This window comes from Pelobates fuscus, chromosome 6, assembly GCF_036172605.1.
Source record: "Pelobates fuscus isolate aPelFus1 chromosome 6, aPelFus1.pri, whole genome shotgun sequence".
In the NCBI taxonomy this organism is placed as follows: Eukaryota; Metazoa; Chordata; class Amphibia; order Anura; family Pelobatidae; genus Pelobates; species Pelobates fuscus.
In genome coordinates this window covers 275803397-276091754 of record NC_086322.1, presented here as the reverse complement: position 1 = coordinate 276091754, position 288358 = coordinate 275803397, and the positions used below count along the sequence as shown (strand labels likewise).

The following is a 288358-nucleotide window of genomic DNA, read 5'->3' as shown; positions in this document are numbered from 1 at the left end:
CAGAAAGTTGCCGAGCGTAACTATGACATTGGTAATAGAGAACTGTTAGCCATCATACTAGTGCTTAAGGAATGGCAACATCTTTTGGAGGGTTCCAAGGATCCCATTCTGATTATTACTGATCACAAGAACCTGGTATATATTGGGGATGCCAAACGACTGTCTTCTAGACAAGCTAGATGGTCATTATTTATGACTTGCTTAACTTTATTATTACCTATAGACCCGGTTCTAAGAACGTTAAAGCTGACGCCTTGTCTAGGCCATTTGATGTAGAATTAGATCTAGAACAAGAGACATCCCCTATTATTTCTCCTGAGTGTATTATTGCATCCACTGTCCTTTCTTTATCGTCCCCTTTGCTCCATGCTATCATGGCTGAGGGTATCTAGATAGGGGGTAACCCTTAGTATAAATCAGAAAAAAAAAACATTTATTGATAAACCTTAAGATACATAAAGAAAATATATTTTAAAAAAATGAAATAAACACTTCACAGCTATAACCCTGAGGAGAGTAATGAAGCTCAGCTGACCTGTGGAATAGGGGTAAGTGAATGCCTCAAGCTGAGAAGCTTAAATAATAGAGACTGTCTATAATGAATAATCCAATATGAGATGTAAGTCAGGTATGGCCCTATTAGGTTTTCAATAGGCTTATATTAGAAAATTGTAGTTTATGCTAGCTTTAGTGTACCTATAATCTTAATTTTATTAATGACAGGAGGCGAGTATTTGCTTAAGTCTCTCTTTACTAGAACTCCACAGCAGCACAGAAAAAACAACCAATCAGAAAAAAAAGTTAGATACTATAAAACTCCCCTCCCCATACATCATTTCCTCTTTCAAGCTGCGACAAAACATAACAAAGGGCAGAAAAATAATGGGGAAGAAACGAAGTAATAGATACAATGAATACAACAATGTCCACCATCCGAGAAGAACTGCCAAACCAGATAGCGTTGATGGACTGTAAACTGAAACAAGAGAAAAAAACAGAATCGAACAGGTTGGTTAGCCAATGAAATGTACTCTGAACAAACATGTAGGTACCCAACATAGCAACCAAAAATACCCTAATATGTAGATATCCCAACCCTACTTATGAAAAAAAAAATAGATATAAGAACAAGTGGCAGGTAGCAGAGACAACAAGCAGAGTTGCATACGTACCTGATGAACCCAGCCTATTGAAATTAAACACGGGAGGGATAAGAATGGGTGGGAAACACTCGCCTCCTGTCATTAATAAAATTAAGATTATAGGTACACTAAAGCTAGCATAATCTACAATTTTATAACATGACAGGAGGCTTCGTATTTGCTGTTTTAACACTCAGCCAACAAATCCAACGCTGTTTGTTTCGCTGGTACCTATTCCGGGAGATAACTAGAGTAATCCCCAATGTACCTTCCAACTGTGACAACTGTGAAATTTTTTTGTCGGTGTAAAAATACCAAAGGTCATCCGTGGATTTAAGGTCGCGAGAAAATCTGCCACCATGTCTTGACCTTTGATGTGGAAGATGGCTTCCTCAATCGTGCCAGAATCACCAGGTGATGTGGCCTTGTAATGCGTCTGAGTCTACCACCAATTTCGTAACCGAACCGAATAGGGTTTTATCGTTCCCTCACGACCTACCTGGTGAGTGGACTCGTTTTAGAATGAGTCTATTAAGAAGACAAGAGTGTTTCCAGTACTCCAAATGGACTGCGTAACCCGCAACTGTGGCAGAACAAGGTATTTCCAAGGGCCGTCCAATCACTGAGCTAGTGTAGCAAAAAGGCGATCGACTACTCTAAAGACTGTGAATCCTGGATATACCAATAAGAGGGAAACAAAACTAGAGGTTGAGATTTCCATCCAAATATTTCCTCATCGAGGAGTAATAAGTGATCCGGATCCAAGGGTAATAGGGCCCTGCATAGATGAAGAAGAGTCCTCACGTGCTGTATTCGCGTGGTGGACCGTGAAGCTTCGAAAGCGGTTCGAAGTCTAGGCAGGCTGGCGAAAAAAACGAGTCGGCCTTGGAGAGCGGGTCTGGAGCAGGATATCCGTCCGTGAGACTGGTGACTGATTAGGGAGAGAGTGAATAATCCGATTAATCGTCTGTACGATCCTGTTCCATGCTCGACCTGTCAAAATTTGTGGAGGAACTCATGGTCTGCACGTCAATTCAAGATAGGGTGTAATATAGTGAGGCCTTTAGGTCCCTGTATCCCTGACTGTCCGGGCACGTATCTCCAAGAGTAGGCCCTAGGCCAAGGGACCCAGGAATGTGAATTCGAGAACCGAAGTCAAGGTATCCCTATAGAGGAATACCTCCCTTCCTAGCCTGGAGTCCTGCAAACTCATAGCATTCTCTAATTCGCCGGTAAGACGTAAAGTTCCTTCCCTGATGACAGGTTACTCCAGAGAACAGACCTAGCGCAAAAAACAAGGGCCCAGCTTTAACCGTCTGAAGCCGGTTAACCATGTGAACCATGTGCATGCGAACCATGTGCATGGTGTACCCGCAGATTGGGTTGTGGGCCTTCCCCAGTCTTGTTACCCATGTAAGGCCGTGCACGTTGTTCTATGAAGGCCTCAGCATCTCATGTCTCTTGATCTGGGAAAGACCGTCTGAGTAGCTTGTTCGCAATGGTCTGTATAACCTAAGCAGAGTGCGATTGCTTGTTTGATATAGAGCAGATTATGCCAAAACCTGTCTCTTATAATAAATGAGGTTCCTCCGTTAGTCGTACAAACTCCAAAGGTACATCCAATAGGAATTGTATAGGGTCACCACCAAAGTGGGCCAATCCTGGGAGCTGTACCCAAGATAGTAATTTCAAACAGCGCCAACATTGCCCTATAAGGCCTATGGGAAACCTGTAAATAAGGTGGGAGATCTCCCCCAGTAATACCTTAGTGAGTCTCTCCTGTGCGGGCTACAGCGGTACGGATCCAGTAGATCCATTATAGGGGATGAAATAGAGGAATCCCGTGTATATCCTGTACGATCAGGTAGCCCTCTATAACAAAACCAGTAGTACGGTCGTTAGATCTAATGGAGGGGTTCTCTCCCCTTACTCAGTCATTATGAAGCATTGTCTCCCATGCATACCGGTCTCCCATGCATGCAAGAGTTGAAGCATCAGAGGTAAACATGGTATGTGGTACGTACCTCCATATTAACTTGAATGTAGGAGGGCTGCCCCTCTAAGAAGTCATCGGTGTCCTGTACTGGCATAAGCCTCTGTGATGAACAAGGGGGAGGCACAGTAGTGCGTTGAGTGTATGAGAGAGAGCCGCACTCTCTAATAATGTAATCGTACTCCGTGTCATCAACAGGCTGATAGCATGAGCGGGCCGTACCCCTTAATAACAAAGTAGCGTCTACATCCGCGTCCGGCTCCTTCTATGAGAGTGGGCCGCACTCAGAACATATCCTATGTATCCCTATCAGCATCGAACTGAGGTTGAGAGAGGGTCGCGCCCTCTAATAACGAATCAATGACCGGTTCAGTATACGAGAGGGGTCCGCTCTCTACTCATGTAAATAATATCAGTCTCGGGCCGAGGTGATGGAGGGCCGCACCCTCTTACAATCCAAACTAGAGTCCATATCAGGCTCAGGCTGACTGAATGCGGGGTTCACCCCTTAATAATATCAGCGTAAGACTGAGGTCGTGAGGGAGTTCCCTCCCTAACCACGAGATCTCTCTGAACCACTCACCTGAGTGGAGGATTCAAACTGGGAATAAACCAGATGGTAGATGGAGATTAATCAACCACGGGCCATGCCCATCTTTTAATAACAGAAAAGGCGGTAGAGAAAGGAAACTCTGGGAAAACTGATGGAGTCTACCAACGGACAGTCCGTATCCCGCGCGCGTGCGCGAAATCCGGGATGACAGTTGGCAGCTTGAGGAAAGCTGGAGATGTTCTCTGCTATCCATGAGAGCCCGGGAAGTCGGAAGAGGTCAAGTCAGGCCTCTCGACGTCCCTGGCGGAAGGAACGGAAGATATAAGAGAAAGAAAAGCGACAGAACTAAAATAAAGTTCAGATAGAGTAAAAATAGAGTGAAAATACGTACCACTGAGGGATGGAAATATAATGGACAGGAAAGGTAAAATATAGGGAAAAACATGTAGAAATCCTGTCTTCTCAACTGGGTGTCTGAGCACTGGGCACTGTATGTGTTTCCTCGCGAAACTCACCCAGGAGATACGCCTCTGTCAGGCAGGTGACACCGTGGCTGTCTGCTCCGGGCGTTTCGCAGGGTCTAGCCCTTGAGACACACAGTTCAGGGCCTTCACCCTTCCCATAAAACTAGGTGTACGTGTCTGGTCTCTCTCTGGCGAGTCAGAGTCTGACTCTACCTGGGCGCGGAGTCCTATATATGAGGCACCAGTGGGAGGTTCATGACAGTGGTCTTTCAACAGAGGCGGTCACGGCCGCATCAATCATGTCTGTAGGCTTCTCTGGGACGGTATGGCAGCAGTGCTGACTTGGACACACACCTACCTTAGATTCTGTAGTGTGTATGGGATACTCCCAGTAGTATACCCCAGGCCTGTGGCCAAAGGGGCTTGGGCACGGACAAGCGCCAGCCTTTTAAATGGGCCAATCAAATGGGCACAGACAGAGCAGGCCAATCAAATGGGCACAGACAGAGCAGGCCAAAATGGGCGTTGTAGATGGCAGCAGCAACAGACCCCTGTGTGTGAGAATAGAGTCCCCAGACTTCTTCATAGATCCTTAGTGGGTAGCGCTCATTATATATGCCCAGCAGGCACAAAGGTTGTCTACCCCAGTGTAGTACAGTTACATAGTATAAGTAGAAACTCTCCTATAGGGAGAGTGTCAGGGTAGCCTCTGGAAGGAAGCTGATGTTATTGAGCAGACCCCTGCACTTAGAGGCAGTATGAAAATAAGCCAAACAGGATTCCCTAAGGTGAGGCAAACTGACTCCTAATAGGAAGGGGTAACGTCTAACTGTATCTGGGTCTAACCCTTTCAGTGTAGATCCCCAGGGGGCAAAAATCAGCGCCATCCGACCTCCTCAGGTGGGGAGGGACCGTGAGCAAGCGCGCCCTCCACCCGGTCGGACGCATGTGGTCGGCTGCGGCGCAGCGGCCGCGTGTGAATCGGGATCCGGCCTCGGGGTACTCGCGGCTGACCGCGAGTACCCCAGAGACCGGGAAAGATCCGCCGGAGCTCAGGGGATCAGAGGAGGCAGCTCCAGCATGTTGCCTCCTGAAACCCCCGAGTTTAGGGTAGCAAAGCCCGAAAACCCGAAAAAGAGAGGAGGCGGCTAAAGGTAATGACAGGGCTTAGAAAAGGTTTTGTATGCAAGAAAAGCAATCGATAGAGTATTAAAGAAACAATACACATTACTAGAAGTTACACATAAAAATAAACACAACCATAAACATAGAAATATTGCCAGAACACAGGAGTGAGTGGAAACGTGCATCAATAGCAAAGCTGTAAAGCACTAGAAATCTCTGGAAATCATGATACAGCAATACAATATAGCCCCACACTAGGTATTTAGGAAAAGTACTCACAGGTAAAACTTAAATATAGAGGTAGTCAGAGGGAAAATCCCAAGGAAAAGGCATAAAGTGTATCAGCAAGAAAAAGTAAATTCTCAAACAAATCAATATAAATACTGTAAATAATCAAATAAATCCCAAAGCCACCAACTAGAAGCAGGAGGCAGTGGTACTCTGACCTGTACTGATGCGGATGTATCTTAAGGTTTATCAATAAATGTGTTTTTAATTCTTTAGCAACTCTGAGGTATCTAATAATGTGCACCTTGGACTTTTTGCCTTAGGACCACTTCTTTTTTCATTGGCATTTACTGTCCTGACAGTAAAAGTTGTGCCGAGCAACATTACCATCCTGAAAGGAAAAGTTGTGCTGAGCAACAATCATGCACATGGAAACCTGGTAGTTACTTTTGGAGTCAAAGGCCGGTTACAGCCAATCAGGTCCACAGGAAGGGTATTTAGGCCCAGTTCTCCTCTAGCTCAGTGCCCTGTCGTGGTTTCATGCCTATGGTTATCCGAGAGTGTGTTACCTGATCTTGATTTTATGGTATTTGACTTTGGCTTTGTTTTGACTTCCTTGATATCTGGTATCCTTGACTTCTGGCTTTCCCTCATCTTTGTGTCTGATTCTGTGTCCCTGACCTTGGCAAGTATTTTGACTATTCTTGGAGACATTAAGTCCGGCCATTCTGAGCAGGGCTGCCAACAGAAATTTTGGGGCCCCTGACAAAGCACAAAGTCTGGCCCCCCCCCCGCCCGCTCCCTCCCGGGCCCGCCCACGCCCTACCTAGTCCGCTGACAATGATGCAGGACTGAATGTGGTGTGTATAGTGGAAGTGAATTAGAATGTGTGTAATGGATGTAGTGTTTGTGTGTATTATATACTGTTTGTGTAGTGAATGCAGAGTGTTTGTTTGTGTAGCGGATGCAGTGTGTATAGTGAACGCAGAGTGTGTTTGAGTAGTGGATGTAGTGTGTGTACAGTGATGTAGTGTGTGTTTGTGTAGTGGATGTAGTGTTTGTATGTACTAGATGAAATGTGTTTAGTGGATGCAGTGTCTGTAGTGGATGTAGTGTGTGTATTATACGCAGTGTCTGTGTATAGTGAATGCAGAGTGTTTCAATTTGTGGTGGATGTAGTGTGTGTACTGTGAATACAGGGTGTTTGTGTAGTGGATGCTGTGTGTACAGTTAATGCAGAGTGTGTGTCAGTATAGTGAACCCAGAGTGTGTACATAGTGTAATGAATGCAGAGTGTGTGTTAGTGTGTAGTGAATGCAGAGTGTTTCAGTGTAATGAATGTAGTGTGTGTGTTAGTGCAGTGAATGTAGAGTGTGTGTAAATGTGTAGTGAATGCAGAGTGTGTGTTAATGTGTAGTGAATGCAGAGTGTGTTTGAGTAGTGGATGTAGTGTTTGTATGTACTAGATGAAATGTGTTTAGCGGATGCAGTGTCTGTAGCGGATGTAGTGTGTGTATTAGACGCAGTGTCTGTGTATAGTGAATGCAGAGTGTTTCAATTTGTGGTGGATGTAGTGTCTGTACTGTGAATACAGGATGTTTGTGTAGTGGATGATGTGTGTACAGTTAATGCAGAGTGTATGTTAGTGTAGTGAATGCAGAGTGTGTGTGTCAGTATAGTGAATCCAGAGTGTGTGCATAGTTTAGTGAATGCAGAGTGTGTGTTAGTGTGTAATAAATGCAGAGTGTGTGTTAGGGTGTAGTGAATGCAGAGTGTGTCAGTGTAATGAATGTAGTGTGTGTGTACATTTGTAGTGAATGCAGAGTGTGTGTTAATGTGTAGTGAATGCAGTGTGTGTTAATGTGTAGTGAATGCAGATAGTGTGTTAGTGTGTAGCGGATGCAGAGTGTGTGTTAGTGTAGTGAATGCAGAGTGTGTTAATGTGTAGCGAATGTAGTGTGTGTGTACATTTGTAGTGAATGCAGAGTGTGTGTTAATGTGTAGTGAATGCAGTGTGTGTTAATGTGTAGTGAATGCAGAGAGTGTGTTAGTGTATAGTGGATGCAGTGAGTGTGTTAGTGTGTAGTGTATGCAGAGTGCATGTTGTATTAGTGAATGCAGTGTGTGTATTGTATTAGTGTATTCGTATACACTAATGTCATTATAGCGTGTGCAGTGTGTGTGTTAGTGTATGCAGTGTGTGTTGTGTTGGTGTATGCAGAGTGTGCTGTGTTAGTATATGGAGAGTGTGTGTTGTGTTAGTATATGGAGCGTGTGTGTTGTGTTAGTGTATGCAGTGTGTGTTGTGTTAGTGTATGCAGTGTGTGTTGTGTCAGTGTATGCAGTGTGTTGTGTTAGTGTATGCAGTGTGTGTTGTGTCAGTGTATGCAGAGTGTGTGTTGTGTTAGTGTATGCAGTGTGTGTTGTGTTCATGTATGCAGTGTGTGTGTGTGTGTGTGTTGTGTTAGTGTATGCAGTGTGTGTGTGTTGTGTTAGTGTATGCAGTGTGTGTTGTGTCAGTGTATGCAGAGTGTGTGTTGTGTTAGTGTATGCAGTGCGTGTTGTGTTCGTGTATGCAGTGTGTGTGTTGTGTCAGTGTATGCAGTGTGTTGTGTCAGTGTATGCAGAGTGTGTGTTGTGTTCATGTATGCAGTGTGTGTGTGTTGTGTTAGTGTATGCAGTGTGTGTGTGTTGTGTTAGTGTATGCAGTGTGTGTTGTGTCAGTGTATGCAGAGTGTGTGTTGTGTTAGTGTATGCAGTGCGTGTTGTGTTCGTGTATGCAGTGTGTGTGTTGTGTCAGTGTATGCAGTGTGTTGTGTCAGTGTATGCAGAGTGTGTGTTGTGTTAGTGTATGCAGTGTGTGTTGTGTTCATGTATGCAGTGTGTGTGTGTGTTGTGTTAGTGTATGCAGTGTGTGTGGGTTGTGTTAGTGTATGCAGTGTGTGTTGTGTCAGTGTATGCAGTGTGTGTTGTGTCAGTGTATGCAGAGTGTGTGTTTTGTTAGTGTATGCAGTGTGTTTTGTGTTAGTGTATGCAGTGTGTGTTGTGTCAGTGTATGCAGAGTGTGTGTTATGTTAGTGTATGCAGTGTGTGTTGTGTTAGTGTATGCAGTGTGTGTTGTGTCAGTGTATGAAGTGTGTGTTGTGTTAGTGTATGAAGTGTGTGTTGTGTTAGTGTATGCAGTGTGTGTTGTGTTAGTGTATGCATTGTGAGTTGTGTCAGTGTATGCAGAGTGTGTGTTGTGTTAGTGTATGCAGTGTGTCTTGTGTCAGTGTATGCAGAGTGTGTGTTGTGTTAGTGTATGCAGGGTGTGTTATGTCAGTGTATGCAGAGTGTGTGTTAGTGTATGTAGTGTGTGTTGTGTCAGTGTATGCAGTGTGTATTGTGTCAGTGTATGCAGTGTGTGTGTTGTGTCAGTGTATGTAGTGTGTGTGTTGTGTCAGTGTATGCAGTGTGTGTTGTTAGTTATGCAGTGTGTGTTGTGTCAGTGTATGTAGTGCGTGTGTTGTGTCAGTGTATGTAGTGTGTGTGTTGTGTCAGTGTATGTAGTGTGTGTGTTGTGTCAGTGTATGTAGTGTTGATGTAGAATTATTAAAAACCTGTATTAAACCTGTGTTGAATTTTTGCACTAACTCCATTTTAACTACATTACATGACAGAATTTCCTAACAGCATTTAGTATAATGAATAGAGACTGTATTTTCTAGAAGGACATGACTAACACCGGAATTATCAAGTTCCTCTAATATGAAACAAAGTATACTAAAAGCTAGGCCATGAGAAACAGCCTGTATGAAATGTTCTTTCATAAAAAAGACCCTGAACCTGACCATGAGTCTGACATCACTAACTGCCCATAATGACGCCCAAGCCCCCCTTCCCACCGAGTAAGCCTCGTGCTGGGTAAGATGGCGCTTGAGCCATCCGTCCACACCTAAGTCCAGAATAACGCCACCTCCCGGTGGGAGGACACCTAGCTAACCACTTAGTGTTGGAGCCAATTAATAATATTGATGGGTGGACATTGACATAACCACTTAACACTTAATCCAATTAACGATGTTTATTTGTTATTATCTGATATTCAATGATGATGTAATATTGCCTTTAAAAGGGTCTGCGAACCCGTTTTTTAACCAGATGCCATTAAATTTCCTCAAAGTTATTTTAACCTGAACTCCGTGTGTCAGTCTGAAGTTACTTCTGCGTATACGCAATTTAATCATCTCAGATTTGGACAGGAACAGATCGACATTTAAACATATTTGTTTATTCCTAAATTTATCTACATCAATTTGGCGCCCAACGTGGGGCACCGGGCTATGGCCTCTGGCCGGTAAGCCGTCCTAAGGAAGACGCTGTTGGACGGAGGAATCCGGGGGGGAAGGAAAGGAGATTGATCACCTCTGAATACACGGTAGAGACTACTGCAGAGCCTAGCCGGTATGTTCCAGCCCCTTTGATTGACCCGTCCAAGTGTCTGTGACTGCTACCGGGAGGACATCAAAGACAGGTAATATCTTGCCCGGTGTCTCGTTGTTACCCACCTGTTTACCTGCATTTAGTCTATCTGTTGCCTGAGTGTGTTGGTATTGGCTTGTTTTTAGCTTAAGTACCCGGGTAGAGTGTTTGTCTGTTTGCCCCTTTTGGGATAAAGGGGGGTGGACCTGTGGGTGTTTGCCTGGGGGTCCTCTGTTGCCTGTTTGCCCCTTTTGGGATAAAGGGGGGTGGACCTGTGGGTGTTTGCCTGGGGGTCCTCTGTTGCCTGTTTACTCCTTTTAGGAGCCACGTGGCTGTGGCTGTAGGGAAAAGGGGGGGTGGACCTGTGGAAGTTTTCCTGGGGGTCTTCTTTGCCTGTTTACCTCTTTTAGGTGCTGGGTAGCTGCAGCAGTAAGGAAAAAGAGGAGGGGGGAATCTGTGGAGGGGTGTAGATTCCATGCTTCCTGGGGATTCCCCATGGTGTCACTTTGATAGCCTAGCTAGCCTCATTGTGCACATAGCTCTGCTTGCAGAGAGGTGGTACCCTCCAGCTTCGAGCGCTGAGGCTGGTGGCATTCCAATTTTATTTGTGGTGCGTGGATTCGGGCAGGCATTGCTGTCTCCATCACCACGGGGTAGTGGGACTTACGGGTGGGTCCGTAGGGGCGCTACGAGGGTGAGGATAGTGGTGGTCACGAGTATCGGACCGCTGTAACAAGGGAGGCATACAGATCTCGGGCCGCTGTTAGCTGTTTTCTGTGGCCGCTGGTAGTGAGACTTGAGGAAGTCATTCTCCGAGCGGGGACACTACGAGGTTGAGGGAGGTGGCTTTGGCCACATGAGTAAAGGAAAGGGATTACTGTTGATTTTATTTAAACTGTGATGCATGCACTGTATTTCAATTGAATTGTTGTTTTAATTGGGAGTCATTCAAACTCCTGTGTCTATCTCTACTTTCACTTTACTTTTACTTTTACTCTACTTCCTGTGTTATTTACACTTTCCACTCCTATTTCTCTTGAAAGAGAAGTGATTGGTCACACACTTCTAACCTCGCTCCAATCCGTGGCTACCTTGGGTAGGCGGAATTAGTGACTAGTCTACGTTTTGGGAAGACGCACTTGGGGGGACCCACCCTTCCGAGTGGCAGTCGAGCATTGTAGACGTTCTGTTTCATCTTCCTTCCCCTATATCTGGGACGCCTCTTATAGGGGGGTATGGGACAGGGATTGGGAAAGCCCGGTAAGGGCTGGCTAGCATGTGATCTAGTTGAAGATAGAGAGGGTGAAGAGATGGTTAAGGGAGTTGAAAAGATTGCTAAAGTGTGTAAAATTGCTGTGCCTTCATGTGGTAGATTGCAGCCAGAAAGCTGGCGTAGATTACTGACAGAGAAGAAAGGCAAGCTTACAGATAATGATTTATTACGTACTGCTGAAGCATGGTACAGAGTAGCAAAGGCTATTCAGCAGGAAGGTTGGGTTGAGGAAGAAATAGATCACAAAGGTGTATGTATATCATAATAATTATGTTGCTGGGGCATTCCCTCAGCCAGCGCCCCAAAATGGCGCCCAGGGGATGTCCATCCCCAAGGTTCAGTCAGCAATAAGTGACAGCCAGCTGACCATGTTCCCCACTCCCAATCCTCCCATCACCCATCCCGTCATTTCCCCTGTTTGTCCGGTCCTGAATTCTGATGGATCTTTATTTTCCCCCACATCATCCGTAACATTCCCATCATTCTCATCCATCCCTGCACTACCTTCTCTGTCTAATCCAAACATTTCCTCCGCCATTCCTTCCCTACGCTCTCTCTCCGTCAATAATCCTACCCTCCCACTTTCATCTACCCAGTTCTCTAACCCCTCCTCACCCGCTACTGTCAATCCCACTACACCCACTCCGGCTCCTCCTACTACACCCGCCTCTGCTAATCTCTCTCCACTCTCTCTCCTTCCCACTCCTCCCACCGCCCAGGTTCCCACCCCTTCAGTTTCATATCCGTACCCCGGATGTCCCACCTCCTTCCCTAATCCCTGCCCAACTAACCCACCTTCCCCAGGTTCCGCCCAAACCCCTACCCAGTTGTCTTGGCCCTACCCCTTCCCTTACCCCTTGGCCCTGCCCTATCCAAACCAAGCCTACTTCCTTTCCCAAGCCACTCCCCAGACCCCGGTCACGCCCAATCCGGCACAGTCTGCCCCGGATGTGTCCACATCCAACATGGCCGCCACTACCTCCCTTAACCCTAACGCAGCTTCCTTTCACGCCTCCAATATGGCGGCCCCCAGTAATCCAGCACCCCTAATGCCGGTACTTCCCGGTGACTACGCATCCCAAACACATAATCCACTGGCCTCCACGGCATCCAGGATTCCCGCATTTCCCCCGGTTCTGACACCTCAAGTGGTCCCACCCGCCAGAGGGGTCCGGGTCACATACGAAGATGAGTATGAAGAGGCCAGTTCTCATGGTTACAGGGGTCACCGGATGCCACAGGGCCTCCGCCTCGCTGTTCCCTCGATGATCCTTTCGGACATACGGGCCGAGGGGATCAGGCCCCTCCTAAATATGTTTCGTTTAATCCTACTCAGGCCAGCTCTCTGATGAAATCACTCCCTGACCCAGAAAAGCAACCTATGTCTTTTTACCGAGGGATAGTTCAGATTCAAAAGACTTATTCCGCTGCATGGCGTGATTTACTGAGCATTTGTGCTATCAAAGCCGGAGATGCATACTGGCCCAGCATTGCCCGCCACCTCAGTACAGATTTGCTTACAAGTGACATTGATTACCCCTCCGGAGTAGCATTCTGCAACCAGCTAAAGGAATGGGCTAAGGACAAACTTGCAGATCAGGCTGCTGGCCTTACTGATATTGTACAAGACAAAGGAGAATCAGTGGAAAGGTTTCATGCAAGACTGTTTCAACTGTTTACAGATTTGGGATTTGATCTCACAGACAAGATCCATTCTCAAATGCTGTCTGGTGCATTTGTCCAAGGTGTTAAAGACTCCATATGCAAGGGAATCATTGCTGCACGCCCTGAATATAAGGTAGTCCCACTGGATACCTTACTCTTAGTTGCTAGGGGTCTGGAATCTGCCCAGACTCCTAGAAGGCCCAATTCAGCTCATCTCATGGTGTCCCGCACCGGACCTGTCCCTAAAGGCACCAAACCCGAGGATGGATATTGCTTCAATTGCAAAGCTAAAGGACATTTCAAAAATGATTGCCCTGAACCCAAGAAGATGTCCAAGCCTGCCCCTGGCCCCAAGGCCACAAAAACAGTTCCAATAGTTGAGGAACCTGATGAATAGGAAATTGGCAAGCCTGTGTCATTAACCCCTGTCATGGCAGTGTCTTCAGGGGATAAGGGGGGGGCACTTGCCACTGTGACTCTACCAATTGAAGGACAACCTACTACATTTCTTGTTGACACAGGTGCAGCCCGAAGTGTTCTACGAGAACAAGACCTGCCAGACCCATCATTTCTGTCAAATATTGATGTCTCTTGTGTAGGAGTGGATGGCCAACCAAGACACAATCCCTTAACAACTCCATTACGAGTTGGCAACTACCCTAGCTTGCTTGCTCGTTTTGTGGTATCCTCCACATGCCCAATTAACCTGTTAGGCGCTGATGTCCTCTCACGCCTGCAGGCATCTATCATCTTCACTCCAGATGGACAAGTAGGTCACCTCAAAGTTCCACCTGTGGTGGTAAAGCTCATTCCAGGAGCAAAGTTACCAAGAAAACCACAATACCCTTTGAAACCAGCTCAAGCTGCAGCTATCTCAAGTCAAATCAAAGCACTCTTGGAGAAGGGTGTTCTCGTGAAATGTGAATCAAAATGCAACACCCCATTATTTCCTGTGAAGAAGAAAACTCCAAAAGGTGAACCAGAGAAGTACAGAATGGTTCAGGATCTCCGTGCAGTGAATGAAGCAACAGTCCTGGACACCCCTATTGTGCCAAACCCACACACTCTGCTCTCTGGGGTCCCACCCTCTGCAAAATACTTCACAGTTGAGGGGGGCGGAGCCAACAGCCGAGCTGAGTGGTCGCATGGCAGACGAGCTCCGGGCCAAAAATCCTGTAATAAGCCTGAAGCCTGCCAAGACCCATAGCAAGTGGCCCCAAAAGCTAGTGCACTGACCCTGGCGACGGGGGGACCACAAACACAGCAAAACGCCAGCAAGGTCTAAGCCTGTACTGACCGCCACGACCTGGGGATAGATCTGAGGCCTGCACGAGGCCTATCTGAACGACAGGGGGGAGACGGCCGCTCCCTCTGCCGATCGCAGCACCAAGGACCGGAGGTCTCCCCAGTACACTCTACCCCCCCCCCCCCCGTGCCGGTGAGGGATATCCCGGCATAGAGTGTGACACAGGAGGGAAGCCCCAACAGAGGCCTACCTGCCGCGAAAAACGAGGACGACCCAACATGGCGGATGAAGCATGGGACCCTGCACCTCTGCCCCCTCTGGCGGAGCGGCTAGACCGCCTGTTCGACGCCTTCTGGGCCAGGCTAACCGTGCTTGATACCCCCAGCACTCACGGGTCAGCCGACAAAGCTACTCCAAACCGGGGCTGCCCAAATGACCGAAGACGGCAACAGAAGCGACCCTTACGGGCCTCCGGAGCGGAGGGGCGGCGGATAAAACGCAAGCAGCGGGTGAAACGGATGACCGCATGCAACCCCTCAGCCCAACACACTACTCCTCCCAGGCCCCTGCACGGGCACCCTCCTCCATACTCTGCCCCACAACGAGCACAGTCGAGACCACATCTGCCCACAAGGAACCAGGGGACAAGCTTGAAACCCACGAGGCTGACGCCTGTGCCCATATGCCGGACCAGGGGCCCGACGCACCAATTTACACCTCGGCAGGGCACCCAGCGGAATCACCTCCCGAGCAAAATGCCCATGTCTCACAGCCTCACATCTCTGCAGTCATCCTGCCTCATCAGTGCCGGATGGAATCGCTGGGATATGGAGGCTCAACTGGCTGTGCCGCGGCGAATCCTGAAGTCGGGAGTGGGTTGAATGCATATCAGAGACTGCCCGAGGTTACCCCGCAACCACATGCTGACACTTGAACTTTATTTTATGTTATATGCCTTCTGTTTTAAGTTTCTAACATCACACGGTCCACACTCCAACGCTGTCTGATACTCCACTCTTGTCTTACCCACACACCTCACACATCAGACACACTCTATTAGTCTCTCACTCACTCACTCTACTCTAACCCACTGTTACTGCACGCTGTAAGTTTGCATGCCCAATATCTCTAACAAACCACTTTTAAGCAACTACCTGAAGGTTCCTGCTGCCCCTCTGGGACCAGTCACTTGTTAATAGGCGACATACATGGCCTTGCTGCCTTTCACGGCCCTGGACACACTCCCTATCCTATAGGCCTGATTTAAAAGCCTGACTTACAAGCCTGACTTACAAGCCTGACTTACAAGCCTGATTTAAAAGCCTGATTTAAAAGCCTGTTTTTCTAAGCCTGATTTCTAAGCCTGATTTATAAGCCTGTTTTACTAAGCCTGATTTATAAGCCTGTTTTTCTAAGCCTGATTTATATGCCTGTCTTCTAAGCCTGTTTTATACGCCTGTTTTTCATGCATATTTTATAACAAAAAAAAGTGCATTGTCCATTGACCCCCTACTGTAACTAATGTCTTGAAACCTGCATATGGAATGCCGTTGGGGTACCATATGTATGCCTGTGACTAATATACGCACTACAAAAATAAAGAATTAAAAAAAAAAAAAATACTTCACAGTTATTGATCTGGCCAATGCCTTCTTCAGTGTACCCCTGGATCCAATCTGCCAATACCTGTTCGCTTTCACACATGAAATGCAACAGTATACATGGACTGTCATGCCCCAAGGGGCACAAAACTCTCCAAGTCAATTTGCAAAGGCCATGAGCTCTATCCGTGATCCATGGCAAGCAGACCATCCAAAAGTTGTCCTGCTCCAGTATGTGGATGATTTGCTGCTCTGTGGAGATGACATACCTACAACTGAAGAATGTTCAATTAGTCTCCTTTGCTATTTAGCAGAACAAGGATGCAAAGCTTCACTTCTCAAGCTGCAATTCTGTCAACCTGCTGTAATCTTCCTTGGACATTGTCTATCTCAAGGTACCAGACATCTCACTCGTGACCGAGTTAGAGCAGTACTGGATATTCCACCTCCAAGGACTTCAAAATCTCTACATGCCTTCTTAGGCCTCATTTCCTACTGCCGAGCATGGATCCCAGAAGCCTCTCTGCTCATGCAACCACTTAGCTGATCAAGCTGCTAAGCAAGCAGCAAGAAATTTGCAGGAAGTGGATGAAGAAGTGTCCGGACACGAATAAATTCCAATTTTCACCTTGCAGACTCTTCCTACTGACTTAAGAATCCTACGGGAACAGCAAGCAACAACTGCCCCCGAAGAAATACAGAAATGGAAGAAGAAAGGAGCAGTCCTGAAGGATGGTGTATACTACAACAACCTTAGATTCTGTCTTCCTAAGAATTTATATCCAGCAGTTGTCCAATGGGCACATGGACCTGCACATCTGTCAAAAGACTTAATGACTGCCCTCATACAGAAGTATTATGAAGCACCTGGAATCACAACATTGATCAACAACTTCTGTAGGGCCTGTGTCATTTGCGTAAAATGCAACCCAGGAAAGCCAACCAAAGTGCCCTTGAAACACCTGGCTAAGCCTACGTACCCATTCCAGAGAATTCAGATTGACCACATACAAATGCCCAAGAGTGGGCCTCATGAGTATGCACTAGTAATAGTGGACATGTTCTCAGGCTGGCCAGAAGCCTATCCAGTAACCAATATTACTGCCAAAACAACAGCAAGACGTCTACTCACAGATATTGTATGTAGATTTGGAATACCAGAAGTTATTGAAAGTGACCAGGGCCCAGCCTTTACAGCAACAGTGACTAAAGAAATTTGGAATGCTCTGGGAGTGACTCTAGCTTTTCACACCCCTTACCACCCACAAAGTAGTGGCAAAGTGGAACGCATGAATGGCACCCTAAAAGCCAGAATGTTAAAAATGTCACAAGAAACAAAGATGCCCTGGCCAGAAAGCCTGTCAATAGCTTTATTCAGCACACACCTAGAGGGAAGCACTCACTATCCCCATATGAGATTCTATTTGGGACTGCACCCAGACTAGGTTGTTATTACCCGCAACAGTTGCAGCTTCAAACTGATGTTTTAGTAGACTATGTAACTGAACTTGCAAGTGCCTTGAACAAAATACATGCCCAAGTTTTCTCTTCAATTCCAGATCCTGAATCTGATACGGGTACCCACAACCTGCTTCCCGGAGATTGGGTTCTGGTCAAGAAATTTGTGCGGAAACACACCCTGGAACCAAGATTTGACAGACCATTCCAAGTTCTCTTGATTACTTCAACCTCCGTCAAGTTGGCTGGCAGGCCACATTGGATCCACGCTTCCCATTGCAAGAAGACTCCTGCCCCAGAGGAAGCAGATACCGCACAACCATGTACCTCTGGTACATCATCTCCTTAATTAGCCTAATTAAGGCCCAACAAGTAGCCATCACCAAAGATGCCAGTGGGTATACCTTCTGGTACAATTCTTCATGTACCCGTGTGGCTACATACACTTTTGATTACTGTGACATTGTAGATTGCCCATTCCCTACGTCACAAATTCAAAATATCTATAGAGATATCCCTCATGTAAAGGACCCCTATGTTTGTGTAGTTGACAAACAATGGGGGCACAACTGTAACCATTGGGGGGCGGCGGGATGGAATGCCGGGCCTGCCTGGGGTTACAAACCAAAAAGTGCCTTATCTAAAGTAGATGATCATGGTAGATCCCTTCTCCAAAGAATGACTCTGAGGAAGCCTGGAGGAGGTATACCTATGAAATTAATCCTAAATATTGAGCATCCCAGTCCAACAGATGCAGACCAGTATGTAATGGGAATGTATTGGAAGAAAGGTTCCTATAACAAGCTAGGGCACTTCTACCTAAAAGATATGTGCCACTCTCCAGAGTGGCAAGGGGCCACCCATATGGTCTCAAATCCATTAAAACCACACATCCAGTCCTTTAAAGACATGATGGCCATTGCTAACCCCACCTTTGAAGATACCATGGCCGCTGAAACAGGTTTTAATGATGTTAATTTATGGTTAGAATGGATGAAATATAATGCCAACAAACATAACAGAACCGCATGCTATGTGTGTGGTGGTGTCCGGCCTCACCTCGGCACCGTACCTTTAACCTTGCCAGTAGATATAGAAGAATGTGTTTTGAGTCTTTTTGCCTACCACTACAATTTCAATAGGTCCCTCTGCAAAGCATGGACAGTGGAATATCCTCTCTTAGCCAAGGATGTCAAACCCCCAGACGGTGTTACAGTTTATAAAGGTAATTACACCTGTTATGCTAATTATGATGGAATTGGTAAATTCTTGGGTAACTTCTCTAAAGGGTATTGTGCCACCTACAGAACTGTTCCTATGTACCTGTTACAATTCCATACTAGGTCATTGGGGGATATTTACTGGTTGTGTGGGGATTTACAGATAAGATCCAGGATGGACAAGGAATGGTGGGGGGAGTGTACTCTGGCTAAAGCCATCATGCCTATACATATTATCTCTGACACACACCCTGACACACATGAGTCCAAACACACACCAACCAAGGTTAAGCGTGAAGCCCCAGTAAAAGGCAGTTTTGACCCTCACATTTACATTGATGCCATTGGGGTGCCTAGGGGGGTGCCCAATGAATTTAAAGCAAGAGATGAAGTTGCTGCAGGATTTGAATCACTTTTTACCATAGTTACTGCAAACAAGAATTTAAATTGGATAAATTACATTTATTACAACCAACAACGCTTTGTTAACTACACCAGGGATGCCCTCCAGGGTTTAGCCGAACAGCTGCAGGCTACATCCCAAATGTCCATCCAGAATAGAATGGCCTTAGACATGATTCTAGCTGAAAAAGGGGGTGTATGTAAAATTTTGCCTGACACCATGACATGTTGTACTTACATTGCAGAAAACACAGGCCCTAATGGTAAAGTCACCTTGGCCATAGAAAAATTAAATGAGCTCTCTGAAGAGTTAAAAAGGAATTCTGGGATAAAAGATCCCTGGGAAAGATGGTTTGGTTGGATGACAGGATGGAAAAAGCTTTAATGCATATTGGTATGGCAATACTAATTTCTCTTTTTATCTTTGATCTTCTCGTTTGTTGTGTCCTCCCTTGTCTGAGAAAATTCCTACTGAAGACTGTAGACCAAGCGGCACCCACTTTTGCACATCTAACAGTTGATGACTAAGATTTCCAAGATCTCAACTCACCCTGTATACCGCTGCAAACTATCCCCTATACTGATAAAGTGCAAGAGTTCTAGGTAGGGAACAGCTTAGGGACAGCTTCCGTCTGTATGGGTTAGTCTACCGTGTGGAGAAGTGGTGGGCAAGCCACCGTGGGATACCCATGGGAGTGAAGCGTTCGAGAGCCGTACTGACGGATGAGTTGCAGCCTACTAGGGTCAGATTAAGGGACAGAATTGCACTTTGCAATAACACCTAGCTAGCGGCCACGGGGTTTCTGTGCCTTTGGGCTAACACGTCTTCTGGTATTAACAAAATAAAGTTTATCTTTTTTAGAATCTAACATTTCATAGGGGGGACTGATGTAGAATTATTAAAAACCTGTATTAAACCTGTGTTGAATTTTTGCACTAACTCCATTTTAACTACATTACATGACAGAATTTCCTAACAGCATTTAGTATAATGAATAGAGACTGTATTTTCTAGAAGGACATGACTAACACCGGAATTATCAAGTTCCTCTAATATGAAACAAAGTATACTAAAAGCTAGGCCATGAGAAACAGCCTGTATGAAATGTTCTTTCATAAAAAAGACCCTGAACCTTACCATGAGTCTGACATCACTAACTGCCCATAATGACGCCCAAGCCCCCCTTCCCACCGAGTAAGCCTCGTGCTGGGTAAGATGGCGCTTGAGCCATCCGTCCACACCTAAGTCCAGAATAACGCCACCTCCCGGTGGGAGGACACCTAGCTAACCACTTAGTGTTGGAGCCAATTAATAATATTGATGGGTGGACATTGACATAACCACTTAACACTTAATCCAATTAACGATGTTTATTTGTTATTATCTGATATTCAATGATGATGTAATATTGCCTTTAAAAGGGTCTGCGAACCCGTTTTTTAACCAGATGCCATTAAATTTCCTCGAAGTTATTTTAACCTGAACTCCGTGTGTCAGTCTGAAGTTACTTCTGCGTATACGCAATTTAATCATCTCAGATTTGGACAGGAACAGATAGACATTTAAACATATTTGTTTATTCCTAAATTAATCTACATCAATTTGTGTGTTGTGTCAGTGTATGCAGTGTTGTTAGTGTATGCAGTGTGTGTTGTGTCAGTGTATGTAGTGTGTGTGTGTTGTGTCAGTGTATGCAGTGTGTGTTGTTAGTGTATGCAGTGTGTGTTGTGTCAGTGTATGTAGTGTGTGTGTTGTGTCAGTGTATGTAGTGTGTGTTTTATCAGTGTATGTAGTGTGTGTGTTGTGTCAGTGTATGCAGTGTGTGTTGTGTCAGTGTATGTAGTGTGTGTTGTGTCAGTGTATGTAGTGTGTGTGTTGTGTCAGTGTATGCAGTGTGTTGTGTCAGTGTATGCAGTGTGTGTTGTGTCAGTGTATGTAGTGTGTGTGTTGTGTCAGTGTATGTAGTGTGTGTGTTGTGTCAGTGTATGCAGTGTGTTGTTAGTGTATGCAGTGTCTGTTGTGTCAGTGTATGTAGTGTGTGTGTTGTTAGTGTATGCAGTGTGTGTTGTTAGTGTATGCAGTGTGTGTTGTGTCAGTGTATGTAGTATGTGTGTTGTGTCAGTGTATGTAGTGTGTGTGTTGTGTCAGTGTATGTAGTGTGTGTGTGTGTAAATGTGCAATCTGGGGGGAAGGGGTAGTGCGAGGGGGAGGGGGATGAAGGGGCATTTTCACATAAAAAATGTGTGTGTTGTGTTAGTGTATGCAGAGTGTGTTGTGTCAGTGTATGTAGTGTGTGTGTTTTTAGTGTATGCAGTGTGTGTTGTTAGTGTATGCAGTGTGTGTTGTGTCAGTGTATGTAGTGTGTGTGTTGTGTCAGTGTATGTAGTGTGTGTGTTGTGTCAGTGTATGTAGTGTGTGTGTGTGTGTAAATGTGCAATCTGGGGGGAAGGGGGAGTGCGAGGGGGAGGGGGATGAAGGGGCATTTTCACATAAAAAAATGTGTGTGTTGTGTTAGTGTATGCAGAGTGTGTTGTGTCAGTGTATGCAGTGTGTGTTGTGTTAGTGTATGCAGTGTGTGTTATGTCAATGTATGCAGAGTGTGTGTTAGTGTATGTAGTGTCTGTTGCGTCAGTGTATGCAGTGTGTATTGTGTCAGTGTATGCAGTGTGTGTGTTGTGTCAGTGTATGTAGTGTGTGTTGTGTCAGTGTATGCAGTGTGTGTGTTGTGTCAGTGTATGCAGTGTGTGTTGTTAGTGTATGCAGTGTGTGTTGTGTCAGTGTATGTAGTGCGTGTGTTGTGTCAGTGTATGTAATGTGTGTGTTGTGTCAGTGTATGTAGTGTGTGTGTTGTGCCAGTGTATGTAGTGTGTGTGTTGTGTCAGTGTATGCAGTGTGTGTTGTTAGTGTATGCAGTGTGTGTTGTGTCAGTGTATGTAGTGTGTGTGTTGTGTCTGTGTATGTAGTGTGTGTGTTGTGTCAGTGTATGTAGTGTGTGTGTTGTGTCAGTGTATGTAGTGTGTGTGTGTGTGTAAACGTGCAATCTGGGGGGAAGGGGGAGTGCGAGGGGGAGGGGGAGGAAGGGGCATTTTCACATAAAAAATGTGTGTGTTGTGTTAGTGTATGCAGAGTGTGTTGTGTCAGTGTATGCAGTGTGTGTTGTGTTAGTGTATGCAGTGTGTGTTATGTCAGTGTATGCAGAGTGTGTGTTAGTGTATGTAGTGTGTGTTGTGTCAGTGTATGCAGTGTGTATTGTGTCAGTGTATGCAGTGTGTGTGTTGTGTCAGTGTATGTAGTGTGTGTGTTGTGTCAGTGTATGCAGTGTGTGTGTTGTTAGTGTATGCAGTCTGTGTTGTTAGTGTATGCAGTGTGTGTTGTTAGTGTATGTAGTGCGTGTGTTGTGTCAGTGTATGTAGTGTGTGTGTTGTGTCAGTGTATGTAGTGTGTGTGTTGTGTCAGTGTATGTAGTGTGTGTGTTGTGTCAGTGTATGCAGTGTGTGTTGTGTCAGTGTATGTAGTGTGTGTGTTGTGTCAGTGTATGTAGTGTGTGTGTTGTGTCGGTGTATGCAGTGTGTGTTGTGTCAGTGTATGCAGTGTGTGTTGTGTCAGTGTATGTAGTGTGTGTGTTGTGTCAGTGTATGTAGTGTGTGTGTTGTGTCAGTGTATGTAGTGTGTGTGTTGTGTCAGTGTATGCAGTGTGTGTTGTTAGTGTATGCAGTGTGTGTTGTGTCAGTGTATATAGTGTGTGTGTTGTGTCAGTGTATGCAGTGTGTGTTGTTAGTGTATGCAGTGTGTGTTGTGTCAGTGTATGTAGTGTGTGTGTTGTGTCAGTGTATGTAGTGTGTGTGTTGTGTCAGTGTATGTAGTGTGTGTGTGTAAATGTTCGCTATCTATGTGTGCAGAGAGGGAAAGTGGGGCCCAGGACTGCCAGAGCAGTCCGGGCCCCCCAGGGCCGCCGGGCCCGTGACAACTGTCATGGTTGTCACCCCCTGATGGCGGCCCAGATTCTGAGGTCCGGTTATACGTTATCTTTAGTCCTAGGTGTGACACAGTACTGCGTGCTGGATCAACTTGTAATTCTGACAGATTGAGCAGAGAATACTGTTCACTCACTGTCAGCTCTCTTCGTAAGTGACATATGGCTCATAAGTATACTGACCATTACATAAAGGTAAACTCTTTATGATGCGCTCAGAAAGATATAATAACAAGGCAAAGTAGGGAGTACTTTTTCTTATGTAAATTCCTTAATATGGCAATTCTTAACAAAAGGAAGAGCTAAAAAACATCAAGTTGCTACACTTCCAACAGTCGTTGCTAGCGGCAGCTGTGGGAATAATACATTGTGTCACTAATTGTGAGACAATATGTATGGCATTTTTTACAGACTCACATTGACATTGTACATGAGTGCATTGTACACTCATACAAGTGCAAGAGTACAGCAGTGACATTGGTTCCTGGCAGATGAAACACCAGGTGCTGGAGATGGAGATATGTGCAGGGGATAACATCTGGTAAGTACAACCTGCCTCTGTTCCATCCCCAGGCTACCACCCCAAAGGGCAATTTCACAATCGGGGACTTTTGCAGAATATGCAAAGACTCCATAAGGTAACAGAGTCGCTTTAAATGAACACAAAGAAGAAATAATAGTAAATATTAGACATCTTCCATCATTACTATTGCTTTATGTATATGTTTTCCATTTACATAATATAACAGTAGAACTTTGTTATCTGAAGATCGTTACCTCTTGCAGTGTTACTTATCCGTAGAGGGTGCCTTCTTGGAGGATTTTGCTAAAAGAAAGGAAAAGCACAGAGTAAGAAGGAATCTTATATATTGGCTTAAATTGGTAGCAAACCACGTTTTCATTGAAAGGCCCTACTGGCAAGCAGAGTAGGATTGACCAAAAAGTGACCATAGGCAACCGCCTAGTGCTCAGGGTTAAGACATGGACCTTGGAACCATGAATTTGCTTGGCTCCATTAACCATAACTATGTAAAATATGAAGGGTGGGCCCAAACAGATAACCTGCCTATCTCCCAGTGGGATATTAATCCTTCTCTGTTGGCAAGTAACCTGTTGTTTTATATTCCTTAAAATAAAAAAACTCTCTATGTCTAAATAATATCCATTCATAGAAACGTATAGATTAGGAAGACATGTTTCTTCCTGCCTGAGATAATCATGTGACCAAACCTTAATATTATATTAAAGTTACGCTAACCCCCAGAGCATACAATAATTGCGTAGAGAGAGTAGTGTGCACTCACTGTCAGCTCTCTTCTTATGTGACATATGAGGAATAAGTATATTGACCATTTCTTTAAAGATAAAATCTTTATGAAAGGCTAATAAAGATACAGTTGTTATCAAAATTATTCAACCCCCTTAGAATGACTGTAAAGTCTGTAAATTTTGACAATAAACCTGATTTTCAAAGTTGCATTTTTAGTTGAATTTGGGAAAACCACTTGAAGCATTCATTGTGTTGAGCTATTTTAGTTGCTTTTGTTTGATTTGTTTATTGCTAAGAGAATCTGTTTGACAATAAACCTGATTTATAATGGGGGTTGAATGATTTTGATTGCAACTGTATAATAACAAGACAAAGTAGGGAATTAGCGGGAATTTTTTTGCATTGTGTATTTATGTTTATGTTTTAACTGAAGAGGTCCCTGAAGAAGTTCTATTAGATAGAACGAAACGCGTTGGACCAGTGCCTTTTTAATAAATAAATATACTTTTATTTTTATATGCTGATTCCTGCTCTATTCTGGTCTCCGGGTTCCTGAGTTCTGTGGATCCACACTCTACCCCCCTAATGGATTAGGTTGTGGCACCCTGAAAGCGCGTTGATAGTCTCCACTCTGTGAGTGCTTCTGATAGCGTGTCTGTATGTATGCATATTATGGTTTTTCACTATGAGCTGTTAATTTTTTTTATAGGTTTATAGGTTTATTTCTTGTATACATTTGTTCTACCAGGCATCTATGTGGAAAGGTTGCCAAGGGAAGCTGTCAGAAATGTAAGTTTGTCTTTTTATTTTTTATTGTAAACACATACCTTTTGTATTTTGTGTTTTTGGTACTATATAAGACAAAGTAGGGACTACTTTGGCTTATATAAACTGCTCAATTTGGAAATTCTTGACAAAAGGAAGCGCTAATGACATTGAGTTTCTTGATTTCCAACAGTCATTGCTAGTGACAGCTGTGGGTATAATACATTGTCTCTCTCATTGTGTTCCTTTAAAAGAACTTTGCAAGTAAGAGCAAATATAAAGTTAATATTGATTTTAGATTAACTGGTGGATAATTACTTAAACCAGAATAGCCAAGTTGTGGTTACATCTGACCTGGATATGTTATTTCTACACCAGTTATAGTTGTCAAACATTTGCAATTCAGGTTTCAAGACACTATAATTCATGGTTTAGTTTCACTTTATAGAGAATATTTCTGTTGTTATCTATGCATTCTGCTGTCCAACCTCTCGGAAAAACCATATCCACCAGACATTTATATTCTACCATTTTGTACCATTTTGTACAATATCCATAAATTATAATAAAACGTTATATAATAATATCTAGACCACAGTATGGCCGTGAATTTAAAATCACCTTGCCTGGTTAAAGTACCTTGCCTGGATAAATGCTGTGGTATTATAATTATTAGCCCTACTGAGGAGGAAGTAAAAAAATTATCTCCTTACCTTTTGTTTTGCGGGAAATAAGCCACACTAATAATGTAATCAGGCCTCCGATTATAATGACACAGAAGGCTACGAAAAGTAGGTAACCTATCAATACTATAAAGAACAGTACATTAAAACATCAGGATCTCTTTTTGTGTGCATTTCTCAGACAACATTCAGTAAATGCAATAAAGAAGCCACAGGCACTAAGCACTGTGGCATATATGTATGGTGGCAATGAAGGAGTTAATCTGTTTTGTCTGGGATTTGAATGTGAGGAAGTTTTACATCTTGTGGTAGTTGGTCAGTTAGACAGGTATCTGGGCGGAATTGATGACAGCTGTTTCTGGGGGCTGGAGCTGGCCTGGGATTGGTTGAAGGCGGCAAGCAGTAAAAGAGCGGGAAACTGGAACAGTATAAAAAGAAGCAGCACAAGTTTAATCCTGTCAGAGTGGACGGACCCTGCCCTCACTCCCTTTAATTGTATTTAATTGTATTGTTGTGGTGTTATGAAGCATTGGGGCAAAAGTCATCCTCAGGGTCAAGTTCTGAAGAAGGATATGGTGATAAATGGTTTTAAATAAAAGGCGGTCCGGTTAGTTAGGACTGACTGGCAATATGATGGTTAATAAAGTTAAAAGATTTGGAAGGTTAAGGGGGTCGGGCCGGACCGCAATGCTGACCAGTCGCATGCAGGAGAGGCTCTGGAGGAATCTGGCCTCTTAAGCTACAATTTGCTGAGTTTGCACTCAAAATGAGCCCAAGAGATATCCCCATGGCTGGGGAGTAAGTAGCAGATCCCGATATCAGGAGTTTTTGACCGACTGAGGGAAGCACAAAGCTTCGGGGCTGAGGCCACCCTGCCTCTCTTCCCGGCTGCCACACGCCAGCTAACTTGCTGGTCCTATTTCCCTATCTCTTTGGACCGGGTAGGATATCCCGGTCCCCACTGGGAAGAGCTTGAGATGTGGGGACTAGGTGGCACTGAACACCTAAGACCTACCTGTCAAGATGGCAGCACCGCCAGGCTCTTCACCAACTGCCCATGCTGTAAGGAGTCTCTGGGAGGAGAAGCCACACCACCCACCTAAACTGAAGACCACACAGCAAGTCCAGTGATGAGTACACTGTTACTCCCGACGGAGAGAGATCTGAACTGCGAGAGTCACTGGATGCTCAATCTGCAACAAACAACCCCTGGAGGGGAGCTATGAATCCATGCCGCAACGCGGATCTACCCGAAGAAATACCCGAACAGCTTATAAGCTGGCCAAGCACTGAAGTCGAGCATAGAAAGAGAAGCTCTACTGCCACCCAGATGAGTGCCTGTGACACCTGAAAGAGCCTGTGGATCTCCAATTTTCAGCATAATTCTGACCGGCTGTATTACCTTTTAACTGACTAAAAGTTTTCAGTGACCCCATCATGGCACTCTATGTAACCACAGAGACACTAACAGCCCATCACAGCAAGGGAACTACCAGAGACAGTAGCTTTCAGCTTAATACTTGCTGCCAACGATCCAATCCACCTTGATATACACTGAAGCCATCTTGTTTAACCTAACCATTTCTCCCACTTGGTCTCTCGCAGATTTATGTAGTAGTACAGTGGCCTGCTCAGTCCCAGTGGTCTTTATTTCCTTTTTTTCCGCCTAGCATGTTAACCAACATTTATTTCTTAGACAGCTCCAACTGTGTTTTGCCTGTCTTAACTGTTTACCTCTGCTCCACGTTTAATCTAGTGATGCATAAGAATATATTCAGGAGCGTATGAATAGTTTAAGAATACTGCTTAACGTTAGCTTGTTTAAAATATAAAAATTGTGCATGTATACTCGATTACCCCAATTGTCATACATGATGATATCTCTGTGGATTGCTGTGTGGGCAACTCAGGATTGGTTGTATTGTTCATATGGACAGCAAAAATACAAAATTTAAAAAAAAAGTTTTGAAAGGTTAGTTATTAAAGCTTATGTTATATGGTTATATTTATGAAATTATGGTTGTAAGCCCCTTGAGCTTTAAATAAACAGACTGGACAAGCCCTTTGAGCAGTAATAAAAGTAATAAAATGTTATTTGTGGTTATTGTGTGGTCTCATTTTATTTGTACAAATATTGCCTACCATACATATTACCCAACTGTGACTTATTCTAGAAGACAAATACCATTTTATTCTTTCTTTGAGTTTACACAGAAGAAAATTGATTCTGAATTTCAATAATAATATTATACACTGGATATATAAATATATCAAGTTCAATTGGTCTCACCTTCACTCGACATCTCCAGGTCACTTTCATTCTCCACTTTGAACACATCCTTAAAAGAAACTATTGAAGATGCATGCTTCACGTTGCATTCGATGAGCGGCTTATCTTGGACCTCAGTTGACGAGATAATCACAGAGCTGTCTAAATTATATGTCCCGTCTGCATTGCTCTCAAATGTTTCTATTTCTGGTTTCAGATGTTCTCCATTCCTGAGCCAGGTCAACTCAGTGAAATTTGGATAAAACCCTGTGGCTAAACAGTGAAGCCGGTTGTTTTCATTCCACTTTTTCGTTATTTTGACTGAAGGTGAAGCTGTGATAAATAAAGTCAATGATATTATATAAAATATTAATAAATAGGCCTTCACCAAGAAATTACTACTCTGTTCTATGAGGGTCACTCATAGTACCATATCATATGGGTAATCTAGCCAATCATTATCTCCTCTGTGCTATACTATAAACTCATATAAGCTGTTTCTGACGTATCATTGGACTCTGAGTCGCTAAAGTGTATATTGACCCTTGGGATGGAAACAAAGCTGAACAGGACAAGGAGTGTGGGGCAGTGAAAGTTAAGTGCATGCTAGTGCATGGCTGACAGTTAGGGGGAGCTAGGTTTAGGATATATAAGGGAGTGTCTCACAGTTCTTACTTCAGCCATTTTACTTACGTAATCTACTCAGCAACAGCTCTGGGCTTTGCAGGAGTATGAAGACAAATACAAAAAATAGATAACCGCGCCTTAGAACACAGTAATGTCCAAAAAAGAAGTCAAATATAAATCAAATGTACGTACTTTTGTTAAAAGTCTATGAAGTCTTTGGCTGTTATACAGTGCATGGTATCTCAAAGAAAAAGGAAAAAGAGAGAATAATAGTATAGTGAGTCTTTAACACAGTGAAGTAGAGTGCTATAGCAAAAACTCACTCACTATTTATAGAGCTACAAAGAGCTCTGCTATGTAGGGCGTAGACCAGGGCTGTGTAGGGCGTAGCCCTGGCGTAGACGGTACAATCCCCGTCACTGGATATTTTTTTCGCTACAGTGGTGGTAGACTTTATCTGCGTTGAATATGTGAAGGGCAAAATTGGAATATCCAGTAGTGCAATATGTATATCAAAGTGGCAGTGCACATACGAAAGGGTAGGTATCTTACTCACATGAACTAGAGGATAGAGCTGCTCTAGTATACAGTAGGCACGACCCCAGCTGGCCCCTACTTTGAACCTACACTGCCAGCTACCCCTGAACCGACGATGAACTAGACAAATGCTCCCATACCCTTGCACAGACCTAGACGGAGATACATAACAAACTGCACCCCCTACATGGGAGTTATCGCTGACACCCTGCAAAGGGGGACAAAGGATATTTCTTCCCCCACACACTGTCGGACCGCTACTAGAGAGGCACCCTGTGACATCCCCCACGACTGATTTAAATGGTTATTGTCATAGTCACCGAGCCCAGCAAGTAACATCTGAATATTCATACGGTGGCGGAGTACTTGTTGGTTACTCTCTGTTGTTATCTCACTCTACACCCGTTAACGGGATCACACCGTGTTGGTGATATCTGCCGGACGCAACCACTAACCCCAATTACCAATTACACTCGTGTGAATAACCTCTTCCTACGGGGAGTTGGCGGTTGGACTCTGTAGGACTCGTTCTGGCGGGTTTGACTGCCGACTGCTACCGTGGTCTCCCTACTAGGTGGGAACTTAGTCACCTCTCTTGAGACGTGTACTCTACACTTCCTCTCATACACTAAACCCTAGTTTCCCCTCCCCCCTTTTTTTTTTCTCCTTCTCTCTCCTTTTTCTCTTCCTCTCTTTCCCGGTTAAACCTGCTTCCTTCCCTGCCCTTCCCTCCCCCTCCTAACCCTATCTGCCAGGGGAATCCGCTCTAAACTGGAGGTGCCGCTGGGCGGCGGGGTGATTCCTACAGTGGTTTTCACTTTTGGTTGAGGGGTGGTTGGGACCTCCCTAGTGGGGGGCCCTCACCTGCCTACCGCAGACCACTACAGAGCAGGTAGTAACAACGTTGACGGTTGCTGCGAGCCGCCACCTGGTTTCACACATGGCTTATGTACCAGACCCGTACCGTGTCCTGACTCTGAACTGCCGAGGCTGAAATATCCCAGAGCGCAGGACACAAGTCTTGCGAAACCTGCACATACGCAGCATCTCCATGGCCGTGGCGGATAGAATATCGGACCAGAATGGCAGGTACCTCTTCCTGAAATGGGATATCCAGGATCGAAGATACACATTCGCAACGATTTACGTATCTAACAACAACCAATCCCAATACGAACGCAAGACCCTCTTTAAACTCTCATTATTCCCGGAAGGGACACTGATCTTGGGTGGAGACCTTAATGTGCCCCTACATCCACTTATGGACTCGTCCACGGGTCACAGCAGAATCGCACAAGGTGCTCTTCGAAGCATACAGAAATCCCTCAGGAATCTCAGATTGGTAGACTGCTAGAGGGCTATACACCCTGGAATATACTCACTACTCTGTGTTCCACAAGCGTTACTCTAGAATCGACTATATATTTCTACAACAAGAACAGCTGGCATCAGTCCAAAAAGCAGCGATAGGAGCTGCTCATTGGTCAGACCACAGCCCAGTAACCCTGAGGTTGGACTCCCCGAGCACGCGCCCAGCCTACCGGGTGTGGCGCCTCCAGGACTCCCTACTGCTGGACCCAACAGTGAGTGAACAGGTATCTGAAGAACTCACTTTCTACTTTGAGCTGAACACACCAGGCAAAATTACAGAGACCACGATCTGGGAAGTGCACAAAAGCGTTATCAGGGGTACACTGATGCGCTTAGCCTCCAAAAAAAAGTGGGAACAGTGAACTCCTAGAGGCCCGGAGGCAACTACATACACACATGACCAACCATTACTACCGCTCTCTACAACGCCTGAAGGCCTTCTTTTATCAACATGCCAATAAGGGAGGGAAGTTGTTAGCCAGGATGCTCAAGAGCCCCCAGGGACTAGCCCAGGCCCATAGGCTGCGGGCCGCTCATGGCACGGTTACACAATTCCCAAACATTGCCTCCGAATTTTGACCCAACTACTCCTCCTTATATAATATCCCACAACTGACACGCTCGGACGAGGTAGCTGATGGAGGTGATAAGATACGGAGGTACATTGAAACTTACATGGCTACGAGATTGCGATGAGAGGAAACGGAAGCTTTGGATGTACCGATCATGGATGCAGAAGTGGCAGGAGCGATCAAGGCAGCTAAAACAGGATGCGCACCAGGCCCAGATGGTTTCACCCTGAATTATTAAAAAAAGATTTGGCATATCTTGCTCCCAAAAATTACCCAAGCTTTCAACGCTCTCATAACGAATGCCTAATTTCACCAAGATTCACTTGCAGCCACCATCACTGTCCTCCCAAAACCGGGAAAAGATCCGACCTTTGTGGCAGTTATAAGCCGATCTCCTTACTCAATGTGGACGTGAAGCTGCTCAACAAGATACTATCCAATAGAGTTGGAAGGCTGCTGCCGAGGCTCGTCCACCCGGATCAAACGGGATTCATCTTCGAGCCCTATCCATCCAACACCTGGCGAAATGATCAGATGACCGTCTCCTTCTGTTGTCAACTGTTGTCAACTGAGAAAGCATTTGACCGGGTGGACTGGTCTTTCCTCATGGCTACGCTCCGGGAATTGGGCCTCAGTGGGAATATGCTCAAAAGGATTGGAGCGCTCTATAGCTGCCCCAGCGCCAAAGTGAGAGTGAACTGATTTATTCATGATTTGGAATAGTACTAGGCAGGGGTGCCGACTCTCACCTATGCTATTTGCGCTTAGCCTTGAGTCATTCCTGGAAGCGGTAGGTAAGATGGGATCCTGGACTTCTCCTGGAAGGCTACTACACACAAAGTAGCGGCATATGCAGGTGACCTCTTGTTTTTTATAAAAAACCCTGAGACTACCTTGCCTCGACTGGTGGAAATGTTCGGATCATACGGGGAGATCTCGGGATTTAAATTAAACATGTCCAAATGTGAAGTGCTCAACATCAGATACCGACACACTGACACACCCATTCCCATTCAGATGGTGTACGTCCCATATGCAATATCTGGGAACATATCTGGAAAAAATATCTGGAAGAACTTTCTACCTCTCCTACAAAGAATACAACACGGCCTGAAGAAGTGGTCTTACCCCCATATATCATGGTTAGGTAGGATTGCAATACTCAAGATAAACGTACTACCTCGGATCCTCTATCTTTACCAAACGATCCCTCTAGCCCTACCAACAGCATTCTTTGCATCTCTCTGCTCCACTATGTTACGATTTGTGTGGAACGGGGGACAGGCGAGACTCCGCCATGAACTCCTGTGCCTGCCACAAGCGTGGGAAGGATTGGCACTCCTGGACCTACGCAAGTATCATCATGCAACAGTCCTGCAGCGAATCTTGGAGTTGCATACCCACCCAGCACGTAAACAGTGGGTTGAAGTTGATAAAGGTCACCTACACCCGTCCCTTCTTACAGCGGTGTGGAACTCAAAGAGACCTGCACAGGTGGTCCTCAAACCCTCCTCCATGGTGGCACAGACACTGAAAACATGGGACAGCATCAGGAGAGCCCCACACCTATCCCCGTTACCAAGCCCGATGATCCAGATACAACATAATCCCCAGATAGGGGGTGGACTGCCTCCAACATCATTTGATCTCCTTGGTGGGGGTGACTCCCTTCCCATTCATAAGATATTGAACAATACAGGCATGCTACTACTGCTGGAGCTGACGGAAGGCAACCAGTCGTCTAGCTTGCAAACATTCCGCTACACACAAATTAAATACTTATACCAGACTCTCACACACAGGGATGCTTTACATCGTGACTTGACGTGGTTCAAGGAAATCTGTGACAACCAGCCTGGACAAGTCGGTGTCTCTTATATATCAGCACCTACTAGAGGGACATCTGAAGAACAAAGACACTTTCTGACGTCACTGGGAACGCATACTGGATAAATCGTTTACTGCGGCTCAATGGGAGAAGATCCTAATTCTCCACCACAAATGCTCATCGAGTTCCAAATACCAGGAAACCAACTACAAGCTCCTGGCATTCTGGTACAGAACGCCGGACAGCTTGCACAGAATCTTCCTGGCTGTGCCTAATGTATAATGGAGATGCGGAGAGGGACAGGGGATGATGCTGCACATGTGGTGGGACAGCTATTGCATTACACCGTTCTGGGAAGAAGTAAAACGACGGACGGAAGAGATCCTGGGGACGGAAGGATGCTTCGATATGTAGAAAGCTCTCCTACATTCCACACCAACCACCATTGAGGCTTACATGAAATCTCTCCTTCGACACTTGATGAATGCTGCCAAGGCCCTGATCCCATATATTGGAAGCAAGACACGACCCCGACGATGGGGCAATGGATGGAAAGGGTGGATGAGATATACAGGGCAGAGTCGACGCAGGCCTTGCTGCTGGGTACAGAGGAGAAACATGTGTTGAGGTGGCGGCCTGGGCTAACATAAGTGGCAGAGCAGGGGTGGGGCCACGCCCATGGAGGGGGCCACGTGCCCCTACTTTTAGGTCATCGCCCCACCCAACGCGCACCGGAACCATGGCCACCACTGAACCAAGGTTAAAGAAATTACGCACTATAGGCAGCTTTTGCTATAGCACTCTACTTCACTGTGTTAAAGACATACTGCACTATTATTGTCCCTCTTTTTCCTTTTTCTTTGAGATACCATGCACTGTATAACAGCCAAAGACTTCATAGACTTTTAACAAAAGTATGTACATTTAATTTATATTTGGCTTCACTTTTGGACATTACTGTTTTCTAAGGTGCAGTTATCTATTTTTTGTATTTGTCTTCTGTCTCTATTTCTACAAGGTTTTGGGGAATCCTTGTAAGATTTACTGCTGCCTTAAAGTATATAGTGAGCACCTATTTTTGTGTTTTTCTTTGCTGGAGTATATAGAACACGGCCTCATAGGCATAGAAAGCATGCTTGCCGATAGGGCTGATGTACTGCACGATGGTGGCAGGAACCTACAGGTACAGATGGTGCACCTGCAGGCTTTCACTGCGGTGACACTACCCTAACAGGGCCACAGCATCCCGTGGTGCCTCCCTTCTCGCGGGCTGCTAGCAGGACTAATGCAGCCTGCTCTTCATCCCCCACAATCTGGCGCTCCAGTCACTCGGCACCTCGCTGGAGCTGTAATCGGTGGTAAGTTACCCACAGGCCTCTGGCACAAGGGCTTCCAGCATGCCTCATTGCATGGGGGTTGGAAACTGCTGTGCGCTTATGGAATAGCCATCTTATCTTGGGAGAGTTGCTCTGGCAGTTCCCCTTCCTCCCCTGTAGTCTCCACTGGGCCCTTACACCCTGTGAGTGGGCCACAAAGAGCTGTGGGGGTTGGGGAGGGTTCCTCTCATCAATGCCCCTACCTTCCAGGATCCTTTCATTGCAGATAGCCAGCCCAGCTGCTGCAATCTCTCCTGTGTTCCTGGACTTGTTCAGTTATCCTGACTCTTGCCGGACATTTTGGTAATTCACTAGACAGGGAATGGCCTGGGTAATATTCCTGTCTGGGGACTGGCCAACAGTATTAGGCAGGACATAGCTCGCCTAGTACTTTTTTCTCCGATGGTTGTCTGGACTTAGGTGGTTCCCAAAAATTATTGGAGGTGTGCTCATAGCCAAAGGGATATAGAACGTTGCACACAGAGCTAAAAGAGCCGGCTAGTGGTAGGCACTAAGGGGGCAATGAGCCCGGAGGTGTGGCTAAGGTATGGACAGGCCCACTGAGCTAAAAGAGCCGGCTAGTGGTCAGCACTAAGGGGGCAATAAGCCCAAGGTGTGGCTAAGGATTGGTAAGAGGATGAGGAGGGTTAGCAACCGGGGAATTGTTAAGTTATTAAGTTATGGATTGTTAGTTATTGGCAAGGACAAGTTACGTACTGTTATTTATATTTTGTTCAGTTACAAGTTAAATTATTGGTGAATAGTTAATAAATGCTGCAGCCTATTTTCACAATATATATGTCTTGTGTAAGTTATTGGGAAGGGTTTTGGGTTAGGGGTTATTTTGGTACATGATCCCCACTACCTTCACACAAGGTTTAAACTAAGCCTTCTATAATTATTACTGATATACTGATCAGACTGTCTGCGTTTTAATATGTTCAACCTGATCACTATGCCTTCTTTATTCAACCAAGCATTGATGTAACTGTTCTTACCTTCAACATGCAAATCAATCTTCTTTTCATATCTGTCGGGGCTGTGAATCACAGTACACGTGTAGGTCCCTTCATCAGGAATGTTCACATTGGGTAAATACAGAGACGCGTCTCCATCCTTGATCACCTGCAAGTCAATCGTCGCTCTTGAGTTGGATATTACTTTGCTGTCCTCATATTCAAGGATTTCTTTGTCCCCAAGTTTCCAGTATATAGCGACTAAACTGGGGTTTACAGAGCCGTCATGGAACTTGCAGGGAAGGTGAACCAAACTTCCTTTACTCATTGTTTGAGAGTGTCTGTAAGCCACCACTTTTCGCGCAGAATCTGTGAAGACAAGATAAAGACACATCAAATGACTGCCATCTACCTACTATATGTGATGCTATACCTCTATGCATTTTATAGAAGTCACTCTACCAGGGTTTAAAAAAAACAAGTTTAGGGGATAATTATACAAGAAATAAATATGCTGCTCACAGTGGATTGTTTTACCTTCTGCTACATTGGGAAACTTTCAACACCCAGGACTGCCATTGAGGATACAGCCAGTGTACTATTAAAGGTCCGGGCTGTGAACTGGGGCACAATTAGAGATATGAATACCTTCTCTATCCGGTCCACATGAGGGAAACAAAACTGAAACAAATACTGGACTGGACTGACAGTCAGTCCCCTCTCCATCCCAGCACTCATAAAAGAGAAGCCTCAAGGGAATGTGTGTGTCTATCCCTGTGTGCATGTGTTTATATATTTGTAGTACTGTGTGTGTACAGTGTGTGCATGCTGTAGGTTGTGGCAGAGTCTGTGTGTTTCTGGCCATGTGTATTCTTGTATTTCTAAGAGGTTTTGCCTTGACATGTCAGGCAATCTTACACTTAAATGTCCATTGGAGGGGTACTAAAAGACCTCCAGTTATTTAAATGTGCATAGGAATTTGGGATAGTGCACAAGAAACCATTTTCTTTGGTTTATATCAGTATGTGTGTCTTAGCGTGTATGTCTGTTTGGGAGCAGGTTTATGGGTGCATCTAGAAATATGTGTCGGGCTAGTGGTTGTAAGTAGGTCTTTAAGGGGCCCAATACATATGATGGCAGCCCTGTCAATACCCCCTACAAGATCTTGAATAGACAAATTAAATAGCTGGGCGTCGAAAAACAATGTTGTTTTGTCCCGAGAAAATAGCTGGGCGTCGAATCTAGTCGTGTATCGCAGATTCATAGATGACATTTTCTTCATATGGCAGGGAGATGAAGACTCTTTAAAATATTTTCTGCAACATTTAAATGTTAATGAAGAAGGAATTAACTTAACAAGTGAGTATAGCCAAAGTAATACACATTTTCTAGACCTCGAGATTTTTGTGGATCAAGGGAACATCAAGACAAAGACCTTTTTCAAAAAAGTTGATATAAATGGATATATAGAGACAACAAGCTGCCACTATAGCCCGTGGCTACAAAATATACCGGAAGGACAAAAAACCCGCTTATATAGGAATTGTAGCAATTTATCAACTTTTGAGGAACAAGCATCTTTTTGTAAAACAAGATTAAAAGAAAAAAAGTATGATGTTAACAATACAGATAGATGTATAAGAGATATAAAGAAAGTAGAAAGGGAATCCTTCCTTAAGAAATCATCTAAACAAAAGAATGATGAAATGAGTGATTCTAATGTTCCACTAATTTTAGATTATAATGAGAATTTTAAACAAATAAGACAGATTATTAATAAATATTGGTTTGTTTTAAAAAGTGACCCCCTTTTAAAAAACATAATAGGAGAAAAAACACGAATGATCTACAGAGGAGCAAAAAATTGAAAACAGCATTTAACTACAAGCTGTATTAGAGAAAATTAAAATAAGGACCATTTCGGTTTAGAAAATGGTTTTATCCCTGTAAATTATGTCCAGCCTGTAAAGGGACATCTTTTAAAAAACAAAAAACTACAGAGTTTACTTCTTTTTCTACAAATAAAACCTTTAAAATTAAACAAGTACTTACTTGCCATACAAATACTGTTATATACCTCCTCTGGTGCCCATGTGGGCTGCAATATATACGGATGACAACGAGACCCTTTAAAAAGAGGATAGCAGAACACATGGGCAATATCCAGAGGAGGTATATGAAACACAGTGTTTCGGCACATTTTACAAAAAAACACAATAGTAACCATTCTCTTTTATCGTATATGGTTGTGTATAATAGACAAAAACATTGGAGAGGAGAGGACAATTTTAAGCAATTGGCAAAGGTAGAAAGTGAGTGGATTTTTAATGTAGATACCCTATCCCCAAAGGGTTTAAATTTAAATTTAGATTTTGAGTTTTCCCATTATTTATAACATTTTTAATATTTTTTACATATAGATTTTTTATACATATTTTTATTATATATATATATATATATATTAGGATAATTTGATTGTCTTATTCAAATTATGGAGAAATTATAGTTCAGAAATATAGTTTTTAATATCCTACATATACATATCATTTTCCAATTGTTAATTGTCCTCAAAAGATATATGGAGGTGTACCACTTTATAAGAAGTATTTTTGTATTTCTGTATTTTTAGTTTATAAAATGTTTTAATACATATATCCTCTCCCTTTTCTCTATTAGTAGAGCGTATTTATAAAATGTTTATAAAATGTTTTAATACATATATCCTCTCCCTTTTCTCTATTAGTAGAGTGTATGTATGAGTTTGATATTTTTTCGCTAAACGAGTGGGGAGGGCTGGGGAGGGAGGGAGGGAGAGGACCCGGCGGATCTCTATATTGCAGCTCAGCCGGGTTCCTCTCGCGAGATCCGGCGCGTTGCCATGGCAACGACTGGATCTCGCGAGAGTGAACTCTAGCCTCGCAGGCTAGAGTTCACTCACCCACTGGACCGCCAGGGAAGATACCCAGGCTACAGGTAAGAAAGAAGGGGGGACATAATGCTACATTTTATTTTACCCCCCCAACACTCAATCCCCCCTTCTAACATTCACACACAGCACAATCACACACAGCACTATCACTCCCATCACACACAGCACTCTCACTCCCATCACTATCAATCCCATCACACACAGCATTCTCAAACCCATCACAGCACTTTCACACAAAGCACTCTCACACACATCACACTCAGCACTCACACACATCATCCACAGCACTATTACACTCAGCACTCTCACACACATCACCCTCAGCACTCACACACATCATCCACAGCACTATCACACTCAGCACTCTCACACACATCACCCTCAGCACTCACACACATCATCCACAGCACTATCACACTCAGCACTCTCACCAGTGGCGTACACATGACCCATGGGGCCCCGGTGCGAAAATTGATCCGTGGGCCCCCCCCCCTCGCGCTTACTCTGCGCGGGCCGGGGCAGCAACACATGGCGGCGGGCACCTGGTCGCAGGGGTTGCGACCGCGGTATGTACGCCACTGCATGCAGATGCACACACACTTAAAGGACCACTACAGACACCCAGATCACATCAGCTCAATGAAGTGGTCTGGGTGTCAGGTCCCTCTAGTTTTAACCCTGCAGCGGAAAGCATAGCAGTTTCAGAGAAACTGTTATGTTTCACTGAGGGTTAATCCAGCCTCTAGTGGCTGTCTCACTGACAGCCGCTAGAGGCGCTTCCGCCATTTTAAGACACTGAACGTCCATAGGAAAGCATTGAGTAATGCTTTCCTATGGGCGGTTTGAATGCGTGCGCGGCTCTTGCCGTGCATGCGCATTCGGAGCTGAGAGGCGGAGGGATCCCCAGCGCCATGGGAGTCCGGCGCTGGAGAAAGGTAAGTGCTGAAGACACACACACACTCTCACGAACAAATGCATACACACTAGCTAACAGACACACACATTTACTGACAAAGACACACTCAGCGGCAGACATACATACACACTCACTTACAAAACATACACTCTCACTGACAAACACACACTCACTAACAGACATCAAACAGACTCACTAACACACACACACACAAACACACTCAGTAACAGACACACACAGTAACACACTCACTGACACTCACTAGCACACACTCTAACACAAACACTCACACTAACACACACACACACACTAACGCTCACACACACTAACACACACACACTCACTCACACACACACTCACTCACACACACACACACACACACACACTAACACTCACTCACACACACACACACACACACTAACACACACTAACACTCACACACACTTACACTTACACATGTTTTTTTTTTTTATTTAATCCCCCCAGCCTCCTTACCTTTTGGAGTGCTGAGGGGATTCCCTGGGGTCCAGTGGTGCTGCTGGGCTCCTGGGGGGGCCGGTCACCCGGCGGGCTGGCTGGTCCTGCGGGCGCGAGAGGGAGCACTCTCCCCTGAGTGCTTCCTCTTCAGCTCCCTCGCGCGCCGCGTACTGATACCGGCGCCGGAAGATGACGTCATCTTCCGGCTCCGGTATCAGTGCGGTGCGCGAGGGAGCTGAAGAGGAAGCACTCAGAGGAGAGTGCTCCCCCGCGCACCATCCGGCCGCCGGTGTAAGCAGGGCCAGCCTCGGGGGGCCCGGAGGTGGCCGGCTCCTGGGCCCCCCAGGAGAAGAGGCTGGCCCAGAGCGTACATACCGGGTCGCAGGGGCGGCCGGGCCCCCTGGTGGGCCGGGCCCGGTCGCAGCCGCGACCCCTGCGACCCTGGTATGTACGCCACTGACTCTCACACACATCACCCTCAGCACTCACACACATCATCCACAGCACTATCACACTCAGGACTCACACACATCACACTCAGCACTATCACAAAACACATCATACACAGCACCCTCACACACATCTTACACAGCATCCATCATACACACATACTGCACCCCTCACATACACACAGAACCTCCCCAACACACTGCCCCACACACATACACAATACTTCCAAACATATATATATATATATATATATATACACACACACACACACTACATTCCTGACATACACACTCTGGATCCCCTATACACACACTAGATTCCTTGTAAGCAAACACATACTACACCCCTAAACACACACTCTCTACAAACACTACATCACATATACACACACACACACACTATAGCCTGTATGCACACACTTGCTACATCCCCTATACACACATTCTCTACAGCCCCTAGCCACATATGCATTACATTACACCACAAACACAACACGACTAAAACCGACCTTATTACACAATACCACACCACAATCAGCTCACTCTATACACACACACACACACACAATCCCACAAGCAGGCTCCAAACACAGCACAATACTCTTTCCTGGCATTTTTGTCTCCTGGTATCCATTTATAGAGACACCAGAGACAAGTTGCAAGGAAACACAGTGCAAGCTGTTATTAAATTTGCTTGCACTGTGCAGAAAAAATACAGGGCTTTTTTCTCATGCTAGAGCTCTTTAGCAGAGCTCTGCGCATGGTCTTCCCTGGCCTGCACTTTGAGAAGGGGGCGTGTTTGTCGTTAGTGATGACAAAACACACCCTCTCTGCCCCGCCCCTTCTTAGTGGGCCGCTGTGATAAAAAAATGCCCGGGCCGAATTTTTATCCCAGTCCGGCCCTGTGTGGTAACCTGTATTAAACAGTTTAGAAGAATATGCGTTTGTAAAACTCGGTTATATTGTATTTATATCAATTATTGTGTCCCAGGTTTTTCCCTGGCTAGTATAAACACTATACTTTCTAGTTCACATTTATTTCAGTGTTGGGGAATCACTGGTTGTATACTAGTTTGGACCCATCACTATTCTTGAAGCGACTTACACACTGATTTGCTTTGTCTTTAAATTAAAGAGAAGCCCATGCAGAATACAACATTGTTTTAGGCCCTGGGGAGACAAGGGCACATGTATGAGTGTGGGGATGGATGCGTTTGATTGGTTGTGTATGAATGTGTGGATGGGATTATGTGGTGTGTGAGTTTGGTGGGGGTGGTCTCAGGGCCACTTGGGATTCGGGCCAACAAACAGCTTCCTGTCCACCTGCTCCTGTTCGTCCTGGGCCTGTAGGTTAATCTGCTTGAGGGATGGATGTCTAGGCTATTCTGGCATCTCTCAGAGCTGCTGCTGCACTGGGTGGTGTCCGGGAACTCCGCTGCCGGCGTGGTTCCCCCCGCAGCCATGCTCCTTCAGGGTCCTCCCCTACGGCCCCTGCCTCTAGCACTAGCACCAGCCGGCGTTCCCACCCGCTGCTTAGACTGTCCCCAGATGCTAGTTGAGGGGTATGAGCCTAAGGCATCGCCAGTCCCGCGTGGCTGGGGCTCCAGACACACGGCCTGCCACTGCCACACAGGATGCGCGACCTACTAATGCCGCACGGGACTCACGGCCTACTAATGCCGCGTGGTACTCGCGATCTACGACCCCTGCTTCTGCCTCACGGCCCGCCTCAGCCTCTAGCGTGGGAACGCGGGCCGGTGGTGGAGGGAGGCGGGCAGCACCTTCCAGGCAGCATGTGGCCGCCCAGCGACCCTCCAGATCCCCCCGCGGTAGGTGGGACGGCAGGTATGTGACCAGGGCCACGCGGGGTACCACAGGACCGCCGTTGGGGGCTCTGGCGACGGCCTTGTGCAGGTCGGGAGCCTCCTCTGCCAGTGATGAAGGCTCCCGTGGGTCTCTTTCCCCTGTCCCCCCTTCTGTCTCTTCCCCCCCCCTCCGTTTCCTGGATTTTCCCTGGAGTCCTCTCTTGTTTCTTCCAGGGAGCCCCTCTTGCCTCTGGGAGGGCCCCCTGGTTTCCCTTCTTCCTCTTCTGGTCCCTCTGCCCCCCCCCCCCTTCTTGGGTCCTCCTTTCTTCCTCCTTCCTTTTCTCTTCCTGTTCTACTCCCTGCTTCTTCTGGGTCCCCTGTTCTCTCTGGGTCCCCTCTCCCCCCTGCTGGCCACTTATCATTGCTGCCTCCTGTTGTGGATTGTGGGCTCACCTCCTCTCCGTTGCTCTACTCACAGGACCTGGCTGCTGTTACTGGAACTGCCCAGCAGGTGGCGCCTGGAACACCTTTAAGGAAAACTGTGGACACTGGAATTTGTGGCAATCTGCCTTTACCTTCTGTGCTTACTGTGCTGCAGTCGGAGCGCCAGGTATCAATGGGTAAGTACAATGTTCCTTCTTCTTTTAGTCAGTTGGGTCCCGCGTTGGCGGGTTCCTCTCAGGTTTTCAGGGTTTTTTAGATCAGTGGGAACAGGGTGTGACAGTTAGCAGGGAATCCTCTATGGATAGTATGCCCAGCAACCCCGCAATGCGCAGTCCTCGGGCCCCCTGGGTCTATGTCAGTAGTTGGCAGTGGTCCATTGCCTTCAGTGACCTTTGGTCCCCCTTTGCCTGCGGTGTCCTGCGCAATAGCTAGTGTGGGTGAAGCTTCCCAGGAAGCGGGCATTTTGGACATGGCTCGGAGCGCTGCTTACATGTGCTGGTCTGGCCCGCTGGGCTTGCACTTGAAGCAAGAAATTAGGGAGAGGATTTGGAAAGGGGATTTTGTATATTTTCCCTCCTTCGAGTGGAGGAAGCTCCTCCCTTGGTTGAGAAAGACGATAAGGAATCTGAGAAAGACAAGGAGAAATACCTCTATCAGAAGATTCCCAAGACATTTGGGAATTGGATACCGGCGTTCTCTATACTGGCTAGTGTCATTGAGGAGAAGGCTCCCCAAAAATGCTCAGCGCTGTTCTGCTATCAGGACACTATCTGGAATGCGTGTCTTACCTATGAGGGGCTGGGTTAGTGGGGATACAACGAAAACTTTTGTCAGTGGCTGGCAGTGTAACCCTCTTTGTCCTGGGACCAGATGGAAATAGGCCTCTGGTTCTCAATTATGACTCGCCCGGCGCCTCAACAAGGCGCTTTTTCGTCCTTTCTTGGGGTAGAAAGAAAGAAAAGAGCGAAAGTGTCATAATAATGGAAAACAAATTAAAAAATATATAGTAAACGAGAGAGAGTGTAAATGAGAGGGATAGAGAAGTAAAAAGAAAAACAAATTAAAAGAGGATAAAGGGGAACAGAGACAGTAAATACCCCAGTCCCCATCCTCCTTTTTTAAAGGATACATTAATATTATGGTTACTTACATATCTGTGCCTTAAGCAGAATAATTATTAGACAAAACTGTAAAGCATTCATGGTCAGCATAGAAACACACACCATCTCAAAATGCTTTCCAGAAGGGATGTGTTACAGATGCAGCAATGTGCCTCAGTGTTTTGTGTTCAGACTATGATGTCACTGTGATGTCACAAGTCACAGTCAGGGCTTCAGCTTACATTTCAGTTTTGTTACAAAAGGTAACCCCTTGATGATACAAAGAGGTGTATTTTTTTTTAGATTTTGTGCAATATTGGCTGATTTATAATGTGCAATGTGTTTATTTGTTTTCATTATTTGTACCAGTATTTTATAGAATGTTTTTAATGAAATCTACGTCTCCCTTTGTTACCTTAACACATTAGACAATATGAATAAAAACTAAAAGTCTTATTAATTAGTCATTAGTATTCTAGGAGATAACGATACTTAGTAGGCCTCCCAAGTGTCAACTCACAGCACTGGTGAACTCAGTCTTTAAAGGGACACTATAGTCACCCGAACAACTACAGCTTAATGTAGTTGTTCAGGTGAGATCTATAGCTCCCTGCAGGCAATCTAATGTAAACACTGTATTTTCAGAGAAAATACAGTGTTTACATTGATTGATAGGAATACCTCCAGTGGCCTTCACTCAGACGGTCACCAGAGGGACTTCCTATCATGCATGGCCCTAAAAAGGCCATGTACACGTCAGACGTATAAAAATACGTCTGAAGTGTGCAGGAGAGAGAAGGCACTGTGTACGCGCCTTCTCTCTCCTGCCTGTCAGCAGAGGAGAGGGGGCGGGCAAAGACCGTGAGCTGAGCTGTCAGTCAGCACAGCTTGCGGCCCCGCGCATGCGCGGTAGTGCGCTCAGGACTTAATAGGGCGGCATGTGCGGCAAAGCCGTGCATGCGCACAAGGGAGCAATGACGCTTCCAAATGGAAGCGTCTGATTGCTCCCTGCTCGCGCCCACCTATTTCGTCATTTTGACGAAATAGGGGGCGCGGCTTCACGAGGCTCCCGGCGCTGGAACCAGGTGAGTAAAACGGGTTGGCTGGATAGTCTCTTTAATGGATGGAGGAGCCCAGAAAGGCGGGCGAAACGCGTCACGCAGACATCATCGGATAGGCGGACCCGGAAGTCATCACGTGAGAGGGACATTTGATACCCAGTAGTGATCGTGACTGTGGAGTTTTAACCTGTTGTACACATGCTTTTATGTGGGGAGCTTTATCAGCTGGACCCACCACTTATTCAAATCAGTTTGGCCATAGAGACAACTGCTAACAGCTTCCATCTATCTTTTGTGGGATTTCCCCTCTCCTGTGGAGCCTTGCAAACCCAGGGGGTATAGGGCTCTGGTCCATGTGAGTTCTTTCCCCCCACCCCTCCATATATATTATGTATTGTACAATCTGCACTATATTTCTCTTTGCTTAATTACAGATTTACCATCTCCAGTACTAGCGCTCTTTTTTGGTAATATTGTAGCCCCATGTAGCCAAAGCGCAGCTAGGTGGAAAAAGGCCTTGACAGGGGTTAGGAGGCGGGCATAGGAGGAAGTAAGGAAGGGATGGAGTTATGGGTAAGTGGGCTTGGCTATTTAAATAGGCAGTCATTTTAGATCTTTCACTTTTAATTACTACCTTGCTGAGTTTGTGTGCACTCCTGTGTCCACAGATTTGGTTTGGTGGGCCTTTGTTTTTTCTCTCCTCTGCAGGGTCGATGGATGACATGGAGAAGCTGTTGGAGGGGATCCGGTCGGCGGCTCGAGGACGTGGCGTGGACTGGTTGCGGGCCCAACTTGGACCGGCCCTGGCGGGAGCAGCGGATCCTGATGGCGGCGGAGGTCGTCCTGTGCGGGCCCGGAGGCCACCGCGGAGGCTGAGCCCGGACGCGGGGTCCGGTGAAGACGGAGCCGGGAGCCGCGGGGCGGCGGGAGCAGGCCGCGACGGACCTGGTAGCCGCATGGTCGAGGCCCCGCCTCCCGGCACGCTACCGGGACCTAGGAGGAGCACTTGCAGGCGGGCGGCGGCCCGGGAGGTGCACGGCGCAGCTCCCAGTTCGGGGAGGGCTGCGCCTGGAGCGGGGGACGACATCGGGCGGCCCCCTGGAACGAGAGATGGCGCGGGGTTGCGGCCGGGAGGGCGCCCCCTCCACCCAGGACGGGGAATAGCGGGAATAGCGGGGCGCAGTTCAGGCAGCGTTTGGCGGCTAATCCAGGTATGAGATGGGATCAAATGGACCTGCCTCTCTGGATGAAGCTAATGATGGCGCAGAAGGCGCAGCCCTTTCAGTCCACGGCCGGCGCAAAGGGGCAGTCCGCCTCGTCGGCCGCCTTGCAAAAGGGCTTCTGCTGGGGATCCACCTGTCGCTTTAAGCCTGAGTGTTCGGGCTGCGGAGGCGCCCATGGGCTCAACCGGTGCTTCAAAAAAGGGAAGTCCGGGCATGCCGGAGTCCCTACTGCGGCTGGGGGGAGGGGGAGTTTTGCTTGACCCGGGGTTTAACCCCGGTGAGGCTAGACGCGATGGAGCCATGGCTAAGCCGCTACGGTAATAGGGCGGATGCCGCGGCACTCCGGGCAGGGTTTGGGTAGGGGTTCTTTATCCCTTTCCGGAACCGGGGGGGGGACAGGGGTTCTGCGCAACCTAAAATCGGTGGCTGAATTCCCGGGTGTAGTACATGAAAAACTGGGCAAGGTCAAACTGGGGAGAATGGCGGGACCATTCCCGACTCCTCCGCTGGAGGGGCTGAGGGTTTCCCCACTCGGGGTGGTCCCCAAGAAGGAACAGGGGAAGTTCCGGCTTATTCACCACCTCTCCTACCCAAAAGGGGAGTCGGTGAATGATGATATTGACAGGGACTTGTGCTCGGTCTCCTACGCATCATTCGACAGGGCGGTCGAGCTGGTCAGGAGGGCTGGGCATGGGGCACTGATGGCTAAGGTGGATATTGAAGCGGCGTTTAGGCTGCTTCCGGTCCACCCAGCATGTCATCACCTGCTGGGGTGTTTCTTCGACGGGGAGTACTTCGTGGATCTGTGCCTCCCAATGGGTTGTTCTATCTCCTGCTCCTATTTTGAGAAATTTAGTACGTTTCTTGAATGGGTGGTTAGGGTCGAGGCGGGGAGTGGAGCAGTGGTGCACTATCTGGACGATTTTCTCTGTGTGGGGCCGGCGGACTCCCCCGCCTGCCTTCACTTACTGAGAACGATCGAGTGGGTGGCTGGCATTTCGGGGTCCCGCTAGCGGCGGACAAGACAGAGGGGCCGGCTACGTGCCTTAGTTTTCTGGGGCTGGAGATAGACGCGGTACAAGGGGAGTGTCGGCTGCCATTGGATAAGCTACAAAGGCTAAAAGGGGAGGTGACAGCGGTGGCACAGGCCCGCAAGGTTACACTGCGGCCGCTGCAGTCGTTGATTGGGATGCTGAATTTTGCGTGCAGGGTGATCCCAATGGGCAGGGTTTTCAGCCATAGTTTATCGGCTGCGACGGCGGGGGTGCGCTCCCCGTGTCACTTCATTCGGGTGTCGTCGGCCATGAGGGCCGACTTGGCCGTATGGGAAGCTTTTCTGCGGGAGTTCAATGGAACGGTGATTTTTAGGCAGGAGGACGTGTCGGCTGCGGAACTGGAGCTGTTCACCGACGCGTCTGGTAGCATAGGCTTCGGGGCCTACTTTGGGGGAAGTTGGTGTGCGGAGCGCTGGCCGAGGGAGAGGTGAACGAGCCCCCTCATGCGTAACTTGGCTTTCTTGGAGCTGTTCCCGCTGGTCGTGGCGTTGGCCCTGTGGGGGGATCGGCTGCTGGACCGGAAGGTGGTCTTCTTCACGGACAACATGGCCGTGGTGCACGCGGTAAATAATCTATCGGCGGCGTCGAAACCCGTGGTCAGGTTGCTGCGGCGTTTCGTTTTATTATGCATGTCGTTAAATGTCGTTTTTCGCGCACGCCATGTGCCTGGGGTCATGAATGATGTGGCTGACGCTCTGTCTCGTTTTCAGTGGTCCCGATTCCGGACGGTGGCACCGGAAGCGCAGGAGGCATGCCCGGACGAGATTTGGTGGCTCGGTGCGACCTGCTTGGACTTGTGAAGGCTTCGCTGGCGCCGGCCACATGGGCCGCATACAGTAAGGTCTGGGAATCTTGGGAAAGGTCATGGCATGGGTTGGACCGCACGCCAGCGGGGGAATCGCTCACGGATGCGTTTCTCTGGTACACCTGTCAATTTCTGGCAAAGGGGGCGTCCCCGGCGGTGGTTGACAGGTCCATGGCGGCGATGGCTTTCTGGTTTAAGCTACAGGGGAAAGAGGATCTTACTAAGGCCTTTGTCATCAGGCAGCCTCTGAAGGGGTACCGGCGGGGCCGCAGGCGGCCTGACACTCGGCGCCCCGTATCGGTGCGAGTGTTGGGGACCTGGTCGGACTGTGCCTAATATTTGTTTCGACGGGTTCGAAGCATCGTTGTTCCAGGCGGCGTTTCTGTTGGCCTTTTTTGGAGCTTTTCGGGTAGGGGAGTTGGTGAGTGCCACGAGGGCTGTGGCCGGGGGGGTTCAGGTGTCGGGGGTCCGAGTGCTAGAAGGGAAGGTGGTTGTACACCTGGCGAAATCCAAGACGGACGCGATGGGCAGGGGCCAGACGTGACGCTGCGGGCCCTGCCGGGCTCCGCTCTGTGCCCGGTGGCTGCGGTGGCGGGGTACATGGCATGAAGGCCGGGGGTTGGGGGTTCGCTGCTGGTGCACACGGACGGGTCTTCCCTCTCCCGGTTCCAATTCACCAAGGTTTTTCGGTTAGGCCTGGGGAAGCTGGGATTGAGGGCGGATAAGTTTGGCACACACTCTTTTCGCATTGGGGCGGCCACGGAGGCGGCACGGCTGGGTCTGGGGGATGGCATAGTGAAGCAGATTGGGAGATGGGAGTCGGTACGGTTCTGTTCGTATGTGCGCTTGGGTTTATTGGACTAGTACAGTGGGGGGCCTGCGAGGGCCTCGGGGTGGGTTGGATACGATTGGGGATGTTACGATCTGTTTTCTTCTCTCCCCCCAGGCCGTGTCACATGGATCGTGGGCCATTCATTTGTCTTCTGGGCCAGAAGGAGGGCTGCAGCTCGAGCTCAGGGCCACCAGCTGGGCTTTCATAGGGACTAGTTGGCAGTGCAATGGTTTGGGTACAGGGGTTTTTGTTGGGGGGAGGTCTGCGGGATGGTGTTCCGGTTGGTGGCAGGCGGGCGAAGGCCGGACCTGCTGGTACTCCATGCGGGGGGCAACGACTTAGGCCTCACGCCGCAGCGCCGGCTGGTGAAGTGGATGAAGCAGGATCTTAACAGTTTAAGGGACCTGCTTCCTGGGGTGATGTTGGTCTGGTCGGAAATTGTCCCGAGGAGGCGTTGGCGGCTCGCTAGGGACCCGGAGGCTATTGACAGGTGTAGGAAGAAAGTGAATAGCTTGATGGCAAGCTTCGTGCAGAAGCTAGGGGGTGTGGTGGTACGGCACAGCGAGTTGGAAGGTGGGTTGCCGGGGTACTACCGCTCGGATGGAGTCCATCTCTCGGAAGTTGGTTGGGATCTGTTGACCCTGGGCTGGCAGGATGGCTTAACCAAGGCACTTTTTCTTCGGGGTGGCGGAGATCTGACAGCTTAAGGAGTCAAGGTCTGAGCTTGTGGAGGGGTAGGGAGCTGAAGTAGAAGAAATAGGCTCCCTAGGATGAACGTCATGGAGACGTAAAACTGTGGTCATTGGTGGTTGGTAGGTTCCGAGTCCTGTCGGTGGCTCAGAATCCGGGTATACCCCTGCCATGGTTAATTTATGTTTGGCACTTTAAGTTGGTATGTTGGAATATGTTGGCATGTAGAGCAAAAAAACAAGTTGCAAGAGAGTGCTGAGGACGGACAGCAGCTCAATTAGCCTGCCCTTCGGTGGATCCCCGCTCAGTTCTCAAGCTGGTTTTAGCTCATCTTGTGCCATTACAAAGAAAACCAGACCATGCATCTTAGACTGATTCCACCCAAAAGGGCAGAACAGATCCAAAATACAGGCTGGCTCTCTCTGCACGAGAGACACAGCAACCCCAGACGATCGTTTCAGCCTTGTTAGGCATCATCAGTGAGGCATAGCTGATATCTCTCTAGGCACCGTGAGCAAGGGGTCCACGTCTGGATTACCCTTTAAGCTTAAGGAGAGCAAAAAAACTAGTTGCAAGAGAGTGCTGAGGACGGACAGCAGCTCAATTAGCCTGCCCTTCGGTGGATCCCCGCTCAGTTCTCAAGCTGGTTTTAGCTCATCTTGTGCCATTACAAAGAAAACCAGACCATGCATCTTAGACTGATTCCACCCAAAAGGGCAGAACAGATCCAAAATACAGGCCGGCTCTCTCTGCACGAGAGACACAGCAACCCCAGACGATCGTTTCAGCCTTGTTAGGCATCATCAGTGAGGCATAGCTGATATTTCTCTAGGCACCGTGAGCAAGGGGTCCACGTCTGGATTACCCTTTAAGCTTAAGGAGAGCAAAAAAACAAGTTGCAAGAGAGTGCTGAGGACGGACAGCAGCTCAATTAGCCTGCCCTTCGGTGGATCCCTGCTCAGTTCTCAAGCTGGTTTTAGCTCATCTTGTGCCATTACAAAGAAAACCAGACCATGCATCTTAGACTGATTCCACCCAAAAGGGCAGAACAGATCCAAAATACAGGCTGGCTCTCTCTGCACGAGAGACACAGCAACCCCAGACGATCGTTTCAGCCTTGTTAGGCATCATCAGTGAGGCATAGCTGATATCTCTCTAGGCACCGTGAGCAAGGGGTCCACGTCTGGATTACCCTTTAAGCTTAAGGAGAGCAAAAAAACAAGTTGCAAGAGAGTGCTGAGGACGGACAGCAGCTCAATTAGCCTGCCCTTCGGTGGATCCCCGCTCAGTTCTCAAGCTGGTTTTAGCTCATCTTGTGCCATTACAAAGAAAACCAGACCATGCATCTTAGACTGATTCCACCCAAAAGGGCAGAACAGATCCAAAATACAGGCCGTCTCTCTCTGCACGAGAGACACAGCAACCCCAGACGATCGTTTCAGCCTTGTTAGGCATCATCAGTGAGGCATAGCTGATATCTCTCTAGGCACCGTGAGCAAGGGGTCCACGTCTGGATTACCCTTTAAGCTTAAGGAGAGCAAAAAAACAAGTTGCAAGAGAGTGCTGAGGACGGACAGCAGCTCAATTAGCCTGCCCTTCGGTGGATCCCCGCTCAGTTCTCAGGCATGTATGTTATATATATATATATATGTGTTATTTATATGGGGGTCATTGCCTTTTATATCAACAGAAGGATTCGGATGCGAGGGCGGAGTATGGGGGCAATGACCCATGTTTATTGTTAAATTAATATTGTTATGGTTATTAATATGGAAATTAATAAATTGTTATTATTCTGGATTGTTTTAAATAAAGCTGTGGACAATTTTTCCCATCTACCAGAGTGTCAGTGAGTTATTGGGTTAGGTATGTGGAAGGGTTGTCCTGGAGTCCGACTGCCCATATGGCGACTATACACCGGTCATGTAGCCCCATGTAGCCAAAGCGCAGCTAGGCGGAAAAAGGCCTTGACAGGGGTTAGGAGGCGGGCATAGGAGGAAGTAAGGAAGGGATGGAGTTATGGGTAAGTGGGCTTGGCTATTTAAATAGGCAGCCATTTTAGATCTTTCACTTTTAATTACTACCTTGCTGAGTTTGTCCCACCCACCCTCCCTGTATTTTGTTTCTAGTGGGGGGTTAGCCCGTTTTTTCACAGCGGCGGGATAGGGAGCTGAAGGAAAAGAAATAAGCTCCCTAGGATGAACGTCATGGAGACGTAAAACTGTGGTCATTGGTGGTTGGTAGGTTCCGAGTCCTGTCGGTGGCTCAGAATCTGGTGGGGCAGGGGTATCCGGGTATACCCCTGCCATGGTTAATTTATGTTTGGCACTTTAAGTTGGTATGTTGGAATATGTTGGCATGTATGTTATATATATATATATATATATATATATATATATATATGTGTGTTATTTATATGGGGGTCATTGCCTTTTATATCAACAGAAGGATTCGGATGCGAGGGCGGAGTATGGGGGGCAATGACCCATGTTTATTGTTAAATTAATATTGTTATGGTTATTAATATGGAAATTAATAAATTGTTATTATTCTGGATTGTTTTAAATAAAGCTGTGGACATTTTTTCCCATCTACCAGAGTGTCAGTGAGTTATTGGGTTAGGTATGTGGGAGGGTTGTCCTGGAGTCCGACTGCCCATATGGCGACTATACACCGGTCATGTTTATTTCTGTGTACACTGTGGTATATCACTGGGGCACAGTGCAGCTGTACTGAGTAATTACATATTTTCTTAGCGCTTACTCATTATTGAATTATTCAGTCTTTAATGGGTACGGCCAGTGTGAGTGCATGGAAAACTGACTAGCCACTCTCAGCATAAATTTGAGGCTTAAATCAAATGCACTTGAGTTGTCTTTCTGCTCAGAATATGCCTGGAGTGTCACTTTAAATATGTGTAATGAGTACTAAAATGTGAATTTTAATTGCTGATTTAAAAAAACAAAACTAAAGCAAATAAATATATACAAAAAATAGGGGATAATCTGCTAAATCAATGATAAGAAAAGAACATAGCGTATAACTGTGTATATGAATAAACCACGAGTGTAAAATTCACAAATGGCCACTCACACTTTCACTGAAGTTAGAAAGCCTTTAGCATAAATTCCTTTTTCAGCATCAATTCTTCCATCTATATTCAATGCCTCATGAATTGGCTGAGATGTATGTGCTCAGGAAAAAAATGCAATAAGGTTGTAGTGCACATTCAAAAGTATAATAAAAATAAATGTAATAACTTACATCAAAGTATAAAATAATGGGTGTAGTCTCTCTGTCACCATCAGGGGTCCTACGTGTTTCGTCCGTATATAGGACTTCCTCAGGGACTTCAGTGACAAGCAATGACAGGATACAAGTGAACAAATCAAATCAAATTGTTCACTTGTATCCTGTCATTGCTTGTCACTGAAATCCCTGAGGAAGTCCTATATACGGACGAAACGCGTAGGACCCCTGGTGGTGACAGAGAGACTACACCCATTGTTTTATACTTTGATGTAAGTTATTAAATTTATTTTTATTATACTTCTGAATGTGCACTACAACTTTATTGCATCTTTTCTCCTGTAGCCCATGGATCAGCGCAGCTAAGAGGAATAGGCCTTGACAGAGCCAGGAGGTAGGCATCCACAGGAAGTTAGTGACAGCTAGCATGCTGGGTAGGGCGGAGCCATAAGGGGAGTATTTACACCAGCCATGATATGAAGTGGCCATTTTAACTGAACCTAAGCTTACCTGGCAGTTGTGAAAGCTGCCTGCCCTGGAGGGAGAAGGCAGCAGCATGGAGGCAGCATAGAAGAACAGAGCAGTATTGAAGCAGGAGGCAGCATGGAGGTACAGGAGAGGCTGGAGTGAGCTGCTGCTGCATTCTCACTCCCATCAGCCTCAGACAGAACTCCAAGCAAGCCACCATCCTGGACACAAAGGTTGTGGCAGAAATCGTGGCTGGTGGCTGCAGGAGCAGCTGGGGGGCCCTGAGCACGTCTGCTCCTCCCCTCCCCCACGCGGCGTCGGAACAGAGGCCGGCAAGGAGAGCGAGGCCGTCCCAGCTGCAGCCCGGGAGTGACATCGGCAGTTCGGCGGCGCAAGAGCCTGTCAGGAGGTGGCAAGGGGACAGCTGAAAACGAGGTTGGAAAGCAGGCGGCAGTTGGAGGGCGGCCAGCGCCATCTGTTCGACGCGGCGCCGGTCAGGAAGGGTTGCAGGTCATGATGAGGCCGCACAGGAAGAGCACCCCCTGCCATAAGGCGGGGGGGCGGGAAATCACGAATGACAGCGAAATCCAGCATGACATGATGGCCGCCGGGCAGGGAGAGCAGCAAGAGGCGTCCTGGTGAGTCTGCCCCTGGTGGCATACCTGAGGGACGGGGGGAATGATGCAAGGGGCCAGCAGTGTAAAAGCGGTCCCCCCCCCCAATGGGCAGGCGGGGAGGAGGGGTCCAGGTCGGCGGGACACAGACGGAGGCAGCCCTGGATGGGGCCAGGGTCAGGTCAGAGGTGAAGGAAGGGGATAGTGAAAGCAGCAGGCGGAGTCTTCACAGGCGCAGCAGAGCAGCTATGGAGGGGAAGGCTGGCAACCAGGATTAATTAAAGGGGGCACAAGTGGATGAGGCGGCCGTGGAGAGGCCAGGTACTGCAAGCAGAGGGCAGAAGAGAGGACAAGGACGGTTGGAAATGGACGTAAGGGACAGAGGCAAGCGGGAGCCCCCTGGGGGGCGTTCTCAGGAGCAGGAACACAGGAGGAGCGTCAGCAGGTGTGAGTACGGGAGGGAGCAGCGCAGGGACAATGACAGGCACAGCAGCAGCAGGAGGTCGGATGTGGGATGGAGGAGCAGGTGAGGAGCCCGTCAAGAAGTCAGTGTGGTAGGAGGAGATCCAGTTCCTGGGAGAGGAGGAGGTGTCAGTGCAGCGCTTCATCTTCATCTGGCAGGATTTCACTAGGGCAGAGGCATGACGCCTGCGGCCAGGAAGGTCAGGCAGCAAGAAGGAGCAGAGATTGGGACGACAGAATGGAGCGCAGGGAGGAAGGGCTGGGAAGGCTATATCAGAACAGACTACCCAGGTTATCTTCTCCCAGCAGGTCGAGGAGTGTTACTCCTACGGGCTTGAGGTTGGACCAGCGCGGACAGGAGTTGGCATCCACCGGATACTCCAGAGCCTGGCAAAGGGGACAGAAGGACAGCGCAGACGGGGGTTCGGGCGGTGAGTCAATAAACTCACCACACTTTTTAAATTGCAAAAATCGGGGGGCGTGGCCGGCAGCCAGCGGGAATGGACGCATAGTGCTGTGCTCCTACCCGATCGGCGATAAGCGCCGAAATACAGCGACTTAAACTGCAGACATCCAGCAGTAAATTACTCTTGCCGACCCCTGATCAGCTACCCTCACAAATGGCAGCAAAACATAAGGCAAAAATAGATAAAGCGGCGTTCTTTGCCCAGAAGGCGCCCAGACAAAAAAAGCCGCCGGAGAAAGAACAAGATGGCGCCGACGACGACGGAGCGGATGCTCACATGTCGGACACAGACAACGAGGTGCAGTTAGGGAACGAGGGTCCTATAACAGAGACAAGAATGAAGTCCCTGCTGGACACCCTGAATAACTCCCTTATGCATCAATTTAAGGAGGTAATTGCTAATATAGCAAAGATGTGTCGGACCTGGGGGACCGTACCTCCTACATTGAAAATAAGATGGCAGAACATGCAGAAGCCCATAACAATATGGCGGACGCCATGCAGGAGCTGGAACAGAAAATCAAAGCCCAGGAAGACAAACTCACAGACCTGGAAGATCGTTCCAGGAGGAACAATGTCAGAATTAGGGGCATCCCGGAGGAGGTGGACGGCAAACAACTGCTTCAATACACCATTTCCTTTTTCGCCAAACTTATACCTGAGGTAGTTCCAGACCAGATTATTATACACCGCATTCACAGGGTCGGACGACCGAAACATATACCGCTATCATCACCAAGGGATGTTCTCATGCGGATCCATTATTTCCATGTAAAAGACCTAATTATGAGAGCGAGTCGCAAACAACGCCCGATGGAGGAATACAAAGCCTTACAGATATACGCAGACCTGTCATCAGCTACACTCCAACAACGTCGGAACCTAGCAAGCATCACGGCTGCTCTGCGTGTGCAAAATGTGCCTTACCGCTGGGGATATCCCACAAAGATTCAAGTGATGAAAAATGGGACTATCCATGCAATCAGAACTGTGGAGGAAGGTCAACAAAAGCTGAAGGACTGGAACATACCTATACAGAATGTAAAGCGCCCATCTGAGTCGGGCACAGGGAAGCTAAACCCAGAATGGCAGAAAACACCATGACCCAGAAGGGACTGTGCGCCTATTACTCCGGATGGAGGTGGTGAACTTCTACGGGTAACGTACGAATAATACACAAATGGATCAGTTCAGGTCCACTGGACAACAAAAACGGGCTAACAGGAGCCAAAACTATAAAAGAAAAATAATTTAAAAAAATAAAATAAAATAATAAAAAAAAAAAAAAAATTCCATTATAAAAAAAGAAAAATAAAAAGAGGGAGGTCTATCTATAGAGCTGAGTAGTTTAGCTCGAGCAAAGGGAAACCACAGAGTAATGTATGTATTATATTATATATAAAAAAAAAACCCATATGTTAACAAGAGACGTCAATATATACAATGTGGGGAATGTATACCATACAGGTTAGGGGGGAGCAAATTAAGGAGTAAACTAAGGAGAGCACTCAGATTGCAGTTCAGAGGGAATCCGTTGCCAAGGGGATGCCGTTCTCAATGGCAGCGGATATTTTCACCACGTCCACACGTGGTTGTCAAGGCCCAAAAAGAGGCAACCACAGACCCCAAGGGGTCAGTTCTTGGGCCAGTATGTTCATATTTAATGTTATTGTTACAATGCAAGTTATGTGTTCTATGGTATGTCTTTTTACCCTATCCCTTCCCACCTTCCCACACCTTCCAAGGGGGACACCGACGCTCAGACGACTTAAGATAATCAAGATGCCCAAAGAAAACTCTGAGTACAAATTATGAAACTAGTCACATACAACGTTAAGGGGTTGAATACCCAACACAAACGTAACCTTATGGGTAAAGACCTATCCAATTGGAAATGTGATATAGTGTGCCTTCAGGAAACACATTTTAATAAACAGCCAACCAAGCCCCTATACTCCCAGTCATATAGCAGACAATACCACTCCATTGCAGGCACAAAAGCCAGAGGGGTATCTATCCTGGTACATGATAACGTAGCATTCACCCTCCTGCGTAAAGTCTCGGACTCCAAAGGGAGATACCTGATTATGGTTTGCATAGTGAACGAAGTGACCTACACACTAACTAATGCATATTTTCCCAACTCCAACCAGGCCCAGTTCTTAGAGACGTTATGCAACAAGTTAGATAAAGTAAAACAAGGTACCCTAGTGTTATGTGGAGATTTTAATTTCATAGCGGAACCATCCTTGGACTCATCGGCCAGATTTACCAGCCAAAGATTGCGCACACTGCAAGGTTCTTGCAAGGCACTTAGATCCCGATTACAATTCCACAACCTGTTAGATGTGTGGCGCACCACACATGATCACGAGAGGGACTATACATTCCATTCAGCGGTTCACAATTCATATACGAGACTAGACCGATACTACACACTCCCAACTGATCTGACGCAAATAGAGAAATGTGTGATAGGGCAGATCACTTGGTCTGACCATGCGCCTGTATTTTTGCACTTGAGAGACACACACACACTCAAAGGGAAAGGGTTCTGGAGGCTCAACGAATCTTTACTACACGACGTAGACTTTATCAAAAAAGTTAGAGCGGAACTGACAGACTATTTCACTAGGAACAACACTGAGGGGATGTCCCTAGACACCTTGTGGCTGGCCCACAAGGCGGTAGTTAGGGGACTTTTCATACAGAGGGCGAGCTACCTAAAACGTCAGAGGGAACAACAAATGACCGACAGACTCCACAAATTGGAACTTTTGACAAAACAAAACAAACTCAACTCATCCACAGAGCTGGCCACACAAATCAAGACACTCAAATCCCAAATAGATGAAGCTAACTTACTTAAAACCAATTACCAACTGCAGAAACTACAGGCTAAGTTCTACCATCAAGGTAATAAAGCAGGCAAGGTATTGGCCAATCTCCTTAAACATAACAAGCGAAACAACGCGTAACATCCATACGTATTAATAACTCTAAGACGGTGCATAAACCCCAAGACATAAGGGAAGCATTTGCAGCGTTCTATAAAACTTTATATAACATAGAAACGGACCACCCTAACTCCATACCATCGGGGGAACAAATCAAAACCTTTCTAGACAAGATAACCTTACCCAGACTAAACGCCACCCAAACTGAATCCCTAACCGCACCTATCGAGGCTAGTGAAATACTGAAGATCATAGGGGGACTGCCACCCCATAAAGCTCCAGGACCAGATGGTCTGACAGGAAAGTACTATCGGGTATTTGGCGACATTCTGGAGCCATATATGAAGTCGTTGTTTAACGCCACCACCCATGATAGAGGACTGCCGCCTGACATGCTTTTAGCTAATATTATCACGCTCCCTAAACCAGGAAAGCAACCCACAGAATGCAAAAATTTTAGACCCATATCGCTGCTAAATGTGGACGCGAAAATATACGCTAAAATTCTGGCGGTAAGACTTTCTGCGATCCTACCCACTATAGTACAGGGAGACCAAGTGGGGTTTGTAGCGGGGCGACAGGGGGCAGATAACACCCGCAGAGTGGTGGACCTGCTGGGACACATGACAAGGGCCGGGGCTGAGGGCCTCCTGCTTTCACTGGATGCTGAAAAAGCATTTGACCGGCTAGGCTGGGGGTTCTTGGCCGCGGCCCTGGATAAATTCGGGATTCCACGCAAGTTTGTTTCCCAGATTATGGCCCTATATAACGGACCGACAGCGGTGGTGTCCACGGGAGGGTACACATCCTCAAGGTTTAAGCTAACCAATGGCACGCGACAGGGCTGCCCCCTGTCTCCGAGTCTATACATTTTGGCACTCGAACCCCTGGCAGAATTTATCCGATCAACACCGAGCATACACGGTATTAAGGCAGGAGGCAGGGAACATAAACTTAGCCTATTTGCGGACGACGTCCTCATTACTCTATCACAGCCGCTGACGTCGGTACCGGAGGTTCACAAAATACTGATGGAATATGGGGCGGTGTCCTATTACAAGCTTAACGAATCTAAATCCCAGGCTATGGGGATTAATCTTGCAGAGACAACATCCCAATATCTAAAATCAAGGTTTAAATTTGAATGGTCAGACACACATGTTCAGTTCTTGGGCCTATGGCTCTCCCGTAATCCCAACAATCTCATGGAAGACAACTATGGTAGGATATGGAGGATAATCGCACACACCATGAGAGATTGGAGAGACAAATACCTATCGTGGGTGGGGCTTTTAAGATGATGCTATTGCCTAAGATACAATATCCTTCTTCAAAAAGGCATAACAGGACTTAACAAAATTTATTTGGGCAGGGAAAAGACCTAGAGTAGCCAGGAAACATCTGCATAGAAGCTACTCTGAGGGAGGCATAGGAGTCCCAGATCTCCTTCTATACCACAAGGCGGCAGTGTTGGCACCACTGACACAAGTGATGGGGGACACAATGAGACCACAATGGGTTGAAATAGAAGAGGTACCCCTGCAAACTAAATTAGCCACATTATGTTGGGCGCCAAAAGAACGCAGACCCAAAGCACCGGAAGTGCTGCCGATTACGCAGTATATGCTGCAAACATGGGACAAACACAAGCACCACCTAATTAGGACACATATAATTTCCAAGGCCACACCAATATCGGACCTGCCATACTGGATCCCGCACTTTAATGCAGCTGCATGGAAAAGGGCGGGAATCCATCACATCCACTGCTTTTACGATAGGGACAAAAAGATACCCTTCTCACAATTAGCGAATAATTATAACATCCCCCAATCCATGTTTTACTCATATCTCCAAGTTACACATTTTTTAGACTCCCAAAAGGAACAATCATTACAGACAGATCAGGAAGGTAACACCATCACTAGATTTGAAAAATTATGTATAGGAATTGCCCCACAGAGAGGACAATTATCAGTGTGCTACCAAGCAATCAACACCCATAAACCCTTTGCACAATGCAGATACGCAGAGGAATGGGCAAAGGACTGTGGGGGGACCATTTCCAAAACACAATGGGACATATGCCTACGGGCACTACAAGGAATCACTCACTGTGCAGCGCATATAGAACTGCACAGGAAAATCTTATTAAGATGGTATATGGTACCAGCTAGACTAGCGCGAGTATACCCAGATAGCTCTCCTCGGTGTTGGAGGTGTGGCATACAAAAGGGCACAATGATCCATGTCTGGTGGTCATGCACGGCCCTCCTTCCAATGTGGACAAAGGTTCATGACATAGTGAGAAATATTTCAAAAATAGAAGTACCAAAAAATCCTCTGCACTTCTTACTACTGGGTTTACCAACAAATATACCATGGGAAAACAAGGTGGTAATAACCCACGTTCTAATCGCTACCCTATACCTTATTGCGAGACACTGGAAACAGGATAAACCCCCGACAATTAAAGGGATCATGGATACAGTAGAAACAAACAAAAAACATGAAATAGCATATGCAGAATCGGTAGGGAAAAGACAGAAAATGGTATTGGCCTGGGCCGGGTGGGACCAATTTAAGGCTGGATATAAGGGATAACAGAAAACACAACCCGAAGGGGTGGGAGTCATGGAGCGTAAGAGATGAGTAGGAGATTACGCAGGAAAGCCTCCACAGTCATAAAAATTACTTGGAGCATGAGAACCGCATGTAAAATTACGAGGAAAGCAGGAAGGTAACCCTTCCATCCCCCCCCCCCCACTCAACCCCTTCTCGAGGAGGGGATTATTTAGTTCTACCCCACGTTTTGGGGATTAGTGTTTAAACCTAGGGGAGGGGAAAGAAGGAGAGGAACACAGAAACAACGTAGGGATTAAATCAGTGCGGGTAAAGGTGCCTGTATACACTTGATGTTGAAAGGGTATATGTAAATGTATATTTATGTAAAAGCGGTGTATATATCTAGATATCTGTGTCAAACCTACATAATGCTTGTCAACTACATAAACTGAGACCAAGTGTTCAAGGTCTAATGTGTACCCGTTCCCTTTTTCTTCTTCTGTACCCTCCACAATCAACATGTGACATTCAAAAATAAAAATTGTCAAATTTTAAATAAATTGCAAAAATCATTTTAGAGTCATGATCAAGGAATAAGGGGCCGTCCCCGCGGTGCGGAAGGGTGGGGTCACCAGAGGGTGGTCGGGAGGCAGAAGTTAGGGCGGTGGTGACGGCGTGACGGGAAGGGAAGGGGAATACGGTGTACCGGTACCGGGGACATCCGATGGGGTAGGAGAACAGTTAGATGTGTGGCAATATTCCAGGCGCGGCGCAACGAAATGGGCATGTGTCCTTCGCGGGGACATTGGGGGGGAAGTATCACAAGATGCTGAAGACTTTGGTAATTGGCTTAGGGCTTTTGTATTCTAGTAGGCGTAATCGGGGTAAGGTGCCCGGTTCCTAATGATGGTTCCTAATGATGGTGCAAGAAATGCGCTCTTTCCGGGGGGCTGCCGGCGCACCCCCAGGAGGTGTGGTGCTGGCCGGACGGAAGAAAGGTCAATGCAACTGGGGACCGTCGGGTAGGCTTGGATACGGCTGTTCCGGAGGCGGTGGGAGTCACGGTGTCAACTGACACGTCAAGAAAGGAAAACCTAAGGCAGGAGGGGTACTCGCCGGGGCTTTTGCGGCTCGGAGCGGCACCGGTTACGACCAGTGCGTTGCTGCCGTGGCTAAGGCAGTAAGCCTCCCATGAAGGCGCTAGTTTTATGTCTGGGATTGTTGGGGGGGGGGTTTCGCTATTCCATTCAAAGTCGAGTGGTCACGCGAGGAAGCCCAAGTGGGGGGATGGCTGGTCCGTTACATCCCTGCCATTAGTGGATCTGTGGGTGTCTCCGTGGGGGGTGGTCCCCTAGAAAGGGGCAGGCAAATTCTGTCTGATACAAAACTTATTGCACCCGAAAGGGGCATCGGTAAATGAGGACATCGACGCGGACCTGTTCTGTATCTTTGGCATCATTCGGCCTTGCCGTCGAGTTGGTTCGGGGGAGCGGGATGCGTTCGATTATTGACGACCCTTCCATCTTTTGGGTTGCATGTTTGCAGGTGCCTATTGGTAACCTCTGCTTGCCAAGGGGCAGTTTCATTTCATGTTCCTACTTCGGGAAGTTGGTTCCGTCTGGGAGTGGGTGGTGAAAGAGGAATCAGGAAGGGGTTCCTTAGTACATTATCTGTAAGATAGCTTGCTGTGTGGGCTCGGCTGGGCCGGGCCATTGTGGACATACCTTATGGTCGCGGGAATCCTATCGCACGTCTTAGCTTGGGCTGGAAATTGATTCGGTGGTAGGAGAGTGTCAATTGCCTGGGGGTCAGTTGACTGCACTTCGGGAGTTCAGGGTGAAGGTCGCAGGTCCAAGAAGGTCACGCTGAGAAATCGCAGTTGTTCATAAGGCAGTTTCAAGTTCGCATGTCAGGTTAGTTATTATTATTATTATTATTATTATTGCCATTTATATAGCGCCAACAGATTCCGTAGCGCTTAGTTGCGTAGTTGCGAGGAATGGGTCTGTAGCCGTTTCATGGCAAAGGCTACTTGTGGAGCCATTGCGGGTGGTATCAAGTTGTTCACGGATGCCTCTGGGAACATAGATTCCGGGCCATACCTGGAAGGCAGGTGGTGCGCGGAGCGGTGGCGGGAGGCATGAACGGTAAGTCCTCTTATTCGAAGTTGTCATCTTTTGAGTTATTTCCATTGGGAGTGGCCGTGGCTCTAAAAGGTGAAGGATTAAGGGACGAAAAGTCATAATTCACGGACAATACGGCGGGGTTCATGCGGTTTACCATCCAGCCGGGTCCTCGGTTCAGGAGGTACGCCGATGGCGGCGATTCGTATCACTGTGCAGGTCGTTTAATATCGGGTGCAGGCACGCCACGTGCCTGGTTGGCGGAAGGTAGGGGCTGGTTACTTGGCTCGCACACAAGGGGACAAGCTGCGAATGGGGGCCCCAGGGGGCACGGGAGGAGGGACAGGCCGGTCTGGAGGAAATGTGGCAGGTCGAGACGCCATGCTTGGAGGATCGATACGGAATCCTATGGGGACTGCCTATGTGAAGGTTTGGGATATGTGGGACGAGGCGGTTGGTTTCACTGGGGGGTCCCAGTCAAAGGAGGGGCGAAGGGATACCTTGCTGTGGTTCCTAAGCCGCTTGTTCTTTCAGCGTTAGCTCCATCGGCAATGGACAGGAGCATGGCGGCATTGGCGTTAGGGTTCAAACTGACCGATTGGGAGGAAGTGACGGAATGTTGTCACGTCCGTCAGGCATCGCGGATCTTACGGAGAGGTGTGAAATATGTCGGTGCCGTGTGGCTGATTTCCTTGGGTAACGCAACGCCTGGTGGTGTGTTACTCTACTTTTGCGGTGAGTTTGTTTGCGGTGGCCTCCTCGGGGGCTTGGGGCAATTCGGATTGGAGAGCTGGTGAGTGCCTTTCAGGCGGGTGTTGGGGGGTTCTACACTCGGTTGTCGAACCTCAGTCAGTTAAGGTAACGATTCGGTAGTGTTGTACAAGAACGGATGTGTCTGGTAAAGGAGGTTTGGTAAAGCTATATTCCTTGCCGGGGTCAGGGGTATGCCCGGCGTCAAGCGCATCATGCCACTTGGAGCTTAGCCTGGACATCCCGGGTGGCTTACTGGTAAAAGGGGATGGATCGGCGCTGTAACGATTCAATTCCCGCAGGGGTTTGTTTGGAGGGGTTTGACAATGTTGGGTTTGGATCCCGGGCACTTTGGGGCCCATTCTTCCCTGATAATGGCGGCGACAGAGGCGTCCCGTCTGGTTTTAAGTGAGGACCTGGGGAAACGTTTAGGCAGGTGGGAGTCAGTATGGTTTAAGTCCTGTTTACGGACGGTCTATTTGGTTTAATGGCTATGGACGTATGGGTTTGTGTTTGGGGCTATGCCTTGTCGCTAATTACTTTAGTTTCAGGTTTGGTGACATGGTTGGTGGGCCACTCTTACATCTAAAGGGCGCAGAAGGGAGCCGCGGTTCGGGTCAAGCGCAACTGGGCTTTCCTTTGGAATTGGTGGAGCTGGAGTGGTTTTTGTTTTCGGGGGTTTTGGTGGCAAGACATTAGTGGAGAAAATTTTCCAGAAGGTAACAAGGGGTACTGTCCAGGACATTCTGGTAATCCGCAAGGGCAGGAAGGATATCGGCATGGTCCCGGAAAAGGAATTGATCAGGTGGAGGCAGAGGGAGGTGGACCGGCTATGGGAGCTGGCCACAGGTGAGGTGGTGGTGCGGTCCGAAATGGTTCCTCGGTTACATTGGAGACATACTAGGTACCCCGCCGCGGTGGCTCGGTGTCCAGGACGAATTAATAAAAAACTGATGGCGGTATTTATCAGTTGTGGGGGTGGTGTAACAGTTAGACACAACGAACTGGGAGGCAAGCTCCCTGGGTACACCAGGGGGGATGGGGTACGTTTTCGGATGTAAGGTTTGATCTTTTTAAATTGGGCCTTCAGGAAGGCATTCAACAGGCCTTATTCCGGTGTGGTGGGGGTCGCTCAGGAGCTTTAGGTGTCAAGTCCTGAGCTGTGGCGGGGAATGACCTGGTTAAATCGGAGGGTAGATGGAGGAGAAAGTGGGCATTAATAATTTAATAAAGCTGTGGACTAATTATTTCCAACAGTATAACCTGTGTCCGTTTTTTAATAGGGGTTTGGGTAAGGTTAGTGCATATGCCGACAAATCCGACTGTGCGTCTGTCATGAACACATACATCTCAGCCAATTCATGAGGCATTGAATATAGATGGAAGAATTGATTCTGAAAAGGCATTCATGCTGAAAAATGAATTTATGGTAAAGGCTTTCTAACTTCAGTGAAAGTGTGAGTGGCCATTTGTGAATTTTACACTCGTGGTTTATTCATATACACAGTTATACGCTATGTTCTTTTCTTATCATTGATTTAGCAGATTATCCCTTATTTTTTTGTATATATTTCATTGAAGACAAGAGGAAGTCTTCAGGGAAGCTCTACCCCGTTCAGGAAGGTTCTTTTCTGCTTACATTTTATTGAGCACTTATTCACTGTGGTTTGTGTACACATAAATTGTCTTTTTGCACTAAAGCACATAAATGCCTGGCACAATATGTACACAGAATACTCTCTTAGTGAGCGCTTCCTGTCAGGCTGTGATCCGCTCGGCCATGCTACACACAGCGGCAGGAGTCACCAGGCGATTGCGGGCCCTGTGCCAGTGCGGCTCTGCACCGGCTGTGAAGTTATGGTGGCTCACGGTCACAGGGGTCGCAGCTCTGGCCGGGTTCCCTGGAGTGACGGGCCTAGTTGCAGCTGCGACCGTGGTAGTTGCACCACTGCTTCAAATCCTAGATACTTAACTGGACCTGAGGTGGGCCTGTCACAGTAAGCAAAAGAACAATATCATCCTGGTACTCAAGGTTAAATATTAAGCAGATTTATTGGAGAAACACAGCAACATTTTGACCTCAACTGAACGTATCAAGTTTTTGCTTTTTCTATCCACAATTAGAACAAAGCACTAATAGAAATGCTGAATCTGATCTTCAAGGAATTATCCTATATCCTCTGTCCTCCATATAGGTAAAGTATATTTATTAATATTCAGTGGTTCAAATTAATTTGGTTCAAACTTTATTCTGTAAAGGAAAAAAAGATAAACATATTAAGGTTTGATGACACATGTATATGACATTACAGTGGTAATATGAATATAAATGACAAATTACCACTAAAGAAATCAGCGATCACTCCTGATCCTGATTCATTGCCGGAAGAGGTGGTTTTGTCAGAGTCTATACAGATGTTTAAATTGCAATTGGATAAATACTTGCAAAAACATAACATACAGGGATACGATTTCTAATTAGTGGGGTAATAGCAAGGAGAAATCTGACTGCTATTTTGAGGTCAGGAAGGAATTTTTTCCTAGTTTGTTGCAAAATTGGAAGCGCTTCAGACTGGGGTTTTTGCCTTCTTTTGGATCAACAGCAAAAGCATATGTGAGGAAGGCTGAGCTTGATGGACGCAAGTCTCTTTTCAGCTATGTAACTATGTAACTATGTAACTATGTAACTATGGTATGTGTATAATATTTTGGCCACCAGCTGCCGCCAGGCTCAATGTTCCTCATACTACAGCGCAGAAAGGAAAGAAGTGGCGAGGGAGTAGGGGTGAGGGGTGCGGTAATGGGCTCTGGATGCCCAACTTCAGGTTCAAATATTGCAAAATAGTTTACCTTCTAAAAGAAGGATTTCACTTCGATGTCCCTGCCCCATAACAAGTCTATTGAGCATAAGATGGTATGAAGGTGAGAATGTGCCTTTTTTATATTTCCCAATTACGTGATTTAAATGTCTTGCTCCTAGTTATATTTCAGAGTATAAAAATAGCTACTACTCGCGTACACTGAAATAATCCATACAGCTTATTGTAAAACGTTCTCATCTACCCATAAAACATTGGAAACGCTGAATTTGAATTTTTATCCTCAACATACAGTATATTTATTCAAATTATTATTATTGTTACTAATATTTATAAAGCACTAACAAAAAATATTTGCTTGCTAAATTAATCATGTAAAAAAAAAAAAAAAAAAAAAAAAGTTCTTCAAAACCCAAGGAGGTACCGTTGACAATAATGAATGTTGGATGAATTATAATGACATAAAAAGGAACCTCACCTGGCTATGATATAGAGGCAGAACTGTTCTGAATGGGTCATCTGCACCTTTGGTGTCAAAGTATTCATAGTAAGAACCTAGATAAGGGAATAAAATGAGATCAGAGTTTTTATGGATAGATAAAACAATGTGTGCACTATTTGATGGAATTATATCTGCTCTTTTAAATTTATCTAACAATGCAGCATTTCTGATCAACACTCGAATGATTATTGGTCCTATAATAAAGCCAAGAAACCCTCCTCTTGGTTCAGAAGTAGACCATGCTAGTCATATATTTCAGAAATATTTTATACAACTGTTAAACCAGTATTACAGCACTACATTTAAAGTTATTACAGGCCTACCAACTGTCCCAATGTCAGAAGGATAATTTCTATTTTAGAGTCCAGTCCTAACTTTGTGGAGACAGTCCTGCACTTTTTGGAGACAGTTCCTTGATGTACCCAAAAGTGGTGACCCACTGTTGGTACATCAAGGAACTGTCTCCAAAAAGTGCAGTGTGGGCGCATTAGATGCATGGTCAGCCTTTAGTGGTCTGTGACACAATTCACAATACCGCCCTGCCCATCATTTTTTATTTGTTTTCGCATTAACAAAAAGGATCTACATTAATATGCAGTCCAAAATACAAGTCATTTCTGATCTTGGTACAAATTACTGTTTTACTAGAATATAATGTAATGCAAATTACCTCGTTCACGTCTGACTACCCTTTCTGCTGGATAATCCAGAGTTTCGTGCTCCACTGTCAAAATGAATGTCTTGTAAAGAGGTTTAAAGGGGTTGCGGAAGTTCTTGTCTTCACATTTGCTGATTACCCGGAAGCTGCCATTGCTGTTGCTGGAAAATTCATTAATAATATCTTTGTCTGTGTAATCCACGATGTTCCTGCCTTTCATCCATCTCCATGTGATGTTTATGGGTTCTGGGTAATAGCCATCAATTGATGCTCTCAAATATAATTTTGAATTGGCGACTTCATAAGACAAAACAATTGCTGGAATTCCTGAAAATACAAAACAGGTCAGTTTACAAATTGATCTCCTTGAATAATACCATATCAGCATTGTATATAATGAAACACCATTATTACCAATTTATTGGCCTATTAATATGAGTGTGTGCTCCTCCCTCCACAAATAACAACAACAAAAAAACAACAATAAAAAACAATTGAGTCTTTAGGCAAGTATTGATGTACTCCTTGCCCACTATGAGCTGTTGTGGTGGGAATCTGAGTAATGGACTTCTGAAAGTCTTTAGAGGAGGAGAAGATTTGTATATACTGGAATCGTAAACATGGCACTTGTCCACCCTGATTCTTTGAACTATTGCTATATGTATATATTTGCCAAGTATAACTTTCCTATGTGAAGCTCGTTACTTGTTCCAGACGCTTCACTACATTCTTCTGAAAAAAAAAGGAAAAACACAGAGTAAGCAAGAATCTTAATTATTGTATTAAATAGGTATCAAACCAAGTTGTCATTAATAAAGGCCCTATTGGCAATTAGAGCAGGATTAACCATAAGGTGTCCGCCTATGGCGTAGGGTTTAGACAGTGGCCCTAGAACCATATATTTGCTTGGCTCCATTAACCATAACTACCGGTATGTGAAAAATAGAGTGCAGGCCCCAATTTGGAAACCTGCCTAGTGCCCAGTGGGATCTAAACCCTTCTCTATTGACAAGCAACCTGTTGTTTTACATTCCTTAACAAAAAAAAAAAACTATCCATGTCTTAGTAATGTACTTTCACAGAAACTTATGGATAAGGAAGAAATTCTATTTCCTGCCTTAGACTACACTAAGCATGTGGCCAAGTATTAAAATATAATTAAAGGGTTACGCTAAATCCCACAGCTTAGAATAATTGGAAAGTTGATGGTGCAGAGAGCAATGTACACTCACTATCAGCTCTCTTTTTATGTGACATGTAGGGAGAGTGAGATTGATTGACTGATTAAGGCTCTTCATTCCTTTCTTTGTCATATTGGGTCTCATTGCAAGTCACCTATTGTTATTGTGGGGTCCTGTGAACACCAATATAACCAATAGAATCAGTATATTGACCATTTAATAAAGATACAATCTTTATGAAATGCTCATAAAGATATAACAAGACAGAGTAGGAGTCCTTTTTCTTATGTAAAATCTTCAAGTTGACCATTCTTGACAAAAGGCAAAACTACTGCCATCCAGTTTCTTCACTTCCAACAGTCATTGCTAGTGACAGCTGTGGGAATAATACATTGTCTCTCTCATTGTTACACAATATCTCCAGCGCTTTTTATGGTCTTGCAAGATTTTTCATTGACATTGTAAATGTGCTTGGCTCCATTAACCATATATGTATGCCTTTTACAGAATATAACAGTAGCATTGTGCTATCTGAAGCTCGTTACCTCTTGCAGACGCGTCATTACATGTTGACTCGTCCATGGAGGGTACAGGTTCTGGGGTTTCTACTAAAAAAGGAAAAACACAGAGTAAGCACTAATCTTAATTATTGGATTGACAGCAACCCCAACTTTGACTGAAAAGGCCCAACTGTTAATTAGAGCAGTATTAACCATAAGGTGACCATAGGCAACCGCCTAGGACCTAGGGGTTAGACATGGGCCCTGGAACCATGAATTTACTTGGCTCCATTAACCATCCCTATGTGATAAAGGAAGAGTGGGCCCCGAACTGATAACCTGCCTAGGGCTTAGTGAGATCTTAATTCTTCTCTGTTGGCAAGCAATGTGATGTTTTACACTCGTTAAAGCAAAATAAAATATCCATATCTAAATAAAGTACATTCACAGAAACTTATGGGTGTCATAGAAAGATCCACACATTATGTCCTGGCAGAATTCAAATTGTATCAAGCGCTTAGAGAAGCAATAAGACACACGACACGTGATAGTTGTGAATCCAGAAGAATTGCTTCTGCCATTTCTTGGGAGAGCTTTACTCTTATTTGCTTTAAATTAACACAAAGAAGAAATAATATGAGATATTAGACATCTTTCATCAATACTATTGCTAAATGTGTATGTTTGTCTTTTATACAATATAACAGCAGAACTTTGCTATCTGAAACTCGTTACCTCTCTCAGACTCGTTACTCTCTGTTGACTCATCCACGGAAAGAACATTTTCAGGGATTTCTACTAAAAAAGGAAAAGTACAGAATAAGCAAGAATCTTAAATATTGGATTAAATTGGCAGCAAACCACATTTTAATTGAAAAGGCCATACTGGCAATTAGAGCATGATTAACTATAATCTGACCATAGGCAACCATCTAGGGTCCAGGGGTTAGACATGGGCCCCAGAACCATGAATTTACTTGGCTCCATTAACCATCTCTATGTGATAAAGGAAGGGTGGGCCCCAAATCTTTATCCTTTTCTGTTGTCAAGCAACCTGTTTTAAATTAGTTAAAGCAAAAAAACTATACAGGTCTAAATAAAGAACATTCCGCCCTCCTGGTCCCGTTACCCCCCCCACCCCCCTGTGGGCCGGGGGGGTCAACCCGGCCCCCACCAGGTGGGCTACCGCTTCTGCATCTCACCTGGGTGTCCAGAAGCCGTGGGAGAAAGGCTACCATGCGGCCTCATCAAAATGACCGCCAACCACACTGCAACTTTGCTGAATCGGTAATCCCTATGAGACACACACAATCTGAAATGTAATCACAGGAGGTTCTTAAGGGCTCTTGAGCCCCCACAAATCGACACTGGCACATGCATGCTGACAGGCAAAAACCACCACAGCCAGCACTTCTTCCACGTACTCAAGTCAAAGCGGCAATACCCGAAGCGCACCCCGAGCCACATCTGACCGAGCAAGCCCCAACCACGATCAGAGCTGGAAGAAGAAACGGAAAGCAATCACAACCACTGACCGCACGGTGCTACAGCCCTCGACTGCACACCAAGGCTTACAAGGCACGGCACTCAAACATGCCCATCAACTGGGAAGCTATGGCGGGACTATAGGATCTCGTAGGGTAATCTCCAAGAACTCTCCCCACACCTAGGCATGGACTATGGCCACGCTTTGCGTTCAGATGGAGCTGGTGGTGACCCCAGCCGTTCAAGATATGAAGCATAATGTACAGTATGCGTTGACTAACATACACAACCTCTGCATATAACCTTGTATATAGTTATTTTTTACTTAAGTTTAATGCGGACTGAGGGAGATAGCGGAATGTGTGATGCTCTGCCTGGTGGCACCCTGCTTTAATGCTAAGCTGGAAACCGAAATAGAACTGCATACTCTTTAGTTTGCACTGTGTAATCTATCATAAAATTAACTAATGTCTTACGAATCAACCTTAAGCTACTGTTACTAATCAACAAATAATTCACAATGGCAGACGTAGTTACCCAGCTTGTATTTTGCTTGTATTATTAACCAAAAAAAAATTGTGCGTTTTCTCTGATGCTGTTCAGCAGTTAGTGAATAAGTGCTTGTAAACATTGTTTTTGAATGCTGTTGTGGCATTACTGCTATACGAATGTTAAACCATGCACAGCAAAAATAAAGAATAAAAAAAAAAAAAAATAAATAAATAAATAAAGAACATTCACAAAAACTTCTGGGTAAGGAAGACATTCTGTTTCCTGTCTGAGACTACGTTAAGCATGTGGCCAAACCTTAATAAATTATTAAAGAATTAAGCTAAACTCCACAGCTTAGAATAATTGCAAAGTTGATGGTGCAGAGAGTACTGTTCACTCACTGTCAGCTCTCTTCTTATGTGACATATGGAGAATAAGTATATTGACCATTTCATAAAGAGAAAATATTTATAAAATGCTCATTAAGGTATAATAACAAGTAGGGACTACTTTTTCTTGTATAAACATCTCAATTTTGCAATTCTTGACAAAAGGAAGAGCTAGTGACATTAAATTTCTTCACTTCCAACAGTCGTTGCTAGTGACATCTGTGGGAATAACCCATTGTGTCACTCATCGTGAGACAATAGCTATGGCATTTTTTATGGACTCAGAAGATTCTCCATTGGCATTGTACGTGAGTGCATGTGCAAAAGTACAGCAGTGACATGGGTTCCTGGCAGATGAAACACCAGGTGCTGAAGATGGAGGGATCAGCATCAGGTAAATACAACTCGTCCCAAAGCGTCAATTTCACCATCGGGGACTTTTGCAGAATATGCAAAACTCCATAAGGTTACAGAGTCACTTTAAATGAACACAAAGAAGAAACAATAAGATATTAGACATCTTCCATATTTACTATTGCTTTATGTGTATGTTTGTCTTTTACATAATATAACAGCAGAACTTTGCTATCTGAAGCTTGTTACCTCTTGCAGACGTGTCACTCCGTATTAATTCATCCATGGAGGGTACTGTGGGTGACCGCAGGGCACCCCGACTGGATGCCTCCACCAATCACTGCTTCCTAGTAATCCTTGAGTACCATAACCACCGCACCAGACACCATAACCACGGTAAACCCCACAGCCAGCATTACAGGGTCATCCACCCATCCTGGACCCAAGGCCAGGATCCAGCTTCCAGTGGGTAGACCTCTCCTAGCCCAGAGAGTAAAGCAGGCTGCTCTTACAAGAGCAAGGGTTGTAATCCAAGGGAGTATAGTGATTATAGCAATCCCCAGAGTGAATATAGCTGTCCCCTCCACACATGAGACGAGGCTCTATGTTCAGGGTAAAGAGCAACTCTTTAATGGCAGCCACAACTGGCCTTATATGCAAGGGTTTTCCGTGACATATTCCAGGGGCATTCCCCACTGGACCTGAGAGGGGACTGTGACAAAGTACACACTGTAATTACATTGGCCCTCAGGTCCAGGATACTCCCACACAAAACAGGATAATCCCTCCCCTGTGCCTGAGAGATAATTGAGTCAGGAACTGTACTAAACTCAATTATCTCCAGGGACAGAAAACAAATTTTAACAACACCACAAAAGTACCCCCAAAACACATGGAAACCCCACTTTAAAGTATGTGCATGTTATATATTCACAAAATGGCTCTCAGACATTGTAGTAAAATAGAACTTCTCTTTACTTCAGTACACACACATAATGACATAACACAAGAGAGACTAACACAACAGAACAAGTGCATAACTTCACTATGCTGCCATCTACTGGAAGGTGGACTGCATAAATCCCAATACATAACACCCACAAAAGTTACATCCCCTGGGGGACCAACATATCCAAAAATCACCCAGATTGGTTAAGGGGTTTGGGGTTTCCATGGAAGTCATAATTTTTTTTTTTAATTCTTTATTTTTGTTGCGCAAAAAGATTAACAATCATGCTTTTTATGCCACAACGGCAACCATAAACATTTCAAGAGACAGGATAGTATGGCATGTAATTGATAACTGCACATTTTTTTTTTCACAAGTTAAATCAAGATGTGTCAGTGAATGAGTATATATCAGGGTTGATGGAGAAATGCTTGTAGCCTGACACTGAATGATTAAATATAGTAAGGTAACACGCTATTGAACCATTAAACATGTGAACTCAAGATGTGTCAGCAAGAGAATATGCATAAGGGTTAATGAAGACATGCTTTGTAGCCTGACGGAAGTCATAATTTTGACCAACCGTGCACATGGTCTTATGCCCAAAACAGTTCCAGAAAATCAGTGCTGACGGTTGGTCAAGTTTGGTAGTCTTTTACAGGTTTCCCTGCAGGGCCCATACTCTCTGGGCAAGAGGCTGGATAGCAGGCTCCTCTAGGAGCTCGTGGCAAACTCACGTGGGAAGGGGAGTTTGTCACAGGTACATTTTCAGGGAATTCTACTAAAAAAGGAAAAACACAGCGTAAGCAAGAATCTTAATTATTGAATTAAATTGGCAGCAAACAAAGTTTTCATTAAAAAGGCCCTACTAGGGTCAAGGGGTTAGACATAGGCCCCAGAACCATGAATTTATTTGGCTCCATTAACCATCCCTATATGACAAAGGAAGGGTGGGCCTTAAAACTGATAACCTGCCTAGGGCCCAATGGGATGTTTCTATGTCAGCTTTCTTATGTGACATATGGGGAATAAGTATATTGGGAAAGCCTACATAAGGTAACCGAGCACAGCTAATCGGTCTCAGACAATAATCTAAGCCCAGAATGCTAGTGTTGAGCTCCAGTTTGACTAGTTACACTGTATGGTTGCAATATAGTAGTGGTCGCCATGTAACTGTAGTGGTTATGGTGCTTGTCGTGTTCTTTAAAAAAAACTTTGCAAATAAGAACAAATATAAAGTTAACTTTGATTTTAGATTTACTGGGGGATTAATACCTAAACAGAGAATAGTAGTGGATTGAATATCAAATAAAGATTTGTAGGCTAATATGGACAAGCTGTGGCTACATCTGACCTGGAGATGTTATTTCCACACCAGTTATTTTTGCTAAACATTTGCAATTCAGATTTCAGTAAATTATAATTCATGGTTTAGTACATAGTCCCTTTACTGTGACTTTATAGATAATATGATTTTATCTATACATTTTGCTGTCCAATCTGTCGGAAAATCATATCCATCAGACATTAATATTTTACCATTTTGTACAATATCCATAAATTAAAATAAAATAATTATATCTTGACCAAGGAATAGTATTGACAATTAGCTTAAAGTACCTTGTCTGGTTAAATGCTGTTGTATTTTTATTAGTCCTACTGAGGAGGAAGGTTTTGAAGATTGTCCTAAATTCCTAAATACTCCACAAGACAAAATCATTTTTTACAATTTGATCTCCCTTCTGGAGGAACAAGATGTCCCAGATCCCAAGGAAGATTTGCTGAGCATTCTAGATTCGAATATTTCGTCTGGATTAAAACCACCTTCTGTGTTCTACCCCCAAGCGGATAAAGGCCCTTATATCCAAATGTTCTATGAGTTGGTCCTAAAAGAACTGAGAGCCCTCTGCAACGATCTCAAAAAGAAAAAAGCAAAGGTCTGTAACAACTTGGAGAAAATTGAGCTAACAGCAATGTCCTCCTTGAAAAACAACGATAAATTGATCATTAAAGGAGTGGACAAAGGAGGGGGTATCGTCCTGCTGGACAAAGTGGACTATCTAGAGGAAGCACACCGAATTTTGGATAATGTGGATTACTATAAGGTTCTAACCGGTGATCCTACTTCATCTTACAAAAAAGAGTTGAGAGAACTTATAGAACAGGCTCATTTGAATGGAGCTATTGACAAAAGAGAGAGAAGTTTTTTCATCTCAGCCAAAGGGGAGATTCCTATTTTTTACTACCTCCCGAAGGTGCATAAATCCCTCACTAATCCACCGGGGCGCCCCATAATATCGGGTTTGGGCTCATTGATATCACCCATATCCAAATGGGTAGATTTTCATTTGCAAAGATATGTACCACACTTGCCCTCATACTTAAAGGACACAGGACATGTGCTCACGATTGTCAAGGACATTAAATGGCGAGAACACTACTGCTGGCAGACCATTGATGTGGCAGCACTCTATTCGAACATCGACCACACCTTGGGTTTAGAAGCCATTTCATCATATCTAAGATCTGACCCTCTACTTCCAACCAACCAGTCCCACTATATTGTCAAGTTTACCGAGTTTATGTTAACTCACAATTATTTTGAATTTGATGATAAGTTTTTTGTGCAAACCAGGGGTACCGCGATGGGGGCGAGTTTCGCTCCATCCTATGCCAACTTATTTATGGGTCACTGGGAACAGTCGATGATACTCAGTGATCTGTATTGGATGGAGCGACTCGCCCTCTATCGTAGGTTTATTGACGATATTCTCATTGTCTGGAGGGGTGAGTGGAATGAGGTGGAAGAGTTCATGTCTTATATCAACAACAACCGCTGGGGTCTTTCCTTTACATATAAGAAACATAAGTCGACTATAGATTTTTTGGACTTATCCCTCACGGGGTCTGAAGGGCGGATCACCACCAAGACATACCTGAAAAATGTAGACGTGAATGGTTATCTGCATGCCAATAGCGGCCATCATCCAACATGGATTCAAAATATTCCCATGGGGCAGTTTACCAGAATCAAGCGCAATTGCACACTAAAGTCGGATTATGAGAGGGAGTCGCTAAAGCTTTGCCAGCGGTTTATAGAAAAATCCTATCCACCAAATAAGATTTTGAAGGCTTATATGAGAGGACTTAGTTCCAATCAGATATTGGAGCCTGGGTCTCAAGGTCTGAGCCCATCTGAACATGGAAATCATACAAATGAGCACTATATTATTCTGGATTTACTTGAGCATACTCAAGTCCCTAAGTTAAAAAGAGCAAAATATAATATCAGCACCAAAGAGGTTGGAAAAAGTTCCACACCAATATTCACCACCACGTTCAATAAAGGCTTTGACGAGATCATTAATATTTTTTATACATACTGGCCCATTCTAACCAAGGACCCATGGTTATCATTCTGTATCTCAGAAACCCCAAAAGTTACTTTTAGAAAGGCCCCAAATTTAAAGAACATTCTGGCACCCTCTAAATTACATCACTCTAATGAAAAGAGCAAAGAAACAACAACCCACAAAGAGGGGATACCGAACAAAGGTTGTGGCCGCAATATATGTCTTACATGCAACTTTATCTGCGTTCAGAGCTCCACCTTTAGTCCATTCAATAACTCCGATGTTACTTTTCCAATTCTATCAGAAATAACATGTAACACTTCATTTGTAGTGTATCTAATAACTTGCCCATGTGGGCGGCAATATGTGGGTCAAACCACAAGACCCCTCAAATGGAGATTCCGGGAGCATAGAACAGCCATCATCCGTAATGACACTAGGTCTGCAGTAGCCCGTCATTTTTCTATTTTTCATGACAAAAATCCATCGGGAATACAACTTATGGGGATAGCCCAGATCCCCCCTTACCAAGATGAGGCAAGGAGGAGAAGAGAACTGATTAAGTCAGAGTCAGTCTGGATCTTTAAGCTTAATACCATGACACCTAATGGTTTAAATGAAGAGCTGGAACTCTTCTGATTTGTTCAGTTCTCCCATCTCTCTTTTGCCTCAAGGGGCATCTGTAGGGATATCTAGTTGGAGGGGGGTACGATATGTTGAGTTCTGCTCGGGGCCCGTTATATCCCCATCTATTGCTTCATTTTATTATATAGATGGGTTTGGGCCACTGATAGTGCCTGTTTAATCTTATTTGGTCCATTATTGATTTTATTTTTATCAGGCACACTACTCTCCTTGATCTATACTTATACTTAGGTCTAGAGTATTCATTCACTTTCCCCATCTATAAAACCCAAGGGTTTTATCCTTAGATTATATATACCTTTTTAAGAATATTTGCTTTAGTTGGAATTTGTTATCCATCAATATTAGATCTGCCCCTTTAAATATAAATATAAATTGAAATAGGGATATGTCTGATTATTATGTCTCTCTCACGTCTCAAGGGGGATCTATATTGGTATCGGGTGGAGACTGGTGTGGTCTGTGGAATTCTGTTTAGGGCCTCTTATAATTCCATCTATTGGTTCATTATATAAATATGTCGGTTGGCACGGATAGTTATAGTTTTAAAATTATTTGGTTCATTATTTACTTTATTATCATTTTTTATATTATGAGGATTAGGCATAACATTTTGCCTGATCTACATTTATGTCCATGTCCAGAAGATGTAATCATTTCCCTATCTATCATGCTCAAGTGCACCATTCTTAGACTACACGTATACAAAATTGTTCCTGTCTGAAACTATAATCTGTAAAAACTAAATCTGCCCCTTTAAATAGGGATGTGTCTTATTATTTGTGCAACGGGTATATATATATATTGAGTTTTTAGTCTAACTGTTATTTATCTATTTATGTTTGAGTAATGTGTAGGTTCATTTCTCATTCAGATTTATTCATAGTATTTTGTGTTATTTATTTAATTGATTTAGAACTAATTGTTTGAGTGTAGGGGGGGGGGGTGTTTTCCTCCCTCACCTGTTCAATTACTCCAGCATTTTTGAGGTATTTAAACCTAATTATCTTGCAGCTTCTTTAGTCTTGAGAAAGTCCCGTGGACGGGACGAAACGCGTAGACGTGACTGCATGTGTGGCTGGTTCCACCGGATCCTTTTCGGCTGCCTTTATTTGTTTTCTCTTTATTATTTTTTATTTATTTTATTTTATTTATTTATTATTTTTTATATATATATTTTTTGTGTCCAGTTTTTTGTTTATTTATTTTCCCCTTCTACCTACTATTTTTGTTAAGGAAAGTGAAGGTTTCTATACCTCCGGACACAGTGAAGCCGGGGACTGACGGCTTTATATTCAAGGCTGCTCCATTTCAACCATACCGCGGTCTTTTGAGAAGATACCGACCGCGGTATATTTATATATAGTCATATTAGAAGTGACTCACCAGGTGCCTGTGTGAGTGGTCTGTTACAGCGTTCACCGCGGTCTTTTTCGAAGATCCCGACCGCGGTGCATCTCACCGTTCCTCGACGGACCCCTGTTTGAAGTGAATCGGATACCGGCGGCATAGAATCCTCTTCAATACCCTTTCCTTTTTTCTGGGGTTTTTTTTCCTCTATTACCTCGGTGGGGGGCCCACACCGAGGCAGGTACTTTTTATTATTGTTTATGCATTTAGTTCCATTAGATTTTTTATATATTAGTTTTTTATTTGTGTTTTTTTTGGCAGCTGCTTCTGATACCGTATGTGATACTTTGTACTCTCTACACAGAGTTAGGTGACAGATTAGCGTCCTTGTTACACTTTGTATTGTGTTACATATTATATAGAGGAAGTTGATTGATACATTGTTCACTAAAGTGGATCCATGCACACATTGTGACTTTTTATTTGATTCAATGTTTTGTTTGATTTTTAAATAAATATATCTATTTTTTGTACAAGTGCTAAATCACAGTATATATAATAGTCCTTTTTTGATATATTCATTTCTGAGCGCACATACTTTTTTTACTTTTTTGAGCTACCACTCATTTTTAGACGCTTGTGTATGTATGTAGCTGCCAGTCCCAAATATTTGTTATTCAATACACCTGATATCTATCTTTTCTACTGAGGAGGAAGTCAATAATGTATCTGCTTACCTTTACTTTTGCGGTAAATAAGCCACACTAATAATGTAACCAGGCCTCCAATTGTACCAACACAGAGGAGTATCAAGACTTTGACACCTGTCAATACTATAAAGATCAGTAAATTAAAATAACAAGAACTATTTTAGTGTGCATTTCTCAGATAACATTCAGTAACTGCAATATTATCCAACTGAGACATATTCTAGAAGACAAATACCATTTTATTCCTTCTTTGAGTTTACACAGCAGAAAATTAATCAGAATTTCAATAATACTTAAATAATAATATTCTACACTGGATATATAAATGTATCAAGTTGAATTGCTCTCTCTCACCTTCACCCGATATACCCGATATCTTCAGGTTACTTTCATTCTGCACTATGAACACATCTATAAAAGGATCTATTGAAGATGCATGCTTCACCTTGCATTCAAAGAGCGGCTTATCCTGGGCCTCAGTTGACGCGATAATAACAGAGCTGTCTATATTATATGTCCCGTCTGCGTTGCGCTCAAATGTTTCCATTTCTGATTTGAGAGGTTCTTCATTCCTGAGCCAGCTCACATCAATGAAGTTTGGATAAAACTCTGTGACCAAACAGTGAAGCCGATTGTTTTCATTCAAATACTTCGTTATTTTGACCAAAGGTGAAGCTGTGACAAATAAAGTCAATGATTTCATATGAAATATTACTAAATAGGGCTTCAGCAAGGAAATACCACTCTGTTCTATGAGGGTTACTCCTTGTACCATATCACTCACAGTCCAATCTAGGCATTCATTGTCTCCTCTGTGCTCTACTACAAACTCATAAGCTGTTTGTGATGCATCATTGGACCCTGAGTCGCTAAAACGTGCATAGGTCTAAACTAAGCCTTCTATCATAATTACTGATTTTGCGGTCTGCGTTTTAATATGTTCAGCCTGATCACTATGCCTTTATTCAACCAAGCATTCATTTAACCTTTTTTTTACCTTCAACGTGCAAATCAATCTTCTTTTCATATCTGTCGGGGCTGTGAATCACAGTACACGTGTAGGTCCCATCATCAGGAATGCTCACACTGGGTAAATACAGAGATGCGTCTCCATCCTTGATCACCTGCAAGTCTATTGTCGCTCTTGTGTTAGAAACTACCTTGTTTTCCTCATATTTAAGGATTTCTTTGGGCCCAAGTTTCCAGAATATTGCAACTAAACTGGGGTTCACAAAGCTGGCATGGAACTTGCAGGGAAGGTGAACCAAACTTCCTTTCCTCACTGTTTGAGAGTTCCTGAGAGCCACCACTTTTCGCACAGAATCTGTGGAGACAAGATAAAGACACATCAAATGCACTGCCATCTGCATACTATATATGATGCTATATTTCTATGTATTTTATAGTCTCCCAACAGACTACAGTGTATTCATGTGTTTATCTGGAATGCAAATGAATACGGTATGTCTAAAAACAAACATCCAAAATTAAGCCATTAACTCAAACTCCCGCTACCCCTGGGTGGCAGCAATGACTATAGTACACATCAGCACCAATACATACAATAAAAAACAAAGAAAAAAAGTTACTTGAGCACTATCTCACATCCATACACACATTTAAGTAACTGGAGGTTTTTTAGTATAACTTAAGTGACCAATCAAGTGTAAGCTCACCTGCCACGTCAAGGCAAAACCTCCTACAGGTGAGTCCTACACTACTTTTAATGTTATGCATTGTTTTGTCTTTTATTATTGGTATATGATGTCCTCGCACAGCCCATACACTAAAAACTCAATTCAAAAGAAGCAGTTAATTATGATAAGGTTAAATGGTTGACGTTAAATGTACGGGGTCTTAACAAATGTACGGGGTCTTAAAGAATGGTATTGGCAGACTTCCTAAAAAAGGAACATATGGATGTAGCGTTCCTACAGGGGACCCACTGGAATAAAGAAATCATGAAAAATACCTAATTAAATGGATACTCTAATATTATAGATTCCTCTCTAGTTAGAGAGAAAAAAAAAGGAGTCACGATTCTAATATCTGATCATATACATTTTGAAATTGTCTATCAGAAGATCGACTATGAAGCTATATATATTATATTGATTTGTAAAATAAATGAGGTCTTATATACATTAGTAAACGTATATGCACCCAATAAAGGTCCAGTTGGTCTCCTAAGGAAGATATGCAGCAAATTGGAAAATCTCACACAAGGTTTATTAATAATGGCTGGAGATCTTAATATGATACAGGATTAAAAAAAAAAAAAAAAGATAAGAAGTATTTAGGGAAAATGGCATTTTCCATTGAATTTAAAACATCAAACTAGAAACTTTCAGTCACTTTTGGGAGAATATCATTTATATGATTTATGGAGGACTATACACCCTGATGAGGAAGATTTTACACATTTCTCTCGGGTACACTATTCGTATTCCCGAATATACTTTTTTTTAGGGAGATCAGCCCTTATACAACAAATTAAAAAGATATATATAAAATAGCTAACATGGACAGATCATAATGGAGTGATAATGCAAACTAAAGATCAGCAACAAACAAAACGGCGCAACACAGCGGGGACAACACCTGCCAAACAACCCTGCATCCTCCAAATCGTCTCTAAGGAAGTTTTTCTCAGAGCAAACAGAGCCGGAGCCGCAAGGCAAAATGGCGCCCATGGCCGGTACACGAGGCAGCCGACCATGCTCCACGGAAGATTCTGAATCAGGGCACTGATTACACAACTCCCATCCAAAGCAGATATAGGTGCTATGTTCCAGAGATTGGAAGACAGCTTTGGTGAGAGACTACAAACAGTCAATGCAGACATCCAACACCTGGGCGACCGAGTTCAGGCCCTGGAGGATGACGGTGAAGTAGCAGAGCAGCAATGGACTGAATGCCACACCACCCAGCGGCTGCATGCGGAGGCGATACTATATCTCCAAAGAAGGCTGCAGGATATAGACAATAGAAGAAGACGGAACAACTTGCGGTTAAGGGGCATATACCAGAAAGCCCATAGGGAATCACAGAGGAGCCCAAGAAAGTACTAACAACCCTCTCTAGGCCCCTGGAAAGTACTAACAACCCTCTCTAGGCCATATCCTCTCTAGGCCCCTGGACACAACCATTAAATTTGGCAGAGCCCATAGAGCAACTAGGCCTAGAAACCTCCCGCTAGACAAACCTCGCAACCTGATATGTCGCATCCAAAAACGTGTCATGTTAACACAAGAATTAGATAGGCAAAAGGCCGACATTATGTTTCTCCAAGAGACACATTATAGAGGGGACTCCCAGCCTAGACTTAGGTCCAAACTTATCCAACAGACATACTATAGCAACTACAATAAAGGGAAATCGAGGGCAGTGGCCATTATGTTGTCATCTCGCATTGCCTTTACAGAACTAGATATCAAAATGGACCCTGAGGGGAGGATGTTGTTTGTCAAAGGAAAGGTAAATGTCCAGCTGGTTACCCTGTTGAACGTATATGCTCCGAATTCAAGCCCGGTTACCTTTGTCCGCTCATGTCTGAGGAAATTGGAGAGATTTGCTGAGGGGATCCTTATAGTGGGGGGACCTGGAATATGGTGCTTGACCATACAATGGACAGCCCATCTAGGGCTAAAGACACTAACTCACACCAATGATCGCTATTCCACAACACACTGCACTTACACCAACTGATGGATTGCTGGAGACTGGTGCACCCACAGGATAGGGACTACACATTTTACTCCCCAACGGCGAACAGTTACTCCAGAATAGACATGTTCCTAATAGGCCACAGACCACTTGTTAAAAGAAGCCTTTATAGGCACCATCACGTGGTCCGATCACGCTCCTATATGCTTGACCATAGACATACAGGGAGACACCAGACGCACAGCCAATTGGCACCTGAACGAGTCTCTCCTGGATGATCCCCGGGTGGTAGAGGATCTCCACAAGACTCAGAACAGAAAATGCGACACGCGGCACCACAGGTTTGGGAGGCTCATAAGGGAGTTATTAGAGGAACCCTGACTAAATGGGGATCCAAAATCAAAAAGGATCGCACAATTAAAATACAACCTCTAACCAAAGCCATACACGACTTAGAGACATACATAAACATACCCACGAGAAAACATCCAATAGGGGAGAATTAAGGTCCCTACTAGCCACCAAAATACTCATAGCGGTCCAAATGACAAGCTCCTTTTATGCACATGGCAATTAGAGTGGGAAGCTATTGGCAAAGGCTCAGAAAGCAAAACTCCCAAAAACTTTTATAGCGATACTGAGGACTTAGCCTCCACATTTAGGGACTTCTACCACGACTTTTACAACCTTCCCCCACTGACATGTCGCCCAACTGACCTCAGGGAATACATCACCTCAAATCTCACACATACTGTCCCCATAAAATCGGTCACCCAACTCAACAAGAACCATAAAATTATGCCAAAGGACAAGAGCCCAGGAACTGATGGCCTGACAACACGTTATTACCAAACCTTCCAGTTCTCTCTAGCACCACACCTCCTTAAGATGATAAATGAGTTGACACCTGGCATCCCACCAATGCTGAGAGCCTCGATCACCGTTCTCCCCAAGCCAGGGAAGGACCCCATGTTGTGTGGTAGCTATAGACAGATTTCCCCCTATTAATTTGGATCTTAAGCTGATCGCCAAGCTCATAGCCAATAGGCTCAAGCCCCTCTTGCTTGGACCGATTTACCCTGATCAGGCTGGTTTTGTGCCGGGCCACGAGGCCAGGGACAAAACCACCAAAATTCTGAGCATACTTCATGGGGTGACCACAACCAAAACGCCTACACTACTAATGGTGATTGATGCTGAGAAGGCATTTAAAAGGGTGGATTGGTCCTATCTCTTTACCACTCTGGAGGCATGGGAGCTTGGGTAGAGGTTGCAAAATTGGATTCAGGCATTGTACAGAGGGCCGGCGGCCAGTGTGGGTGTAAATGGACAGCAGTCTTACCCCTTTGCAATAAACAATGGCACGCGTTAGGGCTTCCGCCTTTTCCCTCTCCTATTTGTCCTCGCTATGGAACGCTTCCTTGCTGCACTCCGGAACAATGATAACATCAGGAGATATATATTCCCAGGGGGAAAAGCTAAAGTCTCTGCCTTTGCGGATAATGTTCTATTAACGATTACTGACCCCCTGCACTCCCTACCACTAGTCCAGGCAGAAATAGAGAAATTCGGAAACTTGTCAAATTTTAAAATCAATTCGGATAAATGCAAAATTTTAGGAATCTCAGTGCTACCAGGGCACACGATTCCCCTATTTTTTTTTTTTAAATTCTTTATTTTTCTTGTGCTATGAGTGGTGACAAACATACATAGCCAAGACAGCATTTGCAGGCAGTATATATAACATTTCAAGTCTTGGCAGTTAGTACAGCACATTTTTTTTTGTAAGTAACAGGAAGTCAATAGATTAATATAAACATAAGTATAGAAAATATGCATTATGTTTTTTCAGGCTTAAGTACTCGAGTCAGATTGTAGATTGTAAATAGGATTAGGCTAAATCAGTGCATTAACTGTGCTATGAACATTCCAATCTATGCATTTACTCAACTTTAGCTATATAAGCAGGCTAGTGCATGAAGGGGTTATGCATACTGTTAGGTACATACACAAAGTAATGGCAGGAGCTTTTCCCACTTAGTGCAGCCCAGACCTTGAGAAAGTCCCTTTGGCAGTTTATGCTGTGGCAGTTCGTGGCATGGTAGGAGTGAGTCCATCGTGCATGGGAGGAAGAGGTGTGAGTGCTCTCTCCTTGTGGGATACCATTGTGAGATCTGCAGCTGGACATAGTCGGATTTCTGGGTTGTGGTGTAGGTCGGCAGTATTAGCAGCAGTGCCTGTTGATGGACCGGGTGGCAGGTCCCGACTGCCCCTTGCCGCGGGAGCTGGGAATCCCCGTCTGTGGCTAGGTAAGTTGGTGAAACAAACAAGGAAAAAAGTGGTAAACCGCGCCCAAACAGTACAAGTAATAATAAAGATGTATACATACAAACTGTCCTATAATAAGGGATGTATGGAACCTTCAATAGAAAAATACAAAACAATAATAGTGCAGTATATCAGGCAAGTGAGAGTAGTTAAAACTTATAAAAGACTAACTCACACTTTGCAGAGCTACTCAGAGCTCTGCCGTATTGTCAGGGTACCTGAAGCCTCTACCTCTAAGAGAGGTAGAGACTTAGAAGTTTATCCGTCCGGACGGCATGTCTCCTCGGTTCCTCGCGGTTCACCCGGTCTTGCAAACGCCGGCCGCGAGGGAGCCACTTCCTTTTATAGCAGGAGGCTCAGAGGCCGACGTCATGACGCCAACCCGGAACACCCTGTCACTCAAATCAGTGGAGACGAATCAGGACTCGCCGGAGGCGTGTCTTCTCTCCCTAACCAGCATACTTAACAGTGGCTATCTCATTCACTCATTGCCCTGTCGTGGTTCTAGTCCGCCTAGTCACACAGTGCTTTGTTATTCTCTTGTCTTTTGGTTCCGACCCGGCTTTGATATTTACTCTCCTGTCTTTCTGTTATCCTTGACCCGGCTTGTCTCTCGCTTACCTGTCTTCTCGTTCCCTCGACCTCGGCTTGTCTCTGACCATTCTATCGTAGTTATACGTTAAGTCCGGCCATTCTAAGGACCGGTATACGTATCTGCTACTCTTTGTACTCTGCGTGTTGGATCCCTGACCCGATCCTGACATTACGACAGGGCCATGGATCCTGCAGGTACAAATTGTCAGCTTGGTTCTCCTGATCCTAGGTTTGACGCCATGGATCATAGGATGGATCAGATGGCTCTAGCACTACAGGCGCTGCTGTCTCGTCCTATTAATCCACCTGAAGAGATGCGTAATATGTCTGCTTCTTCTGTGGGTTCAGGGCTAGAGGTAGCTACTGTAGGTGCTTCTTCCCAAGTTACCCCACCTGTACGTTATGCTGGTTCCCCTGAAAGGTGTCGTGGCTTTTTGAACCAGATTAGTATTCATTTCGAACTACAGCCTCGTTCATACCCTACTGATAGGGCAAAAGTGGGATTTATTATTACCTTACTCATTGAGAAAGCTCTGAGATGGGCTAATCCGTTGTGGGAGAATGATAATCCATTAGTCTATAACTATAATGCCTTTGTAGCTGCTTTTAGAAGAACTTTTGATCTCCCTGGCAAGAGGGTCAATGCAGCCAGATTACTGTTGCGCCTTAGACAAGACAACCAAACACTTGTGGATTACGCACTAGAGTTCAGGTCTTTGGCGGCAGAGGTAAAATGGAATGAACAGGCCTATATAGACGTATTCTTAAATGGATTATCTGATGTAATACTTGATGAGGTAGCGACAAGAGAGCTTCCCGAGAATCTGGAGGACTTAATTTCCTTTATCTCTCGTATTGACGAACGTCTAAGGGAGAGACAAAATACTCGAGATAGAACCGGTAAATCTTCCTTTACACTAGCACCATCATTTCAAATTTCTGAAACCAAAAATCCACAGGTTTCAGAACCTATGCAGTTAGGCCTTACTCGTCTATCAGAGGAGGAGAGACAGTACAGGAGAAGGGAGGGACTGTGTATGTATTGTGGGGCCAGAGGTCATGTACGTTTGAGCTGTCCCAGTCGTCCGGGAAACGCTCGCACCTAAGTTTCTCTAGAGGACAGACCTTGGGTGTTTCGATTTTGTCCTCTACTCATAACTACAAAGAACATAGACTCCTATTACCGGTCTCTTTAACTTGGGAGAAGGGAACTTTAGAGACTATGGCATTGATAGACTCCGGCGCTGCTGAGAGTTTTATCGACCAAGAGTTTCTCACCAAACACACTATCCCATCCCAGTTAAGGAAGACACCCTTGGCTGTTGAAGCCATTGATGGTAGACCTTTAGTTGAGCCTGTGATTTTCCGGGAGACCATACCTCTTTACTTAACTACTGGTATTCTACACAAGGAGGAAATATCCCTACTACTCATTTCATCTCCTTCTGTTCCCATAGTCCTGGGATACTCCTGGCTTAAGAGACATAACCCCGTTATAGATTGGAGATCAGGGGAGATAGTTTCGTGGGGTCAGGATTGTCAAGAGAATTGTTTAAAGAAAGTGTCACCTCTTTGTAGTGTCAACTCACTTAATAACGCTACCGACTCTACCAAGGTACAGATACCGTCCCTGTATCAAGATTTAAAGGCAGTATTTGACAAAGGAAAGGCTGATACCTTACCACCACATAGGCCTTTTGATTGCAAAATTAATTTACTTTCTGGTACCATGCCCCCCAGGGGTCATGTATATCCTTTGTCTACGAATGAAAACTTAGTTCTAGAGGAGTATATTCGTGAGAACCTAGACAAGGGGTTCATTAGAAGATCCTCCTCTCCTGCTGGGGCTGGATTTTTTTTTGTTAAAAAGAAGGATGGTTCTTTAAGACCCTGCATTGACTACCGAGGTCTTAACAAGATAACCATCAGAAATGTATATCCGATTCCCTTGATCACCGAGCTTTTTGATCGATTGAAAAGTTCTAAAATTTTCACTAAGTTAGACCTTAGAGGTGCTTATAATTTAGTGAGAATTCACGACGGTGACGAGTGGAAAACTGCATTCAATACTCGATATGGGCACTATGAGTATACTGTAATGCCTTTTGGTCTCTGCAATGCCCCGGCGGTATTTCAGGACCTTATTAATGAGGTTCTTAGGGAGTTTCAAGATGACTGTGTGATTGTATACCTTGATGATATACTTATACATTCCAGGGATATTGAGACTCACCACGGACAAGTCAGAAGGGTTTTACACAAACTCCTTCAGCATGGCTTATACTGCAAACTAGAGAAATGCAGCTTTGACCAATCACAAACTACCTTTCTTGGTTATGTGATTTCTGGGGAAGGGTTTGAAATGGACCCGGAGAAGCTCCAATCCATATTAGATTGGCCTTTACCTAAGGGTCTCAAGGCTATCCAGAGATTTATTGGTTTCTCCAATTACTACAGACGTTTCATTAAGGGATACTCCTCTATCATTGCTCCCATCACCAATATGACCAAACAAGGGGCTGACACTAAGAATTGGTCTACTGAAGCACTTCTGGCTTTTAAGACACTCAAGGAGCTGTTTGCTTCCGCACCAATTTTAGTTCACCCTGATACTACACTACCTTTCCTACTCGAAGTTGACGCTTCTGAGACAGGTATAGGTGCTGTTCTGTCCCAAAGGTTGGGTGTAGATAAACCATTACATCCTTGTGGATACTTTTCCAAAAAGTTGTCAGGTACTGAAAGCAGATATGACATTGGTGACAGAGAACTACTAGCGGTTATAATGGCCTTGAAGGAGTGGAGACATTTATTGGAGGGTACTTTGCATCCTGTTACTATTTTGACAGATCATAAAAACTTATCCTATATTGGAGAGGCTAAACGACTATCATCTAGACAGGCTCGTTGGTCCATATTTCTCACTCACTTCAACTACGTACTCACATATAGGCCAGGTTCTAAGAATTCTAAAGCCGACGCCTTATCTCGCCAGTATGAACCTGCTGCCGTATCTGAGCCGGTTTTGTCCTCTATAGTACCCAAGTGTAACATTATTGCTAACACTACTCTCAAAGTCCATTCTCCGCTACTTGATCAGATAAGGAGCTTGCAGCATCTGGCACCTAGACTGACTCCGGCTTCCAGACTTTTCGTTCCTCCTGAACTCCAATTGGAGCTCTTACAGTGTCTTCACGAGAGTAAGGTGGCCGGTCATCCGGGTGTTCGCAAGACGTATTCTTTGATCTCCAAAGATTTCTGGTGGCCTTCGCTACGGAAGGATATTAAGGATTTTATCGGAGTTTGTGTGGTCTGTACTAAAACTAAATTACCGCATTCGCTTCCTTGTGGTCTCCTGCAGCCTCTGGAAATTCCTGGCAAACCTTGGTCCTGTGTGGCAATGGACTTTATTGTGGATTTGCCTGTTTCTAAAAAGCACACTGTTATCCTCACCGTAGTCGATAGGTTTACCAAGATGGCACATTTCGTACCGTTGCCTAAACTCCCGACTTCTCCTGAATTGGCGGAAATCTTTGCTAAAGAAATTTTTCGCTTGCATGGGATTCCCTCGGAGATCACTTCTGATAGAGGTTCCCAATTTGTTTCACGCTTCTGGAGATCATTCTGTTCTCAATTAGGCATCAAATTGAATTTTTCCTCCGCCTATCATCCTCAGTCTAACGGAGCTGCCGAGCGTACCAACCAGAAGATTGAGCAATACCTACGTTGTTTTGTTTCCGAACACCAGGACGATTGGGTCGGTTTGATTCCTTGGGCGGAGTTTGCGCACAACAATCTCGTTTGTGACTCTACGCATTCAAGCCCCTTCTTCATGAACTATGGCTTTCACCCATCTATTCTTCCCTCGGTTTCTCCTTCCCAAGGAGTGCCGTCGGTTGATGTCCATGTGGCCAATTTGAGGAAGTTGTGGGATCAGACTCGACAGATTCTCCTACACAATTCTATGCTGGTTAAGAAACATGCTGACAAACGTAGAAGGGCGGCTCCGAATTTTGTTCCAGGCGATAGAGTTTGGTTGAGTACTAGGAATATTCGCCTTAAAGTTCCTTCCATGAAATTCGCTCCTCGTTATATTGGCCCCTACAGGATCTTGACTCGAATTAATCCAGTGGCGTATCGTCTAGCTCTCCCAGCCGCTTTACGCATCCCAAACTCCTTTCACGTGTCATTGCTGAAACCTCTAATCTGTAACAGATTCTCCTCCACAATCGCCCCTCCGCGCCCTGTTCAGGTGGAGGGTCAGGAGGAGTATGAGGTTAACTCCATTATTGATTCTCGTGTCTCCCGGGGGAGAGTACAATATTTGGTTAACTGGAGGGGTTATGGTCCTGAGGAGAGGAGTTGGGTACCACAAGAGGATGTTCATGCTCCTCACCTTCGCAGGGCATTTCACTCTCGCTTTCCATCTCGCCCCGGCTCCTTCCGCCCGGTGGGCGTATCTGAGAGGGGGGGTACTGTCAGGGTACCTGAAGCCTCTACCTCTAAGAGAGGTAGAGACTTAGAAGTTTATCCGTCCGGACGGCATGTCTCCTCGGTTCCTCGCGGTTCACCCGGTCTTGCAAACGCCGGCCGCGAGGGAGCCACTTCCTTTTATAGCAGGAGGCTCAGAGGCCGACGTCATGATGCCAACCCGGAACACCCTGTCACTCAAATCAGTGGAGACGAATCAGGACTCGCCGGAGGCGTGTCTTCTCTCCCTAACCAGCATACTTAACAGTGGCTATCTCATTCACTCATTGCCCTGTCGTGGTTCTAGTCCGCCTAGTCACACAGTGCTTTGTTATTCTCTTGTCTTTTGGTTCCGACCCGGCTTTGATATTTACTCTCCTGTCTTTCTGTTATCCTTGACCCGGCTTGTCTCTCGCTTACCTGTCTTCTCGTTCCCTCGACCTCGGCTTGTCTCTGACCATTCTATCGTAGTTATACGTTAAGTCCGGCCATTCTAAGGACCGGTATACGTATCTGCTACTCTTTGTACTCTGCGTGTTGGATCCCTGACCCGATCCTGACACGTATAGCGCCTAGACGGTACAATCCCCGTCTCAGGATGTCAAGTGATGGTGCAGTGCAGGGTCCAATCCTCCACAGTAGTATATGGAAAAAATAGAGATAGGATCCAATAGTATAGTATGTATTACAAACAGTGTTGGTAAAAAAAGGAAAAATATCCTACTTACAGATTTCAGAGCAAATATCTTGCTCTAGTATGTACAGCATACGGTGGTATAATCCCCACCAACGGATATATGTCAGGATTCAGGAAAATCAGGAACAGCAAATAAAGTAGTAAAAACTGTAACTTTATTTAAATATAAAATATGTCTATAATAGAACAAATTGATATAAAATCAACTACTTAACGCGTTTCGCCCAGTCTAGGGCTTCTTCAGAAGTATCAAGTCCAAGTTTGGGTAAAATCCGCTTATGTAGGTGTCCCTGATTGATGAAATTTAGTCCTGGTGTGATTTTGCTTCCTACTTCCGGGTCGCGCACGTCGCCCGGAAGTGACGTCATCGCATCTTTCCGTGGCATGCTGGGACATGTAGTCTCCCGCCGTTTGTGTTGTATGCAACACGGAAGTGACGTTGGTATAGCTCCTAGTGCCTTATGGGGCATGTAGTTCGTATTGTCCTCTTTCCCATAGGCACAATTTCGTCACCCGGAAGTGACGTATCGCAATACATAGTACCATGGGAATTGTAGTTCGGCACATTGCCGATATAGGATACAGTATATACGAAGGGGAAAAAATAATAAATAGAAAATAAAGATAAATAAGTAAGCATGATAATATATCAAAACACCTGTGGCATATATTAAAAAGGTAACCAATAAACAAAGATTATAAGAATATGTATGGATATCAGACATAAAAAATATGGGCATGTATACAGATACATAAAGGGTGGACACTATTATAGTAAAAGAGACAGCAGGGGCATATATCAAAAAGGTGGCCAACATATTATACATAAAGTAAAATTATGGACAAATAGTATAAGTTTATATAAAAAATATATTCAAATATAAATATAAAATATAAACGGTGGACATAATTTTAAAATACCATGCATAAAGTGAACCATGCATAAGAGTTCTTAAAGTGGTACTCGAGAGGTGGTGTGTCGACAATAGAAAAAATAGAATAAAATAATATGCAGAGATATATAGTAAAAAATGCTAAAAAAATAATATAATATAAATACTATAAAAAGTTACAAAGGTCAAACTCTGCATTTAAACCTTTTGGGTGGAGTGTGTCTAAAAAATAGACCCACTCCATTGAAATTGCTCAGATGCTGATACCTATAAAATCCAGGCGAATATGATGATGAATAAATTTATTGAAAAAGGCTATGATGAAGAGAAAATCGAAAAAACTTTGGAAAATATTACAAGTCTAGATAGAAAAGATCTCCTAACCCAAAACAAGGGTCTAGAAAACATTAAAAATAATGGGACGGATTTTACATTGCCTATTGTCCTTGACTATAATAATAAAAATAAACAAATAAAAAGACTAATCCGGAAGAATTGGCACCTCTTGAAGGAAGATCCTATATTAGGAAAAATCATCCCAGATCGGCCAAAAATTATATTCAGAGGAGCCCCAAACCTGAGAATGCATCTCACACAGAATTACACAAAACAGAAAAAGTCTGAAGTAATAAACAATTTTCTGAAACACAAAAATTGATTTTTTAGATGTAACTGTAGAAAAACTAGTAAAACTGATCGATGTATTTATAATTTTAAATCAAATAACACAGATAAAAGTTACAATATCAAAGACACAATTACATGCATGAGTAAAAACGTCATATACCTACTAGAGTGTCCTTGCGGACTACAATATATAGGAAGAACCATAAGACCATTAAAAATCAGAATTGGAGAACATTGCCGCAACATAGAAAAAGGGCTAAAAACCCACTTGGTATCCTCACACTTTGAGCTACATGGCAATGATCCACGTCACCTAAAATTTATGGGTATTTCAAAATTGTCTCAACACTGGAGAGGTGGTGATATAATTAATAAATTGGGCAAGAAAGAAATGGAGTGGGTCTATTTTTTAGACACACTCCACCCAAAAGGTTTAAATGCAGAGTTTGACCTTTTTAACTTTTTATAGTATTTATATTATATTATTTTTTTAGCATTTTTTACTATATATCTCTGCATATTATTTTATTCTATTTTTTCTATTGTCGACACACCACCTCTCGAGTACCACTTTAAGAACTCTTATGCATGGTTCACTTTATGCATGGTATTTTAAAATTATGTCCACCGTTTATATTTTATATTTATATTTGAATATATTTTTTATATAAACTTATACTATTTGTCCATAATTTTACTTTATGTATAATATGTTGGCCACCTTTTTGATATATGCCCCTGCTGTCTCTTTTACTATAATAGTGTCCACCCTTTATGTATCTGTATACATGCCCATATTTTTAATGTCTGATATCCATACATATTCTTATAATCTTTGTTTATTGGTTACCTTTTTAATATATGCCACAGGTGTTTTGATATATTATCATGCTTACTTATTTATCTTTATTTTCTATTTATTATTTTTTCCTCTTCGTATATACTGTATCCTATATCGGCAATGTGCCGAACTACAATTCCCATGGTACTATGTATTGTGATACGTCACTTCCGGGTGACGAAATTGTGCCTATGGGAAAGAGGACAATACGAACTACATGCCCCATAAGGCACTAGGAGCTATACCAACGTCACTTCCGTGTTGCATACAACACAAACGGCGGGAGACTACATGCCACGGAAAGATGCGATGACGTCACTTCCGGGCGACGTGCGCGACCCGGAAGTAGGAAGCGAAATCACCCCAGGACTAAATTTCATCAATCAGGGACACCTACATAAGCGGATTTTACCCAAACTTGGACTTGATACTTCTGAAGAAGCCCTAGACTGGGCGAAACGCGTTAAGTAGTTGATTTTATATCAATTTGTTCTATTATAGACATATTTTATATTTAAATAAAGTTACAGTTTTTACTACTTTATTTGCTGTTCCTGATTTTCCTGAATCCTGACATATATCCGTTGGTGGGGATTATACCACCGTATGCTGTACATACTAGAGCAAGATATTTGCTCTGAAATCTGTAAGTAGGATATTTTTCCTTTTTTTACCAACACTGTTTGTAATACATACTATACTATTGGATCCTATCTCTATTTTTTCCATATACTAGTGTGGAGGATTGGACCCTGCACTGCACCATCACTTGACATCCTGAGACGGGGATTGTACCGTCTAGGCGCTATACGGCAGAGCTCTGAGTAGCTCTGCAAAGTGTGAGTTAGTCTTTTATAAGTTTTAACTACTCTTACTTGCCTGATATACTGCACTATTATTGTTTTGTATTTTTCTATTGAAGGTTCCATACATCCCTTATTATAGGACAGTTTTTATGTATACATCTTTATTATTACTTGTACTGTTTGGGCGCGGTTTACCACTTTTTTCCTTGTTTGTTTCACTATTCTGAGTAGGCGTTGGGAATTCCTGCTCGGTTCACTGCTGCCCACCTTTAGTTTATTTAGTGAGCGCCTATTCCTCTTGTTTTTATAGGTAAGTTGGTAGCTTGTCTGTAGTGAGGGGCCCCATTGCTTTTCCGCCGGCTGGACAGCCTCGGGGTATCAGTTTTGCTGCGGACTGGTGGTCCATGGTTGCGCCGCCATTTTAGGGCTGCCTTCTTTTTCCCGCCATATTGGTCGTGGGGAGTCAATCAATTTTTCTAATTGGGATTGGACTTAATGCCAGGTCTTAGTTGTAGTCGCCTCAGCATGCAGGTGTGTTGCTTTTCCCTCCGGGTTTCTGATGGCTGCGTGGTATTGCTCTTGAGCGCGGGCAGGCAGGTCGGCTCTTTAGTAGCTATCAGGGTTCCGGTCTGTGGTTCAGGTTGCGGCCCTGTGTGGTTTCCTCCGGGCAACATCCGTGATGGTGCTTTTGGGCAGGGGGCTCAGGAGATCTGCCAGCTCCACTCTCTCCCCGGCTGTGGTAAGAGGTGCCATCATTTCTGTACTTGCCCCTAACTAGCTGGTCGTCCCCTTCGCAGTCAGGTTGCGCACATGGTTTGCGCGCAGCGGCCATCTTGGGGGGTAATCCACTGTGGGGTGGTTGCTTTAGGCCCAGATTGGCACCTTGGTGGCTCCCCGGGCAAACCGGGATAACCCCCCCGGTCCAGAGGGGGGGGGGGTAGCCAGACGCCGACAGGAGACCCAGGAGAGCGGTCGTCTCGTCCCAGCTCAAGCTCCAACACGCTCCGAGCCCCAGTCAGGTTACTGTTGATGCCAGGCAGGGTCTTGAGAGGTATCCCCGCGTACCCCAACAGCTGGGGAACAAGTTAATCGCCGATATGGGTTGCTGTTTGGGTTTGGCTCCCAGTTAGCACCGACTTTTCAGCCCTGAAGCGGGAGCTCAGACACGGCATGTCTGATCCCGTCGGCGGTCAGGCCCCGCCCCCCACGATTCCCCTATTTAAAACTCTCAGACCAATATAAACTAAACTATGCTCCCCTTTTGGAAGAAATTAAAAAGGACCTAAAAAAAAAAAATAGGACCTACCCTGTTTCTCCCTCATGGAAGGTCAACACATTGAAAATAATGATCATCCTTAGGGTGCTGTATTTGTTCCAAGCCCTCCCAATCCCCCTGCCTCTTATTCAACACCATGGGCACAATATTCACAACATACATATGGGGCAACAAAACGCTTTGTCTGGCCTTCGACACATTGACTTCTACCATAGGAAGAGGCAGGCCTAGGCCTCCCATACCTTTACAGGTACCATGTGGCAGTCCTATTTACAAGAATAAGAGAATGGACAGCCACAGACAAGACAAAGCCTGGTATGATTTAGAGCAGAATGTAATGTGCAGCATTCAAGACCTCACTCCCCCAGCCCACCCTCTAATATCTCACACACTACAAACATGGAGGAGACATAAAAACATGTGGAAATTAGCCCCAGGGATTTCTTCATTCTTTCCACTAGTAACAATCTGGACTTCCAACACGGGCAGGGCAGCGTGATACTTCCCAGACTGACAGGGGAACCAAACCCAGACATCACACAAGTCTTGACGGATGGGGACCCTCCCAGACTCAGGCATTTTCATAGGCCAAATAGGTGAATGACACTAGTAGATATCATGAGAACAGCCCAATTGAGCAACTTCGTACTTAAATTGGTTCTGCAATTCTGGCAGGCTAGAAACGAAACCCCCTTTGAGCAAATATGTGGCACGGGGCAGGACCACAGGCGTACTCTGTCAAAAATCTATTGGATAATCCAAACAAGCTCAGCAGCACAGCAGGAAGCCTCATTCCAACAAAAATGGATGAGAGACCTACATATTCACATGTCCAATCAAGACTGGAGGGGCCTTTTTGTCATGACACTCCTTAGTTGATTTGCCCTCGTGCAGTACCCACATTCACCACTATCTTTGTTTGGCACTGTTCCTAATTTCTTTTCGTTAAGCACTTCACCTTGTCCTTGTTTAGCACCTATATAGTTTGGTTTCTCCCCTCACTCCTTGCCAGATCATTGTCTCTTGTCTCCTGTTTCCCCGGTTCCTGGTTCCCTGGGATTCTGGCTCTTGGCTCCTTGATCCTGCATACTGTTCCTTGGTCCTGTGTCCTGCGCCTCCTGGTCGTGCGTTACTGTGTCCTCCTGGTCCTTCATTCCTGTGCCCTGCGATCCTGTGTTCTGGTTCTGTAATCTCTGCTTTATTACCAGTGATCCTGACCCTGCAGCCTTGTTCATTCATTCTGCTTCTGATCTTGCTTCCTGGTGTCAATATATTAGTCTTGTGACTCTGGATCTGTGCCCTACCTTCTACTCGTGGTAACTGCACAATCCTGCCCTTATACCAAAAGACTGTTTCAGTATAGGTTGCCTGCACTATTCGTGCTTATCCTGATCTATTGTATATATTTTGTGGAATTGTATATATATTGTTTTGTTTTGTCTTTTGGTTCTCTGTAATATATATATCTCTTGACTTACCCTATTCATTTGTGTCTTGACATTTATTTCTTTGCTGAATTGGTTCCCACATTTAAAGGGACAGTGCTGTTCCAGGGCAGCACCCCTTCATGTCATTACACTTTTTGTAGGCAGGAATTAATATAATTTTTATATATAAATTGAATTCTTACTGTTAATTACTCTTTCCCACACTACCTCAATAAGAGTGGTAATACATGTGTTTTTGCTCACTACTTCTATGCTCAATATTCTATTGTCTTGCTTTTTTAATTTAGTATACACTTCATTTGTATGTATATACACTTCTGTTCTAGCTTTGATGAGCTTTTTCTTTAAATTCCCTTTGGTGGAACGCATCTGCGTTCCACAGCCGTCATATCCGCTTGTATTTAGTATAGGAGGTGGATGTATGCGCTCAATGGAACGCATGTGCGTTTCACGAACAACGCACCAGATCACATGATCGGCAAAAGAGGAACTCGGACGGCGAAACTTACCAGGCGGAACCGGAAGTCAATCGTTCACACCGGGTGGAACGCAGGACCGCGAATCCACAATGAATGGATGGATATAGAATAATCACATGAACTTTGATGTACAACATACACCAATTAAAGGAAGCCTATTAGGCGAAACGCGTTTTGGTGACTATTGGACTTTATATTATGCTTTTGTTTTTTATCTAACTTGTTTTTTGGAATAAATTATATACTTTTATAGATATTTTAAGTATTTATTATTCCTGAATATACTACCTGAAAATCTTCCCTATCATCTGGAGTGGGGTTTAGATCTCCCCTAAAGGATCCTACTGATATCCAGACCAGAGCCAGGTTACTATTTAAAGATATTGGATTTACTCTGTAATTTTAAAACTTATCTGCACTATTGTGTTTCCCTCTGTTTCTGTTTCAGCTTTGTCAACTGTATTTTGAAGAGAGGGAAGTATTTTACAGCTCCACCTATTTTTGTGTATAGCATTATATGTATGTGTGAAGGGGAAGGGGATACCTCACTAGGTGTTTGAGCTGTTTACACTACTCTGGGACATACTTTTCCTTATTGCTTGTTGATATTGTATACAGCAACTGTTTCTTCAAGTGCTGCTATCCCCTAAGTATTTGTCCTGAAGTGTAATCATAGATGGCGTTTACAGAAAATAGAAATTATTTAACTGCTAATATTGATTCAGTCTTTGGCAGTAAAGAAATTACATATGAAAATAAAAAGATACACATGAAAATAAAGATGTATGTAAAAACCATTTAGAAAGATCTTTAATAAAAGAAATGAAAGCTAAATGGGAAATAGCTACTCTAAACAAATATGTAAGAGAAAAAATAACGCCAAGAGGTTTAAGGTTTTATAAAGATCCTGCTTTTGATAAAGAAGATCCCTTCTTTATAGAAGGTTGGAACAAAATGTTAGATGGATTCTCGTTTAGTGCAATGGGATACATTGTATCTAGACGAGAAGAACATCTATTGAATTTGGATATTGAGATCAAAAAATGGAAAGATAAATTGAGCGATACAACTAGTCCAGAAATTTGTAATAAGACAATAGAAGAGATTAATAAGAAAGTAGAAAAAGTTGAAAAAGAAGTGATAGAGGTGAAGAAAAAGAAATACCTCAGAGATACTAATGATTACAAAATGGGAAATGTAAGAATATATCACAAACAGAATAATACAAATCATCATAATAATGGTAATAGGAGAAATATGAATTATATAAACACTACTCAAAAAATTGGGACATATACCCCAAAGAGAACAGAACCCCAAATAATGAGAACTCAGAGAGATAGGGAAAATAGACCACCCTATCGAAACCACAATATTTATAGAAATTTTAATGAGGCAACGAATATAAATAGGAGTTATAGTGAAGTGGTGAGAAATACAAATAAATATCGGAGACCTACTGAAAGGATACAGAATCCAAGATCTAGGTGATAGGACAACCTTTCCAAAAGAAACTATGGTAAATAATAGATTCCAATGTTTAGAAAACCCCTCGACAGATCCTTTTTTTCAACAGGACCTGACCCAACACCACTTGAAACGACTCCTATACCCTCAGATATGGGAGTCTCCGGAGAAGATCCCTAGAAGAAGGAGAAATAAACGAAGACGAACTACCGAAGAAAGAAAAAAGAGGGAGGAATTAAATTTAGATGGTATTTTTAACCTCACAGGGTCACAATTAGAACAGGACCATATTCAAGTTTTAAATAAGGGCCTTAAATTTGCCCCTACCACGGATTTTAATGAATTCAATTCAATAAATTCATAAGAAATTTGTCCCTTAAAAAATTATTTGTTAATAAAGATCTTAATCAAACTGAGATATTGAACACAGAATATATAAAAACAGAATTAAAACAAAAGTCACAATTTTATCCCAAATTTATGGTTTCTAATGAGATGAAAACTTTTGAAAAAATGATTATGAGAGATGTACAAAAGATAAAGAAAACAAACAAATTTCAAAAAATAATTGTCTAAAAAAGGACAGAAACATAGAAACATAGAAACATAGAAACATAGAATGTGACGGCAGATAAGAACCATTCGGCCCATCTAGTCTGCCCAATTTTCGAAATACTTTCATTAGTCCCTGGCCTTATCTTATAGTTAGGATAGCCTTATGCCTATCCCACGCATGCTTAACCCCTTAAGGACACATGACGTGTGAGACACGTCATGATTCCCTTTTATTCCAGAAGTTTGGTCCTTAAGGGGTTAAACTCCTTTACTGTGTTAACCTCTACCACTTCAGCTGGAAGGCTATTCCGTGCATCCACTATCCTCTCATTAAAGTAATACTTCCTGATATTATTTTTAAACCTTTGTCCCTCTAATTTAAGACTATGTCCTCTTGTTGTGGTAGTTTTTCTTCTTTTAAATATAGTCTCCTCCTTTACTGTGTTGATTCCCTTTATGTATTTAAATGTTTCTATCATATCCCCCCCGTCTCGTCTTTCCTCCAAGCTATACATGTTAAGATCCTTTAACCTTTCCTGGTAAGTTTTATCCTGCAATCCATGAACCAGTTTAGTAGCCCTTCTTTGAACTCTCTCTAATGTATCAATATCCTTCTGAAGATATGGTCTCCAGTACTGTGTACAGTACTCCAAGTGAGGTCTCACCAGTGTTCTATACAATGGCATGAGCATTTCCCTCTTTCTACTGCTAATACCTCGCCCTATACAACCAAGCATTCTGCTAGCATTTCCTGCTGCTCTATTACATTGCCTGCCTACCTTTAAGTCATCAGAAATAATCACCCCTAAATCCCTTTCCTCAGATGTTGAGGTTAGGAGTCTATCAAATATTCTGTACTCTGCGCTTGGGTTTTTACGTCCAAGATGCATTATCTTGCACTTATCCACATTAAATGTCAGTTGCCACAACTCTGACCATTTTTATAGTTTACCTAAATCATTTGCCATTTGGCTTATCCCTCTTGGAACATCAACCCTGTTACATATCTTAGTATCATCAGGAAAAAAGACACACCTTACCATCAAGACCTTCTGCAATATCACTAATAAAAATATTAAAGAGAATGGGTCCAAGTACAGATCCCTGAGGTACCCCACTGGTGACAAGCCACTAAAGACCTTAAAGGCACTAAATAATGATCAACACATAATTAGGCCAACAGATAAAGGAGGAGGGGTGGTGATTTTAAATAAAGAAGATTATGTTAAAGAGGCAGAAAGAATTTTGTTGGATACTATTACTTATAAAAAAATATTCAACAACCCAAGCCTTAATATACAAACTAAATTTAAGATGTACATAGATAAAGGAGAAGATAGTATTAATGTATAACCCTCCATGGGAGTGGTGATATATATTTTATATAAGCACTCTCTATAGGAGTAATGATATCATTTTTATATATAAATTGAATTCTTACTGTTAATTACTCTTTCCCACACAACCTCAATAAGAGTGGTAATACATGTGTTTTTGCTCACTACTTCTATTCTCAATATTCTATTGTCTTGCTTTTTTAATTTAGTATACACTTAAGTTTTATGTATATACACTTCTGTTCTAGCTTGGTGAGCTTTTTCTTTAAATTCCCGTTGGTGGACCGCATCTGCGTTCCACAGCCGTCATATCCGCTTGTATTTAGTATAGGAGGCGGATGTATGCGCTCAATGGAACGCATGTGCGTTTCACGAACAACGCACCAGATCATATGATCAGCAAAACAGGAACTCGGACGGCGAAACTTACCAGGCGGAACCGGAAGTCAATCGTTCACACCGTCCACAATGAATGGATGGATATAAAATAATCACAAGAACTTTGATGTACAGCATACACCAACTGAGGTAGCCTATTAGGCGAAACGCGTTTTGGTGACAATTGGACTTTATGTTATGCTTTTGTTTTCTATCTAACTTGTTTTTGGAATAAATTATATACTTTTGTAGATATTTTAAGTATTTATTATTCCTGAATATACTACCTGAAAATCTTCCCTATCATCTGGAGTGGGGTTTGGATCTCCCCTACAGGATCGTACTGATATCCAGACCAGAGCCAGGTTACTTTATGACTCATTTGATTAGCTAGGTGTTTGCTATTGATTGTTGGTTAATTAGCTATTGTTTGCAAATTAGCATAGGCCTACCCAGGTGTTAAACATTCCTAGTGGGTGGTGCTTTTAGGAAGGTTTGTGGTCATTAGCTTGGCTAATATAGCTTGGTTGCTACATCTAAGTGCCGCTTTAAAGTGTGTGATTAGAGATATTCTGGACAGTTTTACAGACTCTTCAACTGTCTACGATTTTGCTAAGAGTTTTCTTTTTTACTGTTACAGGTAAGATTCATCTATAGGAAAAGGTTACTGATTGCACAAGGTTTGAGACAGGCTCAGGCACCAATTGTAGTGGTGTTATGGAGACAGGCTCAGGCACTGAGTGTAGTGGTGTTATGGAGACAAGCTCAGGCACCAAGTGTAGTGGTGTTGTGGAGACAGGCTCAGGCACTGAGTGTAGTGGTGTTGTGGAGACAGGCTCAGGCACTGAGTGTAATGGTGTTGTGGAGACAGGCTCAAGCACTAAGTGTAGTGGTATTATGGAGACATTCTCAGGCACCGAGTGTAGTGGTATTATGGACACAGGCTTGCAGACTATGGCGAGGCTTAATAGAATGCAGTTGTTGTTGGGGGTTTCTATCATAAGAAGGGTGGAGCTGGACAATAGTGGTCTTGTGAGATGTCTTCCCGGAGCTACTGCTCACAGAGACAGGAGACGTATTTGTAATATTGTTAAGCGAGCAAAGCAAGAAGGGGAATTGGATGTACTTGTCCATCTAGGGACAAATGACTTGGCTTGCAATGAGGTTTCAGAGGTAAAGGAAGTTTTTTGTGTTTTTGCCAATGATATACGGCAGGCTGCTTCCACACTGTCATTCTCTGAAGATCTGCCTGTGCATAACACTCAGAACAACAGGCGGATGCGTATTAGGGACTTTAACTTGTGGCTTAGTGAATGGTGTCGGGAGCAAGGATCTGGCTTCATTTCACATGGTAGCTCTGTTTGGAATGGAAATAAACTGTACAAAAATGATGGTTTGCATCTTTCAAAAAAGGGAACAAATGTTCTCAGTGAGCAGTTCAGAGGTTTAATTAGGATGTATTTAAACTAGGAGGGGGGGCAAAAGGGTGATAAAACATCAATCCAATTGCCCCCCCAAAACAAGGACAGAAGGTGCCTGTAGCAAGTGTGTTAAAAATGATACGCTTAGAGTCATGTCTACAAAGGCTCGCAGTTTAGGGAATAAGATCCATGAACTTGAGGCAATAATAGCAACTGACAATGTAGATTTAATCGCTGTTACTGAGACATGGTATAATGAGAAAAATGACTGGGACATAGCAATACAGGGGTACTCTTTATATAGAAAATACAGGCAAGGCAAGAAAGGGGGAGTGGTGGCCCTGTATGTGATGGATAGCATAAAGTCTAGCCTAATAAAATTTAGTGAGGCGAACATAGAGTCCGTTTGGGTTACGTTAGAATTTGGTACTCACACAGTAACTCGTGTAGATATATATGAGAAACCCAGGAGTTGGCTGCACTCACCTAAACATGCTTAAATAGGGTGCTGCTGGGGGCTAATAAGTACAGTAAAAATGAAAATCCAGCGCACTCCCTTATCTACAAAATAGCAACTTTGGTGCTGACAGATTTTGAGGCACCTGTGACAAGGGGGGGTGCACCTGTGACAAGGAGTAACTCATGTAGGTGTGATTTATAGGCCCCCAGGACAAATAGAAGAGTTAGATAATCGACCAGTTGAGGAAATAGCTAGAATGACAATGAAGGGGAAGTTATCATCATGGGTGACTTTAATCATCCTGATGTGAACTGGAAAACCAAAATAGCTGCTTGTGCCAGGAGCACACATATTCTAAACTCCCTACTGGGATTGTCTTTAAAACAAGTCGTTGAGGAGCCAACTCGCAAAGAGACCTTACTAGATTTAGTGTTAACAAATGGAGATTTGGTATCAGATATTACAGAAGGTGAAAGTTTAGGATCCAGTGATCATCAGTCAGTGTGGTTTAATATAAGAACAGTGACTGAGTCACACCACACAAAAACAAAAGTTTTAGACTTTAGAAAAACAGACTTTTCTAAAATTAGAATATGTATAAAGGAGTCATTATCAGACTGGAGCAATTTAAATGGAGTCCAAGAGAAATGGGATTATTTAAAAGTTGCACTGCTGAAGGCAAGATAAAATTCATTTAGACTTGTCAGTAAAAGCAAAAAATTCAAGAAACCACTGTGGTACTCCACAGATGTGACCAAAATAATAAAAAAACTAAAGGTTAGCATTTAGTAATTATAAAAAAAAACAGAGTGAGGAAGACAGAATGATCTATAAGATTAGGCAGAAAGAGGCTAAGCAAGTTATAAGAGGTTCCAAATCATACACAGAAGAGAAAATAGTACAGTCAGTAAAATACAAAAGGGGGACAAAATCTTTTTGTAGACACATAAATTAGAAAAGGAAAGTAAAACAAGGATTAGTTAGATTAAAAACAAAAGAAAGGTATGTAGAAGAGGATAAAGGTCTAGCTGACTGCCTCAATAAATATTTTTGTTCAGTATTTACAGATGAAAATGAAGGAAAGGGACCTCAGTTAGTAAAAAGGACAAATTAGTCATTTGTTACATGTGAGTTTACAGAGGAAGAGGTTCTATTTCAACTGTCTAAAGTAAAGACACAAAAGTCAATGCGACCTGATGGAATACACCCAAAGTTATTAAAAGAGCTTAGTGGTGTACTAGCAAAACCATTAACAGATTTATTTAACCAATCATTGTTAACAGGAGTAGTCCCAAAAGATTGGAAGTTAGCGAATGTTGTGCCCATTCACAAGAAAGGCTTACTTCAGTAGTGGGGAAAGTAATGGAAACCATGTTAAAGGATAGGATTGTTGAACATCTAAAAACACATGGATTTCAAGATCAGAGACAACATGGGTTTACTTCAGGGCGATCATGCCAAACTAATCTTATTGATTTTTTGATTGGGTAACTAAAACAGTAAATCAGGGTGGTGCAGTAGATTTCAGTAAGGCTTTTGTCACTGTTGCACATAGAAGGCTTATCAATAAACTGCAATATTTAAGTTTGGATTCCAGTATTGTTGAATAGGTAAGGCAGTGGCTGAATGACAGGCAACAGAGGGTTGTAGTCAATGGAGTATATTTGAAGCATGGGCTTGTCAACAGTGGGGTACATCAGGGACCTGTACTTGGACCCATTCTCTTTAACATTTTTATTAGTGATATTGCAGAAGGTAGGTCTTGATGGTAAGGTATGTCTTTTTGCTGATGATACTAAGATATGTAACAGGGTTGATGTTCCAGGAGGGATAAACCAAATGGCAAATGATTTAGGTAAACTAGAAAAATGGTCAGAGTTGTAATATATATATATATATATATATATATATATATATATATATATATATATATATATATATATATATATATATATATATATAAAACATGTTAGAGCTTCCAAAAGTATTGTAACATATACCTATGGAACGTATGCCTATTTCGGCAGTATGCTTAAGGGATTAAATTATGGCAGCGTGGTTCAGCATTAGAAATCAGAGTTTGGTTTAAAGCAATGATACATAATATTGAAATAACGATATCTATGATGGCCATATCCTGTAACCTACATAGAACTCAGCATATGGTCAACGCAAAGGTATAATATCTCACAGCATGGTAGGCGAGAATATATAATATGTTCGAGCTACCGTTGGGTGTGTAAATAGATATGAACATTATAAAAAAACAATACTATAACAGCTAGTATATGGTATACACAAAAATATAAATAAAATAAAAAGAAATATATATATAAAAAAAAGAAAAGGAAAAGGACACGTGTACTATGTCAAAACCCCACTATAGAGAGACTTGAAAAATGTGTATTAAGCCTCGTACGTGGGGTTCCTCTTTCGGGCACCAAGTGGAGGAAATCCTGGTGGACCATTTGCCTAGCAAGTTTGGGCGTGCATTGTAGAATGCCCCAAAAAGAAAAGGAAAAGAAAAGAAAGAAATTTTTGTTTAAAACTTCTGCATTGAGTTTATGACACAGAGGAACAAAGAAACCAATTTGTTAAATGCAGGAAGGCGTAGGTAAAATATGTATGGTTGGCTCCTTGGGTCCCCAGGCCGCCCCTGACCCCCCCACCCCCGGTCTACACATGCCTCACCCCTTCAAGTCCCATAGCACAGTGGGCACTCAGAGGCACCAAGAGTCCATATGAACGCCCCTCCACAGATCCGATGCCTCTTACACCTCCCCAGCACCAGCAAGGGCCCGGCAGGTTCAGCTGGGCGCCTCCACTTGCCTCTCCCAACACTGGCCACTCAGCGAGGAAGACAGATGCTCCACCTCACAGCCACCGGTCCACCAGAGGCAAGCACAGTCTCGCCCCACAGGGCTCTCAGCGGTGGGGGCAATTTTCTTCGGGTCCCCCGCTTAACTCTGAGGCAGAGGATTCAGCATTTTGGCACGTGGGCAATTAACCAGCTGTCCCAAGGGCCATGAAAGCAACTTGAAGTAATGCCTCGAAGAGTGTTAGCATTAGTTCCTTTGTTCTGTGTGCACAATGGAAGCAATATGGTGAGCAATCTGGGCCTTCCATTCTAGTCAGGCATAGGTGAGTATACAGACCCAGTGACTTCTGCCTCGCTGTGGGTTGCTCCCACTGTCATGCGGCCGGGATATCCCCCGCCGGCCTAGGGGAGGGCCAGGCCGCAGCGGACCTGTCTGTTAGGACGCTTAAGTGTACAGCCGATTGGGCTGGATGTCTGTTGGCCATCAAGTCGCCACAACTGCTGCAGGTTACATCTGGCAATGTCTTTGGGGCCCTTATGCGTTGCGTGTGTGTCGGTAAATAGGCTTGAACCTCCCTATGTATCTGGGGCATTTAGCTTCGGATCAGGATAGGTGCAGAGCTGACAGGTTCCCTTCTCAAAATCGAGTGTTGTGTTAGATGGAGATGTGGGTATTATTCGTGGGGACAATTGTGGAGCTGCTGGAAATGTCTGCCAGCCGGCTCGGCGGCCCCGCCCCCCTACATTGTTTTTTTATTCTGAACAATTTCATTAACCTCCTACAAAGAAACTAACCAGCACTCTAGTAACTTTAATATAACTTAAACCTTTAGAGCTGTTGGACTCTAATGAAAAGTATGGGTCAGCGTTAACAGTTTTTATGATGAACATTTCATAAACCTCCCATCTCTATCCACAAAGGTGTGAATTTTATTCTAAACCAAGTCAAATCTAATGATTTGTTTTTTCACATTCTACTCTTAAAATAAAAAGAAGATACTTTTAAATAAATAGGGAAGTGATGTGATGGCTGACTGGGTTGAGCAGAATGGGTATGATCAATGGTGGCAGGGGCATAGGATGGTTTGGAAGAGGCTGGTAGTGGGCATGCAATAAGTAACTGAGTAGGAAGGGTATGAGATGGCTGGAGGTAAACATGAAACAAAAGACCCTTCAGAGGGTGGTGAGATATATTTCAGAGGGCATACAATGGGTAGAGAGAAAGAAAAGAGTGGAAGAGTGTGATATAAATGGAAAACAAATCTAAAAAATATAGAGTAAAAGAGAGAGAGAGAGCGAATGAGAGGGATAGAGATATAAAAAGAAAGAAATTAAAAGAGGATGAAGGGGAACAGAGAAAGTAAATACCCCAATCCCCATCCTCCTTTTTTAAAGGATACATTAATATTATGATTACTTACATATCTGTGCCTTAAGCAGAATAATGATCAGACAAAACTGTAAAGCCTTCATGGTTAGCATAGAAAAACACACAATCTCAAAATGCTTTCCAAAAACTTGTGTTACAGATGCAGCAATGTGCCTCAGTGTTTTGTGTTCGGACTATGATGTCACTCTGAGGTCACAAGTCACAGTCAGGGCTTCAGCTTACATTTCCCAAGATTCCAGTAAGAATTTCTAGATTCTGTACATTAGTGGATGATGGAATGTTATCATATTTGTTCAACCAAATTCTAACATATATTTTTTTTCATTATTTTTGCCTACAGATATTATATAATGTTTTTTAAAGACATATAGGTTTCAATTTGTTACCGTAACACAGGGGTAGTCAACCTTTTAATACCAACCGCCCACTTTTGTATCTTTGTTGATGGTAAAATTTCCTTACCGGCCACCAGTGACACAGTAACTAATTTTATAGCGCAAGTGCAATTTTTTTTTATTTTTTAAATGTTCCTTTTTTTTTATATTTTCTATTTTTTTTTAAATTTTCTATACTTTTTTTCTATGTGTGTCTGTGAGGTGCTGTGTGTATGAAGGGTGCAGTGTGTATGTGTTTGTGTGTGCAGGGTGTAGTGTGTGTGAGAGGTGCAGCGTGTGTATGAAGGGTGCAGCGTGTGTGTGAAGGGGCGGTGCGTGGGTAAAGGGTGCGGTGACAGTACGTATGTGAGGGGGCAGTTCGTGTGTGAGGGGTGTAGTGTGTGTGCTTGTGTGTGAAGGGTGCATAGGATCTATGCTGTGTGTAGGTGGGTGAGATGTGAAAATCTATCTTAATGTCTCCCCCTCCCTTCTTCTTACCTTTTACCAGGGAGGGGGGAGATATGTCCAAGGGGGCTTGCAGCAAGGCTGGCTCTACTTAGGCTGGCAGGGGAGATGAAAGGATGCCTCCTGCCGGCTTTGGTCCACGACCATCGAGGCCCACTGGGTGTTCTCTGCAGAACCCACCACCGCCCACCTGAAATCCCAAACTGCCCAGTGGGCGGTAGGGACCAGGTTGACTACCCCTGCCGTAAGATATTAGACAATATGAATAAAATCTGAAAAACAGAAAACACCTTCCCCCCCCTAAGTCGTTTCAATTGATTTGGCATTATTAGTACATTTAGTACAAATACCTCCCCTAAGATTGAATGTATGGTGGCATGTTATATTTTCATTATAATATTATTATATATTTAATTATTATAATTTTAAGTAACATTATTTTGTTGTAAGGAGAATTCATTTTGAATTATTCACAAAGATTTTTTCACTAGACAGTAACAGGAGTATTTTATTAACTGAGCTTTGATTATACTAATTATAATTAGTTTGCATAGCGATACCATTTCTGTAAAAAATATGATATACTGTCACCCACTGCCTCTTTGCTGTGCTAGGGCCAGTTCAATTGTGTATGCGGAGGCGGAATACAGGGGAGCAAAATTCTGACCCTGGGATCAGAGCCCAAATTAGAATGGTCTTGCCAATATCAGCACAGATGAGGCATGCTATTGTATCATGGTGTAGTGATTATGGTGCTTAGAGTGCCTCTTAAAAAAATATTAACACCCCATTTATTTCTCTTACTTCTAATGTGTGGAAACGCAATATGACAGTGTGGACCATAGATGGCACTACCTGCAAGCAGTGCATTATGATTACATAATGAATATTTAATAATTCTGCAAGGAAAAAAGTACAATAACACCAGACAGAATGTGAGACCACCTAATAGTGTCTGATGCATTTTACAGTTGGAACAAAATGTTTTGTACACACTAATATTGACTTATGACATCTGTTTTTTTTGTAAGCAATGTAGAAACAACTACAGTTAATGTATCCTGCAATTACTGCAGTTGCTGAGCTTAGTTAGTTAAGATTAGTCACTAGTATTTTGGTAGATAACACGAGACAGGCCTTTCAAGCGTCAACTCAGTCCTTAACCCCTTAAGGACCAAACTTCTGGAATAAAAGGGAAACATGACATGTCACACATGTCATGTGTCCTTAAGGGGTTAAAGGGACACTATAGTCACCAGAACAACTACAGCTTTTTATATTTGTTCTGGTGAGTATAATCATGTCCTACAGGCTTTTTGCAGTAAACACTGTATTTTCAGAGAAAATGCAATGTTTACATTACAGCCTTGGGATACCTCCACTGGCCATTCCTCAGATGGCTGCTAGAGGTGCTTCCTGGGGCAGTGCTGCACAGTGTGACTGAAATTCAGTATCTTCACACTCTGCATGGAGATGCTGAACTTTCCACTTAGAGATGCATTGAATCAACGCATCTCTAGGAGGAGATTCTGATTGGCCAGTTTGGCATTTAGCACCTCCCCTAGCCAGCCTCCTTGGCAATCTCAGCCAATTCACTGCTTTTCTATGGTAAAAGCATTGTGATTGGCTGAGTTCATCACTTCTGATGATGTCAGCCAAAGAAAAAAGATATGGGGCAGAACCAGCAACAGCAGACTTGAATAAAGGTCCGGCTTGTGAGTGTTAGTGCATGCAAAGCTGACTGGCCACTTGAGTTGTCTTTCTGCACTGAATATGCCTGTAGAATCACTTTTGTGCAACGAGTACTGTACTATGAATTTTAATTGCTAAATTAAAAATGCCAAAACAAATAAATGCCTGGCAGAATACGTACACATTTGATGGTATCCTATTATTTGTGACATTACAATTCCTCTAGCTCTGGTGTCCCATTTTGGATACAATGAAAGGTGTATTGCATACAGGACTAATCAAAATGCACTGGAGCTCTGCATGAGGGACCAACAATCCCCCTATTAAACTCAAGACAAACATTATCCCAAAGGCATTATTGTAGAGCGAAAAACAATGAAGGTTTATTAAACCATTAGGACAAAAAAAAAACATACAATGCTTCGGCTGCAAGGCCCTAATCATGTACAATATACAGCAACAAAACCAATGTAGCTATACCTGTAATATCAGATAAATCCCCGCCCAAACAATAGCCCCATTCACAAATAATGGCATTATGATTACAATTAGGTGCACATGGGAATAAGAGGAAACCAACCAGGCAGCCATGGAACCGATGCACAAAAGTGCAGAAGCCAGAAAATTGGAGAAAAAGAAAACATGCCATGCCATAGAGCAGGGGTGTCCAATAGATACATCCCCAGATGTTGTAGAACTACAACTCCCATGATACTTTGCATGCATATAGAATGTCTTTGGAATGACAAAGCATTATGGGAGCTGTAGTTTTAAAACATGTGGGGGGAATCTAAATTTTGGGCACCCCTGCCGCAGAGCATACAAACAGGAACAAAATAAAATATATAAATAATAAATAAATAAGCAACAATTAAAAAAAAAAAAAAAACAACAGAATAGGCAAATAAAAAGATATGCTCAACTGCATGTTAAAAGTGGGTATGTGCTAAAACAGGTTGCCATGGCAACCAGATTTGAAACCTTAACCATATCTACAAATACAAATAAAAGAACTGGCATGGGAGAACTTAAAATAGAAGTGGCTAAAATTAAATAAAATATAGTCTGTGTATATTTGCAAAGTTGGTGGCTTACTACAGCAGAGGTAAACAGTATGAAAATAATTGCAACGTGACAGAAAGTTATATATGAGATTTAGCACAGGAGTGAGTGCAACCAGAGGTGTGCCAACAGTAAACTAAGAGCTATCTCAATAGATCGCTGCCAACAGGCTGGGAGGGGAAATGCATGAGTACAGCGGAATAAAACAAGCCATCAGTACACAGAATATGCATAGCAAGCAAAACAAAATAACAAGGAAAAACGAAATAATGAAACACAAAATATCAAATATCTCAAGTTACAGTAAAAACGTAGAACCAAATAGTGCCAACCGGCCATGTCAAAAAACTAAACACATGTAAGAAAGGTCCCAAAGCAACGAGCTAACTTGTGTGATGCATAGAGTGGATTACTAAATATGTAACAATGAAAAATAAATATATATATATGCCAGATATCCAAAGCCTTAGTGTTATCTGGAGCTCCTAATCTCTTGCAGACATTTAACTCCATTTTGGCCCATCCCATAGTTGATCTGGCAAGTAGAGTGGAGCACCAAGGAATATTGGCGACTGCTCATATATTCGCATGACTGCAGACCACTTACATTCCCGTTGCCCCCCAATAACGACAAGACACCTGAGTATTGGATAAGGGCAACGGCCACAGCTTTATTATTCCAACATATCAACTCAAACAGCTTTATCACCACCTGTCGGCTGTTGGGGTGACTACCCAACAGACAGATATACCGGATAATTCCAAGAGTCCTTACAGTCTGCCTTCTGCCATCAGCCCTAGCAGCTGCGACTCCCCAAAGCCTTGTCTTGCATTACTTGCGCTGGCCAGGACCTCCGCCACCGCGGTGCCGACCCTGATCTCCATTTGTCGGCATCGCGCCCCCCGCAAACAGCGCCGTTTCAATCCCACCTTGGATAGCCACGTTAAGTATATCCAGCCCAATCGGATTCAGATGAACCCCATCAGCCCTCATTAAACTCCGATTGTCCCCTTCAACTCCGTGTGTCGAACCGACACACCGCCAAGGCATCGAACAAACCTCGAAATCGCAACATTAAACTTCCGCCTAGCCTTCTCCAACCCTTTTGCACGCGGCAAGGCTTGCCAGCATGGACGGGGGACAATCTCTGACCAAACCAAACAACATTCTGCAAATAATGTCATGCACCGAGCCAAGTCCCGCCGTACATCGTGTATTAAATCCACCGTCCTTACCCTCCCTAGGTCATTACCCCCTGCATGGATTACAATGACCACTGACCCAGACACAAACCTGCTGAGAGAAACGCACTCCGGGTAGATTTGGCACCATGACAGACCCCGGATACCCCTCCAACGAACCCTTGCTAACTCGGCTGGGATCCCCAAATTTCGACCATAGGAACGTGACTCTGCCTGTCGAGCAGCCCAATAGATGAAAGAGTGTCCTACAATCCAAACATACCGGGAAGAACACCCTAAAACAAAGGACAAGTTACAGTAAATGAGGCCGCACGTACAGCTGATACCTACGAGATGACCATCTACCCAAGCGCTGCACCTGCGACCCCGAATATCCTAAAACACTAGCCTGAGTGGCTGCTCCAATCCTAAATGAATGAGGAGAGAAACCGGTTGGATCCCGACCACAATACTGCAACGCCTTACCCAGCATCGATGCGAACTGAAAACGCGTCAACAGAGACACATCCGCATGAACCAGCAAGGCCACAGACGACGGCCGAATGGCCAGATACTGCCCAAACAGCCGCACCGGGCACAACATCCCACCAGTACGCCCCACTCGCAACCACATGCCTCTTGCTGATTGATCCATCTTAGACCTACGGATATGCAAGTCCACAAACATATCAGACCAGCAGACATCCGACAGCTGTAAAGGCGGAATCGCCCGCCGGGAAGGGGCCACCAGCTCCCCCACCCTAAGCGCGCCCAAGAAGCAAAAGGAGAATGCCACCTGAAACAGTAGAAACTCACCTGGTGATACACAGACGTCCTGAAGACGACCCAACAATTGACCCAGCAAGTAGAAGGAGATCGGCCGACGTCTGTCCGGACCTCTCCGACTCCTCCAACCTCGCATAACCCTCTGTAAGCAAAACTCTCTGGTGATGTCCCTCCATCCCAGAAACCGGAACAGGAAAGACAGGGCAGACAACGCCTTGTCTGCCACCGAACAAGACCTACCATTAGCGAGTAACGCATCCAGATACCTTAAAGTGATCTCCACCCGGGCCGCCTCAGATGACAGCTGCACTGACCGATCCACCAAAGCCAACCAACCCACCCATACCGACCTGTATGCCTTCCAAGTAGGGGCTGACAAGGAGTCCGACACCAAGGACATCAGGCCTCCGAAATTAGGTCCCATAAGTAGGAAGGGCAGCGAAGACCCTCGCGATCCGCTTCTGGAGCCGACTCCCGAAACCGGTCCCACTGAAACCGAGAAAGAGAGTCAGCTACCACGTTCAGCTCCCCTGGTACATGCCGGGCCTGCATCCACACATTAAATTGCAAACTAAGCAACACCAGATGCCGCAAGAGAGCCAAAACAGGAGGAGACGCAGAAGACGATCGGTTAATCACATGGACAACACTCATATTGTCCGTGTGAAAAACCACCACCCGATCCCGCAGGTCCTCACCCCACAATGCCAGAGCCACTACTATGGGGAAAAGCTCCAGGAAGGTAAGGTTACGCATAACATCTAACTCACGCCATTCTGGAGGCCACGCCGCAGCACACCACTTGCCCCTAAAAAAGGCCCCAAACCCGACTGAACCAGACGCATCAGTGAAGAGATTCAACTCAGAATTCGACACCGCTTCATGCAACCAGCACGACCTCCCATTATATTTGCTTAGGAAGGAACTCCATACCTGTAAGTCCGCCCGCAGCTTGGCCGTGACTCTGATGTAATGGTGTGGCTCCCTGATACCAACCGTCGCCAACGACAGGCGTCGACAGAAAGCACGACCCATAGGTAGTACGCGACAAGCAAACGCTAGATGACCAAGCAACACCTGTAACGTTCTGAGCTGGACCTTCCTAGCCCCTTTCACCAGATCTACCATCCTCAACAGAACCACTCATTTTGCGTCGGGTGGGGGAAAAATCATACGAATCGAGTCGATTTCTATACCCAGAAACGACAATCTGGTAAGCGGCCCCTCTGTCTTCTGCTCCGCCACCGGCACACCAAACCTGTGCGCCACTGCACGGAATGCCAACAATAACTGGGCACACTCCACCCCCTCCCGAGGACCCACAAACAAAAAATCATCAAGATAATGCAATACCTGAGAACTGAACAACTACCCATTCCAAAAACTAAGCAAACATTTCGAAATAGGAACAGGAAATGGCACAACCCATGGGAAGGCACATGTCATAAAAATATGACCCTTGAAATTGACAACCCAGAAGGTGAAAACATTCCGGGTGAACCGGCAATAACCGAAATGCTGATTCAATATCAGATTTTGCCATGAGTGCCCCTACTCCCGCTTTTCTAACCAGCGACAGAGCCTGATCAAAAGAGGCATACCGGACCCTGCTGAACTCTCTGTCAATGTCATCATTCACTGAACTCCCAGCCAGGTAGGACAAGTGATGAATCATCCGAAAAGAACCAACCTCCTTTTTTGGGATAAGTCCCAAAGGGGAGACCCGCAAGTTAGAAAAAGGGAGAAACTCGAATGGCCCAGCCATGCGACGCATCGCTGTCTCCTTAGACAACTTTGCGCCCAACAGGGGCTCCCTGCCCTTGACTGACCAGAGATTGTCAGCCCAACGCGGCTCTGGGGAAAAAACAAAGGGGATCCAAAAACCCATGGAAAACCCTTCCCCCAGCACCACCGCGTCGTGGCGTCTAGGGTAAAGCTCGAGCCACAGCAACATCCTTGCCACGCTCACTGGAGTCTTCCCCCTTTGCCCCGTCGTCTCGCCCCCCCGCCTTAGGCACAGGCTGCCTCACCTTCTTAAAGCAACGCATTGCGGGGTGAGCCCCTACACAATGCGAGCACTCATGCCTAAACCGGCAGGAGGAGTACCACCTGCAGTGGCTCTCATTAAAGAGCCAGCACACTCCTTTTTTTAAACCAGCCGGTGCCCCTGAAGGAGCCCCGGCAGCTCCTGAAGAGGGGGAAGGACTACTGGGAGTCATGATCAGCAGCCATAGGCTACCATCCTGGGTACTAAAATCTAACCCGGGGCATGCCGCCATCTTTTGGCGGAACTGCTGGTCATACCTGTGGCGAAACCGACCTCGCCACGTGTCCTTGGAGGGGGCTGATTGCCCGCCTCTTGCCTTTGGACTATGGACCAGACTTTATGGGAATGTGATACCCCAGATAGCCATACCATGGAGCCTATTCATATAATGAAAGACTATGGGAAAGACTTTAGCTCCATGGCAATTGTACTGTGTGAGTAGGATCTGCGCGCTATTCGGTAGTTTTGGTGCGTGCAGATCCCAGCTATCTGGGGATAGGTGAAATGTCTGTGTGTTATGTGTAAATGTGACTTTATGTATTTTAAAGTGTTTTATGTTGTTTTGCAACCATGTGGTTAATGGAGTCTGCCTTTAGTCCTGGGTAATTGGATTACTTCTCCAATTAACTCCAGGGCAGAAGGGAGGAAACCAGGGTGCATTGTGGGGATGTTTTTCTGCCAGCTAGAAAGGAACAAAAGATACTTTTAGTAACTTTTGAACCCCTGGTCGGATTCATGCCATTTTTTAATATGTTGTTCCCCTGAATGGATTGATTGTGGATATGTATTTTTATGTGAATGTGATGTATGGTTTTAAAGTTATGAAAGTTGTGTAAAAGTATATTTTACACTGTATGCATAATGGGATTATGTGTCACACTAAGGGGAGGGGATGTGTGGGAGGTAACATCTATGTCATTGGTTCTTTTATGCCTCCCCCTGGGTGTGGCCTGTATGTGTGAGTTGGAAATAAAAGCCAGGCTGGATGAGCCAGTCGAGAGTTCCTGTTTTACCCTCAAAGTGATGTGTCGTCTCATTATTGGGGGAAGGATTTAATGTATGCTGTTCCAGTTGACTGCTAGGAGTACAAGCCTATTCGTATGGTTCCTATTCAATGGTCTACAGCATTCATACGCTTGGGAGAATTTAAAGGTTTCTCGGATTCGGTGATTATGGTGTCTGCCAGAGTGCTTGGAGTCCTCAGGAAGCGCTAGGAGCATCCATTAACGGAGGTACTCAGTCGGGGTGCCAGGTGATCCGTTACATTGGTGGCAAGCAGTGGGATGGCGTCCTAGTGCGAGGAGAAGCAGCTCAGAGACACTGGTAACGTTTGGAATTACAAATTGAGGGCAACGCTAGTATCCGTACAGCGCCCCTGGCTACAGCAGGATGGAATCAGCTAGTTTTTGGACAGCGTTCCATGATGAGGAGGAGGAGGCAGCCGCGGACTACAGGGATGCAGACAGAAAGGAAGTCTGGTATGATGCCCTGGAAGACGCCCAGTGGCGGCGAGGTGAGAGTCTCCCCAGTGATGAGCAGCGACTACAGAAGCGTGTGGCGATGCGCATGTATCTATTGGGAGAGCAGCCCCTGGATGAGTGGGTGACAAGACTAGAGACCCTGGTATGGCAAGAGATCTGGCTAGACAACGCATACCAGGCCCTCTGGTGGCATACCATTCGACTTACCCCCTGGACGGCCGAGCACGACTTACCGGAGGGGGATGATTATGATGGCCCGGGTTTATTATGGGATGCCTTGGAGGACGACATTGATCTTGGCAGCACGGAGGGGTCTAGGTTTTGGGACATCTACGACTACCGGATGGGCATGTATGTCTGGGCTGACGAATGCGAGGTGAGCAAAGACATGACCCACCTGGTAACAAGGGAGTGGGAGCTGGAGCAGGACTACCAACACCTGCTCAGCTTCGTGCAGCTCCAACCTACCCGACAAGCAGAACCAGACCTCATAGACTGGTCCTGGAGAGACCCACAGATGGCAGGTGGAGATGGGATCGAGGTCTCTCTACTGGCCCTACAGGGATGCTGGGCAGTCGGCCCAGATCCCCAGCGGCAGGTTACAGTTCAGAGAGAGGAGCTTGTTACACCCTCTCTCCAGCGGCAGCCTAACCCACCAAGGGGAGACCGTAAGCCCCACACCAGCGCAGATGGGACCGTGGTCTCTGCGCCCAAGTTACAGGGAGCTGAAGGAGCCGTCCTCCCTCCCCAGCGGCAGTGTGATTTGTTGGGAATTGGGAGCCCGGTCTCCATTCCCCAGCGGCAGAGTATCCAGCAGGGAATAGAGAGCCCATCCCCCTTTCCCCCACAGCAGGACTCTGTGCTGGGAGGAGAGACAGTCGGTCTCCCTCCGCAGAGACGGGAAGTATGCATGGGAGAGGAGATTGTTACCACCTCTCCCCAGCGGCGGATCATTAATGTACAGGGAATAGAGAGCCCAGTCTCCATTCCCCAGCGGCAGAGTGTTCTAATGGGAGAGGAGCTGGTTACCACCTCTCCCCAGCGGCAGCTTAATGTACCAGGGGGAGACTGTAAGCCCCACACCTGTGCAGATGGGACCGTGGTCTCTGCACTTCCAGCACAGGGGGTAGGGACGGTCGGTCCTGCCCCCCCACAACAGGGCTGTTTAGCCAAAGGGGAGACAGTCTGTCTCCAGCAGCAGAGCTGTGTAACTAAAGGGGAGACAGTCGGTCTCCAGCAGCAGAGTTGTGTAACTCAAGGGGAGACAGTCGGTCTCCAGCAGCAGAGCGGTGTAACTCAAGGGGAGACAGTCGGTCTCCAGCAGCAGAGCGGTGTATTTAAAGGGGAGACAGTCTGTCTCCAGCAGCAGAGCTGTGTAACTAAAGGGGAGACAGTCGGTCTCCAGCAGCAGAGCTGTGTAACTCAAGGGGAGACAGTCGGTCTCCAGCAGCAGAGCGGTGTATTTAAAGGGGAGACAGTCGGTCTCCAGCAACCAGGCTCCAACCAGACTACTCCCGTGGTAGTGCTGGCAACAGGACAGAGTACCGCTGGTCTCTGCCCCCTCAGCAACCTACCAAGGCAGCCTACCAGTCCCCCACACAGCCGTGGTGAGGCACCGGAACCTGGACAAGATTCTCCCTCACCCAGGTGTAGTAACTGTTTATTGTGGGTGGGCTGCTCTGCTGTTTCTGTCTTGTGGGTGGGCTGCTGGACTAACAAGGGCACTGACCGGCAGGAGGTCAAGTACCCTGTTAGTCTGGGGGGTAAAGGGGAGAAGTGTGGCGAAACCGACCTCGCCACGTGTCCTTGGAGGGGGCTGATTGCCCGCCTCTTGCCTTTGGACTATGGACCAGACTTTATGGGAATGTGATACCCCAGATAGCCATACCATGGAGCCTATTCATATAATGAAAGACTATGGGAAAGACTTTAGCTCCATGGCAATTGTACTGTGTGAGTAGGATCTGCGCGCTATTCGGTAGTTTTGGTCCGTGCAGATCCCAGCTATCTGGGGATAGGTGAAATGTCTGTGTGTTATGTGTAAATGTGACTTTATGTATTTTAAAGTGTTTTATGTTGTTTTGCAACCATGTGGTTAATGGAGTCTGCCTTTAGTCCTGGGTAATTGGATTACTTCTCCAATTAACTCCAGGGCAGAAGGGAGGAAACCAGGGTGCATTGTGGGGATGTTTTTCTGCCAGCTAGAAAGGAACAAAAGATACTTTTAGTAACTTTTGAACCCCTGGTCGGATTCATGCCATTTTTTAATATGTTGTTCCCCTGAATGGATTGATTGTGGATATGTATTTTTATGTGAATGTGATGTATGGTTTTAAAGTTATGAAAGTTGTGTAAAAGTATATTTTACACTGTATGCATAATGGGATTATGTGTCACACTAAGGGGAGGGGATGTGTGGGAGGTAACATCTATGTCATTGGTTCTTTTATGCCTCCCCCTGGGTGTGGCCTGTATGTGTGAGTTGGAAATAAAAGCCAGGCTGGATGAGCCAGTCGAGAGTTCCTGTTTTACCCTCAAAGTGATGTGTCGTCTCATTATTGGGGGAAGGATTTAATGTATGCTGTTCCAGTTGACTGCTAGGAGTACAAGCCTATTCGTATGGTTCCTATTCAATGGTCTACAGCATTCATACGCTTGGGAGAATTTAAAGGTTTCTCGGATTCGGTGATTATGGTGTCTGCCAGAGTGCTTGGAGTCCTCAGGAAGCGCTAGGAGCATCCATTAACGGAGGTACTCAGTCGGGGTGCCAGGTGATCCGTTACAATACCGATACCAGCTCTGCCCGCCATAAACCTTATATGAACCCCAAATAAGGTCTAGGTAGCCGAACAAGGCAGGCGCCCGCTCCGGAAAACTCCTGGTTAGGATAGTAGCAAACACGGCAAAAACTTGCAACCAATTCCCAAATGTCCGTGGGAGTTGCTTGCTCTTCTCCGTGTCCTGGGGATCGCCACGACGTGGCCTATCCACAGAGTCCTTCTCAGGAGGGACCAGGGAGAGGAAATCTATAAACTCTCCCTTTAAAATCTTATCACATGTCTTGACTGGGACATGCATGCCCAACGGAGACAACTCACAGCCGGGTAGCGGAGGGCGGAACACCCCTCCCCATGCCAGCGCTGCTGGGGCCTGTACCCCCAGGCCCCTATGTGTCTCGCTGTGCGCAGTGGGTGGCAACCTAGCAACAACCTCCCTATGGGTCTCGCTGTGCGCAGCAGGTGGCAACCTGTCTACTACCTCCCTAAGCAGGCGCAGCAAGTCCCCTTGATCCTGGTGTGACCCGCCAGCTAGTTTACCCCAAGCGCTAGTGCAGGCCAACTCACCGCTGACAGGAGCTGCCACGTCAGCCCGCTCTTCAGGGCAGTCGCCACAAACTCCTTGTTGGTCCTGTCATCTGAGTCATGGGATCCTGACTCCGACTCCTGTGGGTCAGCTGGCATCCGGCTGGTCCGCCAGTTGCTGGGTCCACTACCAGCTGGGCTGCTGGTAGTGACCATTCTCCCTCTTCCTCCATCAGCCAGGGGCCGCCCCCCCGCCACATTGCCTCTCCTGTGCCTCTTTTCCCTTGTTGCAGCTCTCTCCCGGCTCTCCCGATCCTCCAGCCGTTGAATTTGCCCCACTTCCGGGTTCTGCGGCATGTACGCACGTGACGTCATCACGTGCGCGCCGCACATCACTGCCGGCGCGACCACGCTCTGTACCGCCATCCTGCGTGAGCGCGTCATTTCCGGTGCAATGTGCAAAGAAATTTCGGCCGGGTACCTTCCACTGCGGTGTCCCAATAGCTACAAATTTTTGGAACGCCTCAGACTCCACCAGCTTGTATGGTAAAAGCTGGTGGGCTAAGAGTTCAGGGCAAGGGGGTGACTTTCTGACATTGGCTTCTTACGCTCAAACATGTCCTTGACAGACACCTGACTGTGGGCAGATGAGCAGGAACTGCTCAAGGCGAGAGACAGAGTGGCGGATGGTTGAGAGCGGGCAAGGAGGACAGCAGTGGTTGACGTGGCTGAAGATGCCGGACCAGGAGGAGGATGGCGGCTTTGAGTTTGTGTGCTGCTTGTACTCATGTGTTGATCCAATAGGCGTTGGACGTGATGTGCGATCATGTGCCTTCGCAAAGCAGTTGTACCTAGGAGGGTGTTGGACTTCCCACGACTCAGTTTCTTTTGGCACAGGTTGCAAATGGCATCGCTGTTGTCAGAGGCAGACACACAAAAAAAATGCCACACTGCTGAGCTCTGCAATGACGGCATTCTGGTGGTGGCAACAGCATGCGTTGATTGGCGTGCTGTCTGGCTGACCCCAGGTGCCGATGCATGCTGTCTGACTGTGCCACTAGCTCCTTGCGATGACCTCCCCCTGCTTCCAACTCGTCTCCTCCTCCTCTCTGTCTCCCCATCTGAACTTTCCCCCTGATCTTCTTCTCTTCTAGCGGGCACCAACGTGACATCCACGGACGCATCGTCATCATCAACCACTTCACTTGTATCTGACAACTCAGCAAAGGAAGCAGCAGCTGGTACAACATCATCATCATCACACCGTACGTCCATGTGTGTAATGCTGCCTGACTGAGACATATCCCTGTTATCTACATCCTCTGGCAATAATGCTTGCGCATCACTCATTTCTACTAACTGATGTGTAAATAACTCCTCTGACATATCAAGTGAAGCGGCTGTGGTGCTAGTGTTGGTGGTGGTAACAGGCGGGCGAGTGGTAACTTGAGAGGTGCCCGAAGCTAAGCTGGAGGAGGATGGTGCGTCAAGGTTCCGAGCGGAAGCTGTAGAAGATTGGGTGTCCTGTGTTAGCCAGTCAACTATGTCCTCATAACTTTTCGAGTTCAGGGTATGTGGCCTCTGAACACTGGGCATTATTCTAGGGCCAAAGGGAATCACAGCACCACGACCACGACGGCCCCTAGGGGGTCGCCTGCCTCTGCCTGTCATTTTTTTTTTCGATTAGTGGTTCTATGCGTGCAAGCTACTGTGACAACAGATATGAGTGGCACTGTACACTGGCAGAAGTTGGCAGAGTAGTTTTTTTTTTTTAAATGTACACTACTGTTACACCAGATATGAGTTGCACTGGTGTGACACTGTGCCCTGGCAGGCCCTGAAACGCACACGTGTGAAGGAAACTGACTGCTATTGTGCAAGCTATTGTGACACTAGATATGAGTGGTGGCACTGGGCAAGTGGGCACAGTATACCCTGTGAGCCTGACACACACGCTGGCAGGCAGGCAGGCAACTGCAATTAGATTACACAGAAAAAAAAAAAGCAGACTGATGTTCTAGCCCTAAAAAGGGCTTTTTGGGGTGTGGTCCTTACAGCAGAGATCAGATGAGTCCTTCAGGACTGTAGTGGACACTGAATACACTAGCCTAGCTATCAATTTCCCTATTAAATCAGCAACAGCACACTGTCCCTCCTCTCACTAAGAATGCAGCTTCAGAATGAATCTAAAATGGATGCTGTCCAGGAGGTGGGAGGGTCTTGGAGGAAGGGTCTGCTGCTGATTGGCTGGAATGTGTCTGCTGACTGAGGTACAGGGTCAAAGTTTACTCAATGATGACGAATAGGGGGCGGACCAAACATTGCATATGTTCGCCGTCTGTGGCGAACGCAAACAAGCTATGTTCGCCAGGAACTATTCGCCAGCGAACCGTTCGGGACATCACTAGTGATCAGATAATACCTTCCTTGTATTACTTTTGGGAGGTACCAATCACTTCATACTTGGACATGTCATTTAGGAGATGCTCTGACACAGTCATCTAGCCATCACTACTTGTCAGAGTCAGTCAGATCTTTTCGCTTGCCCAATTTTCCGGCTTCCGAAATACATACAATTCAAGAACTGACTGTTCACTACCTGCCTAATATTTCCCACATCTTGACAGGTGCCATTGTAACGATATTATGAATGTTATTCACTTAATTTTGTGGGCTGATGAGTTCCTAACCCAGTCTTCATGACAAACTAGCAGTCCAGATTTGGCCAGCATCTTCATTACTACTGAATTAGAAAATGTCTTATTCCTGGACCATCCATGTGCGCTGAGCACCGGGTTTGTAACCATGGACGTACATGATCCTGAGCTTTAATCATCCAACCATGAATGCTCAAGGGTCCAAGTCAAACCACAACTTTAATGACTCCCTAGGTTTAGCAGCTAATGGGATGACTGTTGCTTGGGTCTATTCTTGCAGTCTTTAGTTGTAATATTTTCTGTATTATCCCTCTATATTCTTTTACCATTATCTTGCAGGTAAACCTATTCAATAAATAACCGCATAGCTTTCACAAGAGCACTTTGCCCCCACTGTTCTAAATTTACAGCAGTTCCAAAGCTTCTACCTTTTTAAAAACAGTTACCAGAGGAGATATCTATAACTTGTATAACCAGGACAACAGATGGTAAGGCCTCGCAAATGTATGGACATGTTTAGTGTATAATTCAGTAAACCCCACTAAATAAATTGATGTAAAGAAAAGTTATTATTTTGCATCAAGAAGAATTTGTCTTTTTTTTTTAGGAAAACTGCTGGAAGTTATTGAGTGTTTTGAAAAGTTTAGGTTGGTCGACTTGTATGTTCATCAGTTATGCAACTATTTAATACGAATGCAAATTAACAACCAAGCACAGTGTTACTATGATATAATTACACTGGAGTACAAACCTGCAGAGAGGAACTCTTCCATAATGATATGGTTACAGAAAACTGTGAAACACTGCTATGTTGTGCAGTTATTACACTGGAATACAAAGCTCCAACAGGTACTCTGTATTAATCACAGTGGAACACGTTAATTGCAATGAACCATAAACATATAAATAACTTCTATAATTTAAAAAATCTGCACATATGCTCCGGTCAGGCAATGAGCCAATTTCAGGTGCCTTATGTAAAATAAATTAAGTGAATAAAGATTCAAAACATTTATGATGATGTAGAAATTACAAGAATACGTTAAAATCTCTTAATTAAAACATATAAAAAAGGGGGGCATAGCCTAAATGCAATGACTAGTTTACATTTAAAGTAACAGATATAACTTAAGATAGAAATCCTGTATGTAAGTTACCAAGATAACTACTGTTTTCTTAACCTCATAAGATGGTATCTTTTCCTGACGTGACAATATCCCACTTATTGTTTCCTGATAGGAACTAATAATTTTGAATATCTCCAATTACACTGGCATGTCCCCATATATGTATTTTATAGCCACCTTCCACACATAGGGGTTGAGGAGGGGCACAGAGGGATGCTCCCCATCTATATTCTATAGCAACAACTTACTTGTTTAAAATTGGTGCTTTGAAAGTAACTGGTTTTAAACCAGACACCAACTGCATCCGGCTAATTGGTGTGTCAGAATTTAACTAGCGGCCTCGCTGATATCCGACATTTCCGGGTTCACGGACCAATGAAACACCCCCTTCTCTGACGCGGCTTCCTCGCGCTACTTAGAGGAACCGCGCCAGATTCAAAGTACTTGGTTATTTTGAAGATTCCTGTCTTCTGACCGGCTACAAACAATCACGCTAATCTACTGAATATGTGTACCGAACAGGGGCGGACTGACCGGTCGGGCACTTCGGACATGGTCCGAGGGCCCGGCCGGGAGGGGGGCCCGCCATCAGGGGGCCCGGCCGCCCCTTTAAATGCTGCAGCCGCCTGAGCGCTCTCTTAAGAGCCTCAGGCGGCTGCAGCTTCTCACCTCCCTGTAGCTGTGCGGTCCGCGGTGCCCGGCCGGAGTGATAGGAAGGTGCTCAGTGTGCACCTTCCTGTCAGTCCGGCCGGGTACAGGAAACAGAAACTTCTGTTCCGCGCGGAACAGGAGTTTCTGTTTCCTGTACCCGGCCGGACTGACAGGAAGGTGCACACTCAGTGTGCACCTTCCTATCACTCCGGCCGGGCACCGCGGACCGCACAGCAGCTCGGCCACGCTACAGGTGGGGGCAAAAAGAGGGGGGGTGGGGGCAAAAAGAGAAAGGGAGGGGAGGGGAGGGGTGGGCAAAAAGAGAAAGGGAGGGGAGGGGTGGGCAAAAAGAGAAAGGGATGGGATGGGTGGGCAAAAAGAGAAAGGGAGGGGAGGGGTGGGCAAAAAGAGAAAGGGAGGGGAGGGGTGGGCAAAAAGAGAAAGGGAGGGGAGGGGTGGGCAAAAAGAGAAAGGGAGGGGAGGGGTGGGCAAAAAGAGAAAGGGAAGGGAGGGGGGCAAAAAGAGAAAAGGAGGAGAGGGGGGGAAAAAGAGAAAGGGAGGGGAGGGGGCAAAAAGAGAAAGGGAGGGGAGGGGTGGGCAAAAAGAGAAAGGGAGGGGGGGCAAAAAGAGAAGGGGAGGGGGGGCAAAAAGAGAAAGGGAGGGGGGGCAAAAAGAGAAAGGGAGGGGTGGGCAAAAAGAGAAAGGGCGGGGAGGGGTGGGCAAAAAGAGGAAGGGAGGGGAGGGGGGCAAAAAGAGAAAGGGAGGGGAGGGGGGCAAAAAGAGAAAAGGAGGGGAGGGGGGGCAAAAAGAGAAAGGGAGGGCAGGGGGGGCAAAAAGAGAAAGGGAGGGGAGGGGGAGCAAATAGAGAAAGGGAGGGGGGCAAAAATAGAAAAGGAGGGGAGGGGAGGGGGGGCAAAAAGAGAAAAGGGAGGGGGGCAAAAACTGAAAGGGGAGGGGGGACAAAAAGAGAAGGGGGGGCAAAAAGAGAAAGGGAGGGGGGACAAAAAGAGAAAGGGAGGGGTGGCAAAAAGAAAAAGGGAGGGGAAGGAGGGGGCAAAAAGAGAAAGGGAGGGGAGGGGGTAAGAAGAGGGGGGTAATGAGAGAGAGGGGGGTAAGAAGAGAGGAGGGGGGTAAGAAGAGAGAGGGAGTAAGAAGGGGGTAAGAAGAGGGGGAGGGGGGAGTAAGAAGAGGGGGAGGGAAGAGTAAGAAGGGGGGAGGGAAGAGTAAGAAGAGGGGAGGGGGTAAGAATAGGGGGGAGGGGGGTAAGAAGAGGGTAGAGGGGTAAGAAGAGGGGGAGGGGGGTAAGAAGAGGGGGGTGGGAGTAAGAAGGGGGTAAGAAGAGGGGGAGGGGGTAAGAAGAGGGAGGAGTAAGAAGAGGTGGGAGTAAGAAGAGGGGGAGGGGGTAAGAAGAGGGGGAGGGGGGAGTAAGAGGAGGGCAATTGCCCCCTCCCCTGTCCGCAGGCACCGTGCAGGCAGCCGGCAGGGGAGGGAGGAAGAGAGGACCCGGGAGCTCAGCCTGCAGCTCCTCTGGGTCCTTCTTGCGCGAGCACAGATCGTTGCCGCGGTTACCACGGCAACGTCACGGCTCTGGCGAAAGTAAACTCTAGCCCTGGAGCTACGGGCTAGAGTTCACTCTCAACACTGTGACCACCAGGGATTCCTGGTGGTTGCAGTGGTGAGAGTGAACTCTAGCCCCATAAACACACTACCCCCACACACCATACACATTCACACACTGCCCCCCATACACACACACTGCCCCCACACACACCATACACATTTACACACATTGCCTCACACACACACATACACTGCCCACCCATACACACACAGCCCCCCATACTAACATTGCCACACACATACACAGCCCCCTCATACACACATTGCCCCACACACCCTACACATTCACACACCACACCCCCTCACACACACTTCACCCCCTCACACACACTGAACCTTTCACACACACTGCACCCCTTACACATTGCACCACTGCTCCTATACCCTACAACAGCCTCATATCCCAGCAGACCCCAGGTAAGTTGTCAAACTGTTCTTAAATGGTTTGACTACTTACTCTGGGAGGGGGGCCCGGCCCTCCTTGCACCATAATGACTACACAGAGCAGTAGTGGTTATTGTGCATGGATTATTTCTTTAAATAATGTCCAAGTGCCCCAGTAGCCAGCAAGCCAGCCAGCCCACAGGCCAGCCAGCCAGCCCACAGGCCACCAGTTAGGCTTACAGCCAGCAAGCCCACATCCTGCCAACCGCAGCCAGCAAGCCACAGCCTGCCAGCCAGCAAGCCACAGCCAGCAAGCCAACAGCCTGCTAGCCGCAGCCAGCAAGCCCACAACCTGCCGGCAGTAGCCAGCAAGCCCACAGCCTGCCAGCAAGCCCACAGCCTGCCAGCCGCAGCCAGTAAGCCCACAGCCTTCCAGCAAGCCCACAGACTGCCAGCCAACAACAGTAATTAAGGTAAGAGGAGCCAACTTGGCCTAGGTATCAGCGAGCTATGTTGTGTTGCTATATTGTGAATAGGAACCAGAGTGTTGGAGAGACCCCCCTCCAGGCCCCATTAGACTCCATTGTAGTCTCTAATGGGACCTGGAGGAAATTCTTTCTAACACACTCTCTAAAGGACAATGAGATAGCCTCTGCTAGAATACTCCCCCCCTCCATGGCCCATTAACCCTCAATTGTAGTCTCTACTGGGGCCTGGAGGCGACTGTTTCCAGCAGGGACACTGAGATGGCCTCTGTTAGAAAGACCCCCTTCCAAGCCTATTAGACTCCATTGTAGTCTCTAATAGGGCCTGGAGGGGATTCTTTCTAACACACTCTCTAAAGGACACTGAGATAGCCTCTGCTAGAAAGACCCCCCCCCATGGCCCATTAGCCCTCAATTGTAGTCTCTACTGGGGCCTTGAAGGGATTATTGCACTTTTGTTCCTTGTGTCTAAAGATTGTGTAGGGTGTGGCTGGAGGCGGTGCATGGAGGCAGGACATGGGTGGCGCTTGCTGCGGAGTATGGGTGGGGCCTGTAAGGGGGCCCTTGATTTATTTTGCCCGGGGGCCCTGAGGGTTCTCAGTCCGCCCCTGGTACCGAACCTGAACTGTTTACCCGCTGATTTCCATTCTCCTTACCTCGGATTAGACCTTTGGACTACTTCTACTTGCTAAAGCCTCCAACTAACGGCAAGTAATATATTGGATTATTCCTTTCTACTGGCACCTCAATTTATTTCCGTGCCGTCTGAGTTCTATTAATGGAAAAGCTATTATTGTAATTCATACATGAACTTATCCTCGCAGATTACTCCTCTGCAAACTCTCTGTCTCATCGAACTACCTTCACATTATATTCCTTAAAGCTACAGGAACTCGTCTCATCGAACTACCTTCACATTGTATTCCTTAAAGCTACAGGAACTCGTCTCATCAAACTATCCTCGTATTGTATTCCTTAAAACTACATGACCTCGTCTCAACGAACTTTCCTCAAATCATATTCCTTTAAGCTACAGGAACTCGTCTTATCAAACTATCTTCATATTACATTCCTTAAAGCTACAGGAACTCTTCTCATCAAACTTTCTACATCTCGTGTTCCTTAAGTCTACAGGATCCTCCCATTGAACTATCCTCTCATCAATTATCTTCAAACTCTATTCTGCAGTTGAGTTCCACTCCAAATCCATAGGAGGCATAACATGGTGTAGACGTGGTTAGAATGCCTGAATTTTTAATCAAATTGGCTTTAGTATATATAAAATATATGATATCTCTTGGTCTCTTAGCTCGGCCAGTGACCTTCTCCTGTCCGTTGCTCGCACCCTTATGGCTAACTCGTGCTTGTAGGACTTTTCATGGGCAGCTCCCTTCATTTGGAACAGTCTGCCTACCCCCATCAGACTCTCCCCTAGTCTTCAAATGTTTAAGAAATCCCTCAAAACCAATCTGTTCAGTAATGCTTATGACCTCCCAGAGTAAGTTCTATGCCACATGTTTGTCTCTTGCTCTTGCACTCCATTCTCACCTCCAGTTCTGCTACTTTTCCACCTTGTTTGGCTTCCGTCCCCCATTGCTGCCCTATTGTGTTTTTATACCCCACCTCCTCTAGACTGTAAGCTTGTTTGAGCAGGATCCTCATCTACGTATCTATTGTTCCTGTATCATTTTGTAAATGTCTTATTTATTGTTAAATTTTCCCCGTTCAGTATATTGTAAAACGCCGCCGAATAAGTTGGCGCTATATAAATACCAATAATAATAATAATAATAATAATAATAGAATCCAAATGAATTGTGTCATTTACACCGGCTTTTGCCCTTCCATTTTATTAAACAGACCTGACAGAGACATAGCAGTGGTGGCCCTGTACTCTCTGTAGGAGAACTACCGTATATACTCGAGTATAAGCCGACCCGAATATAAGCCGAGGCCCCTAATTTTACCCCATAAAACTGGAACTCGAGTATAAGACTAGGGTGGGAAATGCAGCAGCTACTGGTAAATTTCTAAAAAAAATTAGATCCTAAAAAAATTATATTAATTGAATATTTATTTACAGTGTGTGTATATAATGAATGCAGTGTGTGTGTATGAGTGCAGTGTGTATGTATGAGTGCAGTGTGTATGTATGAATGCAGTGTGTGTATGAATGCAGTGTGTGTGTATGAATGCAGTGTGTGTGTATGAATGCAGTGTGTGTGTGTATGAATGCAGTGTGTGTGTATGAGGGCAGTGTGTGTGTATGAGGGCAGTGTGTGTGTGTGTATGAATGCAGTGTGTGTATGAGTGCAGTGTGTGTGTATGAGTGCAGTGTGTGTATGAATGCAGTGTGTGTGTATGAGTACAGTGTGTATGTATGAATGCAGTGTGTGTGTATGAGTGCAGTGTGTGTGTATGAGTGCAGTGTGTATGTATGAATGCAGTGGGTGTATGAATGCAGTGTGTGTGTATGATTGCAGTGTGTGTATGAATGCAGTGTGTATGTATGAGTGCAGTGTGTATGTATGAGTGCAATGTGTATGTATGAGTGCAGTGTGTGTGTGTGAATGCAGTGTGTGTGTGTATGAGTGCAGTGTGAGTGTGTGTTTGTGTATGTGTTGCAGAGCCGTGGTGGGGGGTGGGCATTTTTATTATTATTAATTTTTAATTATTATTTTAATACATTTTTTGTTATATTATTATTTTTATTTTATTATTATTTTATAAATATTATTATTTTATTTTATTAATATTTTTTTTTTCGTCCCCCCTCCCTGCTTGATACATGGCAGGGAGGGGGGCTCTCACTCCCTGGTGGTCCAGTGGCATTGGCAGTTCAGTGGAGGGGGGCTGGCAGGGAGCTCTTACTTACCTCTCCTGCAGCTCCTGTCAGCGCCCTTCTCCTCCGCGCCGGTCCGGTCAGCTCCCTCTGCAAGTCCCAGTGTAAGTCTCACGGCCGCGCTATGACCCCGCGGCTCTCGCGAGACTTACACTGTGAGCTGACAGGGGAGCTGCACGGACACGCGCGGAGGAGAAGGGAGCTGACAGGAGCTGCAGGAGAGTTAAGTAAAGGCTCTCTGGGAGCCCCCCTCCTACACAGACCCAAGTAACCGGAACTTGGCCGGTGAGGCCTGGTGAGCCCTGTAGGCAAGAGAGACAGCTGCTCTCCAGTCCTGAAGATACTTAAGTATCGGAGACACTAAAGCATTGTCAAATATTCTCCCGTTCCCCCCTTTGGCTTCATGCCTCACAGTGCATCCCTAATCCATCACTGGCTGGTAACAGGCGGAGGTCGCAATGATGCCGGACGTGACAGGCCCTACTATGTGTGGCTCACAAAAGCTCCATGCAGATTTGCCAGGCTTAAATTGACACACTATGGTTACGCTCAATGCTATATTCACACATTTCTGGGCAACTCTGATGGAGCACATGGGGCCTGCATTGGCTGAATGAGTCTCGTCTCTAACCCTGACCAGTCAAACAGGCAGATCAGTGGGAGAGCCAGCACAAGCAGATTGGAATAAAGGTAATATTTTACTATATTTCAAGGGACCAGGGGGACTAGATTATTTTTTAACACTATAGGATCAGGAATACATGTTTGTGTTCCTGATCTTTATCTACTCTGAGAAGGAAGGGTGAGGTCTTCTCAATTGGTCATGCACAGTAGTTTTGAAAGAAGTCTACTCAACTATGTCTTGCTGGTTTAACACATTTATGCTACACCTCAGTCCTGTCTACCAGCTTGACATGTTTGGGCTAGCCAGTTTCTGTTTGTTATTACTTTAGAAAATGTATGTGCTATATTCTCAACTGCCTTATACTGTATAGTTATGTACTATGCTTCTCTTGCTACTGCTGTTGGTTTATTGCAAGATTGTTTGTTTGTTTTTTTTTTTTTTTATGCACATCAAAACGAAAGATTGACAAAAAAAAAAAACCAGAAGCAATATAAAAAGAAAACTAAATTCAAATTATGCACTTTTATGAAATATGTAATATATACTAATCTAGAAACAATTTTACGATAATCATGGCTGTACTTTAAACTTAATTGAGATCATAAAACATTTTTACAAGGGTCCTTTTAAAAACGGGAAGTCAAATGAATAAGAAAAAACTTTCAGTATTGTAATAAAGAGCCGAACAAAATAATTCTGGCACCATTGACCTGCAATAGACGAGACATATTGAAAGAAATGGAGGGTGTAGCACTTCACCACCATATACGGTTAGGAGAAAGAATGTGTTAGCTATCTTCCTTAGATACTTGTTTGTTTATTTGTGATATTTGAAAATTCAGTGATAAAGGAGAATACAGTAATCTAGATGCATATTAAGGGGTAATTTCTATCTCCACAATGAGATAATGCAATGGTTTAAGAGGATTTTAGATATAGTCTTAATTGTAAAAATATATATATATTGAGAATACCTCTATTTTTAAAACAAACCAGGATAATGTTTCAATGTTTATTTATAAAAAAAAATCCAAAATGTCTCAGTCTTATATCAGTCGTAGTACGATGTACATGCCAGAGATCTTTTTTCTCATAGACAATACAATAACTATTATTAAAGGTATTCTATAGTGTAAAGAATACAAATCTGTTTCCCTTGCACTATAGTTGCCTCAGCCCCTCACTCCCTCGTACCCACTCTGCCTCCTACGATGCCCCGACGGAGGAGGCATGCATGGCAGGCACTGTGCGCACATTAGGCCCTCCCCATAGGAAAGCATTGCTACAATGCTTTCCTATGGGGATTTAACTGATGCTGGGAACCTGTTCTAAAGAAGGATATTATGGCACTAGAAAGAATGCAGATGAGGGCTACAAGATTAATAAAAGGAATCCAACATTTTAGCTACGAAGAAAGGTTTAAACCTCTTTAGTTTAGAAAAACGTTGCCTCATCGGGGATATTATAACATTATACAATATTCATGGCCAATACAATCCATTGTGAGAAAATCTATTCACAAACAGAACTTTACATAGGACACGAGGTCATGCGTTTAGACTGGAATAAAGAAGATTTAGTCTAAGGCAAAGGAACAACATTTTTGCATTAATAACAATAAGGATGTGGAATTATATGCCTGAAGAAGTGGTTTTATCAGAGTCCGTACAGATGTTCAAACAGCTACTAGATGCATACCTGCAAAAACAGAATATTCAAGGATATAATTTTTCTATGTAGGGTAACAGCTTCTCGATCCAAGGATTCATCTGACTGCCATTCTGGGGTCAAGAGGGAATCTTTTTTCCTAGTTCGTTGCAAAATTGGAAGTGCTTCAAACTGAGTTTTTTTGCCTTCTTTTGGATCAAGAGCAAAAAACATATGTGAGGAAGGCTGAACTTGATGGACACATGTCTCTTTTCAGCCTATATAACTATATAACTATGTCCTTATGCACAGTGTGATTTATATGATTTTTATTGTAGGACTAAGGGGGACAGGGACACTGCACCCAACCACTTCAATGAGATGAAATGGTCTGGGTAACTACACTGTGTGCAGAATTATTAGGCAAATGAGTATTTTGACCACATCATCCTCTTTATGCATGTTGTCTTACTCCAAGCTGTATAGGCTCGAAAGCCTACTACCAATTAAGCATATTAGGTGATGTGCATCTCTGTAATGAGAAGGGGTGTGGTCTAATGACATCAACACCCTATATCAGGTGTGCATAATTATTAGGCAACTTCCTTTCCTTTGGCCAAATGGGTCAAAAGAAGGACTTGACAGGCTCAGAAAAGTCAAAAATAGTGAGATACCTTGCAGAGGGATGCAGCACTCTTAAAATTGCAAAGCTTCTGAAGCGTGCTCATCGAACAATCAAGCGTTTCATTCAAAATAGTCAACAGGGTCGCAAGAAGCGTGTGGAGAAACCAAGGCGCAAAATAACTGCCCATGAACTGAGAAAAGTCAAGCGTGCAGCTGCCAAGATGCCACTTGCCACCAGTTTGGCCATATTTCAGAGCTGCAACATCACTGGAGTGCCCGAAAGCACAAGGTGTGCAATACTCAGAGACATGGCCAGGGTAAGAAAGGCTGAAAGACGACCACCACTGAACAAGACACACAAGCTGAAATGTCAAGACTGGGCCAAGAAATATCTCAAGACTGATTTTTCTAAGGTTTTATGGACTGATGAAATGAGAGTGAGTCTTGATGGGCCAGATGGATGGATTGGTAAAGGGCAGAGAGCTCCAGTCTGACTCAGACGCCAGCAAGGTGGAGGTGGAGTACTGGTTTGGGCTGGTATCATCAAAGATGAGCTTGTGGGGCCTTTTCGGGTTGAGGATGGAGTCAAGCTCAACTCCCAGTTTCTGGAAGACACCTTCTTCAAGCAGTGGTACAGGAAGAAGTCTGCATCCTTCAAGAAAAACATGATTTTCATGCAGGACAATGCTCCATCACACGCGTCCAAGTACTCCACAGCGTGGCTGGCAAGAAAGGGTATAAAAGAAGAAAATCTAATGACATGGCCTCCTTGTTCACCTGATCTGAACCCCATTGAGAACCTGTGGTCCATCATCAAATGTGAGATTTACAAGGAGGGAAAACAGTACACCTCTCTGAACAGTGTCTGGGAGGCTGTGGTTGCTGCTGCACGCAATGTTGATGGTGAACAGATCAAAACACTGACAGAATCCATGGATGGCAGGCTTTTGAGTGTCCTTGCAAAGAAAGGTGGCTATATTGGTCACTGATTTGTTTTTGTTATGTTTTTGAATGTCAGAAATGTATATTTGTGAATGTTGAGATGTTATATTGGTTTCACTGGTAAAAATAAATAATTGAAATGGGTATATATTTGTTTTTTGTTAAGTTGCCTAATAATTATGCACAGTAATAGTCACCTGCACACACAGATATCCCCCTAAAATAGCTATAACTAAAAACAAACTAAAAACTACTTCCAAAAATATTCAGCTTTGATATTAATGAGTTTTTTGGGTTCATTGAGAACATGGTTGTTGTTCAATAATAAAATTAATCCTCAAAAATACAACTTGCCTAATAATTCTGCACTCCCTGTATAGTGTCCCTCTAACGGGAAACCGAAAGAAAAGAACGTTGACATACTTAAAAAATAGCAGTAGATTTTCACCATACATTACACATTCTTCATACCTTTTACTGTGGGCCACACTACCTTTCATAATTGTTCATCTCTCATTTATACCAAATATGTGTTAGTACCGTTATAGCGTTATTAAAGCAGAAAGGTCACTTCCCATGATTTTTAATATTGCATTTCCTTAACCCCGTATTAAACAAATATGTAGTTGTGAAGTGTGAAAAATAAAAATTCAATGCAGAAATTCACACATCGTTATCCTGCAAATGGGCTCCTACGCCTTAGCGCCTTGTCAATCGTTGTTATAAGATCTGTCCTTAGAACGTGGCAGTCAGCATAGAGAAAGCTTTCTGAGGCTTACAAAGCACACAATTTTTCTAATCGGCGTTTTATTTTGCAATGTTTGCCCTGGCTTTATCTGGGCTGAACTGGAAAATAAGTAATTTTAGTAAAAAAGTATTTTTATACTCTGCTCCATAGTATAAAATGTATTATTTTCATAATCCATTTCTCCATTTATAACTTTATTTTTATACTACGTTCCATTTTTTTAGTAAAAATAAAATGGAGCACTCTTGAAAAAAGTCAAACACAATTTATGTTCCATAGTACAAAATGTCTTATTTTTTTATGCTACGTTCCATTTATAAATTTATTTTTATACTATGCTCCATTTTGTTTTACAAAAAAATAAATTTTTAGTAAAAAAAAAATAAAAAATGGAGCATCTCATGAAAAAATGCCATCACACTGTATGGGTGATTTTCAATGTTTTACTTAATGATGAAAAAAAAGAGACAGTACCACATTAAACAGCTTCAGCAAATAATTGCATGCAATAGGATTTTATCTGTTACAAACCCTGCAGTATTCACATCATCACATCATCAGAGGAACTTCTAGATTCTTGATTTATGTCATGTTCAGATTAACTGCTTTCAGTCCACGAGACACGTTAGAGCCTTTTTATTGTAGACTTTGTTAGAGAATTCTTAATTATTAAACATATATGATGGTCAAAGTTCCATACATCTATATCTCAAGTCATTGTGCATTGGAAAAGATGCTCGTTAGTAATCAATGGTAATGAGCATTGGCTTGATTAATTATGTTGCTAAGGATTTTGCTAATTGTACGAATACACCAGAAGAGATTATACAGTGGGGGGGGGGGGGGGGATGTAAAAACTGCTCTTGTAAGCAAGTGTTGAACAGTTTTTGAGTCTGCGAATTACAGTTACATGAGAAAATGCTAAACTGAACAGAGGCATGTGTTTTTTTTTCTATTTCGATGTCACAATGTCACTTCACACTGGGAGGGATAGTCCTGATGGCTGCTGGTCCGTTCAGCCTGTGTCAGATTGTCACCAAACATTTGCAAAGACATACATGATCGATTTTGTGTCCCATATGCTTTTAGAAGGAACAGATTCATTGTAACATATGTTCTGTCTTTCTTCTGTTGGCAGAAAAGTCTGGTAGAGTATACATCTTTTATACCTGTCACTGTGTCAAATCAAGGAGAAAGGAAGAGACTCATAAGGCCATAAGTCATTCACGTGAGTGTGTCTCTAACACTGAGTTTGGAAGGGCAGGTTTGATGGAATATAAAACATTTTCTAGGTGTCACCAATTCACAGCTCTGGGGCACATGCAAGAGGTGGCCTCCTGTATCTATGTTTGCAAACATAATTTTGCTAACGCAATGATCATAATACCTGCATAGGCATGAACTCTATCTTGTATGCTCAGAGACGCAGAGCAGATACGCCCCACGGCTGTATGCAGACAGCCACAGACACCTCTTCACGTGAACAGAATGTTTGCCAGAAAATAAAAGGGATGTTTTATGTTGTCAGAATAGCAGGCAATGCAGTTTTGGACTGTGTTACTGTGGAAACAAGGATCATTTCTGCTACCCACAGCAGGTAAAAAAAAAAAATAGGTCTATATTTGAACAGTTTCCAGAAACGCTGACCTTACGATAAAGAAGGATAAGAGGAAAATCCTCTCCCCACTTTGGGAACACAGAGCCTACAGTTCTAGGAACTATACTGTAATATGACACAACCTTGGTTTTTTTTGTTTGTTTGTTTTTTAAACACAAATATTTCAGTTTGTTAGACTTGATATGCTTTGATTAATTATTCTATGGAAAATCACGTACTCCAAACCTGAAATTTATTTAGCAGCTCACAAGCAGCTCACAAATGGTGGCTATAAAATGATTGATGGCTAGGAAAAAATTACATTTAGATTTTATTCGCAGATCAAGTGAGAAGTGGACAAAAAAGGGAAAAACAGAGGGGACGTGGCCGGCAGAGCACTGAACCAGACGTCTATCTGTGGGGCTCCGGCAGAGACCCACAAAAAAGAGAGAAAAGCCGCTAAAAATAGAGCCAAAACACAGCACAAGGACCACCAACCTCCAGATAACGAAATAGGGCGCAAAAACAAACAAAGACAGCGCCCTGAGCTCCCTCGCACGCCAGATATCAGGCTCTGCTTCAGCAGGCCTGCACCGCGGCCACAATCCAAGATGGCGCCCGAGACTCACACAGACCCAGAAGTCTCTGAAGACTCTCAGGAGGGAGAGGAATCGATTCCCTCCTCCGCACATGGGGAGACCCCCCACACCTCGGAGTCGGAAGAAGACTCATCCCCATCCACTAAAGGGGATATCAAGAGACTACTAACGGACCTAAGGAAGGTCTGGAAGGCGGACCTATCAGAGGCCCAAAATGAAATGGGGGTTATACACCAAAAGGTGAGAGAGGTGGAGGCGAGAGAAGCCGCTAGAGATAGCCACATACAAGGAAACAGTAGCCTAATAGCGGGTCTCACAGAACAAGTCCGCCAGCTGCAACGGGCAGTGACCCTACTCGAAACAAGGCACAGACAAAGGAACATCCAAATCAGGGGTGTCCCAGAGTCTGTAGAAGGGGAGCAGCTGTTGGAATTCACAAGAAACATGATTGCAGCTTTGGGAATTGAAAGTTGTGCAGCCTCTCCTACTATAAAGTCAGTATTCAGGGTGAAAACATCTGCTGCAGCACCTAGCAATGCCCCAAGAGATACTATTGCACTCACGAGAGACATAGCGGCGCGAGCCGCGATCATGGCCAGATCCAGGGCACTGCAAACCATACACTATGAGAGCAATGTACTGGCGATATACAGCGATCTCCCTTTTGCAGTGCTGGCAGAGAAGAGGAAACTAGCACCCATAGCAAGGAGACTGAGAGACAACTCCGTGAAATACAGATGGGGAGCCGACGGTTCACTCTTGGCAATGTTGGGAGCCGGAACCGTCACCCTTACCTTCTCTGTGGACCCAGAATCTTTCCTCCGAAGTCTAAACATACTAACCGAGGGACAGGAGCGCACACCATCTGTGTCTACACCCAAGAAGCAATCTGACACCAAGGGGCACGACAAAACGACCTCAACGACTCAGAGACACACCGCACAACGGTGGCGACTAGAGAATTCTGAAATAAAAACCCTTCCACTGCAAAAAACGCGGAGCTCGAGACTCACCACCTGAGCTGATCCAGTGAAGATGCAACCCATGTCGACGGCAACTCAGACCTCCCATCAGAGACATGAGACCGCAGACAAAGACAAGAGACACTCTACTACAGTTAACGCTATTTTCCTTTATCCTTAATGCTTATAAGTTGTCTGTATTGTTTGAGACACGTACCCATACACAGCATTACTTGATGTCTATACTTTATACTACCCATATATTGGTCACGTTGTAAGATTTATATGCAAAAGCAAATAGAATACAAATAAAAAAAAAAAAGGGAAAAACAGAAGGCGAGGTATAAAAAAACAAAACTATATTTATATATTATATTTAAAAACAATATATAAAATGTAATTCTCCTCCTGTTCCGCTATTGGCTACTTTTTCTCAGTTGATCTTCAAACCAAATGGTGGAAAAATACTACTATCAGTGTACTGCAAAATATATACAAAATCTAAAATGTTATATATATTATTTAGTAGTACATTGATTAGCCCATTGTCACGCCTTTTTTTGTAGGTTTTTCAGATACCATTTCCAAATCGGCATTTGGCTGAGCCGAACCCGAAATAGTATTCAGCAGAACTGAAATTTCTCGACATGCACAAGTCTACTGTTAGCTTTTTGAAGTTAGTGTTAACTTACTAGTTAGTTCTTAGTTGTTTATAAGTAAAGCATTGGTCAGTGCCCTTAGCTCACACTAATGGTTTTAATGGAGCTGTCAGGAAACAGAGTCTGCATTTCTTGTGAATGGATAGATCTATGTTTTTTCATAGTGTTCATACTAATGTAGTGTGCGGGGATATGGTGGCACACCTTGGAACTCCAGCAGCCTCCATCTATCAAGTCTATATATACTGCATGCTTTCCATGATTATAACCATTGACAATGATCTGTGAATTCCATGTGTAAAACTCATTTGTACATACCCACCATGCCAAAGTTTGCCAGCCCTCCCCTGGTCGGAGCTACATCAATGTACGACCAAGCCAAAAAAGAACTAATAAATGTCATCAACCTGCTGAACTGAGGTTTATTTTGTTAATTTGTCAAACCAGAATGTAAACTAAAACTGAAAAGGAAAAGGGAAAAACATTTTTACTACATCCAGACCTTCACAGAAGCCACAGTTTATGACCTGCATAAACTATATAAAAAACAGTCAAAAACACTTTGAAGGAGATTTCCCAAAGAAACAGGTGCTATTCTAGGGCAAAGGACTGATTAAGGACCAATCCAATGGCCTCTAGGCCCAGACATAAGAGTAATACCCAACCACAACCTTGGTACAGTCGGACAATTACACAAGATTCCCAAGCACCAGTACCCCACACTCTATTATGACTCCTGGGCGGCACACATACACATATATGTCTGCACTTGAATGATGAACAATCCTATGATGATGGTTGTCTTTGTTGCCAATGTTGAGTAACTACTGTCTTGTACAATGTATGACAGTTGAAACACTCAATAAAAATTGTCAAATTGAAAAAAACAAAAACAGCTTAACGCTGAATGGAAGGATAGCTCCAAGGGACACCAGACACTATAACCTCTCTTTACAGGTGAAGCAGTTACAGTGCCTACAGTGTCCCTTCAATAAATATCTGACAAGATATGATAGGATTCTCATCAAGATACAAGTCAGCAGCCCAACAAAGGCACAGTTAGATGAGCTATTTAGGCATATTACTGGACCTTAGAGTGGCCAAGATGAAGCAGGTTTGGTACACAGTAACACTGGACTAAACAAACTCAAAGGCAGGGATGTAGCCGGGTGAAGATCAACAAGACAATAACCATGAAATAACGTGTGAATAATGTGCTTAAAGGCTTTATAAGGCTTTAGACCACAAAATGAAGGGCACTCGTCAAAACGACAAGTAGAACCAGGCCTTTACATTTTACATTTACATTTGTGGCAGTCTTGTGAAGTGTATCAAATAGCTCATAACTGATAAAAAAAAAAGAGTGAAGGTCACAGGGAATTCTAAATAATCAAGGCCAAGATGACCTTGGCGAGAAATTGACTCAGGCGCTCTATAGACTGATTCAATTGCCTGATAGCTGAGCACAATGTGACAATAATGCTGGTGTGTAATTTGTGTAAGTGCTTCTGAAAAATTACTTGAGCTTCTGAAAAGGTGAAAATGGGATGAATTTGACGCATGAGTGTCAGAAATAGAGAGTGACCTTACAATATCAAAATCTACGAAGTCCTTCTCCAACAAAGTGTAGGCTCCTGCCTAGTTGTCTCAGTAGCACATACAGTAACCTCCACTAATATTGGCACACATTGTAAATATGAACAAAGCATGTTTTAAAATATTGTCTTTATTGTTTTATCTTTTTTAACTTTTGTTCAGAAACTACACAAAAATACTCTTCTCTCATGGAAATCAAACAAGTGGTCACTGATGGAGATTGCATGACCATCTCACCAGTTGGTGAGGATGCACAACCAAATCTTTTTAATAAAAGTTAGGATTACCTGTTGCTATAACTTAACTGTGTAAATGTTATAGCAATCACTTACTGTTCCCCAAATAGGTGCCAGAACAACAATCCAGCTGGAAGATAATGTTCTGTTCCTAAAAAGGTTTGTCCTGACTAAGGAAGGTGATGATAGACATATGAACAGTTTATAAAGGAATGAGAAGAAACTAAATTACATAGGACTAGAACTTTAGCATATATATATATATATATATTTAAAATAGCCTATTTATTTATTCCTAAGCATAGCTAACTAAGATAATTAGGCAAATGTGGGCGAACAGCCCCTGTCCAATATGTGATGTCAGATCTAACAAATATGCCATCTGTATTTGTAGTTTAAAAATGAGAATTGGGTGTTAGTTTATGCTAAATGTGTCTGTTGGATAATTAGAAATAAAATACCCACATGTTTTTTTTTTTCAGTGGGGACAAAGTTGTCTATTAACTAAACGTATTTAAACTGTTAACAAAAGGCCAAAACAGAAGCTGACATAGGCCTTGATTTAACATTGTTGGACAAGCTTTTCAGATGATTTAATAATGTTAGATAAAATGTTCAAATTATTATTTACACAAGACACCACTTGCATTTTTAATTTGTAGATAAATCATTTGAAACGTTTACCCACAGTTGTTAAATCATTTGAACAGTTAATCGCAAAATATTAAATTAAAACGTTAGCAAACTCCATGATAATATGTACCGGTATTTAATATTTCAATATAAAAGGACACACATGAGCTTAGGGTGCCTCCCTACCCCTAGAGACACATTTTTTAAACTGTACTATGAACAGTTAACTTTTTATTTTCTAATTTAAATTTCACATCTAAATAAATAAAATTACAGTTAAGTACATACACAGGACAATGTGGTATGTGTTCATGAGACAATATAGTCATTAGCATTTATAAAGAGCCAACATATTCCGCTGTGCTTTAGAGTTATAAAAATTGATATTTAGGTTTAAAGAAGGCCCTGCTTACATGGGCTTACAATCTATGAGGATTAGAGGTAGGTGGATACATATCACTCGGTGTCTTGCCTAAGTACACTTACTCGTAAGGCAGTCTGACTGGGATTCAAACCTTGGACTACAGCATTATCTAGTAGTTCTGGGGCGTATAGCCTGTCCTAACAGGCTGAGAGAAAAGGCAGTGTTTACATTGCTACCTCGTTCCACCTCTTGTAGATGTCACTCTGACAGCCACTAGAGCAGCTTCCTGGACAAGGTCCTGCAATCTTTGCAGGACATAGAGACACTGAACACTTCCCATAGAGATTCATTAACTCAAAACATCTCTGTGTTGAGATACTGATTGGTGCAGCACTGCAATTTTCCGCCACATGCACTAGCCTCACAATTCTTCCCTGTGGGATGATTGCGCAGCAAGGGCTAAAACGTAAGTAAAAACTAATTTTTATAATGCACATTGTGGTGGAGACATCCAAATAGTTAGAACACTATAACATCAGAAACAGATGTTTGTATTCCTTTCCTAATGCTATAGTGTTCCTTTCATGAGTTAGCGAAACGTGCATAGTACCCTCACGAGCAGGGAGGGAGATACTTTGATCTCCCTATCTCAGCCACCCCGGCATTTGCCCAATTGCCAGTACAGGCTTACCTCTGTTCTAAAGAATCCAATTGATAAATACTTTTACTCAGGTAGTACCATTGCTGATTTGTGATTTATTTAATGTAATGTTTATTAAATATTTAAATAATGCTCATTATTGAAGAGTAGGCTTCATGTAACACATGAAGAACCCAGAGACGATGTGCCGGTTCATAAGTAGTCTTTTTGAAATCGTGATTTGCTAACATTTCAATTCTACAGAAGGGCAAAATAAAAAGGCAAACATACTTCTAGTTCTGTGTTTCATGCAGTATCTGAGATCCTAATTGCTTGTCTCAAGTTTATCAGTTGCAAAGCCTTTTCATATGCTAAATAATAGCGAGTAGAATTATATTTCATGGGATTGCCTCTCATATCATCTCTCTCTCTTTTTCTTGTGATTTCTATTAGTAAGAAAAAAATCAGGGTTTTGCAGGCACAGGTAAAACAAAATACCGGTAGTACTAGAGACAAAAATGAACTAACAAACGCGTATACAACATGATTAAAAAGGGATTTTCTTCGTTGAGGATCTGTTTGCCTGTCCACTGATCTATTGACCTGAATCTTTCTCGTTTATTGCTTTCTTCTGTTTACCTCTTACACCACCAAATGGTTTTCATTAAAAAATATATACTTGTGACAGCAAAATATGACAAAATAACAATATAACCTATAGATTTTGTTTTATGAGAAATCTAACACAATAATAATGAAATCATATACATTTCAGTAGTTTTACTGTCATCAAATTCTAGGTTGATATGGTATCCAATCTTTTAAAGACATTTCTACCAAGTTTGGAAAAAATGTGTAGTGGTGTAGATATCGATGGGAGGCCGGCAATTAAAATACAAGTCATAGAATATCTTTCTCATGGGTATTTATAAGGAATCTCCTGAATGTGGATAGAAACGATATACATAATGCATACATTAGTTTAACATTCTGCTGGTATTTTCTGAATCTACATTCATACAGCTGCCTGGCTAAACCTGGGCATCTGTATTCCTTAAGGCAGTGCTCCACAACTGGTGTCCCATTGCACACCAGCGTGCCTCCACATGGTTGCTTTGAGCAATGCTGGATGTGCCGCCTTCACCACTTCCCACCTGTTTTTCTTTTTTACATTTTTATTTTATGTCTCCTGTTGCTCCATAAAGGAAATGATCGCAAACTGAGTCGGGAGGGGAGTTCTATCATCTCCCCCTCAGCAGCAGAGCGGCGGGTGTCACGTGACAACACAGCGCTCAGAGTTACTGCAGCAAACTGGTCATTGATATCCCCCACCTCCCCTGCCATGAGAGGTACAACAGCAAGTTTGAGTGAGTGAGTGTGTATGTGTGTGTCTGTGAGTGTGTATGTGTGTGTCTGTGAGTGTGTATGTGTTTGTCTGTAAGTGTGTATAATTGTGTTAGCACAAATACCTTGCCTTACATCACCACATTAGTTATTTTTTTATAACAAGTAAATTTTGCTTATACAGTATTAGTAAAATGTATGCATATAGTTCTTATATTATGTATGCATATAGTTCTTATATTAGGTAAATTAAAAAATAAATAAATATAATGTCTGTGTATGCACTTTATTACTCCTACTTTTTTTAATATACATTTTTGCTTGTGGTGTTCCCGTGGAATTCTGGGAAGAGCTTTGGTGTGCCTTGGATGAGAAAGGTTTGAGAAGCACTGCCTTAGGGTAATGCAAGCTGCTGTGGCAGCCTGTGCATATGCTCTGCTTTGTGCCATTGCAACACTTCAAATCCCTCCCGAGGAAGTATAAAATTAATTCAATGACTTGTAAACATGTTGTTTGCAGCGGAGGCCTTGCGTAATGCATAATCTTTTCTAATCACTGTTTGGTGTTTAAAGAAACACTCCAAGCACCATAACTATTACAATGTGCTGTAGTGGTTGTAGTGGGCGAGTCAACCTTTTTAGAAGGGTTTACCTCCTTATCTGGCATCCATGTCGTAGCTTCCATTAGCTCTCCTGAGATAAGATCAGGTGATACCTCTCAGCCATTGAGCTAAGTCCCACAAGGTGTAACTCAAACAGAGAGCTTTTAGCTCTCTGACTGAGGTAGTGGAGGCATGGAGCAGTGCCCAGTGAACCACAGGAATTAAGCGTAAACAGAAAAGATGTCCAGAGCAATTCTGGCACCATAATCACTAAAGAGCATGTTACTGGCTATGGTGCTTGGAGTGTTACTTTAAAACGCAAGCCATAGTGCTTTAAAATGTGAAGTAAATTAAAAAATCAAACAATACATGTACCGTGAAAAGCACCATAAAATATACGTTGTTTTTTTTAAATGATAACCATATCATTTCTCTACAGCAAGGTCCCCCTGTGGAATTAAATTTTGATGACATAATATCAAATATTTCTCCACTGTTTAGAAACTGCTTAGCTCAGTGTTAATATTAATTACAAGCACAAAAGGACACAAATATCTCCATTCAAGCACAGGCAGAAAGGTTATTATGTAAGTGGATTGGAAACTGCTTCTATTCACTTGTTTTACCTCATGATCTTAGTGTTAGGAAAATAATAAATAATCTGGACAGACTCCATGTGCTGCCTATTCTTAATTCTCACCAATTTCAAAGGAGTTACTAAATAATATCATTAATCATTATGATATAGTAAAGGTTATTTATTAAATATTATTTGGGGTCCAATGAATCTGTAGTATACACGCAGTGTGCCTCAGGCTCTTTCTACTACCGTGACACAGAATGTCTTGGTGCTGACACGTGTCGGCGTAGGAACATGAAACAAATCTAGGAGGGAAAAAAAATTTAAGCTACCCACAAACTCTTCCCCTACCAAGATCAGATCGCACCGTTTTGTTTACGAAGGTATACACACTATATTTTAAAGAACACATCATCCAAAAACAATAAATGATTCATTAAAAACTCATGTCAAAATCATTTATATCAGTTATTTTTCCATTTGACTATTTTAGCCTAATTTTTGCAATTTTGTTTCTTCTTCACTACAATTTGTTGTAGTCCGAGTGTTCCGTTAGAGTGAATGTAGCTGTATGCACTGATGTAATCCACGCAGTGTAATTACATGTAATTAGTGTAGTAAAAGTGTTAATGCAGTGATGTGTTTGTGTATGTTGCAACTATGGGATTGCTAGTGTCAACATCTGTGGTGTGCGTACAGCAATGGAACTACTGGCATTGAAGCCAGTCTTACTACACCAGGCTGTAGAAGATCTGGGGGCTCTACCCTCTGCTCCTTGGAGCGAGAAGATAGGGCGCTGTGCCCTTGACCCTTCTGGCCACACTGGCATTGATGTAGCTTTTTCTGCCCATGTGTACAGCGGGAATGGCCAGAGTGAACAAATTGCAGCATTAACCTGCACAGTAATGCCAGCAAGTTTGTTAAACAAATAATGCCCGGACTTGTTTGAGGAGTCGCAGCCTAAATTTGGTTGATGACGAAGGACAGGATGAAGAGGGTCTGGAAAAAGTTTAAAGTGTACCTGTCTGCTGGGTAAAACCAGCAGCTGAGAGTATTTGGTTGTGCTGGTTTAAATAAAGCTGTGGCTGTTGCCCTCATCCACTTAACATGGCGTTGCGTTACTTATTGGAAATAGAAGAGTAACGGGATTTGGTGCAAAGAAATCAATGGAAATGAACAAAAATGGATGTCTTCCACACTGAACTTTTTTATTTTGTATATTATTTATTTATTACTGGCATTTATAAAGCGCCAACAAATTCCGCAGCGCTGTACAATTGGGAAAGACAACACAATAAGAACAAACCGATACAACAGGTAGAGGGCACTGCCCGTGAGTTTACAATCTAAAGGCTAAACTGGGGAGATGAGACAAGAGGTAGCAGAGGGATTTGTATGTGATAGCAGAAAGAGTTAATAGAATAGCTGCAGCGGCTGATAGCATGTGAAGGGAATGAGGAGGTGATTGGCTGTGGTTCCAAACAGCTGGAAGAGCATGCTATATAGTTAGAAGGAACCAGGGTGTGCGGGTAGAGCCCAGTAAAATGAAAAGGCCTTGATGCAGCGATGGATAGAAACAAAGTTAATTAAAAGTAATTTACAGCTTGGAGTGGCAAGGGATGGGGGAGGAGGAAGAATGGAGCAGGCTAGCCATTTGTTATAAATAAGTATTTGCCAACCAAAATTCTATCAGCCAGATTATTGGTAACAAGAGGTAAAATCAAGTACAACATATTACAGTAGTAAAGTATATGTAACAATGGTAGTATCATTATAGTAAAGTAATAATCTAGTAACTAAATAAAAGACATCTGGTTGAATATCTTCTCCATCTCAGTCCGTACCTTACAGCTGCAGTATTCAAAATGAAAAGGCCTTGATGAAGGGATGGATGGTGATTTTAGAAGTAGGACCCTATAAAAACAGTGTTGCGGCATACTATTCTGACAATTCCTCTTAAATTACTTTTACTAAGGCAGAAAGATTGCTAGCAGCCTCAATCAGCCTAAAGGGTACCATTATTATATTGTCATTATAAAGGGAAAACAATAATTGTTTTTGTGGCATGGTATAGGTGGAGATCGGGACACACCAGAGAGAAGGTTTGGTTGTTTTTTTTCTGGAAAGTGAAAGAGTATTACAATCTTAAAATGGACTGGACATGGCTTGTTCCTCTAAAACACCTGGAATATGGACACAGAAAATGGAAAAAAAAAACATATGGAACATGGACACTGTAAGCAGGTGCCTCTGTTATGCTTTAGGAGGATATATTTGATCAGCTAAAATACAACTAAAGATTCTCACCTTACCTGCTCTAAACCTCTTGCGTGACTCTGGCAGGAATTCTCCGTTTGAGCTAGAGTTACATATTGCAAGGGTACATTACAATGATCCTGCTGAATCACTTGGACTGGTTTTGTGTTCAAACTATCAAGAACAGATCATGTTTATTGATACTGAAATGAACATGTTTAGAATTTAGCTTCTCTACCACCTACCTTCTCACTAATCAAGTTTTAAGATGAGTAGACACTGTTGCCTCCTAGGATTCATTCAATATTTGATGGGCTGGAAGGAATATGGTCGCAAAGCAACAAGTCCATCTCTCTGCTTTGCGTTTTAGGTTTTCATTCCAGCTCTACCAGTTTGGCAAATGGCGACCAGTGCTCTTTGTTCCTGAACCTTTTAGTATTTATATTAATTTCATTCATGTGTAAATAATCTGTTTCATTCACTACTTTTCTTATTTAAATATTTCATGATCTACCATTACTTGGTCAATGCTAAACACCGATGCAGACCCCCTTTGTCTGTCTGACTTTGCTTTTTTGTATCATATTTGTGTGCAACATTTTGTCATATACCCACAAACATTCACTCGGCCTCTAAAGCTTAAGTGATTTTTCTCTGGGTGAATGTGAATATTTTTGCCAGTATTCTACAATGTAAAACACAACCCTCACTAACCCTGCAATGCAGATTCATCACTCGCTTCTACCAGCCAATGTGAATAAGAGGGAGAAAGTGAGTGTGTGGTTTATTAGATGAGCAGTGGATAATAAGAATAAACATGAATTACTAAGCATTTATAAAGAGATGTATCAGGCAATGTCCGCATTTATTGAGATAACTGAACGTGCTGATCTAAAAGATTTATTTAGACATTATCTCCATCACGTCTACATGTTTGTAATAGATGGACAAGAAGATAACCTATGTTGTGAGCATCAAATACACCAGCCCTAACAGAATTAGAAAGTAAAGGGGATGGGGGGCGGGGCCAGGCCGCCAAGCAAGATGGCCGCATGTTAGACCAGCTCCTGGCATTCACAACAAAATAAACATGAAAACCAGACTTTTGGCATGAAGAGCCGGCCAGTGGCGGTGGACCTTATCGGGTGGAGAGCACCGGACCCAGGGTGAGCCTGGCCGGCCCGGTTTCAGTCCCCTGGAGGAAGAATCCTCACTGGCGCAAACGAGGCCTACTCCGGTGGTGAGTGGGGCAGACGCCCGCTGCCCCACTATCCTGCCCATCGGCGCTCAACCAAGGCCAGACCCATCCGGTACTGGCCCTGCCCCCCCTCTGGACCAGGGGGGTCATCCCGGCCCGCAATGGAGGAAAATACCGCCGTCCACCGGCCACCACCCAGCCCACAGTGCACCACGCACGTCGACACCAAAATGGCGGCAACGCGACCAATACCGCGCAACACAGCTATACCTGCCCGCAGGCAGAAACAACAGCTCGCTGAGAATAGCCCCTACCTGCGAATCACAAGCATGAACACAAGAGATGACCCGGATGGGAAGTCCCCGACCACCTACCCACGGCTGAGGCTCAGCTGCAGCGAATGCCTCCTTGGGCCTTAAAATCAGCTTGTACAGGACCCCAACTGATGGCCACGAGGAACCAGCAACATGGTACCCTGAACACACAGCACTGAGGGACTTCTGATCGCCGGCGGAGGGCATGAAAGTACCACACTGCGGATCTGCTTGCAGGGATACCCCAGCGACATCAGGTTGCCAGACCAGCTGACCCATCTTGCAGGGCACCGGTGGACTTTGTCGGTAACCTTGGCTTACCTAGAGGACTGTATGTCTAATATTATGTTGCCACCTATTTTTGATTTAACCCTTATCTGCCATGACAGGCACATGCACCCTGTGACACATTATTTTGATGCCGTCTAAAAGATCTCTACAATGTGATTAGCTAATGATGTGCCCACATCTAAACGCACTCAGCAGATTGTGTTTAAAGCAGTACCCTGCATGAACAAACTTAGTGTTACATAGATGGTCAGTCTAGGGAGCCTACTCCTCTTCCCTGTTCCCTTTTCCTCCTCTAAATCCTGTGTGCTACTCAAACTGTCTAACAAAACACACTATGCTCTGCACCGTTTCTACCAGAGTAGACTCTAGCTTGAATCTTTTAAAACAAAAATGTGTTGTCTAACTGCATGCAACGACTAAGATTCACTATATCTTCTTCAGCTACTGTTCCTACACGTTCGTGCATTTCATCTTGGATAGCCAGCATGTACCCAACCTGTTTTATTATTTACTGTATAAAAAAAAAAAACCATGTGCGCACTTATTAATGCTTAACAACTGTCCGAACTCTTGAATGATTTTATTACTTAAGAATGCTGTTGTGGCATTACAGTCATGCGATTGTTTATACATGCACATCAAAAATAAAGAATTCAAAAAAAATTAAAAAAAGAAAGTAAAGGGGATGGATTTATGATTAGTATCAATGATGTTCAGTGTTATAGATCCAATTTGATCTTTGTTATATTCAGAGGAACCCAAATTGTTTCAAGTACACTTGGAGAAGCGTGAATTAGACACCAGACGCGTGTCGGTTATCAAAATAAGCCTCTTACTATTATTTTGTCAGTTGTGTTTTTATCCATTAAAAAGTAAGTGCTTACGTGCAAATACTCATCGAACAGTAGTAGGAAGGGAGTGAAAGGGTGAAGGGAGTACAGATAAGACATAGGGATGAACGTCATGTACATATAACAGATAAGTTCCGGGAAAGAGAATGAACAGACTGATTTAGGAGAGACAGATCAGGTGAGGGCTAGCTGCCTCCGGAACTAGACATATATGGTCTTAAGTGTCGTTTTAAGCATTAAGCATTTCCTGAGTCCAAGTTAGCTAATTTTAATATAGGATACCTAATATGACAACCAGGGACGTTTTAGCCGCGAGGCAAAAAAGGCATTTTCCAGGGGGCGGCAAAAAAAGCCGCCCCCAAATGCCCAAGGCCCAAGGCCTTCCTAGGGCAGCACAAAACCAGGATACACCACTGATGACACCTATAAGCTTGAACCTTGGAATCAAGGTAAATTCTTTCATATCAGCTGGAACCTATGAGTTTACATAGAGTTTACCACCCTCTACACATCTACATCAATAAGAATGAATGCAAAAGAGCTGAGGAGTTTATTTGGTAATATGTATGAATGAGCATAGGTCATGTTCTTGTCATTTACCTATATGCTGAAACAGGGCTCGACAAATCCCAGGCGCCAGGTCGCCATGGCGACTAAACATTTTGCCAGGGCGCCCGGGATTTGTCAACTTCTAAATCTAAATAAGCAAATAATGGAGCTGGCTGTCCACCCGCGGGAGCATGCCATGAGCTTAATGGAGGCGGCCACCTAAGTGAGCATTGCAGCCGGCCGCCCTGAGCATCATGGAGGCGGCCGGCTGAGTGGAGCATCAAGGCAGTCGGCTGGGGCAGCGTGCGAGGGAGCAGTGATCTTCCAGCGGCTCCTCTCTGCTCCCTCGTGCTGTTTAATGATGCCGGGAGCTGGAATATTACGTCATTCTGGCCCCGGCATCACAGGGAGCAGAGAGGAGCGGCATGGTAGATTACTGCTCGCTCTCACACAGGAAGCGAGAGCAGCCCCACTAGACCCCAGGGAACATCCACTCAGCACTCCCAAAAGGTAGGGAGGCTGGGTGGATAAAAAAAAATGTAAATTTGTATTTGAGAACGTGTATGTGTGTATGTCAATGTGTGTGTGTGGATGCCTACTGTCAGTATGTGTGTGTGCCTATGCCTCTGTCAGTGTGTGTGTGTCCCTGTCAGTGTGTGTGCCCCTGTCAGTGTGCGTGCCTATGCTTCTGTCAGTGTGTGTGTGTGTGCCTATGCCTCTGTCAGTGTGTGTGTATATGCCCCTGTCAGTGTATGTGTGTGTGTATGCCCCTGTCAGTGTGTGTGTGTGCCTATGCCCCTGTCAGTATGTGTGTGTGTGCCCCTGTCAGTGTGTGTGTGTGTGTGTGCCCCTGTCAGTGTGTGTGTGTGTGTGTGTGTTCCCCTGTCAGTGTGTGTATGTCTGTTAAGGTACCTGCAATCACGATTGGTGTTTTTACTCACCCTTTTTTTCCCACGATGTGCAGGTTTTGCCGTGGCTTGTCCCTCCTCCATTGCCGAGTTCATCAAGCTTTTTGATCTCAGCTAAGACAATGCTTTCCCATAGGAAAGCATTGGGAGGATATAGCGCATGTTCTGTATGGGTATTATTCAGCGTGTCCATGAAGAGCACTGACACAGGACTCTCTAGTGGCCGTCTGAGTGACAGCCACTAGAGGTCTTAGTAGGCAGTAATGTAAACACTGTCTTCTCTGAAAATGCAGTGTTTACATTGAAAAAGCTACAGGAACAGGCTATAGGCACCAGAACCACTACATTAAGCTGTAGTGGTTCTGGTGACTATAGTGCCCCTTAAAAAAACAAAAAAAAACCTGGCTCCTAACTTTTTTAGCTGGCTCTTAGATTCCAAACAAATTTGTCAAGCCCTGTGCTGAAAGTTATGGCCACAATAGCATGATTTTTTAGAGAGGGTTTAGAGAAAATGAAAGCACAATTTCTAGTAATGTAAAGTTGGAGGAAGGGTATTAGACAGAGTATACTATGTCTAATCTGCAGCATGAGTCAAAAGTCAGCAACTGCCCAAATATCTATAAGACTGCATAAGATGTGTAAATTCTCAAGACTTCAAAGTGAATTCAAAATGGATTTCAAATTTTAGCTCAAAATAGTCAACAACAACTAAAACTATAGCCAAATTTAGAGAATTTTTCCATTTCTGTTATTTTAAAAAGAAAATGTTAACTTTATTTGGAAGATTCCAAAAATTTAAGGAATAACCCTGTCTATGTTAATACAGTTTAGATGGTGGTGTCTGGGAAGGGTAACATACGCCATAGGTGAACACATTCGCTTATTACATAACAGGGTGATGAGATTCATTTAACATGAAACTTGTTGCAGACATTTTCGTTTATTCCTATCACACTAGTTAATAGATTGTCGATATCGAACTGCTAAGGTCATTAGTGATCAAAGTGGGTTTTAAAATCTGTTAAACGCCCTACGTTTAATGTTTTCTAATGATTTTGCTGGTAGCACTTTGATATAAAAAAAATATAGCAATGAAGAATTTAATAGCCTGCGTGGCCTTGTAACGGAGTGATTTGCCATTTACAGAGCCCTGTACAATAATAGTTCACACCGTTTAATGTAGCAATATGTTACTGGATCCTAAAGTAGGTGAAAAGGTTAATTGTTTAGCCGAGAATTTTCTGTATTATACCCCTATGTAAGCGATATTCTTTGAGGATGCCTGGGCAGGCAGATAAGGGAGGCCCTGACAATTCAGCACCACACACCGTGGCCAGCTCCACATACAGGCAGGCTCGAGCTATTAGACAGATTGGAGCTGAACAGCGATGAGGGAATTTTGTGTTGCTTATCTTTGAACAGAATATTCTACAATGTTTCCCTGACTGCGAGAAGACTCAGTAAAAGCCATGTTACCAACCAATCGTTTTTTTTTCCCCCTATCCAACCTCATTGGCATTCTTTACTATCATTCCAATGCTTTGTCAGTGTTGAAATTGTGTTTGGAGACATTATCTGCTACAAAACATATCATCGAACACCATGTTTAACCCCATGCTTTGCCGTGCTGTTCTGAACTTATATTTTTTTTTTATTAGTGAATCATCATCTCTCAAGACCTTTCAACTACAGAAAACAATGAAATAAATACTGGATTTCTAGCTATCATGCAAATGAGAAACAATTTTAGATTTTACAGATCTTATAGTATGGTAGATCAGTCCCAAGTTTTATGATATTTTTTATTGTACTGCATGTTTTATTTTCATTTATAAACATGGTAAATGACAAAATTAGGTAGAAAAAAAATCCCAATATAATTAAACCGTAATCCAATCCTCAATAATTTATTTAAAACCTGCCCTTAACAATAGGTAAAGTGTTAAATGTTACCCCTCTCCTATGGTAAACAAAAACTGAGACTTTTTTTCAATGATTTTAAAAATTATATAAGTAATGAATTGTATATATTAGATTGAAATTTATTGTGAATTCTCACTTCGGTAAATAACCCGTATAGAAATATTGTGGGGTATTTGTTTTCAGTTCCTTTGATGTGTTGAATTCACAAAATTTTTCAACAGTCCCAATGAAGTGTCGCTAAATCCTCTGAAGCTTTAATGCTTAACATACGCTATACTGCCCTTTTTTCCAAATCCAATCAAAAAAATAGTGAAAAGGTTTAACAATAATTTCAGGAAGTATTACTTTACTGAGAGGGTAGTAGATGCATGGAATAGCCTTCCAGCTGAAGTGGTAGAGGTTAACACAGTGAGGGAGTTTAAGCATGCGTGGGATATGCATATGGCTATCTTAACTATAAGATAAGGCCAGGGACTAATGAAAGTATTTAGAAAATTGGGCAGACTAGATTGGCCGAATGGTTCTTATCTGCCGTCACATTTTATGTTTCTATGTTTCTATTACTTTGGCACTGTTAGTGGCTCATCGGGAGATGTTGTTAAAGGGACACTGTAAGCACTATAACCATTTTATCTGATGGAATTAGTTATAGTGCATGGAGTCCCTTGGCTCTGTTCCTCCATTCTGCATTAACTGTTTTTGAGCAATGTAATACTGAATGAGGGTCCCTGGCTTCCCATAGCATTCCCCACTGGAGGTATGGCTAAGGCAGAGATTACACACTTCATACCTGCAATGACACTGTGATAGGCTGAATGTGATAGCTGACACTTTCAGCCATTTGCTTTTCAGGCTAATGCTTTCATCATTAACCCAAGAGCATTTGTTGGTGGGGACTCTAGTTTAGCATTAAAACATTCAATACAGTTAAAAGCTGAGCTGATGGACAACCCCAGGGGATGTCAGACACTATAACCACTTCAATAGGATGAAGCAGTTATGGTGTCTTCAGTGTCCCTTCAAATATTGAATGTAACATCAGGATGTCCTTATATATTACGAAGTGACTATGTCGCACCTGCCACAGACTGTTCCGTCCGTGCAGTCACTTTTTCACTTGGGAGAACAGCTTAATATACAGGACGGTCCCTAAAATATAGGTTACGTTGTTGCAATATTTATGTACTAGGATTAACCAAATTTTTAGTACATAGACTTAATGTAGTAACAGAGGATCAGTGTTCTCTCAATGCAGTGTGCCCCTCTTCTTTAAAACTGCAAACAAAAAACTCCCCCCTATACAAACACGAACACACACACCGACGCTCACTCATATAATTATCTCTATACAGTAGAGTATATTGATTTTCAGAAGGATAAGATGGTCTTTGTATTTCACTATTCTGAAACTGTAGACACATTTGAGTTGATTTACAGTCGTATTGCTCTGACTCTGCTCTCGCTGGGAAACTTGCTCATTTGAAATAAACAAATCAAGCCCAAGTCACTATAGGTAAGGCATTTTCTGAGAACTATGAGTCAAAATAGCTTAGGTCAGGAACCCATTCTAAATAGTGCTTAATAAACTCTTACTTGCATAAAATAGACACACATATAATATAGATCAGTGTATATGTGTGTGCAGATGCAAAACAATAACAGTACATCAGAATGTACCTAGTCCATCGACTAGGTACACATGTGCGTCGCGGGGTTAATCAGGGGTCAGGTCACGGCGCGAATAGCAGTGGCCGCGAGGGCATTTAGCAACGGCCGTTGCAATGCCCTTGTGAGCTTTTCAAATCAGGGGTCCGCGCGGACAGTGTTCTGATTGGAGTGCTTGTCCGCGAGGGTACTCTAAGCCGGGAAAAAAGTGGTATTTAAGACGCCCTGAGGTATGTTTTGGCACCAGAAGAAAGAAGAAATTACCCTACTCTGGAGCTGTTTTTCCCCGCCCTCCCTCCCTATATCAATTGTCGTGGTCTTTTATTGGGGTTGAGGTCACCTGCCTAATTTAAAGGGGGGGGGGGGGGGTGGACTAGCTGAGTTTATGATAATTTGGTTTACGTTCTGGCTAATAGGGCGGAACTCTGGTGAGTTATGTTTTAATTCTCTGGGGGTTTAAAAACCGGAGATGTTTGGTTATAAAGTTAATAAGTGTTGTTTGTATTATTTGTAAACTAAATAAAAGACCACGGCCTTTTCTGCACATTTCTGAGTCTGTGTTTTATTTATTTATATATCTGTGTATTTGTTATGCTGTTTATTCTTTGTTATTACTATTTATCAGTCTGATTTAACCCCTGCTGAGCACAAGTATAAGCCGTAAAAAAAAAAAACGAAACACTGCTGTCCAGAGAGTCGTAAATATTCAGATAAAGAATTAAACCATGAGAAACAAACAGGAAAAGATAAACAATAAACAACAAATTGAAAAAATATAAGCATGCGTACACATCTGCGCACATTAATGCATGTATATAAACATGCACACACATGCGTACATAGACATATATAAAAAGCCACATGAACATGGAATATGTGTGTGTTAACAAGGACTACATAGGGCCTTGTTTACACACACACACACAAACGTGTGTATGTGTGCGTACATTTGTGTAAACAAGGCCCTAAATAGGAATGGTCCAGGGTAGAATTGTGTGAAAAAGCTTTGTACAGGAAAGCAAAAATGGCCGACAAGTGTGAGTGCATTGTGAAGCTATAATAGGAGTCAGACACTGGAAGGTGTAGGAAATCAAGGCTGCAGGACAGTCTAAAGGAGCAGTGACAGAGCTTTGAGTGGTGGAGGAGGAGAAATAGTACAAAAATAGCCTCGGTTGCTGCAGGGATCAGTGAGGTGCGTGCTCAGTGCCGTAGGGAGCAGGTTGGCAGGAAACCTCGGCAGTGATAGCCTCTGGGGGCGATTTTATTGCCACGGAGACTGAAATGTTTGCTCTCTACATCCCTCAAGCAAAGGACTATGAAATTCCCCAAAAATACAAAAAGTGCTCTGTGTTCAAGGCGCTTATAAATACCATAAAGTGCAACAAAGTGGATAATAGTGATATACAATAAAGTGCAACAAAATGAATATTTTATTGTAAGCAGCTCAACCACAATATGGGTACTCTCCTCTCCACTCTATTTTTAATACAAAGTAAATGGTGACTATCTGATCTAACAAGAACTAATAGTAACAAGTGGTAAACACTAAAATAAATATTAAAGCTTACCCTGCAAGGTTTAAGCTATACAGTCAAGATGAAAACTACAAACATTCCAATCGCTTAGGCTTGGAATTGTGATGGTAAAATATATATATAGAGACAAAAAAAAGAGGAAAAGGGGGTACAGCCAATCCTGGTGCATTAACTCTTACAATGCATGAGTAAATAAAAACACACAGTGGCCTTCACATACTTAGGTGCCCTAGATCTGGCACCTAGTATAGCAGCATTTGTATCATTAAGGAGATACAGCCCTTCTTTAGCAGCAGCAGTGTAGAATACTCCTGAGAACGTTTCCAGATAGAATGCAATTTATTAAACAAATTTAAATAAATAGGTATAAGCATAAACTGAAAAACGTATCTGCTTAATGTGAAGTCCGACACTCGTTTCGCCGCAGCACTCAGTATACCGATTGATAAAGCCGGACCGGCAAAACGCGTGTCGGACTTCACATTAAGCAGAAACGTTTTTCAGTTTATGCTTATACCTATTTATTTAAATAGGAGTATTCTACACTGCTGCTGCTAAAGAAGGGTTGTATATCCTTTAATGTTACATATGCTGCTATACTAGGTGCCAGGTCTAGGGCACCCAAGAAGGTGAGAGGCCACTGTGTGTTTTTATTTACTCATGCATTTTAAGAGTTAATGCACCAGGATTGGCTGTACCCCCCTTCCCCTTTTTGTCTCTCTATATATGAGGATATTTTACCTATTCAAGAATAAACCTCTTATTTTACCATCACGATTCCAAGCTTAAGCGATTGGAATGTTTGTTGTTTTCATCTTGACTGTATAGCTTAAACCTTGCAGGGTAAGCTTTAATACTTTTTTTTAGCGCTCACCACTTGTTACTATTAGTTCTTGTTAGAACAGATAGTCACCATTTACTTTGTATTACAGGACTATGAATTGTTTGGCAAGGTGCCCTCAAAAGGAGAGATAATCACCCACTCTCTGACTGCTCATCCATTAACCCATTGTCCTGCAGACCTGGTCCATAGCAGGCAGAATAATCATATTTTCAGTTAAAACACAACCAATTTGAGCTACTTATAAATTAATAGTCTTTTAGAAAATGCATCTCCATGTGGAATTGTGCACGTTGATGTTAATACTGGAGATTCATGTTGAGATACAGAAATAATTAATTAAGACACACGGACAGACCAATATAAGACATATTCATCGAGTGTAAATATGTGGGTTACAGCCAGCACTGTTATGACAGGGACACTAGGGGGCCTCGGAGGCCTTTATCAATATCTCTCAAACACTATTTCTTTATTTTAAAAATGGGCTTAAATTATTTACAGGGCATTTAGTTGGCAACTCTCGCAGTGAACAATTCTTACTTTATATTAAAATATATTCTGCAAACACTCTTCCTTAGACTGTTCCCAGTGTCACAGGGTCTCCATTGCACTGGGGATAGTTGTGCTGCCACTGAAACAAATAATTATGGACAGCTGCCTGAGGCTTGACAAATCTGATGCATCTGCACCAATCGGTGGAGACCCACTGAAAATAATATGTTAATTGGGCCGAGGTTAGTAAACAATGGTTTTGAATGTACATATTTTCATTCTGTGACATCAGGGAAAGGGTGTTTGGGTACTGATCCCAGGAAAATGTAACTCAGTATGCAAGCACTGGTTTGTTACCACTCATAAAAATGACCGGCCGAATAGTGGCTATCAAAATGACAATCCTACCGAAAAATCCTCTATATGCTCCGCTCCCTGCAGATACCCCTGCCACAGACGTACCTACAAAGGCTACAATCTAGTCTGATTAAATTTAGTTGGGGACGGAAACATCCCAGGGTCCCTAGAACATTACTCATGAGACCGACAGACAAAGGGGGACTCAGATTCCCAAACCTTAAGGCGTATTATTTGGCAACACAAACAGCTAACATTCTGGCTATGCACTCCAACTCATGCACCCCCCAATGGATGGAGATTGAGACCAGTTGCGGTGGGACACCAGATCTCACGGCGGCTATGTGGATACCCAGACGTTTGCGTCGTACACCCCTGGGCACCCTGCCCACCACTAAACTTCTGTAAAACACATGGGATAATCACAGAGACGCGTTTTGCTCCGCCAGACCGTGGTCCCTGGCAACGCCACTACACACAATCGATCTCTGTAATGATACATTCCCACAAAGAGCATGGAGGGCTTGCAACCTCACACACCTACACCAACTGTGCAACCCACAAGGCCTACACTCGCTCCCGACCATACAGTCCACACACAATCTACTACAGCGACTAACGTTCTCCTACTGGCAACTCAAAGCACTAATAGTCAACACCAAAGAAAATGATCCCACACCCACATTTGACATCACTCTCACTACCTACGAGAGGATGTGCCTACACCAAATCACAACTCAAAAAACACTGTCAGTATGCTATAAACTGATTACCGCACACAACACTGAACCTAATTGGCGGTTCCAAACTGAATGGCATAAAGACATAGGCAGGGACCTCACACAGGATGAATGGAACCACATTTACGCAACCCACAAGGGTCTCACTTCGTGTGCCTCCCATCTGGAGTCATCTCGAAAATTACTCTATAGATGGTACATGACACCCACACGACTCAAGAAAATGTACCCTAACACGAGTAACAGATGCTGGAGGTGCCTAATCCAGGAGGGGGCATCTGGTGGACCTGTGCCTTAGTCCAGCCGTACTGGAGACAAATAGAAGAGCTGATACGGGGTGCCACAGAGTGCATCTTAGAATGCAATGTTGAAACCTTTTTACTCAAACTCTTGCCTATTATCATGCCACGTTGTATATCTAAACTAACATTCCTCATCCTCTCCTCGGCCTCCACATTATTAGCACGTCAATGGAAAACCCCAACGATCGCCTCCATTGGTCTCCACAACACTGGAATATGAGACAATAGTGTGGCACCAAATGAAAGTGGGCAAGGGGATCACCACAGCAAAAGAACTTTGTAGAGGGATGGGTCCCTAGACAACTCCCTAAAGTAGCCAAAAGAGACAGAACAAAGATGACTGAGCAGAACGAGACAATTCAGTGAAGACATACTAGTTACATTGTTAAACCCAGTTACTTCCCCCCCCCCCTTATCCCATATGGCAAATAGCCACAAAAGGAAGGGTTTTGACCTACCTACATGGAAGCAAACCGAGGAATGGCAAGCCTCGGAGGCGCAGGCGACAGTAAACCACACGGAGGAATAGAGGGGACAATAACTCCCCAATAAAACATGGTAATGTAAGGCCTCCGAGATAAAGGAATAGAGGGCCAACAATATACTAACGGTGATAGTGGGATGTTGAGGTGGGAGAGCACATTTGCAAGCGGACCAAATCCCTTCACCAACCACCCCGCCTTGTGCCCCTCACTCTTGGCACCTGTGCTCAGTCCCCACTCCGATACAACAACATCACACCAAAGTTAATCACCTGACGATACAGTAAGACAACTGCACATGTGACGGTAAAACTATGCTATAAAACTGTGATGTACTGATATGTTGTATAACTGGCTTATCTGATTTTTCCCCCATCCCCTTTTTCTTTTCTGTACCCCAAAAGAATAAAAATTGTCAAATTGAAAAAAAATAAAAAATTAATGTCACGTGACCTTAAAGTGGGGATGAATTGCCACGTTTTTAACTCAATAAAGTATATGAGGTTTCTGAAATGTGTGTGATCTGTTATCTTTCCTTTAACCCCATTAAGGATAAATCATGACCAATGTTCTCATGACAATTGATTCTTTAAGGATCCTATTCCAGAATGAAACAGCTCACACAATTAGTGACATTAATTCTGCACAGAAATATTACATGCTGGCCAGTGGCATCACTAGGGGTGTGTGGAGTGTGAGGACCACACCCGGGTGGCACACTCCAAGGGGTGATAGCACCAGGCAGGAACTTACTCTACTCGAGTAATCCTTGCTTAAATGGTGTCACCTCCTTACATGCGAGTTCACGCCAGCCAGGGCCAGATTAAGAGCCCAGTGGGCCTGGTGCTGACAATTATGAGGGGCCTAAGTACAGAATCTTATCGGCCAAAAACACTAAAACAGTCATACCTCTCAAGTGTTATGTATCTGGTGGAGATGTTGCCGGAGGGAAACTCATCTGATGCAGCTATAAGAAAACTCAGATTCTCTTAAAATCTGCTAATCTCTCTCTAATTCATGCTTTCGTCTTTCAAGTAAATCCATACCCCCTAACAGCAGTGTCCAGGGAAGCAGGAAGTCAATGGGCGGTGTAAAAGGGTGGGCGACTGACGCGGATCATGTAACCAAAACTCCCAAAAGGGACGAACATGCCCAAAAAGAAGGTGTGACTGCCCAAAGAATTGGAAGGCTAGCCTGGCATGAATGCATGAATGCATGGCAGGCTGCCTGCCAATCATGCATGCTGGCCAACAGCATCCTGAGCTTGGCATAAATGCGTCTAATGATGTGCTCGCTCCATGCTTTCTAAGGACTGTCCCCTAGCACTCACATGTCCACTTGTCTCCTTACCTTCTTACTAGTAGGCAGTAGCTCATGGTATACAGTCTGAGACAGAGAAAATGTGGATTTAGTGAGTGTAGAAGAAAGGGAACATGCCAAGGTCCAAGGTCAGCATTACCTTAATTCATTTAATTTCAGCTAGTCCACACAAGTTTTGTTTCCATATAGCCCTCTTAAGTTTCCATACTTAAGCAAGAGTATGTGAAGAGTAGTTAGGGTTTCCACCCAAAAAAAAAAAACACAGGCCTTACTGATTTGCATAACTAATTGTGTATGTGTGACATCACATGATGTAAATCACAAGGAGTGACAGTGAAAATTCTATAAAATCACCCAAAAACTACTTAGTTTGATTATGCTGTATAGATGGATTGCTCCCAGGTCTCCCAATGTCCCCATGTCTCCCAGTGTCTCCATGTCACTAGGGGAGACATGGGGACACTGGGAGACATGGGGACACTGAGACACTGGGGACACTGGGAGACATGGGCACACAGACACTAGGGACACTGGGAGACATGGGGACACTGAGACACCAGGGACACTGACTGGGAGACATGGGGACACTGAGACAATTGGGGACATTATGTCCCTAGTGCCAGTGTCCCCATGTCTCCCAGTGTCCCCAAGTACCTCAGTGTCCCCATGTGTGTCTGTGTCCCCATGTCTCAGTGTCCCCATGTGTATCTGTGTCACCATGTGTGTCTGTGTCCCCAAGTGTCTGTGTTCCCATGTCTCCCAGCATCCCCTAGTGTCTCAGTGTCCCCATGTCTCAGAGTCCCCAAGTGTCCCATGTGTGTTTGTGTCCCATGTCTCAGTGTCCCTATGTGTGTGTGTCCCTGTGTCCTCAAGTGTCTCAGCGTCCCCAGAGGTCTCCCTGTGTCCCCATGTCTTACAGTGTCCCCATGTTTCCCTGAAGCCTTTACCCCATCCATCACTTCCCTGAGCTGTAGTCTGTCTCTGCAGGCTGGAATCTGCTGTCTGGACTCTCAGTGCTGTGTAACTGCTCCCCCGCGGATCAGTGAGTAGAGAGATGCAGGATGCTGTAACTTCCTATCCCTGCCTCCCTCCACACACACTACTGGCCGTTGCTGGTATTGCAGAGTAATCTGTTTATACTGAGAAAAATACCGGTATTTGTATTGCCGGTATTACTGCAATATCGTCACCGGCCAGGCAGCCTCAAATAAATACCGGCCAGGTGGCAACCCTAAGAGTAGTGTGTAAAAAAAAAAACATTTTTTTGAAAGTTATTTTCTTTTTACAATCAATGGGCCTATTGATTGGGCATGGGCCCGGAGAAGCAGCTCCATCAGCCCCTATGTTAATCCGGCCCTGACGCCAGCATATGCATAACTTGAGGAGCCGGCACCTTTCCTCATCCCAGTCCCAGTGCTGAAGCTTGCCCGTCTTCTCTATGCATTAGTGCTGCCGCTCTAACCCAGCACATGCCCTGCAAATACAAATTCTGTGAGGCGCTGGACTGCAGGGCACTATGGCAGGCAACCCAACAGAGGAGGAAGAAAACAAAATCCGGAATTTCTACTATTCATAGGCATACTACGCATCATTGTATACGTAGAAATATTCACTAGCAATGACTATGTGGTATAAAAGTCCTTCTTGTACTAATGGGATTTTTACCCAGTCCACCAATGATATTCGTTTAGATGGGTAATATAATTTTGATGTGTTTTAATCTGTCATCTCCTTATCCTTCGCACTGTCTATTGTCCCACCGGTAGTAAACCGACATTTGAATAACTTTGTTGTCCCAGAATCCTCTGTATTCTATTACATTGATGGATAAGACCTCATATTAAGGTTTCTATTGTCACCACCAGCGTAAGGCCGAATTAACTTCTTACACAATTGTGGAATTATTCATCTAACTAACAACAACAAATGGAATTACAAATTAGGCCAAAACAAGCGAGCCGGAAAAGTAGCTTGGTTCCAGTATATTTTCAGTTCGGCTACTCGGACCTGAAATTAGTGATTGCCTTACGAAATCTTCACAATTTCAAGTTTAGCAAATAATTTCAAAAATTTCACCTCAATGAAAATGTGCTGTCTTCGTCACCACCTTCCAGAAATGATTTTTTTCTTTGTTTTTTTATCAATATTGGCTTACGTAAACCCCAGGCAGAGACAGTCCAAATCAATAACAACGTTCCATCACTCCATGCACAACCTACAGAAGTTTTTCTTCTCTCTCTCTCACACTCTCTGTCAGTTTTTTGCTGAATTGATGATCTTGTAATAGAGTCATTTAGACGTGTTAACCCACACGCTGTATGAGGCACAGATTGACACATGCAGTCATACTGTCTATATTTATCTTCCTTCCCACGTTGCACCCCAAATATTCACAGCGCTGGCGTCAGAAGGTATCTGGGGGTTGAGGCTTGTGGAGACCTAGAAACATACCGTATACAGTATGTGGGAATGACACCTTCCCATCACACCTTCTGCTTCACAGCAGAGATACACTAACTGCTATTTATATCCACATGGCCCTGACTTGCCTTTCACACTGAATTTATATATGAAACAGGAGGCAGACAGTAATATCACAGGGAAATCCTGATTCCAGGTTGCTGATAAGAATTATGTCAGTCTTGAGTGAGTGAGTGAGAGAGGGAGAGACACAGAGAGAGAGACAGAGAGAGACAGAGACAGACAGACAGTGTGTGTGTTTGTGTGTGTGTGTTTTATTAACTGAGCTATATTTATCACTGTCTACAACAGATCTATTGCTGTCTATGGTAACTGTGGTATGAAATTTACAATGCAATCTAGTAATAGAATTTAGCCCATTGTTTTGAAAGGGTTAAGATAGGCATTCTTTTTTTTTTTTTTTTTGTCTGTCAATGGAACAGCTATATACAAACGAACTAGCAGAATATCTTGTAATACTAAAAACCAACAGCAGATGGCGAAAGCGAACCTGTTTTTTTTTTGGGGGGGGGGGGGGGGGGGGGACATGCATTCTTAACGCTCCTGCTGTAGACAATGCAACCCGTTACATTGAGCTGACAGATCGCAGTGCACAGTCAGAGGGGAGGCAGAGGCAGGATACTTATAGGGGAGCATGGGGTATCTACTGACACCCATAGTGAGGGATGGTCCTAGTCTCTGATCTATTGCTGGAGAGTGGCTCTTGCGACTGAGGTATGTGGCATACCCTGAATTTGAGAATTATACTTGTCTTTCTTAATATTAAAAGCATTTATTCCGCATTGCATGTCAGTTCTAAATATACCTTTCTATCAAGTACATTAAATAAGAGTATATGTAAATATAATTCTGGTGGATCCTGCCTTAATGCATAGATGTGAGGGGCATGTGTGCTTTGATATACCATTCTGTGTTAGAGATTGCTTACCCTATACACTGAGAGATGTTTTCCTGATATAGTGCATATACCTAAGAGTTGTGTGTCCTCATATACCATATATGTAATGGGAATGTGTATATCATGTGATGTGCATGCAATTATTCCTGAAGTATTGTGTATATGTAAACTATATATATGTGTGATGCATAGATGTGAGAAGTATATGCACCTAGTATTCTCTTGGCAGATATGAAGTATATGTATATACTTGGGGTACTAGGTAGAGGGGATGTATACCTGATATATTTTGTGTATGTAATAAGTATGTGTGTATGATGCATTGTATATGTGAAAAGGCTGTGAATAACTGGAGAAAATGTATCTGTTATACTGTGTGTAAAATACTTGTCTATTTCCATGCAGTCTGCATGTTAAATCATTGGTGTACATGTATGGGTATATTGTGTTTCCTGAATCATACTATACGCTGACCATGTTAAAATAATGTGTCCTGATACAATAATGTGTACATGGGTGAAGTTGAAGGTATTCTTGTCAAAATATGCCAATAGGAGTGATTTTGCTAAATGTATTTATCTGTATACAATATTTATTATTTACTTTTCTCATCTGTTATTCCATTTGCACATAAAGATTACTTTATTCTGCTATACTGTATGGATATTAAATATATGGTATTTATAAAAATGCTTGACTTAATCGTGTTTCTATGGTGCCCAACATACTGGATAAGTAACGTGTACACTAAATTCTGATATGTATACACGGCATCAGTGAATTGCTGATACTCTGTGTGTAAAAATGTCTGTGTGTTTGAGAGGGGGCATGAATATACCAAATATACTGTTTTTGAGAAGTATTGGTTTATCTAAAATGTCGCATATGGGAGACTGTGTGTACACAAAATACTGTTTTATTTACAGGAGTGTTGGCTGTACTCAATATAGTGTTTGTGATTGACGTGTACTCAATCTGGTGTGAGAAATATATATGAGTATACTTAGTATGTGTATGGTATAGCTGTACCAGTCTAGTGTGCATAGGAAAGTTCTAAGTGTACAAAGTATTTGAGAGGTATGGATGTATTGAATACACTGTAAATTGAGGAAAGTAATTAATGTACAGATTGCATAGGGGAGAGGTGTGGGGTGTACCCAATGTACAATGTCGGGGGAGCTATTGGTGCACATAGTGTACTGTGTATGGGAGAGGTAGAGGTGTGAATATACCCAATATATTGTATACCAACAAGTTGTTATATAGAGATGTTTTTTTAACCAGTACACCAATTTATATGTTGTTTTTAACCAGTACACTAATCAATTTTCAGGTGTGGATACACATAATATAAGTAAGGTAGAGGTGTGGACGCACCTATTATACTGTGTATGGAAGAGGTATATTGAGAAAGTGAGCCAGGACCCATACTGTGTATGGAAAGGTGTGGTTGTACCCAGTATAATGTGTAGATGTGGGTTAGGTCCACCCTGTATACTTTGTATGGTGGAGGTGGGGATGCACTCAATATGCATGGTCATGTTTACATGTCAGGTGCCCATAGGCACAGAATTTTAGAATGCCCCCTGCTTCCCACGCACCTTCAAAAAAATAGCAAAAACAGCAAATAAATTGAGTTTATTGGCTTTATTAAATGGATGTTGCAGTCATAGAAAAGTCTAAAAAGCATATATTATATTTGAAACCTGCATATGTGTATATTTCTGCTTAGAATGTTTTGTGTTTGAGCCTGTGTGTATGGTGGAGGTGTGCAAGTGTGTAAATGCTTGCAGAGTTGAAGATACTGTTAATATGAGGTTAATATGAGAATCGGTTTGTGTTAAGACTATTCAAAGCTCATAGTTGTGGGATAAAATGTGTTTAGGATTACAGGGTTTAAGTCAGAGTGGGGCTAGATTTAGTAGGTGGGTACATTGGGCATTTAGTTTTAAGAGGAATTAAACCTAGGATCAAAGTAAAGGGTTTTAAAGGTTTAGGCTTTGAGTGCTTAAATTAGTCTTAAATTAGGATATAAGGAAAGGATGTTTTGGGAGGGGTTAGAGAAAGGGGAGTTTAGAGCGTGTGGAGTTTCAATGTTTATTTGCAAAGTACTAACCCGTATATGTAGTCCAGTCACCCTTCTATGATTGATTGTTGATCTGCAGTAGCTGTTATAAAGTGTGCATCACTCATGACATGCGCACAGTCGTTATTCGGCAGGTGCGATATTTACCCCAACACCCCAATAACTACAGACACCATATTTCTGTTGGAAACATAAAAGTCCACAGCTTTATTTATTATAATAAACAAGGTAACAAATTGGGGTCATTGCCACATAATATAAATTTACCCCCATCCCCCACCGTACATAAATTACCCCTGGCAATGACCCCGGCCAATAACAATACATAACATTATAAATAACAAATAATACATAACACATGGCCTACCAAAGAGGCCCCATATCCATAACTTTATTAACTGTAGGGGTGTACCGAGACCCCCCCTACACCACCTGGTTCGGAGCCACCGATGAGCTTGAACCTACAAACCACTTAACACTCCGGTCTAATCCAGCCTAACTTTAGCCTAACCACTTGATACTCCTCCTACCTTCCAATTACCCAAGCCCTATCCCGCCGCTGTGACAAAACGGGAACTCTTAGACTACAGGGAGGGTGGGAGGGACAATTAACAGGTAAGTGAGGGTTCTGTTAAAATGTCCCCTACTCTAAAATGGCTGCTTAATATACCCCCTATTCTTCCAACCCCTTTTCCAGCTAAACACACCCCTTTAACTAGTAACTCCCCTGCCTACTCTCTGGCTCTGTCAAGGCCCACTCCCCTGACTCCGCTGTTCCATGGGCTTCAATGTGGTCTGTGCTCCTCCTGCAAAGCATTTTCTGTGTGAGAGGGCAGATGGGAAGTGATCCCTTCCACTTCCTGTCCAGCCTCACACACAGACACTGGAGGACCTGGAACAGCACTGAGTTTTACACCCTCTATAGCTGTTTCTGTAGTACTGCCACCAAGCACATTAGGCTGATTGGGCAACTTAAGACACTGATTAAGGCTCCTGGTACTTACCTGTCCCTTAGAACAGTGGTCCTCAACCCAGTCCTCATGGACCATCCAGTCCAGGATTTATGTATTTCCCTTTTTTTATTCAAATGGAGATACTAACAAAACCTGGACTTTTGGTGGTCCATGGGGAATGGGTTGGGGACCACTGACTTAGAGGACAGGAATCTGTTCTTCCTAATAAGAAATAGAGCTGTATATGTACTGTGTATAGGAGGATGTTGGTATACCCAATATACTGTACATGGGATAATTGTTGGTATACCCAATATGTTTTTTATAAGAAAGGTGCAGTTGTACCCAGTATGCTATGCAATGAAGCGATGCAGATTGTATATATCCTATGTGGTGTAAGACACATGTGTGGGTTTAACCAATGTATTGTGTATGCGAGGGTGTTGGTATATACAATATACTAATGTATATGGGAGAATTGTTGGTGTACCCAATATGTTTTTTATAAGAAAGGTACCGTTGTACCCAGTATGCTATGTAAGGGTGTAAGACAGAGGTGTGGGTTTTCTCAATACACTTTGTTAATTAGCACACTGTTTTAGGCACAAAATATCGGGTCTGAGAGCAGTTATACAAATTTACAAATGCAAGCTGTCATTCAGCCTTATTAACGTGGTAAAACGACAAATAAAAAACATTAAGCGGTGAAATTTAATTTCGGTCTGTTAAGGGTAAGGATTTTCTTGGTCCAGTCGAGAGGTAGACTAGAAAGGTAAGCTTGTGTTTGTGGGAGTTGTGTTGTGTTTTGTAACACATAGCAAAATTACATGGACATGAATTTGGTAGCTCATCACAGGGAACTGGAGAAAAACAATATAACAAAAATCTACATAGAGCTCCCTAGCCAGAAACGTGTTTCATGCAAGAATATGCCAGACAGGATACAACAAAACTAGTTCAAAGAGCAGCCTTGAATCATTATATGTAGTACTAGTAACATAGCTGCATAGTAATACAGTAAGGTCGTAATAGAAAAACGTCCATCAGCCTTTCCTCTTTTGTTGGTCTGCTTATAAATACATACTGCCTTCAACAGTTACTCAAGAATGAAAAATCCTGTTACTATTTCTATTTCAAAGGCAGTTTGATGGATAGCTGAAGTGCTGTATTCTAATTATAATGAGTGTCTAAAGGTTGACTCCAGGTCCAGTTGGGCACTGCCCTTCGGCCCCAAACTTGGGCTAAGAAGAGCGGATGTCCCCCCAAGGATAAACAGGGGGTAACCCTAATGATAATTGTAAACATAAAAAACACTAATTCACCAACAGAAACACCCAGGTCCAACGGTATGTGAGGAACCGCTATGGGAATCAGCTGATACCAATATGGCTACTTACATATTGGGTATTTAAGGAAGTTGGAGATGTGACTAGTTTGCTTGCTTTTGCCCCTGACGACGGCGTCTTGATACGCCGAAACGCGCGTCGGGCGTTCTCCTTTTTTATTTTATTGTTTTCACCATGCACTTGGGTTGTGGGTGTTAGCACTTTTTTGTGTATTTAGCTCTACTAAAGGATTAGTGGTGTTGGTAGGCATTAGTTTTATGCTATGCCGAGGTAACAGGGATTGATTTAAGGTAGCATTAATTTTTTAGAATGGGGGAGTAGGTAGAGAGGTCTCTGGATCCCTTACTGGTGTATTATATATGGATGGAGAGCTTTATGCCTGCCTGATACATAGTATAGGGTTCTCATGACATTCTACTAACCTCATCTAGTGCAGGTTATATACCTCCATTGCAATTTTCCTTCCTGTTCTATCCCTGATTGTTGCCTTATATTTGGCTATAGGCTACAGTACCTACCTACCTTGAGTACCTATTAGTAAGGAGGCTATGATTTTTAGCTTTATAAATAAATAATGTTGTAAATAATTTTTTTATTTATTAGTACATTTTTACAGGGTTGTACTTCTTTTTCCTGGCACAACACCCACCTGGGTGTTTGTGTTGGTTAATTAGTGTTTTTTATGTTTATAATTATAATGAGTGCGCCTGTGAACTTCTCTATACAATAAAAGATTTAAAATCACCTATAACCACTATTCACTTTTTTTCACTATTCACTGTGATTTTCATGTTTCTTTTACATTTATAATAGAGATTTAGCATTTGAATTACATCAGCAATCAGGTTTATTCCAGACACGGAAGCAAAGGACAGAGGTCATAACAATGATTGACAATGAACTAAGGTGGAGGTTACTGCATGATAAAAAAAAGTGTGGATTTTGTTTAATACCTCAAAATAGGTATTTGTTGAATATAGGGGATTTGCATTCATAATACCAATCCTGGAGAGTGATAGTAAATGATGACATTGCGGTGGAATTATGCTGAGTTTCCCACGCTTCGTTTGATGCTGCGGTGCTTTTGGTGCAGGCGGCGGGTCCGAGTGCGCTGATGGCAAAGACAGTTATTGAGTCAGCTTTTTTCCTCCTCCCGGTGTACCCGGAATGTCATCACCTGCTGGGTTGTATAATCGTCAGCCAGTATTATGTGGACTTGAGCCTCCCGATGGGGTGCTCAATTTCATATTTTTATTTTGAGTGTTTTAGCTCATTTTTTGACTGGGTGGTTAGAGTGGAGTCAGCTCGTGACTCTATCCTTCACTACCTAGATGATTTCCTATGTGTTGGCCCTGCTCAGTCTCCGGTGTGCTCGCAGTTGCTTCAGTCGGTCGCAGACATTACTAGTTCCTTCGTGGTTCCCCTTGCCCTGGACAAGATAGTGGGCCCTACCACTTGCTTGAGCTTTCTCGGGATCGGGATTGACTCAGTTGTAGGGAAATGCCGATTGCCGGCTGACAAGGTGGGGAACATGCGGGCAGCGGCTGAGGCTGCGAGCGGTCTCCGGAATATCACGCTGCTGCGGCTGCAGTTGCTCTTGGGCAAATACAATTTTGCCTGTATGATAATGCCAATGGGCAGGGTAGTCAATAGGCATCTTGCGGCTGCAACGTCGGGTGTGCTCAAACCATATCACTTTGTGCGTATCACTAGGCCTCTCAGGGATGACTTGGCTGTGTGGAGCACATTTCTCAAGCATTACAATGGAAGATCCTACTGGCAAGCGCCGGAGGTGCCTAATTCAGAGCTCCATCTGTTCACCGATGCGGCAGGTTCAGTGGGCTTTGGGGCTATATTGGTGTGCCGACTCCTGACCTGGTTCTTGGCACATGGCCGGCTGACAAAGAATTTGGCGTTCCTGGAGGTTTTTCACGATAGTGATGGCAGTGTATCTTTGGGGGTCTTTTCTTCAGGATCGGCGGGTAGGATTCAATTGTGACAACCTGGGGGTAGTGTTGGCCATTAACAGCTTGTCGGCCTTATCTCTCCCGATGGTGCGTCTTTTGAGGTGTTTAGTACTGACCTTGAATATCACTTGTAGGGCAGTGCACCTCTGCCGGGTGTTAAGAATGTCACAGCGGATGCCCTTTCTCATTCACAGTGGCAGGAGTTCAGGGCAGCTGCGCCTTCGGTGGACACAGAAGATTGCCTGTGCCAGATGGAACTGTGGTAGCTTGGCCTGAACGAGTGAGGGCATGGATCTGGTCCTCGGTCTCGGATGCTACCTGGACACGCTACAGTAAGGCATGGGGGGAGTGGTTGACCTTTGAACAAGCGTTTGGAGGTTTTCACTCGGAAGACTATCATCTTCAGGGCCTCCTGCGCCTGGTTTTGGGAAGCATCGGTGTGTTCGCCATCGGCGGTCTCAGCAAAGTTATCTGGCTAGAGCTTTTGGTTCAAGTTAACCCGGGTGCCAGATGTCACGAAGGACTACATGGTCATCTTGGCTATGCGGGGTTGGAGGAAGGGGCCTAGGATGGCTGATGCTCGTCAGCCGGTATCGGGATTTTGTCGGTTCTGCCGCAGGTTGTTTTTCTGACTGTGAGGCTTTATTATTTAATGTTGCATTTACCTTCGCATATTTTGGTGCCTTGCAGGTGGGGTCCTGGTTTGTCCTAGTAAGCGGGTTTCGGGGGTATTTGGTTTCGGAACGTTTCCTGCACGGAAGGGCTGTTACGTTTTCAGCCGGGGGACTTGGGTTTCACTTCACGGGATTCCCGGGTCCATAGCATGTCTGGTTGTATGTTACCGGCGCTACTGTGCCGTTCGCTCGCGGGCACCAGGCCCATTCCTGATTCATGCAGATGTTTTTTTTTTAATCCAGGTTCCAATTCATCCGGGTCTTTCATTTTGCTTTGGATTCACTGGCCATTGCGGGGAAGGAATTTGGAGGTCCGCATTGGGACAGCGACTGAGGCATCTCGCTTGGGCTTTTCGGAGAAGGCTATTCATAGGATTGGTAGGTGGGAATCTAGACGGTTCAGGTCCTATGTGCGCCCATCCGGGCTGATTGCTTTTTCTCCTATGTTTTCTCCGCGGGGTCTGGCTAATCGGACACTATATATTTGGCCCATCATCGGGCGGGGGTTCGCCCTGGTGGAAATCATCTCTGCCTCTCTCCTGTGGTGGCGCAGGTCCGGTGGTTTGGGACTCGGGAGATGCGCTGGGTACAGCTACTTCCAGACTTGGTTCAACTATCAGAGCTGCTGGGTGTTCCGGAAGTGTTGGTAATACACCGGAGGGGTAATGATTTGGGCACTTGTCCAGTGTGGGGTTTGAGGGACATGATCAAACGGGATCTTGCGCTGGCTAGTCTTATTTCTGAAAGTCTACATGGTGTGTTCGGAGGTGGTTGCATGCAATTACTGTAAGTGTGCCTGCGACCAGAGGACTATAGAGCACTACAGGATCAAACTGAACAAGCACATTTCTCAGTTTGTATTGCGGATTGGGGGTCTTGCGGTGCATCACCGCATTTTTGATGTGCATCTTACTGATGTGGGCTTTGATCTGTTCAACCTCGCGCTGCAAGATGTTCTGGAACAGGCCATGGTGCTGGTGGGAGGTGGATCCCGCTGATTTAGGCATAAAGCAGCGGGGTTAGTGGCAGGAAGGTCCTTGCCAATTGGGAGGTATCAGGAGCACATGATCCCTCCCCTAACCTCTGGTACATGGTTTGGATAAACTGACGTGCTCACTGAGCCAAAGGCCGGCTAGTGGTTGGCATTGAGGTATGGTAAGGCCAAGTTGGAGGCCAGTTTGTGGTTAGGACGAGGGGGGAGGACAGGCCCCAGGAGGATTTGGGATTATCAGTGGGCGAATTGGCAAGGACTAGTTAAGTTAAATATTATATTATGTTAATATGTAAAGTTATGGTTAATGATATTTGTTCAAGTGTAAATAAAGCTGTGGACTATTTTATACCACAAATATGTCTCGAGTTTTTATTGTAAAGAGGAAGGTTGAATGGGGGATTTTGGTGTCACACTACACGGTACCCACTACCTACACACAAGTTTATTCCAGACACGGGAGCAAAGGATGGAGGTCATAACAGTGATTGACAAGGAACTAAGATGGAGGTTACTGCAGGATAAAAAAAAGTGTGGATTTTGTTTAACACCTCAAAATAGGTATTTGTTGAATATAGGGGATTAGTACTCATAATACTAATCCTGGAGAGTGATAGTTCCACTTTAATACAAAATAAAAATTATATTGCTAGAATCCAACATTCCTTCTATTGCAACGCTTCAATACATAATGAAAATGTTTGTTTTTCACAATGTCTGATAACATTTTTTCTGAGGGAATTCAAACTTAAAACTAAATATAAAAGTCAGTATATATGTCTTGTTAGATGGCGAGGATGTTAGTAACCATCTTTGCTACTTGGCAACAGAGAATATATATATACTTTCTTGTTTCTTGTTTCTTCTGTCACTAGTAATACCTGCTGTTAATATATTTAATAAACTAACCAAACACCGGCTAGATGCATTCAATATTACCTTCAAAAACACTGCTGTACAAATTTGGTTAAAAAAATTGTGCGGTCTTATGCCTTTTTTTTAAATTAATAGATTATAATTAAACAAAAGATCTCTGTGGCAGAAGTAGTGGTCGTCACCAAGTAAGAGTTAAAACTTTTCTAAAATGGTTTGACTATTTGCAACAAGGTAGCATAAGGGCACCCCTAGCACCATAACCACTACAAGGTGCAGTTACTTCACCGTAGAGAAGCATGGAAAGCCTGCTGAACATGCGTGGCAATCACCACTTTGCGCCCGTCAACATTTCTTCATAAAGATGTGTTACACCAGCATCTCTATGGGGAGCGTTTAGCGTCTTCATAGAAAAGGCAGTGTTTACATTTGTCAGACCTCATGGATAGTTTTTTTTTTTTTGTGCTTCAGAGGAACAAACAGTTTTGCGCTGCCCCAACAGCAGTGGCAAGAGAATTAGTATACATAGTTAAACAATAAAGGGCGGTCGATAATACAGCACATTTTATACTGATACTTTTTGCAGGCATACAGGCTGTGAAAGACATTTTAGCACATTATTACGAGAATGAACGTCAGCAGTGTAGCTTAAAAAAGTCATAAGATAGACACTGCACTCTTTATGATATGTAACATACTAGACACAGGGAATAGTTTACGGCAGAACAATGGTAGCAGGTATAGGTAGAGAGCTTGACGTGCAGTTAAAGTCACAGTTACATGGTGGATAGTAATTTAATAGTTAGCTATGACTAAAGAGCCATAAAATCCACCTGTTGCAGGTTATAGCCCCGGGCTTTGTAAAAGACTGGCATCGCAGGGCCACAAACTCGGGTTCTCTGACACGAGGCCAAGTCTTTCCCAATAAAGGGATGACAAAAGGTCCTGGTGGTATGTCGCCGCCAGCGGTGGTGGTTCTTCAGCCTCCGTGGTAGATGCTGGGGTATTATATCCCCGGAGGTCTTTAGCCCAGGTGGGCCTAATGGAGGAGTTCCAGGTGCTTGACGAGGGGTGGCGCCCAGAGTGGACCCACTCACCTCCCGCTGATCTCTACTGTGCTCTTCCTCCTGGTTCTGGCGCAGTTTCTCCGTACAACGGGCCTCCAATTTTGCCCAAAAGCTTGCAAAGAGCATGTCAACATCATGGAGTAGATGATCAAATGTGTCTTGGACGGTTATCGCAATTTGTGTCTTGCCAGGCATTTGTAGAGTAGGAGTAGCCACCATTTTAGGAGTGCTAGCAGCAACTCAATCTCATATCAGGGTAGCTGCTTGTAGCCGCCAGAGTTAGGAGGAGTATGTCAGGGGGAGACTGGGATTACCCCCACCGGTCCGGGGGGGCAGCCTGGTATAAGTTTCACTCTGTCGGGTGAAGGACTCGGAGAGCGGCCGTCTCTCCTCTGCTCACGCTTGTGATGGGAACGAGCCTTAATGTAGGAGTTCTGGTAACGAAATAGACGAAATTTGATATCCCTGGATGCACCGTCCTCCCCTGACCTGGGTAGTTGCCGGTATCAGTCCGGATTAGCAAGCAGCCAGTGTTAATTGTCATTTATCAGTTCCGGTCAGTGGAGCTCAGGCAATGCACGTCTTATACGCTCTGCATCCAGGCTCTGCCCCCCTGGGGAGAGTCTTTTTATGCCAAAACCAGTACATTAAACTTTATTAGTTCTGCTGCTACGAATGTCCCTTTAGGATTAATCAATCTAACATCCTCATTGCTCACTACGTCATAATTATATAACAATGGCTCATCTTTGTGAAGTCGGGGAGCATTCTCCCTAGCAGGGATTTTTCTGTACTCACCCACCACGCTGCAATGTTAGTATCTCCCATTTAACGGGTGTTTGAATAGTAGGGAGATTGCATTGAACAAGTTTATGGCAAATGTTTCCGTTTTGTATTTCTATGAGAAAAATAACATTTACTCTGCCATTGCTCCATAGTTTCTGGAAATATCTCTTACTATGCCCTCTATTTATTAATCAAAATGTACACGTTTTCTACCTGCATCTATGGTTTTACCGGAAAACAGATATCTGTACCTTTAATTTCTGACTGTGTGCAATAAATCCTTGTGCAACCTAGAATGCTTTAGTTAGTGTGTTTGTGGTCACAAGAACAGAAATTTCAGCAGATGTGTTAAAACTCTCCAAGCACCATAACCACTACAGCCCACTGTAGTTCGTTTGGTGCCATGAGTGTCCTAGCACACCCCATTGAAAGTAGTTTTAGAATAGTTTGACTTCTTAAATGAGGTCTGCCAGGGACCACTCCCAGCCTTTACTACTTTAGACAGAGAATTCCCGGTTCTCTGTTCTAAACCCTGCAGTACATGGCTTAACTCTTTGACTGAGAGTGATCAGCTGACATTCTCAGCTAATGAGCTACAATAGCCCTTTACTGCAAGGTTTAGCTCAGGAGAGCTAATGAAAGTAGAAGGGGTGGGGGGTCGGGCTCGGCGGACCACCGGTAAGAATTCAAACTATTCTAAAACAGTTTGATTAGTTACAATAGGGGCGGGTGCTAGGGCACTCTGTTTATGTATTTTGCTGGTACACAATTTAAAAATGCTTTAGATTTCTGAATGTTATCCAGCTGAATGCATGGGTCCCAGTTATCTAATGCCTCCATTTTTTTTAAATGAACTACCGTATTTTTATCATTACAGACCTTGGCGGAACAGACCTTGCCACGTGTTCTTGGAGGGGGCTGCTTGCCAGCCTCCTACCTTCTGACAATGGTCCTGGGATATATGGCATCTGAAAACACTATTTGTGCCCTGGGACAAAACTGGAGATTGTGCACAAATATGACTATTGTCCATATTTTTATGATTCCCTTTGTTTGTTGCACCGTTCCCCATGTGTTTCATCTGTTGGTTCGGCTGGATAGACTACCAGACAAACTGTGGAGTTACTGGGTGGCCACCATTTCATGTATCAGAGGTAGAGATGTCCCGAACAGTTTGCCGGGAACTGTTTGCCAGCGAACATAGCTTGTTCGTGGTCGCCGCGGCGGGCGAACATATGCGATGTTCGGTCCGCCCTCTATTCGTCATGGAGGTGGGAGGGTCTGGGAGGGAGGGTCTGCTGCTGATTGGCTGGAATGTGTCTGCTGACTGTGAGGTACAGGGTCAAAGTTTACTCAATGATGACGAATAGGGGGCGGACCGAACATCGCATATGTTCGCCCGCCGCGGCGACCGCAAACAAGCTATGTTCGCTGGCAAATAGTTCCCGGTGAACTGTTCGGGACATCTCTAATCAGAGGCACATTGTGAGAACAATGGATGAAGCACATGGTGAGAACAATGGATGGCGGCTATTTTAACTGACAGACACTGTTTTGACTTTTCTACACGGTGCCATCTCGCTGGTATTTGGTGCACAAAGACATCGTTAAGTAGTTTTAAACTTCAGAACAGGGGACACATTTAATAGTAATTATTTTTCATATAGCCTGCATATGTATTGCGGAATCTGCATTAAACCGTATCTTCCAAACTACTGAACGGATCTGGGTGAATTTTGGATATGTGGTTCACCCAGATCACCCGGGTTATTGGGGTTTTTGCATGTTTTGGGGTCCCTGTGATATGTTTTATAATACTGTATTTTCCTGCCTGTGATAATTAAGTTAGTCTATTGTGTTGAGATAATTGTATCACAGGCAGAGGGGAGGATTTCTGATGTAATGAATGAGAGTGTTAGCTGTGTTGTAATGTGTTGATTGGTTGTTCTTAAAAATCATGTATGTGCCAGTACAGTCAGTTCTTCTTCACCCTCAATCTAGAGTCCTGTCTCTTATTGGCGGAATTGCTATATCACTACAAGGGATTGCTATGCTCTGCATATTCCCTTGCTATAATCACTGAGCTCTTGTAAGAGTTTGTTCCTGTCTTGCTCTCTGAAGGAGTCTACGGTGGTTATGGTGTCGGCTGGAGTGCTTGGAGCCCGCAGAAAGCGCTAGGAACATCCTTCAACGGAGGTATCCAGTCGGGGTGCCAGGTGATCTGTTACATTAAGATATAAAATATTGTTTACCTGTAGAAGGATTCTCCTGTGCTTTGTTGCAATATCAGCAAATAACGATAAACTACGGGTACATTCAGAAATAGACATTTGGGCAGATGATTGATAGATGATGGAACGGCCATCATTTTTAAATATTTTTTCTAAATTGTGTTTTTTTTCAAAACATCTGTAAGTTTGCTAATATTTCTTCTAGTGCAATGTGTAAATGGATTTTTATTTTCTTTCATTAGATATAAAGTGCCCTGTATTGTGGCACGTACACATTAATTACCTTTCCGTTTGAGTGTAACCATTTCGTGATCATATAAGACTACCAGCTGGAACTTAAACTCCATTTACTTTTCTCACTTAGTAAAAAAAAAAAAATTGTTAAAAATAGCATTACAGCATCTAGACATTGCGTCTGTAAGGGCCCCGCATTTATACACTGCTGGCTTTTATTTAGAGTAATAAATATATTTTTGAACTTGCTTGCAAAGTGTTGATAAAATCCCATGTGACTGGTAATAGTCTAACTATGTTGCTTACTCATAGCTTAATAGGCAGACTGGATACGATGACATTTTTAGAGCAGTATATATTCACATCGGCCACTTCTTTTTGGGATGTGTCCTCTGAGGGACTCTACTTTATCGCCATTGCAAAGAGTGCCTCTTGAGGTCTTTTAACAGTTACAGTAACACGTTCTGGTACTCTGTAAGTCATGCAAATGTTTTGAGCACAAAACAAGTGAAACTCGAAAATTTCCACTGGGAAACATGGATACTCTGCAAGGGGTCCTGAAGGGTTCAGGAAAGTCTTGAATTCCTTTACAAGTGTTCCGTAAAAACCTAGCCCATCAACTTTATTTCGGGGTTCCTTATTTCCTTTCTTAAATGAGGTACTGCAACTTGTATATTCTACATTTTTAGCAATATTAACTATTGTACATAAAAGCAACCACTATATATACAGTTACAACCTCCCAAGTGTGTTCACTGTAGAACGTTTCTACCCTCACTACTTCTATTTAAACTGAGTCCATTAATTCTCTGCTCTCAATTTCGATCTCTTCTTAATTGCTTTAACTGTGGGATGATATGTTTCAGTGAGAGAGCGTTATGCTGACTTTGATTAAAATTGTAAACAGTAGTAGTTTCTTATTCCCAGTACTGTTTTCCCCACAGTAAATAAATCCACATTGCTGACGAATTCTTTAAATTTGTAGCAATATATTAATTTCATTTTTTTCCCCAAACTTTCCTTTGTTCTCTGTTCAGTTTTTAATTGGTTACTGTTCTACATGATGTCTAACGAATGTCTTCCACAATGACAAAATAATGTTTGGTTTTCATGTGACGTCAAGGTCCTTTTCAATTTTGTCACTTTTGAGCAAGTTTTCTGTAAATGCACCATTTTCTTATGTATAAAACTATTATATTGGTGACTTTTTCATCTGTCTTTTTTGTAAGGCAACAAACGGCATAATTTGTCTTTCCACCACTTTTATACCTCTTCCAGATTTTTATTAAAGGGACACCGTAGGCACCCAGACCACTTCAGCTACTTCAAGTGGTCTGGGTGCTGTGACCCTATTGCCCTTAGAGAAATTGCAATGTTTACATTACAGAGAAACTGCAATGTTTACATTGCAGCACTAAGACAGACGCTAAATGGCTTCCTGGTTTGGAACGGACCTTTGTTCGGGTATCTGATGCTGGATGTCCTAACGCTCTGAATTAGGACCTCCAGTATCAAATTTTTTCCCCATAGGAAAACATTGATTCAATGCTTTCCTATGAGGAGGTCTAATTAGCGTCCGCTCGTCGCAAGACGTCAGAGGGAGCAGAGTGTCGACCCAGTGCCGAGGATTATTGGTGCTGGGATAAGGTAAGTAAATATGGGGTTTTAACCCTTTATTTACAGTGGGGGGTAGGGCACAAGGGAGGGGGGAAGGCAGAGGTAGTGATAGTATTCCTGGCACTATAGTATCCCTTTAATTAAAGAAAAAAAGGAAAACGTTGTTCCGAAAATCTGCCTTTCTGATTGGGGTGGAATATTTTGTCCTGTGCCTCTTTTTTGTTGTTCACAATAGTGGTGCTGTCAAGGTAAGTGCACTTCTTTTTTTACCTTGACAGCACTACTATTGAGAGCGACAAAAAAGAGGCACAGGACTAAACTCTTGAGAAGGGGGGCAAACAGGAACAAATTGGTGCTGACTGGCATACCACTTTTTATATGTCTAATAAAGACCAATCATACTCATCTGTTAAGAGAACATTGTTTTGAAATATCTCTGAATCACCAATGTGATATTTAACAAATTTTATGTGGCCAAAAATATTCTGCTTAGAGGTCAGTAGTTTCCTCTTGGCTAACCTTCAATAAATACTGGTGTTAATATTCACTGTTTTTGTAGATGCTGAGTTATGGTCACTCACAACAGAACATGAGTCAACATGAGTCAATACTTGGATGTTATCCTAATTGCCTTTTGGATTTCTTGGAAGGCAAATAAGCTTGTTCTAGGGAAGATTTTGATAGGATGTTTTCTCGCATAGAGGGACTGTGTTTTTAGCTGTTGCCAGTTTTAAGCTTTCCTCCTTACAGATGATGGACATAACCTCAATTTCTTATAATATTTTTGATGCTGTTTCTAAACGAATGGAGAGCAACAGCTGTTTCCTTGGGTTCAAAGAGATATATTTTGTTTGGTCCATTACGTGGTCCCACAGGGCCATAAGATCATGACAAAACGAAAGAAAGAACAAACATATTTACACAGCCTCAACAAGACATTTGAAAACATGAGTGTAGTAAAGTCAAACAAAGAAAGTAGGTGTAAAGGTTATCCTGTTGGTAGGCAGATGAAACCCATTAACATTCTAGAGAAAGGTAACACTCAATTTACAATTGTTATAGTATAGGGGAGAACTGGTCAGAAGAAAACGTTGAGTAGCAGCAGCTATTGCATTGGGTATATGGTTTAACTATAAAAAAAAGAAAACTCTTCAATATTGTTCATGGTAAGGTACTCTTAGCCTGAATGAAAAAGGACAAGTCGTACTGTACTAGAGGAGAAACAGAACCTGCAATTGATGGAGTCAAACCAAAATAAACCAAAAAATATATAAGATCTAGGATCAGAAGAAAAATGATGATGTAACAATTCTCAGATGGGTGGATGGTGGAACGGTGGACAGTGGACCATTCCGTAAGTGCTGCTGAAGCAGTGCTTCTATACTTTTGCTCTGGTGTTGTCGGAATGCATAGTTTCCAGGCCTTAATCAGTTTCCTTCTCTCCTCTGGAGTGGATATCATCTTTGAACATTCATTTCTGGTAATCATCAATTTAGTTAGGCAACCCCAACGATACATCAGATGATTATACTGGAACGTTTGCATTATGGGCCGAAACTCCCTTTTCTTCTGTCTTGTATAGGATGTTAAGTCGTTATATAGCTTAGACAAAAAAAGAAAAAGGAAACCGCGCCCTAAGTATAAAGAGGTATATAAATAATATACGTACACAATGGTAATGATGGTGGTATCTATACAATTGACCTCAAAAGATAAAACATAAAAAGATAATGGTGCAGTAAATCAAATACAGTGGGTGCGTGAATGGATACTTTGAGATAATTTACACTCACATTTCCCAGAGCTAACTCAGAGCTCAGCTGTTAGTACGCATGGACGGAACAATCCCCGTCTAAGGATATGTGTAAAGTAGTAGATATCTTGGTCGTCTCTGATTAGATGATATGTGAAGAGACAGGGAAGTCCAGATAGTGTAATATTTACTGATAAAATAAGTAAATAAAATAATAAAATTCCGTACTCACATTTACCAGAGCAGGACTTGCTCTAGTTTTTATGGCATAGGTGGTATAGTCCCCACCAAGGAGCAAGATGGTAACCAGGAAGTAAGAAGTAAAATCCAAATGTAGTAAATGGAAAAAATAATTTATTTAACAAATAAATAAAAAAAATATTATGAGTAAAGTCCTTTAAAATCCACTTGATGCGTTTCACCTGTCAAAAGGCTTCTTCAGAAGTGTGGATGATGTACTGGTACCATTCGTTTATATATGTAATTCATAAATGATGATTTCTTCCTGGTGTGAACGGAACTTCTTGCTTCCTGTGCTCAACGGTGCACACCGGAAGTGACGCGGCAATATAGGACCGTGGTTTTGTATGCGTTCCATACATGGAACGCAAAACGGTACTAGTATAGTAGCGCTGCGTCCAGGTGGAATGATTGGGGAAATATCTGATGAATAGTGGGCTAGTCCAGAGTATGCAAAATGTAGTTTGCTGAAAATAAAAGTAGAACCTGCACGTGTCGCGCCATGAATGACGCGACACTATGAGTCAGAAAAATAGCTGTGCGTTCCACTTGTGGAACGCAAATAGTGACGGAGTGTGGGTTCCAATACAGTATTAGTTTTAAAGAAAAACAGTCCAAGTTGGCCATATTATAAATGCTTCTAAAGGTTCATATTAAAAACTTTCATATAAGAGTAAGCAGTCTTCATAGTTATAATTTCAAAAAAGTAAAATAAAGTTGAATAAAGCATATGGCATAAGGTGTACATAATAATGATCACATAACTGTAGTTAATTCAAAACAAATAATAATATATCACAAATTATATATATATATATATATATATATATATATATATATATATATATATATATATATATAAAAAGTTTGGAATTAAAAAAGTATAAAATCTTAACAGGTGTGTGGATGAATAGAGTGCAGAAAGCATGCAGTTGTAAGTAGACAGTATTCGCCCAAGTAAATAAACATAGCTGTTGCCATATAGACAAAAATGTGAACAACAGAAGAATAATATGTTATAAAAGATGGACATATGGCACCCAATGAAAATGTATGAGTGGGGATCCAATTAAAAAACAGGACTGGTGATTGGTAAGGAATATAAAAATGTAATATATTGGACGGAGAGTGGATGAAATAAAATATTATAAAAATATTATAAAAAATTAAAAAGATCAAATTCAATATTTAACCCATTAGGGTGTAGAGTATCCATGTTAAAAACCCACTCCATTTCTTTTTGTCTTATTTTTTTAATAAGGTCTCCACCTCTCCAGTGATTTTTTACTGTGGATATGCCTATAAAAGTGAGGTATTTAGGATCATTATTATGTTTGCAGAAATGAGATGACACCGAATGGTTAATATAATTTTTTTCTTTGTTTCTGCAATGTTCCGCTATTCGTATTTTTTTAAAGGTCTTATGGTACGTCCAATATACTGGAGCCCATAAGGACATAATAAATAGATGACATTTTTGCTTTCACAGGTAATGGTTTCTTTAATAGTGTATATTTTACCTGTATTATTTGATTTAAAAGAGGTTCTTCTTTTATCAGTTGGATTTGTTTTTTTGCATCCTGCACAACTGTTACATTTTAAAAAAAAACACCTTTATTAAGAGATAGAAAATTGTCTTTATTGGAACTGTGTTTTATATCATTAGTGTATTTTTTTGTAAGGTGCATTTTCAGATTTGGTGCACCTCTGGATATAATTTTTGGTCTTTCTGGAATAATGTCCTTTAAAATCGGGTCCTCCTTTAAAACATGCCAATGTTTATTCATGATTTTCTTTATATGTCTATTTTTGTGTCGTTGTAATCCAATATTATAGGTAATATTAAATCTTTTTTTTTGGTGTGTTTTTTCTTTATGTATAAGATCTTTTTGGCTAACTGCAAGTGTTTGTTGTATAGTGGATTCTATTCATTTCCCATTATATCCTTTGTTGATTAAGCTATTTTTTATTTCGTTTGCTTGTTCAATAAAAATAGTATTATCGGAACAGTTTCTTCTTAGTCTGGTGATCTGGCTCTTTGGGATGCTGTCTAGCCAGCTTTTATAACATATAGTGTGCGCCTAATCTATCTATTTTTTACGTTATATAGTTTAATTTAAACAAATTGTACAGTTGTTATTAGCCACTAATTTTCTGCTGATAAAATTTTATGTTATCTTGTATCTTTCTAATTTATCAGTAAGTTAATTTTGTTAATAGCTTTAGCGGCATTACAAGGCATCTTTGCCTTGTCAGTGTACAGCTCCTTTCTGAGATTATGTATCAGTGACCTTCTTTTAGTGGAAGAAATCATGGTAATCCAAGAAAATCCTTTACCGACATCAGTGAGGTCGGGGTTTGGTCGCCAACTGTGGACAGGGAAGCCAAGGGTACGCCTGTTTCATTATGTGACCTCGGTTCCATAAATTAGTACAGATTAATTTTTTTCTGTTCAATCTGATCCTTATAAGCCCATCAACAGCAACTAAATATAATGTAAAGACTGTCAAAGTATTTATCTGGTCTCACACACAGAGCTCTTAGCATATGTGGCCATCTTCTTCACGTGCTAGGACACTTGCCCAACTTTAAGTTTTTTTTTTTTTAAAGTGAGATGGCACTCATGACTGAATTACATGTTTGTATTGCCTTTATTCACTACTTTAAGAAAATACTTAATATGTATGTAAGGTTCATAAAATGATAAATCTTTACACTGGTTGGGTCTCAATATTTTATCTGTAATGAGAAACAAGGGGAAATAGCCGTGGTGCGAGTTTTTTTTTTTTTTTTGGCTTTAATAAAATTGATCTTACATCTTCAATCTTAATAGAGGGTAATAAATAATATAAAATATTCCTCCAATCGTAGAGGATATCATTTTTATCACCTGCCTCGTATGTCATTCTCTCATTGAAAAATGTTCAGTGCATGTAATCTCAGTCTAGGGAGCTCACCCCAATTAATATACAACAGCAGTTTGGAGAAAGTTTCAGGTAGTATCTCTGACACTACATATTTCGAGGGTGATACCATTGTACAGTGCTATGGAATGTGATGGTGCTATATAAATAATAAAATAATAATAATAATATGCCCATCCAGGAGGTCAATGACAATCAACAATAAAAGTTGTCATGAGTCCCAATAAGTCAAGCTACCCAGAGATCTTACAATGCTTGATGCTCCGTGTTCCCAGAGGGTAGCAGTCCACTTTTATCATCAGGAAAGAGATGTCCTGCACACGTAACATTCAAATCCATGTCTGCTGGTCCTGATGATGGAAAGCTTAACAGCATCTCAATCGGCTTCTGAAAACCTACTCTTGTATGTTCCATAATACGATTATTTTTTAATTTATTTATTTTTAAGTTACCTTCAGAAAATGCAACTATTTGTGGTATAATTATAAATAAATGCACTTTTTTTCTTTTTTCACGCAGTGTAACCATTTTTATAAATCCAACAGTTATTAGAGCCTATTTTCCAGCAGTAGATGTGTGTATTCTATCTTGTTCTGGAAAATTCACAACACCTGGTCACTCGTCTCTCCCGAGAATGTTTAATTATTTTCAGGATTCTTGCTTGAGCTGCCAGGGTACGTAAGACTTTTACTAAAATTGGTAGAATTAATTAGAGGAATAATCATGTTAATCCAATCACGATGGATACTCCAAGGGTGTTTAGGATGCTCACAGAGAGGTTTTTGGATGGTGATAGATCCACTTTAAAGAAACATTTAATCAAGCTGAAATGTCTCTATCGTATATCGCTACCATCAAAGGAAATAAAACAGATGATCTCTAAAATATGAATATCTCATTTGTGCTGTTGCTTTAATCATTTGCAGAATGTGCCTTCTGTATCACACTCAGTAGATCCACTATCTGTTCTATTTGTCTTTAATGGTTCAAGTGTAGTTGAGATAGATCCCTTAATAGAGAGAGGCTCTCGGGGTCTCATGTAGACATATCTGTGCCATTCTGAAAACCTTACGTGTGGGTTAAAATCAGAAAGTGTATAAATATTTCAGATTTAGGGATTAAGAACTAGCGCATGGTCTCGAATACATGCGTTAGCTGTGTGTGTGTAACAAGTTCTTATTTCAATTGAACAACATAGACTGAACAATTCAATTCAAATTCAGGGCTATAACATTCTCAGCTGATAGAGTCTATCAACAAACCATCTAGTTTCCTGCCATGTCCCCATGCTGGGCTCCATGCTGTGCACTGACTTAATATAAACCAAGCTTTGTATATTAATTTATAAGCACTGCATGATATAGATACCAGTTACCCAAAGGAGAGCTTTATTGTCTGACACCCTCCCTAATATCTGCTAAGGTAAGCATATTAATGGAACACTCTGAGCACTAAAGCTACTTTATCTGAATAAAGTGGTTTTGGTGCATAGACCTTATACTTTTTTTCTACAAGACTGTAAAACGTTGACATTTCTTTGAAACAGCCATGTTTACATTTTGCCTAAACCTAAGAGCATGTGTGACAATTGCTGCCCTCTGCTTACTTGATGCTTCATATAAACATTAAACCAGTGATTGTCATCATGTTGTGTTAAACATGAGGACCTTCCAAAATCATAGGTCTTTAATGAGGAAGTGCCTCTAATGTCTGACAGACACTAGTGCAGGGGTCGGCAAGCTTCGGCATTCCAGATGTTGAGGACTACATGTCCATAGATGCTTTGCCAGCATTACGGATGTAAGTGCATTATGGAAGATGTAGTCCACAATATCTATAGCGCCGAATGTTGCCTACCTCCCTGCTTGCGACTATCAAAAAGGAAGATCTTCAACTTCGAAAGGTTTTAATGTTTGACACAGCATGATAATGCAACCAATGTTCCCAGTACATAGAGAAGCATTTGGTTCAGTGTTCATAAGAAGCATCAATCTAGCAGAGGACAACAAATGTTGCACATGTCTACAATGTCCTTATTTTCTTCCCACAGCATTATCCTTCCTCTCAATGAGATAAAAAAAAAATAATCTAAGGTTAAATAGAGATAGATTAGATGGATGGATGGATAGATAGGTGGGTGGGTGGATGCATAGGTAAATTCTTTTTTTTTTAACTACACAGACTACTACCATTCTTTCTTGCAAAACTGAAATTCTAGAATTCTGTACCATATACAGAGAAGCTCCTAGATTGGAGATTTTCAATGGTTCTTCTTTTCATTAAGTGTCCTCTCCTTTTACTAACAAGTATCATATGAATATATACTTGTACTTCCATTGAGACTGATGTGTCTCTCTTTGTACTCCCATGCTGTTATGGTTAAAAGAATATGGCAAAGAGGGTGAGGATAATGCTGTGTGAAGCAAATAATGACTTTTGTACAAATCCAGTATTGGGAACTGAACGATAACGTTTTTTTTTACATTTTTGGTTTGTGTGAAAGTGATAACAATCCAGATTTTACAAATCTTTTTTTCTGCAGGTAATGTTGTTGAAACCAGAAATCTTTATCATTTTAAAACATCACCTAAACCATGATTTAATCATTAGTCTCAACGTGTAAAGCTTGATAGGCCTATATCACAAGGTTAACAAGAAGAAACAAATGGTACCTTCAAGAGGTTTTCAATTACATTACAGGTTGAAGGTTACGGAGGGCTAAGTGCATTGCTGCTGCTACTAGCCGGTGACAGATGTGTAATTGAAGGGACACTATAGTCACCTGAACAACTACAGCTTAATGTAGTTGTTCTGGTGAGTATAGTTAGTCCCTGCAGGCTTTTTGCTGTAAACACTGCCTTTTAAAAGAAAAGGCAGTGTTTAAATTACTCCCTAGGCACACCTCCAGTGGCAGTCACTCAGACTGCCACTAGAGGTGCTTCCTGGGTCCTGCATGGAGGCGTGAACTATCCTCATAGACATGCATTGATTCAAAGCATCTCTATGAGGGTATGCTGACTGGTGCAGAGTGGTGTTTTGCCGCACATGCGCAATAGCCTCTCAATGCTTTCCCATGGTAAAAGGATTGGATTGGCTGCGATCATCAATTATAGTGATCTCAGCAAAGGAGGTGGATCGGGGGCGGAGCCATTGCCAGCGAACCAGCACGGCACTGGAATAAAGGTAAGTTTTCTACTTATTTAAGTGGTCAAAGGGGGGGAGAGGGTTAGGAAGCTAAATAGTGTTTTCAACACGGTAGGGTCAGGAATACACATTTGTGTTCACCTCAAATGCTAACATCCCTGTTAGCGAATCTACAATACGTAAAACACTAAACAAGAATGGATTTCATGGGAGGATACCACAGAGGAAGCCACTGCTGTCCAAACAAAACATTGCTGCACGTTTACAGTTTGCACAAGAGCACCTGGATGTTCCACAGCAGTACTGGCAAAATATTCTGTGGACAGATGAAACCAAAGTTGAGTTGTTTGGAAGAAACACACAACACTATGTGTGGCTAAAAAGAGGCACAGCACACCAACATCAAAACCTCATCCCAACTGTGAAGTATGGTGGTGGGGGCATCATGGTTTCGGGCTGCTTTGCTGCGTCAGGGCCTGGACGGATTGCTATCATCGAAGGAAAAATGAATTCCCAAGTTTATCAAGACATTTTGTAGGAGAACTTAAGGCCATCTGTCTACCAACTGAAGCTCAACAGAAGATGAGTGTTGCAACAAGACAATGACCCAAAGCCTAGAAGTAAATCAACAACAGAATGGCTTAAACAGAAGAACATACGCCTTCTGAAGTGGTCCAGTCAGAGTCCTGACCTCAACCTGATTGAGATGCTGTGGCATGACCTCAAGAAAGCGATTCACACCAGACATCCCAAGAATATTGCTGAACTGAAACAGTTCTGTAAAGAGGAATGGTCAAGAATTACTCCTGACCGTTGTGCACGTCTGATCTGCGACTACAGGAAACGTTTGGTTGACGTTATTGCTGCCAAAGGAGGTTCAACCAGTTATTAAATCCAAGGGTTCACATACTTTTTCCACCTGCACTTTGAATGTTTACATGGTGTGTTCAATAAAAACATGGCAACATTTCATTTTTTGTGTGTTATTAGTTTAAGCAGACTGTGATTGTCTATTGTTGTGACTTAGATGATGATCAGATCACATTTTATGACCAATTTGTGCAGAAATCCATATCATTCCAAAGGGTTCACATACTTTTTCTTGCAACTGTATAATCGAGGGTTCACTAAACATACAGTTAAAAGCGATGCATTTTTGTTTATTTATAAGGTCTTGAGAATCAAATAGATATGAAGCTTTATTCTTCCCCTTGTTTATATTAATCCCACCACTGTATCTTGAGTTTAGTATTTTAAACAACATTTGCCCGTGAATTATAATGAAGAAGTCTAGATTCCAGCAGCGATACAGCACTGCTTTTCTGTTATTCCACAGCTTAACGAGGAACTAGAGTTCCCCAGGTGGTCTAAAAATATATATTATTTTCTTTTGAATATTATTTGCTTCATATGTCTATAATTGCTGCTACTTAATTACTTCTGACGGGTAGGCATCTGGAGGCAAAGGTAGTATTGCAAAGCGTTTTTCATCATCTATATAGTGCAATAAAGGACTAGACAGCAGTAGTGTTTATTTTTTTGTTTGTTTGTTTGTTTGTTTTTTCTAAAAATGTGTTAAACCTTTATATAAAAGCCATAGCTCTATGCATACCTTCCAACATTTCAAATGGACGAAGAGGGAAACTTTGATTTTAGGAGGGTGTGAGTGGGGGTGTGAACAGAAATTATAGGTGAATTACTAATAATAAATTATGCAGCTAAAATGTAATTTAGAATAAGATCAATGTATCTTATTAACACAGATTAATTTCTAAACACATTTATTGTACTTCAAAGACTACCAGGCATGTTTGTATATTTGTGTGTGTTCATCCATTTGTAAATAGGTCCCGGCATTGGTGTCTCGTGAATGGGGACACCGGTGGGGAGGAGTAAGGTGCGGACCTGCCTAGAATGGAGGCGGATCCACCTGAATTACTGTCAGGTCAGCATAGCGCACAATAAGACAAAAATATGAAGCTTGTGTATCCTGTGTACACACTAATCTAAGGTCTGTGTACATTGTATATACCGATATGTACTGATCTCAAGTTATATTCCAGTTGTTTCTAGGCAGGAGGCACACAAGTCTCGTGCACACCTACATTCTGAAAGTGGATTATTTTAATTTAAATGCTCGGTGGCTGAGAATGAGCGAAAAGTGGAAGCATGGTCTAGTCCAGGGTTAGGCAACCATCAGCACTCCAGAAGCTGTGGACTACATCTTCCACAATGCTATTGCCATAATGCTAGTAAAGCATCATGGGAGATGTAGGCCACAATATCCAGAGTTCTGAAAGGTATCGTTTCACTAAATGGGCATTATCCCAGATTTACTGATGCTAAACCAGCCCCCTAAAATTGGAAGTCTAGGCTAGTAGCTAATCTGCTATAGGGGTAATCCATCCCTGGCTGTGTGAAAATATATGTTTATAATATAGCATGGTTTCCATTTTGGTTTTATAAATATTGTCCTTGTTATACAACAATCACTACTTCATATAGCAAAAAAGTGAAATAATGAATGTGTCTTTGCAGGACTTTGTGTCACTTGCCTTCATCCCATCGCTCTGTCCACCCATCGCAGAGAGAAGATGCTGTCTGTAAATTCAGATGGGAAGGTCCTGGTCAGAAGATGTTTCCTCACCCTCAGGCCTTTTCGGTAAGAAAATACTTGTTAAACTGCTCACATAATTATTTAAATGGCTGATTTAAAGTGTCCTTTAGTATATCATTGCATATAAACAGCAGAGGGGCCCTGCAATGTCTTCTCCTAATTCACTGTTACTACTTGTTAATGACGCAGACAGGACCATTGCTATTATCAGGCGGCACAGGTGGAAGCCTTAGAGTGCAATGGTCCAGGGGGCTCAATTTCCAGGTTGACAGATCAGTTAGGGTTGCACAGAGCCCCCTTGCACTTGTTACTCTCCGTATTGTGGCTTTGCAAACCAAGATAGAGAATATTCTTTATCTGGGACTGAAAAGCCCTGGATTTAATTTTGGCACCATTTCATTGTTAGCCCTTAGTCTCCTGTAATATGGAGAGAGAAATAACACTATCAATTACACAATATGTGACAGTACTACATTAATGCACCATATTTACACAGTGTGAGGGCACTTCTATGAGTTAAGGGTTATTACAGCATGCCTTGGGTGAATACAGCAGGTGTGTAGTTGATAAATCTAGGCTTATATAATACTCAGAATTCAACAAAAGATTTGGTGTCACAATGTGATTTATAGAACATTTTATCTTTTAGTGTTGGACTTAGGGCATGGTAACGGGCTGGTTTTATAAGGGGCCATAAAGTCTATCCTTGGGCTGGCCTGAAGGATGTAGGTTTTGTGTACCGATATTATTGATTTTATAATTGTGCTTAAGAAGAAAATTGATGGGTTTATGGTGGTCAAAAAGTATTATTGTTGGATAAGGAAAGAACAAATTGCTGTGACAATAGATAGACAATAGAATAAAAACGGGTGAGGTACAGAAGTGACAAGAAAATGGAATATTAAAGAATAAGCCATTAAATCTACAAATTAAGAGATAGAGCAGGTAAAGAAAGATGAGCCAGAGAGATAGATATCTGCTATACCCTTGCTAGGCATCAGTAAAGGTGGGGTAATTGAAACTGCAATGCACTTAAATACATTGCTTATCAGAAGCAAATTCACAACTCCATACCTCCCACCATTTCAAAGAGGGACACTTTCATTGTATGGGTGTGGATCTAGTGTGGCCATGAGCGGGGCTGTTCTAAGAAATTTTATGCAAGTTCCTAAAAAATAAATGTAATATAAATAGAAAAACAATTTAATTTAGAACAATAACAATATATCTTATCTCCACATACTGATTTCTAAACACATTTATTGTGGTTATAAGACACATTACTGTGAGTATTATTGCTGTGGAACGCTGTTAGAAATCAAGACACACCAATGATACTAATAGAAAAGAGGGCAATAGGGACTGTCCTTCTTAAATAGGAACACTTGGGCGGTATGCAATTACATTTGGTAAGAGGAGTATTGTATACTGTGTTGAGAGGTGACAATGGTAACTGAGCAAGTGTCAATAATGTAGACATACCATTTATACATACAATGTAATTGTAAATATGTAACAGGTTATACCTTAGGTTAGTAGAATTAGTCGTACATTGGATGAGCTTCATGGAAGTTGACATCTACAGTAAATACACTGTCGGAGGTTGTACATTTATAATTATGTCGCAATTTTCAGTTGTACTATTGTGTGTTTAATAATGAACAAACCATTCTGCCGCAGCAGGACTGTGTTTGTGTGTGGGAGACAGTCATTTCAGTTTTCATATAGGGTACCAGTTAGATTTCTAGTTGCGGAGGAGGGAATATTTGACAACTTACTATGAATCATAAGACAATGCTGATTTGTTCAGAACTTGACATTGCGGAAAAAAAAGTAGATGAAATGGAATCTTAAAAAGATATTGGAATACTGTGTAAAAAGAGAGGAAGATGCAAAGATTGTGAAGATCAATGCATAAAAAAAATGATATTGTGAAATGATCAACCAAAATGATTTGCTTTGATCTGTGCATTTGAAATGGAAAATAACAAATATTCGCATCTATACTTAGCAAATTTCTTACGTAACTGAAGATGACTGTGGAACTCTTCTAAATATGATTCTACCTACCACCTACTCGAATGTCTTATGATTGCTGATATGATACTGATCAATATGGAAACCCCAATTTGTCAGAACTAAACAATGTGAGGGTTGAGTCTCCTTTAAAGGGACACCCACATAACTTTAATGCATTTTGGGATATATTATGGTGTATTTTTTGCATGCTCAAATCTGTGTAGTTTTTGCACACACAAAAAAAAAAAGCCTAAGAGGCAGGCTTATGGGGCAGCATTCTGCAAAACATTTATTGTTTTTTGTCCAAAAACTACAAAGAGTCCAGCATGTAAAAAAAATACAGCAAATTAATGACACCATAACCAAATGCATTAAAGTAGTATTGGTGCCCGGAGTGTATCTTTAAGCATGGATATAACGTATGACATATCGGATATTAATTCTGAAGTATCACAGGATCACTAAAGTATTCGAAAGGTTCTTAGTCAGACTTTTGAGAATACAAACATTCTTCCTGAGAAACAAGACGTCAGTCTATATGAAAGTGTCATGAAGGTAGAACTTTTTTAAAAGGTAATCAAATGAATATGGAATGGGATTTGTGTCTTTAAATTCTGGTATGAGATCGACCCACTTATCTTTCGTGAGTATGGCAACCCTTCAGTCCCCTGAAGCATCAAACACTGGTTCACCTCAAACACTGGTTCTCAAGAGTCTAGATCAGTGTTCTCCAACCCAGTCCTCATGGATCACCAACAGTCCAGGTTTTGTCAGTATTTCCATTGGAATAAAACAGGGAAACACATAAATCCAGGATTGTTGGTGGTCCATGAGGACGAGGTTGGAGAACACTGGTCTAGATAACAAGTTACCATAAAGTGCCTGTGTAATTACAGATAAGATGAACTAGACATCCTTTTCTAGATGCTGCAGGAAATTCTTGCCACTGAGCTTTTTGGAAATTGTAATATCTGTCTGTTGGTTAACTATTATATCTGAACTTAAACATAAAACATAACAAAATAATGAAATATTTGTTCAGAAGTATTGGTTATCTAACCAAAGACCATCCAACTGCATTTTACTAATCTGGACACTATGCACAAGTGTTGCACCTTTCAAAAACACACTCTGAGCTGGTAAAGATTAATTTTCCATAATATAAATAATAATAATATATGACAGTTTCTTTAATCACTTAACCCCTTAAGGACCAGACTTCTGGAATAAAAGGAAATCATGACATGTCACACATGTCATGTGTCCTTAAGAGGTTAAGGGGTTAAGCATCAGTTGCTTACATAGTCTTGTGTTTGTACCAAAATGGAAAGCTGCACTTATTTAGCTTTGATATCAATAGCCTTATACTTAGTAATTGAGTGGGTCATTCCATTTTGGAATAGGGTCATCAAAGGACCACTCTGGGCACCAACACAACCTGGGTAATTTAATAGGTTTTGGCCTTAGACTTGTGCTTTTTTCCATTTTGAAATCTTTACCTCTTTAAAAAAAAATCACCCAAAAACATCTATGGCATAACCACGTCCTTTTAGCCACGCTGCCTCTTTTCACAAAAATCTTCCCGATTGGAAGGTCAACCAATGAGAGGTGAGAAATCAGTGTGAGATGAGCTGCTGACGTGTCTCCACAGCCACTCACTCTCATCCTTTTATCTGAATAGTATGTCAAAACCATGCTGAGAAGAAAGGGGGCAGAGTCATGTCAGATGCTCAGCTCATACTAATTTCCCATTGGCTAAGCCATGTACAAGCTCAAATTATTTATAATAAGGATGTTGCTTTGTGAACAAGAGACTTGGCCAAAGGGGTAGAATTAAAGTATTTTTTTTTTCACAAAACCAAAGAGTTTTAAATGTAGAGAAAAATACAGAATGAATATGAGGCCAAAGCCTAACAAATGCAATTAAGTTGTGTTGGTGCTCAGAGGGTGCCTGGAGCTACCCTTTAATGAGCAAATTACGAAGGCATAGACAGCTTTGCGACCAGATTAACCCATTTTAAAGGCTCAACCATTAACAAATAAGGAGCTTACACCTACTATTACTGCAGTGGGCATAACTAGGGGAATTGTGATATTATAGACGGCTTGATTACTTCTAATGGTCTTTGATCTTCGATAAAAGATCCAAGCATTGTGCTTTCCTCTTGAGAAAACCAGGACACGTTTTAAACAGGGAATATAGAAAGAAATTGAAATAAATGTAACATATAGATTATCTCATTGCAATAAGGGACTATTAAAAAACATGAATTGCTTTATTAAAATGCAAATTCAATAATCGCTTGAGAAAATGTGGGGGTTCGCGTATTTAAAATTATTAAAATGTGTCAATCCGCAATTTCTCTTAAACAAAAAACACAGTGTGATCCATTAATATAATAGAATCATGGTCACATGTGTATTCCAATAAAAAAGCATTATTTAATGGCATGTGTAAATAAATAAAAAAAAGCCTGGAAATTGAAGATTATGCTAGCTTTAGTGTACTTATAATCTTAATTTTAGTAATAACAGGAGGCAAGTATTTTGCATAATCTCTCTTTACTAACTCCACAGCAGCAAAGAAACGTGTATAACAAGAACCAATCAAAATGCAACAGGAAGTATAGTATCCACTGTGAATAGGCTCCTCCTCCTCTTTCAGCTAGCGACATCACAGACGGTAAAGTTCAGACAAAACAAACAAATATATTCTCCAACATCTCAGAAGGAAAGTTCAACAAAGCGAACAACAGATATTCCTCTTGAAACGAAGGATCCCAGTATGCCATCCCCGGAACAAATTAGAGTCCCATCTTGAATTAAACTGAAAAGAGAATGTGGAAATAGGTTAGGCACTAGTCTAGAAACTATGAAAACAAGGAATTAACTCATCAATTGAATGAAGAATACAACTACATGTTTACTAACACAACAAAATAAGTATAAATAAGTTACGGTATATAAAAACACATTAAACGTAGCTAAGCAGGAAAACCCCCTTGACTGAAATATATCTAGACAAATATGACCACATTCCTGACAAGAATTGCCAGTACATAGGCATCAGAGATCTATGATGAGACTACAAGCTGAGACAGGAGATAGACAAATGAGGCAGAAAAATTGTAGGACAGAAATCCAGATGGATAAGACAGGCAAGCCCAGTGCCCCTAGAGACCCCTTATCGTCCCAAGTAGGGAGGGAATGGGTGGGAAAATACTCGCCTCCTGTCATTACTAAAATTAAGATTATAAGTACACTAAAGCTAGCATAATCTTCAATTTTACCACATAAAGCTGATGTAGTAGGGAAAAGGCCGCATTAGGACCCGGCCTAAAGTAAAAGGTCCGAAGCGTGGCTTCATGAGACCAGTCTGCTGTATGAAGGATATCTGACAGCGACGCCCCCGCCACTAAAGCCGACGAGGCAGCCGATCCGCACACTGAGTGAGCTCCGAATGCTGCATCCACTCCCGCTAGAGATAAAACCCATCTGTCGAGCGTAGTAACCGAAACCGGGCTATGTGGTCTAACATAAGAAACCAGTAGTTGGCCGGAGGTAGAAGTTCAGAGTGGGGCTGTAGCTTCCACGTAACTCTGTAAGGTCGAGACTACACATAGGGAAAAAGGGATAAAAGATAGATGTCGAATTAGACTTAGTTAGAAGGGATACCTGGAAGGTGACCACGTCCGGAGAGACCGAAACAGCGTCGACCTCAAGCGTCCGTACGTCCGAAACCCGTCGGAAGGAGACAAGGCAAAGTAGGACCGTAACTTTGGCCGAAAGTTGGCGAAGAGACATTCTGTCATTGGGAGGCCAGTCTCTCAAAAAACGGAGGACGACCTCAACATCCCACAAACGCGAGTATTTGGGGCCCGGGGGCTGCCGCAGACAAATGCCTCTCAGTAAACAAAACACTATAGGGTCTCTACCCACCGGGATTCCCCTGAATCGGGACGTGAGCCGCCGAAATTGCTGAACGCACCACGTTAATCGACCAGGTGGATCACAGGGATCACAGAGGCAAACAGTGATGATAAGAAGTTTAAAATGGACGACATGGGGGCCATAAATGGACCAAAGTCCCGTTCCATGCACCAAGTGGACAAGGAGGCCCACGCAGAGCGATAACATTGTCTCATCCCCGGTGCCCACGAGTCCCACAGGAGGTCCCTAGCAGCCTGCAATAGTTTGCTGATCAGCCATGCACCCCAGAAAGAGTCCAAGCCACCAGGGATAGACGCTCGTCCAAAATCAACGGGTGAGGGTTCCCTTTCAGATCCATGAGGAGTGTCGGATAGTACAGCAGTAGGAGCGGATCCGCGTAGGACAATGCCAGTAGGTCCCGGAACCATGGTTGACTCTGCCATAGGGGAGTGATGAGTAGCAGAGATACCTGATGAGTCTTCACATAATGGAGCTTCCTTGCTATCAGAGCGAAGGGGGGAAATGGGTATGCCCCGGTGTGTGGCCACATTTGTAGGAAAGCGTCCACTTCCTTGCACTCCGGGCCTGGGAGCCAGCTGAAGAAATCCTGACTCTGTCTGTTGTTGCATGATCAGAACAGATCCAGTAGAAATGGGCGTCTCAGGTCCGAGAGGATGTTGAAGATTCGGGGATCCAGCTTCCAGTCACTGCCGTCTTGCCAATGTTGGGAGAATCAGTCCACCGTGAGATTCGTCTCTCCCGGTAGGTACTCCACCTTGAGGGAGATGTTGCAGGGAAGACAGAAATCGAAAATCTCCTTTGTTATTTACGACAAGAGATCGGGCTCTGCCCAGGCGGTTGATATAGCGGACCGCCGAGACGTTGTCCATTCTTAGGAGAATGCAACAATTGGTGCTGTCCCTTGCTAGGCTGCGTATGGCGAAGGATCCAGCCAGGAGCTCCAGGCAGTTGATATGTAGGATGAGTTCCTGAGAAGTCCACGCGCCTCCTATCGATATGCTTTTGCTCGTCGCGCCCCATCCCCATAGGCTGGCGTCCGACTCCAAGACGAAGTCCGGATTATTCCACGCTTGCATGCTGTCCAGCCACCATCTTAGTTCTTCTCTGGCCTCTTCCGTCACCGGCACTGGCTGGTTGTAGGTCAGGTTCTGACAAGGGAACAAGGCCTTGAGGCGTTGCATTGCTCTGTAATGGAGTGGCCCTGGGAAGATGGCCTGGATGGATGCGGACAGGAGATCCATTACTCGAGGCTATAATAACTCTGAGTAATAGTAGCACCAGCAGTACTACTGATAGACCCCAGCAGGGTATGAGAAACTTGGGATATTAATAGTACCAGCAGTACTAAAGATCAACCCCAGCAGGGTTTGATAAACTTTGATTGGGGTTTTCTGGGCCTCACCCAGGTACACAGAGGTTGCAAAGGCAGACCACCAATCAGCAGCACAGATATTAAGGGGCCTCACCCCAAAATGCACATGGTATTAAACCCTATAGTGCAGACCACAGCAGTTTGGTATGCAACTGACCTGTTTGACCCCTGCCTGGAAAAATATAGCAGTCCAGAGATAGATACTTGCTCAGTAAACCGAAGAGTGAGAAGAATGTGTCAGTCACAGGAAACCCAAAATAGCGGCCGCGAATCTCGCGAGCCGCAAGATCCAAGATGGCCACCGTCACAGGTAGATCATGAAGAGCCGCTAGCCGGCCGTCACCGGGCATGTGGGTGCGCGCATCCGGGAGAGCCGTGAGGGTAAGAATAAACCCCCACGGGAAACCTAAACGCGGTTGAGAGGTACCGCCGGATACTGAAATGGGGTGGGGGAGGGCGCAACCAGAGTATGAGGAACCATTGAGGTTTAACAGATACAGACCCCAACAAGTAAGGAAAAACGGAACAAAAGTGAACGAAAAGGGGTCACAAGTAGAAAGGAAATATAGGAAAACGGTATGAAGTAGAAAACATAAGAAATAAAGACCATATGCAGTAAAACATAAGGAAGAGCCAAAACTCTGACCTGTCTGCTGATGGAGTAGTAAAGAAAGAGGAGGAGCCTATTCACAGTGGATACTATACTTCCTATTGGATTTTGATTGGTTCTTGTTATACATGTTTCTTGCTGCTGTGGAGTTAGTAAAGAGAGATTATGCAAAATAGGAAGCCTCCTGCCATGTGGTAAAATTGGCTATAATGCATTATATAAGCTGTTCTCTTCCTAAATACATTCTTTAAGAGATGTGGCATGTTTTAATCAAAATATATACATTTTAAATAAATTTTAGTGTTGCTCACTGCAGTCTAATATTTCACTTTTTCTAAGGCCAGATTCCTCCTAACTGACACCTTGTACAAAAACAAAAATTGGCATCTTCACTCCCACAAATAATTAAAGCACTACGATTAATCATTAATTTCTCATTAGCACGTCATAGAAATCTGACACACAGGACCTTGTGTGCTAAATCACTATTTCAGAATATATTGCTGCAAAATTATAATTGTGCCTCATTAGCATTTAGCACAGGCACATACTCTTCAGCTGTGTCCTTGACCATTTATAACAAAACAGTGTTATAAACAGTGTGTAAAACATAAAAAACCTTCTCTCACAGGGATTAATGGGATTCATAGTTGCCAGAGAGGCCAGGGGTAACACCCTGAGACCAGTGGCGTACACACAATCCATGGGGCCCTGGTACAAAACTGATCCTTGGGCTCCCCCCCTTCTCCAATTCCTCCGCCCCACCCCCACCCCCGACAGACACACACACATACATACAGACACACACATAGACACATACAGACAGACAGATACATACAGACAGACACATACACATACAGACACACAGACAGGCACACAGACACATAAATACATACAGACCGACACACACAGACACATACATACATACATACATACATACATATAGACAGACACACAGGCACACATACACACACACACACACACATACAGACACACACACAAACAAGACACACATACATACAAAGTCACATACACACACACAGACATGCACACATACATACATACAGACATATACATACAGACACACACATACACACATACATACAAAGACACATACATAAGACCCACATACATACAAAGACACATACACACATACATACATACACACACAACGTACGTACGTACGTACATACATACATAGACACATACACACATTCATACATACATACATACATACACGACACATACATACATAGACACATACACACATAGATACAGACAGACACAAGACACACATACATACAAAGACACATACATAAGACACACATACATACAAAGACACATACACTCACAAACATGCAAAGACAAATACAAACACACATACAGACAGACACACACAAGACATACATACAAAGACACACACATACATACAAAGACACATACATAAGACACACATATATACAAAGACACATGAATACACACATACATGCAGACACACACACACAAGACACACATACATACATAGACACATACTGTGGCGAAAGTGACCTTCTGACTATGGCCCCTGGGAGAGTTTGCCTTTTATAAACATTGTTTGGGCTTATTGGATTTTGTGACACTTTTTCTGCCCCTTTGAATCCATGGGAAGGTGTACCTCCCTTCCCCCCTCCCCCATTGTTCTCCAGCAGGGCGTTGTCCCAGGGACCCTGCCAGACCAGTTGGAACTGGTTGATTTGTCCCTCCTCAGTCAAAATGGACTTCCAACTAGGACTTAACCACTGAAGGGAATTGTCTGAATCTAGGATATGTTTATATTTGAAGAAGTATGCTGATTAATAATATGTAACTTTTATGGAGATTGGATTTATATTTTAGTAGTTATAAGAATTGTGTAAAAACTGTATTTTCTTGCCTGTGATAATTACATTAACCCATTGTGTTCAGTAATTCTATCACAGGCAGAGAGGAGGGTTTGTTTGTCCTGACTGGGAGTGTTTAACTGTATTATAGTGTATTTGATTGGCTGTGCTACAAAACCTTGTGGGTGGCAATGGTCGTCCTGTTATTGGAGGGAAGATTTGCTCCTGTGTCTGCTGTTCCAGCTTACAGGAGATTCACCAGAGAAAGTACTTGTAAGGACTAGAGCTAATTCCCAATTCGGTTCCAGAGTCCCCAGGACTGAGTGACGTCCAGTGCCTGGAGGTGTCAGCTGGAGTGCTTGGAGCCCACAGGAAGTGCTAGGAGCACCCTTCAATGGAGGTACCCAGTCGGGGTGCCAGGTGATCCCTTACACATACATACACACGTATATACATATAGAGACACACACACACAAGACATACATACAAAGACACATACATAAGACACACATACATACAGACACACACACACATGACACACATACATACAAAGACACACACACAAGACATAGTTACAAAGACACATACACACAAACAAACACACACAAAATATTTTTTTGTTTCCTGTTTCCTACCTTTTAGGTGCTGGAGGGTGACATTTCCTGGGGTCCAGTGGTGGCTCAGGTTGATGGGAGTCACAGTTCCCACTCTGACTCCCTCTGCCTCCTCCCGCGCGGTCTGTGTGTGATAGCTGGGAGGAGTGACGTGCAGTCACTTCCTCCCAGCTCTGTGTGATGTCATCACAGGGGGCCCGGTCGCGCTGTTAAAGTGCCCAGCACTGACCGGGCCCCCTGACAATCCATGTCCATCGGGGGGCCCTGACAGCATGGGCCACACAATGGACCCCTTGGACGGCGGCGGCCGGGGCCGCAATTGGTGGTCGCAGGGGTCCGCAGGGCGGCCGGGCCCCCTGGAGTGACGGGCCCGGTCGCAGCTGCGACCGCGGTATGTACGCCGCTGCCTGAGACTCTTATCTATCCAACGCTTTGATAAACAGCACAAAATACCTTTTTTACTTTTATCAATTGACGCTGATAAGGCGTTTGACTAGGCGGACTGTGTCTTCATGAAAGTAAATCACTCCTGGATGGGTTTTCTGAGAATCCATACCTGGGCCACTTCCGTATACATATGTCCTAACGCAGTGTGCAGGTTAACAGGGTCCTGTTTGATACCCTATATGTTCACAATGGTACTAGAAAGGGATGTCCCCTGTCCTACTTACTTCTTGCCCTAACACTAGAACCACTTTTCACATGTGGGAAATTGGAGCACAAAGGGGTTGTATATGCAGGTTAAATAAAGTCTTATAGAGAATACGATTTGTCATGAAATTTAAATTAAACACCACCAAATGTGATGTGCTCAATGTGTTGGTTTCACAAGCTAATTATTATACTTTATAGATACAATTTCCTTTTTGAAGTAAAGACCAAATGGAATATCTTGGTGTATTTGGTATGTCAGACCACAAATATCAGGCAGACTCTTAAAGTGGATAACACTTAGGGTTTTTATAAATGCTTTTGTACAGTGAACAAAAGTCAAACAATAACAGTAAGGACTTGGGAGGCAACCAACCTAACACGTTTTATTAAAATATAGCAGGCACCATAGATGGGCTGGCACAGACAATGAGGAAGGGTAGGGACAGACAGTGACAAGGGCTGTGGACCACATGGGAGATCTCAGGGAATTTCAGAGCAGCCAGGTTTAACTAGTCTGAAAAGTTCTCTACTGGAACAATGGGATATTGCCCTGGGAAAAATGACAAGACATGGATGGGAGAGGGAGGAAACACACAAAATGTACGCTCTGTTTATTTAACTTAAGATAACCATACATTTAAGAAAATTACATGAAGTTACTTGTTGCCGTTACGATTTACAATAGAGGGTCTATAGTCTCTAAGAAGGAGGCTGGCCTCCAAGCTCCTCTTCAAACCATATTGACATGGAAGAGCAGTTCTAATCCAAATAAAGGTGGGGAAACTTCCGTTACAGACTCCCTCACTGAAGTTTTTGAGGGGAACCCTTAGTTTGTGCTTGAGAATGTCCTTTTACATGCTTCCCCACTGTCAGTTTCTAAATCAGTACTTTGACATCTACTCAATGCAGCAAAATTCACCTGCCCTCGGCAAACACCCTGGAACAGCCATAAACAACAACGGCTATCCAGGGTGGAGGAAAAAAAGTGGCTAAAACGCTCATAACATCACTGACTAACAATAGTGAAAAACATATCTAATTGTGGTACCCTTGGATTGTCTACCTATCTAATAGAGAAACTCAGACCCCAGCATTACAGAGTTAGAGGGTCTAGCAAGCTGAAATGCTTTCTGGGTATTCATTTAAGTTTAGCTTGGGTTAGCTGGGGTTTGAATTAGATAGGGTTATGCAGCGTTATGGTTTAGTTAGCTAGAATTAGGGTTAGCTAGGGTTACAGTTAGGGTTAGATAAGGTCAGGGTTAGTAAGGGTTAGTAATAGCATCAGAGTTTGTTACATTTGCTGAATAGGACCCCTGATAAGCAAGAAAAAAGATGGTCAAAATCAGGGCATGTCTGTATTTTGATCCTATAAGTCCCCCAAACACCTGGCAAAGCTATACATTTGGGGTATTGCTGTACGAGGGTGATACAGAAGAATATAAATGTAGTGTCTGTGAATATATATAACCTGCTGATTTGGCAGAAGATAATAAATTGATAAATGAGTGTCAAAATGCTTTTAGCTAAACACCATGGGTAGTCTACTTTATATAAATAGCAGTTTTGGATTCTGTTTAAACTATAGTCTCAGCAGACCAAATTTGTAAAAGCTTTAGCTTTAAAGGAATTAATAGGATAATGATAACCGCACTCTCCTGGCCCCCAGGAAACAACCACGGCTGAGGATGGCCAAGTCTCCTTTGTCAGATATGAGAAATAATTAAAACCAAAATTTGCAGGTTTATTAGAGTACAAATAAGCAACGTTTCAACCCTAGCTTGACAAAGACCTTGCTGGGGTCGAAACGTAGCTTATTTCTGCTCCAGTAAATCGTAAAATTTTTGTTTCACCTTGAGTGCATGGACCATCCGCAGTGTAAGTAATTAAAACATTTAGGAATTGTTTGACATCTTACCTGGGGACCCCTGGATGTCTGCCGCAGTCTTCTCTGAAGCTGGATTGAGCTAAAACCTACAGTGCAAGGCCGGCTGTAGCATGAATTAGGAGATTCTGAATAATATTATGGACTCAGTGTTCAAAATCTGTTGACCCATCTATCTGCTGTCCATTCATCCATCCATCCATCTATCTGTCTCCATCATGTCTTTATCAAGTTTTTCCATACAGTGATTTTATGATCTTGTAATAAACCATCTTGGCAATGCATAGTGTAAATACATTTTCTATATCTGCCGTGTGCCATTAAGGCTGTGACGTTACCCACAAAATCAATGGCACAGTGCTTTAGCTGATAAAAATTAGCAATGCGGAACAGAGCAGTAAATATCATGCAATGCATGTTTTCCAATTTGCATATTTCTAGTAAGTATCAAAGACACAGCATGAGACTACACAATCAGCCACTTGAGATTCTTGTTAAACAGCAAAATAAAGCGGTAATATTTCCTGCCTTGAGAGAAATAGCTCAAACGCGGACAAAACACAGAATGTGAAATGGTCTCCTTTTAATGTCCTCATAATATCACTATACATTGTGTTTGACAAAGAGCTAGCAAATATACAGATGTGGAATGATTTAGATTGAAATTATAATTAGATTCTTCAATTTTTGCTGTAAAGGTGCTTAATTCCTGTACGCCTGAACCAGTCCCTTTTTTGATGCTATATGTTTACTAAGGCAACCATTAAAAATGGCCTATATATACCGGTATATTACTCGTTAGTCTTGTTGTCACTGTCACCACTGTAATTTAAAGAGTGAATTTCAAATTTAAGGTCAAAATAGCTGAGCTCGGAAAATTTGGCTATGCTTTCAGTTCGACTACTCTGGCCTTGAATTTGAAATTCACTTTGAATTCTCACTTTAGTGTATGTCCCTATAAATCTGCTGCGGAGGATTCTGGGTAAACAATTGCAAAGGGATTAAAAATTTTTTTTTTTTAATACCTTTGCAATTGTTTACCCAGAATCCTCCGCAGCAGATTTTAATTGAAGGGTGTGGCTATGTACTGATAGTTAGAGTATATCTGGGGTGCCCAAAAGGTAGATCCCTAGATGTTGTAGGACTACAACTCCCATGTTATTATTTTATTATTATGTTATTATTTATATAGCGCCAACAAATTGCGCAGCGCTTTACAGTGGGCGGATGAACAGACATGTAGTTGTAACCAGACAAGTTGGACACACAGGAACAGAGGGCTTGAGGGCCATGCTCAATGAGATTACATGCTAGAGGGAGTGGGGTAAAGTGACACAAAAGGTAAGGATAGTTTTAGACTAATGACAGTTGAAAGAGAGGAATCAGTCGGGATCTATTAACAGTTTAATTGATACGCTTTTATGAAGAAGTGGGTTTTTAATGATTTTTTGAAGGAGTGGAGACTGGGTGAGCATCTAACGGAGGAGGGAAGTGAGTTCCAAAGGAACGGCGCAGCCCTCAAGAAGTCTGGAAGTCGAGCATCAGAGGTGGTAGTACGGACAGAAGATAGACGTAAGTCTTCAGCAGAGCGTAAGGGCCTAGACGGGACATACTTGTGTATTAGGGAGGATAGATAGTTGGGAGCAGCATTATGTAGAGATTTGAAAGCAAGAACCAGAATTTTAAATTGAGCCCTATATCTTACAGGAAGCCAATGTAGGGAGTGAGAGAAGGGTGAGGCGTGGGAGGTGCGGGCGGACAGGAAGATGAGCCTTGCCGCCGCATTCCTTATGGACTGTGACGGCGCAAGTTGGGAGCACGTAAGACCACTGAGAAGCGGATTACAGTAGTCAAGGCGAGAAAGGACAGTGGAATGGACCAGCACCTTAGTCGCATCTGGCGTAAAGTAGGGTCGGATGTGCTCAATGTTGAGATGGAAACAACAGGATTTGACGATAGACTGAACATGAGGCGTGAAGGAGAGGTCGGAGTCAAAGAGAACACCTAGGCAGCGAGCCTGCATGGTGGAGCTGATGGTAGCACCGTAGACTTGGAGGGAGACAGACACAGGAGTAACAACACTTGAGGGAGGAAAGACCAGAATTTCAGTTTTGGTCAAGTTGAGTTTAAGGAAGTGGGCAGCCATCCAGTTAGAAAAAGCAGAGAGACAGTCAGAGACACTAATCAAGAGGGATGGGGAGAGATCAGGAGAGGATAGGTAGATTTGCGTGTCATCTGCATAGAAATTATTTTTGAAGCCAAAGGTGCTAATGAGTTTACCAAGGGAGGCAGTATATGTAGAGAACAGTAGGGGACCAAGGACTGAACCTTGGGGGACACCAACAGAGAGGAGTTGGGGAGAAGAAGCAGAGCCAGAGAAAGTAACACTGAAAGAGCTCTGGGAGAGGTAGGAGGAGCACCAGGAGAGAGCAATATCTTGTAGACCAATATTGCGGATTTGCATGCCTTTGGCATATCTTTAGAATGGCAAAGCATCATGGAAGCTGTAGTTTTAAAACATCTGGGGATCTACCTTTTGGGCAACCCTGGTGTATATGATATCTGTATGCGGTATGGATCGTTAAAGTAATTCTATTCTTTTTTGTTTTTTTTCTACAATTCTAGGATCTTTGTTCTTGGTATTGGATTTTTTACTCTGTGCTTCCTGATGACCTCCCTGGGCGGGCAATTTTCAGCCAAACGCTTGGCAGACTCACCCTTCACCATTCGGACAGAGGGTAGGTGCTGGATGTAAAGATGTGTTAATATATCGAGAGGAAAAATTAAGGATTTAGTATGGGGTCGATAATGAGAAAAAAAAGATACAAAATATATTTTGGGTGATAAGATGTGTGTGTGTGTGTGTATATATATATATATATTTATGCAGATGAACACAAATGGGTGTAAAGCAGTAAAGCAGCTGCAGCATTGCTGTATTATATAATACAAATAGCAGTGAGGTAAATAAACATAATAAAACATGCACTGCGGTAAACATTAAAAGAAAAGGGGGGGGGGGCGGGGCCGGACCGCCGAGCCGAGCGGTCGCAGGGAAGAGCAGCTCCTGCATAGTATGGCTTCCCCACGCTATAAATCGTGATTCTCACGGACCCAGGCGACCAACAACTGTGACCAGCAACACAGACAAGCTACCGGAGCCGGGGAGAGGCTTGCTCCCGGAGCTCTAGTCGTGAAGCATTTCACGGGATCCAGCCTGGCGGTGAGTGGAGTGGACGGCCGCCGCTCCACTATCCCGCCCAACGGAGCATGTCATACATGAAACATAACGGCGGTTCCGGCCCTGTACCCCCCCCCCACCGGACCGGGGGGGTGATCCCGGTCCATGCCCCAAACTGAGATCGGAGGCACTACCAGACCACCGTGCAGGCCCAAGGCCAAGATGGCGGAGACCACATGGGCGAGGAATAACCTGCTGAGCCCGAGCCAGAGAGCAGACACATCCTGACATGGCACACGAGGCTGCAACTCACACCACAACGAGGTACCCAAGCCCAGAGACTCACCGGGCGCAAAGCCCTGCAGACCCTGCTCGATGCACAGCTCACGTGGATGGGGCTGCCCACGAGGCCGCTCGCCCTTCTTCTGAGCTGGGCGCTCAACGAGAGGAACCCCTCTACTGCCTGCCATACACCCTGGGAGAAGATGAGGATCGACACCCAGGGCCCACGATCCTGCTGATGGGATCAATGGCATAAGGGCGCGAGCGCCTACAAAGGCCTCAGGCTGAAGGCTAGTGGCGTCCGGACGTAGTGCTACCACAACACATGGTAAAATGGAAGACGGACGGAATCCACCTCGAAACACAACAACGTACCCGGTGGAGCGTGCAGACGAGCGGGGGGGGGGGGGGTAATACCACGTAACCTGGACTTGGGCCTAAATCTCCGGACCTGCCGGACGCAACATCACTGCACATTGCCTTGGTCCGACCGCTAGACATGCTGCACATACCTTGGGACGCAGCAGGCAGGAACTTCGCTCATCGGGACATACGGGCATGCAACACTGGGCAGCCTGCAGCACCAAGCGGGACTTTACCATGTATAATTTCTTTGCCCATACCAAAAGACGAGACTATCATTTTTGCTTACCCTGTTGGCCCATCATAACCTTTGACGCTGGGCGAAATCTAACGAAGTTTCACCTGTACCGGACACAAGGTGCCGGTCTTAGCTTCCCTGCCCTACCAACGACACACATGTGAGGCTGTACGAGTCTAAGGAGCCAGGTTATCTAGCCCCCATATCTAGCTTGTATTTAAACATGTATTCAGCAACTCGTACTAGCGTAGGATGCCTGTTTGCTCCCCTTGGTATGTCTTCCTTGCCTCCCGGCCACTCACTCATTGGCCTCTGCATAGCATGATATATATTTTACGTATACTTAACTACAGGCCAGACTCCCAGGGCCAATCCTAAAAACATGTGTACCTCCTATGTAAGCGACTAGCATTTCCACGGGGCCAACTGCATAATACCTAGCATGTACCTAAACAGATACCACATAGGTATTCGCAGTTGAACCATGTCCAGCATGCACCCTACTCTTGACTATCACCAAAGCAACCTTATCTTTAACAATGTTTAGCCTGTTTTACACGACCTATCCAAGTTGCATATAGAACCTTTGCTTTGAGCTCATAGAGAGGCTTTGGTGACCTGCTTAAGGCTCTCCACTTTATTATAAATGCTTTCCTCGTGTTCGTAATTTTATTGAATGCTTAAAAATATAAAATGAGGCAGTTTCTCATGAGAGATGATGTACTGTATTGACGTGACCCCAAGCTGTATGAAACTGTACACCCCCTCTTTTATTCTGTACCCCAATTAACTAATGCCTCAATAAAAGACAGATTTAAAAAAAAAAAAAAGGGGTGTAGGTTAGCGCTAATAATATATTGGACAGGCAGCGACCTTGTAGAGGGTAACCCTCTAACCCTCTATATAAGGAATACACAGTAAAAAACAAAGAAAGGTTGCGCCAAAATTAAAAAATAATCAATAAAAAATATACAATTTTTAAAAATAATAATAATAGTAGATAAGTTCCAATGAGTGTCAGGAGGTCAAATGGTTTTAGTCTCTAATTCCGCTGTGGGGGTGACTTCTCTTGTTGTAGTGGTTCACACCGTCTCGTGATATGGAAGACACAAGAAGAGAGGACCAATCGTGCGGAGTGTATTACAGTAAATATAGTAGTATTAAATAATATGTATTTCACTCACATTTAGATGAGCTATAGCCAGCTCTGGGTTTGTAGGCATATAGCGGAATAATCCCCGCTTACAGGACGTGTTGGCGTTTGTCCTCCAGGGGTTCGGTCCAACTTTCAGAAGAAGAAGATAAAAACAGCAGATAGTGCTCTCTGGTGGTATTATTGAGGTGGTGAATAAAATAAGATAAAATATACTCACAATAGAAGTGCAGGTCACACTGCACTTTTAGGGTAGTGTTAGTGGTATAATCCCCACTTCAGGATATATAGTATAAAAATGCCAGGAAAAATTGTTGAAATGATAAAAATTATAATTGTGTGTAAAAAATGATAATGGTGCATATATCTAACCAAAAAATAATTTATTCATATAAAACACAATATAAAATAACCATAACGTGTTTCACCGCTGGGGCTTTATCAAAATGGTATAACATATATCCTGGCACATGAATAGTATATATAGGTACACTAGTACTTTAAAAAATGGCGCCAAAATGACATCATTGTTTGGTGGCCAATCAGAATCATACATTGTACATTTTAAATCCGTTTTTTTAAATGTACAATGTATGATTCTGATTGGCCACCAAACAATGATGTCATTTTGGCGCCATTACTGTAATACACTCCGCACGATTGGTCCTCTCTTCTTGTGTCTTCCATATCACGAGACGGTGTGAACCACTACAACAAGAGAAGTCACCCCCACAGCGGAATTAGAGACTAAAACCATTTGACCTCCTGACACTCATTGGAACTTATCTACTATTATTATTATTTTACATTTTTTTATATTTTTTATTGATTATTTTTTAATTTTGGCGCAACCTTTCTTTGTTTTTTACTGCGGTAAACATATAAAGGATTAAATATGTATGGTGCGTATTAGATTTGGGCGTCGCTGACATTTTAATTTCATCTGAACATATTTGGACTGAGAAAAATTTTTTATGTCCATTTGTCTATTCGTTTTAGAACAAATTTTGGTCATTATTTTTGTTTCGGAATTTCATTCAGATAAATGAAATACGATCTGTGCCACGGCTTCCATGCTGCCGTTTATTAGATAACTCCCTAAATTTGTACTCTTGTGGGATTTCTGTATTTCAGGGTACCAAATTAGGAAGCTGTTTAGCACCTAGCTCATTTTTGGTATCCTTGTGGCAATCCCTCGAGGATTATGGAGCTATCTACTAAGAAAGTGAAAGACCACAGTTACCAAAAGCCCTGCTCTTTTCTACACCGAAAACATGGAGGGCATCTTAGCTTTTACTGAGCAATTTACATAATGTATTTGAAGCAAAGCCAGTGTTCGATCAAAAAAACACTGTCCCGTGAAAATTCCCTACCCCCGCCATTTCTGGTGACACTGAAAGTGATTCGGCTCACTTCCGTTGCGGCTGCGTCACAGAAAGTGATGGAGGTAGGGAATTTTCACATGACCTAGGCAGGGTGTCAGATTGGAGCCCCATCTAGAGCCCTGGACTGTGTCTTAATGAGTGGTATGTGTGTTGACTGAGTGTTGTGTCTGTAGAGGGGACTAATAGCTGTATGGGGGGCTGTGTGTGCTGATTGAGTGTTGTGCCTTTGGTGGCTGAATTGTGTATGTGAGTCTAGGGGAGTTAGAGTGTGGCTGAGCGTTGTGTGTATGTTTTGAGCCCTCATGTTTGCTTACTTTCCCTTGTGGTCCAGTGAAGGGTTAGCTGGAACCCTGGTGGTCCGGTGTGGTAGTTACATCATCTGTACCAATATCAGATACAGGTATAGGCCATAATGTTCCCTAACAAAAAACCCAAGGCTGTGCATGGAGAGCTCTCGATTTCCTGCTGGCTCCAGGAGAGCACTATCAGAGTCTGAGATCCAGGGTAAAACAAGCGTTCTGTCTGTGCCTGAGCTTTAGGCTGCTGCGTTAGTCACATAATATGTAATAAGGCTCTAATTTGAAGAATCTGTGAAAATGGTACAAAGAAAATTGTGTCACTTTTTAGCAGATTTTTTACACAACAGAAAACCAGACCAAGGATCATGAAAAAAGCATGCACTTTTGTGCATTTTAAAATTTTGCACAATCAGGTGGTTTTTTTACGTACCCTAGAGTTTATAGACAGTAAAATAAATGGTATATTGACTAATGACAGCATAGCTGATGCATATTAGATGTCGAGGAACCTGCTTCGTTCTGCCAAATCCATCCAGACGGCAGTGAGACCGCTTCTGGCTTACAAAAACAAGATAAACATGAATACACACATTTATGTATAAAGTAGTCATGAAGTGCAATATGAGCCTGAGAAACAGGTATCATAAAATGAGCAAAAGATGGAAAACATTGAAAGCGTACATCGCTGAAGGGAAACAAAGAAAGAACAAGCGTTGATGCACTACATCACTTCTCACATGCAGAGATTGCTTCTCGTATTCCTTTACGAAGATAATGAAATCTTCCGCATGGCAGGAGGAGGATATTGCCACAGCAGCTTACGGTCTTCTGGGAGCTGTTGTGAAACAGAATCAAAGACAACTTCATAAGCCCCTCCAGTAAATTCTCCCTCTCCTGCTTTGTGAGGAATGGCAGAGACCCCAGGGATTCAGGAAAACAAGGAGTGATACAAAACCCGCCGCACTCCCCACGCCGAGAGATATAATTATATATACAAATGCATGTTTTATGTATGAACCTTGCCAGTGTCACTATGTAATCCCGAGGATGGAGCTGTGTGTCTGAAACATTCCTCCTCTCTCAATCACCGTGTCACTCTGCAGATGTGTGTTTCACAGTAGTCATGCTCGTTAAAGGACCACTCCATGTACTATAACCACTACAGCATGCTACAGTGCCCTGGTGTAACCGCTGGTACTCCGATTTACCGCTATAAAGTCTTGTAGCGTAGAATTTAGCAGGGCTGACCGTACAGATATCTTAAGCAAAAATATTATATAGTTGGTAAGATTTTCTCTATTTAAAACATATAACTAATTAAGAATACAATAAAAAATAAATAAGGATTGCTTTTGAAGCCATAACGTTTTGTCTTTTTTTTTACATTTATTGAATATATATAAATATAGACCAAAAAAACAAACATATTAATCCATTATAATAATATATAGCAGAGTTTATAAGTTTAGCTCTTAGCAGTCCTATGTCGGAATATGTTGGACAAAATATTTTACCTCTTGCAGGCCAATTTCGGATTTTCCCTGGAGAGTACTGCCGATCCTCCATGCCGGGACCTCCCAGCTGGTGTGGAGGATAGGTGATACTCTCCAGAGAGAATTCAACATTGGACCCCAAGAGGTAAAATATTTTTGTCGGATATATTCAGGGTTAAAGTATATGCTTGCGATATCAGTAAAATAGAACAACATACCCTCTTGTTCATGGACAAGTCAACCTCTCAGTCCTGTAAAACGCAGCAGCATATCTGCTTCCAAATTCTCCCCTCTATTCACTAACTAATAATTGGTGTTTAGATCGATTTTTAGATAGAAGTACTTCCCGTCATTTTTGGTGCAGGAAATCAGGGCCGGCCTTAGGCATTTGGGCGCCCTGTGCGAAAAATCTTCACAGCGCCCCCCCTTCCCGTCCCCCACTCCTTCCCCCTTCCCACACACCCTGTCACACACACACGCAGGCAGACAGCCATACACACACACACACACACACAAACACACTCAGGCAGTCATACACAGACAGCCACACACAAACACACACACAGACATAGAATGTGACGGCAGATAAGAACCATTCGGCCCATCTAGTCTGCCCAGACAGTCACACATAGGCAGTCACACACACAAACACACACACACACAGGCAGACAGCCACACACACACAAACACACACAGGCAGACAGCCACACACACACAGGCTGGCAGTCACACACAGACAGCCACACACAAACACACAGGCAGACATCCAAACACACAGAGGCAAACAGCCACACACACACACAGTCACACACACAGACAAACAGTCAAACACACACTGGCAGACAGCCACAAACACACACACACAGGCAGACAGCCACACACAGACAGTCACACACACACACAGACAGAGACACACACTGTCAGACAGTCACACACACACAGGCAGACAGCCACACACAGACAGTCACACAAACACACACAGACAGAGACACACACACTGGCAGACAGTCACACACACACACACACATAGGCAGACAGCCACACACACACACACACAGTCAGACACACACACTCACTAACAGACAAACACACTAACAGACACAGACACTAACAGACACAGACACACACTCACTCACTCACTAACAGACACACACACTAACAGAAACACACTAACAGACACACACACTAACAGACACACACTAACAGACACAGACACACACTAACAGACACACACACTAACAGACACAGACACATACACACTCACCCACATTAACACATTTTTTAAAAAATTATTTAAACACCCCCCCCCCCCAGCCTCCTTACCTTTGGGAATGCTGGGGGGGATGTCTCTTCCTCCCTGGTGGTCCAGTGGCTGCTGGGCGAGCGGCACTGGCTGGCGGGGGAGCACTTCTTCTGAGCTGTTTGCTCAGCTCCCTCGCGCGCCTCAGAGTGAGGCTGGGAGCCGGAATATGACGTCATATTCCGGCTCCCAGCCTCACTGTGCGGCGCGCGAGGGAGCTGAGCAGACAGCTCAGAGGAAGTGCTCCCTCGCCAGCCGCCCGCCAGCGCTGCCCGACCGCCTAGCATGTCTGTTAGCCGCAAGGCTAACAAGACATTTGCCTTGGGCATTTGGGGGCGGCTTTTTTTGCCGCCCCCTGGAAAATGCAGCCAAGGCAAATGCCTTGTTAGCCTCGCGGCTAATACGCCCCTGCCGTGTGAGCTATGCGGCCGCAGGGCACCCCCTGCTCCATGGCGCCCTGTGCGGCCGAACAGCTCGCACACCCCTAAGGCCGGCCCTGCAGGAAATAACCATATAATGCTTTAAAACAGGTAACTGTAGTTTACTTAGGGGTAAATTGCGGTCAATCAACACATTTTATGTCATTTCTACAAGTGTGCATAACACTGGCGCCCCCTATTGTAAGAAGTCAAACCGTTTTAGAATGTTTACATCAGCCTGAAGCTTCTAAACAGGCTCCTCCATTTAGAGGCTTCTCCTTAGCTAAGCCTTGATAGTTGATTGCTCTCAGCCAATGAGCTAAGCCCTGCATTGGGGGGGCTTAGCTCAGACAGTGAGTTTCTGGCTTTCTGTAGGAAGTAGCACACTGTAGTGGTTATGGTGTTTGTAGTGTTCCTTTAACTAGTGGCATTTCTAATTCAAATATCAAAAAGAGGGTATTATGTGTATTTTCTTCATATGCCAGTGAGATTTCATGCACCAAGGATGGATTTGTTTATTTCAGAGGTTTCTTTGCGCTGGAAGGACATTCGCAATGTCTCTTTCCTTTGACCCCTTTGTATCTGTAAGTTATACAGACAGATTCTGTGTTATTGAGTCTCGTTGCCTTTATCACTGTATCGTCTCGTGAGGAAACAAATTCAGCGTTGTTGATCTGAGTATTATTATGTATGCATACAGAGAATTCCAAGATCCCGTGGGCCTAATGTTTTACCAGAGCTGAAATGGCAAAATTGACAACACAATTGAGAATAGGAAAGTGTTTGAAAGACTGATTAGACATGTGAATTTAAAAATTAATAAAAGATTATTGTAGAAGCGGTAAATGTTCAGGAATAAGATATTCTAATATTGTGAAAATAGCTTGACCCTAAATTATACTCCTCAAGTATAAAAATCTTGGGATCATTAGTTGTCATGGAGATGTATAGAAAAACAGATTTTTCATGCAGTAGTTCTGTCACATTAAAGGCACTGCATTCATGTTTACTTGAAATGCATATTCAGTTTCCTAGGTTTCAGAAATTATCCTTCTCTCCAGGTTTTCCCTAATATTTTCTACATGCAGTTAAGGAAAACAGCTGTCTACTGACTGCCGCTCTCGAGACCGCCATCAGAAATGTTCAGACTTACAGGGCTATTTACTAAAGAGAGAATTCAAAGTGATTTTCAAATTTAAGGTCACAATAGTTTAACTGGAAAAATTCTTGAAGTCAGCTATGTTTTCAGTTCAGTTACTGCGTCCTTAAATCTTGTCATGATTGGTAGGGAACCTAACACACAGACAGGACACAACAGACAGAATTGCAATACCGGTCCTTAGAATGGCCGGGCTATGCAAAAGAATAGTCAAAGCAAGCCAAGGTCAAAGGGAAATAGAGAGACGGAATACGAAGAGACAAGCCGAGGTCAGGGAGCAGAGAAAATAGAGTAAACGTAAGACAAGCCAAAGTTCGGTAACCAATTAATCAGACAGAGTATAAAGTGCTATTGGGCTAAACAAAGACCACAACAGGACACTAAGGCAAGGGGGAGGTTAGCTTATATACACACAGGGTGTGTCTGATTGCCTAACCTCCAATTAGTGTTAACCACAACACGTGGGAGGTGTTACTTCCCTCCCTTGTGGTCTCCGAGGTCATCACTGTGTGCCGGGTCACATGACCGGGTCAGGCACACATATAAGGATGATGCTCTGGAGCGTACAGCTTCAGAAACACTGTCAGTCTGGAGCACGACAGTGGGGACAGCAGCATGCCGCGGACAGGGACCAGATGGCACCACTCGAGGTGACTGGGTAAGCAGTAGTTGGACGGAGTCTACATGCAGGATAAAAATAACTATTTATTATGACTTTTAAAAACAAAAATTGAATGATAAAAATCCTTCAGTAGTGCTCCCGAGACGCGTTTCGCCGATATAATGGCTTTCTCAATCGGTGTAATGTCCAACAAAAACGCGTCTCTAGAGCACTAGCACTGAAGGATTTTTATCATTCAATTTTTGTTTTTAAAAGTCTTAATAAATAGTTATTTTTATCCTGACTGTAGACTCCGTCCAACTACTTTTGGCTGCATTCTGAAGAAGGGTTTTGTGTCCCCTACAATAATCCATACACTGAGAACCGGGTATATTGGCTCTGGAAAAGGTGAACAGTTAGCACCCTTGCTTATTTGCACCTTATTGGATTGGCATATTGCACTAGGTTTTTTTCCCTATTTTCTGTATTGCAAGCACACCAAGATACCTGAGGGAGGACATTTCTGGGCATGAAAGTCTATGAAAGAACTTACTATTCTAACACACTGGGCCGGCCATGTTGTGAATGGATTAGTGTTGGTCTCGTTTTGAAAAACAGGATTGTGGAGTAGGAGCAGGTGAAGGGAGCCTAGAGCATGCACTCACAATTTGGAACGGGATCATTTCCAGGCCATAATTGGGACAGCCACCAGGGGATTCAATAGGATGTTGTCAATAAGGAGATTGTGTGGTCCATGAAGGGGAGCTGGTAATGAGTCTAGCCGCACCTGAAAAGATTTTAAAGCTAAGTCCGAGAATATTTGTTGAGAATGTATCCAATCTAGCGCATTTTGGAGTTGGACCGTTAGACAATATTCCCCAGCATTTCGAAGATTAAGCCCCCCATTTGTTTTAGTTTGAAGTTAGTTAAACTCAGAAGAGCCCTCGATCTTTGACAAAGAAACTTTCATTATTTTTTATACAACAATTTGTAGTCACAATTTAGAAGAAATAACCCAATGAAAACATGAATCCATTTATTTATTTATTTTTCATGGGGGTAATATCTAAAAACTTTCCTCTGCCCTTTGTCTATTTATGTAGCTTGCACGTATTCCCTGTTGTGTTTTCGCCATGGTAGCCTTTGGTGTTTACTTTTGTCCTACTGTAACATAAAGCTATATTTGTAAAATCTGCAATATTAATTCATATCAGATGAAGCATCTGGGCCAAGTTAGAATATCTTTCTGAAGGTTTCAGCATTTTTAACCCCAATACTATGAATTGGTTATATTAAACATAGTTTACACTGTATAAAAACAAGTTTTAAAAAAATCCAGCAATGGTGAAGAATTTTAAAACTATTGAATTCACACATATTAAGGGAAATAAAAACACAAACTTTATAAAAAAAAAAAAAACATATATTTTTGAAACAAGTTCTCACACACTACAAGGCTTAGGCTTCATTGAATAACTTGGACAGGGCTAGAAGAGGGGTTTCATTGGCCCGGAGATGAAAAACACTCCTGGCATAAAAACAAATGAATGTGCTTGACCTCCGTCTGCAACTAAACTTTGCAACCATATATAAAATCACCCCCAGATAAATTTATAAACCGGAAATTTCAAGCACATTAAATCAATCTTCACAAGCAGGCTGAGGCACAACGAAACTCTATGGGGAACAAGGTTTACAAGAGGTTGCCACCAGTGGTATGGACCATGAAGCACAGTCAATGGGTCCTATGGGTAAATGGGCATCTGTTTTTTTTGACAATCTTTATTTTTTAATTTTCATATTTAAGTAGTGTTACATGTTATTGTGTTTATCGGTGACAGAGCCAATTTGTCAAAAGTAATGCAAAACATTGGTACAGGTACTTTCCCATGTGTACATTTCTAGTCTTGTTTGGCTATCAGTGTTTAAGTGCTATGCCTTTTGCACCTTGTGTATCTATTCAGTGTTGCGTGCTTTGAAACTTGCCACTTTCTCCTATACTGTTGGTTTTGAGAGACGTTTGTGGCTTTGTGTAAATGTCGAGTCTCGCTTTATGATGCTTTCTAATAATCATGCTTGGTAGCTAGTCGTCTGCCCCCTTTCTGTGTGGCCTTATTGTGCGCCCTTGCATTCTGGGATTACATCGTGTTACTATGTGTTTCACTGGGCCCACTATGTGTTTTCACTGGGCGCCTTATGCTTGCGTCTTATATTGTAGGATAGTCCCTTGTCACAGGATAAGGGCGAGTTGTCGCTTCTGTTGTGGCTGTCTATTCCTGTCCTCTATGCCAAGGATACACTCTGTTTCCCCCTCCCCCCCCCCCCAAGTCCATGTCCTGTTTATTTCTTCCAGTTTTGTCTTATCAGTTGTGTGGGGTATCAGACCCGCCTTGCCTCCCATCACCAGCCTGTAGGTCCCCCTTGTGGTGTTGGAGCATTTTGGGTTGACCACTAGTTTGTTTGTTTCGTGCTTCAGATGCCTTTGGTCCTCCCCCGCCCTCCCCCCCCTCCCACCTGTGCAGGTTTCGTCACCCCTGTTCAGCGTATCTTGGGGGTGAAGGGCAGAGAGGAGGAGCGAGGGGGTGATGACGGAGAGAGGAGGCGGAGTGGGAGGAGAAAAAAAAAAAGAAAGGAGAGGGGGGAGAGAACGGTCCCCCCCCAGCCGCACAAGGGCCCCGGCACCCTCACGTCCTGTTGCGCGAGAGAAAATCCATCCACGGGGTCCACGTCTGCGTGTATTTGTCTACTGTTCCCTTCAGGGTCGCTGTGAGGGTCTCCATCCTGTGTATGTCCTCTACCTTGTCCATCCATTGTTGGATGGTTGGTGTCCGTGTAGTCCGCCAGTTGATTGGAATCAGTGATTTGGCTGCATTTAGGAGGTGTTTTGTTAGCGTCTTTTTGTATCTCGATATGGGCATCTCCGTGTGGTGGAGGAGCATCTGGAGCGGTAGAAGTTGGAGATCAGAGTCTAGGATGGTTTTGATCTGTGCATGGACTTGGCTCCAGAACGGTGCTATTTTCCTGCATGTCCACCATATATGGATGTCTGATCCAGTTTCTTCTCCGCATCTCCAGCAGGCGTCTGCATTCATTCTGTGTATCCTCTCGGGCGTTCTGTACCATCCGGTCATTAGCTTGTAATTAAGTTCTTGGAGTTTTGAGCTCATTGCGCTTTGGTGTGTCAGTATGTGGATTTTCATCCACTGTGGTTCCGTAAGAGGGACGCCGGTGGCTTCCTCCCACCTTGCCATATATCTTGCTGGCCCGGGTCGGATTGCGGCTAGGAGTAGTGCGTAGATCGTAGAGATGCCTCTGGCTATGTGCGCTTTAGCTTGGCAGATTTCCTCAAACTGTGTGAGCGGCCTGTGAAACAGGCGCTTACCATTGTGGGACATGTAGTAAGCTTTAATCTGAAGGTAGCGTAGTCTTTCTAAGCCCGTCGGTTTTCTGTCCTGTATTAGTGGGCATCTGTTTTTAATAGACAGGGACAGGGTAGGCAACCTTCTGGACTGCAGATGTTGTGAACTTCATCTCCCATAATGCTCTTACAGCCATGATGCTGGCAAAGCATATGGGGAGATGTAGTCTGCAACATCTAGAGTGCTAGAAGTTACCTCCCCCCAGACTAAGAGAAGAGAATGTACATGAGACATTTGGGAATCTCCACTTAATTGTGGTACAGATCAGATACAACTTAGTGTTACGTGTATTGATGGTGTTTCCCATCATGCTCTCAACCAGACCATGGACGATATCTGTGCCCCCCTGGAGTCATGTTGAGAGTATGGCACCATCAGTCAGCTTAGGTCTGTAACTAATCAAGGAGCTTCGGTTCCAACAGCCAATTTTAATCCAGTCCCAAACATGAAAACTTCACAAGTGTAATGCTGTTGTTGTACTGTGTGTAGCACAAGGAACGGTAATTCTATGTCTTTTTTTTTTTTTTAGTATTAGGCACAGGAGAGTCTCGGAGTGCATTACGTAGGATGAATGACATACTAGAGACACTGGTGAAGAGAATGGACATCTTAGCTCGACTGGAGAATGCCAGTGAATTCCGCAGAGCAGAGGAAGCAGGCCACTTCACATTGGACAGGTCTGTGAATTCAAAGGGTCAGACATTGTACAGGCCTGTGAATTCTGAGGTCAGAAATTGGACAGGTCTGTGAATTCTGAGGTCAGAAATTGGACAGGTCTGTGAATTCTGAGGTCAGAAATTGGACAGGTCTGTGAATTCTGAGTTCAGAAATTGGACAGGTCTGTGAATTCTGAGTTCAGAAATTGGACAGGTCTTTGAATTCTGAGTTCATACATTGGACAGGTCTGTGAATTCTGAGGTCAGATATTGGACGGGTCTGTGAATTCTGAGGTCAGACATTGGACGGGTCTGTGAATTCCTCACACAGTTTGTCTGCCATAGAAGAGAAATTGAAAAAAATGCATATACCAGAATGGAATATGACATCTTGTCCAGTAACAAAAATGAAAGATGGTAGACAAGATGCATAAAGGACCTTACCATCATGTTTTTTGGGCAGTGGAGTGTCCCTTTCAGATCTATAGTGAGACAATCCAGCTGGCATGTCTTGAAGACTATATGATGATGGGAACTCCACCTAGAATGACATATATCATTAAATCTATAAACTTCTGGCATAGTATATAATATGGCCCAATTGCAATTTAAACCAAGACATCAGACTAAACTGATCATGGTTTCACTAAACCTGTATATTCACTCTAATAATTTTTACCTGCATACAATATTGACTTCATATATCTACGCATCTTACGTAGACATCTTCATGGCTAAGATACAAATCTATGAGGCATACCACCAGTTACAAAGCTACACTTCACATCTCACAATTGCAGTGAAGTTACTACTAAATTCTTACGGCCTTGCTACATGTATACAAGGGGATTTGAATAAAGTCCTTGAATGCTTGTGGTTCCCTGTAACCTTACATATTGATGTGTCAAATAGATGTGCTTATTATATCTGTCACAAACCCTAGAGCTACAGTATGTCTCCTTTGCTGTCATGGGTTTATGTTTCCTGAATAACATTTGATTTGCAATCACGATGTCTTCTGCAGTTTTCAGTCAGTCGGTCTTATGGAGAAGATCCAGGCAATTGCCCAGAATGTGTCAGATATTGCTGTAAAGGTGGATCAAATTCTGAGAAACAGTGTCATGAGAGGGAAAGGTGAGTAGAATAATTAGGATTTGTGAACATGTGGAGAAGGGGCATATATCAGCTCAGATGTTTGGCACATGGAATAACCTACAAGCCAAAGAGACGTAGACCAATGCTTTCTAAGAAACATTATTCCTTAGGAATAATACTTTTAAGTGTTATTCCCTAAAATATGAATTGTTGGGAATTCAGAGTAAATTCAAAGTGAATTAAAAATTTTAGGCCAAAATAGTTGAATCTGAAAATTTCTTCAAATCATCTAAGTTTTCAGTTCGACTATTTTGGCCTAGAATTTGAAATTTACTTAAAGGGAAACTATAGTGACCAGAGCAACTATATCTTGTTGTATTTGTTCTGGTGAGTATAATCAGTCCCTTCAGGCATTTTGTTGTAAACACTGTCTTTTCAGAGAAAATGCAGTGTTTATATTACAACATAGTGATAACGCAACTGGCCACTCCTCAGATGGCTGCTAGAGGTGCTTCCTGGACCAGTGCTGCACACTGTGCAGTACTGCCATTCAGTGTCTCCACCCTCTGCATGCAGACACTGAACTTTGCTCATAAAGATGCCTTGATTTAATGTATCTTCGTGAGGAGATGCCAATTGCCCAGGGCTATGTTTGGCTTGTGCTGGCTCTGCCCCTGATATGCCTCCTTGACAGTCTCAGATAATCCTATGGGGAAGCATTGTGATTGGCACAGAAAACCGCTTCTGATGATGTCAGCCAAGCAGGCAGATCAGGGGCAGAGCCAACAGCAGCATACTGGAATAAAGGTAAGATTTTACTATATTTAGGGAGGTCCAGCTGGGCTAGATGGTGTTTGTTACACTATAGGGTCAGGAATACATGTTTGTGTTCCTGACCCTATAGTGTTCCTTTAATATTCACTTTGAATTTCTGACAATTCACATTTTAGTGAATAACTCTGTTTGATTGTAGAAAGTATGAAAAGAAACTTAGCAGATGTACATACAGTGTACTATCAGTTAATAACCAGTCTTTTCTTACTCAGAATCCTCCCGTCATGGGACCAATTTATTTTTTGATAGCTCTCAGACTGTCATCGGACTGTGTTAAACCTATATAATTCTCGCAGTTTTAATTAGCGGGCAATTTATACATAGCTGGACAACACTAGGGAATTTAGATACATTTTTTGACTCTGCCTCCAACAGAAACCAACCACAATTGACCTGTCAAACTAAAATTCCACCAGAAAATGCTCACTCACATGTAGAACTACGACATATGTACTATGTACCATGAACTACTACATATGTACTTTTTCAGACATGTGCAGAAGACCAGTTTGCACTCGTATGTATGTGCAGAAATGCATTCTAGTAAGTACTTAAATAAAGAGAGATTTGCCATTTATAATGGGAAAATATGTGCTATTCTGGGTGTACATTGCTAAATGTTAAGGGAAAAGGGGGGAGATTTATCAAAGTGTTCTTTTGTAAACAGTGATGTAAAAATATAAAAGGGGAGGTGTCACCAACAGAATGTTCCTGTTGGTTCCACAGGTTTCCATGGTAACAGACCACTTTAAAAAAAAAAAAAAAGAACATTTTGATAAATCAACCAATTTTATTGTTTTTTTATTGTGATTGATCTATATTTAGAACTTCGACCCAGAATAGAACCTGCTTTTGTCTTGATAAATCTCTCTCTTTAAACCACAGTGCCAGGCATATGATTGATTCAGTGTTAAATTACAATATACAGTGGTTAATAACATTATTCTTATTGTCGGCCTCGTAGGCCTTGCACTGCAGCCACAGTCATTGCCCCTATTTGCCTCTATCCGTCATCTTATCTTTCTCGTTCCAGTAAAGGATTGCAAAAGCTGTTGTGACATTTTTCACGGACTGGAAATCCAATGGACTTATTTTATTACTTTAATTATCAAAAGTATCCAGGACCTAGCATTTAAATTATATTCTGCAAACTCATTTAAAAACGCATACCACACAATTGCGTAAGGTTTGGTGTAACTGTAAGTTTTAGTGTACAGAATGTGATAACATGTCAATTTATTGTCCACAGTAGAGATGATTGATAACCAGTCATGATAAGTGAGATCTGTACACTGCCCTTCAATGATCTTGTACACATACATTAAGGCTCAGTACAAAATGGCTTCCAGCATCCATCTTGGACAAAATGGAAAATTGGTTAGGAGCCATTGTTTCAGGTTTCCAACAGTACTAGAAAATGAAGCTAGTCTCTCTAGCATTCTGGATTATCTTCTGCCACAGAGATAGGCAAACTTTGGCAACTCAAAATGTTGTGGACTATGTCTCGCCTGATGCTTTACCACCACTATGGCTGTTAAAGCATTATTGGACATGTAGTCGTAAACATCTGCAATATCAAAGGATGCCTACCACTACCATATTGTAATTATTGCTATATTAGCAGTTGAGCTGAATTAGATAAAGAGGTTAGTTTGAGGCCATTTTGCCTGTACTGAAGTATGAAGATAGGGTTTTCCAATGATGTCCATCAATGATATGAGCAATACGAGCTACTAAATGCGCCGTATCTATTAAAGTCAATTTCTGTGTTTCAACCCGATGGACACTTCTCTTTTTTGTCATTTCTGTGTGTTTTGTTTAGTAATGGAGGGACAGAGAGACATGTGCGAGATACCACGAGACCCCCGTTATCCAGACTGCTCTGCTAAAGTTGAGGTATGTATAATGCTGATATACTTTGTATTCTTTATTTGGTTTTGTGACAAGGAACCAGTTTAAGCATCATCTCAGTCACACTTCTGTGATGTTTGTATGTGTCTGTTGCTTCTATATCATGTGCTAGAATCTGCCCATACATAGACCTACATCTCTTGACATACTTTTGTTCTGAATGGCTATATTATATACCTTCTCAATTTTCCCCTGTGTTCTGTTGCAGTGGATGAGATCTCGCTGGACTTCGGATCCATGTTATGCCTTCTATGGGGTTGATGGCACAGAGTGCTCCTTTCTGGTCTATTTGAGCGAGGTGGAATGGTTTTGCCCAGTGCTTCCATGGAGGAATCAATCTATCAATCACTTTTCTAAACCCGTTCCCAAAAAGCAGGTACTGGATATGCATTATCTTGCTTTTTTAGCTCTGTAGTGGTTTTTCGTGCTATTTGCATCTCACACCAATCAAAGCAGAAGTGAGTGATACTTTCTTATCTAGAGTTTAACGTAGCATTTTTACATTACTTATTGGCCCCATGGAAAGTGGTATAATAAAACATATTGCACCTAACTTCTCCGGGTGCCTTGAATATTCGTTGTAATATCATCATATAATGAAAAATGGCAGACAACAGATGAATGAACTTCTAAACATTACCACAGGATTATTACCGTATATACTCGAGTATAAGCCGACCCGAATATAAGCCGAGGCCCCTAATTTTATCCCAAAAAACTGGGAAAACTTATTGACTCGAGTATAAGACTAGGGTGGGAAATGCAGCAGCTACTGGTAAATTTCTAAATAAAATTAGATCCTAAAAAAAATATATTAATTGAATATTTATTTACAGTGTGTGTATAATGAATGCAGTGTGTGCGTATGTGTGTGTGTATGAGTGCAGCGTGTGTGTATGAGTGCAGTGTGTGTATGAGTGCAGTGTGTGTGTGCATGAATGCAGTGTGTGTGTGCATGAATGCAGTGTGTGAATGCAGTGTGTGCAGGGCCGGTGCAAGGATATTTGCCGCCGTAGGCAAAACATTTTTTGCCGCCCCCTCCCCCCCCCATATGTCCTGACTTCCCCTCCTCCTCCCTCAGTGGTCCTTACCTCCCCACCCCCGTGTTCCTTCACTCCCCCCCCAGTGGTCCTGACTCACCCCTCCCCTAGTGGTCCTTACCCTCCCCTCCCCTAGTGGTCCTTACTTCCCCCTCCCCTCCCATAGTGGTCCTTATCCCACCCCCTCCCTCTCATAGTGGTCCATATACCCCCCCCCTCCCATAATGGTCCTTATACCCCCCCTCCCTCCCATAGTGGTCCTTATCCCACCCCCTCCCATAGTGGTCCTTATACCCCCCCTCCCTCCCATAGTGGTCCTTATACCCCCCTCCCTCCAATAGTGGTCCTTATCCCCCTCCCTTCCATAGTGGTCCTTATCCCCCCCTCCCTCCCATAGTGGTCCTTATACCCCCCTCCCTCCCATAGTGGTCCTTATACCCCCCCTCCCTCCCATAGTGGTCCTTATACCCCCCTCCCTCCCATAGTGGTCCTTATACCCCCCCTCCCTCCCATAGTGGTCCTTATCCCCCCCCTCCCTCCCATAGTGGTCCTTACCCCCCCCTCCCTCCCATAGTGGTCCTTACCCCCCCCCTCCCTCCCATAGTGGTCCTTACCCCCCCCTCCCTCCCATAGTGGTCCTTATACCCCCCCTCCCTCCCATAGCGGTCCTTATACCCCCCTCCCTCCCATAGTGGTCCTTAACCCACCCCCTCCCTCCCATAGTGGTCCTTATACCCCCCCCCCTCCCATAGTGGTCCTTATACCCCTTTTTTTTATTATTATTAATTTTTTTTTATTATTTTATTTCTTATTTTATTTATATATTTTTTTTCGTCCCCCCTCCCTGCTTGATATATGGCAGGGAGGGGGGCTCTCCTTCCCTGGTGGTCCAGCATTGGTAGTTCAGTGGGGGGAGAGGGGGGCTGGCAGAGCTGTACTTACCTTTCCTGCAGCTCCTGTCAGCTCTCTCCTCCTCCGCGCGGTCTGTGCAGCTCCCTCTGTCAGCTCCCAGTGTAAGTCTCGCGAGAGCCGCGGCTCTCGCGAGACTTACACTGGGAGCTGACCGAGGTGCTGAACGGACGGCGCGGAGGAGGAGAGAGCTGACAGGAGCTGCAGGAGAGGTAAGTACAGCTCTGCCAGCACCCCTCTCCCCCCAGTCTGTATTATGGCAATGCAAATTGCCATAATACAGACTATGACTCGAGTATAAGCCGAGTTGGGGTTTTTCAGCCCAAAAAACTATATAAAATAGTTAATAAATAAAATGCACCATTTCTTTATTGGTGTGAATAATAATATACTACTAACATATATATATAAAAAAAATATAAGATACATATAATTAAGATTTTTCATGTTTTCTCAAAATGTTTAACTAACATACGCCAATAATCTTATTCAACTGAATAGTGAATGGTTGAGAATTGGTAAGACATTTTTATATTTTAAAGAAACACTCAAAGCACTAACACAGTCGTAACGGTAGTGATTATGGTGCCAGGAGTGCTCTTTCAGGGTAAATAGCCAAACTTGCTCCGTGCAGTGTGGCAACATATCTGGGATCCGCTGGTGCGGTGCAGATCCCGTTTGTCTTATTTTATAAAAGTGCTGATATAAGAGAAATCACCACTTTTATAAATCCCCTTTCTTGTGCTCTCTTGACTGTCAATTAGACGGACAGCAGGGTTTAAAACTAGTAGCCCATCTTACTAGGAGAATAATACAGGGGAATCCTAAATCCACAACAGTGTTAAACACCCCACTGTTAAAAATAAATATATTAATTTTAAGAGTTAAAGTGCTTCTTTGATATTTGTAAAAGTGATTGATATTTCAGGTATTGTGTATATGTTTGTTGTGTTACTGACTGTACTAAGATGTATTGTAGTTACTGTACTTATCCGTCCTTTAATTTATATAATTTAGTAATGAGAAATCCATAGCTTGATTTGTATGTAATCATAGTTCTGCTCATGTGTAAATACAAATAATTTTGGTTATCAATTAATTGTAAGAAACATAGTTTCAAGCCCTTTTCAAATGTTCAGTTCCCTACATGTCCAGTGTTTCCATCAATAACACTTCTTTGCAAAAACTGCACTTGTTAACGTGAGTGTTTAAAGTGAAATATAGAGCCCTTTTCACCAATCCAATAATGGGATCAATAATCACAATGGTGGGATTCCTATTGATCCAACATTGCTAACGGCTCATCAGCAGCCATAACGTGTCAATAAATATCAATACCATAGATTGGAATATAACTTAGATTAATGTGTACATTGGTTCTATGTACTTCTTTGATCCTTGGATGCCTTAGTAACTATTCTTTAATTATGAAATAGGTTACAAATAATTCACTATGAAAAAACTTTGAGGATAATAATTTATAGAGAGGGATATGTGTTTTCCTATAGCAGAAGTTTATTTGAGCTTTGTAGATGGGAAAGGAACAGTAGAAATATAAATGCATTATTTAGAATTGACCTAATACATGGATCGCAGTTATTTTGAAATTAATATTTGAAAAGTTTGGGTCCTGTCTTTTGTTTTCTGAAATGGGGTAAATACATTTACAAACACCACCATCGTAGAAAACGTGGCTCTTTGGGAATACGTGGTAAACCAGGAGTAGGTAGAACAGGTGAAAGAAAAAAATAAAGCCAAATGGAGCAGATCTGGGTTCAGGAAGCAGGTCTTATTGGAGTGTCAGTGATTCCATTGAGTCATTGAGGAGAACATCTAACATGACACTACAGGTCACCATGACAATGTGTCAAACAGATAATTAATTTGCTATAAAAGAAAAATAAATCGTGAAAACAGGGGGGAAAGCAAAACAATTAATGCTGTATCTGTTGAGTTTTGACCACATTATTCTTACAAAACAAGCGAAACAAGCGCTTTTATTGTAAAATCATGTGCTGTTTTATGCCTTGACATTTCCAGAGTTTTGTAGCTCATTTAGACTTCACTGTCTAAACGAGACATGTCAGACATTATTTTAGCTCATGTGGACTTTTATTACACCTAGGCAGCTTTCCGTACAGAACTTTCCTCTCTGTTAGACCTAATGGGGACTGGTAAGGAGTCATTAATCTTCATGAAGAAAAGGCTACGGAGACTGGAGGTTCAGTGGTTGCTTGGAGCCAGAAGGTTGGAGAGCAATCTTGAGAACACATCAAAGGAGCAGAAGCAGGTGGCTCAACCTCATCTACCTATTCTCTCTTTCCACTGTCTTGCATCATCTTAATTTGCTTATGACAACACTTCATCCTCCTAACCCTCTCCTTCAACCCTCTAAATACTGTTATCTCATCAACTCCGTTGTGTCACAAGCCATTTGATTTAATTCTATATTTCTTCAATACATGTTTTTCCATTTAACATACATTGAAGTATATCATTCTTCCCGTGAAAATGACACAATTCTCAGACTTATTTCTTCTCTACATAGATCCTAGTCCATATTGGGTTCCTGACTGAAGAGTCTGGTGATGTGTTTAGCCCACGGGTGTTAAAGGGCGGGCCACTGGGTGAGATGGTTCAGTGGGCAGATATTCTGGCAGCTCTTTACATGCTAGGACATAGTCTGAAGATAACTGTATCTGTCAAGGAACTCCAAAGGTGAGAAAAGCAATGCAGAAATTTCCTGAGCTTAACATATAAAAATGTCGATGGACTTTGGAATATTTAGAGCTGTGACTTTCCTGAAATGCTTCTTCTGATGTACCTCAGTTATTTAGGAGTCCCTCCCGGGAGAGGAAATTGCCCCCTGACAGAACCTTTGCCATTTGACCTCATCTATACAGACTACCATGGTATGCAACAAATGAAGCAGCACATGGGACTGTCTTTCCGGAAATACAGGTGAGATGTTGACCACATACCAACCATCTATACTCAGACTTCCCCTTTCTAAGACACACATACTCTAAGACACTGAGGTCCCTGACTTAGAACAGAAATTCCTATTTTCTATCTGAGACCAGTGATCTCTATCTGAGATCCAGAACCTGCAAGACCTCAGGTTACCAATATCCAAACACCTTACTGCGACCCCCCCCCCAACCCCCAGTCTCTTACTGGTCTCTAATTAATCCCACCGCCCTCTAATACAGACAGATCCCTGCCTTCCAGTCCACACAGACCATTGGCCCCTTACAGAGGGTCTCCACCATGAACACCCCCCTCCTGCAGGTGCCGTCTACGCGTGGTGGATACATTTGGAACCGAACCGGCGTATAATCACGAAGAGTATGCCACACTCCATGGTTACCGTACCAACTGGGGCTATTGGAACCTGCACCCTAAACAGTTCATGACTATGTTCCGTGAGTTTTAAAGGTTTTGTTTTTGTTGGGTCTGATTAGCTATAATGTACCGGTATGGAATGTATACATTGCCTGTGACATGCCATATAAAATTCTGTTACTGCATTTTCATCTTCCCAATAGCCATATTTGCTTTTTTTAAACTGGGCTCCCATGCATACACTTTGTAACTGTGTCTGTGCGATGACATTTAACTAGTAGTGCTATTGTGTTCTTTGTCCCTTGAAATGCTCACATGCTTTTGTATCATTGCACATCTGTCCTGCATACTGGCCTTCTACTAACTTGCTCTACAAAAGCCTTGCACGGTCACATTGGTTCAAGTAGGCTGTTCCTACATTCACTCATCACACAGCTATCATTACTTCCCCATTCTCTAATCCAGTCGTGTAGTACATATTATATTTACGGTGCATGTGTCTAGTCGAGCAATGCACTGTTTCGGATGACGACGGGTGACCTGTATGTGCCTGCTACGTTCTCTGTCCTTGCTCTGCAGCTCACACCCCGGATAATTCCTTTATGGGCTTTGTGACAGATGAACTCAATGAGACCGAGCGCCAGCAGGTAGCTCTGAGCAAAGTCAGGAACATGGCAGTAGTGTATGGAAAGGAGGCTGCCATGTGGAAGGTAATATATTACTTGCCTAGACCAAACCCTCAAACCTTGTACGTGATAATCATACTCATTATAAGTGGCCAAGCATTCGTAGCTATCCCCACATTAAGTGTTCACACAGTATTCTTCAACCTGAAATCCTAAATACGCATAGCAGATCCCTATCTTTATTGTTCTTAGTCTGACATATGGTCTGAAATGTCAACATTGTCCTAGATGAATTACACAAAAACACCTTATCCCAGACAACTGTACTGCAAACACTGATTATTATTTTTTTTGATGCACACAGCATAAAAAGTTATGGAATTTTCAAACCCACTGATTCACTTTTTAAAGTTTACCCCAGAAGTGTTCTTCATATGTAACCCTCATTGTGTTGCATTGATCTTCCCAAACTCACGAAGCCCTCCATCATGAGGTCTATAAGTTTCTACTTCTAGTGTAGTGCTATTACTGAATAGGTTTCTCTCTTGCGGATACCTTGATCATGCAATGCTTGAGAAGGTCTTGACTCAACCGCTTTCTGTCCGTCATGCTTTTACTATGATTTAATTCCCCCCCCCCCCACACACTTTCTTTTTTAGTTGGTCAGTTTGTTAAGTGTTACTAACAAAAATATGTTTTTCTTTCTTATCTCTGTGTGCCCCCCTGATGCCTTTGAGTAGCTGCAGGTATAAATGTATTTCTGTACTTCGCTAATTTCCTGAATCTCAGTTTTGCACGTGATATTTCAAAAATATATTGGTTGTTTGGTATTATCTTGGGTTATGCATGCAGTGAGTTTTACCAGCTCTAATAAATCTATCTGTATACAAATATTGTTAATGGATAGAAAGAGAGAATGGACTAAAAAAATAAAACAAGACCAGCATCGAAAAGGGAAACCGGTATAAACAAAGAAGAGAAATGAGTAGGCAAGAGCAGGCAGGTAAAAGTAGGACTTGAGATAATTGTCCCTTGTCAGGGTACTGAAATGTACTTCTGCATCCGTCAAGGACATATATTTTCAATTGTAGACTGGCAAAGCATCATGGGAAATGTAGTCCAAAAACAGCTGGAAAGCGATCGATTGGTCACTCCTGTTACAATATGTGTAATAAAAACTGATACAATATCATGATACCATTACTATATGGCATGTTTATCTTTAGCCAAATTCAGTTTTTTTTGTGCACTGTTTAAATTTTGCCTGTTCCCAACATTTCCGATATCTACTAAAAAGTTTAATACAGAGATTAAGGGAAACTTTTTATGTTACTAATTCCATTTTCTTACTATTCCGAAAAAATTACACTAGGAATTCACACGATTTTAGCAATGCAAATTTTACGTATACATGAGACTATCAGCATAAGTGTTATCTCTTTAGTTCCATTTCAGTACAAGTTGCTCAGTCCATAATTTTGAGCAGGGGTGATGGGTCTTCAGATGTTTGTGAACTACATTACCCATGGTGCTCTATGCGACATTAAACTAGCTGAACAACAAGGAAAATTCAGTGAACAATAATCTGGATCATTAAAGATTAGACATCACTAGATTCGACACAGTTTGACATGGGTGGCATGTAATTTTGTTTAAGTTACACTGTTTTTGGACATGGTCACTTTTGCTAAGTGGCAAACCTATCAGTCTACAGCGGAGTAATCAACTTTGTCTTTTATTCTAGGGTAAAGAGAAATTCCTTGCAGTATTACACAAACACATGGAAATCCATGGGACGGTCTACTTTGAAACCCAGAGGCCTCCTGAAGTCCCAGCATTCGTGAAAAACCATGGGTTGCTCCCTCAGCAAGATCTTCAGCAGCTGTTGAAAAAAGCCAAGGTGACCAGGGTTTGGAGAGTGATATCATTTGGGTTGTGGCAACAGTAGAGGCTGCATAAGAGTAGACTTGAAGACGCTGCAACATTATTAAATACATTTATCAATAATGATGGAGTATTGTAGAGTCTCCTGCCTCTGTCCCACAACAAAAAACATCCTACAAAATAAAGTGTTAACTTACCTCTAGTCCAGCGGAAAGAAGGCCCCTCACCAGGTGTTCATCAGTAACGGTGATCTCCCATCCTGGATAGGGAGGCAGGGCACATGCGCTGAGCTGCACCTGCACTGCTTGTCATAGAGAAGTACTCAGTGTTATGTTTTACTATGGCAAGGTTTGATTTCTATTTTGTGGGTGGCCACAAAACAATCGGGAAGAACCCCTTTCCAGCTCTCGGATTGACAGCTTTGAGGGTGTAACTTACCACGAGTTCTCTTGAAAATCTGCACTTTTATAAAACGAGAAAAAGGGGACACTCTCTTAACCTCTAACAGCGGGGGTTACAATGACACAGGAAATCAGGACACAGATTAAGGCAAAAACAGAGGTTTAAATACAAGAGAAGTGGCATAAATACATCTAAATGCAAGGGTCACCAAAATAGAAATTAAAGTGGCACTGTCATGCTAAACTTACCTTTTCCCAATCGCTTCCTCTTCTCTCCCTCTCTCAGGATCTGTTCTTCTTTTCTTCCTAACTGACCTAGTTTTCTTTAAAACATAAGACAATGTAGGGACTCTCTTTCAGTGAGAAAATTGCACTCGAAGTTGTTTGACAAAGCAAAAGAGCTGAACAAAGAGTTCACATTTTTAGAACTTTGCCAGAGATCTATGTTTCTTAACATTAACTTTGCAAATAGCCGTTATTTTATTGACCTGATAAGAAAATTCTCAGCACGCAGGGCATTGTATTTTTGGGTGATGTATGGCTGTGCCAAACGGAGTCCGTGTTGCCTTGCAGCAGTAGATAAGCAAAGTAGTTGTGGCAGTAAATTACAGCATTGTGAGCACACGAACTGAAGAGAACCTGGGAGAATTACCGTATATACTCGAGTATAAGCCGAGTTTTTCAGCACATTTTTTGTGCTGAAAAACCCCAACTCGGCTTATACTCGAGTCAATTGTCTGTATTATGGCAATTTACATTGCCATAATACAGACAATGGGGGCTGTGGGGGCTGCAGAGAGATGTTACTTACCTCTCCTGCAGCTCCTGTCAGCTCTCTCCTCCTCTGCCGGTCCGTTCAGCTCTTCTGTCAGCTCACAGTGTAAATCTTGCGAGAGCAGCGGCTCTCGCGAGATTTACACTGGGAGCTGACCGAGGTGCTGAACAGACCGGCAGAGGAGGAGGAGAGAGCTGACAGGAGCTGCAGGAAAGGTAAGTAACATCTCTCTGCAGCCCCCACAGCCCCCTCCTACACAGTGCCCATCCACTGGACCACCAGGGAAGGAGAGCCCCCCTCCCTGGCCAGCTAGCAAGCAGGGAGGGGGGACGAAAAAATTTATATATATTAATAATAATTAAAAAATAATAATAATAAAATAAAAAAAATAATAATAAAATTGTTTTAATGAAACAAAAAAACAAAAAAATATATTAAAATAATAATTAAAAAATAAAAATGCCCACCCCCCACCAAGGCTCTGCATCTCACACACACACACACACACACACACTGCATTCATACACACACACTGCACTCATACACACACACTGCACTCATACACACACTGCACTCATACACACACACTGCACTCATACACACAGCATTCTCGTACACACACACTGCATTCATACATACACACTGCATTCTCATACATACACACTGCATTCATATACATACACACTGCATTCATATACACACTGCACTCATACACACACTGCACTCATACACACACACTGCATTCTCATACACACACACTGCATTCTCATACATACACACTGCATTCTCATACACACACTGCATTCATTATATACACACACACTGTAAATAAATATTCAATTAATATAATTTTTTTAGGATCTAATTTTATTTAGAAATTTACCAGCAGCTGCTGCATTTCCCACCCTAGTCTTATACTCGAGTCAATAAGTTTTCCCAGTTTTTTGGGGTAAAATTAGGGGCCTCGGCTTATATTCGGGTCGGCTTATACTCGAGTATATACGGTAACTGAATTGAAGAAATTGCAGTCGAAACACAACTACTTATTTAAAAGTTAGCCATTTTAACTTTTTCTTTTTTTTAAATAGAAATCAGGAATTAAGTTGTTAAATCAAATGTATCTTTGAGATATTTTTCATTATTTTATTTTGCAGTTGCATATATTTTGCATATATTTTTGAAATATGCAGTTGCTGCAAGTCATAATTGCTTATTGTGTTACACTCTTTGCTTCATTTTCAAAATATAATGAGTCACACAAGCATGCTTAATGTTTATTTCTAAGAAACTTGAAAATCAGTGCTTTTGAAGAGTATCTAAAAAACCTTAACTTTTATAAAGATGTATCCCAATGGGACTTGTAAATCGCAAACACTGTTGCATTATACTCAAAAACTGATTGCTCCACTTTTAGGACTTTTTGCCCAATAATTCTGCATAAGTGCTCTCCTCATGGTCCTAATGCGCACAGCACAGCGCAAGCGCATCTAATGATGTGCTCGTGTTGTGCATGCTGGGGAAAGTTCCCTGGTGTCCCACCAAGATCCTGAAATCGGGACAGTCTCCATGACTTGGATGTCTGTAGTTGCTTAAAGGAACACTATAGGGTCAGGAATACAAATATGTATTATTGACCCTATAGTGTTAAAACCACCATCTGGCCCCCCTTTCTCCCCTAAATATAGCAAAATCTTACTTTTATTCAAGTCTGCAGCTGCTGGATTTACCCCTGAGCTACCTGCTTTTTCTGACATCATTAGATGTGATTCCCCGAGCCAATCACAGTGCTTTCCCATAGGATTGGCTGAGACTTTCAAGGAGGCAGATCAGGGGCAGAGCCAGCACAAGCCAAATACAGCCACGACCAATCAGCATCTCCTCATAGAGATGCATTAAATCAATGCATCTCTGTGAAGAAAGTTCAGTGTCTCCATGCAGAGGGTGAAGACACTGAATGGCAATGCCGCTTACTGTGCAGCACTGCCCCAGGAAGCACCTCTGGCAGCCATCTGAGGAGTGGCCAGTGGAAGTATCCCTAGGCTGTAATGTAAACACTGCATTTTCTCTGAAAAGACAATGTTTAGTGCAGAAATCATGAAGGGACTGATTATACTCATCAGAACAATTACAATAAGGTGTTATTGTTCTGGTGGCTATAGTGTCCCTTTAAGCACCAACCCAGACATCATGAGAATTTTTTTTATCCAACCAAGTACTAGTGATTAACCCACATCTCCTATAATTATGATGTCTTATACTCACTAATCACACAGGCGGGTGGATAGATATATGAAAATATCACACTACAAATCTCAGCACTCATATTTAATATAGACTAAAAATTATATATTTTTAATTTTTTATATGTAGCTGATTAAATCAATCTTGATCCTTATCTTTTCTTTTTTACTGTCACTGATTTTCTCTCGAGTGTGAAAGCATAAATGTACGGTTTTACATCCTCTTGGCACATAATAAATATTAATGAAACACCGCCAACCTATTCACATAAGGATTTAGCCTGGGGGAAAAAACACAGTGCGTTCATGCTTGCACTATCACTCTCTACTAAGCTCACTGAGGTAACACATGCTGGCAGATTTCAAACTTCAAAGTATGTCACAAAAAAGACAAGTTAAAAAAAATAAATCTGAAATGAATATCTGATGGAGCTGGTATTTAAGAACTCCATTTGTTTCACATTTCCAAGGTCGATCAGAGGTGCAAAGTGGGTGCCAACATATCACGCTTTTTATATATGTGTTAATGTGATTTAATAGTCAGGGTTATGTTTAAACTTTACACCCTGTTCCAAATTATTATGCAAATGATATTTTTCTCATTTACCTAAATAATTGATGTAAATAACAGTCAGCATAATTCTCATGTTATCAACTATTAAGAGTACAATTCAAATTTTATTGAACAAACCTGCTAATGATAACAGTATTTTTTTTTTTTAAACATAAAAAACTTACAAGGCACTGTTCCAGATTATTACGCACAGTAAGTTTCAAAACACTTTATAGGTTGTATAGAACTGAAAATTGTCATTTGTTGTGTTTGCAGCATATTTACTGAAATCAAAAGCTATTTCAATCAAACTTATAACAACATTTATACTTTTTAAACATTTTAACAGGTCAAGTTACATTTTAACATATGACCCCTTATTTGATAGCAGCTTCACAAGTCTTGCATCCATTGAATTTGTGAGTTTTTGGACAGTTTCTGCTTGAATTTGTTTGCAAGATGTCAGAATAGCCTCCCAGGGATGCTGTTTGGATTTAAACTGCATCCCACTCTTATAAATCTTTTGCTTGAGGATGCTCCAAAGGTTCTCAGTAGGATTGAGGTCAGGGGAGGATGGAGGCCACACCATGACTTTCTCTCCTTTTATCCCCATAGCAGCCATTGATGCAGAGGTATTCTTTGCAGCATGAGATGGTGCATTGTCATGAATGAAGATGATTTTATTATGGAAAGCATAGTTCTTCCTTCTGTACCAGGGAAGAAAGTGGCCAGTCAGAAACTCCACATACTTTGAAGAGGTCATCTTTACACCTTCGGGGACCCTAAAGGGGCCGACCAGCTCTCTTCCCATGATTCCGGCCCAAAATATGACTCCACCACCGCCTTGCTGAAGTCGCAGCCTTGTTGGAACAGGGTGGCCGTCCACCAACCATCCACTACTCCATCCATCTGGACCATCCAGGGTTGCACGGCACTCATCAGTGAACAGGACTGTTTGAAAATTAATCTTCATGTATTTTTCTGCCCAATGCAGCCGTTTCTGCTTGTGAGCATTGGTTAGTGGTGGACGAATAGAAGGTGTATGCACAGTTGCAAGACTCTGGAGGACTCTTGATGTCCGTGGGACTCCAGAGGCACCAGCAGCTTCAAATATCTGTTTGCTGCTATGTAATGGTATTTTAGCAGCTGCTCTCTAGATCCGATGAATGGATCTGGCAAAAATCTTCCTCAATGTGCCTTTATCAGCACGAACCTGTCTGTAATCTGAATCAGCCACAAATCTCTTAATAGTGCGATGATCACTCTTATGTTTTCGTGAAATATCTAATGTTTTCATACCTCGTCCAAGGCATTGAACTATTTCACTCTTTTCGGCAGCAGAGAGATCCTTTTCTTCCCCATATTGCATGAAAATTGTGCTCTCCTTCATAATGTGGAACACCCTCCTTTAGTAGTTTTTCCTTAAATTGGGCTCACCTGGCAATCTAATTAACACAGGTGTCCGAGATTGTTTTCCGTGATCAAAAGAGCCCTGAGACACAATGCCATCTATGAGTTAAACTGAAAAACTAAATATTTCATCTTTGTGACACTGAAATAGAATTTGCATAATAATTTGGAACAGGGTGTACATAAAGAAGGGGAAGGTTACCTAAGCGGACCTACAGGCTATTCATCCCTGAGCTGGGTTCCTAGCTCAGAAGAATGTGAGTGGTTCCATATACTTGCTTTATTCCACACTGTTTTTTTAGTTTCACACTATTGGACTATTTTTATTTTTTTGACATTTTATTATAGATACCATCATCACTGTACTAAACTTTTGGAGGTATTTAACCTTCGTTTGTATTTATATAAAGCACTACACCATATTGGCTATATTATGTTTAAACTTACCCATCACAGAGATTCCCATTTTTGGATAGTGCCCTGGATATGAGCTTACTGTAACACTGTTGAGCTAATTAATAACTTTCCACTGTGCTTAAAACTAAATAACTGTTTTGGTACTTTGCCTTTTCTGTGCGTGTTTGAACCACATAGATGTGAGACATATTTTTCATGTGATTTAACATTCATTTTCCCGAGAGCTAAGCATTTTGACACAGAGGCCGGCAATGTAATTTTTTTGGGAGTAGCTTTTCAACTAACATTTTTGAAATCACTTTTAAAACACATTTTTCAAGAGATTCAAATTTAAACAAATATATCAATATATTTCAAAATATTTAAATATTTTTCAAAATATTAAAATCAATTTTAAAAGGTTTATCCAAAAATATTAAATAGTTTGAAAAGCTTATCCCGAATATTAAATCGAAGCCCACAACATTGTACAAAATAAGTGTGAGTTGTTTGTGCTGGTTCATTGACTTTGACTCAGTGAAACAACGCTAGACATCCTCACACTTTGCATTCAGCATCAATCATATCCCCATAGGAAAGCATTGATTCAATGCTTTCTTATCGGGAAGGCCTAATGCGCGTGGGCCACTCGCTGTGTGTGCTGCGCCTTAGGTCAGAGAAGAAGCCTGACCTAGCGTCAAGTGATCTCGGCGCTGGAATCTGGTATGTGGTTATGGTGTCAACGGTGCCCTGCTACACTCCTACATTAATTTGTAAAACTATTTTAGAATGATTTGACATCTTACTTGGGCCGTGTAAGTCCACGTTATTGCCTGAGAGCATCAGTTGAGTGCTCTAAGCCAATAAATAAGCTCCCATATCTGACCTGCCTAACTTTTATCATTAGATTAATGAAGACATCCAGCTTCCTCTACAGCTGTGAACTCCCTGGGGAGCCCATTTAGTTGTCAAACCATTTTAAAACAGTTTGAGAAATTACTCTGGAAGAACACCAGAGCACTCCTGGCACCATAACCTCTACAGCGGGCTGTAATTGTTCTGGTGTTTGGAGTGTTAGTCAAATGTACCAAAATGCTTTCATGATAACATCTTACGTTTCTTACATAATGTTGTTATCTGCTTCCACTTTCACTAGGATAAAGGTGTTCAGTTAGTCGTAGGATATATGTCTGACCATGCCACTTTCTTGATTTCTTGCAGCTTTTTATTGGCTTTGGATTCCCGTATGAAGGTCCTGCCCCATTGGAAGCTGTGGCTAATGGTTGCGTTTTTCTGCAGCCACGTTTCAACCCCTCACACAGTTCACTCAACCATGAATTCTTCAGAGGAAAGCCTACATCCAGAGAGGTAAGAGCTGGGGTTGTGTTTAACAAATCAGAATAGAACAGCCCAAAAAAAAAGAAGTCTGCCTCGTTGTCGTGCTATAGGTCTAATGAAGAACACCAGGCTTACAGTGATTATGGTATTTAAAATGAGATTCAGAATCTCTTGATAATTACATTGACGTCATCAAATTAATTAACATCATTAACTATCTCATGACAAAAGACTTGTCAGAAATGTCATGATAACAGGTGATATCGCTATACCTAGTCATGAAGGTTTTAAAGGAACACTTTAATCATCATAACCACTGGACCTCGCTTTAGTGGATATGGTGCCAGGAGTGCCGTGCCCCTCCCAAATGTAAGTAGTCAAACTATTTAGTAATGGGTTGGCTTTTTACCTGGGGTCCACTGGGCACCACTCCACACCTCTCTGCTGGAAGGTCTCGTCATTGAGCTAAGCCCAGTGTTCCAAGACTTTGCTCACTGGCCGAGTACGATGAGCTGACATTCTGAACCATTGAGCTAGCCCTGCATTGCGTAGGAACTTCCAGGACTTCTTCCAACACAGAGGATTTGTGCATTACTGAAAAGTTTGATTACTTACAATGGTGGGGCGTAAGGAGACTGGTGGCGCCATAACCACTGCAGCACGTTATGATGCTTGGAGTGTTTCTTTAAAGGAGCCATTAAGTGTGACATAAAAAGTATGCATATATTGTACTAGCAAAACTGCAAATGTTTAGTTAAAAACAAAACAAACATTTTTAAAATCTCTTCTTTGACTTTACATTATGGCCTCCAGTGCCATTTTTTTAAGCAGTTCATTTCTGTACCAGGGCTCCAATTTTACATTTCATGGTGTATGAAGAGATCTCAATAAATTCTTCCTGGTAAAACACCTTCTAACTAAAATAACAAATATTTTCTGTACAGCGGATTTTTGTTCAGGTTCATATTTTACTTTTGACATATTTTACTCTTCCTGAATGTTGTTAAAATGGGAAAGCCGAAAGCCATGAGCGCTGCAGTGGCTTCACGTGTTTATTTTGAAACAGATCATTATTGTATTCCTGTTTTTATTGTAGAGAGACTGCTCTCTAAACCAACAATATCAAACCCAGTCCGGATACACACCAAAAGTCCAAGATGGACCAGTCATCACATTGGTTCACTAAGCAGCAAGTCGAAAACAGAATTGCAAAAAAAAAAAAATTTTTACCTAAGTTTTGAACACCAAATTCTATTTGAATTCCCAGCAATTGTCACGTTAGTGAAAAACCCTGTGACAGTCACAGTGGAGAGCGCATCGCACTGCTCTCCACTGCGGCACTGAATTTTATGGGCAGCGCTTACTTAGTGGGATAATACACCTGGCCTTCCTCCAGCTTTTGAGCTTGTGAGATTGCAACCCCATTTAGTGAACACCGAATGGCATTGTAGTTTCTATAGTTTCCTATGGAGCACTCACATTTTGCTTAGAACCCTATACGAATTGCAACATTTTTGCTATAACAGTGCTGTAACAGCTGTGCTATTGGCATTTAGACTCTAGCACGGGGTGGGGAACCTTCGGCCCTCCAGATGTTGTGGACTACATCTCCCTTGATGCTTTGCTAGCATTATGACCGTAAGAGCATTAAAAAAACATCTGGAAGGTCGAAAGTTCCCCATCCCTGCTTCTAGTGATACCGGAGAAACTGACGGAAGCCAAGCACAGAGAGATGGACACAGGTTTCTTCAGGAAGGAAGAGATTCTTTATTGGATCACCGATCGGGACTCAGAGGGACTAGCGTCACCAAAATACAGCAAAGTCTGAGTACTGAATACATAGAGTACATTCCTTATATAGCACTGTAGCTCCTCCCACAATTAACTACACCCACACATACCCTTAACCTATTTAATAAATAGAGTCTAAACTCATCCATCCGGTCTAACCACGTGGCTCATCTGATACAAAGGAGAGGGACGCGTAATTCCAGTTCTTACATTCCTGCACCTGGTCAGTACAGTGATAACAGTATCTTAGCTACGTGTAATTAACTAACTGATACTACAAACACATATACATACATATGCCTTGTGGCAATCTTAGCCTGCTAAACTTGTATTTTACTGGAATTACATCACATTCCCCCCTTTGATGCCTCTGATATTTCACAATTACTTGAGGCATCACTTAACCTTGGTTTGCATATACCTCAGGTTACCATGAACCAGACCAGACTTATCTTATGATGTGAATCTTTTAACACTCATCTTCCTGCATTGGTTCTCCTTGATCTAGAGCCTTATACTTATATATCGCCATTATCTGTGCAGCAGCCTTCCTCTCTGCTATACTTCCTATCAGGCTTTGCACAGACCTAACTACTAAGGGTATAAGACACGGTAGGAGTAGACACAACAGTAAAATCAGTAGGACTCCACCTACCACTGCCTTAAGCCCTCCAAACCACTCATACCAGCTACCAAACCAACTACTTGGATTGTACCCTTTCCATACCTGAGTAGGCACATGCACTAGTTTAACCATATGGCTAGTAAGCTCAGCTATTGCTTGCCCTTCGTCATCTATTTGAAGACAGCAATTGCTCAGGTTAAACTTCCCACATACACCTCCCTCTACTGCCAAAAGGTAATCCAAGGCTAATCTATTTTGGTACACTGCTGTCCTCATCCTGGTATTATGCTTCGCTAGAAGATTGAGTGCTTGTGAGGTCTCATTAGTAATAATCTCAACCACCGCCTGTAATCTTATAATACGGTTGAGCATATAAATTGGGGTTCTATAACCAAAGGTACCATCTTCTGCCCACGTGGCTGGCCCATAATAATCTATGATACGCTGGGGAGGCCATTCATTATCTTCCCAGGTGCCTATCTCTAAGGGTCCCCTTTTCTTCCTATGATTCACATCATACACTTTAACACCTAAAGTCTCACCTGTTTCAATCGGTAACAAGAAGAAGGATGGTTTGAGCATACCCAACACACATGCCCCTTCCCAGTCCTGTGGCAACTCCGAATAGGCTTTCTTACCACAGATCCAGTACAAATTTGCTGGGGCTCTCCAGGTAGATGTGATGGATAAATCAAACCACACATCCTTTAAACTGGCATATCTAGCAAACGGGTTAGATGGTTCTGAGACATTTGAAGCCGACCACCAAGTTGTATTTTTAGTATCATCATCATAAGCTTTTTGCCCTAGACAAGTTAATTCTCCTACAGAAGTATTATACATTATTCCTTTCCTTGCTATGCAAACATAACCTATGATGGAGGTCTTTAATCTCCACTCAGATTTACCTCTAACACTCAAATGATAATCGGCTTGTGTAGATATTAGTTGGTCAACTGCCTCAGAACCGGACATTACCTCCTTTGCTTCCCAAGGCCATTGGTCTCCCATGTTAGTACCTCCACACACATAGCAGTTGGTAACATTAAGACTACCGGCAATACTTTCAGCTAGGTCAATGAACAGGTTTTTAGCGTTATGGGGGATCTTATTATCTATACTCATCTCTTCATAAAAGGAATGGTATACTTGATGAGTCTGGGAGGATACCGTATCAGTCTCTATTCCTATAAACAATAATGTCCCAGGATCTAAACCCGTCCCGTATATCTGAAACCCAAATAAATTTCCATACTTATCTAGGAACTTGTCGGGGTTATTAATAAGTATATGGACTGGGTTGCATTCCATAGACTTACAATAAGGGCTAGTCGGCAACTTAGTCACTATCATGTCTTTATCTACTGTCTGTCCCCAAGTCGCCCACCCCACACAAGACCAATATGGACAAAAGTTATAGTCTTTATTTGGGCATCTAGGACTCACATATTTATTTTTACTACTGGGACAAATATATTTATCATTAGACCCATACGTCCTCTCCCATCTAAGATCCCCACATACATTCCACGGTTTTCTACCACTTGATATCGCCTTACATGCATCAAATAGCAGAACACCCGAAGAATGTACGGATTCTAACACCGTCTTATTAATTAGGGTCCCCTGAGGATCTCCATTCCTGAGAGTCAACCAAATTGTACGAGGTTGATACTCTGGACTGAAGCACTTAGGTTCTCCTACTCCTAAATGGCACACACTATAGTCTATATTTAGGTATCTACATCTTGATACCTCTCCTTTACATTCGTATTGTGAATGCCAAATTAGGGTTTGGGAAATATGGTTACCTGTTCTCGTAGTCTTAATGCATACCTCACAGCTAGGAGTGTCGGTACCTCTACCTTCCTGAATATAAAAACACATATAAATAAACACAATCAAAAGCACTTCTTTCGACGTCTTCATCCTCAGTCTTCGTCCGTGCGATGGAACCTCAGCTTCCAGGATGTGAGGGCTGCAGGGAATGGAGTTCTGCTCGTCTTCACAGGTGTCCCTTCGAGACTTTCCTGGCTTATACACTATGTGTTGGTAAGCGGACAGGCTTTATTATGGCCTTCTCACTCACACCTGTAACAATAAAATTTGTAATCCACAATAATTCCTCGTTACTCCGACTGAGTAGTGCGTTTCAACCGGATCTTGCAGGGATTCTCTGGATCTGCTGTAATTTGCCAAGAATCGACTGCTGCTGGTTTAACCCTGGAGTGATGTATCCACGGAGTTACTTCGGCTACTTTTATCGCTGTAGGGGTAGACAAAAGAACAACATAAGGACCTCTCCACTTGGGCCCTAACGGTACATTATTCCACTCTTTAATCCACACTTGGTCTCCTGGATGATAACTATGAACAGGGGGATAAATATTCACAGGTAATCTGTCTTGTACCCATTTCTGTACCTCCTCCATAGTCTTACCCAACTCTACAACCTGCTGCCGGGTAATTCCTTCTCCCAACTGACTCAAGTCCCCCCTTAAGTTACCAAGTACGGGAGGTGGTCGCCCATACATGATTTCAAAAGGAGAGAGGCCCATCCTTCTGGTAGGGGTACTGCGGATTCGCAATAAAGCTATGGGTAAGAGAACGTTCCACTTAAGTTGGGTTTCCTGACACATTTTAGCCAACTGGTTCTTTATAGTTCTATTCATTCTCTCTACCTTACCAGAACTCTGGGGTCTATATGCAGTATGAAGCCTCCACTTTATACCAAGCATATGAGTCAGTTGTTGTAGGCACTGATGAACAAAAGCTGGACCATTGTCCGATCCTATAGAACAGGGTAGTCCATATCGGGGTATTATTTCTCGTAGCAGGAATCTTACAACTTCTCCTGCTTTCTCTGTACGAGTAGGACATGCTTCTACCCAGCCTGAATAGGTGCACACAATTACCAACAGGTAACGATGTCCACCCGATTTAGGCATTACTGTAAAGTCTATTTGTAGATCGGACATGGGGAGTCCCCCCATAAACTGGACTCCTGGTGGCTTTACTGGTCCTTGTCTTGCATTATTCTTAGCACACGTTACACATCTGCGTACAATGGCCTGAGTCAAGTTGGACAATCTTGGTATGTAGAAATGTTTCCTGAGAGATTCTTCAGTACTGTCTCTCCCAGAATGTGTCCCGTTGTGATAATTTTGGACAATTTCTACCGCTAGTGATGCTGGTATGACTATTCTTCCATCTTCTAGCTGATACCACTTGTTCTCCAAATACTTTCCCGGTTCAGTCTTTAACCACTCCTCTTCTTGAGCTGTATAAACTGGAGTCCATTGGGACAGTGGAGTTGGTATAAGAGCAGCTATATGCCCCACATACTCCTGTCTTCCTGATTCAGCAGCACGCTTAGCTGCACTATCTGCCATCCGATTTCCCTTGGTTACATCACCATCTCCTCTCAGATGCGCTCGACAATGTATGATACCGACTTCTTTCGGCTCCCACACTGCTTCCAATAGTTGTAGGATTTCAGCTGCGTACTTGATTTCTTTGCCTTCTGAATTCAGTAGTCCTCTTTCTTTATACAAAGCTCCGTGGGCATGAGTGGTTAAAAACGCATACTTAGAGTCCGTATAGATATTTACTCTTAAACCTTCAGCCAATTGTAACGCTCGTGTTAGTGCTATTAATTCTGCCTTTTGTGCTGATGTTCCTTTCGCCAGTGGCCGAGCTTCTATCACCTTGTCTATTGTTGTCACTGCATATCCTGCATAGCGGATCCCTTCTTTCACATAACTACTGCCGTCGGTGTAATATTGAACATCGGGGTTCTGGATGGGAAAATCACGAAGATCTGGTCTACTTGAAAATACTTCATCCATTACTTCCAAACAATCATGTTGACTTTCAGTAGGTTGCGGCAAAAGGGTAGCTGGATTTAAGGTGTTTACAGTCTCTAAATGCACTCTTGGGTTTTCACACAACATTGCTTGATACTTGGTCATACGGCTGTTACTAAACCAATGATTTCCTTTGTAATCCAACAACGTCTGTACTGCATGTGGGACTCGTACATAAAGTTCTTGACCCAGAGTGAGTTTATCGGCTTCAGCTACTAGCAGGGCGGCTGCAGCTACGGCTCTTAGACAAGGTGGAAGTCCGCTGGCCACTGCATCCAGTTGCTTAGACATGTAGGCAACAGGTCTTTGCCATGATCCCAAGTACTGTGTCAATACTCCCACAGCCATTCTTCTTTGCTCGTGTACATATAAGTAGAATGGTCGTGTGTGATCAGGTAGACCTAATGCTGGGGCACTCATCAAAGCCTTCTTCACATCTTCAAATGCCGTTTGCTGTTCTTGGGTCCATAAGAAGGGGTCGTGCTCTGTACCTTTGATGGCTGCGTACAGAGGTTTTGCCAGTATCGCATAGCTGGGAATCCATATCCTACAGAAGCCTGCTGCCCCCAAGAATTCTCGCACTTGTCTTCTATTCTTGGGTATTGGTATTTGGCAGACAGCTTCTTTTCTCTCTGGCCCCATAATCCTTTGACCTTCAGAGATATGGAATCCCAGATACTTGACAGTTGGCAAACACAACTGAGCCTTCTTCCTGGACACCTTGTATCCTGCCTTCCAGAGAATATGTAGTAGATCGTGCGTTGCTTGCTGACATTTTTCTTTTGTAACTGCTGCTATCAACAAGTCATCTACATATTGTAACAATACACATTCTCCTGGGATAGACTCGAAATCCAGTAGATCTTGACTTAGAGCTGAACCAAATAGGGTAGGTGAATTTTTAAACCCTTGGGGCAGTCTTGTCCAAGTCATTTGGCGTTTTGAGCCCGTTACAGCGTTCTCCCATTGGAAAGCGAAAATACATTGGCTTTCTGCGGCAATTCGGAGGCAAAAGAAGGCATCTTTGAGATCTAAGACTGTGAAGTAAGTAGCCCCGCCCGGAATTAAAGCAAGCAGGTTATATGGATTGGGTACAACTGGATGTATGCTAACAACCGCATCATTGACTGCTCTTAAGTCCTGTACAGGTCGATACTCATCTGTACCGGGCTTTTGAACAGGCAGCAATGGGGTGTTCCAGGGGGAAGTACAGAATTTTAGGATACCATACCGTATGAACTTATCCAGATAGGATTGGATGTTCTTCTTAGCCTTCTGCGGAATGTGATATTGTCTTAGGCTCACTGGATAAACCCCATGTTTCAGTTCAATTTTTATTGGTGGAATATTGCGGGCCAGTCCTGGTGGGTTGTTCTCTGCCCAAACTCCTGGTATGTTAAACAATGTCTCATCACTCCTAGGGTTTTGGCTAGTCAACACTGTATAAAGTCGCCACTCTTCTTCCTTTGGTACGGATAAAGTCATAATACCTGAAGGTCCATTAAACTTTAAGGATGTTGTTCCATTTGGTAGGAACGTAATCTGCGCTTGTAATTTTGATAGCATATCACGTCCCAGCAATTGGACTGGACATTCAGGCATATAAAGGAATTGGTGTTTTACTACGTGGCCTCCCAATGTACAGAGTCGACTTTTAAGAACCGGTTTTTCAGCACTTCTTCCAGTTGCTCCTATCACAGTAATAGTCCTTCCAGATGGAGGAGCAACTAGATTAGTCACCACTGAATGTTCAGCACCAGTGTCGATCATGAACGCACTCCTTTTCCCCCCTATTGATACATCGACCATAGGCTCCGCTCGACCAAGGGGGATGGAGCCCGGTCGGTATCAATAGTCCTCCATGACAGTGTCAGCCAATCCTACAAAGTCCCTACCTTCTCTATCGCGGGACCTTTGCGCTGCTGGAATATACCTGTCTTCCCTAACACTTCCTCTGTTCCCATTACTCCCTCTATAACCATTACTCCCTCCGGGGCCTCCTCTACCTCTCGCTCTACCTCTAAAGTTTCCGTAGCCTGCCCTGGGCTGGTCTCTCTCGTACTGCTCTCTTTGCGGACATTCGTTCCTCCAATGCCCTTCTTCCTTGCAATACGCGCATTGATCCCTACTCAAAGGCTCCCTACTCCATCTATTATTGCCTCTATCTGGGCCCCGTTTATCTACGCCTGCGATCGCTACCGCTAGCATATCAGCCTTTTTACGCATCTTGCGCTCTTCCTCTTTCTTACTTTCTGTATCCCTGTTCATATAGACCTTATTTGCTACCTCCATTAGTTGGGTGATGGACATACCTGCAAACCCTTCTAACTTTTGTAGCTTGCGCTTAATATCTCCGTATGCTTGGCTGACAAAGGCGGAGTTAACCATTCGGGAATTGTCTGCGTCTTCCGGATTAAAGGGGGTATACAAGCGGTATGCCTCCAATAATCGGTCATAAAAGACACTGGGCGCTTCATCGCTTTTCTGGATCACCTCAACTGTCTTCGACATGTTAATGGCTTTCTTTCCTCCGGCTTTCATGCCAGCAATTATAGCGTCTCTATAGGCTCTGAGTTGAACCATATCAGCACCATTTACGTTCCAATCGGGATCGGTGTTGGGATAGTGTGTCGCGGCCCATGCTGCTGGATTGGCTTGGTTCAAAGCACGGGCTCTATCCTCTAATGCTTTAATGGCTGCTTGATTTATTCTTGTCCTTTCCTCATTGTTAAATAAAGTCATTAGTAACTGCTGGCAATCAGCCCATGTCGGATTATGCGTCTGTACTATTGAGGTGAACAGATCAGTCATAGCTTGTGGTTTCTCAGTATACGAGGAATTATGGGTCTTCCAGTTTAAAAGATCGGTTGTGGTAAATGGGACATATACGAAGACTGGGTCAGCGTGTGCCATTTGACCTGCGGCATCGATATAAGCTGACCCGGGATTCAGACGAAGAGGCATCTGATAGTGCTTTAATTGTTGGGCACCAGTCAACTGTCGGGTTTGGATGGGGCTACGTAGAGAGGCGTCAGTCATGGGTTCCGGTCGGGGAGAGATAGGGTATGGGGATGTGGGAGGTCGGTTTTGGGAAAAGGTCGTAAATAAAACACTTCGAGCCGAGCTAGATGAAGCTTGACCGGAAGTCTGAAGTGGCGCCAAATCAGGATATTCGTTTCTAATGGGGGTGGATTCTGGTTCCGGAAGGGGAGATTTAGTACGAGGGGGGGTGGATCCTGTACTGGAGGAGGAAGCGGAAGTGGATGAGGGTAATGAGGGGAGGGGTGCAGGACTTCCTGCGTTTGCGTCACTTCTTCTTAACGGAAAGTAAGGGGGCGGCAAAGGGATCTCGGACTCAGGGGGCGTGTCCAAAATGGGCCTAACACCAGTCCTAGTGGACGAGCAAGTCCTAGCTACCATGAGGCGACACTGCTCCTCGTGGCATGTCTGGAGCCATTTTGGCGAGTCATTTACGGCCTGTCTCCAACAGTCAATATAAGGAAACTGGCCGTAAAGTTCAGGCCTACCCGATACAGCCACGTGTAAGCGCTGTACCAGAGTTGGATCCAAACTGCCACGTGGCGGCCATGCCGCAACCAAAGTAGGCCACTCCCTAGTACACAAAGTGACCAAACGTACAGGAGACATCTTTACCCCAAAATCACAAACTTTGAATCCCTTTTTAAAATTCTTAACCATACATCCTAAGGGATCCGGAATCGTTGACTGCGACGCACCCATACTTAACAATGGAACGTCGTCGACAACGAATACTATACACGCGTACTATTCAACAGTCACACCCGTTTCCTCTGGCAACAGCACCACGTGGTACGGTTACCAAGTGAAACGTACACAATAACAATAAACACTCAGGGAATTCCCGTACACACACAGCTGTTACACCAGTCACTATATAATCAATATTATGCCCTTTGGCGTAACTATACAGTCACCCACGCTATAATTCTCTATATACGAATTACCCGTCTATAACACACCCCAGTAACATCGTCTTTTACAAATAGCGGTTACAGTACGGTTAGCATAGGTCAAAGCACAAGTTAAGGTCACAATACAATTATTAGTGGTTATGGTGTTAAACATGCAATGGACGACAATGATTAGTACTTATTATATAATGTCAGTAAATATACAGGGTTATGGTACCGTGCACTATAATACAGCAACACACTATTAACACTCTCGCTAGACGGCTGAGCTCGCGCTATCTAACAAGATATACACTTTACTAAAACAATCGTTAACACATTTACAATTCCCAACTAAACTATTGGCCAGTACCTTGAATGGACTACCTAAAACTATATACACCCGTTTTGGTTAGCCACACTGCCCAATCACCACATATATAGCGAGCTAGAGAACCGAATTTACACAGGCGCCTCTTAGTCGCACTATCAAAAGTCTAGTGGGTTCCAAATTTACACGCCTTCCCACTTAGCCCAGATAGGATGAGAACTAGCGAACCGAATTTACACAGGCGCCGCTTAGTCTCCCGGTCCCTCCGACCTAGCGAACGTAATATACACCCTAGAACGCTAGTCTAGACAAGACACCGGTGTCCGGCTAGGGCTATTTACACCAGGACCCCGCCTGACTAACCAAATCAAACGGTCTGACTAAAGAGCGTTCGATCGAGCGGTGCGCCTTCGCTCCTTCCCTCCGACAGAGGGGGCAGATACACAGATTCAAAACCCCTTTGGGCCTACCGCACAATCGGTATACCCCTAGTGGGTCCTGCCGTCTAAAACAGCAGTTGTCTTACCTCCTCGTTCCTGAACCTGAGTTCACACTCATCGACGGGGACACCCCAGCACTTCTCACGTAGAGGCCGATGATCTCCTGGACAACAGACCAGTGGCGCCGAGACGAAGGGAGGTCCACGCAGAAGTTCAGGGGTGCAGCCGTAGAGAACGTGGGCAAAGATAGACCGTCTCACGCCTCTGCCTCTCAGCTACCGTTGAACGATGAGCTTCCCGGCCAATGCACCAAATGATACCGGAGAAACTGACGGAAGCCAAGCACAGAGAGATGGACACAGGTTTCTTCAGGAAGGAAGAGATTCTTTATTGGATCACCGATCGGGACTCAGAGGGACTAGCGTCACCAAAATACAGCAAAGTCTGAGTACTGAATACATAGAGTACATTCCTTATATAGCACTGTAGCTCCTCCCACAATTAACTACACCCACACATACCCTTAACCTATTTAATAAATAGAGTCTAAACTCATCCATCCGGTCTAACCACGTGGCTCATCTGATACAAAGGAGAGGGACGCGTAATTCCAGTTCTTACATTCCTGCACCTGGTCAGTACAGTGATAACAGTATCTTAGCTACGTGTAATTAACTAACTGATACTACAAACACATATACATACATATGCCTTGTGGCAATCTTAGCCTGCTAAACTTGTATTTTACTGGAATTACATCACACTAGCATATCGAATTGTGTATGTCCTTGAATGAATTCTGGTAAAACTTGGCCCATTGGTGTTCCTTGAAGACTAGGTTTAGGACCGCAGTTATGCAGGATTCCCCATAGACCTCAGTGTTGTACTCTCGTGCATGCACGTCAGGAGCTGCAGAAGAACTGCAGGAGGAAGATGGAGGCAACCTCGAGGGTCATCTGGAGGTAAGTACCTTCCCATCCATCCTGCATCCACCGGACCCACACCGGATCTGTCACTTTGGTGGGCCTTTACAAAATATTTAAGACCCTCAGAGGTAAAAGATCAGATTTAAATGGTCAATTATGGCCTCAACTTACCGGGGATCCACTGTGTGCCAGTCACTTACTCTTTCACTCTAGTGTAGGTATGGTGTTTCGAGTGTTCTTTTAATGTCCCTTTAAAGGCAGCCTGTCATAAAAATAAATATTTGTGTTAAATGTTCAGCAGGGTCATTTAGATTAGTGTTAATGTAGATAAATGTGTCAGGTTTATGCCATGTGGAAGTTTTATTGATCTGATAACCCTGTTTGCAGGAGCTAATTTAATCTCTGTAAGAGCTGTGTTTCTGCTGTATTTTTCTCATTTGAGTCTATAGTCATCGAGAGATCAATAGACGCAGGCATTTTCAACAGCATAATGCTTATTAATGTCATCGCAGGCATCTATCATGGCGTAGTAAAGGAATAAGCAGGGCTGGTGACATCATTTCACTCCGTTATATAAAGAACTCGATTAAAAGAATGTAGCGAAAATGTTGCGAACACGACTCGAGCTTGACATTTGCACAGACGTTATTCGGCATGTGCTAAACTTTTATATAAACCTTTGTACAGACGATATTCGTATGTACTATAACCTTAAACTGAATAAGACACGGACACAGTTAATTCTGTTGGAGTATAAAGTCCACAGCTTTTATTAATTAAATTATTAATTAAATTATCATAAATTAACATAATTTGGGGTCATTGTCCAACTATACATTAACTTACTATACCCCCCACACAGTACCCCTGACAATGACCCCACCAATTGAACAATATATAACAAATAACAATTCACTTGAAACACGGCCTACCAAAGAGGCCCCACATCATATTGTTAACTGTAGGGGTGTACCTCAGACACCCCTACACCCACAGGTTCGTCGCCACCGAAGAGCTAGAACCAACCAGTCCTTAATTCCATCAGGCCTACACCTCGGCCTGTCCAGTCCAAACTCTACGCCAAATTCCAATTTCTACTATGCCCTGTTCCGCCGCTGTGACTGAAACGGAACTGTTAACCCAAGGGAGGGTGGGTGGGACAATTTACAGGTAAGAAAGGCTCTGGTTAAAATGGCCCCTATTCTAAAATGGCTGCTCTTTATACTCCCTGTCTCCGCCCCCAAGCTCCATTAAACTAATCCAACCCCCAAACACTAGCACCTGCCCACTTCCTGGCTCTGTCAAGGCCCACTCCTCCTACTGCGTTGTTCCATGGGCTTCATGACATTTGCACAGACGTTATTCGGCATGTGCTAAACTTTTATATAAACCTTTGTACAGACGATATTCGTATGTACTATAACCTTAAACTGAATAAGACACGGACACAGTTAATTCTGTTGGAGTATAAAGTCCACAGCTTTTATTAATTAAATTATTAATTAAATTATCATAAATTAACATAATTTGGGGTCATTGTCCAACTATACATTAACTTACTATACCCCCCACACAGTACCCCTGACAATGACCCCACCAATTGAACAATATATAACAAATAACAATTCACTTGAAACACGGCCTACCAAAGAGGCCCCACATCATATTGTTAACTGTAGGGGTGTACCTCAGACACCCCTACACCCACAGGTTCGTCGCCACCGAAGAGCTAGAACCAACCAGTCCTTAATTCCATCAGGCCTACACCTCGGCCTGTCCAGTCCAAACTCTACGCCAAATTCCAATTTCTACTATGCCCTGTTCCGCCACAGCACATGGCTTGACCTCCTTAAGCGCATGTGCGACCCCCACCACACCTAAACAGGGCCTGCTCAATACCTTCGTGGAACCCAAGGTTCAACAAATCGTTCCCCACATCTGACAGGTGTACACCGTCCCTCCTGAAATACCCAGGTAACATGCCCTCCAACTCTCTGTGACGCCCACTACGCCCCCAGAACGTCTAATGAAAACTGACATCATCTTATTCACCTTACCCCTCGATCGAGCTATTGCAGCCGGGTCCCTGGCGTGCCGCCACGCAAAACGTGGAACCATTTCAGACCACACCACCACCACGCCAGGAACCAGCTCCCTCAGCCGATCTACATCCCTTTTCATCCTTCTCACCAATTCCCTTTGTGGAATCCCACCTAGGTCGTTCCCTCCTCCATGAATCAATACCACATCCGGGACCGACCCTCCAACCACTTTCTGAAACAAGAAATTACACAAACTCTGCCAACTTGCTCCCCTGAAACCAAACCAACATAGAGTCACTCGTTCCAAAGGAAAGCCCAGCTGTGATCCGCTTCTGCGAACTGCGGCCCTCTTCTCCGCCCAGTACACATACGAGTGGCCCAGCAACCAAACTTTCAAACCTGAAAAGAGACAAAGTTAGTGGCAGAAAAAGGCAACGTCCCCATCCCCAGATACTTGCACCCTAGCAATTACACCAACATATCCGGCCTTACATACGAGCGGAATCGCACGGACTCCCACCTCCCAATTTGCTTGATCTTCTCGTCCCCCAGACCTAAACGCGCAGCTTCCGTCGCTGCCCCAATGCGAAAGGAGTGCGTCCCAAATTGACTCGGCTCTAAACCCATTCTCTGCAGACCCATTCGAAAAATCCGCAGAAACTGAAATCTCGACAACGCTGAACCATCGGCGTGTAAAAAGAAACAACTCTTACCTTCTGGCCGCACCTCACAGTACCTTTTGCCACAAGCCACCGGGCAAGCCTCTGATCCTGGCAACTCATACAGTACCACCGCACGGCCCTTGCCGTACACGTCCGTTTTAGACCGGCGCAGCCATATCTGCACCTGATCAATACCCACGACCACGTCCTTGAACATCAAACCGCCGTTCCCCAACTTGTTGGCACTCACCAGCTCACTAATGCGAAAAGCCCCAAAAAACGCCCAGACAAACGCCCCGGAAAATAGTGTCACTTCGAAAGGGGAATTACACAGATCAATCAACACACTTAACAGGTTTTGCAAAACCGAAAACGACACCGGTCGCCTCGGGTCCGCGAGCTTCTTACCCTTCTTAAAGCCCTTCAAAGCCTGGCGTATTAGAAAATTCTTCGTAATGTCCTCCCACCCGTTGAACTTGAACAAAAACGCCATGGCGGACATGCACCTATCTATCACGGCCGGCGACGCTTGTTTAGCAAACAAGCGACACAGTACCCACAACAGCACGTCCACCCTCTGCCCTTGCGAACTGTCACCCCCTACCTGCTGTACCGCCTCGTCCCATTCTCTCCACACCTTGACATAGCCAGACCACGTGCTCGGCGCAAGAGAATTCTTTATACACTCCCCAAGCATGCGGTCCCGAGCTGCCACATCTCGCCAGGGCAAGCCTGCCCCTGTGCCAAAGCTTCAGGCGCCGCTTCCCGAAATCGTTCCCACTGAAAACCAGAAAGCGCATCAGCTACCACATTCAACATACCAGGGATGTGCCTAGCCCTAAACACCAAATTAGAAGACATACAAAGAAGGACAAAACGCCGCAGCAAACACAAAACAGGGGGGGACGACGCCGACAAACTATTGATCGCCTGTACGACCGCCATGTTATCTGAGTGAAATATAATATGCTTGTTGGATAACACCCGTCCCCACAAACTCACCGCTACCACTACCGGGAATAGCTCCAGAAACGCCAGATTTTTAATCAGCGAGCTTTGCCTCCAGGCCTCCGGCCATGGCTCAGCGCACCAGTGACCCCCCAGGTAAGCCCCAAAGCCTACGCTACCAGAAGCGTCGGTGTATAAACCAACAACCTCCCCTGATGCCGCCGGCTCTCGAAAAATCACCGTTCCATTAAAATCCTGCAAGAACCGGTCCCACACCATTAAATCTGCCTTCATATCCGCCGAAACCCTAATGTAATGCGACGGCAGCCGCACCTTACTCGTAGCTTGCGCGAGGCGCCTACAGAAAACCCTCCCCATGGGTATGACCCGGCACGCGAAATTAAGGCTCCCCACCAGCGATTGGAGCCCTCGCAGTGTCACTTTCTTGGCCCTCCCTACCGTGGCCACCAGCTCCCGCAGCCGTGACAATTTGTCCCCCGGTAACCTGCATTCCCATTTACAGGAGTCAATTTCTAAGCCCAAAAAACTAAGGCACGTCGTAGGCCCCACCGTCTTGTCCTCCGCCAAGGGAACCCCTACTTTATGCGCCACCCACTGAAACACGTCCAATATCTGTTTACAGCGGTCCGAATCCCTCGGGCCCACGCAAAGAAAATCATCTAGGTAATGCACCACCGCACCCTCTGCCGATTGCGTCCGCACAACCCACTCCAAGAAGGTACTAAACTTCTCGAAATAGGCGCACGAGATTGAACACCCCATAGGCAGGCACAGATCAACAAAATATTCCCCTTCAAAACAACACCCGAGCAGATGATGGCAGTCCGGGTGTATCGGGAGCAGTCGAAATGCCGCTTCCACATCCACCTTTGCCATCAGTGCACCATGCCCCAGCCTCCGAACCAACTCGACTGCCTTGTCAAATGACGTATAAGAGACGGAGCTAAGAGCCGTGTCGATGTCATCATTCACCGAAGCCCCTTTTGGGTACTATAAATGGTGAATCAACCTGAATTTGCCTGCCTCCTTCTTGGGGACCACGCCCAACGGGGATATTCGCAAATCGGGCAATGGCGGTGCCGAGAACGGCCCTGCCATCCTCCCCAGTTGCACTTCCTTACTTAGCTTGTCCCTCACCACCTCTGGGTGTTCCCGCACTGACTTAAGATTCCCACATAACGTACCAGGTCCCCTAACTACGTAGGGAATAAAGAACCCTTCCCGAAAACCCCGCCACAAGAAAATAGCATCTTCCCTGTTAACGTATCGCCTTAGCCAAGGCAACATCGCGTCTATTTTCACCGGAGACGCTCCCAACGGGAGCTGCGGTGGCTGCCGCCCCTGCGGGCCCGCTTCCCCCGCCAGACTTACCCTTTTTGAAACAACGGTTGACACCGTGGGACCCCCCGCAGCCTGAGCATTCGTGCCGGAACCTGCAATTATTTCCCCATTTGCAATGTCCTTCGTTGAACATCCAACAGAAACCTTTCTTTTGCCCAGCCGACCCGGCCCCTGAGGCCGTGCCGGCTGCCCCAGGAAAGGGCGCCGCCTTCTGGGCCATCATAAGGCGCATCCATAACGGCAGGTCCATTTGGTCCCACCGCATGCTCGCATTCGCTGCCAGCCGCTGACGAAATTGTTCGTCGTACCTCCACCAAGCCAAACCTCCGTAGGTTCGGTACGCGTCACCTATCCCGTCCAAATAACAAAATAGTTCTGAGCAACGCCCCGGCGCCTTCTCCCCGATTACGCTAGCTAGAATGCAGAAGGCCCTCAACCAATTCCCAAAGGTCTTAGGTATCTTGCGATACCTCCGCCTTTTCTCCTCTTCCTCCTTTTTAGCATCCTTCTTATCCTCCTCCTTCAAGTCTAAAAACTCCTCTAGGGGAAGGAGGGAAAATATCTCCACAAACTCACCTTTCCATATCTTCTCCTTACTTCTATTTTTAAATGACATCCGAGGGGGCCCGCGAAGGACACGTGCACATTCTGCCGCGCCGCATCCGGGACATCACCTACCTCCCGCTCTTCGCAACCTCCTTCCAACCCAGACAAATCAGCCCCGGCTCCGGACTCACCTCCGCCATGCACGGACAGCTGTGTAACCCCGAGCCCTGTAGCTATGTCCCGGCTACTCTCTCGTGCCCACACCTTCCCGAACTGCGCAGGCGACCCCTCTTTCCCAGACCAAGAATCTAAAAATGTTCTTAAATCATTTAACAACTGTCCTGGGTGTCGTGTGTGTGAGAACTCCCACTCGAACCTCTGGCCGTAACTGGCTGCAGAGGCGCTGTCCTTCCGTCCACCTTTTCAGGCACCGGAGAATCCCGTTGTCGCCGACTCCCATCCGCCTGGACTCGCCTCGAGACCGTAGGGGTATTGCTCCGAGACCTGTAGGGAGAAGGAAATCTGGGTAGTCTGTCCTGAACCTTCCTCACCCGCCTTTCCTCCCTACGTTCCTCCCAATCCTCCTCCGCAACGCTGCGTCTCGCAGGGCGACTGCCCTCACGAGATGATCCCCTCCACCGATCACTGAGCCTCTCTCCCGGCGAACCCGATCTTCTCCGCTGACTCCTCCTCATGCTATCCCTGGAATCACGCCTCCTGCAACATGAGCCTGCTAAGCTGCACCCGCTCCGCGCAGGTGATCCTTCCCTGCTCCCTGAACTCCTTGCTCTGCTCTTCGAAACGCTGCGCCTGACGCCAGAGAAGCGTCGTTCTGCTCTCCACTCACTCCCTGAGGCCTCCCTGTCATGAAGCTGACCCTGGGAGCGGCCAGATGGGCCCTCCCGCCTACCGCTGACATCCCTAACCAGCTTAACAGTTTGAGCACCCTGTCCCTCAACTGTCAGTGCCGAGCCTGGCCTCTCCTCGGCCGTCTGCCCCATGTCCGATTCATCTCCGCTATCCTGGCAGCCTGCCGTGTGCCCAGACCTACTCGCTTCTTGTGAGGTCCCCTTGTCCCTGCATCTGTCTCCCTGACCTGCCTCAGCCTGAGACGTCCCTGCCCTCACACTGCTGTCCTGGCCTCCCCCCACAGCTTGAGGGGCCGTCATACATCCGCCATCACCATCACACCCCTGCCCTCCAGCATTCGCACTAGTGGCTGACTCACCGGGACGTGTCCGCTTCGTGCCGCCGCTCACATGACTCCCAGCCGGCCCGGCCTCCGTCCCGGCCGTCTTCCAAGATCCGCCCGGACCGTTCCTCCTGCCAGCCGCGGAACCGCGTGGCTTAGATCCATCCGCCACCATGCGCTGTGCGGCCGTCCTCGCCAGGCCGCTGCCGCGCCCACCGGAGCGAGCCGTGCGCCTGCCTGGCTCTGTTGACCGGGCCTCACCCGGACCGTCGGTCACACCACATCCCGCCGAAGGGCTCCTCCTCCGCCGCGCTGCAGGCCCAGCGCCCGGGCTCAAACGCTGAGGTGGTCTCGTCCTCCTCGCCGGTCGACGGGCCGGTACCGCAGGAGCAGGCCCGGCAGTCCCCAACTGCTGATGAAGCCAATCCAGTCCTCTGTCCTTCACAGCTGCCCGAACACCATCCAGGATCTCATCTAGCGACGCCATAATCCTGCAGAAACGACAAAGAAAAGAACCTCGCCGACCTGACACAATTTACAGGTAAGAAAGGCTCTGGTTAAAATGGCCCCTATTCTAAAATGGCTGCTCTTTATACTCCCTGTCTCCGCCCCCAAGCTCCATTAAACTAATCCAACCCCCAAACACTAGCACCTGCCCACTTCCTGGCTCTGTCAAGGCCCACTCCTCCTACTGCGTTGTTCCATGGGCTTCAGGAGCTCGTAAAATGTGCATGCAATAAATTGTATATTATCTGCATATGTAATGATATCTCATACACAGTAATGTGACTAACACATAGTAATTACATAATTGCATAGCCTGTATATAAAAATAGATATACTAATCAGCTCAATTTAGAACACATTGCAACAAATCCTATTTTGCACGCTTTTTGATAGTATAGGAATGTAAGATGTACTTGATATGTATCTGCTGTATATTCTTATGTAAACGGCAAGTAACCTATTTTTGAGCAATGAATGAACACAATGTCCATGCCTTTACCTTGAGAAATCCATGAATTTTCCATGAAAAATACACGATGTATGCATATTTTGGCAGTGGAATGTTCTCATCAAAGAACAGGTCAAGAAGAAAACGTCATAGTGTAAATTGTAAAGGCAGTGAGAATTAGTTATGAATTGTGATACATGGCATTCTCAAGTGTGACGTTGGATTTTCTAACAATCTAAGCAGTCAAGAACAAGGATGCATTTGGGGATTTGCAGGAGCAGTCTGACTGCTACACTATCAGTTGTCAGACTCCTCCAATAGCACTATAGAATTTTAGGAGATTGCGTGTTTGATTTACACTAATTTTTGGTACAGAGAAAAGTCCATTGGGGTATTCAATAATTTTGTGAATAAACCATCTCCTTTGCTCAGGAAATACAAGGAAAGTTTATGTAAAAAAAATTGCTCTCACACCTATTACGGGTATAGCTTAACTAAACCTAAATACTATTTTTCACACAAAAAGTACTCATTTTTCTGTGCTACTTTAATGACTATTGCTAAATCTGACTGATTATTAGATATATTTTATGGTTAATAATAGACCCATGGGGAGGACAAAATGTAAGGGTTAAGTTAAGGACTAAAATTACATATCAGAAAAAAATGTGTACAGGTTCTGGAGAATAAAAGGACCATTATAGGGTCAGGAACACAAACGTATTCCTGACCCTACAGTGGTAAAAACACCATTTAGTTGGCCTGCCCCCCCTTAAAAGGTAGGAAAACTTACCTTATTTCCAGCAGACAGCATTGGGCCCACCCCCAATCCGCCTCTTTGGCTGGTGATACCAGCTTGGCCACTCAGCATTCCCCAATAGAGATGCATTGAATCAATTCACCTCTATGAGGAAAATTCAGTGTCTCCATGCAGAGGGTGGAGACACTGAATGGCAGTGCTGCTCACTGTGCAGACCTGCCCCAGGAAGCACCTCTAGTTGCCATCTGGACACTGGAGGTATTCCTAGGCTGTACTGTAAACACTGCATTTTCTCTGAAAAGACAGTGTTTACTGCAAAAAGCCTGAAGGGATTGACTATACTCACCATAACAAATACAATTGTTCTGGTGAATATAGTGTCCTTTTAATTGCTGACCAGCAAGGACTGCTGCAGGCATTCTTTTTAATGCCTTCCCCAACGCCATAAACACACTTAAAGAAACAGTCCATAAAATCACAATTTAGTACATATGCCTCCCTCCCCCCAAAAAAACATTTGCATGTAATTTGTTTTGCATGTTTTCTTGTATTTAAATAGCTGCAGCTACTGTAAGCCTTCCTCCCCAACACAGTCTCTCTGTGGCTTTCCAATCACAGACTTCTAAGTGAGCCGTATTACAGTTCATTGAGTAGTCTTTGCAAGGCAGGTGCTCTGGGCAGTTGCCTGCCTCTTGCTAAACTACCAGAAAGAAGTAATGCCAGCTGTCAATCAGTAACATATAGGGGACACACTTCACACTGTGTTTACAGTGTTCTATGAACTGAAGATTGTCCTGTATTGGCTTTTAGACATCCTTGGGTCAGCCTTACAAGCCTTAGGGGCAATGAATGATGTATGTGCTACTCTATAAAATAAGACAAAAAAATTATTCGTGTCTGTTTGGTCTTGGAGCATTTCTGGCTGCAACCTGACATCCATGTAAACAAATGTATTTCATCTTTATGGATTAATTAATTTACACGGAGGCCTGACATTGAAAACCATTTATTTTGTTGATATGTCTTTTGACACCGGTGGTGCTGGTGCTTTGCCTAGGACTCTGTATTATACTGATGCATGGCATATGTCTCGATGACAGGCTATCACCGTTTAGATGGCAGATCCTCTTTAAAAGAAAAATATGATCATAGCATTTTTAGATGAGGGATTCCCTTTAATTAAATATATTTCGACAGGAACAATGATAAAAGCAAGTGTCAACGATGACAGTGTGCGACTATTTGAGATTTAGTTACAACAATCTCACTTGTTTAATGTCACAATTAGACTAAGGATGGGAAACGAACAAGTAAGCAGTATATTTTTTGTTTATACTTACTATGTATCTAAGGCAGGCCTGCACAACCTGTGGCCCCCAAGATGTTTTGAACTACAACTCCCATGATCCCCTGGATATCTTTTTCATTCAATAAAACATGAGCGTTGGCTATCTGTTTTATTCAAAGAATCATGGGCGTTGTAGTTCAAAAACATCTGGCCTGATGTAAGGCATAGGCCGCAGGGATAGGCTCCCTTCGGCACTCCAGATGTTGTTGACTACATCCCCCATAATGCTCTGACACCCATATTGTTGGAATATAGCATCATGGGAGGTGTAGTCCAAAACATCTGGAGTGCCGAAGGTTGCCTATGCCTGGCATAGGGTAATCCAGTATTATAACATATTACGTAAGAGAAATATAATATCAAAAGGGACACTTTACGCAACATTCATGTTTAAGATAGAAACCAAATAAGCTAATGAAACTTACAAAGAGAATCAAAAGCTAAAAGATGGGATAGCACACACAATAGATGATATAAGGTCACAAGATACAACCTGTAGCATGTAACGTAATCTCAGGTGAATCTAAATGACAATAAAAATATACATAGTGAAGTACGAAAAAAACAAGAAAAAATCAAGAAAAATGCATCCAGGAGGTAGAGAACTTACAAGAGGTATGCGATGGTCTGCGTATATCACCCCTGTTGGGGTCTCCTTATGTAGATAGGCAAAATCTTCTCAAGATTGAAATCCTCAAAAGGATAAAGAGAAAAGCATACATAGAGTAATATAGTTAAAAGAAATACAAATTTATTGTACATCAAAGTCACAATCAGCAGGCATATCTCCACTACTGGGTGGAACAGGTTGTAAATGACGTCTATGCAGTAGAAGGAAAATCCTAACTGATGATAAATAAATATAGAAAAATATATATCAATGAAAAAAAACAATTAAAAATAAAAATCCATGCAGGTACTTCAAGTGCAATCTGTGCAATAAATTTGTATTTCTTTTAACTATATTACTCTATGTATGCTTTTCTCTTTATCCTTTTGAGGATTTCAATCTTGAGAAGATTTTGCCTATCTACATAAGGAGACCCCTACAGGGGTGATATACGCAGACCATCGCATACCTCTTGTAAGTTCTCTATCGCCTGGATGCATTTTTCTTGATTTTTTCTTGTTTTTTTCGTACTTCACTATGTATATTTTTATTGTCATTTAGATTCACCTGAGATTACGTTACATGCTACAGGTTGTATCTTGTGACCTTATATCCTCTATTGTGTGTGCTATCCCATCTTTTAGCTTTTGAATCTCTTTGTAAGTTTCATTAGCTTATTTGGTTTCTATTGTATTTGAGTGAGTGGGGTACACTCTTGGTGATAGCATATTCCATTTCCTGATCTACGCTATAGTTCTCCCCCCATATAGTCATGTTTAAGATGCCTGGAGTCCTCTGGCAATTTCTTACAGTACAGCATTAGGGACACTCCAAGGCCCTAACACTAATTTTTTTTATTTATTTTTTTAAATACAAATCACTGTTTAGTAAATATACTTTCAATGAACACAAGCGTGCTTTGCATTTGTTTGAGCTAACCAATCCAGGAAGTAACAGAACCAGTTGTCTGAATGACAGCCAATTGGGTGTAACAAGGTTAATTTATAAAAAAAAAAAAAAAAAAAAAAGGGACACACTCCTCACATATAAAAACACTTCAGCAAGCTGAAGTGTATTAGGGGTCTGGAGTGCCCCTTTAAATGCTTTGTTAAACACTGTCAGTATTAAACTCAGGAGACCATAACTCCATAATTGAGTATACAGTATGCCTTTAATGTAACAAGGTGAATATTTAATGGATGATGTAAGTTCTAAATAACCAAGGTATGTAGAAAACAATGTCAACTACAGCGTGAGTGTACACACAAGAAATTGGTGTTTAGTTTATTTCTAAAAATGTTTTACCAGGTAGAATACATTGATATTTATCTCATTTTCACATATGTCCTGGAGAGCATATTTCAAATACATGTAACACCATTACAATTATAAATACATACAGACTTAATTACTAAATTGAGAATTCGAGGTAAATTTCAAATATAAGGCCAGAGTAGTCAAACTGACTTAGAGAATTTTTCCAGATGGACTATTTTGGCCTTAAAATTTAAAATTCACCCACCAAGCCCCATCATGCCCAGAACACCCTCCATACTAGGGGCATCCATGCCTCAAATAAATGACTCACCTCAAAGCAGGGCCGGACTGGGAATGAAAAGCAGCCCTGGAAAAAAAGTAATGCATCGCGCCAGCATAGTGCGCAGATATGGAAGCGGGAAAAAAACTGAAAACTAGCACTCAAACATGAAAGAAATCGTTTGTGCATGGAGGGGTGCTGTGTGCGTGAAGGGGTGCTGTGTGCGTGAAGGGGTGCTGTGTGCGTGAAGGGGTGCTTTTTATGTGTGGAGGGGTTCTGCGTGCATGAAGGAGTTCTGTGTGCGTGAAGGTGTGAAGGTGTTCTGTGTGTGGGGGGGGGGGGGGGGTTCTGTGTGTGTGGAGGGGTGCTGTTGGTGGGGGGAGGAGTGTAGTGTGTGTATGGGGGGGGGTTATAGCATTGATATATTTATATAAAAAAAAACTTTTTTTAATCCCCTCCCCCTTTACCTTTGGTCAGGGCCCAGGGGAGAGGGGGAACTTTTCAATCCCTGGTGGTCCAGTGGTGGTGCGTGCTGTTCAGCCTGCAGCTCCTCTGGCTGCAGGCTGACTTCGCACTTCTCCCGCGAGAACGGCAGGCAGGTCGGAGCGTTGCCATGGTAACGCACGGCAACGCTCCAACCTGCCTGCTCGCGGGAGGAGCGTTCTCGCTTGCAGGTTCCTGTCAGACCAGGTAGGGGAACAGATGCTCCCCTACCCAGTGGCATACACATGACCTATGGGGCCCCGGTGTGAAAATTGATCCCTGGGCCCCCCCCCCGCACGCTTACTCTGCGCAGGCCGGGGCCGCAACACATGGCGGCAGGCACCTGGTCGCAGGGGTTGCGACCCCTGCGACCGCGGTATGTACACCAGTGCATGCAGATGCACACACACTTAACCCCTTAAGGACCAAACTTCTGTAATAAAAGGGAATCATGACATGTCCTTAAGGGGTTAAAGGACCACTACAGACACCCAGATCACATCAGCTCAATGAAGTGGTATGGGTGTCAGGTCCCTCTAGTTTTAACACAAATACAAAAAGAGAAGTCCTGCGCTTAAGCAGCAAGGACTACAACACACATCAGCCCCAATATATAGTAAAAACCAAAGAAAAGAAAATGTTACTTGCGCTTTTTCCTTAATCCCTATGTATATTTAGACAAATGGAGGTCATTTAGTTGCTCCAATGGCCATTGGAGGGATGCCCGCCTGCCAACGTCAAGGCAGACCCCCCCTAAGCGGGTCCTAACACTGACCCTTCAGCCTGCTTCCTTGAGCTTCTGGCAAAGATATCTCTAATGAGACAGAAAGGGGTATTTTTTATATACACCCCTTTACTTATTAACCCTTAATAGGGAACACATGGGATGGGTAGCATCCCTCTAGTTTTAACCCTGCAGCTAAAAGCATAGCAGTTTCAGAGAAACTGCTATGTTTCACTGAGGGTTAATCCAGCCTCTAGCGGCTGTCTCACTGACAGCCGCTAGAGGAGCTTCCGCGATTCTAAGACACTGAACGTCCATAGGAAAGCATTGAGTAATGCTTTCCTATGGGCGGTTTGAATGCGCGCACGGCTCTTGCCGTGCATGCGCATTCGGAGCTGAGCGGCGGAGGGATCCCCAGTGCTAAGGGAGTCCGGCGCTGGAGAAAGGTAAGTGCTGAAGACACACACACACTCTCACGAACAGACGCATACACACTAGCTAACAGACACACACATTTACTGAAAGAGACACACTCAGCGACAGACATACATACACACTCACTTACAAAACATACACTCTCACTGACAAACACACACTCACTAACAGACATCAAACATACTCACTAACAGACTCACTGACACTCACTAGCAGACACACATTCACTGACACTAACACTAACACTCATAGTAACACTCACAGTAACACACACATGAACACTCACAGTAACACTAACACACTAACACTCACAGTAACACTAACACACTAACATTCAGAGTAACACTAACACACACACACACACACTAACACTCACAGTAACACTAACACACACACACTAACACTCACAGTAACACTCACAGTAACACTAACACACACTAACCCCTTACAGTAACACTAACACACACACACACTAACAGTAACACTAAAACACACACAGTAACACTTACACTCACAGTAACACTAACACACACACACACACTAACACTCACAGTAACACTAACACTCACAGTAACACTAACACACACTAACCCCTTACAGTAACACTAACACACACACACACTAACAGTAACACTAAAACACACACAGTAACACTTACACTCACAGTAACACTAACACACACACACACACTAACACTCACAGTAACACTAACACTCACAGTAACACACACACACACACACTAACACATTTTTTTTTTTAAATTTAATCCCCCCAGCCTCCTTACCTTTTGGAGTGCTGAGGGGATACCCTGGGGTCCAGTGGTGCTGCTGGGCTCCGGGGGGGGGGGGCGGTCACCCGGCGGGCAGGCAGGCTGGCCGGTGCGCGAGGGAGCACTCTCCCCTGAGTGCTTCCTCTTCAGCTCCCTCGCGCGCCGCGTACTGATACCGGCGCCGGAAGATGACGTCATCTTCCGGCTCCGGTATCATTGCGGTGCGCGAGGGAGCTGAAGAGGAAGCACTCAGGGGAGAGTGCTCCCTCGCGCACCGGCCAGCCTGCCTGCCCGTCGGGTGTAAGCAGGGCCAGCCTCGGGGGGTTCCCCAGGAGAAGAGGCTGGCCCAGTGCCACTGCCCCTACCCGGTCTGCCAGCCCGGCCACGCTACATTCTGTGACCGGCAGGAGGGGAGCGCATCCCCTCCTGCCGGTCACCCTGTAATTGCGGCCCGGGCTGGTGCACACTAGGCGGCCGCGCACCGGCCACCTAGTGTGCCGGCCCACCGGAAAATTTCCCGGTGTCCCGGTGGGCCAGTCCGGCCCTGCCTCAAAGACACCCATCACGCCCGGAAACTCATCGCATCGAAACCCCACTGGACGGGTACACGTGGCGGGTCGCTGCACAGCCCCAACGAGGAATCGGATGAATCGCCAAAAGCATATTACACCCCTGGCTCAACGACCGGGAGACCTGACACGGCACGTTAAACCATGACATGATACCGGAAAATGACCATCACACTGCCGACCTGTCCAGAGAAGGACCTGAGCCTGGGGGACCCCAGGGGACTTTCTAGCATGGTTCCAGCTTATTATTCAGCATATTCATGTAATGGAAGCTCAGGATGCATAGCTTAGTGGGCATAGGCTGACCACCCTACATGAAGGCAGGGCCGGGCTACTACATTTCTTAGGCCCCAGGTCTCCTGTTAACCGTCACCCACCTATCTCATATCTTTAACTATGGACCAAGGGTCTGTTTAGCTCATGCGGGTTCCCATCTCTAATTGTTTTCAACTCTCGTTTTCTCTTTGCTTTTTTTTCTTTGTTTTTTCTTGCTCCCATAGGTGGTACTGATGGAACATAGCATACAGTAGTTTAGCATGATATAAGTAGCCTCCGTCCCACTTAATATGATGCCGAGCCTGATTATGTCTCACTAAGGTTACTTCTTTTATTTGTATACACTTGCACCTGAGCAAAATGTTAGCTAGTGACTGTTAGGCCTTAAGTAATAATGCTCAAATGTAGTCTATAGCGATGTATATACTAGACAGAATTTGCGTAGTGAGGTATGTCTAATCAGTAAATCCTCTTATCGACATAACTACCTGTATAATCAGTTACGCACTGCAAAAATAAAGAATTTAAAAAAAATAAATAATTAAAATTCACCTTGAATTCTCACTTTAGTGAATAACCCTTATAGTTACATATATACTAGAACTATATAATACATTTATATATTAAAAATGAAGGAAGTTTTTTTTTTTTTATTGGAGCTAAATGGATGCAGACGTTTTCAGTAGCTGTCAGACTGGTGGCAGGTTTGACATTCCAGAGACTGTTAACCAAGCATTTGTTTTTGCACCAAATTAGACGATAAACTATATCGGTTCCATATAATGTTCTTGCGAAATACTCCGCTTTATGGACAGGAAGCGGTAGATAGCGGAATCTCATGTATATTTAAAGTTTATAGTATCCAAGTCGAAATGTAAGAATAACAAAAGAAGGGGGGAGCAAATGGATTCAGAGATAGAAAAGGGGAGCTGAAGACGAGGAAGAGAAATGCAAAACCAAATGGGAGAAAATTGGGTAGATAGGAAAAACAAAAACAAAAAAATAAACAGGTAAATATACCAAAACTGATGTGAGTGAGATATAAGAGCAAAAACCCCTTTAACCAGTATATTTTTAGTTTTTGTTTTGAAACCTATATATGCATATTGAATAATTAACAAATACATAGATCACAATATTTTCTAATTAAATTTTATGCCAGTGGTTTCTTTGTAATCCAAGGGAGTCAGGGATTTATAATTCTGTTCCCATGGCAGTATTAGCAATACCTGGCTCATTGTGGGTCTTTTTGTACAGGGTTATAGTGGGCCATCAGACATCGGCATACGGGCATGTATGTCTGCTGTGCTGAGTGGGTTAGAAAAAAGTATACTATAAAAACCATCAGCAACAAATAACAATTTCATTCAAAATACTTCCTTTTTAAAAAATATATATTTGCCACCATTCAACACTCATTTTAAAGCGGCACTGTCATGCCGAACTTACCTTTCCCTAATTGCTTTCTCTTCCTCTCTCCCGATCTGTTCTTCATTTATTCCTGTCTGCTCTAGTTTTCTTTAAAACATAAGACAACGTAGGGACTATTTTGTCTTATGTATATTTCCTATGCCTGACCAGCTATGACCAGCAGAGGAGAAAAAGTGTGCTCCATTTCCGGTGGTCAGAGTAATTTCCCACAATTTTCACCTTTCCTCCTTGTTCCCGCGATGACTCCTTTCATTAGCATTATCCCGAACGTCCTGTCATAGTGAGGGGGGGAGACAAAAATAAATACCTGTAAATAAATTTTAGGAAACTTACTACTTAATGTCTTCTTTTTTCTAAAACCTTATTTTTTCAGCCCCAAAAAAGGCTAAATAAAAATCCATAATACCCATCGAATGTTAAAATTGAATGAAAAACAAGAGCGCAAAAAAATATATAAAACAAATTCATCTTCATCTTCATCCAGCGAGGGCACCATGCAGACTGAGCTCCGCAGGGCGGGGAAAGGCTTATAAAGCCTTCCAACGCCCTGCTCTGATTGGTTGGTTTAGGCCAACGATTAGGAGTGCTCTGATAGGTAAATTTGAGCCAGGCAAGGCTCAAAATTTACCTATCAGAGCACTCTTATTGGTTGGCTTGGAATCCAACCAATCAGAGTGCTCTGAGTCATTTTACACAGCGTGGGAAAATCCCAAAGAACTCGTGGGCACGGGTGGGGGATAGGGGGGACCAATCAATCAGAGCGCTCTGAGTCAAATTTCAGTGCGTGGGGAGGGGGCCATGGGTGGGGGCCGGGAGGGAGGACAATAGGTCCCCACCCCACCTGTCGCTCATGAGTGGAGCCAGAGGACAATAGATCCCCCCCATTGTCTTTTAGGGCCCCCACCCGCCACTCATGGGTGTTGGCCAGGGGGGAGGACAATAGGTCCCTCCCTATTGTCTTTTAGGGCCCCCACCCGCTCCTCATGGATGGAGCCTGGGGGAGAGGACAATAGGTCCCCATCCATTGTCTTTTAGGGCCCCCACTCGCCGCTCATGGGTGGGGACCAGGGGGAGGACAATAGGTCCGTCCCCCCATTTTCATTTAGGGCCCCCACCCGCCGCTCATGGGTGGATGCCAGGGGGAGGACAATAGGTCCTTCCCCCTTTTTTCATTTATGGCCCTCCACCCGCCGCTCATTGAATGATCCCTATTAATCCCTATTCCTGCTAAGTAAAGACAAAGAAGGACCACAGAAAGGACATGGGGGCATAAAATCAAGAAGTGGTGAGCACATGAGCAGGAGACCTTGAGAAAGAAGGGAGGATAATAAACTATCCTATACTGTATGAGTATGTGTAACCATATGACATACAGTCATTAACCATGCTTTATTTAAGAGGCCTTGTATATATACAGGGAGTGCAGAATTATTAGGCAAGTTGTATTTTTGAGGATTAATTTTATTATTGAACAACAACCATGTTCTCAATGAACCCAAAAAAGCTGAATATTTTTGGAAGTAGTTTTTAGTTTGTTTTTAGTTTTAGCTATTTTAGGGGGATATATGTGTGTGCAGGTGACTATTACTGTGCATAATTATTAGGCAACTTAACAAAAAACAAATATATACCCATTTCAATTATTTATTTTTACCAGTGAAACCAATATAACATCTCAACATTCACAAATATACATTTCTTACATTCAAAAACAAAACAAAAACAAATCAGTGACCAATATAGCCACCTTTCTTTGCAAGGACACTCAAAAGCCTGCCATCCATGGATTCTGTCAGTGTTTTGATCTGTTCACCATCAACATTGCGTGCAGAAGCAACCACAGCCTCCCAGACACTGTTCAGAGAGGTGTACTGTTTTCCCTCCTTGTAAATCTCACATTTGATGATGGACCACAGGTTCTCAATGGGTTTCAGATCAGGTGAACAAGGAGGCAATGTCATTAGATTTTCTTCTTTTATACCCTTTCTTGCCAGCCACGCTGTGGAGTACTTGGACGCATGTGATGGAGCATTGTCCTGCATGAAAATCATGTTTTTCTTGAAGGATGCAGACTTCTTCCTGTACCACTGCTTGAAGAAGGTGTCTTCCAGAAACTGGGAGTTGAGCTTGACTCCATCCTCAATCCGAAAAGGCCCCACAAGCTCATCTTTGATGATACCAGCCCAAACCAGTACTCCACCTCCACCTTGCTGGCGTCTGAGTCGGACTGGAGCTCTCTGCCCTTTACCAATCCAGCCACGGGCACATCCATCTGGCCCATCAAGACTCACTCTCATTTCATCAGTCCATAAAACCTTAGAAAAATCAGTCTTGAGATATTTCTTGGCCCAGTCTTGACGTTTCAGCTTGTGTGTCTTGTTCAGTGGTGGTCGTCTTTCAGCCTTTCTTACCTTGGCCATGTCTCTGAGTATTGCACACCTTGTGCTTTTGGGCACTCCAGTGATGTTGCAGCTCTGAAATATGGCCAAACTGGTGGCAAGTGGCATCTTGGCAGCTGCACGCTTGACTTTTCTCAGTTCATGGGCAGTTATTTTGCGCCTTGGGTTTTCCACACGCTTCTTGCGACCCTGTTGACTATTTTGAATGAAACGCTTGATTGTTCGATGATCACGCTTCAGAAGCTTTGCAATTTTAAGAGTGCTGCATCCCTCTGCAAGATATCTCACTATTTTTGACTTTTCTGAGCCTGTCAAGTCCTTCTTGTGACCCATTTTGCCAAAGGAAAGGAAGTTGCCTAATAATTATGCACACCTGATATAGGGTGTTGATGTCATTAGACCACACCCCTTCTCATTACAGAGATGCACATCACCTAATATGCTTAATTGGTAGTAGGCTTTCGAGCCTATACGGCTTGGAGTAAGACAACATGCATAAAGAGGATGATGTGGTCAAAATACTAATTTGCCTAATAATTCTGCACTCCCTGTAAATTTATAGTATTTATATACTACTCTATTTGAACATTGTATTGTAATAATTTTGGCGTTTGTGCTTTGATTATAAGCTTTCTGCTGTAACATTTAATTATGTGATGAGGTTTAGTATTTTTGCTATTCATGTCCCCTCTTTTAAACATGTGTTTTGTTAATAGTTTTTACCATCATATTGTGTCATAACAATGTTAGCATAAGGTATGTGTGGTAAGTGTTTTGTCTCATCAAAGTTAAATATGCACGTATGTCCTCTATATCCTCATCACCCACTGCTCCACTGTCCCAATCGTATTCCCTGAGTCACATAATCCTAATCACAATCCCCTAACCCCGTAATTTTCTGTTTGTCCCTTTCTTTTTTTATAATCCTTTATTTTACGGTGGTAAGCACAGAAAATCAAAGTAAAATAATCATAAAAACGTATACGTCAATCATACATCTTACTATTAAATACATCCAAGGGAAAAAAGGTTGATTAGTTCACCACCCATATTAATGCTCTTTGAAACAGAGTATTTGCTAAGCTACTTACAGTGTTGTTTTTTTAATAAACAGAAAGCATAGTTAAACAGAATATTGAAAAGTGAAAAAAAAGTGAAAAAAAAAAATAGTGGACGAGGGGAAAAAAAATCACAAAACACCATTACCAACCCAGAAGCCATTTAGGTTCCTAAATCCTACTCGTTATATGCAGGTAGTGGAAATGCGCTCAACCCTTTGCCCTGGACTCCAGGGTGCTCAACTGGATCAGTCCCAGTACCAAAAGGACCAAATGTAAAGCTGAATGTAGAAAGTAATCCAATCATTCCAAAATGTTCTAAAAGATAGGCAATTTTATTGGACCCAAGAACCAAAAAACAAAGTTTCGACCCCTTAGGGCCTTTGTCAAGCTTGTAACGTAAGTCCTACTTGTAACGTAATCCCTCCAAGGGTTTAATTTGCCTCTCTTAATGATGATGTCTGGGAGTGTGTTTTTGGAGTTATGTGTTATTTTCATGGTGTTATCATTTATCCACACCTCTAGTAATGAGTATATATAAAATGCTGGATCATCATTCAGGAGTTATTTTCGTGTGGGATGGAACTCTATAAGAGTTAATATTAGAATTTGAAGTGAGCAGTAAGATGTTTTGCTCCCTTCTACCAGGTATCTTCTCAGCATCCCTACATGGAGATGGCAATAGGGAAACCTCACGTATTAACTGTGGACTACAACAATACCCAGGAATTTGAGGCGGCCATCAAAGCAATTATGAGGAACAAGGTAATAATTGATAATGGATTGGGTCATTAAATATCCTGAATTTTGTAACTGTTATGTTATGACCGTCAAATTGGTACAGATTGCATGAGGTGCACAGTGATGCCTCAGAATGGAGGATCTTGATATCCTAAAAACTATCCTTTGTTTATAAACCACAGTTTACGGATAAGCAGCCACCACTTAATGTGTTTCATTTCCCCACAGCGTTTAGTTATGAAATCATAAATATGACAAAGAAGACAGAAAAAGCAACGGTCATCAAACTTTTTCACTTCTTGTTTTTAAAAGTTTATTAAATTTTTTTGAAACTTAAAGGGACACTCTACTGCCCAAATAAAAAAGCAAAAATCAGTGTTTAGTAGATATACCCCTATCCAATCACAGACTTCCTAATGTAGCTCAATGAGAAGTCTTTGCAAGGCAGGTGCTCTGGGCAATTGCTGCCTTTTGAGTTTAGCTCCACTGAGCTAACCAAACCAGGAAGTAATAGGATCAGTTGTATGATTGACAGCCAGGGGGATGTAACAATGTTAATTTATTAAAGTGTCAATTTCCATTGAAACCTGCACCTTTTGTTAAATTAAACAAAGGGGACACACTCTTCACACATAAAGCACTTCAGCAAGATGAAGTCCTTTAGGGCTTGGAGTGTCCCTTTAATTACTTTTTATATAATATACATCGATTTAATTTTTGGGGGGGCGGGGGGATTGAGAAAATGTCACTTTTTATCTGGCTGAGCAGACATTTTGGTTCAGATTCTACTGCTATCTGACCAACTGCTCCTCAGCCAAGTTTGTCTGCAATTGCAGATTCACACAGATCACCGGTAAGTCAGATAACAGTAGAAGCTGACCCAACGTGGCTGCTCAACCAGACAAATAATGTGAAATGAATGTACATTATTTAAAAAAAACAAAATCATTACGTTTCATTAAATGTAATACATTTTAAAAAAAATGAGAAGTGAAAATTTGATGACAACTGTCCTTGATACTCTGATATACTGTGTGCGGCGCCGGCTCCTGGCCAATGCATCAGTTTGAGGCTTTGGAGGCTATGAAGTGTCAGACTCGGGTGGTTTAACAGGCAATATTCCCAAACATCTGGGACAGAGTTCTCATTATCAGTACGGTTCTTCACAGAAGAATTATTGCGAATCATAGAACTCAGGAATGAGGCCCAGGAGAGCTCATTAGGCAGTGTGATGAGGACAGAATGGCTTCAGTTACAGAAGCGTAATCCGGATACTCATTGTTTATTATCCTTGGGAAACAGGAGATGGGTTTAGGTTATTGTTATAAGCTCATCACTAGTTCTTGCAATCTCACACAAGCCTATTTTAATTATAATTTCAGTGACATGCAATAACCCTGCCATTATGTGGTATGTCTTAGAGCTACATTAGCGCTCCCTGTAGCATTCTCCACTGCCACACTGCCAAGTACACCATTAGCCTGTCCTTCTGAAATTCACAGTTTTCTTATTTAATAGCACCTTTTGCTGATCTGGTACCACACACACCTACACAATTATTTGTCTTTCTTAAAGGGATATTGTAAGCACCAAAACAATTTTAGCCTAATTAAACCATTTTGGTGTATAAATCATGCCGCTGCAGTCTTACTGCTCAATTCTCTGCCATTTAGGAGTTAAATCACTTTTGTTTTTGTTTATACAGTCTTCGCCACATTTCCCCTGGAGCCTACATGAAGAAATGGTTTCATTTTTAATGAGATGTGACAGCACCATGTGTTTAATTTAGAAGTGATTATCTCCTTCTCTGCTACTTGAACTTTAGTGGGGCTAATGCAGGCTCAAACAAGCTACTAACACAACAGGACATAAGAAACTCTAAATTATACAGACTAATAAATAAAGGAAGCATAAACAATAGGCCTCTCTCTTCGGGAAGTGTGTGTGTGTGTGTGTGTGTCGGTGTATATATATATATATGTATACTATTAATGCAGATTAAAGTGCCAGTGCCACTGTTCCATAGTTTAATGAATGTAATCTAAAAGTTCCACTGATACACTGGGATATCTTCTCAGGTGGAGCCATATTTGCCCTATGAATATACCAGCGAAGGAATGCTGCAGAGACTGCACACCTACATCCAGCACCAGGTAAGAAAGCACCCAGTCAACCATGAGAGCAAATCCTGAGGTTACCTACTACAGCATCTACATGGGTAGGCCTTCTTCCTTTTTTGCAAATAAAAAGAAGATTGGTTGTGCCATGCTACTGACTACATTCTCCATCTAACCGGCAAGCACAGCATTTATTTGTCAATTAGGAGCTTATTCGTTAAACAGTGAATTGTCGTGAATTATGGGTGGGATTTAGTAAGCGTACTAAAATATTCTTAAAACGTACCCGTGTGGATATAGCTCTGTCCTTGGAACATCCACCAGAGGAAGCACAAAATGTTTCTCCTCAGCCCTCCAAACCCGAGTGGACTTTCTCGTTATGTCTAAGTGTTGGACTTGGTCAAGACCTGCAGTGAGACTCAGGCACCAAGCATTGGGCGTTAATCAGAAGAAGCAGGTTTTGAGAAAAGTGTAGAAGTTTGTAGAGAATTATCTGGATATACATCTTTCTTTGATCTGTCCTTTTTATCCCCTTTCATTGTCCATTGCCTCCTCCCTTATCCTACATTCTATGCTATCTTCTTCTTTTTATAATCTGTATTTCTATCAACTTTATTCATAACACTCTTGATAAGGTATTATGACTGTCCTTCATTTTCGGATTTTTTTTAAATTCGTTGTTTTTATTTTTTTTCAACCCTTTCTCTTTCTTATTTCAATTAAAACACATTCCCTTTCTAATGTATGTATTTTGTTTATTTATTGATTGATGTATTCTGTCCCATTCTCTCCCATTCATTTCTGTCTTTCCCCCTTCTATTTGATGGTGGTCCCTCTATCTCTTCCCTTTCCATGTCTTTTCTAATCTAACATTCTGACTTTGCTTCATTCTTCCCACCACTCTCCTCACATCAATTCCTTGCTATTTTGTTCCATCCATTCCTTCCTTTTTCAGGAGTTTTGTTCTTCATTGCCCTCACCCTTACTGATTAATACATCCCAAGTCACTCTTCCCTCAACTCTTCTCCTCGTTAATCATACACACCTGATCTGGCCTCCCAATGAACCCCTTCCCCCCATCTGGCCCCCAGTCACCTCCATGCAGGTTTGGCTTTCTGCCGAAGGGGAATCCTGCAGCACTGCATGCTCGGAACATGACTTGGTGTGTGAGCCCAGTTTCTTCAGCCTCCTCAACCAGCAACAGGTCTTGGAGCGGTGAGTACACGAAATATCTCATGTGAAATCAGACAGGGATACTTCATGTACAATTAGAATATAGAGGAACAGTCAGAATATTTAATGCACAGGAACACACTGCCTACAAAGACTGCAAGGTAAAGAGTTTATTCTGTGCCAGTGTGTATACCAAGGACATGCACTGGTTATCACTGACTGTGATTTATCTAATGTTGCAGGTTTTTTATGCCCTAGGCAACACCAGCTCCCCCCCCCCCCAAAAAAAAATGGCCAATATTATGTGTCCCTTTCTCTCCCAACACCTTAGTGGGTCTCTTTCTCCACCCAGCCCCTCTGTGTGTCTCCCCCCCCCCCCCCACTTCCCCTCAGCGCTTTGTATGCCTATTCCCCCTCCTTAGCTCTGTGGTGCTTCTCCTCCCCCAACCCTTTGTGTGCCTCTCTTCAGCCCCTTCTGTGCCACTCCACCACCCAGCCCTTTGTGTGTCTTCCCCTCCTCCCCCCAGTCCTCTATGTGCATCCCCCCATGCCAGCTCACCTCCCTCTTGTAGCGTTGCCGAGACTGCAGTAGAGGATCTTCTGTAACCTATCCCCGGTCTGACAGGATGCTGTTCTGCGATCACAGTGAGCACTTCCTGTCAGACCGGTTAGAGGATACAGAAAATCCTCTACCACAGTCTGCCAATGGGCCACTCTGCATGCAGTGACCGGCTGGAGGGGAGTGCTGTGCTGTGCACTCCCGTCCTGCCAGTCGCCTGGACTGGCACTAGGCTGCTGCCTAATCCGCCTAGCGGTCGTGCCAACCCTGACTAGCACAAATACTTCTGTAGACATCAGGTTATAACTTGCCTTAGTGACTTAAATGAACACTATAGTCACCCAGATTACTTCATTGAGATTAAGTGGTCTGGGTGCAGTGTCCCTTTTCCTTTAACCCTGCAATGTAAAACATTCAATGCCTAGGAACGTTTGAAAGTGTGCAGGGCTCTAGCTGCACCTGCCCATTAGGTCTCCAATGCTCCTCTATGAATAGCATTGAACTGGACTAGGTTGGAGAAGGCCCTGACTCCTCTGTGGTGGCTCCTGGGGGGGAGAGGTGAACAGCGCTGAGGGAGCCTCAGTGCTGGCAACAAGGTAAGTAAAGAGGGGATTTTAAATCTTTCAGTGCCAAACGGGGAGGGGTGGAACCTAATACCACTAGAGACAGGAACACTATAACATAAGGAAAACAAATTTGTATTCCTAACGTTATGATGTTCCTTTACCACTAATCTGCAGATATGTTAAAAGAAAAACAACTAATTGGGATGGTACTCTTTAAACACGCAGGGATCAGATTAAGCATGGTGCTGTATATGGTTTAGAGCAGCAAACTTTCACCATCGAAACTACATCTATAAAAAGAATTCGGCACTCACAAAGTCTCAAAATAGCAAATTTAGAAGGAACCCACAAGCAGCATTTCAGCCCAATTAAAGGCTTTTATTAAGATGTGGGAATTGGATAAGACCCTAAAATATTTAAACAGGGTCAGCAGGGCTATATATTTATAGAGTCCCAAATTAGGGTTACTAGCATATTTTACACAATGGTAACTTTATTGGGTACTTAGTGCATTCACACATACACATATACACGGTATGCCATATTGATCCTATGTTCCTGTATTCTGTAGATTGGGAGCTCAATGTGACAGCACTGAATCAGTGATGAGTCACCTTTACCCTGCCGTTTCACCAGCCGTCCGTGAATGCTATCTGCAGAGAGAGCCATTGCTATTTAGCTGCTCAGGACAAAGCACAAAGTTCCGTCGTCTCTGTCCATGCAGAGATTACATCCGTGGTCAAATGGCTTTGTGTCAGGATTGTTCATGAAGCAACAGAAGCCACCAAACAGAGGTGCCAGTTTTTACCGAACGTCCAACATCAGAATGCCTGCAGCATGGAGAGATTTCGCACCTACAATTTTACTCCCACCACAAATTCCTGGCTTTCAGCCTTGAGTTTTATGCTGTAGCATAAAGCAATATGAAAAATATATACTACACACCTTCACAGAAACCGAAAGTAATCTCAATACTGCCATGTACAGATCTCCATGTCTTCTGATGACCTTGGACTCTTCCACCGAAGAAGAAGACCCACACCAACAAGCACAATGAATGATGTCACTGGTTCAAGATCATGTCAGTTACCTTCTCTGTGCCAGACATGACTGTTAAGAAAAAAACAAACAATAGAATTTTCATGATCAAATAGACAAAATATTGTACTTTGTGAAACTGATGTATTTTTGGAAGCACTAAAGACTGGTGACATCATCATCTATGTTTATCCCGCAATGTCTGTGCAGGAACAAGATGCAGTGATTACATTATGAAGTTTTCTTTTTGACCTGGAAAATTAACACTGGGAAAGAAAAAAATATATACCGTATACAGTTTGGCATAAATGTTTAAGTGTAAAAAATAAAATAAAAAATTAAATATTGGACCAAATTAGGAGATTATGAATGTAGTCCCTTAGCCTCCCCGTTACAGAGAAAGTGTGGACACGTTTGCATTGTGTTTTCTGAAACATGCATATTTTGACAGGACTGGAGCACCTAGCATAAGAGTACAAGCAATATAATAAAGAAAAATTTTGTTTTTTTTCTCATATGTTTTTTCTCTGAAGTCTTTATTTCTGGTTAAAAAAAGATTTTATACCAGGAAAATTTTTACGTGAATAAATGAATTTGTTCACTGAAGCTTAGCTACTTGTTGCTTTGTAAATAAATATTGTATATAAGTAACTAGTGTACAAATGGGGCACTAAAATCTAAAAAAAAAAAAAGTCTAAAATGGAGAGTTTTCCACTTTACAAAAGTTTCTTAGCAATCAGAGTCTCTCCACTTCTGAATGAATGACAATGACGAGGTGATACTGATATCTACTATTAAAAAATCAAAAATTAAAAATCACAGGAACAGTGGTCAAAAACCATTTATCCATGCAAATTAGAGACACTTAAAATGAGACAGGTGGTTACTGGAGTTTGGAGGGCATTGACCGTAGTGGTGGGTGCCATTGGGTTGGGAGACCAGCTTTGCATCCAGTTTCCTTATCAGCCTTGACTTTGAAAATGCTTATTGAAATGAAAATACTTCGGAAATAGCTTTGTTAATTCCATCAAAAACCTACAACCCAACCCAGCTGCTTCCATTACTAACAATGGCCTCCTACATAGGATGAGTCAATCTCTACAAACTGATTAGCTTTGCGAAATTGCTATACCCCTTACAGGTTCTTTCTGTCAAAAAGACAAAAGTCTCTTAAACAAAAAAGTTAGACATTTTCTTTAGCAAGAGCCGATTAAGTCTAACTAAAGTAAACCACATCAAATCAAATGGGGGCACTTAATCTTCCAAACACTAGATAATACAGTATAGCGGCTCAACTCAGGCATTCACTAGATTGGATACAATCTCAGATCTAGCCTTGGAGTCCTTTTTGCCACTGCAGGATTTCTTTCCGGCACTTCTCCACAGATCACATAATCTACTTCTTGACACCACTCTCTCGAATCCCCTGGTGGCAACCCCAGTACGAGCCTGGACGTTGCCTTGTTCCAGACTGAGAGCCAACCCCCTATACTCCTTACATGTACCCCTACTTTGAAACCCTGGAATAACCTTCGAGACCATGCACATCCAACCTGCACTCCACATCAAAATTATATGCAATCTTATAATGTACCCCCGACTTCCCCGAGATTAAGACGGGTCTAGAACAATGGAAGACACTTTCCTGATGTAAATCCAGAAGACCTTTAAGCCACATTACACTCAACGCCAGTTGCTTCCCATGAATTCCTATTTAGATATGTTTCTGAAAACCACACACTACTCTTACTGTGGGAGTGTTCCGTGATTCTAACTTTTTGGAAAGACTTGCACGATATTTAGACACCAATAAAATGCCGCCTTACCACTTAATCTGTGTTTTTTCGGTTAGGACCTCTCCGAGATAACCCCAAACCTCACAGACGATTTTCAAATATCATTGCTGCAGTGGGACATAACACCATCCTTCATGTCTGGAACCTGCCGGGTATGCCACCCTTACCCTTTTTCTTAACCAAATTCAGCTTTCTATTCAAATGGAGTTGCTGATCAGTCTCACAAAAAAAGAAACTTTTGTAAAATGGTTTCTACAAACTTGAAAATGGTATATTCCCACTTTGAATTACTCATTTCAGTATAACATAAGGGTAACATTGGAATACATTATTTATTTATAAAATATTTTACCAGGAAAGATAATTTGAGATTTCTCTTGTTTTCAAGTATGTCCTGGGTCCACAAAACATGGCATTGATACATTAGGGTACAATAAAATACAAAAACAATATTAATACACAATATATTCAAAATTTAACATAGAACAGGTAGGAAATATATAATCAACCATGACAGGTGCATTCTGTTTTGAGGTATGTAGAGAGAGATCTCTTAAAGGACTTAAGGCTTCGGGAAGATTTTAAAGTGTGCAGGAGGTCGTTCCACAATTGCGGCGCTCTGTAGGAGAAGGAGGATCGGGCTGCTTTCTTTTTGTATTGAGGTAGACTAAATAAAGTGCTGGTACTGGATCGGAGGTTATAGGAGGTGGGAATAGCCGAGGTGAGCACTCTGCTCAGGAAGGGCGGGAGTTTCCCATAAAAGCTCTTAAACACAAGGCTGAAAAGATGAAGGGTGTAACGGATCACCTGGCACCCCGACCGGGTACCTCCGTTAATGGATGCTCCTAGTGCTTCCTGAGGACTCCAAGCACTCTGGCAGACACCATAATCACCGAATCCGAGAAACCTTTAAATTCTCCCAAGCGTATGAATGCTGTAGACCATTGAATAGGAACCATACGAATAGGCTTGTACTCCTAGCAGTCAACTGGAACAGCATACAATAAATCCTTCCCCCAATAATGAGACGACACATCACTTTGAGGTTAAAACAGGAACTCTGGACTGGCTCATCCAGCCTGGCTTTTATTACAATAATCCACATACAGGCCACACCCAGGGGGAGGCATAAAATAACCAATCACATACATGGTTCAGCCCACACATCCCCTCCCCTCAGATAACATTAAACCCAATTATCCGGTACACTTTTCCAGCCAAGTTCTGGATGTACCCCAAAAACAGGGGGTACACCTTTAAATCCAGCATCGCTGGATAGCCCTTATTCAGGGGGGAAACATATCCAAAATTCAAGTCATTCGGATGAACAGTTCGGCAGATATGGGTTTCCAAAGATTTGACCGACCGCATGGGTAAAGTATCCGAAAACAGTTCCATGCATTTTGGCCCTGCAGTCGGTCACAAACAAGGGAATGAAAACAGACGAATTGCCTGTGTTATAGAGCCTGGAGAGGGTTTGAATGAATTCCCTTGTTTGTGGGGTTCTTTCTACCGAACGGCGGGTCATTCGGTAGTTTCTATACGAATTCCTGGAAGTATGGAGGTCTCAGCGGTGTTTGCCTAGTCAAGTGTCCGATTTTAGTTCCAGACACTCGACGGCAAAACACCGCTGTTCGGTAGTTTAAGATGGCCGCCGCCATGGCGGCCACCCAGAGGACAAAGAATATATTACAATGATTGCCAATTACCCGTTTGCAACATTGTTGCAAACTGTAATTGGAGTCACACTTATTCCTGGGTGGTCTGGTTGTTCGGTAGTTTCACTCAATATAATAAATGGAGTGATTCTACCGAACAATCAGATGAATGCTGCATACATATCACCCAGGTTAAACTTAACACATGAATGCATATACAATATTACAGGCAGCACACTAGAACATGCTTCACAGTCTTAAAGGGACAGTAGTCCCAAAAGTCCCAATGTGTCCATAGATGCTGTTAAAAGGGCCAGTAGCAGCAATATACAGTACAATATGCCCAAATATAAATCTTTAACTGTACCAATTTTCCAGGGGCCATAGTCAGCAGGTAAGAGGCAGGCAGCCAGGCCCCTCCAATGCCCAGTGGCGAGGTAGGTTCCGCCACAAAGGGTGTGTCTGGATTAAAGCGACAGCCAGTTTAGTTCTTTTAGCATGTTACAATGGTGGGTCCTGTAATTACATTGTAGCACAAATTGTCAGAACGAGTTATACAATGTATTGAGTTTACTAATGTGGGATTGCGGTGCAGGTGCATATACTACATCCCCATAATCAATGATTGACATCAGCATTGTTTGTACAATCTTTTCCTTTACTGTAGGGCTTAGGCAGGATTTGTTTCTGTACAGGGCACCTACTTTTGGATAAAGTTTACATGCAAGATTTTCTATGTGGAGGCCAAAAGATAGATTGGGGTCTAACAACATACCCAAGTATTTGAAAGAGTGGACTGCGGTCAATGTGCTAGTTGAATTTGTTTTGATGGATAGGTGAGAATTGTGTAATTTGTGTACGGTAATTTAGGTACTGTTCCAAAGATCATTGTGACAGTTTTGTCAGTGTTTAGGAAGAGTTAGTTTTTTTGCGATCCACTTTTCTACCTCTGTAAACTGGTCTTGGAGCACAGCCTCAAGCTGCGGTAGATCGGATTTGCTTGCATAGATCACTGTGTCGTCTGCGTACATGTGTACATTTGTGGATTTGCAGACATTAGGCAGATCATTTATAAATAATGTAAATAGTAGGGGGCCGAGAATGGAACCTGGGGGAACACCACACGCGACTGGGAGAGGGAGTCGCTGTTAGAAATGGACACATATTGCGAGCAATCCGATACATACGATCGAAACCAGGTTAGCGAACAATCACCAATACCAATACCTGAGTTTTTGAGTTTGTGCAGTAGAATGTGTTAAAGGCCTTTGCTGTGTTAAAGGCCTTTGCAAAATCAAGGAAAATAGCTCTAGTTAGGTCTCCTTGTTCCATGCCAGTTTGGATGTCATTGCAAACTTTTAAGAGGGTAGATGTAGTGGAGTGATTTTAATGACACTAATAGGTACAGGTCTAAAAATGAACTTGTCTATATTGGGTCTTTGCAAATTTAGTGGGGCCTGATCCACATTTCTAGTTTCAGGATGCGTGTCATTTATTAGCTTGGCAATCAGGTATCCAACAAAATAATTGTTAAAGGCATTTGCTACATCTAAGGGAAGTTGCAGGGTTTGGTTATCCACTTTGACAGTGGAGGGTTAGGAGTGGATTGGGGGAGTTTGTAGGGTTTGATAGGCCAAAAGATTCTAGGGTTTGATAGGCCAATTTTGTATCTTTTGTGCATATATGTCTTCATTGTCTATATGCACAGTGATCATTCATAGAGCCAGTACGCTTGAACTTTGACCACAAAGAATCCCGAAACTGGTACATTTGGATGAGATCAGCTGTGATCCAGTTCATATGTGCTCCTTTTACTCTCACCTAATGCAGAGGGACATGCAAATTCCAAATTTGTAGGAGTTCAGTCTGAAAGAAATCAACAACACAGTCTAGATCTGGGATAATGTTTAATCTGTGCCATGCGAGATTCTTGATGTCAGTAAGAAAGGATTCAAGATTCAATTTTTTGAAGGACCTGGGGATTTTAACCTTGGGAGAAGATTTAATAGCCTTTATTTTGTGCACACAGTAAACTAAACAGTGATCACTGAAACATTAAGGGAGAATCCTCCTGGATTCTATCAGGAGAAGTGGAGAGAATCCAATCGAGCAGGGTATGGTTATGGCTTTTAATGTTTATGCGAGTTGGAGAGGAGATTAATTGCGTTAGCTGCAAAGTCTTAAACAAGAGCTATTATTATTATTATTATTATGGCATGTTTCTCGACGGAGGTGGCGATTACATAACATACTTATTCCCTGAAGTTCGAAATGTAGTGAATTGATATTTAAATTGCACTGTTTAGAACAAAATAGCTTATCTGGAGAAAATCGCTGCATGTCTATTTTAGAATACATGTCATTCAGATTTTAATTCACTGCAATTTGACATTTAGTGGGTAATACTGAAATTATTTAAGGAATAAGCCAGGATTAACGTCTTCTGGGTGTGCCCTCTAATTTCCTTCTTTTCTGTGTATATTTGGAATCCAGAGCAGATTGCCTTTGGCATGAGCAACCCACCCATCCATTCTATATGCCCTATCAGAGGTGCAGAAGGTAAGTAAACTTATAAAATTGAGTAAAAAAAATTTGTGTGTGCTGCTCATTAACTTTTTTTTTTGTATATATCTTTGTCTTTACAGCAGTAGCACTGCTGAGAAATGCCCCCCCCCCCCCCCCCCCCGCCTGGGTGGGATCTGTATTTTTTTAGTTAATGACCCACTGCCAGTGGTCTGTGTATAAACGTGTGTATTGTGACTAAATGAAGCATTCTTATTTTAATCCTGCATCAAGTGTTGACTGATGTTTGTGTGGGTGGCTATATCACTGCACATTCTGTGGGAGGAGAGAGACTTTGGCGAAGTTACTCTGGTCAAATAGTCGAGTTCCGCCACAAGACATATATCAACAGACAATAATAGATAGAAAATGCCTCAGAATTCCTTCCATTGGCCTGAAAAATACCTGCTTGTGTGTTGTTTACTTCAACAAAAGACAAACGCACAATACTTTACTAACAGTAAAACTCACACAAATAATGTTATTGTGTCTTCCCGACGTATGAATTAACCTGCAATGGAATCTGTAGACCAAGAAAATGTTCCGAAATAAATACTGAGCAGAGCAATAAAATGTCTAGACAGGGCTTTAAACACGGCAAATGATAGAGGTTTATACTGTTTTATGTGGAAATTAACTTTATTATCCAAGGATTTGCTCATATACAATAATTTCATGGCATAGTCGATGATCGCTGGTTTGTGATAGGGAGAAAAATGAATTTGCTACTTTAGACGGACGTAGACAGGCTGGGAATTCAGGTGAGTTGGAGATTCTTTTAGTGCACCTATGTTATTAATATTTGATTTGGTATGTTCTTTTATACAGCAGTAGATTTAATCGGAGCCTGTTTTAACCTAATCATTGCCTGGGAAAGGATAGCATGACCTGCTTCAGTAAAACTTCAGGGTAGATAGAGAAAATGAGAGTTTTTTTTTTTTTAATTGCAGAGTTAAAAGAAAGAAAATAGACCGAGGTACACAAACTATGTTTTTTCACTAAAGTGAGAAGTTAGAATAATTAGACTGAAATAGCTGAACTAAAAACATAAATTGCAGACATTTATTTACAGTTGTGCTGGCTTAGCTGTCAATTTAAACTTCGCTTTGAATTCACATTTGGGATTTATTCACCAAAGTCTAAATACCCAGGGCTGGATGTGAACATCCACTGGATTCCAAAATGTCCAGGTGCGATAAAGTAGTGGAAATCTGAATCATGATGCTGAAAATCCAGGACTGAATTGCTAAAATGTAAAGCTCTGTAGAACCAGCCAATCAGGTTAGAGGAAATCTGATTAGAGAAAAGGGGAATTGGGGGCACACCCGGTACATGCATTTCTCAGCAGTGTTCCTGCCACCCTTTGTGAGGTACTCCGCTGCTGACTCCAGAACATCTGATCCTTAGTGAGGACTATGGCACCTATGTTGAATACACTGAGCAGTCCAGCTGCTCTTACAAATGTGAGTATGGCTCCATTTATCCCTCGCTAATGCATTACAACAAAAATCACTATATTGTATCTCTTTTTCTTTCATGTTTGCACCTACGCTGTTGAAAAATGTGTGATCAATTTATATTCCTATGGTGTTGATCATACCACACTCCTGAAATATCGAGCTTAAGACTTAAGCTCCTCCTTTGTGAGTGTATTCCTTCTTTACCATATTTCTAGGTTAAAATTACACTATTGCAATTGGTCTTTCCTTTGTGAACTATCACACATCCACCATTCAATACCACTGACTGCTACGCATTACATGCGTGTATCTATAAGTGGGGATAATACCACTGCAAGTTATTTAAACTGGAGCTGGTCTGAAGCTCTAGATCATGTGAGTGGGCATTCACACATTTTTTGTTGTTTTGTTCTCCACTTTTTGAAAGAAGCAAGAACAATTGACGCAAACCTGTTATATTTATTTGCTAAAGACGCATTGTACAGCGCTGCAAATTTGTTGGTGCTTTATAAATTGTAATATTGTGCTTGCTGAGCAGTGAATTGATCAGGCATGACATATTCACCACAACTGCTTCATTAAGCTAAAGTTGTTTTGGTAAATATAGTGTCCCTTTAAAGAATGCATGAGAATGCACAGCTAAACCTTTGTAATCAGCATAGATCTCTTGATATTTTATAACAATATAAAATACAGATCAATTCCCAGATTTTACTAGTAACATGACATAAAGTCATGATTTTATTAAAGACACGGAGGCGAGTATTATGCATAACTCTTTCTTTATTTCCTCAGCAGCAAAGATAGAGGAATATAAATATTGTCAAAATGAAAGTGTACAGGCATAACAGGCAACCAATCACATAACAGAGGAAGTAGCTATATAAGTCCTGTGTCTCCCACAATCCCCCTCTTTCTTGCGAAAACCGAAGACCAGGTAAGATAAACGATGTCCCATTCGATCCAAACAGGAAACGGGAAACAATGCGAAACTTCAAGCTAAAAAAGATAGAAAAATATGGTAATTTCCAAACTCAAAACTGTAGACTTACCAAACATAACCGTGAGGAGCCATACATAACAAAACTGGATTCTGAAATAGAAAAATATATAAAATTATTAGAAACCAGCATAACAACGTTCAAGATCATCCAAAACATAATAAAATACATTATACAGGAAAAACATGATATAAATACAGACCTAATTGAAAAAACATACCTGAATAACACCGAAGCATCTCCTTTCCCAAATCCACACCGGGAGGGTGGGCGGGAATAATACTCGCCTCCGTGTCTTTAATAAAATCATGACTTTACGTCATGTTACTAGTAAAATCTGGGAATTTTATTAAAGACACGGAGGCTCATATTATGCAAGTTCAAAGCTGTGCCACTACTCGAGATGCGATGTGTTCAATTGGTCTGAAATAGAAATCTCGAAAGGTCGATTCTCTGGACCAGTCCGCCGCCCGCATAATGTCTTCTAGACGACATCCGACTGAGGATGCTTTCGAAGCCATCGCGCCTCGCACAGAATGAGGCGTAAAAACAGAGGTGTCTATACCTGCGGAAGATAGTAGCCAACGCACCCAGCGTGCCAGAGTAGGTGTCGAAACTGGCCAGTGAGGTGACTTAAAAGATAAGAACAAATCATGTAGACCAGCGGAGCGGAGGGAACGTGTAGCATCCAGATAAACTTTGACGCAATCCACTGGGCAAAGTGCCGGGCAACCAGAAAACCTAGGGTATGTAAACGACCTGGATGCAGATTTCGTCCTCCTGGATATGTCAAAAGTAACGCCTTCCGGGGTGAATGCAACGGCGTCCCAATCCAGGGCCCTGACATCAGAGACCCTCTTGCAAGAGACCAAACAGAGTAACATCACCAGCTTGGATGACAATCGTTTTAAAGTCAATTCTTGGTTAGGGTACCACGACGAGAGGAACTGCAACATCACGTTGACATCCCAAAAGGCAGAGAAACGAGGCCGAGGAGGACGGGTAAGGCGAATACCCTTGAGAAGGCGACATACAAAAGAATGTCTGCCGACAGGGGAACCATCCAAACCCATGTGTCCGGCCGAAATAGCCGAGCGGGATAGGTTGATCGTGCGGTATGCCTTACCCGAGTCAAACAGGAACGTGAGGAACTCCAGGATCAAATGTAGAGGGGCAGATACGGGATCCACTGCCCGTTCCAAGCACCAACCAGACCACGATCTCCATGAAGCTCGATAAGCTGTTCGTGTGCCTGGGGCCCAGGCGTTATCGAGGAGCAGGAGAGTTGTCTGCGGAACGTCTGAGACAACCCAAGGTCCCCTGAAAGGAACCACGCTATCAGGGGCAGCTGGTGTTGTAACACCAGGTCGTGCGAGTTCCCATCCGGATCCAGAAGGAGGTCCTGGAAGACTGGGATCAACTGAGGGAAATCTATGGACAACTCCATCAAGCGAGGGAACCATGGCCGAGATCTCCAGAGAGGGGTGACCAACGCCACACGACAGTCGTGGCGAAGCAGTTTCGAGATCGTGCGTGCGATCATGTTGAACGGGGGAAAAGCGTACAGGTGACCCTGCAGCCAGTCTTGGAGAAAGGCATCCGTCGCCACCGCTGCCGGGTCCGGCCTCCAACTGTAGAACTTCGGCAGCTGAGTGTTCAGCCGTGATGCGAATAGATCCATCTGGAATGTTCCCCACAACATGTCCAGGCTCTGGAACACCGAAGCGTGTAAACGCCAATCGCGAGAGTCTCTTAAGTGTCTGGAATTCCAATCCGCTCCCGAATTGTCCAGACCCGGAATGTGTTCCGCCGTCACCGAGACGTTGTTGTAGAGGCAGAACTGCCAGAAATCTTTTGCAAGCATCGCCAACATTTTGGACTTCGTACCTCCCAGGTGATTTATGTAACGGACCGCCGACACGTTGTCCATCTTGAGGAGAACGCAGCAATTCGCCCGCCCTGGGGTAAGGCTGCGGATCGCGAATGCCCCTGCCAGGAGTTCCAAGCAGTTGATGTGTAACGACTTCTCCATGTCGGACCATCTGCCTCCCGTGGAAACGTCTCCACAACGAGCACCCCAGCCGTGTAAGCTGGCATCGGACTCTATCACTATGTCCGGGATGGAGCCGAAAATGGCTCTCCCGTTCCACGCCTCCATGTGTGCCAGCCACCACACCAATTCGTCCCTGGACTCCATGTCCAGACGTATCCGAGATTCGTAGGAGTGACCTGACCGAAGGTGTGACCCTTTGAGCCGCTGGAGGGCCCGGTAATGTAGTGGACCTGGGAAGATCGCTTGAATAGAGGCCGCGAGAAGGCCAATTATTCTCGCCAGTTGTCTGACGGACAAATCTGGGACGCGAAGAGCCCTTCGAATTTCCTTCTGGATGGCTTTCACCTTGGGGCCTGGTAGAAACAGAAACTGTTGGACGGAATCCACTCTGAAGCCCAGAAATTCTATGGACTGGGCGGGATCTAGGACCGACTTGTCCCAGTTGATCAGAAAACCCAACCTCTGTAACAGGTTGGTAGTCCACTCCAGGTGAAGAAGGAGATCCTCCTTTGATTGGGACAAAATCAGAATGTCGTCCAGGTAGATAATGAGACGAACCCCGCGGGTTCGAAGGAACGCCACTACCGGCTTCAAGAGCTTGGTGAAACACCAGGGAGCCGAGGAGAGACCGAAAGGCAGGCAGGTGAAGCGCCAGCAACGCCCATGCCATGTGAAATGGAGATAGTCTCTGAACTCCAAAGCGATAGGGACCGTGAAGTACGCGTCCTTTAGGTCCAGTTTGGCCAGCCAGTCCGACTGGCGTAGAAGGTCTCTGAGGCAGTGTATACCTTCCATCTGGAAGTGTTGGTACCGTAGGAAGGCGTTGAGGGGACGAAGATTTATCACAGGGCGAACTCCGCCCCCTTTCTTGGGCACCAGGAACAGATTGCTCGTAAAGCCTTTGGCGGTGAACGGCAGTTCCTCTATAGCGCCCTTGGACAACATTTCCGTGACCTCCGCCGAGATCATCTCGTCTTGATCTGGTGGAAGAGACAGTTCTCTGGGGGAATAAAACTGGACAGGCATGGAAACAAACTCTAGGCGATACCCCTTTACGCACTGCAGAACCCAAGCATCCGAGGTGATATTTTCCCACTCTCGGTAAAATAGGGCCAGCCTCCCCGCTACTTGAATGGCAGGGGAAGAAAGGTTGCTTACCATAAGGACGTCTGCTGGGGTTACCACCGCGGGAATATCTGGAGCCCCAAGCCCGACCTCTGGCTGGGAAGAAGGGAGGGGTCCTCTGGTCCTGAAATCCCCGGGAGGGAAAAAAGGAACCTCTGGTTGCGCGGAATGCGCCTCGGAAACCACGGCCGGGTGGACGGTTCCTGCTACGCCCGGCCCCTCCGAAAACCTTAGGCGCGAACACGCGCTTCATGTTCGCCTGTGCCTTGTCAATGGCAGTGAAGGTCTTGACAAAAGACCCCATGTCTTTAACAAAAGAGGTGCCGAACAGCAAACCCTCATCGGTCGGGTCAGGCTCCGCCACAGTCATAGTGGCTAGTTTAGGGTCTATCTTTAAGAGGATCGCTTTACGCCTCTCTGTGGACATCGCCGTATTGGCGTTCCCCAGTAGGCATATCGCCCGTTGGACCCAACCTATGGCCACGTCCACATCTACAACAGAGTCTCCTGCTCTAGCAGAGTCGAGGAGCTCATAGAGCTTCGACAGGGGTCCCAATGTATCCAGGATCTTGTCCTGGCAACCCTTTAGGGAATGGTCAAGGCCCTTCTTAGGTTTCCACCCCGACTTATTCAAAAACTGGGCAATCTGCGGATCAATGTCTGGGGTTTTGCATGCAGCGCCCGGGAGGGAGGGTCGTGGGCATTCGGCGCGCAGTTTATTGCGGCCCTCTCTAGAAAGAGGCGTGCGGATGCGCTTAGCCACATACTGGGCAATATGATCCGGGGGGACCCATTCAGCGGACCGGGGGTGGCGCAAGTCGTCAGGGTCGAACAGGGGGTTACCCTGTGGGTCAAGGATCGCCTTGGCGTCCCCAGAGGGGCCTAATAACTGACCCCGTTCCTTGGTAGAGGATCCCGAGGGGGTTACGCCCGTAGGGGGCAAATCCTCGCCAGAGTCATTATCATCAAAGGAGTCGTACTCCATAATGTCGGATTCGTCCTCCACACTCCGGTCGGTATCCGACCCATCATCAAGGGCTCTAGCCCGTTTCCATAATCTAGCCTTTTTAGCCCGGCCAGGGGCTCTTTTGCGCGTGGGGTGCGCGCTATCTGTGACCGCCTCCAGCGTGTCAGTCATGGCAGGTAGCACCTGCATAGAAGAGTGGGAGCCGACATGTTTAGACTTAGCCCTTGCCTTACGGGCACCAGGCACAGTCTGAGCAGGGGAAGGGGAACCCACCCCTAGGGGGGTAGTAGGGACCATAGTAGGCAAAACCATAGAATGCAGGGACTGTGAGAATGAGGAGGAAACAGCCCCCATGGCTGAGGCAATAGCCTTCTGTATTGAAGAAGCCATAGTGGCCTCTAGCATGGCCTGAAACTCCTGAGAGGCCATAGCACCCTCAGGATTATCTGTGTGAAAGTCCCCAGGGGGGCCTACAGGGCCATCCTCCCTATCCTGCATATTGGCAAATAACAGTGAAGCGTTAAGCTAAACGAAACTGACTAGTTATACTATGGGAGAAAAAAGGGTTGAGTAACCCACAGAAATAACAGGGATAAAACAAAGAAGGACCAGACCGTCAGAGTGCCAGGGGACCCAGAGGATAAAACGAGGCGACCGACCGCACGGCAGCACTGCAAGCAGAACGGAGTCCGCCCAAAATGTTCGCCGCACGTGAGGGAGGCGCTCGCGACCGGGCGCCCGGCGGGGGAAGGGGCGCGTGCACCCGAGCCGCGCGGGCAGCCTGTGAGCAGGGAGAGGAGAGCACTCAGCCGCGGCCGAGGGTATGAGACGGTCGCGGCAGCGAGGCAGAGCCGGGTCCCGCGCGGGAAACGCGGGAGAACAGGGTAGGGAGGGGAGGGGGGAAAAAACCTCCGGATAGAAGGGCAGAACCCCCAAGGAGCCCGAGGCACTGACGGTACAGGTCAAAACAGAATAGAGTGCACAATAAGGCAAACGGAATAAAATAAATACAAGATGAATACAAATACATGTAAAACATCAAATTGAAAATCAGAATCAAGAGCAAGCAAATAACACTTATCTGTCTGAGGAAGCAGCAAAGAAAGAGGGGGATTGTGGGAGACACAGGACTTATATAGCTACTTCCTCTGTTATGTGATTGGCTGTCTGTTATGCCTGTACAGTTTTTTCTTTCATTTTGACAATATTTATATTCCTCTATCTTTGCTGCTGAGGAAATAAAGAAAGAGTTATGCATAATACTCGCCTCCGTGTCTTTAATAAAATCATGACTTTTGTTAGGTAGAAAGGTGACTGAAATGAAACAACTGCAAACATTCTTTTAAAAAAGGTGAAATTTTAGTAGTAATTAGTAAAGAATAAAAAATAAAAGAGCAATCTGTGAACAATGGAAATGATGGGCAATTAAAATATAGGGAGCATGAATGGGGAATTCTATTTAGATTAGAGATGGATAAAAAGGCAGAGGGTTCATGGGAGATAGTTTTTGTGTTCATTATACAGACGATAAACTAGCACTTAACAAAATTACTAATTGGAGCCTTTCAATGCAGTGTGAAATGATACCCAAAGCTAGCAATTATACCTTGATAATTGATGAGATAAAACAGGCACTGATAATTGGGTTAGAGACTTTTTTTGTGTTCATTATAGCTTTCTGCCCACATCTGCCTTCTGATGGCTCCTAATTATCGCTTCCTACAAAGAAATCCACCTCTGTTCCTAAAACTATTTTACTAAATGTGTAACTAGAAAAATGGTCAATTATTATAGGGTCGTATCTGGCAACCACACAAGATACAAGCATTGCATAGGTACAGATCAATTAATAAAGCATTTTTTTTTCCTTAACCCCTTAAGGACACATGATATGTGTGGCATGTCCTGATTCCCTTTTATTCCAGAAGTTTGGTCCTTAAGGGGTTAATCCGTTTTTAACTTTTTTTTTTTTTTTAATTACAAAATTATACAGTGATGTCCTTATTGTAACCATGTACTATGTAAGCCCCTCTCCCTCCCAATTTGCAATATTTTCTTTTTCACTGCGACATCATTGCAGGACAAGATGTCTTTAAGCATAGTTCAATTATACTAATCGACGGCATTGGATCTGTAATGGCATTCTATGAGAGAACATGTACAGCTGTCACATGTGCATGCTGAATTGTAATGTGCCTCATATTCAGCTATCAGTAGAAAGCTGATGGCTAATTTACAAACTCTATGAACATCTGCTAAGTACAGCATTCACATATAAAGCTGTGTGTCCCTGTGTGCCATTTGAATGTAATTGTATTTTTTTATGCATTTTAATGTAAATTAACGTAATGGTACTGCCTTGCAGTGTTGCAGTTTAGAACTTGTCACTTTTATCTGTAGGACTGATAGGGTTCCGTTATTACATACCTACCAAGTGTCCCTATTTAGGAGGGACAGTCCCTATTTTGGTTCCAACTCCCTCTGTCTCTCTTTACTATCCTAATGCCCCTCTTTTATAGGAGTGTCTTTAAACTACTAATTGAGCTGTTGTCCATTCTA

The 288358-nt window shown here is 43.5% G+C and overlaps 1 protein-coding gene across 1 annotated transcript; it reads left to right on the top strand.

The window, feature by feature from the left end:
- The first annotated feature begins 161450 nt into the window (after positions 1–161450).
- Positions 161451–273692, top strand: MGAT5B (alpha-1,6-mannosylglycoprotein 6-beta-N-acetylglucosaminyltransferase B). The gene is made up of 19 exons (XM_063459189.1): positions 161451–161613; positions 187222–187345; positions 202887–202999; positions 216083–216230; positions 217234–217343; positions 219961–220034; positions 220258–220425; positions 224124–224288; positions 224547–224716; positions 224828–224959; positions 225290–225423; positions 225923–226053; positions 226710–226715; positions 227714–227869; positions 234850–234996; positions 267632–267748; positions 269803–269877; positions 270797–271056; positions 272711–273692. Exons 2-19 carry the CDS (start codon positions 187278–187280, stop codon positions 272907–272909), a joined length of 2373 nt encoding a protein of 790 aa, XP_063315259.1. The 5' UTR covers positions 161451–161613; positions 187222–187277; the 3' UTR covers positions 272910–273692.
- The last annotated feature ends 14666 nt before the right edge of the window (positions 273693–288358 follow it).

What these genes read in the sequence shown, in the direction of transcription:
- MGAT5B (XM_063459189.1), top strand. Translation starts at nt 187,278, where the DNA reads ATGCTGTCTGTAAATTCAGATGGGAAGGTCCTGGTCAGAAGATGTTTC. An exon ending in GGCCACTTCACATTGGACAG is followed by an intron (nt 216,231 to 217,233) that starts GTCTGTGAATTC and finishes TGTCTTCTGCAG; the next exon opens with TTTTCAGTCAGTCGGTCTTA. An exon ending in ACACCTACATCCAGCACCAG is followed by an intron (nt 269,878 to 270,796) that starts GTAAGAAAGCAC and finishes TTCCTTTTTCAG; the next exon opens with GAGTTTTGTTCTTCATTGCC.